This window comes from Gallinula chloropus (assembly GCF_964237585.1).
Source record: "Gallinula chloropus genome assembly, chromosome: 1".
Taxonomy (NCBI): Eukaryota; Metazoa; Chordata; class Aves; order Gruiformes; family Rallidae; genus Gallinula; species Gallinula chloropus.
This window is the reverse complement of record NC_140085.1, coordinates 34728499-34959724: the sequence shown is the minus strand read 5'-3', so window position 1 is coordinate 34959724 and position 231226 is coordinate 34728499. Positions and strand designations below refer to the sequence as shown.

Sequence of the window (231226 nt, the reverse complement as noted above, 5' to 3'; positions counted from 1 at the left end):
ACACTGCCAGAAAAGGGGCAGCCACAGCTTCTCTGGGCAACCTGTGCCAGGGCCTCACCACCCTCACGGTGAAGAATTTCTTCCTAATATGTAATCTAAATCTACTCTTTTTTAGTTTAAAGCCATTACCCCTTGTCCTATCACTACACTCTCTGATAAACAGTCAATCTGCAGATTTTTTATAAGCACACTGTGGTACTGCAAGGCTGCTGTAAAGTCTCCCCAGAGTCTTGTCTTCTCCAGTCTGAACAAGCCCAACTCTCTCAGCCTGTCCTCATAGGAGGGGTTCTCCAACCCTCTGATCATCTCCATGGCCCTCCTCTGGACTCACTACAACAGCTCCATGTTTTTCTTACGTTGAGGGTCCCAGAGCTGGATGCAGTACTCCAGGTAGGATCTCATGATAGTACAGTAGAGGGGAAGAATCATGTCTGTCAGCCTGCTGGCCACACTGCTTTGGATGCAGCGCAGGATGCAGTTGGCTTTCTGGACTGCAATGGCTGGCTTATGTTGAGCTTCTCATACACCAACACCCCCAAGCTTTTCTCCTAAGTGCTACTCTCAATCCGTTCTCTGCCCAGCCTGTATCTGTGCTTGGTATTGCCCCCATCCATGTGCAGGACCTTGCACTTGGCCTTGCTGAATTTCATGTGGTTTGCCCAGACACACCTCTCAAGCCTGCCAAGGTCCCTCTGGATGGCATCCCTTCCCTCCAGCATGTCAACCACACTGCACAGCTTGGTGTCATTGGCAAACTTGCTGAGGGTGCACTGGATCCCACTGTCCATGTTGCCAACAGAGATGTTAACAGTGCCCGTCCGAGTTCTGATCCCTGAGGAACACCACTCATCACTGGTCTCCCTACATTATATGAAACTCACAACACATAAACAGACTACTTTCTCCAACTATTGAGGAAATGTTTAGGGGTTTTAATTAACACATTTTAATTAATGAACTTCATTCATTACCCATGAGTAAGTCTAATCTGGAAGCAGAATATAGAGAAACTGGGTTTTTTTTCTTTTTCGAAGGGGACTTTGTAATATGTATTCCTCTGCTGTATGATCAAACTATATGCACTAGATAAATTGCATATCTAAAACATCAGAAAGACTCTGATTTGCCTCTAATTTAGTTCTATAAATTGTTGTTACAAGTTGCTAAATAATAAGTCATTTTTAAGTCTGAATTATTTCCCTGTCATTTATTGGTGTTGCTGTATTTTGTCTTTGTGACTTTTTTATCTCCGTTGTTTTGATCTATCTGCTTTTAAGTTTTTGGAATGCAGAATTTAGCATGCATAATAGAACTATGCATTTATTAACTGTCACATGAGAGCCAATTTTAATAAACATCATTCAACAATTGTTTATTATGAGGCAGGAACATATTCTATTAGATTTGCAATTTTTTTAAGCATTTTACCCATGCGTTGTCCTATTTGGAATCATAAGTATTTCTGACACTAAAAAAAGATAGGCAGTATCACAGTAATGTCAAAATCAAATATTTTGCTTATGGAACAATTGATATTTCATCAAGAGAAAAATCACTTTAAAATCAGTCTACATTTTTATCCATTAAAAATTATGACTAAAAATAAATCTATTATCTTTTGCCTACTGCAGCCTATAAACTTATTTAATTGATTTAAGATATAGTCAAAGACAAGCCATTAATTTCTAATGGTAGAACACTGTGAAATGCTGCTTGGACTATGTAAGAGGTGACTACGTTGACGTCTGACTTTCAGACAGCATTTGATTTGTTAAGCAGTTACAGAAATAGCTGATTTATTTTGCAGATACGTGCTTCTCTGTGTATTTTGGACGCTGTAAACCCAAGTCCTGAAAACCTCTCGTTAGCTCCTTTCTCCTTTTTGTGCATGGGAGTGGTTAAATCCATTAATATGTAGGCAGAAAATGAAAGAATTACTTGAGCCTTACAGCCTGCATGATTACATGACTCTGAGAAAACTGTTATTAAGCAACTGATCCGCAGCTAAAATAATTCCGTGACCTCACATTGAGTTAATGCTTTTAAGGTCATTATAAGCCTGCATGAAAGAGAAAAAAGCTTCAAGTAATCCTAGATTTTGCACGAGTATTTAAATTAATGGTCAAGCAGAGAGACTGCTTATATCATGAATTCATAAGAAGTTAAAAGATTCAGTGTAGCCACTCACCATGGTCAACTCATCAATTTAACAAAAGAAAGGGCTCAGTTGTGTGGGAGTCTCGTTTGTAAACACAGACGGGAGAAGACAGGGGTGTTTCTGCTCTCCAGTTCCAGTGCTGGGTTTGAAGAACCTGCATTAGTTGGCTAGGCTTACCCCCAGCTCATTCTGAAGCAGGCAGAGACTTGGGAGCTGAACACCCTAAAGCTGATTCAGTACCTAGCTTAGTCATTGATCTCTATGTTAGTAAGTAGTACAACTGAGCAGAAATGGGTTTGTGGAGTGAAACAGTTGGTGCTGAGGGCCCAGTGGCCACAGTTTGTGCATTTCAGGGTTTTATTCCAGTTTAGCTCTTGTCTGGTCCTTATAAACTGAAGATACGATAGTGGCTGGAGTACGTTTCAGACAAATCTCGTTCATGTGCAGAGATCTTGCAATATGAATTAGAAGAGTGTTAAGTAAACTGCTTTCCTGAGCTGAACTACTAATACAGAGCCATCCTCAATCTTCTCCTGAAGAAACTTGTCTATTCCTCCATGGATTGTAGAAAGATCCATGGGATGCTGGGTGGTTGAATAGGAGGGAGGCTTAAAATTGTTACCCAAAATGGAAATAATACTCCTCCAAGCACATTCATTGTTTTCACCTGTTGTTCATGATTAATAGTCTAAAATGTCTTGCTAACTCAAACTGCTCTGAAATGCTTTCTAGTCTAGTACCCATCACTAGGACCTTGATATAGATGATTGACCTTTCCCTGAAAGCCTGACTATTTCATAATATATTTAGTCTTTCTTTTCCTGAAGAAGTAGAAGAATCCATAGAAGGGAAGAAACTTGAAGAAGTGTCAATTCTTTCACACACTGCACAAGTCTCCATTCTGCCCTCTATAATAAACCATATAGCAGCTGCCATCACTACAGCACTGGCCTGTGTCTGCTTTGTCAGAGATCACATTTGGTACAACAGTTGGGGATTTTTGCCATAGAGACACTGTACAGTGCTGGATTATAGATACTGCCTAAAATAGCATACACAGAAGAGATCTCTAGGATAAGCACATAAGATTTAAGAGCCCATAGGTGCCTATAAACTGCCTCAGCATCCTCAACAGTTACCTTTGCTGAGATGGAACTGACATGGAGTAAATAGAAGGTAAGAATGTTTGTAGAAAATGCCTTAAATATAATATGCCTGCTTATGAAAGTGTATATGTATGTCTAACATTGTCTAAGATCCAACTGTATAATACATGCATGTGTATGTGTGTTAGGACCTTAGGGATTAGTTGATTCTGTTGTGGGTATCTGCTTGAGTCTCTCAAGCAGACAATTCACTACTGTCCTCTTTATTCTACATTGCTCCATGAGTTACTTGCAGATTCTATCACCTCCCCTGCAAAATGCAAAACCAAAAAGGAACATGTAATAGCACTCTCTGCTTCCCTAAATTACGGCTTTGTCTAATTTATGCAGAAAGTAAATTTGTACTGTTTTAAAATATTTCTGTCCTCTCTGGCTAGTATCACCATACTCTGGGTTACTGTACTGTGTTACAGCATCTGTTAAGGTATTGCTTTTCCTGTGGTGAAGAGCCTCCATCATGACAACCACCTGGAAACAAAGAGCAGAGACCTCTCAAAGACTGGAAAGGCAGCAATCCAGCTACTTACTAGACTGTCAGGCCCATTTTCCCACAAGTGAACAGGTTATGACTCACTAGTAAAAGCTGTAACATATTTTTAATACACTGCCTTTAATTTTAACAACCTCCTAGGACGGGCTCAGTGGGAGAGGACTTTTTATCTCAGGCCATAAAGTAGCTACAGTCCTGCAAGCAGAGTATTGCAGCTTTTTAGGTTGCATTTAAAAGTAACCGGCTTAAACTTTGAGCAGGTTGCAAGAACTGTAAAAATTAGACAGAACAAACTGTGAATAAGAACATAAAACTGTTTCACTTGTGGCTGCCTGGTGCCAGTTATGGACAAAAGACACATTTGTCAGATAGATGTTAGAGTGACCCTGTGCTTGGGATTACGGACAGTGACATGTAAAGTGTCAAGCTGTATTTATTAGTGAACTGTTGCAGTCCCTTTATCAACAGAGATGTCACTGCAAACACCAGACAGACCAGCTCTCCTACTCCATGGTCTCTCTCCTGTCCATCCATTTTAAGTCACAAATGACAAACAGGCTGTTCATTTCCCTGTGCACTCAGCACTCTCCTGTGGGGAGCCTGGACTCCCTGAATGTGATGTGGCATGTTGTTGCGATGTCTAATATACAAACAACCAAGGGCAAAAGGAGGAAGGCTAGTCTCTGGGTTCTGCAGTCTTGAGTTAAAGAATAGCTTATGCGACCATTTCAGAGGCAAATCAGTAGAAATGAAAGTTCTGTTTCATATGAACACAAGGGGACAAATGGAGTGACCGCAAATCACTAGAAATCCTTTCCAACCCCTTCAGATATTCAAACAGAAACAGCAAGTCCCTGTTCCCAAATGCTCACAAACAACTCACAGCTTCCAGATGAGTTGAGTGAGTAGCTGTGCATGGTCACTAGGGTTTAACACCATTTTATTACCCTCCTACCGCTTCCTCTGCATGGGGGATGTCAGCAGCTTTTCACTGGGGGAAAAGGGTAGTTTTCTGGACGGGAAGTAGGAAAGAAACTTATGAAGGAGAAACCCCATGAGCCTGGTACTCTCCACAGCAACCTCCTTACTGGAGAGAGGAAAAGCATGAATCCAGCTGCTTAGCAAAAAGGAGCGAAGTAGTGTCAAATCCTTTCAGAAATCTATGTTACAGCAGCAGAGCAGTCACAGAGATACTTCTAATCTCATGCTTTTCCTTTGATGTGTAGCAATTGGGGTCTGCAGAAGAGCAGCTTATCTGATTCCTGCAGGCGGGTTATAGACCTGGGTCTCATGCTGCTTTGTGACATCTGGAGCACTTCTCTGCATATTGAATTCCTTCTTCTGATCCTTTTTTTCTTCTTTCCCCCTCCCCCCCTGAAAGTCTGTTTAATTCACCCGGTTTTATTCCCAATAAATTTTTATTGTTAGTGACCTCAACCACCAATCACCCACCGAAGGCCTGTAATTACTGCTATTGATGCAGGACCATCTATCTGTATGCAGGCTCTGACCAGCCAAGCAGATTCTGCCAAGGCAGCAACAGGTACGTTTCCTACGGCTCCATCGTGATTTAGTGACAGATCTAGAGCAAACATAGTTCATTGCAGTACTGTATGGTACATCCAGAAGGGTTTTGCGTCCTTCAAACCAGGTCCCTTCATGGAGCATTGCAAAGGAATGTTTACAGACAGTTATTTTTCTGACTCAATGTGTTTATTCAAGAAGACGCTTTACTGTCTAACCTCGTTAAAACAATTGGAGGCCTGTCTCTCCTATTGCAAGTAACCTACCTTGCTCTCAGCTACATTCAAAGGAGACATGACCCTCCTTGTGATGCTTTCCTCAAGTCTGCCTGCATTCTAGCTCTACAGTTCCCGGGGAAAAGGGACTTTCAGCCTGCACATGCACAGAGCCCCAGAGTGTCCTCCCTGGTGTAGTTTCAAGGCTGGGGATTTAAAGAAAGAGCTGGCTTCTTTCTTCTCTTCAGAGAGACAAGTACTGTTGGTGTGGCTAGTTGTGGTGTAATTCTTACCTATTGTCAGGGAAGTGAGAAAGATAAGCAGAAAGGAGTCGTAGCGGTCAAAAAACTGAAATGCAGTATTTGTTTCTAAAAGTCAATGCTGGCTGCTTGTTTGCTCTCTCCTTTTTACCATCTTTCAGAGGCGGTTTGAGATGGATCAGAACACTTCCTCAGCTGTTAACTAATCTTTTCACTCCTTTTTCCCATGGCATCGTTGCTACCCTTTTCCCACCATTTAAATTTATTTGATTCTTAACATTCTTAAAATCATTCTGCCGTTTGCCTTTGTGTTCTTCCTCTCCTCTCTGCTTACCTCCCCTTCATTTACATCTGTTCATAGGCTAATACAAGTTTGAAGGCGTTTCTAGCCAAGCTCTTGCACAAACTGGGGTCAGCTCTGAGCTCAAACCAGGTTGCTCAGGGATTTATCTTTGCAGGTCTTGAAAACATCCAGCAATGGACACTGCACAACCTCCCCGGGCAACTTGTTCTGAAACATTTTCAGTATTTCTGTATAAATGTTGCCACTGGTAGAAACCTCCAAAAGAGATTCCCAGTAGTATTAAGTGGAAATGACCAAACTATCTGCAATCCCTGACAAGTGACATAGTGTGAAGCCAAAGCTATCAAGGCATGAGCTTGGCTCTGTTCAGGTGCAGTCTGCCATGTGGGAGTGAATCCACACCAGCTTTCACTAGATGCTATGTAGGCAGAAAATAGCCTGCAAGCATTGAAGAAAATTAAGACAGTTTCTTTGTGATGCTGAAGTTAATTGTAATTATATTTCATACTGTTGTAACTGGTATCTGTTAATTGCCTGGTACTATATTTGCATATTGAAAAAGTCAATTATCTCTTCAATTTGCAATCCTTGGCTCATGTAATCAATTACCCCGAGTGAATGTTTAAAATTATTCATGAAGGAGTCATACTTTATTATATTTCACCTCAAAGAACCAGTAGCACCCATTAATAGAACAGATTATTATATTTTTGGAAGCCCTGTTTGGAGTGGTCAGCCGGAAACAAATTGAATAGCTGAAGTTATGCATCGCCCGGGTCATTAATCTATACAACCATACTGTGATATTTATTAACTGAAAAATCATTTAGATTAACTAAAGAAAATACTTCTTTCTTCTTGGACTTCCGTTCGTATTGACTTTCTGTTACCGGCCTCGTGTATAACCTGCACGCACAACAGTATTAGATGTGTCTCCAAGAGGAAAAACAGATTAGAAACCAATGCTTGCATGTAATGTGGATGAAGACCAGGCCAGTCAGGGTTTTGTTTTAATTAATGTTTACCTAGGGTAACTGAGGAGCCCTTCCCTCCCAGCAAGTCTAGCAGAGGCAATCAGAAGAGAGCTGGGCCCATTCAAATTCTTGTCTGGGAAAGTGGCAGATTACTTAAAGAAATGCGAAAGGGAGACTGACAACTTTGCAGAAAAGCAGGAGTAAAGGAGAGGATGAAAGTACAAAGATCAAACAAATCGATGCAATTTAATCCACATTTGTGTCTTAAAGCAGCGGCTTATCCAAAGACCCTGTGTAATTTTAAAGGGTGGAAAGAAAAAGGCACAGGAACTAGGTTAGAAGAGACTATCTTATTCAAAACAAGCTTTTAAAAAAGTATTGATGGACTCTTCCCTCCCTTTAAATAGAGATAGATGTCAATGGCAACTGCTTCTGAGATACTACATGCATTGCTGACCTTTCCTTTGAGAGATTTAAGGGGATATAAAGGGTGTTGGAGTGCTGGTGGCTACTAAGTCTTTTGGACATATTCAGACATGGTCACAGCTTCAGTATTTAAATGTTCATAAAGTCATTTGCTGAGAGCAGAAATAGCTTGAGCCAACAGCAACTAGAATTAACATATCCCAGAACTGCAGCAGCTCCAGCTGCTGCAAATGTTTGAGGACCTTTGTGAGGTTTATTCTCTGTTGGCTGTGGCAGACTTGCCAGGTAGCACTGCTGAGAGTGCATGTGTGGCTTAACTTGTGTGTCATCCGGCGATAACACAAACCTGATCCCACAAGTATGGATAATTTCCAGTAACCATTGTTTCTATGTTTCCATGGTTACCAGAAAGAGAAAAATTTCTATTTTTGCTTCATGAAACTATAATGGAATGTCTTCCAAAATCTGTGCAAGGTTAAAATTAAATTGTGAGCAGACAATCTAGCCATTTTTCCTTCATGTGTGCCATCTCTTTCCTCTCTTTCCACCCTTTCCATCACTTCTGACCTGCACAAATCTCACCAGTGCCACAGGAAAGCTACTCCTCAGAAACAGTCCCAAAGGGGACAGAGATCAAACTCTTTCCTATGGGGTCCTGGAGAGACTTCAGGCATCGCTCATTCAAAAAGGAAAAAGAAAAAAAGAATATTGATCCCAAGGTCTGAAGCGTTTGTTATTTATATAAGCGCAGCTAGAGCAGATGTGGCAGAAGCCAACGGGAACCTCCTGCTCCATTTTCACAGCAAGTCTGCCTACGAGGGCCAGTATAATTATTTGTTCAACCTGTCAATTATGGGTAGTCTTAGTGTACAGCATTTAACAAAACCTCTACGGAAATGTGTGCTGTCACACTTAAAAGAGTGGGGTGGGGGGTTTTTTTTCAGTTTTCAAGCCCAGGTGATGCCTAGATGACATAAGAAAGCGCGGTGACAGGTCCTTAGTTAGCCAGTCTGTGCTAGCAGGTTTGTGAAATTCATGCAAGGCCGTCAAAGGTGCAAAGGTACATGTGAGCTGTGTGGCTCTTTTAGGTGGCTGAACCTGAATAGTTAGCCTTGTTGCTCTAAAAAGCATTAGAAAAACACAGTGTAATACCAGTCTGACTAGCCTTCAAAGGCATCTAGTTCATTCCGCTGTGTTTTAGTGCCTTGCAAAAGACACATGAAGGAATAAACACAGAGAGCCCAAATGTCCCTCCTGGTGCTTTTGATGGCTCCAACTTTACATCACAAAAATCTCCACCATCTCTTTAGAAAAGCAAACCAGGCAGTTCACAAGACCTTTCCTAGAGACCTCTCTGCTCCCTCTTCTTCCGTCTGCTGGAAAAATGTACTTTACTCCAACTACCCACTCATCATATTGCTCTTGTTACTATTTATACCGCAGTAGCGTGTAAGTGCCTTAGACAAACAAGGCTATAAAGACTGGAGAAGAACTGCTTGAAGAAGCTACAATATAAAAGACAATACAAAAGGTAGAAAGGAAAACTCGAATGCTAAGATGGGACATCGCTTGCCCAAGTTCCCAGAGGTCAGGAATCCCACTGTTTTTCTATTTTATTAGGGCTTTGGCCTCTCTAGTTTTTTTGCTGTCAAATGGTTTATTTGCTACATGAGATCACACACACACACACACACACACTGCATGAAACCTCCTAGGAACAGGATTAAGTGTATTTCACCCTGGCATGTATTCCATCTGGAAAAATGAAGTTTTTGAAATCAGAAGACAGTTTTGCTAGCATCAGACACCCACTGTCTCCTGCCATGAAAATGCCTGCAGGGTGACCATAATGAGAAGTGGAAATACCTCACTTCTTCCTCGGCTGCCTTCCTGAGTTTGTTGTTCTGAGACATTGCGAGTCTGGAAAATTGGCTTCGGCGGTGCTTCGTATCGCAGCACGTAACATGCAAAGAAGTTGCAAAGCTGCTCTTTTATCCCCCCCAAATGCTGACATCCTATTGTTTCTCTGCAAATGATATTTTGCAAAAAAGGAAGTAGGTAAAGTCTTATTCACAGTAAATGCAAGGACTGGTGTTTATGTGATGGCAGCTTCAGAATTTATACTGGCTGGTGTTTTTCCTTCAGCTTTACCAAGTGTCACTGAGGAGCAATGCTGGAAGTTCAAAAGACAAGCAGTGAAAAATATTCTCCTAACACGTTCCTGTCATGTACACTGTGAGCGTATTAATTTTTGCTCGAACGACGAAACAGGGAGACCTGTAGAACAACAATTTGTAATGGGATTCGGCACGTAGCATCCTGATACCCAGCCCTGTCTGAGATGTGAAAGGGCCCTGACAGTGTCAGCATGACAAATACTATTTTTAGGGACACATTTAGGGGAAACATTATCCCAGTGAGAGCACAAGCGAGAACAAGTGCTGTGCTGTGCCTCAGCCTGTGCGCAGCCAGGCTGGGGTGTTTGCCAACCAAGGTCAATCTGTACACGCACGGGGACTGGGGCGAGGCAGGCAGTGGGTGAAACGCTGCCCTTCCTTGGTGCCTTGTGCCACTCCACACTGGCCACACGCCTGGGCAGCTTCAGCAGTAGCTGCAGACATGCAAAAACCCCAGGCTGGGGCTGCCAGGCAATTTGCCGCTGAAAGCACATGGAAGTCACCACTAACAGACCTGCTGCTGCTGCAACAAATTGAAGGTGGGCAGTGCAGTCTCATTCCTAAGCAGTCTCCAGAGGTGGAGGGGGAAAGCCAGGGCTTTCTGCAAGTTGGGGCACCTGGTCACAGAGAGGCAACACCTCTCTCCCAACAGCAAGAGCCTGGCACCAGGAGAGGTGGCATCACCCCATGTGTCTGCCCCAGTCTGCTCATGGGGTAAGAAGGTGGAGCAGGGCAGGACCCTGTGCCTTCTGTCCTGTTACTTTATGGGAAGAGACAGAAAAGCTTGTTTCGCCTGTGCATTTAATCTGAAAACTCTGTCTCCTGTTGCTGTCCATGTACTTCAACATGGTCAAGATGCAGCATCCCCCAGCATGGAGCCCTCAGCACAGTGGGAGGTGCTGACAAGGCTCCTTCCATCCCAGCCTGCCTGGCAATGGCTATTTTGGTCTGGAGAGCAGGAAGGGGATTTGGATTGTGCCAAAGATGGTATAGCAGGAGGTAATGGTGCAAAAGCACAGGGTGCAAAATGGGGATTGGGGCACTGAGATGCACAGAGGTGTTTGGTGGGGCCAAGCCACATGGGTGAATGGTGATTTCTTGGTCCTGTAAGGGCTATTGGGTACAGGAACAAATGTAAGGTAAGTGACCCAGGGGCACCCACTGGTCTTCAGCTTATCTTCCCCAGTCCTCACCACCCTTCCCAGGGAATAAAATGTGGAGATACAGTGGTGGGGGGACAGGAGGTTCTGCTTGTGTGCAGGTGTTAGCTGAGGCCATGGCTGAGCAGGAGGGTCATGACTGCCATGAGAGCTCTGTGGTGGGAATGAGGTTGTGCCTGTGCTGAGGGGTGATGGAGCCCATCTGCTCTGTGCGTGCCCTCCCAAAGAGAGCCTGGAGACATTGCTGGTGCCCGCTGGGGGCACAGCAGGGCATCCCTCCTTGGGTGGCACCCCCTGGGGCAAAGCACAATGACAGCCTGCCACAGGGCAAAGCTGTGCAGCTCTCATGGTTAATCACACCAGGATCAGAGTGATTTATTCAACAGCACCTAACTAAGCAGCAACCAGTGGACTTCACTTTCAGGTTTGATATCAGCAATATAGTAGATAAACCACATTACTAGACACTTAGCAATGTTCATATACACCAATAAAACATCCTATACACCCTTCTAAACTCTAAACCTTCTTGTCACCCACACTGACATACATGTGTGCATGATTGTAGCGTGGGGTAAACACACATCATGTCCCTGGGCTCAGACACTGATCCAGGAGTCAGTTTAACACAATCATGGGCTCCCCTTATGTCCCTTCCTGACTTTGGGCTTTTGTTAGCTCTGCACCTTCTGTTTTTGGGAATCAGTGGTGCATCTCCACAGTGGCTCATCTCCTCCTGTAAAAGCATACAGTTGGTGTGTGCGGATTTTGCAGAAAAATCTTTTATTCCATTGGATCTGCTGTCAATTGCTCCTGGGTCAGTCTCAGAAATGACTCTGTGAAGGCTCACACCATTTGAGATGTCACCTTCTTTTTCATGCAGTCACGGTGCTCTGCCCTACAGAGCAGTGGTGTTCCACTGTGGCTGCAGTGATGATGAGCACCTTGCCCACTATGGTGATGTGGTACAAGGAAGGTCAGGGGTGCCTACCAGCTTGTACCCAAAGGCCATGATTTTATTTTCCATCAGAGTGCTGGTGACACACATGGGTTTGAGCAGAAACAATGCACGGATAATTCTAATAGCCTCAAAGGAGGCCATGTCTGTCCAGCATTCCAACTTTGTCACTTTGCTTCAGTCTTCCAAAGAGCATCGTTCTCCCCTGCTGCTGATGCCACTATTCAGGACAATGCAATGCACAGCAAAAAAGGCCTTTCTAACACACTTGCATGCCCTGGTGTCAATATCTGTCATGAAAACAATGGGTTCTCCAGGGCTTTTCTCTAAGGAAATCCAAAGATCCAAGATCACAGAGCCATGACTGAAGCAGCAAAAATAAACCACATCCTTCCTAACTTCCACCACCAGCGGGGTCTGCATGGAGACAGTGAATGGATAGGCAAAGCATGATGAGTTCCTGTTCCTGATGGACACAGGGTGCTTTCAGAACACCACATGTGTAAAGTCCTAATGTAACAGCTGAGGCTTCTCAACACTCTCCACAAGCCCGACAATTAACACAGAGGACAGTCTTCCTTGCTGCACTGAACGTGACATAGCTGAAATATCACAGTCCTCTAGAGCATCTGTGTGAAACTTTATTGTGTGCACATGTAGACATTGTCAGCTTTAGCTATCTACATCCAAATTTAGAGGGAGGCCACAAAATTATTAGAATCATCATGTTCTGGCTGTTTTGATGACCTTTGGCTAGCAGATGCTAACCAAATGCTAGCTAGAAGGCACCTCCTACTTAGTGATGTTTGCCCAAGGCTTAGACTCCAAAGCAAAAGAAAAGTCTCCCTTTTCCCTCATCACGGATCTCAAAGTGCTCCCTGCATGTCATTCTTAACAATGCACCTTGTATGCTAGAAAAGAAACATCTTGGTACAAGCCCTAGGACAAAAGTGGCAGAAGGTACTGAAATGTCACTTGAATGCTAAGAGGAGGAAGCTCAGAGCTAGAAGGTCGTGGACACTCAGTAGCAAGCAGTTACACTTCTGGATCAGAACAACGTAGGTCTATGTGTCTCCAGATCAGAATGCTTGTTCCTCTTGCCATGCATTTCATGCCTCTTCTGTGGTCACCAGCAGTCCCTTGCAACCGTAAACATCTCTCCTCCTTAGCTAAGGTGGCTTGGCAGCTGTAGAAAGTCCCTCAAACAAAGTAGGAGATGCGGCCAATTTTGCTGATGAATGTGGAGGGAGTACCTGTGATCGAATGATACATAATAATGCTGGATAGACTGATATAGGTGTAGCTTAAGAGATAATTAATTAATATAACTTTAAGGAGAATAGAAAGTATTTGTGTGCTGTGGATTTTAGAGGAGTATGGCTGTAGCCTTTTGAGCTGTTTTGCTAGAACAGTGACAAAATTTAACCATAACAGTGGAACAGCCTTGAAGATAAAGAAAGCGAAGATAGGAGAGTAATAAATAATGAGACCAAGGACCAATTAAGAGACAGAGTATGTCTTGTTTTCAGCTGAAAGGAGTTTGTAACTAGTTTGTGCCTTTTTGAGAGCAGGAATGCGTTTTTGAGACTATGGAGAAAACCATAAAGAACATGCACCAAAGGAAAAGGTAAAAAGTTCACTGAAAGGAAGACGCCCAGCCTTCATCCCTAAAGAACACCAGAAGACCCCCTGAGTGTCACTGAGCATGCTCTATCTGGGAGAAGTTAATGTAAATGACTGCCTGAAAATAATTTGCATAACCCTGCCTTTTCTTAGAAATATGTATAGTTAATACATATAAATATGAGATATTTTACTTTAAACAGTGCACACATTTGGAGGAGCAATCCGCTGTGCACTCAATGCTGCAATAAAGAATACCTGCTTAATAGTCACCAAGGCTATTGAGTTTTGATTTTGGCTTTCTGAGGCTTCACTTGGAGGAAAGCTGAAGTGGAAGCCAAAGGTGTACACCCTGGAATCCAAGTGTCTATCTGAAAGCCAAACAACACGCTGCTATTGGAAACCTTTTAAACATTTAGCATGTTTGTACCTCACAGAAACCTCGATGTTTCTCCCAGAATCCACTGTGTCCTTACTACCTGGTATAGCATCCAAAGGGCCGTAAAGGCATGGTATGGGCTGGGCTGCCCATAGCCTCTGCTAGATGTGTAGACCCCTACCAGTTGCAGACTCAAGAAGGGCTAATCTGCCTCATTTTGACACTAAGTCAACTCCTCACAAACTATTTAGGGTTTTCACTTCTCAAAATGGAGTGCCACAGACTTTTAACTTTCCAAGTACGCACTAATAGACATGTGGAAGTAAAGCTCTCGTTTCACTTTCATGATTGTCTGCAACGCCTCTGCATATGGTTTGAAACTTTTGTTTCGCCTGTGTAAAAGATCCCACTCACAAAAAAATAACATCTGACACCTTCTTTGCGCAACTGTGAGACAGGAAAATTATGATCTGTTCCTTCAAATGTCTGTGCTTCTGTACAACTTCTTTTTAATCAAATTCTGGTTTGTGTGGGTGAAGTCCCACTGCCTGTAATGAAAGACTATCCCATCCATGCATGAATAAGTTTGGTCTCATCCGGCCAGATAAGACCAGCTCTCAACCCTTTTCTTATCACTCTCGACCCTTTTCTTGTCCAACACCTATTTCTTTTAAACACATGTATCTGCTGGCAGTTCATCATCCAGACTTAAGCTTTCCTTCCTCCTAGGAGCTCATGCCAAAATGTCACTTTGAATGGCAATAGTAACGTGAGACGCTAGAGTTTTGTCCCGCTGACTGTATCCTTTCGCAGATGAATTCAACAATGCCTTGAGTTTTAATAATCAAAACTGGATATTCTTGTTGGCAGAAAAGCCTGGATATTGTTTCCTTACAGCACAGGAGATTTACCAGATGGCATAACAGCATTTCCAGTCAGAGTTGTAACTCTGAAGAAAAAACGTAAAACGTCTAAAACAATCCAAAAGGGAGAAAACTAAAATTCACCAGCCCCTTAGATAACTGCAATATAAGAAAGTCATGTTGTCTATTCTGACAGGTTGTAGAAACCTAATATTCCTAAGGCCTTATCTCACACAATGTTTCCTTCAAGTTATTTTAGCAACAGAAGGTAGAAGGAAGGAGCTTAAACTCTGAGCAGATCTACAGTTTAACCTTGAAAGAAAAGAGTGTTCCCTTCCTCAAATGATCTCCAGTTGGGCCCTTGTGAGAGTGGTCTTTTTTGGCAGCTGCAGCACGATGTGGGGGTTTTCTAAAAGAGTTCAAATGCCTCAGTCCCTGCTGCAAGAACGGCCTGAGAGCCTGCTTTGTGTGCAGTGCTGAAGCCCGCTCCGTGGTGCAAGAAAGGCTTGCAGACACTTCTTTCATTCTGTGTACAGCTTTAGTCCCACTTTCTCTGGCTTCAGCTGTATCACTTCGAAAAAGACTTCTTTGGACTGTGCCCCCTTGCTAAGCTGTGCTTAACTTTCCACACAGACCCTTGGAATCAAAAGGGCAGTGGCCTCAATGTCGCTGAATTCACCTCAGAAGCGACGGCACGCTCGCTTTCCCTGGCTCCCCATGGCTGTTGGGTAGGAGCCTCATTGCCCAGGAGCACCTGCCCTTTGCATGGACTCCAAAACCCTTATTCCCCTGACACCATGCAACAGAATTGGTTCCACTGTGGAAAGTTTCGGAGCAGCTGCTGGGGTAGGAGGGTGCTCCCCAGAGCTTGCTCCCCGGACACACCTGGGGATACCACGCAGTTGGTGTTCATCAGAACCTGAGAACTTCAGTCACACCATACAATTTAAGTCAACTCCAGATAATTTAATGTGTTGCTTAATTCAAAAAGCGTTCCACAGTGTATTTCCCAGTGAGGGAGATGATGGCTGCAGAAGTGGAGAAAGCACAAAGAAGCTGCTGGTAGGAGTGAATCGAGAGGTCACCTTTCTACAGAGGACCCAAGGAATTTCCTGAGGTGCAACCAACAGAGCACAGCTGTGCTTGAAGAGTTTCAGACTTCTCTTACTATCATGAGCTCCTGCCTCTGGTTTGCTCTGACTAGAGGGGAGGTTCTGCTGGTGATGAGGATGGTTATCCCTGGTAGCACTGCAACTTGTCATTTACTTTTCTGGATCCAATTATCCTAGAGCTGGTACCAGTAATATTCGATGACTGCCAGGAGTCAGTTCCTCCAGCAGTCTTTATCTCACAGAGAGACAATATTGAGTTTCTTGTGTTGTGGCAGGGCTTACAAGGTTAGAAAGAAATATGTCAGCAGGCACCTGGATCCATGTATATACACTCCTTCCAGAGACATCAGATGTGACCCAAGTAGGGCATGTGGTAAGATCAAATACTAGATAGTAACATGCTATCACGAGCATATTAGCAGCTAAGTGTCAAAAGCTGACACAGGCAGCAATCTGTTCAGCCATACATTCCTGTACGCCAACAGCAGTGGGGGGCACAGAGTGTTCGGGATAAGGAGGGTCAGGTCCGTATCTTCTTTTATGTTTTAAAATGGCTTTCTTGGACTTGTTAGAGCACTTCTACAGAGATGTAATCAATGCTGGAAAAAGAGGAAAAAGACAGTTACAGTAGTAAAAATCTGTTATTGAACTGTACAGCATTGGCAGGTCTTGATGGATGTTAAGTGCTCAACTCTTCTGAAACCAGGAATGTATTTGTAGGTGGCACTATACAGACTCAAGCATGTCTTTAAGGAACACCAATTTGAACTTTGGCCAAGAAAATCCAGAACTGAGGTGCTTTGCAACTACCTCTTATAATGGCAAAAGGAATCTTTCCAACACTCATCCTTCCTCCCTCTTTTCTGTCAGGGTTCTAACATTGGGTAGCCAACAGGAAGCATCAGCACACTGCAACGCAACAATGCTAAAACAATAATGCATGTGTAAGGGGAAAATGACCTTTGGATGAGGTCTGGGGAGGAAATGAAGCCTGACCAGGGTCCACCGAGGTACTCCTGAGGTTCAGAATTGATTTGCTGTCAATGCTGGCGCCAGCCAAATACACCTCGGCCTCAGCACCATGTTAATTGCTCTCACTGTGGACATGACATGGGGAAGAGTGCAGAAGCTGGATGCTGCTGGGGTCCAAAAGTTGGATCATGAGGTAATCTTCTCCACCCCCATCCCATCCCATTCCATGACACTGTAGTTTATGAGATCATGGCATAGGGGATGGGATAGGAGGGTGCCCTACAGGGAGCGATCTCAGCTCTCCAAGCTATGCCAGAGGAGATTGGAGCCATTTATCTGATTATTAGCAGCACCAAACTAATTGGTAAGCATTTAGCTACTCATTTAGGATTGGTACCAGCAACACAGCAGATAAACCACAACTCAAGTCACTTAACAGCTGTTGATAAACACTCAGAAAGTTCTAAACACACTTTCCATGTGTAATCCTCAAAACTTCCAAGCATTCACACACACACATATGCATGGTTAGGTCCACCCTCTCCGCTGAGTTTCTGGTTGCTCAATTCATGCACCTCTCCTTGGGGACATGTGGGCACTCTACATGCACCCTACCCACTAATCCATCCACTGATCAGAACACACCCCACAAGTCCTCACACCCCGTGGTGCTATACATGGCTGCTATACGTGCATGGTGGCTGCACACAGACTGTCTGGCAGCAGCAGCCTTGTCTTTGATGGCTGTCTTTTCCCTTGCCCCATTCCGTGGTCTCACCTCCAGTTACAACTTCTCAGACTTCCTTGAGATTTCTTTCCACACGGATTCTTTTTACTCATAAACATCCTGGTAACCCCCTGTCTAGTGTTTAATTCAACTGATGGTTGTCTCAAGCAAACTTTACCATTCCTGCTTATCCCATGGTGTTACCAGTTTGAGGCAACCACCTTTCCACAATACAATTTTGTGTACGGTGTTCACACCCACCTCACTACCACTTCAGCCATTGTTACCTGGGTATGCTACCAAGACTGATCTATGCAAACCTCCCCACAGCAGTGGGTAGTAGATGAGGCCGATGTTGCCAGCATAAGAAGTGGCCAAAAGACTACAGCAAATGCCAGTGAGATCTGAGGACAGCATGACAGGTGAGTGGCCACCACATCACTCCTCGGGGCGCTGAGGTCCTGCAGGTCTGACTGAAGCCAGTGGACTCTCAGTTACCAAGGCAAGAAGATTTTATTGCAGTGTAGGAGGTTTTGGTGAACATGTCTAAAAGCAAGGGACAGAGATCAAGCTCAGCCCATTTTGTTTCCTGAGCAATTCCAGACAGCTGGAGCTGCTGCAACTCAATTATGGTATCAAGGAGAAAAACATCTTCCTTCCAGAAAACAATGCAAGGCTGATCTGAGATAGACCTCAAATGCTGTTGGACACTTGGACCAAATGGGTGTGCCATTCTCTGACCCACATAGATGTGGGAAAGGAAGAAAAAGGATGCAGTTACAGAAAGATCAGAAAGCGATCTTCTGCCAGAGGAGCAAGGATGAAGACAGCTACAGCAAAGACTGCAGCATGGATCATGTCTATGGCTGATGCCAGCAGACATCTGTGAGCCACCGATGAGTTGTAAGCCCAGAGTGAAAGTGCTGGCATCTCTCTGCAGAACCCAGTTCCAGAGGCAATGTTCTCAGCTGCAGGTTGAGGATGAGGGCACACGCTGAGAAATGCTGAAAATTAACTGATCAAGTCTGCCAACAGTTTAGGAAACAAGTCACACCAGCATGTTGAACTTTAAGCTTTCCTCCTCCATACTAATTAGTCACTTGTTTCAAAGCTGTCAAGATTCTCTTTCACAGCCTCTGTACCCCATCCTTGCTTACAGTGTTTTCAGGTGTTTCTTTTTTTAAGGAAAAAAAAAAAAAAAGCAGTGAATTAACATGCTGACTGCAAACTGTCACTCAGTCTCATTTCTTGGCTGCTGCAGCTCCTTCTCTGAGCCTGTGCTCGCCTTGCCTTGTTAAAAAATAAACTCTTTGGGAAAAGAACTGGGTTGTAGTGAGAAGGAACAGTTTCTCAACTGGGCACAGAACTACTAATAACAAAAATATCCTTTCTCTTACTTACGCTTGGCAGTTTTCAGCGGTCACCGCCTTGTACACAAGTTGTGTGGTTATAGGTGGAAAAAAATAGCTTATAGCTACTTGTATGAGCAATGATATATCATCAAGCAAAAAATTAAAAGTAGTAATAATATATTAATTGAATGCTAGATTCCCATGGTTTTGTGCTCAGGCACTGATTTATGCTTTACAAAAATAGCATATAGCTATGATCTCTATGGTGCCACTACACCAAACCAATATTTCATCTTAATCTGTGCATCCCCTGAGAATTTTAAGTGCAATTGGCCAGAAAAGGAGGAAGCATTGCTTTTAAGTCATGGTTTGTGGTCCTTCCTTAACTCCAGCTTCTGCCTTGAAAATAAACCCACTGAAAGTGCCTTGTGCAAATGTTGTTTCTTTGTACGTTGTGAAGACTCTGACAAAATGTTTTTAGATTTCCTTTCCAGAAGAATTGTACATTATACTTTTAACAAAAGCAAGCTTCAAAAAATACAGTAGGGAACATTATATTCTGTCTTTGCCTATGCTGATGTGTGGTGCCATTGATTTTGAGCTTTCAATTGATATCAGCCAAAAGCTTTCATCTGAATCAGCTACATTTCAGAAGTTACTAATTAAAGGAAAATGGATCCATACCTCACTATATTTAATTTTGCAAACCAAAACCTGGCTTGCATAGTTTCCTCTCATTCATTTAAGAAGCTCTATGCAGTCCCACTATGTTTCATAGTTTTGCCCAAGCAACAGGGAATATTGTGACACTATTTGCTCCTGGTCTCAGGTCTCTGAGACTCACATCAACATTGCCCGAGGTTTGAGCCTCCTGGTTTCAATTCAAAATTTTGAGTCTAAAGACTCAAGGGGAAATGAAGGACTAAGCCCCTGAGCTGGAAGTATTGCATTGTGATAAAACGCCTTGGTGTAGGGCTGTGTTGACGAGGCACCATAGTAACCAAACTGAGCCCAGAAAAGGCTGTTGTCACTCTGGACTCCTTCCCCTGACACCTTGATGTCTGAAGGAACTGGATATGGCAAAGCATGGGGAAGACCTAGGCTGAGCTTCTGGGTTCATCATGGAACTTGAACTGGGCTGCTCTTTAAAAGGATTCAGTATAGAACCTGTTCACACAGATCTCGTTTGTATTCTGCCTCTTTCACCAGTGTATGAAGGACCTGCATTTGCACACAAATTCCCTTTGTGAGTTGAGCTGCCTCTGTAGCTCTCCTGATGGTGACATGTGGAAAATGGAGTACCTGCATTTGAATTTTAAATGTCTTGTAGTACAGGGGAATTAGGCCATACTGATAGTGATTTAGATGCATTAAATGCTACCTCTAGCTTTCTTGAAGACAGCTTCACAATCACCTTATAGGCAGTGACATAGCTATGAAGAAACTGTCCTGGAGGACTCTCCATACACTTAGACCCTGTTGCTACAGGGTTTTTACAAGAGAGCATGAATCAGGCAAATGAAGGGGGGGGGGGGGGCGGCGGTTTGCCAAGCAGCCTTTCTCTGTGGGAAAAAATAATGTGTAATAACCACTGTGAGTGGGATGGCAAACCAGAGCTAAACGGGTAATTCTTATTTGGCGTTCCCATACAATGAGTGATTCACTTGGCAATCATAAGGTGCAATTATCTTTTAATACTCTTTTTTTTGGATGTGATTATGATATATTGTGCATACAAGTAGAAAATCAATGCCTTAACAAATAATGCTTTTAATTTTATTAGAGTGCATTGCAAAATACAACTTTTTTTATCCTCTAACTTTGAAGATATTTTTTATACCCATATTGGTATTCTCCCTAATCCAGGTATTAAAAATTACGCATTATTTTAATGTGGTTCATGACAGCCACAAAGCAGAAAACCACACCAGTTCTACTGCCAGTTGGTAGTACAACAACTTGTTCTGCAATACATATAAATAGTTGTGCCATAGAGCCATACAGGGAAACTAATTTTCATCAGAGGGCATGGAAGTATAGTTGCTAGGTTTTTGTAAGCCAAAATCTCATGACACCTTTTTTTCTAAGGATCAGCCCGAGCCAGGCTGACCGTAAATTCAGAACATCTTCTTCATTCCTTAGCTAATCTCAACATTTAGCGAGGACATGCCAAAGTAAGAACCGCTTTAAGAATTTATAACTGTACTTGGCAAGTGAGGGGGAGGTAAAGCAATACAGCAGAGCCAGCAAGACTTTAAAGCTCTACCATGATAGATCTTACCTGGAGAAAGTACTGCAAAGCTGTCAATAGCTGCTTGTAAACAGTAGAGCTTGAAATAGGGAAAACATGTTTTTTCCCTGTCAGAATGGCACAAAGCCTTGGCTGAAGCCCTTGCCTGGCCTATCCATCTGGCTGATGTGAGAAATGAGATATCGATTTTTTCTTGTACCATACTATCAGAAACTTAGAGGAGCCACAAAGCTAGCAAACAGCACGCAGTTCATTACACTCTTAAGTGAGACGTTGGAAAACTTTTGCAACGCACCATCTTTCTATTTACCAAATGCAAGTTAACTGACATTATTAACCAAAGAAATACAGAGCACACACTGCTAGATTTGCTTATGGCAAGAACTGAGGCTGCTAGGAACTTGCTCGCTTGCTGCAGCTTTCCACATTACAGATGATACGCTCACTCAAAGGAAATAATTCCTTTCTTGAAAATAGAGCCTAAAGTCTGTGATTTTTCAGAACCACTCTGTTAAATTAGAAATGTGCCTGCTACTCATTTCAAGGAAATGTATAGATTTGTAGATCCAAATCCACTCTGTATCCTTGAAATTAACAATCTAAGCACCCAGAATGATCTTGTATCTAGAAAATAGTATAGAAAAGGAAAACACAGTGAAAAAACTCATATAATTATGAAATTACAAGGTAAAGTCAAGAGTGTCCGTAGGTCCTTGTGAGAAATTAAGATTTTGATATACCACAATATAAGATGTTTTATTATTTCTGGTCAAAGTTGCTTACCTACAAGAACCAAAAAGGAGAAGTCTGAAGATCCAAAAACATTAATGGGAATGAGAAAGATGTGCTGCTGGCTACAATATTTGGCGTCAGTAGCAAGTTTGCATTATTTTATCTCTGCTACAGAGACATAACAGTTCAAAACTTTTTTAATAAGCCAAAAAGTCCCAGAGGGCTGCAGCATCCCATAGGAGGTCTTTTAATGACAGACCAGCACTCACCTCCTAAGCATCTGTTCTGCTGACTGCCACTACTTTAAATAGCCACTCACCCTGCCTGCATTTAAATAAGCAAGTGGATAAATGCACTTATTTTGATTTCAGAAAGCGTTGCCAATGAGACGGACAAAACACCAGCGGGACAGCTACAGCAAAAGGCATAAGCCCAGGAGGAGCTGTTTGCCCCAGGCCCACAGCATTTGTCCATCTCACATGCTGTGAACGGTGACTGGCTTTGTTCAGAGCACAGAGGAGAATCACAGAATCATAGGGGTTGGGAGCGACATCCAGATATTATCGAGTCCAAGCCCCGTGGCAAAGCAGGTGAAATGTGGTGCTGTTCCTGACAAGTGGCTTTCTGGGGGTTGTTTCAAAGCAAGCCAGGTTAGAAGTGTTCCTTAATATTCCCCCTAAAGTGAACACAAACCAGGGGTGAACCTGACTCCATAAGAATAACTAGAGGAGATAAAACTAGGAAAACCCAAGCCCAGCAATTAAGATAACCAACCCTCCTAACAAAAGCACAAGAAACAAGCCTGGTCATCTCTACAGCTACCTAATGTGAGGAAAACTTAAAAGCCAGAGTCCAACCTCTGACAGGCGCTAAGCTGAGCCTGTGGAGTGTGTGCAACCCTCCTTTCTGTGCCCCAGAGGTTTTTTGGTCAGAGTTGTGTGCCCTACCCTGGGGCCTGGGGCCTAACCAGGGCCTGTGGGTATCTCCTGGGTACATCATCCAAAGAGCTTCTCTCCCCTGCGGGATCCACTGACCCTTCGACCCTGTGCCTTTCATGCTGGACCCCACAAGTCCAGATTTGATCCGTGCCCTATGAAGGTAAGTGGGGACTCTTTGTGCCCATACTGCCCTGGGAATATCTGCCTACCTCCACAGTGGTTCGCAGGAGGGAACAGGGCCTCAGGTGACTCTTTTTGGCTGCATTACACAGTTGGGATGTCTTTTCTGGAGGCATGTCCTCCTGCTAAAGCCAAGGAGGAGTAAGGACTTTCCCAGGAAAAGGGGGACAAAGCTGCACTGTTGTTTTTTTAACCCAAAATACTGTTTCCAAAACACTTGTTGCATTCTGAATAGCCTTTTCACCCTGTTTTGCTGTTCAGGAGGGTACAGCTGTTTAACTGCAACCTGTTCTGTACTGGAAAGCTTCACAGGACCTGACATGCTCTTCATTATACTGAAGCATTTCCAGTCTGATTTAAATATTCATTACCTCATTGAGAAGTATGTAAGAATGACTTCTCTGGCTAGTTTTCAGTGCTGTTCCTTGTCAATACAGAGTTTATAAAAACAACTTCCAATGAAAGACTTTTTGCTCCAGAATCCCCTATGGGATATAGGCATGGTAACCCTGGGAGATACAACTGAAGGTCCTTCTGAGCCAACAGTCATCCAATGTGCTCTTGGATAGGGGATGGTAGGAAGTGTTGGGTTACATGACAAAAGCTGCACACGCACACACACACACACACACATACACAAAGAGCACCACAGGAAGGGGAACACTAGTTTCCCCTGTGCCACTCCTTCTGAGATCTCACAGAAGCCATCATCCCATGAAAGGCTCATCCCCACAACCTTGAAGGCATTATGGTATGGGTAACCCCAATGTTCCAATAAGCAACAGGAGATCTTGCTCATCCCAGGTCTTTTTTAGCCCCATGGGCTGGAGTACACCCAGCATCAGGAGTCAGAGGGGAGGCTCTCTAGGTCACCCCACAGACTGGGTTCACTGTCTGGGGTACAAGGCTCTCTGTAGTGCAGGGAAAATATTTGAATCATAGCATCATAAAATGGTTTGGGTTGGAAGGGACCTGAAAGATCATCTAGTCCAAACCCCCTGCTGTGGGCGGGGAAACCCTCCACTAGATCAGGTTGCCCAAAGCCCCATTGAAGCTGGCCTTGAATACTGTGGGGGCAGCCACAGCTTTTCTAGGCAACCTGTTTCAGTGTCTCATCAACCTCAGAGTGAAGAATTTCTTTCTATTATATAATCTAAATCTACTATCTTACAGTTTAAAGCCATTACCACTTGTCCTCTCACTACCTGCCTTTGTAAACAGCCACTCATCACCTTTCCTGTGGGTCCCCTTCAGGTACTGGAAGGCTGCTAAAGGTAAACTTTTCTTCTCCAGGCTGAATAAGCCCAAGTCTCTCAGTCTGTCTTTGAAGAAGAGATGCTCCAGCACTCTGATCATATTAACGGCCCTCCTCCAGATTCTTTTCAACAGGTCAATGTGGAGACTTCATAGGAAATATTTTCAGATGTTTAGGGCAGGGGTGTCATCACAGTGGTTTGAGGTGCAATAAGCATGCAAAATCAGAGGGAGAATGGGAGAAAAGGAGCCAGTCCTGCAGAAACAGGTGCTGGTGTGCATGTCTGTCCGGGCAGGCCTGTGCCTGACCATTGTGTTCTTTTCCCAGCTTCCCACCAAATTCCATTTCCAGTGATTTTCCCAGGTACAAGGCTCTCTGGAATGTGTGCATGTGTGTACAGCTAAGGCTGAGTGCCAATCGTGTACGTCCTATCTGTTCATGATGCCAGCATGGGGCATGATGAGGGTGCACTGCCAGTGCATGACCTTGGCCAGCATCAAACTGGACAAGTTGGCAAGTGGGATCCATGCCTTGGGGACCAAGGGGTGATGTTACTGAAAGTGGGGAACCTGGAAGCATGATCCAGGGGAAGGAATTTTTGCAGGCTCCCCCTTTCAGGCTGCTGGATTTCTCAAATGCCTAACAGGGAGGATTAACTCCAACACTCACTTTTGAGAGCTGAGCTAAGACATTTTCCAAGCAGATAGATCAGGTCAGACATAACTGATGAGATGTTTGTTTTGGCTCCTACCAGGGCTTCCAGCAGGAGGCAGGTGCTGAGCTCACACTTGTAATCTGACATAAACTAAACCCATTCTGGTTTTTGGGATGTGTGAACATATTTGCATGTGTCTTACCTGTACATCAAACATCCAAATACCATATTTTAAAATTATATCAGGACAGTGAATTTCAAATGAAGACTTCAAGAAAGACAAATTTCTTACATTCCCCATGCCTTGTGGTCCAATGAAGGCAAGTCAGGAAGATTTCTTGTTATTTAAGGAGTCTCTATTGCCCAGTCTGGTATTGCCCACTTCTAATGATTTGTGATGCTTTTCTAAAATTTATTTTCTCTCTTAGCTTTCAGATTCAGGCCTAGAAGTGTATTTGTTCAACTAGGTTTGGGGTTGTAAATAATTGAAATGCACTAAGAAGCGGTAGTTTTGGTTGGCTGATTTATATAGTGAGGAAAGAGGTTGTGGCCTTCTGGCTTTAGTTTTGACAGGCATATAATTGGAAGACAAGAAGGAGGCTCAAAAGCATGCCACTACATGGAAAATGAGCCACTTTTGCTTATGAAGACATTAGGTTGCTCTCATTCTTGCAATGTATAGTCTATATAGTCACCTTTTTAATAGCCCTATAGGCTTTTTGAGACATGCTGGATATTCCTCAGTGTCTTGTTTTGTTAGATTTGGTATAAGTGGTCAGAGAATATGAAAGCAGTGCAAACCTAAAGAATTAAATCATTGTGCTTACAGTGCCAGGAACCTTGGCAGATAAAGCCCCGGAACCCAGAAAAGCAAGAGCAAGGAAAGGAAAAGGGAAGAGAAAAAATGCTGAAGCTGAGCCTTTGATTTGTTTTTCTGTCCTACTGATGGCCCTCCAAGAAATGTGAAAAGTCCTTCACACAGAAATGAAGGGAATGAGTTCCTTTGGTTTAAATGCAGCACAGAACCACAGAACCACAGAACCACAGAATGGTTTGGGTTGTAAGGGACCTTAATAAAGATCATCTAGTTCTACCATCTCTGCCATGAGCAGGAGGCATAATCTCCTTTCTTGGTCACTTGTGCTACCTGTGTGACTTTGTGCCCTCTGCAGGGTTCACTGGCTTCAGTTCTTCCATGGCAGTGCAAATCACTTGTGATCAGAAAGGGAGGACTGTGTTTCTTATCCGCCTGTTATCACTTAATCAGGAGAGGGACTCTGCCATAATACAAGCCACTACAATGCCGCCGCTCATCTGCACTGATCTAATGCTTTCAAATCGTTTATTATTTATGGAGACAATTTTAGGTCTAGTGTAAAGTATGTTGTTCTTTTTGACAAACCAAACCACAGTATATTAAGCATGAATTGTATGGAATTTTTTATTTTGTTAGCTCTTGATGCACATGAGAAAATGCACTTTGCATCAGTCCTTGCAGCCCTTAGTGTCAATTTTTTAGTAGTGCTTCCTTTGTAATTCTGTATTTGTTTCTATTGTAGATGGGGAATGAAGTGGAGCTCTCCAGTGAGTAATATGACATTTTTGAAGCTTCATGGATGTTAACAAAAGACTCTGCGGTCCAGTGAATAAAAGCTACTTAGTAAGTTAAAAATGACACCGAGCGTGTATCCCATATGGATAATTCTTTATTATTATTAAAATTCATTCATTAAATGATGGTTATTTTCCTGTATGACAATGTTTCCAAAAGATTTAGCAGTCCATAAATGAAACAGGCAAGTTCATGATCAGCCATCATCCTGTCATTTGAATAGCACTAAATCTGTGTGGGTTTGGAGTGCTGGCAACCTGCAGTCACTGGGCCCCTGGTCTGTAGCATTCAGATTTCTGTCTCCTGAGAGCCACTCAGCAAAGCCCAAACTGCAGGGCGTGGGGAGCACGCTCACGGTGGGTGCCTACTTTTGCTCACCCCATGCTGGGTGACATCCAGGAGTGCAAGTGTCCCAGGCAAAAAAGAGATCGAGCTAAAGACAGCATGTCACTCAGCTCAGAGCTTAGATGAGGGGTTAATCAGATTAGGAGAGAAGCATAGGGAAAAGGTGGGGATGGGACCAGAAGCGTGCAGGGAGTAATGGCTGGGTGCTTGCTCCCTGGGCAAGTGAAAAAGGAAGAAGTGGCTTACCCACTACAGGGTCCCCCATCCCAGAAAAGCACTGACACATGTCATTGAAACGCAGCTCAGCTCAGCACCACTTTTACTTAGGCAAGAAATTCTAACTTGTGTCAAGGAGCCCTTGAAATGAAACATTTACCTGACTCATTACCGCTCCCTGCAAATTTATGGTGCTGAAGCAGGTATTTCAACAGAATAATACTCGAGTTCTGTTCATTTCTTCAGGCTAAACATTTTCTGATATATACCTTACAAACCCAGACCATGATAAATGGCTTTCTTTATAGGCAGTCTTTGGTTTGACTTATGTCGTAGTCCAACATCGAAAGCAGCATTTCCAGTTCTAACAGTATGTATTACCTAGTGAGCTTCTCTATCTGTTATTCTTAAATATGTTTGTTGCTTTAATGGGGCGCATGCGTAAAACTACAGCGTAGGCCAATTATGAAAGAAATAAAGATTTGAGGAACTGCTACTGTGTGGAACTAAAGGTAAAAATGATTAGGAAGAAATTGGATTTAAGAGTTAGAAAGCAGTTTTGTCCTGGAACAATTTTGAGTTTTACATTGCTTCACTGGTTTTGTTGGGTGTTTTTCGGTTGGTTGGTTGGTTGGTGTTTTTTTGGGGGGTAGTGTTTGTTTTTTCCTGGGTTTGAAGTTATTATTCTGACCAGAGAGGAAGAGGGGAAATTATACACAGTTACACAAATAGGATCAAAAAAAGTGTTCCATTTGAACTTTAGCCTGTGAACTAAAATAGGATGGGGATTAGCTCAGGCTGCAAATCTGAGCAGAGTTAGGACACATCAGCTGTGTTAATGAGCGAGCAGATATTTGTCAGGGAATTACTGCAAAATAATCTTCTTGCTAAGCAACTGAAGATGTGCCAACAGGTTGCACATGTCATTGGAGGCACCAAGGCACACAGTTCCACAGCCTGGGCCCCTCTTCACAGCTGTGGTGTTTCAGTCACACATCTGCAAGTCCTTCTAGTTCATTGTGTCTGTAATTTTTTCCACCACTGGCCCTAGTTGTGCACCCTTTGAAAAGCTGCCCTGCACCAGATGGATCCTTTTCTTTGCAACATTTCAAGGGACACAGACAGGGCCTTCCTGAACATACCAGCACCCCGCTGCCTCTCAGAAACCAGAGAAGCTTTAAAACAGATTTGATTTTTTTTTCATTTTGCCTTGGGACAAACAAAATAGACTAACTTTATTTCTAATTGACATCATTTTCAGGTTTATATATATATATATATATTTGAAACCTCTTTGAACTTCTTCCCTATGGAGAAAGTGATGGAAGAGCATGTCTGCACTGTGCCAGGTATGATGTTGAAGTTCTCCAACTCTACCATAAAAAATGTGCCTTACTGAGGTTAACAACAGTCTTTTGTTTAGCATGTGCATAAATATTTTAGGGCTTGTGTCCTAAGTTGAGGAGCATTAGAATCACTCCAGGATGTCTGTTTGGTGTCTCCTCAACTGAAGGTCAGCTCCCCACAAGACAGCAAGCTAAGGGTTGGCAACCCCTTTGCCAGCTTCCCCACTACTGTGAGGGTTCTGTGGCAAGGGGGTGTCTTTCAAAACCTGCTGCCTTTAACCTGAACCTGTACTAAGAGTATGGCTAGACAGCTGCAAGCAGTGACAATGATACAGGTCAGTCACCTCCTGAAGACCTTCAGCCATGATGTCTTCAGCTGTCATGTGCCTGCTCCTAACCCACTGCAAGGGGACCTACAGAGGAGTCAGAGGTAGCACAGCAGAGAAGAGGTGACAGCAGCATCCCTAAACTGCTCCTCTGTCACCATCTGACCATGTGTTCCAGTGCCTTTATTCAGTCGTGTCTAAAGGTCAGTGCCAGAAGTTTTTCAGTCCAGGACACTTTTTCATCCTGAGGAAGTTTCTTCACAGCTGCCCAATATCTGCACTATTCAGTCGGTGTCATCTCAGGATTTTCTGGTGCACAGCAGCATTCTGTAAATACACCATAAATCCACATCTAAGCTTTCCTCTGATCTTGCTTTCACTAAACCTGGAGAAAAATTTATTGCCTAATTCACTTGAAACCATTCTGTATATTTATTTTTGTACATGAAAAGCGTTTTGATTACAGTGAAATCTCTGCTTCTCTGTATTATTACGAATGTCCACGTGCCTTAAGTTTTTGATTCACACCATGCAGGCAATGGCTGCAGTTGACCTTGTACTGATTGATTGTTCAGAAACCCAGGTTTATACTTATAAACTGCATTAATGCAAAACTTCTGGAACACAGCTGAAGAACACAATAAAACACAGAAACTCTTTCAAATACTAAATCAAACACAAGCTTGGCTTCACTATTATGCACCAAATTCAGCTCTCTGCAGGATTTGCCTCTACTGACCAGGTATACGAGGCTATATTTCATATACAAACCCTAAATTCTAATAGCTCAAGAAAGCCAAATGCAAGAGCTGACAAACTTTATGTGCAAATGGATATTACCCACAAGAAGTGATTCAAATACATGAGGCATGCGAAAATCATTTGAAAGCAACACAAATGACAAAAACTTGCTGTATAAGAAACAAAAAAGGTCGCTTAAATGGCCTGTGTAAATGTCTGAGTATCTGTGGCTCTGCTGGGAACTGATGAAGCATTTTAAATTTTGTTATAAAGTGATTCAAGAATTTAGACCTGTGGGCACAGGGGTGCAAATTTGCCTTCTGGGCTGCAGAACTTGGAAGCTGCTTCTGTTAAAGAAAAACCCCAAAACCCAAACGTACCCTGCCTCCTTGGTTTGCTTTAATCCTTGTTCAGAAGGAAAATGCAGATAACTAGGATTTCAGCAGCCTGGTTCAGGTCCCAGAGCAATAGGAAATAGAGATGAGCCTGAACTGTGAAAATTGGGACTGAAGTAAGAATCTGACTCCAAATTTATCCAAATTCAGTGGTGTTAATTTTACGGCTTCCGGGGAACACATAAAACATGCAGTGGGAATGTATATGTTTTTGTAAAGGGTGGTGAACACTGGCTGAAACCTCCAACGCAGCACAAGTGATCTCTAGCCCAAGGGGTGATAAATTCCATGTAAGAAAGTTTGAAGACATGGCAGAATAAAATGAGCTGTTAGGGGAACCATTAGCGTTGCGCTGAGATAGCCCAGCACTGGAACTGATCTGCCAGGTACTGAGAGTGGTGCCCACAATGGAGACAGAGGCAGGAGCAGCACAGTGTTTTCTGAATAAATACCAAATGGGGGGTAAAGTAGTTGCAACCCCCAGTATGTTGCTCTTTCCCCACTCTATTTCTAATCAGAGGAAGCTAACCCCGTGGCTCTGTAGTGAAGGAGTTAATTTGTGGTGACGGGGATGTTAAAAGCAAGTGCTCTTGTTGCTGAGGCCGGAGGGCATTCGCTACCAGGAGCAGGGAGGGACTGGGCCTAGGTGTGATGTGTGTTTCTGCTGAGTTGTGCTGGTTGTGGTGGGATCACAAGCTCTGTGGGTTGTATCTCTTCTTTCTTTGAAGGCAGCAGCAGCTGAGCCGCCTCTCAAGTTTACCAAGTGAGGAAAGTGAATTATTTCTTCCTTGCCTGCTGTGTTCTTCACAGAGCATCAGGTACCATCAAACACAGACATTACCCAATAGAAACCTAAAATGGAAAACAGGCTAATTAAAAAAAAAAAAACAACATTTAAATAGTATTAACATTAGATCCTCACCTTGCCATTGACAATGTTTGCGAGGCCAAATCTTCACACCATCTGCATTAGCTGGGCTTTGACATAGATTTTTCACCAGCCCAACCCAGCTGAGCACTGGAAGAGGGTCTGACCAGTCCAGGCCATGCAGGCACCAGCTGCAGTGTGGCATCAACAGGCATATCCCCAAAAAGGTCTTGTGGAAGTAAAGCCAGCTGTGGGAGGGGCCTCACTCCCTGTTAACTGGGGTAACTTCTACAGAGCCATATGACTGTGAAACACCAAAGTGGTGAGAGGACTGCACATTGAGGGGTGTTTGTGAGCACCCACCTTTTGTCCATGAGAAGTGTGACAGAGGTGGACACGGGATTTTTGCCTTGGAAAGCAAATGAAGGGCTTGATTTCTTGCCTCTTCTCAGGGAAAAATACTTTTCAGACAAGAAGAACTTTTTGTTTCTGACTTGAAGACAGACCTTTGCTTTCCTGGGCTGTGGGCTGCACATGCTGGCATGATATTGGAGCTCCTAGGACAGTCCCAGTCCTACCTCTGCATCCCTCTGCCCTGACAAAACACTTGACTTGCAAAACCCACGCGTGGCAGCTGAAAGTGGAGTGTATTATGCCCTGTCAAGTTGCAACAGGAGCTAGTTTGAGCTGAGCCATTCTGGTCACAACTTATGGAAGACCCCACTACACAGAACTCATCAAAGAGAACTCCACAAAGACACCTATAGCTATGGTGCTGCTCCCCTCACCCGCCAGACTGGTGCCTGCAGCTTGCCTGGGGCAGGATGGTCTGGCTGCCGTGCATTGCCTGGCTTCCAAATGGGATGGTCCCAACCGTGGGTAAAAACTGTTTGCACCACGATGGTCCTAAGCAGTTTTTACTTTTTTTTTACTGAAAGCACTAAGAAAATAAACAGGAAAGGGCTGTGGCCCACTCAGTCAGATGAAACACCCAAAAGCAGCATCAGCAACTGAACAAGAAATAATGTCGTCGTGCAGAAGTCTGCCTCCTTCTTCAGATGAGCGGTTATTAACTGCAGAAAGAGGACAGAGTTAGGGACAGAGTTGGCATGGGTGTAGCTGCTGGTTGTTTTTCTGTTTTGCACCCCCCCTCCTCCTGAAGGAGACTGCTCTCCCTTCCCACCGTGGAACCACGCCTGAGTCAGTACTTTGCTTCTGTTGTTCTGTTTAGTCGGATGGTCTAGCTGTGGTGATATGGTTCTAGCTATTTTGGTTTTCAAACATGACTCAGTTCTAAAATAAGCCCTTAAACAATTTTATTTTACAGTTCCAAGCAATATAAATGACATCCTGGGAGATACTTTTGAAGTCTAAAATGGTAAAGTGAGATTACTGATAAAAAACCAGACTTCTTTCTTTTAGTAATTGAGTTTGGGTCTCTTATGGATGAAATATTTTGTGATCAATAGATTATCGTGGTTTGTAGTAGTTAAACTTTTCCATTATAGAAATAACCCAGGAAGAGATTGGTAGACTATAGGATCACAAATCTCCTGTTATAGTAAACAATGCCTATTTGGCACTTTACAGACAGCATAAACTCTGGCAAAAAGCAAATACTGATTAGTGCAGACTTGGATGAGTAATTGATTTAAACAATTGATTTTTTTTAATATATTTTTATCATTTTGCATTAGCACCACACCGACAAAAAGCAAAACATGAAATACCCTGACACAGCAGTGGCCATCACAGGGCTGACGAGCAGCCATAGAAATCTGAGAAATGGGGTCTGCAATGCTCTCTTTCTTTTCCAGGTCCTCTCTAAAATGCTCCTTCTCACTCAAAAATCCAGTGGTAGGCTTTCTCTTTTCTCCCAGGACAGACATTTGGCCACCGCACTAAAGCAACGAGAAGCGTTAAATTTTTAATTAGACATTAAAATAGCAACAGAAAAGATGGCCAGGATTGGGGCTTGATGCATACGGCTGCGACTTGGGCAGAAGGCATGACTGCAACGGGCTTTACCGGTGTGCTGAAGAAGAGATGTTGCTCCACAGGTCGCCCACTCAGGAGATGCCAGAGGTTCTCTAGCCTTCCTAGTGGTATTACTCTGAAACATTTTCTTTATATGGTTAGCAAAAGCTATCCGGTGGTTTGAACTTAAATTATTAACTGGTTTGGGAACAAGTTAAACTGCATTTGCCTGTAAGTAAGTTTCACTATTAAAAAATAACTAGCTGAGCCCTACTTTAAAGCTACTGCTATTTTTATCTGAGAAATCCAGGGACCCCCACCTATTGCAAGACCATGTGAGCTGAGCATCATCACCGTGCTGCAGTGGAAGTCCTCCACTTTGGAAGAGACCTGCAAGTATGGCCTGGCCCATGCAACCTACCTCACAGCTGAGAACTTTGTCCCCACAGCAGGGACACCGGTGACCCGTTCAAGGTCAGACTCATCGTGTCTGTGGAGGAGGAGATGCCACCCCATACACACCCTGCATTTTGAGTCAGCAGGATGTGACATCTGGGCTCTGTGACTCGTGAGGTTGTGCTTCTCTGAGGTTCCCCATGGTGAATCTGCTGTAGCCCAACTCTGTTGATGGCAAAACCTTACGCTGGCACTGATGGAGGACAGTTTTACAGCATTCTCTGCACAAATACCAATTGTTAGGTGTCCTGGAAAAGGATACTGGCCAGTATTTCAGCCATGACTTAGTGAGTGGTAGAGCGGCTTTGGTGGGTACCTGGCCTCCGGACAGGGTCAACCCACCACATCATAGAGCACCAGCTGGGCTGATAAAGGTGGATCTCTCACAGAAGGCAAGGAAGTGTTTAGCTATGAGGAGGACTGAGGCAGCCAGGACCCTGTTTTTAGCCCATGGTACATTTCCAAGTGCCAGAAAACTGCAGCTGCTCAGTTAGCTCCATAGTTCACAACACGGCTGCTTTCTGTCAACTTGTTTCACCATGGCTTTGAATTCAGAATTGTAACTGAAGATGTCTCTGCCTTTATATCTGTAGGTCTATTAACTTAAGGCAATTACTCTGTGGAGAGGTGACAATTCCTTTATGGAAGTTATTGAATTCTGGTACTGCAAACACTGCAAACAGTACATCAATAATGAAAGGCCAGCACAATGTACCTGCATTGTTCAGAAATTTTTATGGGGTTTTTTTATGGACTATATCATCTGACAGATAATTTAAGCCTGGAAATTAGGCATCAATTTTTAATAATATTTAAATTTACTTTTCAAAGAAAATTAAAAACATGAGCTACTAATTACTGGCTTGACTGAACAGGAGGAAGATGGGGGAGAAAGAGAGAGGGTGAAAGGGAATGAGAATGAGGGTCGCTGAGACGTCTCATTGGAGTTTGCTGACCTTTAGAAGAACTCCCAACTGATTAGTAACCTTGAGCATTGATAAATTGGATAATATTCAGAGAACCCATTCTCATTTTTTATTTAGTGGGGAATTCCAGCTTTGTTCAGCAGTATGACTCCTGCGCTTTACATACCTGTAACATTAACTGTCTCTCCAAGGATTTGACTCAAGGTTCAGCTACTGTGTTACGCCTCAGTTCTCGTCTGCGTAGCCTGTTTTGTGGTGTAATGCACTGTGCTTCACGAGCATACAATAGCAGAAAGATCCTGCAATGCTCAGGTCAGGGTAGGCAACAAAAGGAAAGAGATGCCTGTTTTCCATCTATATTCTGCTTTAGTTTTGATTAAAAGCTGGGATTAAACAGCAGAATTACGCTGCCTTTGAGAAAGGATTGAGAAAAAAAATTTGGAGATAATTTTCCTTCCAGTTGTCCCATCTGTTACAGGTCTAAACCTGATGTCGATGGATGCACTGAACCAAATTAAGGGTACAGGGACACTTACCTGACCAATAATTTACGGGGATGCTTACAAATGCTCTGTGGGTATCTGACCTTCTCTTTACCAGCTCTGCTGCTTTTCTCCGGAGCTTTCTACAGCCTCTGACAGAGCCCAAGGATTCTACTCTTGAAAAATGTTTCCTCTTTTTTTTTTTTTTAAAAAAAAAAAGTCTGGTCTTCATGCCTTTCCTACGTTTATTTTGTAACTGTGCTTAAATGAAATTGAAGTGCAATTCCTAAACGGTAACACCTCCTGCTAAACCTTCTCTCAGAAACAGGCACGCAGCTGCCTCTGAAATCCACTGGAGATGTGCCTCCGCCTCTGAGAGGAAAACATGACCTCCTGACTAGCACTAGCAGGCAAGAAGATGCTGTGCAGACAGCAAATCCTTCTTTTTCAAGGAGCTAACACTCCTTAAAAACTTTGCAGCTTGCCAGGAACTGGGCAATACAGTAAAGCCCTGGAGTACCTGGTATTTATGGATTAAGCGAAGAAAAAGGTTTATTTGGTCTGAAAACCTTCATAACTTTAATGCTTGAATGAGACTATTAATTGGAGGGGGTGAAGTGTTGAATTTTTTTCCAGATTTTTAGTTTCTTGGGTTTGTTTGCATTATTTGCCTAGCATCTCTTGTATTCCCTGCTCCAAAAACATCCACTACTCGGCAGACACGAGGGCTCAAGGGAATACCTACCAGATACATGTGGTTGCCTGGCATTCCTTTGATCTCCTGCTGTACATGAAACACTGTGAAGTAGCATCTGTTTGCAGGAAATTCTGTTTCATTAAAAAAAAAATGCATACAGACTTCTCTTGTAACTTAGTAATACACAGGGGTAATATTCATGGAAGCTTTGCCTGTCCTGGTTGCATGACCATCTACTCGACTGGTGAGAGAGATGCTTGGGCCGAAAGAATCCCAGACGTGGATACAGACTGGGAGAAGAGGTCCTTGAGAGTAGCCCTGCTGAGAAGGACCTGGGTGTCATGGTGGATGAGAAACTTAACATGAGCCAGCAGTGCGCTCTTGCAGCACGGAAGGCCAATGGCATCCTGAGCTCCATCAGAAAAGTGGTGGCCAGCACGGACAAGGAGGTGATTGTCCCTCTCTACTCTGCCCTCGTGAGGCCCCATCTGGAGTACTGTGTCCAGATCTGGGGCCCCCAATACAAGAAAGATGTTGAACTGTTGGAGAGGGTTCAGAGGAGGGACACAAAGATGATTAGAGGGCTGGAGCACCTTCTCTACAAAGAGAGTCTGAGAGAGCTGGGCTTGTTCAGCCTGGAGAAGAGAAGGCTGCAGTACCTGAAGGGAGCTTATAAACAGGAAGCAAATCAACTTTTTTAAAGGGTAGACAATGGCAGGACAAGGGAGAATGGATTAAAGCTAAAGGAGGGAAGGTTTAGATTAGATATTAGGGGGAAGTTTTTTTCACAGAGAAAGTGGTCAGATGCTGGAACAGGCTGCCCAGAGAGGTAGTGGATACCCTGTCCCTGGAAGTGTTCAGGGCCAGGTTGGATGGGGCCCTGAGCAGGCTTGTGTAGATCCAGGCCTGAAGGTTGGTGTCCCTGCCTGTGTCAGGGGGGTTGGAACTCTATGATCCTTGGGGTCCCTTCCAACCCACACCATTCTACGACTGTGTGATTCTATGAAGAGAAGCAAGGTACTTTGAAAGGAACAGGAGTACTAAAGCAGTATTTAAAAGATGGTCATCCTGGGCAAATTATTCCTCTCCTGTTTTGCCTCCACTGTTTGTGATGTGCTCCTTACATTTCAGCCTTTTCAGCCTGTAATTTGTAAGCACTGTTTTATTCTTTATTCCTTTCCCAGAATAACACAGCTTTGGTCATGTAGCTACTTTTATTTATTGCTCCAAACAGTACAGTAGTGAAAAAAGGGTTTGCATACTGAAGTGATCCTTGCACTTTAAGGCACTTTATACAAACAACTAGAATATCTACGGTGCTTACAGAAAGACAAACTGACCTGGGGAAGCTGGAGAGAGGAGGAATCTGAAGACCCTTGTAAATCTGAACAGGTGCAAGTGACACACAAATGGTCTGTACACACTCTGTGTGACAGCATCCTACTGGCACTTGAGATCTGATCTTTAGGCACATGTCTTTTCCGTTCAATCCACAGTAGTGTCTCAGAGTTTTGAAATTATTTATGTATTCCTAGAAGAATTACAAATATAAAACTTGATACAGTGTTTTGAGTTTGCATGGCAAGGATTCTTTTGGGGGGAATGGGAGAGACTGCAGCAGTGGCTTCTGCAGGAAGTTGCTAGAAACTTCCCCTAGGGCCAACCGAGCCAACACGAGGCTGGACCGACTGCTGACCAAGGCAGAGCCCATCAGTGATGTCATAGCACCTCTGTGGTAGCATGTTTAAGAGGGGAAAAAAAAACACAGAAGGACACTTACCTCTGCCAGAGAAAGGAGTGAGAAACTGTGCATACACCAAGGTCAGTGAAGAAGGAGGGGGAGGAGGTGTTCCAGGTGCCAGAGCAGAGATTCCTTTCTGCCCACGGGGATGACTGTGGTGGAGCAGGCTGTCCCACTTCAGCCCATCAAAGATGATGGGGAGCAGAAATTCCACATGCAGCCTGTGGAGGACCCTCACAGTGGAGCAGGTAGTGACATCTGAAGCATGCCATGACCTGGTGGGAAGCCTACACAGGAACAAGCTCCCAGGAGGACCTGCAGCTTGTGGAGAAGCCCACACTGGAGCAGGTTTGCTGACAGGCCTTGTGGCCCCTTGGGGGATGGTACTGGAGCAGTCTGTTCCTAAAGGTCTGGACCCTATGGAATCCACCCTGGGCCAGTTCATGAAAAGCTGAAACCCCCATGGGAAAGACTCACAATGGAGAGGGGGCTCATGCTGCAGCAGGGGAAGAGAGTGAGGAGTCCTCCCCCTGAGGAGGAAGGAACAACAAAGAAAACTCGTGACAAACTAACCACAACTCCTATTCCACATTCTCCTGTGCTGCCTGATGGGAGGAAAGAGAGAAATTTTGAATAAAATTTAGCCCAGGAAAGAATTTCACTGGGTACTTTCTTGTTTTGCCCATGACATTAACTGATCCTTGTCTTGACCTGCGAGTCTTTCACTATATACATTTTCTCCCCTGCCCAGCTGAGAAGGGGAGTGACAGAGCGGCTTTGGTAGGCATCTGGCCTCCAGCCATGCTGGGAAGAAGCTCCCAGCGATACTCCACCTCTGTTGCCCAGCTGCCTAGGTTTGCAGGCAAGGAAGGGTAACAACATGCATGAAAATCACATCCCTGAAAAGGAAAGATGGCGCAAACAGAAACTTAAGGTAAGAGAAATATTTATTTAAATTTGCACAATAACGAGCTTATACTGAACAAATTCAATCAAGAAATAATAGTAAGTGCAGTAAAACAAGGAAATATTGATGACTTGTCCCATCAGAAAACATTAAGAAGCCATGCCTGTGCATCACGGTTTTTTCTTTTTTGGTTTTTTTTTTGGCTTTTTTTTTGTTTTGTTTTTACAATAACTTCTATCTTTTTTTTATTTTTCAGAGCACATACTGTACATATCACATCTTAGCTGCTAGGTTCTTTATTCCTGAAGGCTTCATCCTTTTATTCAAACATCTGCTAAGTTCTGCAGTGAGCAATCAAACACGTTTGTGCAGATCCGAATAAGATTAGGTAAAAATCTCTGCATCTGGTCAAGTGTTGGACTCTCAAAGCTTCAGAGGACCGTATAAGAGCTCCTAGTTGATTTTGGATCTTGACATCGTTATGTACAGCATTACAAAGTGTCACTTTACACTAGCCTAAATATTCTGCATAATGATGCCACACATATAGCCAGAAGATTTGGGCCTAACCTCATACAAAGGTTTACACATCTGAGCTTGTCTTGAGTCCAATAAATTTCACTCTGATTCAGGTAACTGAGTTCATAGCATATCTGCACTTTAGATGGACAAAACCAATCTAATTTAGTTTCAATTTTGTACAATTTTTGGTCTAAAGGTCTTTTTTTGTGAAGGAAAATTCTTTAACCAGAAACTGCTTGTGAGAAATGGGTGTTGGTGTCACAGTTCCTGAAGGCACTGTGGGTCCACTGAGCAACAGACGTGGCCATTCTGAAGGAAGGAAAAACAGAAAGAATTGAAACAATTAGCATTTTGTTACCAACCAAATCAATTTAACAAGCTCAGCCATTTGCAAAGACCTATCAAATTTGAATGTACGGATTTGTAAAATACAGAACAGCTATAGGCCTTGATCAGATCCATGACGTTGCTGCCATGTCCTTCCCTTGCCCCAGAGAACAGGCAATTGTGATTCCTCTAATTACTTAGTTTGCTGTGGTCTGTATCCCAGAGCCACAACAGTCAAACTGGGATCAGTGGAATAAATGCTGCTGACATAAAGGTATTGAGCATTTGCTCCTGCACACAAAGCTGTTGAACGAGACAGGGAGGTTTATTTCGATCAGGCAGAAAGGACTCTGGGTTCTAGTTATTCCTTTATGCTTCAAGTGAACACATCCTGGTTGTAACACCAGTGAACATTAATCCATTAAGTTTTTCCTGATAGTCCAAATACTCTTTGGAGAATATTAGCAATTAAGGGAAGATATTGCCTATGGACATCATTAAAGTACAGAAGAAATTGCTTTCTGCACCTCTATTGCTTCTTTCCATAAGTCTGATTCTTACAATGCAAATAAAAAGTGTGCATTATTTTGTGCATTATTTTTAAATTACTCCAAGTACATTCAGTTAATTAAACTGCTAAGACTGATTGAAGACCAAGGTCTGAATCATTCAAACATTGTCTTTTGCTCCTTCTACTACTGGACGTTAGACAATCCTACTGTCCACTTTCTTTACTTGTGATTTGAAACGGTTTTGTGGCTAAGTCAGTCAGCTTTAGCTGATGCCCAGGTTTCTGAATTCTTAAAGGATTTGTGTAAACCTATTTTGCTATAGCTTGCTTAAGAGAGGCTTAGACTGCAGCTTTGACCTTCCATGTGATACTCTGCAAGAAAAGAGTGGGGTGACACAGGATGAATGATGCAGAGAGCAAATTGGGCAGAGCTTTAACCTGATCAGGAGGGAGTGGGCTGCCTGCATGCACAACTGCAGTATTAAAATGTTTCCAATACAAGCAGAGAGTGTATTTAAAAAAAAAACCCTGTTCTCTAAAGAGAATTGCTAGGGACAAAGAGGTACACCTTCACTGTTAGACAGATTCACACCTGAGCCATGCTAAATCTATGGGTTTTGGCAGAGTATCTGTTTTAATCTTGTCTATGTTCACAAAGCAGCAATGAATTTTATTAGATTATGTATGTGTTTACACTGAATACAAATTAGTCGACGCGTAAGGTTCAGTCTTTGCTTAGGAGAAAAGGGCACATGGGAGCAGCCCACGGGTGGCCATCAGCAGAGCTGGCCCGTTGCTTCTGCATTGCTGCTGATTAGCAGTGAGATTTCCCATCACTCAATCTCAGATGTGCTTTAGACAAGAGTCATGTGTTTGTTTGACAGATGGGGACACTGATGCACGTAAACCTCAGAAACTTGCCTGAGCAAAAGTCACTTCTAGTGCCAGAGCTGGTTTATACCACCAGCTATGGGCCCCCAAATACAGGTTTCTGCATGTAAGCCTATTTCGACCTCCTCTGGCAGCAGCTAGCTAGCTAACCATTAGCCTCTCTGTCAGATCACGATGGTTTTTTCTAACCACTGACCCATTCTGACATCAAGACAAATGCCTGCACTCAGCCCATACCACTTCCCTCATGAACGGACTATGCCTCTGCTGCAGGAAATGCTGTTGCACACAGTATTGCATCAGCAAAGTGGAGGAAGAAGGTGGTACTTGAAAGCTTCTGCTAAATGAAAAGTTACTCCCCATGCCTCCCAGGACTAGTTGATGAAGTTAGATTTATTTTTTTTTAATGAGCACCTTTTGGAAGTTAATTGTACAATGTACCATAGTTTGGGAAGTACCTTGCTTGGATAGGACAGAATAAAGACCAAGATCAACTGTGAGTATCAGTAATAATCAAAGATCTCTGGATGAATCCAGATGTCTCTCTCTCCTTGGCTACTGTGGAAATACTCTTTGTCATCCTTCATGACTGGATGTTGGGAAATACAATTCACCCTACAGGCTTATTATGAATGGAAAAAAAAATTAACCTCCTTTTCTTTTGCATCTTTAAAAAGATATGCCAGAATTCACATAAGCACATAGCCAATAATTTTTCTCCTCAATGAATTCCCTTGACTAGAAAACTATTAAATGTTCTAAACACTGTGTTGATTCTACTGTTAATTTTAAAGCAAGAACGCTAACTGGTAACTAGTCCTTTTATTCTCAACACAATTACAATTCTCAAAAAGCAATTCAATCAGTTCTGATAACGTTATAGTATCACACTCCTTGTGTGAAGTCTAGTCTCACATACCTCGTTGTTACTGTACAGATTCCCAAGATAGCATGGAGCTCTACAGTAAAAAATTGTGATCAAGCCTGAACAGAGCTATCCTGGTGGAAAAGCCAAGCCCGCTAACTTGTCCATAGCACACTGCAGCATGGGCTGTTGTTCTGCTTCTGACCTTTTAGCACATTAAACCACCATCCCAGCACACACCAGAGTAAAGTTAAATAAACTGAACACTTTTCCTGTTATCTCTGCTGCTTTAAAGTAAGTGTAGACATCAACTACCCACTGACCGCACTCAGGGCATTAATATTTATATGCCGCAGAACAAGCTGGGAAAGAGGCATCTCAGACTTATGCTCTTTACCTTGCACTGGCAGAGGGTGCACTCTGTGCCATGCTTAATCCAAGAAGATCCAGTGAAGCGAACGACATTGGTTTCATCCAGACAGGTTTTAGTGATGTCGTTGCGAATGGTGTCCGCTTGGCACGGGTCAGTGACGCAGCGCGGGCAACACTCGTTCTCGGGGAGGACGCTGAATTCACAGTCCACCTCAGGGCATGGCAAGGGCCAGCAATCAACTTCACCTTGCTGTTTAGGAACATTACGAGAGCAAGAGAAGGTTATTAGCTTTTAATTTGTTTCATTACCTATTCATCTGACTCAGCATTATGTTTGCTAGGTGGCTAATTTTATCCATATGGTCCTATTCACCCATCAGGGCAGAGAACGCTGATATTCATTGCTGTGGGAGACACAGCAAGTTGGGTGTTTTCTCCTGCATGCTCTTCAGGAAGTGTATTAGATTTAACTAATTTCACCTCACTCTGCACCAAGCTGCAGCTGAAAATTCTCCATAAAGTTCATGAAATGCAGAATACTGATTTGTCCGTGCGAACTCCTGCTTCTGCAAGTGACAGAAGACATAACATAACTCCAAATGTGCTTCAAAATCTCCTGTTTCCCCTAATTCTTCTCTTTGGACTGTTGATTTGCCATTGAAAGCCCTCAAATGTTCAGGTCCAGGTGGGCCATCTCATCTCATCACATCACATCACATCACATCACATCACATCACATCACATCACATCACATCACATCACATCACATCACATCACATCACATCACTTCACTTTGCCACCATTACAAACACATTGGCTGCACTAAGGGTGTCAGGCTACCTGCAGGCCCACGCATCAGGGAACGCCAGTGCATTTTCAGTGAGAGGATCTCCAACCTCTTACCATCCATTTTGGGTATTGCAGTCAGAATATCTGAACTTCCAAACTTAATGACACTCTCTGTATGATGTGTTCAGTAGGTCAGGGCATGAAAAGGTCAAAGCAGAGACCTGTGTTGGGCCAGGAGATTCTTAGGGGATGCTACTGTGTGCCAGTACACAAATCTAAAGATGTTTAATCATTTCAGATCTATTGGTCAAAGATAAGACTTCACAGAAATCATTAACACATTTTTCTTTTGGAGCAGGCCCATCTTGACCTCCAATTTACTCAGCTCATCTGAAACACAGACTGAGTAGTCTGGATTTAAGGGGGTCAAAGAGAAGAGCATTTGGCCCTAGGAAAGAATTCATATAAACTGTGTCTACAGGTCTGAGAATGATGAGCTCAATATCTCCAGAGTAAAAGCTGAAAAAATTGCCAGGGATTTACCATAGCTCCAAACTTATTCCTTCTGCTGCAGAAAGTATTGTGAAGTCATGCTTTTACAAATTTTTCACCTGGCTCAATTTTTCTATTTTTGAATCACATGATGGTAAGAATGAAAGTGATCTTAAAGCCAGTCACTTATCTTGATTTATTAATTTATTTTTACTAGTGCTGGGCACTGCAAGGAATAGACAATACATTGACACCAAAAAAAAAACCCAAAAACCCAAAACCCTAACAACTGAAAGAGTGTAGGCTTTAGATACAGAAGTAGCATCTTGAAAAACAAAGAAACATCTACAACTGTAGGTTGTTTTGTTTTGTTTTGTTTTGAAGACATTTAATGAAACACCTGGGAATCTCTTTCATTGGATTTTAGCAGTGGTAACACTGAGAGCACAATGTCTACAGAAATTGGTTTCTGGCTGTTATTCATGATACCCTGACAAAGGAAAGCTGCAAGATGGACTAGGCTTTACATTTGGAGATAACCTGTGATAAAAGCTAGTTGTTTTTGTCTTGGGATTTTTTCTGTCATGGAAACTTCCTGAGCAGTGTTATGCAGAATAGTTTTTGCTCAGACTCTGAAATACATTTCAAGGAAAAAGATCACAAGCTTTAAAAGTGTTGGGTTTGTGCTTTTTTTCTTTAAAACTCATTTCACTATTTTAAAAAACACATCAAGTCGTATCTTTTTTTTGTTACTCTGAATCCTGGAATGAATTAAAAAAATGAGTCTATTGGCACCTTTGAAATTATCAGCCATGAAAATGGATACATATTTAGAATTTTCTTGTAAAGCTACATTGGTCTTTCAATGACTGAACATGAGTGGTGCTCTGTAGGTTCTATATCCAAATGACCTCCCCCCTTTGCTGAAACAATCTTCATGATTAAATAATTTCTATTATGTCTATTGCATCAAAATGCACTTTTGACTGGAACATGCCAATACTGACAAATATCCATGAAAACCAGATTTTGATTTTACACATACTCCACAGGAAATTAAATGGATGCTAATGCATGAAAATTAACTATTCTCAGATGAGAATATCTCATATCCTTTTCCCCTCCTGTCTGTGCTGCTGTAATCAGGAGCCTTACCAAGCAGCGACACTGCTGACAGTTCTGTATCCAGGAGTCACCGCTGTTGTAGGAAAGCTCCCCGCTCTGATGTAAACACTGACTACTGAGCCGTGGGTCACATTCAGGACAGCAAAACAGGTCAACGGTGGGATTTTCACAGTCACAGACCATACGCCGGCACATCACATATCCAGTCTGTTGTTGGAAGACAGGCATAGAGTGATGTCAGAAACTCCAACAGTACTTGTACCAAAATTTTACTTTTTGGTACAATTCTGAGCTACCAGCAACCATGAGTTTTTCCACTATACGATGTCTTTGACAAAATACAGTTCAAACAGAGGCAAATCCCACAATATACACTCAGTAACTACCCAAAATTTCCCCTGTTGTCATATATATATATATGTATATATATATGTATATATATATGTGTATATATATGTGTGTATATATGTGTGTGTATATATGTGTGTATATATATGTGTGTATATATGTGTGTATATATATGTGTGTGTATATATATACATATATACACATATATATACACATATATATATACATATATATATATATATATATATGTATGTATCTCCTGCATTAAACCAACCAATTCTGTCCTATTTTAATGGAACCCTAGGGTATCTTTCCCAAGGGTCAAATTTTAATGGATTGCACCAAGGTTATGTCATTCTGATCTGGATGCTAATTGAGACTTACTTTAAACTTCCAGATCAGTCTCTCCCTTCTGTAATTACTCACACAAGGAAGATGATAGCTAGTCTGATATTAAATCCATACCCATGAAATTTGAGCTGCTGAAGTGTTCAGGACTTTTTCAGCAGTGTACTAGGCCTTCATTCTCCATCAGCATTTAGCGTGGGAACAAGGTTCCCACAGCAAACATTTGAGAAAGCTAAGTTGAATTACTCTGCAGATACAGAACCTACTTCTATTTATAGTGATCTGCTAGAGATACCGGCGTCAGTCACCAATGCCAGTATGTGTCTAGACAGTTTCTTTGCATGAAAATGCCGCTACTCCCACCCAGAAAGCACAGGTGGTGTTTCTGCTAAGAGAATAGTACCATCGTCCTCCTCCCAGCATGATGTAATAAACCTCCCAGGGAAGTTCTGCTTGTGCAGATGGGAGAGAGAAGCTCTCCCCAAAACTGTATGTAATATATAATTCCATTTTTCTGTAGCCCCACATGCACACCTGAGAAGGCAGCTAAACCAGGAACTTCGCCTGAATCATGACATGCTTCCCTTCATCCCTACCATTATCTTGCAGATGCAGCTATTTCTATTTCTACTGACCTGGCATGAGCAGACAGAGCATCTGTCATTCTCCAGCACCCAAATCTGACCATTGTGCTTGATTTTGTCCTCATGGATACAGTCTCCTGTGCAGTTCTTGCCATGGGGACATCGACAGTCGTACCCACCATCCAAGTTAAAGCAAACAGTGTCATTGGCACAGCTATGCCTTCCAGTCCCACATTCATCAATGTCTGTGAAAACATGCCATGTAATGCTGTTAGTCCACATTCAATTAACAAAAATGTTCTTGCAGCAGTCAATATAAATGATCTTTGGCCATTAAAGCCTTCAGATGAAAATTAATTTGCACTGCACCAGAACCTCGAGAAATAACTTACAAATTCACAAAAAATATTTTTCAAGTCCTATCAACTTTTAAAACGTGAAGTTTTGAGTTTTCTAAGTGGATGTTATTGAGTAAAGTAGGTAGAACAAAGACATCACAGGAAACATGCAAACATAAATTATTCTCAGCTCCCTACAGAGCATTAGTTTGTGGCAACCATACATGAGATGTATTGCTAAGAAAGAAAAGCGGCAGAATTTTTTTTCAAATCCTTTTGCTGGGTCTGTCTAGCACATTTGGGTTCACTTGCTGAGAAGTTAATGTGAAAGGTGACGTCTGACCTGTAAGCTCAGCTAAGCAAGCACACCATGCTTTAAGTTTTATCCTTTATTAGAGTGTGAAAACTTGAATATTTTAATTATTCAAGTTGCAGTGACATCTATAGTCCTTGTGCCTACCATAGAAAATAAAGAAAAACTAATGCCTCCACTGAATAAAGGTAAATTATTTCAAAACAATAATATCTCAAAGAAATCAAGAGTACCTACTTCAATTATTTTGCAAGGGCTATCTAGCAGCACATGCTGCCTTCTTGAAGAGTCTTTATTTAGTTTTTTTCAGCTGTCCATATGGAGAAAAGTTATCCAGGAAAAAAAAAGCTTTAAAGACCATGAAGTAAACAGCTATATATGATAAAACCAGAAGAGTTCAATTCTACATACAGTTTCACAACAGTCTGGTCCAAGCTCTTAATTAGAGTTCATTAAAAAGTAGCATTGTGATATTTAACTGTCCAACAGATAAGTACAAGACAAAATAAGCAACAAGGTCATGAATGTATCTTTCACCATCAGCATAAAAACTTAATAAAACACTCGGCTTTGGGTCCAACAATGGCAATGAAACCTCTGATTCACCTCAAGCAAATTCAGTTTAAAGCAAAATAACTCAATTATCATTTCAATTCCAAGTGTGGCTCCAGTCAGAAAAAAAGTAAACAAGCTGCTAACATGAATATGAATTGCAATGGAAAACACCAGGGAAATTATTAGAATTCCACTGTATAAATAAGCAGCATTGTGGGTTTCCTTCAAATACTGTGTGCAATAACAGCAGCACCACCTCAAAAAAAAAGCATTGCAAAATTACTAGGGCTTCTGGGAAGGATGAGGAAAATGTCATTTGAGAAGAACTGAAAAGAAACTGATTGTTCATCTCTCAAAGAACATCAGCAAGAAAGGGTATAACCAACAAAATAATGAATACTCCAGAGAAGACACATTGAGGGTTTTTGTTCTCCATATTGCCTAACACATAAGACAGGCGATTGTGAATGAAACTGAAAGACAAGAAATATAAGCCTGATAAAAGGGAATAATTTGTCATGTAATGCATTAACAAACCATGACACTCACTTCCACAGAGTGGTATGAGGGAAAAAAATAGTGTAGCAAGAAGTGTAAAAATCTATCAAGAGTATTCATAAAATCACAGAATGTTTTGGCTTGGAAGGAACATTAAAGACCTAGTTCCAAGTCTAGTTCCAACCCCCTTGCCATGTGCAGGGACATTTTCCACTACAACAGGCCCCTCAAATTCAATTTGCAATGCTAACAGATTTTGGAAGAGAGATTACATTTCATGCATTAGAGTCTATCACAGAATCACAGAATTGTAGGGGTTGGAAGGGACCTCCAGAGATCATCGGGTCCAACCCCCCTGCCAAAGCAGGTTCCCTAGGACAGGTCACACAGGTAGGCAGCCAGACAGGTCTTAAATATCTCCAGAGAAGGAGACTTTACAACCACCCTGGGCAGCCTGTTCCAGTGCTCTGTCACCCTTACTGTGAAAAAGTTCTTCCTCATATTGGTGGTCTATGGTGCCCTGATATGATATGGTGCATATCAGATAATCCAGAACAGCCAATCATCTCAGATCTCCACATCTTCTCCATCACTGTCTTCTGAAGTATCTGGAGTTGGACATTGTTGCAATAGGGCAGAAGACAAGTGGGCTGATGAACCAAGTTCAGTGTGGCTGGTTGCATGGCCCCGAGCAGCTGGAACATCAGGGACACATCAAAACCCAGCTGAACAGTAAGGATACACAATTAGTGCAACTGGCGGCCCTGTGTAGATGTGCAGTCTCCAGCCTTGAAAGTTTTTAGACAAGTAGCTAACAGGAATGGTTTGAGTATTGCTGGTATGGGGCAGAGCAGGGAATGGAAGGACTGCTCTCTCCTTCCTCTATTTTCTCTTAAATCCATACTGAAAGTAGCACAGTCTGGCAAATTAAGATCTCCATACACTCAGTCTAACTGGTCCTAAGTTACTCAATAAAAGGAACAAACACAAATCCTACTTAAATATAATGATTAACAGCAGGATTCTCTTTATCATTGAAGTAATTTTTAATCAATTACTTCCTACCATTTTTTAACACTTGTGTTCATTTGTTTAAAACACTCTTTTGTGCAAAGCTTTCAGGTAGCTAGTGTCATAAACTAATAATATCACTTCTCAATGATCTGGCCACTTAACTGAAAGCAGCCATATTTAATGAGACACTTGGACAAAGTTCAGCTGTCATGTAAATAAGAACAGTTTCCTTTAAGTAACAAACAGTGACCCTATAAACACTAAGTCTGCTGTTGGCACTTATGTAAAAATGTATTTCATAATTTCCCCATGAGGAAAAGGTTTCTGAGGCTTGTTTTTAAACAAGGTAATGGGTAGTGCATTGTTATTGAAAATAATTGTAAGGCTTCATCACTGACTCTGGTATTGAGCTGAGCTTATCCAACAATGAGAACTTCTGAAAAAATCCCAAGCTTGTTTTTTATAGTTGTTTGATTCATGAAAATAAATATTCTGGCTAGGGTAATTTAAATATCCCTGGTCAATGCAGGAGCTATTTAGGTTTTGATTCTAACCTAATCAGAAACAACAGCATGCTTATAACGCAGCAAGAGAAACACAAACTTTGCATGCATGAAATTCTCATCTGCATTATTCATCCACATCAAACTTCAGGCATTATCTACAAAGAACTTGCACACAAATCATCCATACCAAGTGTTCGGATTTATAATGGACAGAGAATTATGTTACTGACGTTTTGTTTACAGCCATAAGCAACTCTCCAATTTCCATAACCATCTGGACAGGTTATACTGGCCCCTGTATCTTTTGTCTGAGAAAGGGAAAGGGGAGGATTACAGGTTGCATACTTCCAGCCACAGAGGCATGTTATTATCTCTCCCATATTGTTTACCAAAAGAAAAAGCCAAACAAAAAATAATTCACTTCAGGCTATTTACAGCACACTGCTTAGGAACCAAGCAGCTTGAATGTTATGACATTAGAACAATAAGTCTCAAAAGACTTGGAGGTTTGCCTCAGAAAAAAACCCAGAACCAAAGTGTATATAGTTATCTAGTGCTAAATTGAGGACCAGTTCTTATTTATCTAATCTACACTAAAAATTACAACAGCTTTGATCAGTCACACTTTTACAGATTTTCCTTTTCTTACCATCATCCCTGGGTACAACTTAACACTGCAGTGACAAAGGAGTGCCATGAATGAAGAAGTAGTGATACACATTAAAGAAAGCTAGGAGTTCATTTTATCACAAGCAACTTCATGACTATGCAGGAAAAATGCTGGATTAAAGCTATACAAAATGGGGACAGTACCTGGAATGACTAAGCTCCATTTCTAATATATTACAGATTGCAAGGACAGAAAACTCCAAAAATATGAGAATTTCAATTGCCCCACTAGGTTGTGACCCAAGGCTGTATTTAATGAGTTTACTGACTCTTTCTTGGAAAAGATAGCCAAAGAATCCCAAAAGAACAAAGCACCATTTGACTTCACCCTGACTTGGCAGTGTGCAGGCTCTGATTCAAAATGCCTTTACTGAACAACTACTGTGTATTGGTTACCAACAGTGACCATAATGTTTGCAAGTTCAACATCCTTAAACGAATTTAAAAGGCTACCAAAAAAAACCCAAAAAAAACCTCTGGCAGTGCTTTTATTTTCAAAGGGTGAATTATGTTAAAATTATGAAGTTATAAGGAAAAATTAAAACTAGTAGCCAAAAGGATAAAATGTTTTCAGATAGAAAGAAGATTGTTTAAAGATACTGCATTATAGATTCAGAGTAAATGTATACTATTTTAATGAAAAAGACTTTAAAAGGGGGATATATTTCACATGATGTAGAGGTATTTTTATTTGAAAACTTTATGAGCTCCTTTGCATAATACATGCTCTTAAAGGAACTATGTGCCATAGAATAAAAGAGGTCATTGACTCACAGATTAATAGTGGATTAATTAGTAAGTAATAAAAGGCAGGAATAAATGGTCAGGCTTTCAAAATGGAGAGCTGTTGCAGGTACATTCCCTGAGAATCTGTGCCAAAATACGTGCTGCCCAATATACTTAGTCATCCGAAGGAATGGATCAACAGCAAGGTGAAAAAGGTTGCTGATAAGAAAGTATTAAAAACAAAAAAAAATGACAGTGAAATATAGAAGTATTTCATGATATTTACTGGGCAAACAATAATATGTCAGATGAGCTTCACTTGTAAGGTACATGGGGAAATACCCATTCCAAAATCAAATCAGGGGTTTAGATCTATTCTGGAATGAGATCTTGGAGCTAATGTGGATACCTCTAAATTAGGACATCTCAGCAATATTTGGGGAAAAACCCCAAAATACAGTCTTGATAATAGATTAAAACATTCACAAGGGATATGAACAAGGCACAACGAAAAATAACCTGTGTATACCTTGCTAGGTAGTGACAAATTGCTCAGCAGAGATGTGTTTTGATATCGCTGGTGGAAAGTTGCAAGTTTCCCTGCTCTGATGAGCTATCGAGACCTACATTGTACATAAAACCTAAAAACGGTCTTCCCTGGAGAAAGTCTCCTAACAGAATCATTCTGACAGCAGTTAGGGTGTCATCCGCATACAGACAAACATCTCTACTATTGGGAAATATGCTATTGGAAGGAATGGGTTGGGGTTATGGACACTTTCTTTTCTCAGAAACAACTGAAGTTTCCCAGTTACTTCAGCTCTGGGGAGTCACATTAGCTCAGCGAGGTGACAACATGAGGAAACCTGAATACTTTTTTCCTTAAGGCAAAAATATGAGGAGTGCATTTTGTAAGGAACCCTGGCTCTTGTGAGCAGAAAGTTTGGTTTCTGTTCTTCTCTGTCCTAAGTAAATCTATTGACTGATGTAATCATTCTTCAAAGAGCAAGTAAATTGTGAATAATTTAATCGTGACTTCATGCACGCCAGCTGTCAGCATGCTTAGCAGATGTGGAGGATGAAGAGCTGAGACTTCATATGCCGGTAATGTCAGCTTCCCAGAAATGTTGTTTCCCGATACAGTAAATGTGTTCAAATTACTGTCTTATAAAATGTAGTGGTTGAGTTTCTGTTTTATTAGTCCTTTTATAAAAGATGAGAAACTCTACCAATTTTGTACTCTGCCCACACTCCAGAATATTTAAATACTAATGTGCCTCCGTATCTGCCTTCTGTTTGGTGATGATTAGGTTGGGTTCCCAAAATTAGTAATGAAGCCTTCAAGCCTATAGTTCTGTTTGAGATGGAAGTAAAAAAAGTCACTTTATTCATTGACCTTTTATGATCATGAATAAAGGTGAGAGGATTTCGATGGAGCTTTGTGACTACTGAGGAGTAGTGATTCTTTATTCCTGTGTCTTTAAGTACTATCAGTAACAAAGCTTCTGTTAAACATTACCAGCACTGAAGAAAGATCTAAGCATAGGACTCCAAACTGACAATGGTTTTTCAACTACAAGAAATTTCATGTACTAGTTAAAATACTGGATGTAGTGTGAGATAAATTCAGACATCCTGACAATCAGCAATTCCTCTGCCTTCCAGATCCAGATACATGGATGCTGAAGTGACCAATTCAGGCTTTGCTCATTCATTAAGGCTGGGGGGTGGGGGGGCATCCTGAAGTTTTTAAGATGCTTCCATCCCTCATTATCCTACAGTATGGAAAATATTGTTCAAGTAGGGCCCAAGGCTGTGTTGTCAGGAAGCCTTCTCTATCATGCAGAGAGGGAAGGGATTCTACTTCTGGAAGCAGGACAGCAGAGGTAGAAGACGACTATAACAAGGTATTTCAGAACAGAAATTCTCAACTGTGAATTCACACACAGATAAACCCTTGCAACCCAATAGAGCCTTTTTGAATTGGGCATTCTGGATTAATCCTTTCCAGTCCTTTCATTTGCACCTGTCTCATTTAAAGACTGTGGCACCTGCTGAGAGTGAAGGTATGTTGATCTCATAATCTGTATCAACAACAGCTGGTACCTGCCAGATACTCTTGGTAAATCCTAAGGGGCTGCAATAATTAGGTAAGCTATCTTTTGGACGTGGGGGTATGCAAAATGCCAACAGCTGATGAGGTATAATCCGTACTTTTCTGCTACAAACCAATACAGTTTTTCTCTTCAACTGATTTTGGAAGCTTTTAGACATTGCAGGGAACAAACTCAAATGAATCAGGATCTTACAGAGAACTACAGAGCAAATATTAACTGGGTCTGAAGGATCTTATTTGAGGACTTTGCCCTCTGCTTTCCAGTTTTTTAATGCAATGAAGCTTTAGGCTGCAATATCCATTGTCTTAGCTGACTCTCCTTTATGAAAAGGTACATGAGAGACAACCTTCAGAGCACCAATAAGACTGTGTAAAGAAACTACAAAGAAAAGTTTTAGGGAAGCAAAGGAGAAGGTACCAGGTGATAGACCATGCTGAAATCTATATTTAGATATGAATAAAATTTAAGACTTTTCAAACCCATGCAATCCTCAAAGACTAAGCAGCTGATCTACCATTTTTCTGGAAATAAGATGATGCATAACATAATTCTATTTCCAAGGGAAAAGCAGCAAGTGCTGATAAGAGGTTGAAGCCCTACAGATGCATTTCCCACTGTTTCTCTCAGTAATTGTTAAAGAGACCACAGGTCTACCCAGGAGTATAATGTGAAGCGAAACTAATAGAGAAGGAATCTCAAGGTCTTCCATTGCCTGTAGGTACAATAAAATGGGATTATGAATTTCTGCGTTCAAGTACATTAGTCAAAATACTCAATATTCTCAGTCATGCCAAAGAAGCATCAGTAGCCAAGGTCAATAGATGTGTAAAACAGGCAATTCAGCAACTATAATTTCATTATCCAGCACTGACAAAGTCTATTGTTACCAAGGAGTCCACCCCTAGCTAGGAATTTTTAGTCCTAATGGGACCGTTTCCTGCAAAAGGGGTTGGTGCCATCCTGGTATTCTGAAAAAATATGTGCTTCTGTGATATTAACAGAGGTGTTTCCACCTGAATCTTTAAAACTGCAGCCTTTGCTGCAGGAAACAAGTTTCTGAGTAACACCAGTCACAGAAATGATTTCTGTAGTACTATTAGCACATGTCCAGAGGACACCGAGAGACCCAGATTCGAGGCAGACTATAGAGAACAATCAAGAAAGGAAAGATTTGAACCCACACTTCTTTGGCTTTTAAAGGTTTCTTCACTAAAAGAGGGAACTTCAAAGCAACTAAGAAAAGATGAGACAAAGACAAGCATATTATGCATTCCATATATCACCACTTTGAAGTAGTCCTCTTAGCAAATTGATAAGCTTTTGAAAAACATTTTCTAATCCCCATGAGGTTTAAAAGAAACTAAGGCAGGCCCAGTTTCTCTTCAGTGTAATTCAGCACTATTCCTTCTACACTTCTGCTAGCTGTAGCACTTGCACAAGCCAGAAGGCTTCAGAGGAGAGGACACTGGCCCCAGATGCAGCAAGAAGCAGGTGGGAAGTGGAGAACCGAGATTTGAAATCTGAGCTTAGTATAGCCTGGAAGCTGCTCCCCCGCTACAGCTACAGTCTAAAAGACCATCCACCTCGATCTAATCACCCTTAACTAGGGGATACTGAATAAGTGACAAAACAAATCCATTTTCCTATCTCTTTAAACCCAGTAGGGGAATATCTCACAGTGGAAAGATCTGTCAGCAGAGAAACCAATTGCTTCTGTGCTACTGTGCTCTGCTACTGAAGTTCAACTTTCCATACCACAGTAGATTTTAGGCTGTATCTTCAGACCTTTTCCAGGTTTTATTTTCTGTCTGAGACACGATGCCACAGGCTTCAATCCAATAAAAAGTGATTTAGTATAACTAATAAAATATCTAAACTTCCTCCCCATCTCAAGTTGCTACATGTTTCAAAATTTGAGGCTGCAATCAATCAAATTGAAAGTGTTCCACTGATGGTGACTAGGGTTATCAGCAATGAAGATAGTTTCTTAGCATCTGTGATTTAATTCTAATTACTTTTTACCCTCTGTGTATGTTTAATAAAGAGTAGCTGGCACTTTGTAGAAAAGGTCAAAGCATTCTAATAATTGCCACTTCTGCATACACATAGTAATCTCCATATTTCTTTTTCCTTGGCTTTTCATTTGCTTAGAAATTGCTGCTTAATTGTTGCTTGTTAGCACACATCTCAACAGAGTGACTTTGTATCACTTATATCTCTTGAGATCACACATGCCAACCCACTATCTTCAACCCACAAAACAAAGCTATATCGACACTGAAGATAAAACATGGGGTACTGAGAATCCTTCCATAAATGGCTGGCTTGAGTTCTGTGCCATGAGGGACAGAAGGGCAACAATATAATCAGAGCAATCACAACTTCTTCTTTGCACCTTCTTGTCCTAACACCTGGCCAGCTAACACTGACATTTAGTTAGTTCTTGACAAAGAAAGCTTAACTTATGAAAGCAGTGGCTGACTCAAGTCACTGATTCCTCCTGGGAATACAGGCTTTCAGCCATGGTGAAAATGTGTTGAAATAAAGTATTGATGATGGGGCTACAGAAAAGGTCATTCACGCTCCTGGAGAACTGTCTGTGTCTCTGCCTTAGTGAAATTAATTCAATTGCTTTCCTTTGGGACCCATACAGCCCACCAATGTGAGTTTAAACGGCAAGCTAGGAAAGCTTACACTGTGAATATTTCAGCACTCAGAGACAGAAGGATTCTCCCTTCTAATTTTGCCCTAAGTAGTCCATGGCCAAACAGACTGTTTTGTTTTCTTAAATAAGATTAGCAGCATTCAATTCTTAAGAGCTGAATAACATTCCATACTAAGAGATGTGCAACTGAAAATAACTGTGTTCTTACTAACCCACCATCCTCTCTAACATCATTCATAAACAAAGAAAGCCTTCCCATTCCCTTGTCATTCCCTTGTCCCCTGCACCTTGCCCCAGCCCGAAGTCCACTGAGCATCCCAGTTTGTAAGGCTCTTTCTTCAAACTGCAACTTTCTACAAGCAGTTTGCCTACACACAGGAGAAGCATCTCAGTATTAACCCAGCGAGGATACGGGTGTCAGGGCTGCATAAGCATTCTTTGCAATAGGAAATATTTTCATAGCAGACTATTCCACTGAATGAGGAATGAAATAGAGGAATGGATGTCTGGATTGAGGCCCATTCCTACATACAAAGGATCTGACATATAGATAGATTACAGTGGAGCAACAGATAACACCGCATGCTATCAACCCACGGGAAATCACTGATGCAAGGACCTTGCACAGAAGCAGATGTAGGGCCGGAGCGGCTGTGTTTTAAGCACCACGCTTGACTTTGCATATCTTCTTAGCAGATGATAGAAATGGCCACCAAAGCTCCACCTGTATGTTAGTGTGGCTCACACTGTACTAGTTTTGCCTTTTGTTTATGATGCTTATTTAGACTATGATTGCTTTAGGTCAAGGTTTAAAATTCAGCACCCAAGGCAATATTTGACCAGTACAGGCAGAAATACTAGACAATACTGTAATGCAAGTCATAACACTACCCCACCTTTTTTAGATACTGACCTTCACAGGATTCTCCACTTGGTGAAAACATCCCATTGTCATGGTAGCCATCTCTGCATTCGCAGTGGTACCAGCCAGGCAGGTTAATGCAGTTAGCACGGCTGTCGCACTGAACAAAGCCATCTGAGCATTCATCAATGTCTGTTTAGTAAGAGAAAATTCACACAGTGTAAATTGCTACATTCATCTGATGAAAGAACAAAGTTTCTGGTATTCCTGGATTTCACAGAAATATTTTGATTACTGACACTTGAATGTCCAGATTTGTCTACAGAAAAAGTTTTGGACCATTTCCATAAAAAGAACTTTTGCAAATGGTGTTGGCCCTGATAACAGTGGAGGTTCTGATAAACCAAATTTACTGTTTACATATTAGCAACTCATTTTGTCACAACACCTGACAGGTAATCTGACATTGGTGTAAATTGCCCACAGTAGGAAGAAAGGAATTGGATCCCAGTACAAATAACATTAACCCTTTGAGTAGTGCAGACTGCCTGACAAACAAAGATTGTTTCTAGGAGCATATCAAAATACTAAATACTCACTCTGGTCCTCGCTTCTGCTCTTGGTGACACTTATTTTAGGTTTGCAGGGCTTTGTTATCTCATGCAGTTCTTGTTGACTTACGCCAGCACCTCTGACTCTCAGCATAGCTAACTGCAGTCCCCTCTCTCATCATCAAAAAGAGCAGCTAGGATTTCAAACAAATGCTTAGACCCCAAAGATGAAATATAAAACATTCTCCTCCTCCCAGTAGTTCCTTTGGGATGTGTGTTTCTCAAAAGAATAACTTCCACTCACTAAACTTTACAGTAACAACTCACCACAGAATTGATTTCTAGACACACTCGCTAGTTCCAAAATCCACCAAAGCACATTCTGCAGACACCTCAACTCAGGGACTCAGCAGAGATGCAGAGAACTTTGAGACATGTTCACTTCCAGTACCTTCAGTTATGCAGTAAGACATATTAAAGAACAGGTCCCAGAGTATGAGTGATGTTAACAGTTAAGGAATACCAGGAGGATGCAGTCAAACAGGGATAAACATGCATCTTTCTTTATCCTTATCAGAGTCATCACGTTATCACTGTGCTTTATACCAAGGGTTGCATACCTGTTTGAGCACCAAGCAAGTTGATCGAGAGGTGCCTACAGAACTGGCATGGGGAGGAGATACAACATGCCTGAACTGCCTTCAGAAAAAAAAGCTCAAACTTCCCTGCCCCATATCATGAGTTTGAATACTTAGTCAGCCCTCAATGTACTGGCCGTTCTGGCCAAACTAAAATAACAAATGAAGACTCAAGCTCTTAAAAGTACCTCAGCAGTTGATCTAGTATCCTCCAGGATGTGGATATGAAGGAGTGGTGACCATTGAGATATATGTAACCACTGAGATATATGTAAAAGAAGTAAAAATTCTGCCCACAGTCCCTGTTAGCTCCCATTCATGTCATTTGTAATTTTCATAGGACAAAGTGTAAACCGGCTAAGAAAACCAGTTGTGAGCTGGGATAAAGTAGGAGATCTCTCCTCCGAGAGTAGCAGTGTGTGCATAGATAGATATACTTACTCTAGTCTCTTATGAAATCTATTCAAACACAAGCTGTGCAAAAACCCGACGCTTCCTTATCCACCAAATACAATTCATTCCACATTTGAAGGTAACAAAATTCTTAAGTATGTTGGGGACACAGGCATAAACTATAAGGTATTGCTCAGGCACCCACATTTGGTTTTGAGTTGCATTTTGCTTACACATGCTGGGGTAGATGGGAGGTGCTCTGGTATTTTATTTACATGCCAAGGAATCTTTGGAATTACCATAAAGCTGTATCATGAATATATTGGGTTTTAAAAGCTTTACAGATACCTGATGAAATTTCTTTAGAAACTTTCATTATTAAAGTTTCAGTTTGATTTTCCATCAACAGTCTCTCTAACCAGGCATGTTGTGATGATGATGCATTTATGATGATGAAATTTACTACTACTCCTGCTGGAATATTGCACCAAACGTATTCTGCCACTTTAATTCTCTATTGGTTTAAAACACAGGATGTTCAATACCACTATGAATTAGAGGATAATCATCTAAGTAGTCCTGCTGCAGACCTAAGAAATGCCAACCCTTTACAACCTTCCGCTGTTCAGTGTGTCTCTCTCTAAATCAGTATAAACTCTGGCCTTTTTCTTAGGAGCAGCCAGGAGCCGGTGGGACCTCAAAGGTGCTTGAGAGATCAGAGGAGGATCAATGAAAATTATGTCACTGTAGTGAGAAAAGGTTAGTTTGCAGTCTGTGCCTTATCTACAGCTATTCACTCACATACCTACAGATTATTTAAGAAGAAGGAAAGGAAAAGAAGAAAGGCCTTCAATCAATAAGTTCATATTCACTGGGGAATATGCCACCTGGAAAAGCTTGTCTGGCAGAACAGAACATAGGCAATGGTGCTAAACGCCTGGGATCACCTGGTCACAGAATCACAGAATGGTTTGGGTTGGAAGGGATCTTAAAGATCTCATCTATTTCCAACCTGCCCCTGGCCCCCGCCATAAGAAGGGACACCCTCACTAGACCAGGTTGCCCAAAGCTCAATCCAACCTGGCCTTGAACACTACCAGGGAGGGAGCAGTCACAGCTTCTCTGGGCAGCCTGTTCCAGTGCCTTACCACCCTCACGGTAAAGAATTTCTTCCTAATGTCTAATCTAAATCTACCGTGTTGTAGTTTACATTACACTTCCTGACAATCAGACCCTCTTCAGCTTTCCTGTAGGCCTCCTCTAGGTACTAGAATGCTGCAATATGATGTCCACAAAGCCTTCTCTTCTCCAGGCTGAATGAGCCCAACTCTCTCAGCCAGTCTTCATAGGAGTGGTGCACCAGTCATCTGATCATCTTAACAGCCCTCCTCTGGATGTGCTCAAACAGCTTGACATCTTTCTTATGTTGGTGACCCCAGAGCTGAATGCAGTACTCCAGGTGAGGTCTCACAAGAACAGAGTAGACAAGGACAATCGCTTCCCTTGACCCGCTGGCCACACTGCTTTTGATGCAGCCCAAGATAAAGTTAGCTTTTTGGGCTGCAAACATACATTGCCAGCTCATGTTGAGCTTCTTGTGCACCAACAGCCCAAAGTCCTTCTCCTCAGGGCTGCGCTCCATCCATTCTCCACCCAGCCTCTAGTCATGCTTGGTATTAGCCCAACCCATGTGCGGGACCTTGCACTCGGTCTTGCTGAACTTAAGGCAGTTTGAACATGCCCATCTCTCAAGCCTGCCAAGGTCCTCTTCTCTCCCGTGTGTCAACAGTGCCACACAGCTCAGTGTCATCGGCAAGCTTGCTGAGGGTGCATTCAATCCCACTTTCCATGTAGCTGACCAAAATGTTAAATAATGCCAGCCCCAATACAGAACCTTAGGAACACTACTCATCACTGGTCTCCACTTGGACATTGAGCCACAACTCAATATGACTGCAACTGTTTGAGTGCAACTGTCCATCCAATTCCTTGTTTACCATATGGTCCATTTGTTAAATCCATGTGTCCAATTTACAGACAAGGGACAGTGTCAAATACTTTGCACAAGTCCAGGTAGGTGGCATCTGTCACTCTTCCCTTACCCACCTGCACTGTAACCCCATCATACAATGCCACCAAATTTGTTTGGCATGATTTGCCTTTAGTGAAGCCACATTGGCTGTCACCAGTGACCTCTCTATTTTTCATGTGCCTCAGCATAGTTTCCAGGTTAACCTGCTCCATGATTTTTCCAGGCACAGAGGTGAGACTGACCAGCTTGTTGTTCTGTTTCAGGTGACTTGTTGGGGTAGCCAAAGCTACAAACCCCAAGAGTCAATGAAGCAAGTAATATTCAGAGGTTGAAAGAGAAGAGTTTTTGTTGAGAGTCAGTATGAATCTTCATAGCAGCTACTTAATAATGTGCATTAAGATACCGGATGGCATATATTTCTTATTTGGGAAAGTGGAATGTATTTGTTGGTGATAAAGTGGAGAAAAAATTGTTCTTTAGGTCAAAGTAGCACATATGAATTAAAGAAAGCCTGTGTTCCTCTCTTCAGAACAATTTATTTGTGAATCTCTAAGCCTTATAATTAGAAGCACAGTATTGTAGGCACAGGCTGAATGCATTCTGATGAACTCACTGATTATTCAGGAAAAACAAGCCTTGAATGTCACATCAGTATTGGTAAACTGACAACAAAAGCAGCTTTTCCGTATTTATTTGCAAACTAGCTGACAAACCTGTATCACAAGAAATATTACTTGGGATGAAATGCTGCTACAGATGCCAATAAACAAAGGAATACGTTCTTCTCGTTTCATTATGGCCGCGTGCAGAGTTGAGTGGAGTTATGTAAGAAAGCCTCCTGTAAGAAGCATGGATGGAAGCGTGCTGCTGGTCTCTAAGAAATGTCCCAGCCTTGACAGATTGTTGCCTGAAGCCATCGCATTGGAACCATTGCTGCATCAATGCTGCATAACCCATCGCTCCTTACATGACTTTGCAGTGTCAAAAGAAATCCAAAACAGTTCTCACCATTAACTTTTTAGGCAAACAGTATTTTATAGCATGTGCCAGTGGGTTTCAGGATATAGATTTTCCTTATGCACGCAATTTTGTCCTAAACCTCAGAGCTAATGCTGATCATTAATTCTAGTAGACACTTGCTCCGTAATGGGACAAAATCTAACTGTCGCGACTCTGTTAAACAAGAAAATGCAGCAGAAACGTGTTTTTTTCAGAAATAAAGCACTGATTTCATGGAAAATTTTCTTGACATTTGGATAAAAGGATTTCTATTTTCAAATGGGCATAGCACGGCTCAGGAAGTGCTGCAAAAGTATCTACAACTGAAATTATCTTATTAGTATGGGAAAAGCAGCCAGAAATAATTTTTCTCTGTCCTATGGTGAAACATTCTTGGATGAATCATCTTGCAGCTGCTCAGTCAGAGGTGTGAGCTGACAAGAGAAGAAAAACTGATTGAAGTTTTGCTTGGCCAGTGGCTATGGTATATCAGTGGGCTATATGGAATATTAATAGCACTAATGAAGTCCTGCTTGATGCTGTACTAGAAAGTCATGAAAAATGAAATATCACTCTATACAAGGAAGCTACTGAAAGGTTTGATATTTTCACTTATGAAAAAATTAAACAAAATGTTTAGGTTGCAAGGAAAGGAGCAAGTTTTTGTCTTTTCAATGGCAAGTGGCAACATTTTTAAGCAAACCCGACAAAACAGATCTCTTATTCCGAGTATGCAAGTTCCTCTCTTCAACTGGCTGTAAGAAGCTATGTCAAAGTTCCCATACAGGAAGTAAAATACAGTCTCATATGTGTGACAGACCAGAGCAAATCACCTCATCCTGGTCATGCTCCAATTTATGGCAGAACATTCATTGACTATTATGGAGGTGGCATTTTCTCTATTTTTTAAAAAATAAACAGCACAACTGCACATACCAAATCTGCCACCCCACTGATAGAGGTGGCCAGGCTTCAAGCACAAAGTCACCTTCACTTCAAGTTGGAGAGAGCAGCTACACAGCACTTCAGCACTGCCTGTTCTGGCAGTACTTCACCCTGTGGCATTTCACAGAATCACAGAACTGTAGGGGTTGGAATGGACCTCAAGAGATCATCGGATCCAACCCCCCAATAGCAGAATACTGAAAACACTGACTGGAAAAGACACATACACCTGTGAGACTGGTGAGCCCCCAAACCACCAGGGACATGGGGACTCTCTATCTTATTGAACTCATGGACACACTGATGGCAATACTGAACATACCCCATTGCCACACAACTGGGTAACTGATTTTTACACACTTACATTGAACATGATTTGGTTTTCAAATATTCAGGGTTTCTCCTGTGCATTTTTCTTAAACTGAAGTGAGTCACCCTATTTCCATATTTTGATACCCATTTTTCAACTGGAAAATTTTTTATTTTTTTTTTTTGCTAACTGGAGCCCCACTCTAACAAAGTAGGCACACAGTCAGACATATTTTGAAGGAAAATGCTGTATACACCTAGCTCCCCTTGACATTAAAACCCCTTCGTCTTCCAAATCACCTTTATACCTCAGAATCACTCATATCCTGAACTGTGGCAACAGTTTCAGCTATTATTCCCCTATGCTCTTGGGGAGACAGAGAAAACTCTGCTCCCTGAAGAATAAAATAAGATCATTAGCAAATTATCCACTGGTACAGTAAGAAAAAAAGGAAAGCTAGCTGTCTGATGAATATTATTAGAGAATTTCTGTATAATAAGAGCTTTTGAAGATTGAAAGTGGTATAAAATTGCCAATTTGAAAGATAGCAGTGCTCTTTCATCCAGCAATAGAACCAAGCTCTCTAATGTGGTCAAGCTGCACTCAACAAAGAACCATGGTGTGGGGGAAGAGGAGCTGGGTTTATAACGTTTTTATTTTACTCACTTCAACACTGAAATATTAATCATGAAATCCTCCTCTCAGTAAAGCCTATATGCCACCATCAAGCACAGAGTTATAAAGACACAGAGCACAGCTTAGTCCTAAAAGCCTTTCTTTCATAAACTGTTTTATCCAGGTCAGTACAAACCAAAGCCCCAGTAGCCCTCTCTTGTCAAGAAGGCAGCACCACAGACTGACAGCTGTGAAGACTTTTAATATAGTTATTTCCAATCTGGAAGTTTTTCTGGGACATTATAATACATGGCACTCAGCTAGGACTGCCAATTAATAGGTACTCCCAATTATAATAATCTGTTCCAATGCTAATTGGGTTATTATCACTGGATATACTTGTAACGATTAATGAGCAGCCAGCGACTACCATAATGTTCAGTCACTACTGGCTAAGGCTAAATTTGAGATCTCATTTCAAGGGCAACAGTTTTTCCAGCCTAAGGCTAACCTCCAGAGTCACCCAAATCCCAGCCCTGCAGAAAGTACAAATAAAGTGCAACACTGAAAGAAAAACGTTTCAGAAACAGATCACTGAAGAAGTGGTTTAGGGCACTATGAAGTTGTTCAAAAAGATACAACTTCAATGTTCTTTTTCATGGGTACATTTGGAACAGTCAGACAGTCTTTCCATATATCAATAAGTTTTTAAGCATTTTACACCTGGCTTGGATATTAAAGACTACGTCCCAACTATTCAGATTTATGCTTAGCTAACAGAATGCCCAGTTATGATTATGATGATGTCTGAGTTTCTGGTTTTACTAAACTCATGTGCAAGGGGAGAAGGGCCTCATTCAGTAGGAGAAAATGGAAGTTCACTGTACTGTATAAAGTATCTTGCTGTCAGCACTCAATTTTCTAGAGCAGCTTTGAAAAGAGTTCGTTACCTCTATTGCACATTCTAGAACCCAGAGTGTTTATGTTGGTTTTTATGTGACAGCAGACTTCTAACATGATGATACTTGACAAGACCTTGCTGTTCTACCAGACCTTTGATTAGAGATCTTATGCAAAAAACAGATCCCAGTGAAGTTCAATACACTGGAGCTATCTTGTTGTTAAAACAAAGTGTTACCTTTTGAGATTTCTGTCCCAGTACATTCCCATATACCACAAACATATAAATATCATACAGAGGAAGAAAAACCCCAAGATTATAGAAACAGAGACTTCTGAAATAATTTGTGAAGATATCAATTATGTCAGGTAGCCAAAGTTGCTTAGAGTGCCTTTTAAGTCTGTTTTATAAAGGCTGATCTTCTCTTTTCTTCTCATGCTGCTGCTGATTCCCAAAGGAAGTTTCTTCCTTGGTCAAAGAGTCTCCTAGAGCCTGATTTTGTTTACAATCTCACTATGATTTTTTCAGCTTCCAGTAAACTCACTGAAGATATGATATACCATGTCATGAATACTAGGACATGCTTTTCAGTATATGGCTTCTCACATCAAAGTTCTTGTTAAACCATAGAATATTCTTCAGATTAACTGCATTTGAATCCCAACATTCCAGTTACAAGTTTAAATCACGATGGGCCAAATTACAGCTGTCCTGTGAGGCACTGCAAAGAGAAGAGTCACCCACAATTTTATCGTCGCATAACATAATTCTGTGAGTAAAATGACTTTCTTGAGACAGCATTAGAAACATCAGTTATCTCAGATGTGCCTTCAGAAAAGAGTGAAGATCATGGCCTTTGCTTTCCCTACTCCCTGGACAATAAATTAGGCCCGTGTCAGAAAAAATGCATTTCAAATACCTTTGGAGTCACTGCTTCTATCTCTACACCTCCCAATCTAGTAGAAATTATAGCTGAGTTACCTTAAAAACATAATCTGGCTCCAATGGCAGGAAACTAGAGCTGGGCTTATAACTACCACATTTTAAATTGCTTCAACAGGTTGAGTCAGTGCTGCATATATGTTCTTCACAAAAATTTCCAACTGTCATGTTCCACAAAAAATAACTATTGTTAAAACAGGACTTCTTTCTCTCTCTTTTTTTTTTTTAAATCCTAGCAAGAGCATGATTGCATTTTTTAAAGTACTCTGTCCATGGAAAACTAATTTAGTTCCATTAATGAAAAGGAAGCAAAATGTGATTGAGGATGTAATACGGAATTATAGTTCATTAATTCTTCAAGTATGTAATTTTCCAGACTCCTGATCCCCCATTGATTTCTGCACACCCCCATAGGTCCTGCTAAATGCCAGCAAAAAGAAATTCAATCGCGTTGTTATTTCATGTGTGGCAGTGGCGGCGCTCCAAAATTAGATAGAAACATTATGAAAGGGAATTTTCCACTGACTGCTTCACCATGCAGCCCTGTTAACAATGCTTTGTTGTCAAAAATTGATCAATCACAGACCCCACCAATAACTAAAACTATGACAGTCTCTCATTACATACCAGTATCATCAAAGGAGGTGACACTTCTAACATTTGAAGATGATAATTCAGAACACCTGATTAGCCAAGATGAACTAGGTGCATCCATGAATATTGTAAAAAAAAAAAAAATCTTTTTCAACAAGATTCTGTGAAACTGATTGTGCCAATTCCCATTAAAAAGATTAATTAAGAAGTACTGGGCCTCTATTTCTAGTCATTGACAAGGATGTGGTTTTGCTTTCACTTTGTCCATCATTCTCAGTACAGAACCTCAACCGTGAGCACATGCTTCTGTTTCCTCATTAGCCCGATCTTGAAAAAGAAAAGCAATTATGTTCTTCAAGCTATCAAAAGCACTTTTATACCTTGAAATACACTGACAAACCCATTTTAGATACCTACTAGTGTTTGAAAGTTAATAGCTCCATGTGCACATGTTAGAAATAGGACAACACACTGGTGCTATCACTAAATGTGTCAGTTGTTGAGTAGCAGTGGCCAGGTCCTAAGCAAAAGAGAATTTATCTGTCCGAAAATGGAAAAGTTACTTTGACCAGCTGTTACCTATTTTCTAACAGGTGGGAAGGAAGGCTTCACTAGTACAGTGTAAGGCTTTACTTGCACAACTGGATTGTGAGTTTCCTTCAGTGAGGCGTCAAGTCAGTCCTAACCTTGAGTCACGACTTCTATATATTTGAACCAAGGATGCAATAGCACGTTACCACTTTAGTTTGGGTTCAGTTTGGGAAAAGTTTTTTTTCAGATCACCTCTGATATGAATTACAGTAAATTTCCAATGAGGTTATTTAAGCAAAAAAGAAAAGAACCCACAAAGCAGCTCTAAGTTTTGGCTAGGAGTTGATTTGACACCATAATTTGGATTTGGTCTTCTACCCTTTGGATAAGGTACCACACATATTATATGTGTGCTTAAATTTAACACATTCTGGTCTATATTTTCTACTAGTGATTTGCCACACATACATGTGCTGAAGTTTAAAAGTCTTGTCTACATTTTCTACTAGTGGCTTGCTATCACAACTCTCAGTCCATATATCAGTCACCATTGATTTACACTGCTGCTCCTCATGTATAAGATCATTTAGAGATTGTAAAAAATTGCTGAAGCACAGAAAAAGAACAAGCCATACCATCCCTTTGCTTGGGCTATAAACATATAGATATCTGCAACAACTGCAGAATCCCTCATGTTGACAGCAAGAGGAAGGGCTCCACGGGGATACGAGGCAATGATTGGCAGTGTTACAGATTTTAATTCCACTAATAGTTGAACGGTTCGTAATTCATAAAAGAGAGAGCTTACAGTGAGTGATGAAGGTCATCCCTATCTCCCTTACAGAACAGAAGGAAATTCGATTAAAATGCTGCCCAGCAGCACTATTTACATTCTATTTATAGCCCACTTTTTTTTTAAGACCCTAATTGAAATTTTAGTTTTCGTGTTTAGTAAAGGAGATTCTTTACCATGGCAAGTAATAGCTAAGTAGTAGATATATCTTGAGGTTTTTAACAAATAATGAAAAAATCCCATCTCCTTGCATCACTCTCCTCCTGTGGTGTCTCTTTTCACATTTTTTTAGACTGATTCGTATCGGATGGTAGTGTTGCAACAAGCTAAAAAATGTATGTATAAAGAGAAAAAGATAAGTACTAGCATTTGGTTCTTCAGCAGAGAAAAAATCTTTCGTTATTTAAAACTGACAAGGACTCTGAGAGAGGAAAGAAATAATATGTACCCGAGAAACTGTGTCAGGAAAGGAAAATTAAGGGAGAAAAAGACACAGAAAGATGAAACAGCAAGGCACCTTAAGCTACAAAACAGAAAGGATGAGCTAAGTAGGGTTCATGCCTAAATCCAGAATGCTCACCAAACTCAATGTAGGCATTTTGTGCTTAATTTCTTTCAAAGCTTTACTCTGTGAATAAATATAAGAAAAAATATAAAGCAAAGTAAAACTTCACAAGCTTCCGAAGTCACCAGCCCTTGTTTCACTGTTCATCTTTCAGCTTATTTTTCATATCTGAGAGAAGTTCAGGTGATAACAGGGATTACGGTAACCTCCCTTCCAGACACTGCAGCCAAGCAAAAAGCATCTCATCCACAGAACCCTGGCTTTCCTCTTGCCTTGCTGCAGATCTCATTTGTTTACTCTCAGACAACTTTTAAACCTTCTTCTACAATTTAATGAGCTAGTAGTTTTAGAATATATCCTTTTGAAAGCCAAAGAAAAAGTACTTTCTCAGGTTTTATGAACTGGCTGCACTTCCCACTTGGAAAAAAAAAATGATATAAACTCTACCATTTCTTCTCTCAGATACTGATGTATTTGAATAGAGGGACAGGGGGAGCAGAAATGAGATGATCTCTATTTTATCTGGACTTTTGCCACTACCTTCTTAACCAAACTTTATCCTGTACTCAACTTCACCCATGTGTTTTGATTTCCACATCTGTAAAATGGGGAAAAACTGCTTCTAGGAGATCTGGATGCAGAATTTTAATAGAGCTGATTTGATAAGTACCACATGATGATGCAAAGGTGTGGATTAAAGAGCAGCAACACACTGAGGAACAGGAACCGAACTACAGAAGAGGTCAACATGCTTTGGAGAGAGGTTAGAGGAAGAGCATTGAGCTGTAGAGATTAAATCTGGACCTGCTGCCTTTACTTCCCTACTTGCTTTATTTGGTAGCACAGACAGATCATAGAAGTCACAAGGACACTCACCAATAGCAATTTAAATCTTGCATCCTTTGTTTCCAACAGATCCCACAATGTAGAACATAAGCGTTGCTTTTTGTAAAAATACAACCCCCCTGTACAGCTCTGCTGCACTCTAAGGCTCTATAATTTTTATTGATATTTGAAAGAGTGGTTGAATATAGCACCAGGACATGTAATTAACTTCATGTTATTACATGTGCTGGGGGAAAATGTTTGGAGAAAGGCAGGAGCAGTGAGCCATTGTTGAATGGCACCGGCATGTTGAATTTCAGATTCGCACTTACAAACAGCTTATCTATATCGTATGTGCCGTGTTTGCAACCCATCTGCTGGCTGCATATGTGTATTTTTCTGTTGCCTGAATTAGCACTTGGAGCATTGTTAAAATGGAGCATTCCTTGCAGGGAAGGCTCGTTCTCCAAGGATTAGCTGAACACCTCTCTACTACGGTTTCTGAGACTGTCAATCATATTTTCTTTTTCTGATTTAACTTCCTTGTAGTAGTAAAGGAATAAAAATATGAAGACTTGGGTTTTGCTGGCACATAGTTAGCTGAAACTTGATGGAATTATTAATTGTAATAGCAATTCAAATTAATTCTTTGCTACATTTTTATCAGCATTGTGCAATACGCGGTATTATTTCTCTACTCAGAACCAGTCCTTTCTGAGTCTAAAGTTACATATAGACAGTAAACATCACATGCCCAAGATTCATAAGCTTTTTTTGTGACTAAAACCCTTCTGATCCATTAATTTTTTTCCTGAGGGTAATATAACTCATGCAGAGATTCTTGGAGAAGAGTTTCTGCAGGAACCCTGTGCTGTCATTTCTTCGTCTTTTCTCTGAAATGATCTTTCAAATTCTTTTGGGTTTCGGGAGGAGAAAGAAACTTTAGCAACTTTACACTCTTTATACAAATGAATGGAGAAATCTCAGATGAGCCAAGGGGGACAGAGATGTGATGGCAGCCCAGAAAAACTGCATTTGTAAACTAATTCCTACTAGACTATTGCTCAGACTCTAAGTAGAGTTTGTAGTTTACCGCTTTCCAACCGATTAAGATCCCCATGAAATCTGCACTGTTCCTCCTGCAGAAAGCAATAATTTGTGAGCTTTTGTCTTGCATCTGGATAAATTCTTCCCCTTCCTTCAACCTTCACCTCTTCATTTGAGCATATTTGTTTTAGAGGGAATGAGGAACATGCCCTTTGCCATCTACAATCCCTGAGAGCAAAGCTACTACTGCATCATGCATTCCACACACTGCTCTCTCCCTGCCTCTGCTGGACATCAGCATTAAAGACGATGCCAGTTAAAACAGAAATACAGTCAGGAGAGAGTTAAGCTTCTGCTTCTACTTAGTTTCTGCCAGTGTTTGCTCTTGTCTGTCTGCCTACGTTCATAAGAGCAACTGAAGCCCAATTAAAAAAGTGAAGACTACACTATTTGCCTCTTTAGTGCTCAGTGTTCCTTAAGATGTAATATATCAAATGCTATGCAGTGACTTTAGACTTAGGCAAAGTCAACATATTTTTCATGAACTCATTTAAATAGCTTAAAAAAATGCATCACATTTGAGACCCTTATGGGGGTGAAGCCTCTTTTGAAATCAACCCTACCTTGACTTTTTTCAAACCACAGTGCACCTATTACTTCTAAATGTATAAGCATTACTAGCAACTTGGTTTATTTTTATGCATGTCGGGCTGGGCAGCTATTCACCTAGAATGCTAATTAGCTGGGGAGGGGAGGCAGATGATTTATGAATAAAGCTGTGAATGCACTGCAAGTTACAGTTCCTTCATCTAGACTCTAACTTCATAGGATTCCTGATCACCTGAGGCATGACTTCTGAAATATACTAAGCATTACAACAGCATGCTCTATGGTCCTTGTTTTCCTTAGGGTTGTTCAGAGATACCAAAATGGTCCTGAACATCAATGATAAAAAGTCATCTTTGCATCTGCACAAATGGATGTTTTAAAATGACTCATTGCCACTTGTTATTATTCTGCCTTCACAGAAATAACCCAGAGAACCTGGAATGTAAGCAAAGGCAGGTCGTTGGAAGCACACAGCCCTGTATGCCAAGAGGACTGTATCAAATTATATCAGTTGAATACAGGGCCCAGTTTTGGTGAGATGAAAACACAAGAAGGAGATCGGTTAGCAAACCAGGTATTTTTAATCAGGTTTGCCTAGAAATTAATCAGATGATGTATGAAAAAAACCCCAAAAAACCAACCAACCAAATAAAACCATAAAATAGTCACTAATTTTGAATTACTGGAAGATGGTTCAAAAATATAATACTATGTACATTTAATACAATACCTCTGGCTGATTATGGAAGACCATACTAAAGAAAACATCAGCAGAAGTCTATATAGGACTTTCAGTACCAGCTTTTTAGCAATACCCATACAGCTTCAAGCTGTGAGGTACAGAAAAAAATCCCACCCCGCACCCTGGTCAGCATCAAGTATCAAGGCTATAATTTGCTTCCTTTCTTCTCAGAACAGAAGCTGTGAAGATGATGGCTCCTAATGTCATGATTTTATGTAAAGCGTATCACAGTGTCCTGGTTCTTGGGGAGGTTAACTCTGGCCTGGCCAGAACCAGGAGACACAGGAGTGCAGGAACAAAAAATAAAGGAACCAAAAGTTACTTTGCACTCTCTGCTCTAGAGCAGCTGAACAAGATTTTTCAGACTCACTAAGAAGTTCAGATTTGACAGTACGAATTTGGCCTGCCTGAAACAGTCACCTTCTATTACTGAGGATATTTCTCTCTATTAATCATCAGTCAGAATACTGTGGCCTAATACATCAGAAAACTGTATTAACCAAACAAAACTCTACAGAAGCATGTAAGCAGTGTGGAGGTCTGAATTCCTGTAATTACTCTTCTCAAAACCTATTTATTTGAAGTCTCCACCACCAAGGTACTGGATTAGAAGGTTCACAGGGGCGCAGTTCAGTATTTGAAGCATTGCTTTTAGGCACTATTTGCCTACAGTAATTCAGGAGGTAAAATTTAATAGCTTTCACCATTGGCAACAGGGAATTTAGATTGTTGACCATGCAAATGTCAATTTTAGCCTGTTCCCTACTAGTGCTTGTTCAAATCTCAAAAGTCACCTTGTATTTTGAAAACATGAAAAAAACCTTGTAACCACTGAAAGAGCAGAAATGTCAATCAGATGACTGATATACTGGTATGGCTTTGTAAGGAAATAACTCATATAGTCATATCCTAACCTCTGAAGTCACAAAAAAATTCTATGGGAAGATGCTTGCTTCATGTTGCATAGTTGTAGTTCACTGACAGGACTGCAGAACACAAAGTATGTATTTCAAAATTCATTATTAGCATCCTGTATCAATGTATTGAAAAATTAACATAGTGACATACTAGTGTTTTTAAGTGGAATTAACTGTTATGTTTAAAGAAGACTTAGAAGTTGATGCTTCCTCTAAGCTTGCTTGTGATTCTGCTATCTGCTTAAAGATTTAAAGAGATCGTTTACAATGGAATAATACAGAATAAGATGTGGCATCAATAAATACAGTTATATCTATTACCTCAATAAACCCAGGCTAGCTCAAACAAATACTGTCCTTGCCTGTGAAATCAGTAACTTACATGCAAAACAGCCATCTTTGAGAAGGCCAAGACTGTAACACAGAACACTCATTACCCAGCACGTGCATGCCAGCTAACAACTTTATATAGCAGAGATGCAAGTTATAAAGCAAGATGTTTCAGCATCCTCAGCAAAAGCATTACATTATTTTTAGCAGCTGGGTTCTGTCTCTTTCTGCTGAAATGGAAACTACAGAAAATATTAATTAAATGCAGGTGCATGCAGTAATTCAGAAGTGTTTTCATTTCAGAAAATCAGCTCCTGAGAATAGAAAGTGAAGTTAGATATTTACTGTTACAAGTCTAAATTAAACCAGATTAAACAGGATACCGAGAACTCCATGTCTACGTCTCTACACTGGGGCTGTGGCTGCCAAGGCAAAACTTCCCAACCAAACATGCTACATACCAAAATTTCCACAGCACAGAAAGCCAGGAGACTTTTCAAGGACACAGGGAGCACTTGGAGAGGAGAAATGGCAATGACACTCTAGGGTTTGGGTGTGCAGCTATGCTGGGATGTCAGCTCCAGCATCTGTCCTTGCTCACCTCCTCCCACAGTCAAGGCTCCAGGTTATACAGGGACCTGACCCCACAACCTCAGCACTGCTGCAGGGCTGTAGCAGCAGGCAGCCCAGCATGCAAGCTGGATCTCAGCTGCTTTCAAGCCAGAATTTAGCTTCTTGGGGTTTTGTCCTGGGTGATTTATTTTTTTTTTCTCTAGCACCAAGGGAAAAGCTTTGAATAGCCTGCAGACTTTGAAAATTACTGAAGTTTAAATGTCAGACTTGAGTGACTCCAAAAGGCCTGACTCTCAGAACAGGATGGATTCCTTCTGCACGCTGAGATGTATTAAAATGTTTTACACTGCAAATCATGCTCAACTATTTGTTTTTAGAAAAACTATTCAGGGTCACCATTTTATTATTTCTGTGAACTGAACTCAGCCCTTTAATGTAATTAAAACATTTCCTGCCATAAGTATCCTCTAACATCTAAGTATCAACCTTAGGACCCTCCCAAAACATGGAAGCATGAATCCTCAGGACACCAAGATCATAGAATCATAGAATCGTAGGGGTTGGAAGGGACCTCAAGAGATCATCGTGTCCAACCCCCCTGCCAAAGCAGCTCCCTAGCTCATATTGCACAGGTAGGCATCCAGACGGGTCTTGAATATCTCCAGAGAAGGAGACTCCACCACCTCCTTGGGCAGCCTGTCCCAGGGCTCTGTCACCCTCACTGTGAAAATGTTCTTCCGCATGTTGGTGCGGAACTTCCTGTGCTCCATCTTGCAGCCATTGCCTCTTGTCCTGTCTCCCCCTGCATCCCATACTTAAGAAATTTGTAAACATTAATAAGGTCCCCCCTTTGTCTTCTTTTCTCTAGGCTGAAGAGTCCCAGCTCACTCAGCCTTTCCTCATAGGGGAGATGCTCCAGGCCTTAATCATGTTTGTAGCCCTTCTCTGGACTCTCTCCAGGAGATCCCTGTCTTTTTTATACCAGGGAGCCCAGAACTGGACACAATACTCCAGGTGGGGCCTGACCAGGGCAGAGTAGAAGGATTACCTCCTTTGACCTGCTGGCCACACTCTTCCAGGTGCACCCCAGGATCCCATTGGCTCTCTTAGCCACCAGGGCACACTGCTGGCTTATGGACAACCTGTCATCAACCAGGACCCCCAGGTCCTTCTCCACAGAGCTCTTCTCCAGCAAGTCATCCCCCAGCCTGTACTGATTCAAGCGGTTATTCCTCCCCAGGTGCAGGACTCTACACTTGCTTTTGTTGAACCTCATCTGGTTTCTCCCTGCCCAGCTTTCCAGCCTGTCCAGGTCTTGCTGGATGGCAGCGCAGTGTTCCTGCGTGTCAGCCACTCCTCCCAGCTTTGTATCATCCGCGTACTTACTGGGTGGATGCTATTCCGTCATCAAGGTCGTCAATGAAGATATTAAACAGGACTGGACCCAACACCGAGCCCTGGGGAACACCGCTAGTAACAGGCCTCCAGTCAGATTCTGCTCCACTGATCCAAGCAAGTCATGTGGGATATGAAAACTGATAAACTATGGGAGGTGTTCCTTCTTCCTACAGCCATTTCTCTGGACAGTCCATGCCTGTGCTGCCTTCATGTTCACTCCACCTCTTTCTTCTTGCTCCCTTCTTCTGTTTCCTCCTTTGTTAAAAAGCTAAGCAAGCCATTAAGGACAATTAACCATGCTTTCTACTCAAAGAATTTGTATGTTATGCCCATTTATCCCAGCATGCAACCAGCTTCCCCTGGTTAGACCGTGAACTGCTTAAGGACACTCCTATTACTCTAGGTTTGCACAGGACCTTGCATATTTGTATCACAAATTTGAGCCTTTTAGTATTATTGTTGTAAATCCCAATTCAACTATCAGTAATTTAAATCTTCCTTGTAAAAATAAAACTGAGAAAATGGCAGATTCCTGAGCAGTTGGGAAACTTTTGCCTGAGATACTTTTGTAGCTTAGAGAGAGTTTTCATTAGACTGGGGCCAAGAATTTTTAAGGCTTCTGCCAAAAGTCATTCCAGTTCGTACAGAATTGGTTCCATGCTCTATGGGCTTCAAATACCATTTGTGTCACAGCTTTAGCTTTAGAGCCTACCTGGCCTCAAGCTGATTGCAGTTGCTTTAGCTGAACATCGGGGATCAAGGGCTTAAATGGAAGCAGTTCTCTTGTGATGCTAAAAGTACTAAAATACTTCAATTTTGCAAAATCAGCAAAGTTAACAACATTTCTGGTTACTTTGACAAAGCCCTCTATTCCAATACCAGTAAAATTATTTTCCTAATAACTGGGGTATCAGAATTAAAAGATTTTCACAAGCTTCCTTTGGAACAGGAATAATAATGGTCTTCAATAATCTGAAGCCTGCCATTATTATGGTCAGTGCACATGAACAAATTAATTTGGATTTGCTGAAAAGAGCAACAGTCACACATGTTAATTATTGGCACAAAATGAAGAGATCTGGTCTATAGCAACTATTTACCCAAATCACTTCTCCAAGTTGTATTTCAGTATCTTGAACTGCAAATCTTAAGTACAAAGTTGCAAAAATTTATTTTAGTGACATCATTTTTTTCGCTTTCTCCATGAATTGCTTACAACACTTACACTATTTTTGTTTGAGATTTCCATAAGTGAAAAAAAGGGAAAAAATACATAGAGCCAAGTGATGTATTTTCCTTGGATCTGGAAAACTTTTATTTCTGATAAGAGATCAGATAGGAGAGGGAGATGGCACATCTTTTTTCATAAATTCAGTCACACATTTAATTAAGACAACTATTCGTAATAAGGTGTGGCTGGATGAACGTAGAATCTGTGTATCAGACATCCTCTCAACAGTTCCTTTCAAAGGCAACAGCTTTGTGTGCCAGTTTATTTTCAGCAGTTTGCCATGGATTGTTTAATAATAGGTGGACATGGTTCCCCTGATATCCAAGGAAAGTATGTTATCAGGAAATGCAAATTACAGCAAAGCATCCACAGAAGCAGCTATATACATCCAGCCAACCTGTTACCAAAAACCTACATCAAACCACTACTAGTAGCGGAAGTCTGCTATTTGATCTCATGCATAATTAAATGTGGTCCAGGGGAATACTTAAAGCACAAAATGAGTGTGGGAACTCAAAAAGGAAGCTGACAAGCAGCAAAAAGGCAGTAATCATGTACACATGCCCTAGCAGATATGGATATACAGTAGGAGAACAAGTGCGCTCTTAAAGCTCTGTCAGGCTGGAGAACTGGGTGGGGAGAAGTTCATTGAGATTTAACAAGGGCAAGTGTAGGGTCTTGCATCAAGGGATGAACAACACCAGGTACCAGTACAGGTTGGGGACTGGCCTGTTGGAGAACAGCATAGGTGAGAAGGACCTGGGGGTCCTGATAGACAGCAGGATGACAATGAGCCAACAATGTGCCCTCACTGCTAAGAAGGTCCATGGCATCCTGGTGTGCATTAGAAGGGGTGTGGTTAGTAGGTCAAGAGGGGTCCTTCTCCCCCTCTACTCTGCCCTGGTGAGAACACACCTGGAATATTGTGTCCAGTTCTCAACCCCTCAGTTCAAAAAGGACATAGAACTCCTTGAAAGAGTACAGCGCAGGGCCACCACGATGATTAAGGGAGTGGAACACCTTCCTTATCAAGAAAGGCTCAGGCAGTTGGCCCTGTTTAGCTTGTAGGAGATTGAGGAGTAAACTTATTAATGTTTATAAATACGTAAAGGGTGAGAGTCAGGAGGATGGAGCCAGGCTCTTCTCAGTGATGGCCAATGACAGGACAAGGGGCAATGGGTGCAAGCTGGAGCACAGGAAGTTCCATGTGAATATAAGGAGAAACATTTTCACTGTGAGGGTGACAGAGCACTGGAACAGACTGCCCAGCGAGGCTGTAGAGTCTCCTTCTCTGGAGACATTGAAAAGCCACCCGGCTGCATTCCGGTGCGATTTAGTCTAGGTGATCCTGCTCTGGCAGGGCGGTTGGACTAGATGATCTTTTGAGGTCCCTTCCAACTCCTAATGTTCTGTGATTCTGTGATTGAATTAAAGGAGAGTTACAGTAATGCAATCTGATCTAACGAAGTCATCTTGTGCTGGATTCTAAAATAAACCACTTTTCAAATACAATTTAGGATAGCATTTTAAAATGACCATTGAAGAATTCATGATTTTGCAGTCAAACAAGACAGTATTAAGTCAGGGATTTTGGAAAAGTTTAACAGGCACAAATATTTTTAGATTCCCTTGGTAATATCTGTTCTCTACACTGCAGAAGGCAGCTCTAGTGTGTTAACTACTACAGTGCCTTATAAGACTTGAAAATCCTTTAACACATAAAGCCCACGTCCCTAAGCCAACCAACGCATCCCCAACATTAACAGTGTCTCAACCCAAATCCTTCGGGAAGAAAAATAGGAATTCTCTCACGCCTCCGTTTTATGTCCTATTACCAATTTTTCTTAAAAAACATTGCTGGAGGTTGATACATTTGCATATGATTCTTACATCTGTTTCTTCATTCCACTTTTTCCTTTCCACAGGGTATGGGCCATGAATAACCTAAAAGGTTTCAACAGATGATTCTAAGGTGTTGCGATAGCTCTGCTAACTGCATGGCATTCCACTGGGAATGCCCCTTCTCATGGAAGTACCTGACTAGCAGTAATAGTTGATTCTCCTTCTTATATTTCTGAGAGAGTCCTGGCACCTACTGAGACCCCAGAAGCACTTGTCTGGAAGCAAAAAAAATTATGAAACTCATTACTGCTCTTAATTACACAGGGCTTCACTTCTCTTTGCAAAGCTGCATTGAGTTTAGGAAACTGATACAGTCGTTCCTCAGCAGCTGACAGCTGTACAGACTTACAGTTGTGCCTGTAAACCCAAGCAAGCCTCTGGTGCTAATCCACCAGAACTGGGCAAGTTGCTTTCAGTTCTGGGTGAATGGGTTTGCCCTATGATTGATGCTGTGGGTTTGCCCTCGAACCACGTTTCAGGATAATTTTATTAGAAGACTTCTGACCTTTCCCATCAGAAGCAGGCTGCCTGCTTCCTACTCAGTGGTGCCCAGTCAGCCACTGCCTCTGATCCTCTCTGCTTCATTGGAAGGCAAGCAGGAGAAGCTGTTAGTCCCATCACTTGAAAGAGTACATCTCTGCAACCAACACGGGCACCAAAGAAATAGGCCAGGTCTTTGTCACACAGCCTCATCAAAAATTTAGGAGGATGCTCAAGACACCAACAATGCCAGCTATTTCAGCTGTGATTTTTTTCTTATTCTTGGTCAACAGTCTGTTCCACAACATGAGCCTGACTTCACAGGAAGGACTTAAGCACGGACAACCTCATCCCTCTTAGGCTTTGGGAGGGATATAGAGACGCTGATCGAGTGTGCAGGGTTGGATTTTGGAAAAGGATATGGAAAAAAGTGAGGTATCTTCTTCACCTTGGTCTTTCCAGTTAAGATTTGCCTTCAGGAGTCCCACATTGCCAAGACCAGTGGGAAAGGCTGGAGCAAGAAAAATTTACCCTTGGTAGAAGAGGATCAATATCTAAATAAACTGGAATAAACACAGGTTGATCAAACCTAATGGGATACACCCAGGAGTTCTGATGGAGTTGGGTGATGTCATTATGAGGCCAATCACAATTATCTTTCAAAGGTTGTGGTGACTGAGTGAAGCTCCTGAGAACTTCAGGAAAGCAAAAGTCTCTCCTACCTTTGCGAAGGGCAAGGATCCAAACAAATACTGATCAGTCAACCTTACCTCCATCCTTGGGAAGCTGATGGTATCTTCCTGGATAACATTTCCAAACTTATCAAGGACAAGAGGTTGATTTGGAATAGTCAGCACTGATTTATGAAGCGAGAATCATGCTGACCAACCTGACAGCCTTCTAAAATATGATGACTAGGTTGGTGAATGGGAAGAGAACAGTGGATGTTGCTACATCTTGACTTTCATAAGGCTTTTAATACTCTCATAACATCCTTAGACAAGCTAAAAAGTGCAGGCTAAATAAATGGACAGTGAAGTGGATTGAAAACCTGCTGAACAGCAGGGCTCAGAGGGCTGTGATTGGCCCTACAACAATCAGTTTGAGGTGTATGACTGGGTAAATACTGGGTACTGGGACACTACTTTTTAACAGCTGGACAATAAGATCGTGTGCACTCTCAGCACTCAGATGATACAAAATTTGGAGCACGGGTTGCTGTGTTGCCATTCAGAGGGACATCAACGGGCTGAAGAAATGGACCAACAAGAATGTCATCAAGTTCAGAGGGAAAAGCCAAGTCCTACAACTATCAAGAACAACCCCAGCACCAGTACAAGTTAGGGACAGGCCAGTGAGAAAGCAGCTTTGCAGAAAAGGATCTGAAGGTCCCAATGGACACTGACTTGAGTGTGAGCCAGCAATGTGCCCTTGCAGCAAAGAGGTCCAATACCTTTCTGGGCTGTGTCAGGAAAGGCATTGTCAGTACATAAAGGCAGATGGTCTTTCCCCTCTAATTCATGGTGTTGAGATCATATCTGCGGTGCTGGGTCCAGGACTGAGAGTCCAGTACAAAAGAGACATGGAACAACTCCAGCACAGTTCTGTGAAATGATGAATAGACTACAGAATCTGTCATATGAGGAGAGGCTGACAGAGCTGAGCTGTTCAGCCTGGAAATGAAAAGGTTGTGGGGGATCTTATCACCATGTACAACACCTGACAGTGTCGGGGGAAGCCAGACACTTAGTCATGCCCAGGAAAGGGACTAGGGAGATAAGAAATTGCATTTCAATGTAACCAAAATGATTTCTTTTTACTTTTTTTTTTTTACTGTGAGGATGATTGACCACTGGAACTGATTGCCTAGGGAGCTTGTGGAGTCTCCAACCCTGAAAACACTCCAAATCCAACTGGGCACAGTTCAGAGAAACTAGATCTACTTGACCCTTCTCTAAGCAGAGGGAATAGGCAAGATGAACTCCAGAGGTCCCTTCTAACATCATCCTTTCTGTGATTCTGAGAAATTATTTTTACAGAGCCACCTTTTCACAGACGGAAAGAGTAAAAACTGCTGATTGTATTTTCTAGGTTATTGCTGGGGTGTGGATTCAATCTTCTCTTAATTAATTCATAGGTTCAGCAGCTGCTGACAATTTCTATATAACTGTATGTTTTATTTTCAGCCTAAAACACCAAGATTTTTTCAATAAGCAGATTTTTAAATATATGTAGCATAAATAGAAACAGGTAACACACAGTTTAAAAATAGATTTGGCATCTTTACATCGACCCTCTTTCCTTGTATGTGATGGCAACTAAAGATGTCTGCCTAGAAAAGATTACATCATCTTCACAGATGAAGTGACTGTTCAAAAAGGGAAGCTTCCAGCATAAATTATTTGTGGTATGAAAGTCTTGAATCACTTCAAGCCTAATGAGAAGTACCTTCGGGAAACTGTGGCATTCACTGGGAGTGAATGTGCACTGTCTGAAGCTGGGGTTTTCTTTTATGGCTGTACACAGCACCATTTGTTTGACAATGCAGTCTCAGAGCGAACCAGCTTTTGCTCTTTACAGGCAGGATAGCTCTTCCATTTGCTACTCTACTGGCATTTCAGACTGCACCTTTCAAAGCCATGCATAAGTAAATTACAATCTCCTACCCTTGCACATTAATATCCAAATGAGTTTGCCACATCTGTACCTCTGTGGCTGATCTCTAGCAATACTTATTTCAACAGTGATTAAAAATATGAGGTCCAATGGATGTCCATGAGGACAGAAGGGCTTCTTCTTGCAAAGCTGACCTGTGAAACTGTTTTTGGGCTGGCAAACAGGTTCCAAATCATAACAACAGTATCACTACCTCTGAGATATCAGGTGAAAACTACCATACTAGTGCTATGTTAAATATTGAGACCAGATATTCAGAAAGGCATTCGGATCTGATCCAAGTCTCTGCCTGCCCTCCTATATGTTTCCTGAATGACAGGCAGTTAGGCCAGCAATCTGTCTGCTCTCAAAGGACATTTGGGGCTGAATGTACTTGAGCTAACTCGTTAGCTTTAAGTGCCTGAGCTTTCTGAATTGGGAACAGAGCATCCCTGGGTTTCCCTCTAAAGAAGGTAGCAGAGGCTGGACTTCCAGTGGTGATTCAGAAAAGCCAGTAAGATCTCTCTTTGGAGGTGGCTATTAATATTGACTATACAGGGACACTAACGCACATATGCCTCTAGTCCACACACTTCAGATAGGAGTATAAAGCTAGAAAAGATGAATGTGGACCTTGAAACTTTACATGTTATATTTAGTTGCTAACAACAGAATGCTGCAGGGAGCATATAAGACAAATATTACTGAAGCAAAGTAACTGTTTTCATACTTGAGCATTATCTTAGCACACAGTTTGTTCCAAGCAAAACCAAAGTGTTACATTGAAGAGACCTTGATACCCTGTACTGCATTATTTGCAGTCTGTGAAACAGTGAGGAATACTTGGAAACTTGTTCTTTTTGACATTTTTCTGGAAATAGATGAACTACTGGGATACTGCTTTACACACAGCATCCCTCTTGTGCACTGTGGTAATATCCGCTCAGATACAGCAGACTGAAAACAATCACATTTCTCACCTCTCAAATGGACCAGATAATACAGAATTCTGATCGCTCTGTGTTTTTCATTAAACCAGACATGTTTACAAGTCAGATGAAAGCAATACTTGCTCAAATGACCTCCTTTCCTCTCTTTGGAAGATTTATTGAAGCCAATGTAGAACAGCAACAATAGTCAATCATAGGTGGCAGACTGCCCTTTTATTAGGCATACTGAAGCCAATTAATCTAAGTGAGCTTTCTCCCTTTACCTCCTGGGGGCATGTATGGTTAGAATGCATTTTAAAATCCTGCAGCAATAAATAAAGGTGCTGAAACTATTCATTTGAACTTTGAGAAATTATTTACAGGCACTCAAGATGCTAAGTGTTAACATTCTGCATGCTCTGGTGGGCAGCACAATTTGACTAGAGCCAAGACTTTAAAAACTAAAGTTCTAAAACTAGGCTTTGTGGTATTGCCATCCTCAGGGATAGCAGGAAGATAAAGGAATGCCTGCACAAGGAAGTAAAAGTGGCAGGAACAGTGAAACTTGCCTTAACAGTGAGTCAGAACACTTGAGTTAATCAGAAGTCTCCAAATAAGGCTGCAAGGAAAGGTGGGCTACTGAACCAGTCACATTTACAGCACAGTAGTAGTCGACTGTTAGAGTTTATTTCTAGATGTCAGATTATCTGTCATTTATAGGAGATACCACAGGCCATTTGAGGTGAAAAGCAAGTCTATAATAATCTTATTAATTATGAAACATCAAAACCCAAGATGTCTTAATTCATGTTCTCATTTTTGCAGTCCATGTGCTTCTAATTAGAACCGCTGTAATATACTCTCTTGGGAGGTATGTAGGAAAAGTGAGTAACTTTTGAGTAGCAGCTTCCTCTTTCAGGGCACACACTTAAATAATCCTTTCTTCTTGGATTACCTCAAACATCCTCTTTGCTTTCCCTTCATCATAAATTCAATTATATTCTTACCAGTTTCACAGCTGGGCCCAGTGAAGCCTTGTGGGCAGGCGCACACATTGGAAGCGATACAGGCTCCTCCATTCCTACATCCGTCTTTGCAAAATGCTGCAAAATGGAAAAGCACAGTATATGGGTAACAGAACAACACTCAGCAACCACGCAGGTGGCCACAGGCCCCTGGCACAAAACACTCCCTGAGGCACTGAGTGCAGAAGACTGCCTTCTCCTAAGGATAGAGGTCATGAAGAGATGGCTTATGGCCCCCCTGCCTCACTGGCCAGATGGGCGGACAACCTACAGAAGGAGATTAATAGTAAATCATCTGACAACAGCTCACATATGTGCTCCTTCACGTGCACTGGGAAGCGGTTCCCCAGGAACAGACTCTTCCTAGGGCAGTGCTGGTCTTTGCTGCTGCCCAAATAAAGGTCTGGGCATAATAGGCACAAATGAACCCTAACCTGTCTGGCTATCTTATTCCTTGATTAGACAATTAGATTGGAACCATCGAAATAATAATTCTGTCTCAAGGGATTCTGGAGAACTTTAAAACTCTTACCATTTACAGTTTGAAATCAATCCCTGGATTTGCTCTTTGGCACGCTGCAATCTGCGTGAAGCAATATTTAGGTGCAGTATTCTCCAGATACAGTTGCAAATATATGCATGCATTAAGGAGTCCATTCTGCAGGTGCAGAAATGCAACCAGCTCTGACAGAAAACATGGCAGCTGTTAATTGCTCTGATTGTACCCATAATACAGAATGAGCAAGGCTCTGGTCACAAGAAACTGCAGAGAAAACTTTGGTGAAACTATGCAGATGGAAGTTATCACCAATGTGAAGAGTTGCTCCAGGTCACTGGTCTAGTCCTGTGCTTGTTACCAGCCACCAGAGATGCCAGGACCTGTTTTGCAGCTGCTGTGTGTAGCAGCACCACTGATGATTTCTTAGGGCTCATCTGGGAGAGAACATGAGCATTACTGGCTTGAGCCTTCCAGCTCTCAGGGTCCGGGCACCAGCCATGTGGCATGAGACCCCTGGCACTGAGAAAGACATTTAGGCTTCCCGGTGCAGGATGGCATGGTGCATGGGAGCATGGCTGGCAGCACAGTGTGTGAAACGCTGCCAAAGCCATGGGACAAGAGGCAGATCCAGGTGTCTCTGAAGGATGCCAGCATCCAGGCCAGGGCTGCAAAGATGTACATTTCTCAAAATGAGATACAAAGGATCAGAGCCTACTAGTGCATACTGTCTTTTCAGTGCTGAAGAGAGATGGAAGGATGCACTTTGACTGTGGGGCCAGGTGCACTCTGAAATATCAGACCTGTAGTCAGAGCTCTTACCCAGGCAGAAGAGCCCAACACTGTGCTCTAGGGTTATGCACCTTCTCCTAGAGCCAAAGAAATCCCAATTATTTTTTTGTAAGCTGACACACCTCAGCAGAAGGACTCGAAAATACTCCCTAGCCCAGGAGTGAGTAGCACAGACAGAGCTTTCTTCTGAAATGAGCAGCTCTGGGTTTGAACCTCCTCAGGCTAAGACTTTCTTCCCATTCCCCAGAGAAGGGAACACAGCATAAAGGGATATATTTGCTGACATCTGTCCCACTACCCATGTGTTTGACTGGAAGTGGACTAGGCTGCCGTGCTTTACAAAGAGCTTGTTTATGTTAGGAATATTTCGAAAAATCATACCATGACTCTGGTGAAGAAATAACGAGCGCTAAGATCTTAATCAGGCTTAGAAATTAAAGAAATTCAGGGTTGCTAACAGATCAAGAGGACTGAGGCACAATTTCAAGGAATGTTGGGTATTCTAGTGCTTCAGTGAGACCACTTCTCTCATCTAAGGCAGTTCCCCTGCAGCTACTCTACGATTCTATGATTCTGTACTTTTAAGCATCCTCTAACTCCTATGCTTGGAGCCTGAGGACTTCTGAGGATTTGGGCCCAAGTACCAAGCATCATGTCCTCTGATGTGAAAGGCAACAGAAATAAAACAGCACCATATCTCTAGGAAAGCATCTTTCTGAGACCAGTAACTTAACTTCTAATGTTTATGAGTGAATGAGAATGTTAGAAAACAAGGCATCACCTCATGTGTAGCCAAGGTTCTGTGCAGGCATGTCTGCTGCTTTTCTCATTTACAACAAAAATACACAGCATACATACCAAACAAGTTTCAGATCATCCAAGCAAAATAGCAAGTGACTGACTGTGGACAATGTAGATCTGACAATGTTTTCACAGCTGTAACTTTGCTGGTAACAGTGGGGCTTTCTTGAATGGTGTAGCATGTATAGAAACTCTTAACTTGACACAAATGAATTGTAATTACTTCAAACTTTAGAGCACACTAACTCAGCTATGCATCATCCTCAAATTATCGTGACTCTGCCAAATGCAAAGTCAGCATCTACCTGTCTATGAAGATCCTATAAGTGTGGGACCTAAATGTCTAGCCTGGCGTTTTGTCTGTCCTCTTTGGGGTGCATGTACAGATTTGCACCAACTACAGCAAAGCACTTCATCCAGTTGAAAGAGTGACGTGACGTACCCCAGGTTTTTCAGTGGCTTACCTTTGCAGATGGTACCGTTTCCCGTGTAACCCGGCTTGCAGACACAGTTGTGCCCACCCACGGTGTTGAAGCAGAGCGCGTTTTCATCACAGTTGTGCTGGTTTGTTATACATTCATCATGCTCTGGGAAGGGAAACAAGAACGGGACAGCCCTGAATTTTTCAAGCGTGACAAAATTGCAGCTTTCTATAGGTTTCCAATTTAAAAAGAGATAAACATAGCAGCAGCTACTGACAATAGGGCTATGAGAACGTGTAACCAGGGGATAGCTGGGGGGTGTATTTTTAGCACGTACGAGCGTATGTGCAGCATAACTCCAGATTCATTAACAGGGAGCCACCATCATTATACTTTCCATGTGGGCTACAGTGTTCTCGTAAACATTTGCCAAAGAGCCGGCTAACATACTGAAAATCCATATGCTAGTTCCACTGTATAATTTATTCATGCAGGTTTATCTTATGCAGGATTCATAGGGTTTCCTTCAGGAAGCTGACTAATGGTGCGAGACACGCGCTCCAAACTGCCAAAGATACAGCTAGCAGAATGCAGGACTTCAACACGGAGCCTGCGTTCCTTCAGTGCTTGTGTCACACTTTGTTTGGAGGAAATAAGTAACCTGAAAAGCACAGGTCTGCCTGCTGTTCAAGGGACTTTCAGCATGGTGTGTCCTAGCACCAGAATGAGAAGCTCCTCAGTCTGGTGACCAGATTTAGACATACTGGGAAATGGACCTTTTGGGAATAAATGAAAAGTCTGGGCAAGATGATTTTTATCTTAAATTGTAATGCACTGTTCACTCTGAAACAAAAAGTATTGTATAAGTGGTCAGGTTACTGAATGCTTTAATGCTTTAGTTGGTAATTTTTAAGAGATGGGAAATGCCATTTCAAAATAAGATGTTCTTAAGTGTCGTTTCAAAATGCTGCATGAAATGCTCTGCTATTTTCAGAATGCAGCATCTTAAGTCTGTAGGCATCAAAATGAAATGTTTCCACCTTCAGGAAATACTCCTTGCATTTTCTTTAAATCAACTAAGTCCATAAATAATAATAATTTATCCATAATAATTTAAGACCCCTGAAATTTTGATTTCAGGAAAACCAACTGTTTAAGGGAACATAAAGGCACCTAATTTCAGTCAGAGCACATGGACTAACCTGCATGTGAGGTTTTCCTAGCCATCATTCGGCCCACATTTTAGGAAATTTTATTAGCACAGCTAATGCCAGTTCTGCCTCTCTGACACAAGTCTTAAATCTGGAATTGGATGCTCTTTCTTTCCCAGTTTTGGGCATGTCACACTGCTCTGAATCTTCCCCTTTATAAATAAAGAGCTGAAGTCTGCACATACCCCACCGAGTTGTCAGGAAAATTAATTTCTTAACATTTGCAAATCACTATGGAAATGTTCAGCTTGCTATTTCAATACTGGCCATAAAGTGTAGGAGTATAAAACTGGCAGAACGGCACATCTCTAATCCATCAGTAGATGAAAATAGTCCTCTAGTAATGGCAAGTACCAATTGTTCAAAAGGGGAAAAAAATCACTGAAATTTAACTAATCAAAAAACACTACACAGGTTTAGATTGCTTGGTTGGGTTTGGGGGGGGTTTTTTGTAGGTTTGTTGATGTCATTAAGTGTTTGTTTGTTTTCTAATAACACTAACCTAATATCCTTCTTCTAAACAAGGACTAATGTGCCTCTTCTATCACCAACAGTGCTCTCCAGAGCCCTCAGCACCGAGGCACCAGCACTTACTGAGCTGAGTCCCCCACCGACTGCCTCAGAGCACGGGCTGCAGAGCTCTGCCCTGAAACATGAGATTTAATTACTTTGCTCTCAGCATGAACAACTAAAATTGTTATTGTTCTCCAAATGATCCAGCCCCTCTACAATCCAGTTACAATATTTGACTCTGACCTCCTAACACAGTGAATTCTCCAGTGCTGGCTGAAAGAGTATTTGTGCTAAACCAATCCATAAAAGAAAAGAAAAATAAAGTCATGGCCATGCAAATTAGTGTTATCTGTACTGTAATAATGTTCTGGCTTTCTTAGTTTGTGTTAATATTATGATATTATTTAAATATAATATGGTATGCTATTTAAATATTGAATATGTATTATTGTCTCATTTTTAAAGGTTCTCTATAACATACAACAGAAAAAATGTGCAAAACATTTTGCACACAGCAGGCCAAAATATCTTCCAAAGCCATTATCTTGGTATCTCAGGAGGTAGGTTCTACGCAACCATACATCACACCGGTAAACTCAGCTCACATCACTGAATTTGACAAATTAAGTATCAGTCTTGGCGAGGAAGTGCAGCCATCCACCCCATGCCTTAGGAATGCATAAGCACCTCTGGTACATACTGGAGCTCTTTACTAGGGATAAGAGTATATTAGAGGAAAGCAGATGATCACAGACTGCCACGCTAAGAGGAATGAGCCATTCCTCTACGTGCTGTGGAAAGCACATCAAGCTCTGAAAGCCCATCAAAGTACCCATAGGCAGGGAAAGTGCCCTGCCAAGTAAACTTGTTATTGGTATTTCAGTACAACAAGGCATTAACCATATTTATAACATATTCCAGTACCAGGGATATGAAGACCGCTGGCATGATTGTATGTCCTTCGTATAAAAAGATGACTGTCACACTTGAGTGTGCCTTTCTAACATTTACTGCCTGGGCTAAGAAAAACTACTGATTCTTTTAAGATGGATTCTTCTTAAAGCATACAGTGTCTAGAAAATTAACTTTACCAATAAAATTAGCTTTCTCCCCACTAAGTGAGGGAGCTTGGATTCAATGATAATACAAGTGGTTTCCTACGCTTGCTGTAAGAAACTTCAGTGTTTCATACCCTCTTGTAAGAAAGTTCATGGAGGATGCTTGCTAGTATTTCAGGAGAAGAGTCCAACACATAATCCAAACTATTTTAAAACAGCCAGCACTTCCACCTCTGTGGTTCTGTGCTCAAACTTCAGGTCTATTTTTATTTAAATCAAATATTATTGACTCATGAAAAATTCATGGTCTGATAAATGACTCTTGGACTGAAGTTTACATGTCATTTTTTTTAGGAGGATAATTCTGTGATTCAATTAAGGCAGCAGAGATTTTTAAATTACAGGAATGGAAAAAAAAATCAGCCAAAAAAGAATCAGGATATTTTATAATCCACCTGAATTTGTTACTCTGTGTCATCTGAGCTTAGCTTCAATAGCACATTTTAAACCATTTAAACATAGTACTTCACATTCTTTCTTACAGTGGCATCTAAAGAGCAGTCAGCCTGCATTTCAAGACTGGGTCTTTTATGGACTGATTATAACTGGTTAAACTACATGGGAAAAAATCCTGGACAGAAAGCATCGTACTACATTCACTCCTCCGACACATGACATGCTGTTTGCACCAACTTAAAGAGACAATCAGAAACAGTTTCTTTCAGAATTCTCTGTTAATAACAAGGCAGATTGCCCAGCTTTATTAAAGATAGAAATACTTATTCAGAATAAAAAGGGAGATGGTCTGTTGATAATTCTTCATTAATTCATATTTATCACTTTAGTTTCTCTTTTTAATCAAACATTTAGAAAGTCACCTTAAGTAAGGATGACATTGCAGAGCCTGAGTTCAGAAACCTTAAATATCAAACCAGGAACCATAGCAGCAGATAGCACTATGCATTTGAAAGAAGCAAAAAAAGCAATTTATGGAAGAATCATTTAAAGAGAGCCATTATTATAGTTTTAAAGTTCAAAAAACAGTGCTGAAACTTTATTTGCATTATTTAGAAATGTCAGTACTTCCCACATATATTTCTGATGCTGCAAGAAGCAACACTGAGGCCATTTATTTCAAGCATCAGTAGAAATCATGTGACAGACATTTAACGGAAGTTCTATACTTATTATTTCACTGCACACCATAATGAAGATGGGGATAGACCAGTTACAATAGTATTGCAGAGGAAAAAAAAAAAAAAAAAATTATATTGCGGAGAGATTTTAATGATTAACAAACCTGAATTTGAAAAAACATTTTCTATAGAGACCAAAGGCTCTGGGTTCAATGTTTATTTCTAGTGCTTTATTGTCTAACATAAGTAAATTCCATTTTGCACTGTTCAGGACTCTGCTCAACAGTGTTAAAACCCATAAAGTCTCTGCTCTGGGAAATGGACGGAGTTTTAAATACAGCATTTATATTGACTAAACTATCTCTGCAATAAGGTCCTTCTGGATAGAAAAAAAATTTCAAGTCCAAAATTTGCTATGCCTCCATGGAAATAACCATAGTAACAGTAAGTGTGTATGAAGGTTTTATTAAATAGGACAGAGATGACTTAGAGATGCAAAAAAAATGTATATGGTTATGTAATTAATTTAATTCTGCACTTTTGGGTGTGCAGCAAATAGATTGTACACAGACACAAATATATATATATGAACATGTACATATACACACACACATATATAAGCACATAAAGTAAAAATGATGTACTTTATTTTACTTTGTTTCATTTTGAACCACTACACCAGATTATTCCATATGGATAGCTTGGGAAAAATGTTGCTATTTCAGAAGGATATGTAGGGTGAAGTACTGCATCCCAGGGAGAGAGACACTGCTGGAATAAATTGATCGGGACCCACTAGATCCTGTGATGTATGTCAATCATCATGAAAGCTGGGGATCCATCTGACCAAGTTTATTAACGGTGCAGAGATTCTTGAAGAACTTAGTGGAATTTAACATGCTGTCTATGAGATGTGCCACCTGCCTTCTCCTCATTATTCTAGCACTATGCAACACCAGGCCTTATCCTTCCTACTGTGTATTTCATGATTCAAAATAAACAAAAGTCTGTATAGCATTTCCTATTTGCATATCACAAGCCTTCCCAATATTTGCCCTGAGCATCCAAATTCTGCAAAGGGCTAAGGAAAAAAAAACCCAAAACAAGAAACAAGAATCCAATCCAACAGCAAAAAGGAACGACGACTGAGTTGCATCACTCACTTACGGCTACAGAATATTATGTTGGCAGTTTTTCTGAACCATGTATTAGCAACATTGGAAAATAAGAGCTGAGATCACTCTTAAGGCACAGAAATGCACAAAAGCTCTCAAAACCATAAATAAAATACACCCCTCCAGTAGTAATCTTGTAACACAATGAAGCAGATATTAACTTCTAAGTGAGGAACCCGTGAACGAAGATAAAATTAAAATAATTTAAATAAAGAGAATATATTAGGCTTTTTCCCCTTTCAATGCCTCTGTATTCTTGAACTTCAATTGCTTTCGGTCCCCTGTCTCCTCCCCATTGATTTGGTACAGATCTATAGAGGCATGGTGAGCAGCTGGCCATCTGACATGGCAGTGACAACAGTCACAGCAGTGACAACAGATAAGAGTTCCTTGAATTATCAATAGCCAACACACTTAAATGCCCACTTACAGTTTATCTTAATTAAAAGCATTTTCTCCCTTATATAGTTCATATGCAAGACAAAAATCAGTAGTAATTATATGAGTAGTCTGGAAGACTTATTCCATTAAGATCATTTGGGAAATGACAGATGGTTAATTTCTTTAAGACTTCATATTAACTAGTTTAAACTCTAATTGGCAGGGTTACTTAAAGTCTCAGTGTATGCACACTACTATCAAAGAGCAAATGGTGTAAATTTATCCACGATTACAATGTTTTCCATACACTTATGTCAAAATTTTGAATTTATATTCCCCAATTCAAGTACATCCCAATTAATTTTTCAAGAGATGTTTCTTAATTCAAAGTCAAATGGAATCCATGCTTTAATTACTCATAGAGTTACCATCACACATTTTACCATTAGCCAACACTGAAGTCATTAATCATTAATTAATGACCACCAGCAGCTGTCCTCAGTTCAAAGCTGGGGATATGAAAAGCCAGGTTTCCCTACAACAGTCTATTCACTGCTAATCCTATTACTTGATTGATTTTTACCTTCGCCTACTCTCATATATCCATGCTGCTTTTGGTCCTCATTTTCTAATTCTTTCTTCAGTGCAGCCATAAGTTACAATTTCTGTAGGTCTATCTCCAGAATTTTCCTACCTTTTTCTCTTAATTACATTGGTAATGAATATAGCTTTGGCATGTGCATGTTCTGTTTTCAAAGTCTGTGTAGAGACCATCCTGCTTTCTGAAATACTGTTTCTGTCTGTAATTACTTAGTCCATAGTTGTTCTTCAGGGAGAACAGCTGCCATCATCTCATTCAGGTCGCTATTTCTCTCTTCTATCTATTAGATTATTTACTTACTCTGTATTTGGTGCTAATATGATAAAAAAGGAAAACCAAGAAAACTGTAACGAAACCTTGGGAAGAAAGTCTACTTGGAGTACAGCCAAAATCCAGTGTTCCTTTTCATATCCATTGTGAGAAAGCTCCAGAACTTCTTAACTATACTACTAGGAAGATATAACCAGGAATCTATATTACTGGCAAATATTGATGCGGGATTAAAAGCAGCTGAAAAAAACACTTGATCAAGAGAAGACATTGCCAGGAATAAGCACCCACTCTCCTTGTGTCTGCCTGCAGGGCTAGGAAGGTTTTGGAGAAAGCCCCGAAGTGGCCGTAGCTCTAACCAAACTCAAGACAGGCATGGACTGAGCTGGGCTTTTGAAACTGGTATAATTTGTAAGACAAATCCTGAATCTAATGATGAAATCCATCCCTAAATCACTTCCCATTTCCAACCATGAAGTTCTTTTGTCTCTCAAAGAAACAAAACTTTTAACGCCTGCTGTTCTTTACCAATGTGGATAATGCAAGAAAGATCCTGGGACCTAAAATCCCTATAGAAAAGCTACATCTATATGTGCAAATAAAAATTTCAAAATATAGGACTTTCTAATCCTAATAGACATTAGTTTTTCAAAAATTTATTCTATGATTTTCAGTTTTACATTTTATTTCATAATAGACTTTCATCTAATGAAAACTATTTCACACATCAAAGCCTACAAGAGGTGTAGTTTTTTTCCTACCTTTTTAGTTTGACTTTATGGCTTTGTCATTTGCACATAATCTCTTAATTTTTTGTTATTCCTGTTCTGGGTTTTCCTCCTAGACCAAAGGAATATCTAACTCTTAGCTGCAAGTTCCTTCAAATTGTCCACCAGTAATTCCAAATTTTGTAGCTCTAATAATGGACTTTATAGCTTTAAGCAGGGTATACTCTCCCCTAGAACTCAATTTGAAAAACCTCAGACATGACTTGAATGTTGACCAGTCAACTCTTCCTGTGGTATCTGCACACTAAGAAGCCTGTGCTGAGATCTCCTGGAACACAGGGAAGACAAAGATATTCTTGGTCTCAGCCACAAGGAACAAGTTGATGGGTAAAACAAGACATATTTTTTGCAAAATAGTCACACTCTTCTCATGGAGGCTTTTATTGTAATATTAATCGATGTTACTTCATGTAACATACTGTGAATTTTTACACTTTTCAACCAGTTAGGCAGAGGAAATACATTGAAGAAGATTTAGTATGACAGTTAAAGTTACAAAAGCTTTAATTTATCCCCACTTTCCTTCATGTCTGCCATTTTCTATATTCCTTCTTGAATAGAAAAGTTTAAGGGATGGATTTTTCTAAAGCACTTAGCATAGGCCTAACTATTTCCCCAAAAGGAAAAATCTGTAACACACTGATTTCAGTGGCAAGACTGTAATGCAAATGCAAAATTATTTTGAAAATCCCACCTTAAGAGATTTCAGTCTAGACATAAGGTCTGTGACCTTGTCGCCCACTTCTTTCTTGCTTTAATTCAAGCTGATCTCTGAATATCTTGTCTCTTTTAACACTGACATTTAAAAATAGGGTTTCTATCTTTCATAAGGTATTTCATCATGTAGGCTTTCTCCATAAATTCATCTTATTATTTTTTTTTATCCAGCCAGATGCATTATTTGCTCCTGGGTAAATCTTTTTAAATTCCAAGTTGTATTGTACACAAAACCTCCCAGGCACTTATGATAAACCGATGCTTTCAAAATCTTCTATTATGTTGTCAAAAGTGACAATGATAGCAAATTCTACACCTATAGTGATGCTCCCTATGTTATTGCTAGTAGAATAGCCAGACTAGAGCTGTAAACATGCTATTCCAATTTCCTCAGGCAACTGAAAAATGTTTCTTTTACTTCTCCTAATTCCAATCCTTTTAATTTGCTATTTCCTAACTAAAATGCTCCATGTTGTAGAAGTGTGACACCAGCAAAAGATACATGTATTGGATATTTGGCCTCCCTCCTACACATATTTCTGTTATACAAAGAAAGCTGAAAAGTGGTTCTCTGACTGCTGCTGAGGCTCCTGACTTTCCACCTGTTCTTGTATTTGTCTGGGGTTTGCCTAGGATAGAGTTAATTTTCTTTCTAGCAGCTGGTGTAGTGCCATGTTTGGGAGTTAGGATGAGAGCAGTGCTGATAGCACCCTGATGTTTTCGTTGTTGCCAACAATCAAGGACTTTTCAGCTTTTCATATTGCCCTGCTAACAAGACAGCGGGCACCCAGGAAGATGGGAGGGGACACTGGTGACCCAAAATGGCCAAAGAGAGTATTCCATGCCAATTACATCATGCTCAGCATAAAGGAAGGCTGGTGGGGGAGGAGTGCACAGCTCCAAGATGAGCAGTTTTGGGGACGATCAGGTTTCGGGACAGCTCTGAGCTCTGAGTTGTGCGGTTTGGTGAGAAACTGCATTTGTGTATCACTGCGTTTGTGTATTTTGCTGTAAAAGACCTATTATTGTTACTTCTCCTTCTCTGCTATCCCAGTAAACTATCCGTATCCCAACCCATGAGGTTTGCTTTTGGATTTCTTACCTTACCCTTCCCACGCCAACCTCCCCCCCATCCTCTTAGAGAGCAACTGGGTGGTACTCAGCTCCCAGCTGGCACAAAACCATGACAATCTCACTAGAAACAAATTACAGACCATCTACATAACCCAAGAGCTCCACACGAACACCTCTGATCAACTACTTTTTTCAGTACAGAGTTAACAGAAGGATGGATACAGAATGGGGCAGATGTCTCAGCAATCAAGTACTGGCCAAAGTGGGTTTGATAAACTATAGATGTACTCAGAGCTGTCTGGAGACAGCTGGTGCCCCTCTTCTTTTTGGGGTAACACTGTGACCAGGATTTGCCAACTCGTTCCAGGGGCTCCTTGGAAAATCACAGTTACAACATACGGCACCACTACTATTATCAAGGACAGTGCTTTTCAGGGGAAGAAAATGAGAGGCACCACAGTGGTAGACAAAATGCCACTGTTGCTCTGATTCTACTGTTGTCTGCAGGAATCTGGAGCAACTTTCCTAACCATAAATGTTAGGAAACAAACGGCTCTTCTGTCGTCTTACGCAGCAGGGAGATTTCTTAATGCATGAGATGGCTCCTCTTATTTCCCTGGCGGTGCTGTGACACAGGCACTTGGATGACTCACTGGATATCAAGTAGGACAGTACTATTTTTGATAAGACAACTGTAGTAAGCATTATGGGAAGAAGAGGCCTTCCTTCAGGGTTGCTCCCCTGATTCTGAAGAGACTTCTCTACTTGAAAATGTAGACAAATATATGCTTCCGTGATGGTAAAGTAGAACAACATTGATGCTCTGCCCTGAGATCAGACTTGATACTGTCTCTAGTGATGCTCCTGATTTTTCCTAGGCTACAACCTCCCTCACAGCTTATGGAGGTGCACTAAAACATCACAGCAAATATATTCTTCACAAAAAACTGCACCTAAGCTGCCTTCCCTGGAAATAAAAGCACTTGAGGACTTGGGAAGAATGGCACAGCCATTTCTCACCACAACACAGTGTCAGGCAAGAGCTAACACCCAGCCTTAGAAGGCAGGATTCTGCAGTTCAGACATAGCCCTTGATGCCAGGAGATAATCTGCAGAGCCGTCTGCACCGCTTCTAACAAAAAGCAGAACAACACAGCAATGGAGATGCAATGAAACTAGATTTCATCTTCCTTTGCCCTCCTCCTACCCCCAGCAATGGTATGAAACTTGACATCGCCCAACTTGTCTTGGAAGTAGATTTTCTAGGCCACACTATGCTTTTGTTTCCACAGTTCAACTGCTAGTGCCAATCAAGCTTACAAATAATTTCTGTACTTAAATATCTAGATACTTATGCGCATTTTATATTGATAATATTTGCATAAACACATCTTAGCAATCTTTACATAGCTGAAAAATTCTGCCATCAAATCTGGTGTCCTATTTAAGAACACCATAAATTGCTCTAAGCAGATCCATGGATGATGTTAAGTCTTCAGTATTGTTCAGGTATCAAATACTCAAAATATGAATCTAGAATCAAACCAAAGAGTTAAGAAAAAATCAACCCTTGACCAGATATTCCATTTTCCTGATGCTACCGTCATCCCAGGATGACTTCATTTTTGTAGCCTTACTTCCTTTATATGTGTTCTCTTTGTAAAAGTTAGGATTTAAGCTGAGATGCTGTGAACATCACCACATTAAGTGAATAAGCACAGGTTTTCAAAGAAGATTGAAATATCTGTTGGGCTACCATCAACCACAATCTCTATTTACATACATTAAAATTATGTAGATAGACGTTAATCTGAATTTAAGACATTTCTACCTTCTGAAGAGCTAGCAACAAGGTAATCAACTCTTACCAAGACCATGCTTACTGCAAATGTATTAAAAACAGAGAAAAATAAGTGAAAGGGATTGCTCTTGGTGGACTCTCAGCTTTCCAGAAATCAGTCTTCTTATCTTGAAAAGAACTGGCCATTTACACCCCCTTTTCAAGACTGTTAAACCTTTATCTTCAGTTTCTTAAATGCACCGTCACTGAAAGATTCTACTACTGTTTTCTAAACCTTGAACATCAAAGTTAACACTGTATGACAGCTGGTATGTTCCAAACTCATCACATTTAGTGGTCTGTAACAGGGTAAATGACACAATTACCTGCTGTAATTACTGTTGCTGACAATATATTTTCCCTGGTGATTGGTCTGTGTGACTCAGCTGCTTATCTTTGCCAGTCCAGTCCAAATCTACATTTCCATGTGACTTGGACATTAACTTAGGAAGTATTTACAAATTAGTTCCAATATCTGCCAGGACAGATATTTGGGATAGTATAAATTCATCTTTTTATTGCATGATTAAACAGTCTACTAGTCTAATGTTATTTTGAATTAGAAAATAAGTATTCACAATGCAATTCTGTTCCCCATTTAAATCAAATGCTCGTTTATGCTATTAATAAATTGGGGTAAATAAAATGCAAATAACTAACTACATTGACATTTTCACAAAATGCTCATTCCCAAAACAAGAGATAAAAAAATTAAGCGATAAAACATCAAGTTACTTAATTTTCATTGCCTTCTTGTGATAATTGATAACAGTGACTTTTGATTTAGAGCGTTGTGAGTTACAGGCTAATCAAGCTAGCTGATTGCAAGAATTTCCCTGGAATACCTTTCACTTTTAAGGTATAAAATATTGTTTATATTTATATATAAATATATTATAAATATACACAACTCTTTTCACCATTTCTCCCAAGAATATATTTAAGATGATGGGAAAAGAGTGCAGCATATCATGGCAGTAGGAAACAGATACTGTCTTTTGAAGATGATCTGGAAGCATGTCTGAAAGAAAGAACACTTCTACAAGAACTCTTAGGTAGAGCAGCCTCCTATACTGTTGCTAAGCTTGTTGACAGAGTTCTTGGGTATCAAGTAAAATACTGAAATTTTCAATGTTTTTTATTATCTGATGGGGAGGGCCTCAATTTTTGCACATCTGGCTACATAAACTGTAAAGGGAACTGTTTTCAAGAAAGTTGATTGCTATTTCTTAAATAATTTCTGTTTTCTAGTTCAGCCCTGAAGGTGCCTCGAAACCACTAGTGTTCTCTTAACAAACAAACAAACAAAAAACCCAGAACAGTCCTGTATATTGAGAATGTCCTCAGGAAAAATATCAAGGATCTTTTATAGACACTGTACTTTCAGAAACACTGCCTTGCAATATGTATCTTCACTAGCAAAAGTCAGATTTCACCCTAGAACCTTAGGATTATTTTGTACAGGAGCATTCTGTTGAAATCAATGCTTCTCTCTGTATCAACTTGACTTTAGAAATTAATAATGATAATTTTGTCAGGCTTCTTTGGAGCATCAGCAGAACAAAACCCCAAGGATGGGTTCCAATATATTTTCTCCATAGGTGGTAATTTTCCCTTCTGTTGGCCCACTCTCTCTGACTGCCATAAAGAGGTCCTGCCAATCATTCTGTCTTCTTTCTTCATTTAGGTCAACTGGCAAACACAGGCAGAACAAATTCTGGAACTGAAATGAGTTTTAGACAGAATTGGAAAGGCAGAAAAAGTGCCAGTTTAGCTTCCACACTATGTGTTCGTGCATGACCAGCCACAGCCTGCCTGCAGAATCAGCAGCACATTTCAGTGTGAATCAGAAGTTACATGCAGAACTAAAAATATAAGCCTTTCTTTGGGATTACGCATAGGAACACAGACACCAGATGAGTCAGTGAAGTGGATAAGCCCAATATGTTTACTTTGTGCACCAACGCATTTCAGGGTAAATTTCAGCATAATTCCATGTGGAAAGAAGGACTAGCAAGGACACAACTGCTGCTGTGGTCGAGGGGTCTGTACCACAGGTAAGGCCTCTACTCAAGCACACAGCTAGAAAAGAGGATTACAACCCAAAAGGCTAAAATTATTTTGGCTGTAGAAGTGAATTTCTAATTTGAAGAAGCAGTTCGATGCAGCAAAGTACATCTGTTTTTGTAAATCAAGACCCATCAGTCCAAAAGACTGACAAAAGTGAGTAATATTGATAAAGATTTATTGCAGAGATAAGCCTAGGAAGAATTTGTCAAAGATGACAAATACTCAATTACAATGACTGACAGTATAAAACATGAATTAAGGAAACTGTCTGCCATTTAGCATGAAACTGGTTAATGTCTTATAAACATTTAATGAAAAAACAAAGGACATGTTTTTCAGGAGCCAATGATTTCTGGACATGCCATGTAGCATGCAGTGGGAATCAAATTATAAAGAATTAAAGTTTCCATGCTCATGGATTGTCTGAACAGAAATAGTCCAGGAATTCATATCTGTTGAAACAGGAAACTTCCATATTCATTTCAGAAAAAAAAAAAAGTTGCTGCTATAATATTAAAAGAAAAGGCTTTCAAAGCCCTGGATGAGATTAAAACATGTTTCCTCTTAGGAATCTTGGCAGACACTTATCTTTCTTACCCTCTGTGTTCTCTTACAACTGTGTTATCTTAAAACTGGAAATACTTTTCAACAGTAGAATGCCAGCAGGCTGATGGACGTTATAACTATATGCTGCCAGCTGTATCTACTACCCTCAAAACCTGGCTAATTTATACCATGGTTACAGCCACCTTGAGTTTACTGTGAATATGTAGAAAAATGCCGACTTCAATATAGTATGACCACATAACCTTAAGTAACTCCACTGTTCTCTTTTTTTATAAATTGTCTTGCTTCATACTGTACCTTCAGTGCCTCACTGACCTTGGCTGGAATCCCTCTGAGGACAGGCTATGCTCTCCCAGCATGGGGCAATCACCAGCTGGCTCAGACATGATAGATGTGAGCTGTCCAACTTCCTTCACTTCTGGCTCACTCAATGAGGCGGCAGCAGATTCCCATCTCCTGAGCCAGAAAGAACTTTACAGCTTCAAAGAAGCTGTCCTCAAGGCTACCTACTGTGTTTCCTGATCTTTGCAGTCTATCTTTCACCGTATGTGATCATCCACAGAAGGATGGGCCAGGAGAGGTCCGGCTGTGAAAGGTTGTCACGTATAATTTCATTAATATTGGCCATCCTCTCACTACCATCATCCTAATTCCTACAGTCCACAACTACCATCCAGTACTGGGATGAACAGATGAAGAAGTCTTGACCAGAAAACTCCATGTAATCTTCAGTCTCTTCTGCTTAAATTGCCTGCTGGCAATTCTGGGAACAATTCAACTCCAGATTAAGGTATCTAAATTCAGGAGTCTACACAATCTGACCTGTCTAACTGCACAGGAGTCCACTGCATAAACACACACAAGGCTTTACAGAAAGACTGTAACAGCAGCTGGAGAGCAAGTAGGACACCCTACACCATCTAAAGAGGCACTAAACCTATAACTGGGCAGCCAGATCTTGCTTCATCTAAGTTTCCTTTCAGTCAGGATAACCTACAGAACACAAGAAGTGTAAAATAGAGACCTAATATGGGATTGAGCTGCCCAACACGATGGAAAGAGGTAACTTGTTATGCTTGAATCTGGCTGTCACTCAAAAGTGCAAGACATACAGAGTAGGTCTTGTGTCGGGTCTGCTAATCTCGTGATGACAACTGCCTACAGCCTGTCAATAGACAACTTGAGTTGGGTCCAGCTGAATCCTCGACCTTGGTTGATTCCAACACGAGCTCAGATGAAGACATCTACATTTTGGTGTCTTAATTGCAAACTGAATTCCACCTCCTGTGTCAACTTCAGTAAAATCCTAACACGAAGAGTCAATGTAATTAGCTATGGAAATGAATAATTCATTCACTGCTCTATGTTTTGTTAGACTGTCTATTTTTACAATATACTCTGTTAATTTTTCTGTACACCTACATATCTAATTTCCAATCATTTTACTGACACAGCACATAACTACATTGCAGAAGCTGTCAAGGGACACTGGGTGCTTGAAAGCTGTAGAGGGGTTCAGAAGACTGATAAATGGGAGGTACATTGAACATCTCTTATACTACTGTGAGATAAATACTAAGCCATGTTAATGTCTGAAAATATTTTAACTTCAGAATTTTTACATGAGTGAAAGATTGATTGCACTCTTTTCTGAGTTACTGTTTCAAACCAAGTATATTCTCAAGGCAATACCTGTAACTCCTTCTATGTATTGAAAACTTCCTCATCACCCCAAGAATGTAAAATGTATTCCTTGTAAAATGAAATAATCAGTTCTGATGTGTGCTTCTGCAGAAAGACAGATTTTAAACAGTATAGAGAAGATGTAGAAATGTAAAATAGTTAAAGACTTGCTTTTGATATCATAGCTTTTACCATACTCTATTCCTAAGGCAAGTCGAAAATCCAGCTCTCTAATTCATTGGGGTGTATATATGTATATATACACCAAATATATATATTCAGTAAAAGAATGATTTCTGTAAAAGAAGTAAGCATCCAGTACTGAAGAGCACACATTCATATCTTTGTCAAGGGAATACATTCTCTATTTGTCAAGTCAAATCATATTCTACCAAAGACACTTTAAAAATGTGTTGGATTTTGATCAGCTGAAAAATCAATCCTGCTGTAATTGTATAGCCAGATGAACAGTTTTGATGAACTGGGTCAGTAACAAAGGAGGAAATGGGATCTAAAAAGTCTCCTCTAAGAAAGCAAAAAAGTCTCATTCCAAGTTAAAACACCTTCTAAACTAAGTTGTCAAAGATAACCCGATTCAATCCAAACAAAGCATAAATGAGTTCCGTTGTATAAGATATAGCAGATACATAAAAATGACTTGTGTTTTTATCTTAGTAATGTGGTCGCTTAGCAACAAGCTCAGTCTGAGTGATCATTCTTTTATTAGCTTTGTGAATTATCTTATAGCCAGAAAGTGGATATAGGAGAGAATTTATCCTGAAAGAGGATTGAGAGCTTCATGTAGGCTGATGTACTATAAAGCAGAATGGAAACTGGGCCAAATAAAGAAAATCAGAATCAAATGAGCTTTTGAGTGCGTACAAGCCGACTTCTAGAGCATTTATTAGTAACAGCAACCCTGACAGTATAGCTGGACACCATCACCTTGGTGGAGTTTGGATTACACGGTGTGGTAATAGATGAGCACAAACGGAACTTCTAATAGAAATGGGGTGGGGGAAATCACCAAAATCAGAGGTGGAAAAGACAGATGGTTCATCACATCATCATAAATCCAGATCTGCATGTTTTCTGTGGCGCTTTGCTGACTAAAACATTCCCTTACTCAAGCCACAGTATGTCACTCCAGTGATGTTACAACAAGCCCCTGTCAGTACGCTTGTTTATTGCTCTGTCCCTCACGCCACACTGTGCAATTATTCTCAGTCTTTATTTAAGCACAGTCAATGAGCTCAGCTGTTGTACAAGCTGCAGAACTTGAGGAAAACTTGACATGTTGCTGATTTCATCAAAATAAATCAAGGGAAACAAACAGGAAGAAATTAGATCCTTTTTTTTTTTGTCATTATATCTCATATTAGTGTATTTCGAAGTAACAAAGCTGGTATGCTATAAGCATATAATTGTTCTGAGGTCATAGACTTTTTTATGACTTCTTGCAGTAGGGAAGGATAAAGGGTGTGCAGTAATGCTGAGTAAAATCACATCTTCTGGCCACGTTTAGTCATTTATTAAAATGCGGCCTCATTTACCAAGGTACGAAGCACTATCAGCTCTTATTATCTTCGAGATGACTTGTGGATGCTCTTATGTGTCAGAAAAATCAGGCCGATTTTACACTGTTAATTACCTGGAGGCAAGCATGCAGCTTTAAACACAGAGGCTGGATGACTTCATTCAACTCTGGATTGCATCAGCCTTAGAGTAGCTTTCCTCCATAGAAATCCACCACTCTTAGAAGAGGTTTGTGCAGGTGCTGAAACATAGCCCACATTCCTCACATGTAAGCTAGATTTTATTCTTCATTTTAAATAAGAAGAAGCATTCCCTTTCAGCTCCCAGAATTCATTTGTGGGAACTGAAATGCACAGTTGGAACAAAAATAACTAGTAATAGGTCATACTGAAAAATACCCACACATTGCAGCTAGCTGGAGTCTATCTCCTACCAACATTTACCAGTCCAAACCCATTTCCTGCCCCATATCAGAGCCCACCAATCAACTTTTCTTGAATATCTGGAAGGAATGTAGTGCAATTCTGGAATTTACCTCACCTGTGCCCTAGGGATTAAATATGGATTTTACCTTCAGCATTTTCACATGCAATTCAACAAAACCTTTTTTCAAGTATCCCTGCATTTAAATGTCACTTCTGCTGCACTGTACAGGAAAAGGAAAAGATTTCTCAGACTGTTGGTGTCCCAAGCAATTGATGGATTTGCAAGTCAAAAATAAACCAGTGAAATCTGCACAGAAGCCCACAGGCAGATGCACTTTCATGAACTCCAGTTTCTAGATGCCAAGAGGAATCCTTCATCCAAAGTGTGTCAGAGTACTATGTTAACAAAAAAAAAAATGTGACAGGGAGTGTATTCCTCCCTCAAAAATAGCTTTATCTTGCAAGAAGCAGAGGGTAACAACTGGGCAGCCAGCAAAAGCCCTGATAATCTGGGGATCTGACTGAGAAACAGTACACAATCTGTGTTATTTCAACAAAATCACAGGTTCCTGTTGCTGGCATTTCAAGTTCTTCCAGATACCAGACTGGTTGTTCCCATAGTGGGGGGATCTGAGTTCAGGGGACAAGGATGGGCTCTGTTAGCATTGCAAAGAAACTCTCTCTCTTCCCTCACAAGCATCCTCAGAAGACTTACATTGTAAGCAATGCATTAATGAAGGAAAAGGAGGCAAGACCCAGCCTTTGGCTATCACCAAAGAAACCAAGATGCATTTATTTCCTGGCTGATTGGATAGTGAAAATTGGGCACTGGCACATACAAAGCAGATTTTTTTTATCAGATGTACAAAACACACTGAGACTTCCAAAGATGGGGAGAGATAAAAGGCTTCTGAAGGTAACTTCAGTGTCTACTGAGGACTATATATACCTTTAACACTTCATGTTCAAAAGCAGTGGAAGAAATTTGCCAGTTCTAAAAGAAAATTGTCTCTCACTCCCTGGAGAAGATCATTAGCCAGTCATCTCCTGACCCAGCACCAGCATGGAGACAGAAGTATTCCAGAGATGTTTCTTTAAAATCCTTTTTCATACACACACACATACACATGCAAACACACACTCAGAACCCCTGTCATTTATATACCAAAATACCAACAGGTATCTTTCTTAAGCAGGGACATCTCCAGTGGTATTAGCTGAAACCCAAGCAGATATGTAGGTTGCTTCTAAGCCCCAGTTTCCTACAAGAACCAGACTAGGTAGAAGGGCTTAGGAAGAACACAACTTTGATTACTATGGGCAAAGCAAACATAAGATAAATCACCATGGTGTGACCTGTCAGAAAACCGATGAGGAAATATTAATGGCTGCATGAAAACAAAAGATAGGGGAGAAAGTAGCAGATGCATGAACACTGAATGGACTGAATGTGATGATCTGTTGTCTATGCATTATAACGAGGTGCATTTGTTTCAATGATATTTGTTTCCCATGATATCTCTAAAGAGCAGAGTAAATGGGTGAGACAAAAAATGAATGTCAAAAACTGCTAGCCACTCACCTGCAGTGGTGCAGGCCTTTCCCCTACATTTTTCCTTTGCTATTGACACCCCTCAAGTAATAATTAATTAGTCTTATTGTTACCATCATTCCTACTTTTTGCACAATCATCATCATTATGTAGCTAAATGTGTGCTTTTTCTCCTTAAATCTTTCCCATATGTCAAGCCAATCTTCCTAGACCCTTAATTATTTTAATGTTGGTCTTGGAATTCCTTCCAATTTGCAACAGATTTGTGATTTAATTTGATTTGAAAAATATGCAGAGCTGCCAGTATTCCAAAGAATGAACATTTCAGGTGTCACTCAACTTACTATCACCACGCTTCTTGGCAATTTATGCAGGAACAATTATGAGGCTTCAGTTTACTGTGAGAAGCTATGGTTAAAAAAAATAAAATGTAATGCTTCTTAATGCATTGACAGCATTTTGGGGAAAAATGTTGTTAGAAAAATCTCTGAGCCTTATAAAGACTTAGATATGCTGGAGCAGAGGTGGGGGGAGGCCTGGCAAGTTCCAGTTGAATATATCCAGTTAAAGACTAGTGAGTCCAACGCATCTTTCATTGTTTTCAGTAGGACTTCCATATGGTCAACTCAAAAAGTCAAAAGCCTGAAGATCAAAGCCATCCATCTATTCCACCCTGTCCTTTTTTTTATCCTGAACAAGTTGCTGTGGTTTTGCCCCAGCCAAGAGCCAGGGGCTCACTCTTTAAGCGGGGAAGGGAGGGGGGAAGGGAGGGAAAAGAAAACCAGAAAAACCAAAACCTTGCATGTTGGGATAAGGATAGTTTACTGGAATGGCAGAGAGATAGATGTATTAGTAATAATAGGACTTTATAGCAAAGTATACGAAACTGGTGATACACAATGCAGTTTCTCACCGAACCTCACAACTCAGGCCATGCAGCTCAGAGCCATCCCGAAACCAAAAACTGTGCCTTCTGGAGCTGAGTGCTCTTCCCTTTTGTAGAAAGGCTGAGGGAGCTGGGACTGTTTAGCTTGGAGGAGACTGAGGGGTGACCTTATTAATGTTCATAAACATGTAAAGGGTGAGAGTCAAGAGGATGAAGCCAGGCTCTTCTCAGTGATGGCCAGCAATAGGATAAGGGGCAACAGGTGCAAACCGGAACATAGGAAGTTCCATGTGAATATAAGGAGAGACTTTTTCCTGTGAGGGTGACGGAGCACTGGAACAGGCTGCCCAGAGAGGCTGTAGAGTCTCCTTCTCTGGAGACATTCAAAACCCGCCTGGATGCATTCCTGTGTGATTTAGTCAAGGTGATCCTGCTCTGGCAGAGGCGTTGGACTAGATGATCTTTTGAGGTCCCTTCTAACTCCTAACGTTCTGTGATTCTGTGATTCCCACCACCACCAGCCCCCCGCCTTTTATGCTGAGCATACTGTAATTGGCATGGAATACCCTGTTTGGCCAGTTTGGGTCACCTGTCCCAGCTGTGTCCCCTCCCAGCTTCCTGCAGGCCCCCGGCCCCCACCACCACCACCTTCTTGTTAGCAGGGCAACATGAACAACTGAAAAGTCCTTGACTGCTTGGCAACAGATAAACACATCAGTGTGTTAACAGCACTGCTCTCATCCTAACTCCCAAACAGTGCTAGAAAAAAATTAACTGTATCCTAGCCAAAACCAGGACAGGAGTACTTCATCCATTCCATATCTATTTAGACCCTGCAACCATGCCTCACTGAAAAGCAAAAAATGTTATAAATGTTCCCATCACAGTCATGTTGTGTTGTATAAAAATTCTTCACAATTTTCTTCAAAAGTCAGAAAATAAACCCAGGAACACAAATGTGATGGCACCAGGTTGTAATGCACAATAATAGCCTCACAGACTTAGAATCTCCACCAATTTGCCAACTCCTTTGGTTTCCAAGTCATTCCTTTCTAAAAGCAAGCAGCAGCAAAAAAGCAGCATGACTTGGCTTATATGAAAATGAAAAGACAAAATTGCCTGGAATGGATTTAGAAAAATTGTTATGAAAAAGAGTTAGGAGGTCTGCATGCATTTAAAATATTGATGTGGGTGCCTAGCTCCACACACGGGAGCGGTCCTACACAGTTCAGCGCAGCTGCGGGGATGGACATGGCTGCTCACACGGCTGGGCCAGGCTTGGAAGAAGTAGGCCACGATTGCAACATGCCTGATATGGTTTTAATAATTCATTAGCGAAGACTTTTTATGTATTTCCTGCCAAAGTACTGTCATTGTAAAAGCTCACTGGTGTCAGGGTACAAAGTTGTAGATCACCCAGTTTCTCTCTCAAAAAAAGATAAAAAATTAAAACGGAGAAACAGGTAAAAGAAGTTTACCAAACCCCACTAAAATATGGCATGTACAAGCATTAATTCAGAGTCTGGTTTAGACACTGACACAGCTCACACTTCATGTATCTGACTTACATTCGATCCCTTACCGCCTTGCCCAGACCACACACTCAGGGACCATCAGCTGATGATGCCATTCTAGGGCAGTCACGGGGAGCCCCAACACCTCCCTCTCCAGTACCACTAACTTCAGAACAGTAAAACTGGCCCCAGGGAGGAATTCTGTGGGAGGGTAGTAAGTGGCCCATGAGATTGCTCAGAAACAAATCACCTGGGACTCAGGAAAGCCATGGCTTCTCCGGGCCACAGCATACATATTCCTCTACCTTAATAAGATTTAAGGAGGATGCACTAAACCTCCCAGGGCTTGCTTTCTTCTGATCCATTTTTGATGGGTTGCTTAGCTAGGTGAGTGGTCCCGAGGCAGGAGACTAAAGACATCTGTTCAGACTAAATGTGATTACCCATCCACTGTGGCTAGTCAAAACCCCTCACTGTTAGAGCCAAGTGTGACAAAGAGAGCTCTCATCTCTCGTTTCTTAACTTCTTCCTTTTCCACTAAAAAAAATTATAAATAAATGGTGCAGGAAAGGATATGAATTGCTCTATACAGCACTGAAAGCCTGGAGGTGACACTGGCTGCATCCTTGTTTCTAGAAGGAAATCTCTGTTTTTCCAGCCAAGAAAAGAGCCCGGTCGGTTTTATAATCCCAGGCAGAGTAAGGATGTAAGTGTTACTATTCCAGAAAAATACTATAGCATTAAGATTTAATCATATCTAACAGCAATGGTGCAGCATAGACTACACCAAGAGAGACTCATGCCATTCTCTGCCTTCCTTTCCCCAGTGCAACCTCATTACATTCCATGTTCTGGAAGCAAAGTGGAAGGGAAATGAGATGACACTGAAGTCGGAAAAGCATGGTAGCCCGGGGTGTATTTTTTATGCCTTTAACTTGCAGATTGTGCACCCATTTGGCATATGGGTGCTGCTTAGGACTCATCTCCCTTCTCATAGCTATGATTGATTTCTGAACATAAAATCAGTCACAAACAGCAGATTTCTGTGTAAATATGGTTGTGACTAACTCAGGCTAACCCTCTGAATCTTGCTTCCCGGATGAATACAAATAACAAAATCTGAAATTGATGTCTTCATTACATCCTTTGTTGTGAAAATCAAAATGTAATTCAGATCTATTGTAAAACTTGCAATAAACATGCCAGGGAAAAAGAGACTGTAGCTGTTTTGGAAGCAGCTATATGCTGTCTAAATCAGTCTTTTGTGCCCAGGATTCTGACAGAGATAGATAGCACAGATTTCTTTTCAAATGTCTCATACGGGAGAAAACCCCTTCAATGTCACTGATTTTATGTCTCTCTTCTGTTTTGATCAATGACTGCTAAATTATATATGTGTGCATAGAGCAGAACAATAAGGCATTTTACGTTAGTCTGCCAGCAAGCTGCATGGACATTGCTCACATCATAACCTGCCTAATCAAGGTTCAAGTATAATTTTTCAACATCTCCTTCCTGTGCTTCAGCTACCCTGTGCAAACAATGACATATTAATGCCAAGCTACAGAACATTTTCTTCCTTCTTAGCAATATTCACGAGGCTATACTACCAGAGCTTCTGGTCCTGCTTACAGTAAGTCAGCTGTTTTATGCACAGCTACAGTTCCATAGCTGGATTTGATTACACAGCATTACAAGGCACAGTGTGACCTGAAATTTACTTGTAACATTTAACATTTAGTAACACACAGGGTCGGTTGTTGCTTGTTTGCCCTATTCTTGTTATTCCTGAACTGGCTTAAAAATCTGCCTCTCTAGTTTCATTGATATTTCAGCTGGCAAGTCAAATACAGAATTGCCAATGAGGCAAATAAAGACTCACTAAAAACTTAAACTCTGCATAGGGCAAAAGAGAGTTGAATGACTAAATTTAGTTGCAGACATCAGGAAAAACCAAAGTGCATTGGACTCTCTGTGAGAGATTTGAACAGAATTACATACTCTGCAACCACATAAACGTAAGTCCTAGAGCCTTTAGCAGTTTGCACAGTATGCTTGGAGTACTGATGTGGCCCTAAAATACTTATGGACCACTTTTGCACCCAAGAGATGCCTATGTGAGGCTTCTGCAGATTGCCTCTTATGAGTAGTTGGCAAGAGGGATCTTTACAATACCCTTCTGCAGCAGCTGAGAACTGATGCTATCAAAGCTGATCAAAGCCCTCTCGAAGAAAACAGAAAAGAGCAATGCGTAAATTATGTCCTTCAATACCCACTTTTTGCATGAATTACATAAACCAGAGACTATCCAATGGTATGAATGTAAATATATTATTCATATCAGTGTTTGATGGTTTAAAAATGCCATTTTTTACAGACTTCTTTCCCACTTTTCATTAAGTGTGGCCAGCAGATCGAGAGAGATGATTTGAAGAACTCTGTCTCTTCAGTCTATCATGATTGCCTTCCTCCTTACTGTCCTGCTTTTCTGCCAGATAAAAAGGCTTGGTTTATGCCCTTAACTTCAAGAACTAGTACCACGATGACAAGAAAATTCAGCTTAACATAAATAATTCCCATCTGCAGTGAGCTTGTGATGCCTAGTGAGGTGTACTGGGCAGGGACAAGTTGGTATCTGGATTCTCAAACGGCAAAGATTTCTATTTGCTGCTTTCTACTAGCATAAAAAGCAGATTAAATTGATGGACTTAAATAGAGCAAATGCAAGGTTGGCTGAGACAGGTTGAGATCCCTAACACACTTTCCTGCCTTGATGTCTAAGCAAAATGTATTTGGAAATTACTTTTCCTTCTTAAGTCCTAGATATCATTTGTTTAACTGAATGTCATTAAGGCTCCACTTAAATTAAAAACAAACAAACAAAAAACCAAAAGGACAATAAAGGGAAACATAATGAGTTTTTCTTGTAAAGTACTTTCTTAAAATACCACAGGATGCTATAAGAGAAAATCATGCTTATGAAAAGTCAGCTATACCCAAGCATAACAACCTGGATGAAATCTGATGGTCTGTGTGCAGGACAGCAAAGTACTGTCATTAGCATCATAAACTCCTTCCCGATGTTGTATATGATTTATTATCATGCACATCTTTCAACAAGGTCCTGTAAATACAGTCAGTGTTTCTACTACACCAAGCTTTCACTGGTTCTCTGAACACAGCAGGTTTCTTTGAGAGAGACAATGCTAAGAAAGCCAGTGGTTTAAAACTTCCACAGACCCCATGTTAAAGCCCCAGCACTGCACCCTCCCTACTTACATTCACTTTACCTCTTAGATTTATATCCAGCCAAATGGGAGTGCACATGAGAATCTGCAAAATCAGGAGCTTTAATAGATGGTAAAAATAGCAAAGAGCAAAAAATATGCTGAGGGGTGAAAACCCTGTAATAGTCCCACATACAAATATATACATTTACCACCTGCTTTAATACAGTTCAATAGCGTAAATGCTGTCAACGTCACTCATCGACTACAACAAGCACAAAATGCTATTTACCAATCAAAGCACATGACTTTAAATGTACTCTGTGTTCCCTACAATTTTTAAAACATAATTAACCTTTCACTCACTACTTGTTGGGTGGAAATGTCATGCAAGTCTCATAAGTCTACATACTTCAGTAACTGTCTAGTGCCCACACTGGAGGTGCTCACACTAGTTGTGGAACCAGAAAAAAATGCAGTTACTTTGTTATATATACACTCTATGATGCTAGGTTGCCATTCATGAAAAAAATAGCACACAACAGGCACTGCATCCTAGTGGTCGCCTCTAAGTATCCAAAATTCACTGTAATTTAATTCCAGGTCCCAGACGACGGTGAGCAGCATTGGTCAGATATACAGAAAATCACTGTGTGACTTACACTTCATCTGGCATAGATGAAGTGTAAGTGTTAAGATTTGAAATCTCACAAAACTATTTCATCTCCTTTGCTTCCTTCTGCATTATAGTTTTGCAGCTTGATCAAGAGAAAGGTGGAAAATAAATCACTCATTTTGTCACCCATAAGGCTGATTTCACAGGAAACTATTATTTACAAATGTGAAGCAAAACTCAAGTTTGGAATGTGAGATCTATAATAGATTTCCAGGCAGTTTTACACCAGTTTGACTGTCCAGAGCTCTTGAACTACACTGAATTTCAAAACAGTAGGTTTCAGCAAGCATGAGGAATGCAATGTGCAGAGTACCAACAAATACCTTTATTATATTTATAGGCACGGAATGCCTCTGTGAAGTTGTTTGCAATGCTTTACCGTTTACAGAGTTCAATCAGAACAGCAAGCTAAGGGAAGCAAGGCAAAAAAAAGTATCACAGTGATTTAGATAAAGTCAGTCGTAAGTAATCCCAACATTCACACTCAGTAGGTAGTAAAACAATTGCTTTACTCAGCTGAGACTGTGGAAACACGGCAGAGTGATCAGAAGCATACTGGTTGCTTCAGAAAGGACCTGCTGCAGGCAGTCCATAACTTGGTCCTTCAGGAACTGGGCTAACTGCAGTAAAACAGGCCTTGCCGGTGTATGTGAGAGGAATGTCAACTCCAGGTAAGACAGTGTGCACAAAAATCACATGTATGTGGTCTCAAATACACGTCCCTGAGTGCTGTGCATGTTTGGACAAGCAGGTTATGCAGTTTAGGAAGAAGCTGTTTCTGTACCAGGACATATCATTGGTGTTCAAATGCCAGTACTTATTAGGCAGAATTAAATAAATTTAGAAACTAACTTCCAGTTGCTGTGTCTACATTCTGAATACTCTCATCCATTTATGGCCAGCTTTACTGTTAGATAATATGAACTCCAAGAAAGTTTTACTGGACAAATATATCCTCTTACAGAAAGAGCTAATGCATTCCCCTGTTACACACAAAAAATGGTATTATTTTGTTCACACAAGTTTTTATTCACTGACAGAATGTGCCACATCTTTGAATCATACTTGCTTTATGTGTCTAGTAGGAAAAAACACACTCCTCCCAGGAACACTTACAGTCAGCCTGGCTCCGACACAGAAGGCTGTTGTAAATGTTCAGTGTTCATTCCATAATCCTAAAATACTTTGCAATAAAGATGACTAGAACACATAAAGCCAGTGCGAACTCAACACCTGCTGTAAAGCATCCACTAGTAGGTGGCAATAGTGCAAACAGGAAGATACAGAGGTAAGATTGACCATGTTGTCTGGTGGCTTGAGGCAGGCATAGCTCCTTGACAAATTCCTAAGTGAAAAGCCTGAACTCAGGATTCAGCTGGGGAACCTCCCTGATACAGGAGGATTCAAAATGAGGAAACAGCCACTTCTAATATGCAGCAAATTTAACTCCATCAAAACTTTGCAGAAGACTCATCATACTCCAAAATAAGTTGTACTGGAATGCCGCATGGAAACCAAGTAACTCCCAGCACTATTTTGCTCTTATTTTTCCCATCAGCCTCCTCCTTTCACTTTTTCTATCAGCACCCAAAGCCACTCAGATGCATAACACAATGCAGACTGCCTTACAATTTCAGGCAAAGAATACAATATATACATCACCTGTAAAATGCATTAGCTCTTCTGCACTATATCCTTGTAATTACTGTGGGGTTTATTCTGTTCAGCGTTTCATGTAGACATTTTGTGAGTGTAACAAAGATTAACTCCAGAAGAATCACATCAGTGCCCCGAAATACCATCATCCTGTTATTTCCTTTCATGAATATACAGCTCTTACCTGTGCATGAATAATCATCAATGCGTATATATCCTGTTTTACAGATGCACATAAAGGATCCTGGTGTATTCACGCACATGGTATTCTCACGACAGTAGTGCCGTCCTTCTGCACACTCATCGATATCTGTGAATAAAGCAAAGCAGAACACGAGTCAAATTCATTGGCATTCTTCCCAATCCCTTGATGTCATCACATCTTGCATCAGTACTGGGCTAGAATAAAAAGTTTCTTGAGCAGCAATGAATTTTAGATAGAATTGCAGCTTTCTCCTTTAAAACAACTGCTTGAAGTGTTCAAACAAGAGAAGCAGCATGAGCTTTCTGTGAACAGCTGATAGTGGAGTCACAAAGAAGATTACATTGGCTTACATCTTTCCTTTTGATGTTATTCCTACAATTTAAATTGAGGGGAAAAAAAACACAACCCTAGGGTCTCATACAGTAGACCAACTGCCTCAGCACTGCAATGTCATCCATCACTGTACCTGTGTAGTCACTGCACTCCTCCATATATAAACAGACTGCTTTTTGATACTAAATGCCTTTGATCTAACAGGTGGTGTTGCTTGGGAAGGAACTGTATGGAAGATGGTAAGATTTTAAAAGACAGCAGAACTTACTGTAATTTTCTCTTAGAACTATAAAACAGCCAATCAGTAATTTTAATATTTATAAATGGATATATCCTTATCTATATATATCTACATACATATGTATATAGATACATGTACACCATAGCTGAATGAAACCTGAAGGAATCTGATTTATATAAAGATCTTCTCTGATAGAAAAAATTGCAACCTGACAAAATAGATGTTGGGGTGGAATACATGCTGCCGTATTAAGTTCTAGAGCAAACCTCAGACATAAATCACTGTAGGCATGGACTTCAAAACCTGATTGGTTTTGGTACTCCCTCAGGCTGCAAAATCAGACTTGTCCCTTTTGGCAGGTTATACTGCAGTGCTAAGACACAGAAAGCACCACAAATAACAAAAAACAACTAAACAAACAAAAAACCCAAAAAAAAAACCCCAAAAAAATGCAAACCCAAGAAAAGCCCGCTATTATTATGCTGCAAAGAAGAAAAGCTATATTAATTTGAAAGTGATTTTGTTCCTGTAATACTAAAGACAAAGACAGCATTGCTGAGACGCTCTGTACACCTAGTTATAATTGTCATGTAATGTGCCACTGAACCTTGCATGTTAAAAATCAAAGGGGTGGATTGTTGGCTTGGGTTTCTTTCCTGCTCATCGGTTTTGATTTCCTCCCTGTTTTCAATGATGCTTACAGCTTTCAGAGTTGAAAATAAAATCTCTGGATGGAAAACAGTGTTATTTTCCAAAGTCTGATGATAGTTTAAAACAATAAACTGGATATGATAGTTCAAAACAATAAACTGGATATATAAACTCAAATCAGGGTTGCCTTCTTAAAGCTGTGATGCTAAATGCCAACAGTGTTAGCTTTTGTACAGTACTTCTGTTTAGGTCATACACTTATCTCTCAATTCTTCCTCTTCATCCCAGCTTCTTTAAATCAATAGCTACTTACCAACTGCACTCATTGCCTGCTTTTCCCTTTACATCCCCACCAGAAAATTTTCCTTCAAGAACAAAAAATGTAACACACTGAGTATTAGTGACTCTGTAGTGATTTCCTAGTTTCACTCAGTTTTGAGAAAAGCTGTTTTAGTCAGTTTGTCTACTCAGAACTGCTGTATTATGCTGGAGAAGGTGGGGACAGTTGTCTGCAAACCACAAAGGTGTCCACTGTGAATGCTCAGGATGATGTGCCCAGCCTGCTTTGCACAAATTCAGTTCCCAATTGATTCACAGCTGATATACTTATATACTATACTGAGTTATACAGCAGGTTTCCTTCCCTTCCTTCTCCTGTAAGCTCTGCAGGCACGGAAGAATCATACCTTTGTCATGGTATGTTTGGTTTGGAAAGATTGTCATTTCCATGCACATACATACATAGGCAAATAAACATGTGTTTACAGTAAGCACAGTGAGCGTACCAAGGCTCAAAAAGCATTTTGTGGAAGTCACCTGAAAAATGCCCAAAAAGCGACACTATCACAAGAGGACCACAGAGGCAGCTGGTTCTGCACAGAAAGTGGGAAATGGCACGGATCTCCTGATGCACAGATGTTCTGTAGCTCACAAAACCAGCCAGCAGTTACAACATATCCCTCAGCTACACCCACAAACAATGCAACTAGTTTCTTTCATAATTCCAGTTCACAACGCTGTATTAATGGTGTTGATTTGTATTTAAGTAACACCATCAGTCTTTGAGTAATTAGAGGCCTTACATTCTTGGCATCAAAAGAATGCCTTGGAGCTAGCTTTGGCACCCTCACAAAATTGTACTTTAAGATTCAAAGCCTCAGAAACATTAAATAGAACTTTCTGAAACTATAATAATGATTGGTTTGGCAGGTAAATAGCCACAGGAGACCCAAACCACTAATGGTTTTCATTTTGCAGTGAAAAATCTTAGACGGAGCTACTTTGATTCAAACCTCCTAATTTAGAAGTGTTCTAAATAAAAGCTCTCATTTTGCCAACATATCACATATTGAGGTTTTGCAAAATGTTTTATTTATAATTGCCTTTATTTCAAAAATCTTGCTTGTTCAATCATAAAAAACTAAAACAAAACACACACACACACAAAAACCAAATCCAGAACTGATAAGGTTAACTTTTGACTGAAGTGTTTCATTTGAATAAATTTGAATTCTTTTTTTTTCCTCAAACTGATTAGCAAAGTTATCATCCACATTTTTTAAACACTCACTGGAAAACAAAACTCTTTCCCACCCTGCTGTCTAGAAAACCTGTACAGAATACAAAGGAAGTAAAGCAATTATTATTGCTTCCATCACATTATTATATTGGCACCTTAAGACCCTAATCAAGTGTCAAAACCCCATTGTTCTACACCATGGGCAGACAGCTGGTAGGAAGCTGCTTTTACAAACAGTTTGCAACTTCAGCACTAAATTACCTCGCCAACGAACACAAAAGATAATTAGTACTAAAAAGATAACGTAGCAGTCAAATGACAACTAGTCACACAGAGATTAACCACACTAAAACCGTGTGATTCGGTTCCCCCTTTAGCACTTTCTGTGCAAGCTTCTATACATTAGGTTAAAGCATTACAGATCAAGGAAGACTGAACTAGGGCAGGGGAAGAGCCCAACATCTGTTCTCTTTCAAAGCTACCAAAATAAAAGCCTTTTCATCCTGCTTACTGGTTGAAACACTAGTGTAGCCTTTTATTCACCTTTAAACACAAATGCACTAAGTACAACAGAAAACCTGATACATTTCAATATCCAAGAAAGCCTACAACATTTATCTTAATTTTCTCCTGCCAAAAAGCCTAGTTAGCATATTAATGCACATTAATGCCTTACTGTTTAGCCAGTAAGATGCTGAAGTCAGTTTAATAGGATGAATGCACCATTCCAATGGCTCTACACATTCAACAATAAAGGCTTGCGTGCTTGAAGTCTGTGATGTGATACTGAGCCACCAGCTGTGATGTACTGACAACAATGTAGTCATGGAGATCATCAACCTGCTCTATTCCCAATGGAACAGATAAAAGAGGCATCTCTGGGAAAATTGGTTAGTGCAAAAGTGTTCAGAATCCACACTTCAATGCTTTATTTATACTTGCAAAAACAACAAAACTGGAAAAAAAAATCACCTTTCTTTATTGTCCCAAGAACTCAAACAAAAATTAATGCAAAACCTATCACACAGAAAAAGTTTCCCTGTATTTCTTCCCCCTGGACCCTAATGAATTTGCTACCCTAGAGTGAAATTTCCAGTTATGTTTTACAATCCCATTAATAAGATGAGAACTTGACCTGCAATCTATAAATCATTGTTGACCAAAGCCTCATGCTAACAAACAAAGCATCTGCTTAGGCCTCACTATCCATCATTGCCTTTATCTACCACAAAAGCCTGCCAGAACAAATGAGTCTGGTACTAAGTCAGTAAATCTGGGCTGTAAGGAAAGGAGGCTGTTTCCAGAACTGAGGATCCTTTCTGCATAGTGTCTTGCCTCCAGTCATCTTCTTTAAAACTCTGATATTTAGCATAAGCGATCTCACTGGACACATTTAGAAGTATATGGTGGGCAGGGATACCCTCTTGCAGGATATTTGTAACAGATAATACTAAAGTACCTAGGAAGATAGCAAATAGGAGTATAAAAAGCATATTTAAAAAAATATTTCACATCAAAAAGTGCTCTGAACACAAGAGCATATTTGACCTATTATTTAAAAACAAACTAAACAAAAAAACCCCCAAAACCAAACAAAAAACCCCAAAACTTTTTTAAAATTAATGATTCTGTCTTGACAGCTCGTAAACACGAAACCCCACATCTACCTGTTTTTCCTCCTCTCCTACACAATTTCATCAGCAAACATTCAACCTGACCTGAAGGCTCCACTGCTAAGAGCAAGAGCATCATTTACCATTCCTAAGACTCGGGCTTCTCTTGAGAATTCCAAGGCCAGATGCCAGCAACAGTGGTCACCATAAAGGGACTTCAGGTTCTTGTTTTTATTACTACTGACCTGACTCATACACAAGCTGGGAAAGGCTGAGACTTTCTTATCTGGTCCCTGAGCTAGAAAAAGGGCATCACAAGATCAGAAGACTTTACTCACCGATTAAGGGACTACAAAAGAGGAAGAATGAAGAAGAGAAGAATCAGAGCAACCATTACCTTTGAAAAAGGTAAACATGGATTTAAAACCAACACAACTTGTCCTGCATCCTGGACAGGGTCACAAAGGAAAACAAGTTCTGTCCTTTTTCTTTCTCTTTGTCTTCCCTCCACCAATAGCCTTTTCTCACCTTCTAGCTCTGCCATCAAGCTTCTGCCACTTTCCTTCCTCACCTACTTTCTACCTAACCTTAGTTCATTGTTCCAACAAAAATGCTTTTATACTAGGGTCTCTCCCACTTCCTCTGACTGTATTTTCAAGCTCCTGTTCTCTTCCGGCTCACTTCACTTTCAGCTACAACCAGTTCTCACCTGCTAAGAGGATAAAAAACTCAGGGTTCTGGCACAGCCCTTGCTCCTTCTCCTCCCACCTCCCACTACTCTTTCTAAGCTCTCCATAACCAGGCAAGCCAACGGTTTAACTACAACTGTTACTCCAGTCAGTCACTGCATTTTGTTTTGCTTTGTTCTATCAAACACAGCACAGCAGTTTTTCCAAGTGACATATTCCACAAGGGATGTTAACATCAACTTCAATCAAAATTGTGTATTTGCACACAATCTCCCACATTATTTATCTAAGCTGACTGCACTACCACTGTGCTGCCATTCAGCGAGACCTGGACAGGCTGGAGAGCTGGGCAGTAAGAAACCAGGTGAGGTTTAATAAAAGGAAGCGTAGAGTCTTGCACCTGGGAACGAAGAACCGCTTGTATCAGTACAGGCTGAAGGATGAGGAGATGGAGAGGAGATCTGCAGAGAAGGACCTGGTGGATGACAACTTGGCCATGAGCCATCAGTGAGCCCTGGTGGCCAAGATCCTGGCGTGCATTAAAAGGAGCATTAAAAGAGTGCATTAAAAGGAGCATGGCCAGCAGGTCAAAGGAGGTGATCCTCCCCCTCTACTCTGCCCTGCTCAGGCCCCACCTGGAGTACTCTATCCAGTTCTGGGCTCCCTGGTATAAAAAAGACAGGGATCTTCTGGAGAGAGTCCAGCAACGTGCTACAAACATGATTAAGGCCCTGCAGCATCTCCCCTACAAGGAAAGGCTGAGTGAGCTGGGACTGTTCAGCCTTGAGAAAAGAAGACTGAGAGGGATGTGATTAATGTTTATAAATATCTGAAGTGTGGGACACAGTGGGAAATGGCCAGCCTCTTTTCAGTTGTCTGTGGAGACAGGACAAGGGGAAATGGCCTCAAGTTGGCGCACAGGAAGTTCCATGCCAACATGCAGAAGAACTTTTTCACAGTGAGGGTGACAGAGCCCTGGGACAGGCTGCCCAGGAGGGTTGTGGAGTCTCCTTCTCTGGAGATATTCAAGACCCATCTGGACGCCTACCTGTGCAAACTGCTCTATGAAAACTTCTTTGGCAGGGGGATTGGACTTGATCTCTCGAGGTCCCCTCCAACCCCTACAATTCTGTGATTCTGTGATGTTTAACCTCTGTAGATAATCTTTGACTTTTGTTTCTCCTTATATATAATGCCCTGTGCCATTGGTGTTACCAATAGGTAGTAAAAGGCCTAGCTCCAACAGCAAAATTACCATATGGTCACGTGTACGTGATCTACCTCTGAAACAGGTTTTTTGTTGCAGGGGTTTTCTATTACTTTTATATTTGCCTACCTTTCTGCAGTTGTGCATCTCTCCTCCCCCAAAAAAGAAAAGCACTAAAACCTAAGGAATCACAATATAACTAACCTCATGAACCAACTACAAACACCAAGCAATACAAATACTCCATGTATTGAATTGAAACATAAAAAAATATCAAGCATACACAACGACTAAGAAAAAAAAAAATAAACTAACCTTTCAACATCTCTACCATGCCGCTCCCAGCAAAGAGCCTGGGCCACGGACAACTCGCTGTAGCAATGCATAGGGAGGGCAAGAGAAAATGGGCAGCTACTTGTGTCTATTGATTTTTATTGAATTATTATGTTAGGAGAAGCTGGGTGAGTTGGATTATAAGTATTAGCACTGTTGTAACTGAAGTAGTAAGAGGTTGCTATATTTTGACTAGCTTGCTAAAGCATCAGTTAGACTGGAAATAAATACTAATTGTTAGTACCTCGCACAAGGTGTGTTCTTTCCTTGCCCACAATTAAAATGCATATATAACACATACAGATTTTGTAAACATCTTGGCACTTTTCCCTTCGCATCATTTTAAATCACTGATCTTTGATTCAATAATTGCCATCTTCAGCCTGAAAGAGGGCTACTAGGACAAAAACTACTTTTAAAATAAAGGCAAAGTGACTCAAGGTCTACATTCCATGACAGAAGCTTTACACAGCTTTGAAAGGGCACAGTACAACATAATGGCATTACAGAAATATAATTTCTAACAGTAAAGAGAGTTGTTTTTCATAGAAACATAGAACGGTTTGGGTTGAAAGAGACCTCAAATATAATCTAATTTCAACACCCCTGCCATTGACTGAGACACTGTCCAATTGTCCAGGTTGCCCAAAGGCCCATCCAACATGGCTTTGAACACTGCAAGGGATGGGGCATCCACAACTTCTCTGGACAACTTGTTCCAGTTCCTCACCCCCACTATAGTGTCCCCTGTCCCTGCCTTCCCTTTAATACTGACCTATAAGCTTTTGGTTGGTTCCTCACCCATTCCTAGGCAGAGTTCCATGTCTCCAGTTCCTCTTGTTTATGCCCTATGCTACACAGGTATGGATAGAGGCATTTCAGTTGTACGTTACAGTACCTGTAAGCTATGATAAAGCCCCAGTGTGTGGGTTACACTGTGTCTGGAGTTTGGGTAGGAGCTAAAATATGTAGTGTATTTCCACAGGCTATCCAGTAGATTCCTGCCAGTTTTAGAGAAATAAGTGATAATATCATCTGTCTCAAACAATGCCACACTAGTTAAAATACCACAGCAGATAGAATCACTGTGGCTGCTATTAATCTCTACTTTTTATGAAATAATATTTAAATTCATTATGACTTAATATCAGGCATTTCTGTGTCTTTTGAGATCCTGGGGACCCAGCCTCTACAAATCATAGGATGTGTTGCACTTTTAGCCTGAGGTTTTATAAGACGTGAAAGAAAACCAACCAGTTGGCTTTAGGTACTTTTCAGCTCAGTGATGGCACATAATTCTTTCAGTAGCCACTTCCCACATACTAGTGAAAACTGGAGATAAAAGAAAACAAGAACAAAATGAAGGCTTTAGTTTCTTTTTTTGTTTTGAGGTTGCAGATTTAAGTAACTTTTAGGAAAAATTCCACCTTAATTTCTCATTTAAAAACAAAATGCAGCACCACTTTTATTGCTGGTGGAAAACAGCACAGAAAGCATCTTGTTATCAGCCACTGGCAGCACAGAGAAGTTTAAAATAGTGTTTCCAAAAGGCTCCCTTATATGATTAGTTCCACCTTTTTCTTTTTTTAATCATAACAACATCAGTGTCAATCCTGGCTATGGGTGGATGATAAAATCAGTCTGAACATATTTCCCATATGCATAATTAAAATCAAATAAGACTGAATCACATCCTGCAATTTGTACATGCAAACATGCAGTGGGACTATCTGTATCCCAGTCTGCAGCATGCTATATGAGCTGGTGTCAGGGATACTATTTGTACTCTTTAAGTTAGTTAGATGCCTTATTATCTTCTTGCATAAGAGTCATGGCAGGCAAGAAGGATTTGGCCCACTCTGACATACTGACATATTAGAACTGGCCTGATAATAATTCATCATATTTAGATTTCTCAGTAAAACAATGATGGAAATAAGATGACACTGCCTTTCCTGGAAAAAAAAAAAACAATTATAATTGATAATATATCAATACTGATTAATATTAATGTTTCATCTAATTTAATAATGTTTAATTACTTTTTAATAGTGATTTGGAAATAATGTTCTGCTCTGCTGGAGTTAAAGTTTTTCTTTCTGCTTGCTCAGTTTTCCAACCCAACCCAAAATGACAAGGTAATAATTCAAACACTGCCAGCTGATGAAGATGAAAATCTTTATTTCTTAGCTATAAGTAATACTATTGCCACAACTCATTTAGAAAAAAGAGAGGAGCTTGGGTAACCTTCCTAGATTCACCAAAATGTCCCTTACTGTAGAGCTGCTGACTCTCACACAAAAAAACATGGTGCATACTGTGAAGACAGCAAAGTTAGCTAATAGCCCAGTACTGGTTATTAAAGACCCAAATGACTTAATAGAGTGGAGTTTTTGGTACTATGGAGTTTATCTCCATTACAGGGGACTCTATCTCTCTAGATCTTTATCAACAAATTTATGGGACTGGTGCCACAGCCAAGGGTTCAGCTACTTAGACCATGGGACTTTCCTTTGACTGGCGGCTGATGGTTTCCATCTGTCAGAGAAAGGGATAATCATCTTCAGTCACAGACATGCCAAGCTGGTGAAGAAGCCTTTAAGCTGAAGTTGCCAGTGGAAGAGAACCTCAGTCTGCCCCACTCCTACTAGTTTGATGCCAGTGCCAGGAATAGAAGCCCAGAACAAGGACAAAGATCATAGGTCAGCAGGAGAGCCCCTGAAGTGCAGTACAAAGGAATTCCAGCCACTCCAGCCAGTAAGCTAGCTTAAATGCTTCTATGCAAACATACATAACATGGGGAATAGAATCAGAAGAGCAAAAGTGAGAAAACATTCATGGGTGGAGATAAAGACCCATAAGTAAAAGGGGAAAAAAGTTATTTAAAAGCAATTACTCTCCAACTCCCACTGTCAGAATGAGGCCCAACCAATCTTTGAGCAACAGACAGCTTATAAAGACTATCCTCCATTCTTTCTGTTGAGCACGACATCATATGGGCAGGTATATCCCTTTGGTCAGTTGGGGGTCAGCTGTCCCAGCTGTGTCCCCTCCCAATCTCTAAGCCACCACCAGCCTCCTGGCTAGGGGAGGGAGTGAGAAACAGGATGGCCTTGACGTTGTGCAAGCACTGTTCAGAAATAGCTAAAACATCCCTGTGTTGTAAACACTGTTCTAGTCACAAATCTAAAACACCCCATATAGGCTCCTATGAAAAAAATTAACTCCATCCTGGCCAAAATGAGTACACAATGTAAAGTGGTATCTGCATCAGGCAAAAACCTCCTGATGAAAAAGCAAATAACCCATTTTTCTCAGATCATGTTCAGTCCTGGTGCTTACAAAAAATTAGCTGTACTCTCCCATCTTCTTTCTTGAACCTACTCTCCTCTCTATTTAATCAGCAATCCTTGGCAACACTTCTGAAGTGAAATCAGATTTTGCACCGCGATAGTTGAGTACTATTATTAAATCAGAAACTCAGACTTCAAGCATTCCTTCCAAGTGCAGTCTCCAAAGGGTACAAGTAACACCTCTTCCCCACACACATCTTCCAAGGATCACCAAAAGTGCATGAAACAGTGCCTAAAACCAGCTTAGATTCAAGGATCTGAGAAAAACACCTAAAGCTGCCACAGCACTCTAGTTGCAAACCCATCTTATTTGAAATACAAGTATACTTCATTCTTCTACATGCATCAGAATGTTCTGATAGCCAAGAGTCACAAACTTTGTTCTTAAAAACTTTTTCAGCTTGACTCCACCACCACAAACATAGTGGGCTTTGAACACAATTTGAAATACATCCCATCACGTAACCTATTGCCCCATGAGGGCGATCATCTGTCTAAGAGCACTGCAGCTGTTGTTTTGGGAAAAACTAATTACACTTCATCAGAACATCTGTTTTTGTAAAATGTTGATGTTAGGTAGGCTACACACCAAGGATGCTGTATTCAAAAGCACCTACACCTGGGCAGCACAGCATAATCCATACCCAACCTCCCCACAAGGTATCTCAAACTGCATAATAACCTGAGGCAGAAAATAGAGTGCTTGGAATAATGCTTACAGCACGTAAATGAAGAAATCCCAACTCCTTAAGTATTGCTTTTAACAGTCCTCCATGGGAAAACTAAATGTGACATAAATATTAACAAATATTATTCTTATAAAACAGAAAGGTATCCGCCATAACAGTTATCTAGAGACATCACACTGGTGCTGGAAAAGCACCAGTTCTTTCTAGGATAGAAGCCAAACTCTTCCATCACTCAGATCAAATTTATGCAGCTTTTATAGACCCACACTAAAAACAGCTTTGAATATTTTTATTTTTGTTCTTCTACCTTAAGGAGAATTTCTGCCAGTGGGAGCATCATTACTTCTGTTTATTCTTCAAATTTTGACAGTGCTGAGGCACAAATCAGGATTGTATTTAGTGAAGTTTGGCTCGAATGCAGAATCAATTACATCCAATTTTGCAGTATAACTGAAGTTTGTGAAGTGTGAACACAGAATCAGCTATCACACCCATGGGCTCCAGCCAATACAAAAAGTCTTCTCTGAAAGGCTTTTTGTTAACTCGACATTTCTACACTTGGCATTGCTTGTAATTAAAGTCACAAGAATGGCAGAATGAAGAAGGGGTATGTGCTGAGAAAGGGAGGTTGCGTCCATTTCAGCCTTTCAAGATGAGGGACAGGACTCTGACAAGCCTTGGTGTTACACTATTGCTATTGTGCCCTTTCCTATTACATTGTTTAACATCAAGGTAAGACTCTCTTTCCAGAAATAAAAAACTCAGTGTTCAGAGAGACATTTGGGCTGGAAAAAAGGATGCACAACTCTGAACAAGCATAGGTATTTCAGCCCCTTGCTCCTCCCTCTTCCACAAAACAATCCTAAAGTTTCAATCTGTGACCTTGTTTCCCCTTCTTCCACATGCAGTCAGGGATGCCCAGCCACAGCCAGGTCTGGACCCCGTGTATCAAGTGTGCATAGTTCAAGTCTACACTGCAGCTATGGTGCAGAGCTGGCAGCAAAGCTAGGATGGTTTGTCTGCTGAGTTAGCTTTGCCCTTGGCTGGGACAACCTTGTCTGGCAAGGACCCAAGCTCATGAGCTCTGCTCACGTGGCTCATCTTCCTAATGGGACTTGTTCCCACTAACTTCAAGGTGAGCAAGTGTTCCCGGATCAAGCCCTAAATCATACACATTTTTAAAACAGCATTTAATGCATCCAAACATACTAATACAATTATTATTATGATGATGTGAATTATGTGACCCAACCTTTTATACACTTCTGCAATTTTTTGAAAGCAGTTAAGTGGAATAATACTTAACACCCAGAAACAATGTCATTTGCCCATACAGAAGCAATTGGGTCAAGAAAACTTCTCAAATAGTCATCACACTGAGTTCAGGCACAGCACAAACTGGTAAATCCACTTCTAACATGAATGCAGTGGTCTCACATAGGGTATCTATTGTGTCATCATCTAAACATTTCACCACCAATGTTGATCAAAAAGCTTCTTTTTTATTTTGCTTATGACAAGCCTGGAAAGTTAAAAACATAGCAACAGACTCTGATTTGAGTGATATAAAGATCACTATGGGAGCATAACTTGGTTTTCTTTCATTCAGCAGTAATAATAGAACTACAGAAAAAAAAAAACCCTTCTTAAAGCACCTGCTTTACCATAACTCCCCTCAAAAGGAAAAGGCTGATGAGTTCCCAGAAACACAGAGCCACAGCCTAAGCCTCAGCATAGTCTTCAGGAACAATGGGATAAAAAGTGGCCAATGTTGCAAAACAGAACAAGCTATACAGCAGGTCTTGATGTCAGATGCCTGCTGGGACATGAGGGCAAGGGATTTTTTAGTTTGCAATGCTTAGCTGTGCTCAAAACAGGCTTCCATCAGAACTCTTACCACAAACATTAAGCAGAGGAGTGTGAAAAGCTGAATTAATTATATGCTCCTTTCCTGAAAACAGTCATGAATTCTCAAACCTAAATCTACAGATGAGCATTCCCACTGACATTAATGCAGCTAATAACTTATGTAAGCTGCAGGCATTAACTTCTGCAGAGGTCAGCCAAAGGAATAGTCTTAAAAGCCTTTGATTCACCCCATTTAATTGTGCATCACCAGAGAACAATCCAGATATTAGGTGGGACTTCAGAGTACCTTAGAGTGTACTCATATATACTTTACTTTCAATTTAGCAGGCTCATTAGTCAAAGGCCATCCTGCTGCCAACAGTTAAGCTTTATGGTAAGAATGGCTGGATAGTACACAAGTAATATGTGTCTGCAGAATCAGTGTTTTCAGGAGGAAGAGCAACAGTAAGCACAAAAGCTAAGAGGACTTTGGCTCTCGCTGCTGGACTGGGGATGTTTTGTTGGTTTTTTTTCCACAGGATTATGCTTGATTGTAAAGACACAAATTATAGAGGCTTCTCTTCTGATTAAGGAGCTTGTTACTCCCTGATAGCAAAAGAGCAGCTCAAATAATAAGCCATTACTTAGTATGATTAACAATACTAGTATCTAGACTATAGCATGTACTTACTTCCTGGGCAGAGAGAATGGGAACAAGCAGCAGTGAAAAGAGAAACTAAACGTTGCTCCAATGTTATTCAAATGGTTGACTCTTAGGCTGCCTGAATATCTGAATACCATGAGAAAAATAAAAGGAAAACTCCTATGGAAGCATGTTTCTAATTCAGGTCCTTAGCCACACTAACTCTCCACTTTGACACTGATCAGATATTTCAGACTTTCTTCTTTTCTTTTTCTTTTTTTTTTTTTTAAAGAACTCAAGAACTTGATTGTAGATATCATTATTTTACTTGACTGATATGCTGCATATCTAATTCATTGCATTTAATAGGCCTATCCCTTTGACACTCATGAATCAATACATTCATCCCACAGCAATTTACACAGCAGAGTTAAGCATCTATACAAGGTATTACCTTCACAGTAGGCATTGTCCTCCCGGAGGGCTCGGAAGCCGTCTCGGCAGCTACAGACAGCTCTGTCATCCAGGTTTCGGCAGACAGAATGCTCCATGCAGTTATGTCCTTCAGTGCAAAAGTCATGGCCTGCACAGAAACAAATTTGACTGAGGGTTAAAAAGAATGCAGGGGATTATAAAACATCCCTGTCACAGACAGTCCTATCTTTTTTTTCAGCGAGGTCAAAGAATACCTTTCTATTGTCTGTGAGGTATAGAAAAATAAATTGTACCAAGCATGAAACAGATGAAAGGAGTAGTAAAGGCCAGAAGAACAGACTGTCTCTAGGTCTTCGATTCAATTTCGGGTTATGGCATTGATCTAAGGCAGCTGGATAGGAGGCTTGTGTAAATCCCCTTACTGTCTCCTTGTCATTGTTAAGTATTTTTACAGGACACTTCTTAATTATATATTTTTCCTCATTTTCTTCTTCTTCTTCCCCCTCCCCATCTTGGTCTGGACATTTATAAAAGTGCTCAGACACTCAGTATGGCATTTACTAGTGGCATTACTTCTTTTCCTAGCACTTTTTGTTCCCTAGTGTATTTATAAAATGCTTCCACATTTAACCAGAAGTCTTTGATTAACATTGACTTGTTTTGCATTTCTCTTCCCCTTTTCGAGGCTCAATTTCTTCCTTTCAAACTTCACTGACTGAATACTCTGCCCTGATTGCATCACCCTTGCCATTTCAGAGAAATTTATTTTTAAAATTTCACCTTTTAATGATCCCTATTTCCTAATTTCCTGGTTTACCCCTTCAATTTTTCCTGACTGTGACTGTTTCCCATCTTAATTATGAATTTCTAAGATTCTGAAGCTTTTTTTGAGGCTTGAAGATTTAGATTGAATTTTTCAACTTTGTAAGCTCTTTTTTAATTCCTTATTTTTCCTCTCCTGAAGTCTAATGCTGCTGTATTGCTGAACACCATCCTTTATTAAACTGAATTCAAGTTGGTTGTAGCAACTGACTTAAAGCTTCCATAATTTTCACACCTGTCTATAAAGTTGTGAAGATTTTCTCTGGTTGTTTCCTCAACAACTTTATTTGTTTCAAAATTCCTGCTTTAACTGAACTCGTGGACATGGTCAAACAGCTGTACTTCACTCTTGTTTTCCAATAACTATTGTCTTGGCTCAAAATCTCCCATAGGAGAAGTGGGGAATGTGGGTCAGGCTCAGGACTAGTGTAACAGCAACAGCTCTGGAATGCAAGCTGGAAGCAGGCTGCAATACAGACCCCTGACAAAATAACAAGTATTTTTTGGCAGTAAAGATTATTTTATCACTCCACCTGGCTTCTGCTTCACATTTTGCTATGAAAGAGTTTCTACCCTTAACTTCACATAAGCTACGTTAAATGAGCACTACAAGCAGGCCCATGAGGAGAACCTGCTTGAAGGTCAGGTCAGAGAGATGCTTTGCACTTGGGCAGTTCAGAAACAGCGTGAAGCAACATGAACCAAGCACAAAACAAGATGAGAGAAGCAGAAGAGCCCAAAAAGGTAGAATATTTTAGTGCTGAGACCCAGTGATACGGTCATCAAGCAAACATCACAGACCTACTATGATATGAGAGGGAGATGGGTTTTTTCTCTCTTTCTTTTCTGCTGTGGATTGTCCTCTTATAACCTAGAGGTATGCTTACATAATGTTACTTAAATATTATAATTCACTGTAGCTACCACAGTGCTGTTATCCAACACAGGACATCAAGACACAAAAATTTCTACACTTTTACTAGCACTAGAGGGTCTTCAGTACTCACTGATGACAGCAGAAGTGTGTGTGCCAAGAGAAACCTCTGCCCATGGTGACTTCTACCCTTTGCCTTTTTGTTGTCTTCCTCACCGAAGCCCAAGGTAATGAAAAAGCAAGGGTCTTATTTTTTTATTTCCTGGTCTGGACTGGTTTGTATCAGATCTGGCATTACATAACTAAGAACGTACATGTTATCCAGAAAGGGTAAGGGCTTTTTTACTGAACATTTTTGCTTTCTTAAGAGTCTTAACATTTACATATTAGCTGTATTAATAAATAAAATACATGCTGGTTAATAATAGTGTATGGCTGCTTCTTGTTTAAAGAATAAGCTCCAAAGCTCATGAGAGGCCAAGCTAGCATGGTTCAGGTAGGATTTAAAATGTTCAGAAAACACTTATCTGACACATATTAAAATTTTCCAGCTATACCAGGCACAAGAAACAGAATTCTCTTCTCTAAGCCACTGAAGATTTTATAGAAAATTATCATTAAAAAATCCTTTTTGACTGTGATAGACTTCAAGACCTATCAACTTAAGAAAAGTTCCTTTCTTCTACTTCCTTATCTCTCTGCTTGCTGTCATTAATTATATTCTTTGTGTTTGTGCTGAGTAGCAGAGAAACAAGCGTATCCACACTCTTCACTGAATTATACCTAAAATCATTCCAAGAGTCTAACATCTTCTTTCATGCCAGGTATGAATTTATCGTTATTTGGCTATAGAAGGAACAGACGTGGCCACTTGAAGATGCAATTGCTCATAGCTTTGAAGATACTGGTATTAGTCCAGATCAAAAGAGTGGGATCAAGACACAGAGTACTTTGCATTTGGTAAGGATCACTCTGGATGTAACACAACAACATAGGTAGTGCATAAAAATATTCCCCAGAGCTTCTGCTCCTAGACACAGACTACAACTCCAGATAGGTAAAAAAGTTACTCCAGTCCTTGAACAACTGCATAGCACAAACATTTCCCTGAAAGAGACATCTCAAAGCATCTCAGAAAGATGCTGGTGAACATGGACATTTTGTTTTGATGCTGGAGTGGGAGAAGGGTAAAAAATCACTGATTATGTAGATGATTTCTCTGACTTTTTGGCTAGAATGAAACACATAAACATATTTCACAGAATTTACTCTATCAGCCATTGCACAAACAATTTTCAGATGTCACAATGTAGATGATATATATTTAGCTTCCCTAGATCTACAGTGATTATCATGGGTAGGAGTCTCCTAATTAGAAAAAAGCCCATATAAGCTATGGGAATGGAAAATTGCATTGAGCTTATATATTATTATCACCTTACCTTTACAGATTTTGCAACAACTGTGAGATAAAGGGATCTGTTGAGACTCTGGGCAGTTCAAAGCTGTACAACTATCTTTTGGAATACGCTGCATTTTGTGGTCCTGTAAAATTGAGGCAATGGATTAATACTAGGAAATAAGAAATAAACAAATTATAACTTTAGTGGCGTTTTAGCATTATAATGTACAAACAAAAACCTACCTATGCCAAACTCAAGATACCTTTAAAAAACATTTGAAAGTAAAATGTAGTGCAACAAAACTATTAGGAAGTCCCCTATACTCAAACCTCTTCAAGTAAGCAAAAGCGTGGCAACAACTCTCATTCTTCTATCTTAGCTGTCAAGCAGCTTGCCTCAGAAGTTTGTCTTAAAATTATGCCTGAAAGAGTAATGCTTATTTCTGAAAAACCAAGGCAGAAGATCCCAGAATCAAGAGTCCTCATAACCAATACTCTAAACCAGATTGGTATTTATACAGCAAGTGAAATCAAACTTGAACATCTCTGCCCGCAATGTTGTGGTAGAAACACTAAAGGAAGATGGTACATTCCAGGACGGTATGTGAGTATCTTCAGGCACTTAGTGCAGGTCATACACAATCACTGCAGTCTGACCACATGAAATGCCTGCCTTAGCAAGCCAGCTACTGCAGATGTAACACCTTCAGGTCCCTTGAGTGCTAATTAATGTGTCTTGCAGTGCTCTAGTCATGGTACCACAAAGACAGAAAAACAGGGATAACAACATGTTCCTCAGAGGCATCTGCCTTAAAATTAGCAATCCGGTTGAAATATGAGCTCACTTGCTGCATGCAAGAAAAGTGCCTAAAATCATGCATATGTGTTGTGGTTTTGCCCCAGCTGAGAGCCGAGCACCACACAGTTGCCTGCTCTTCAAAGGAAGAGGGGGGGAAGTTGGGGGCAGGGGAGGGAAGGGAAGGGAAAGGGGGAAAAACCCAAAACCAATAAACCAAAACCCTACGGGTTGGCATACGGATAGTTTACTAGAACAGCAGAAAGATAAATATAACAATGCTAACAGGACTTTAGAGCAAAAAACATATGAAACTGTTGATACACAATGCAGTTTCTCACCGAATCCACAACTCAGGCCATGCCACCCAGAACTATTCCAGAACCTGATCGTCCCCAAAAACCGTGTATCCTGGAGCCACCCACTCCTCCTCCCACCAGACCCCCTTTATACTGAGCATGACGGAATTGGCATGGAATACCCCCTTTGGCCAGTTCCGGTCACCTGTCCTGGCTGCGTCCCCTCCTTTCTCATTAGTAGGGAAATATGAAGAACTGAAGAAGTCCTTGATTGCTTGGCAACAACTAGAAACATCAGGGTGCTATCAGCACTGCTCCCATCCTAACTCCTAAACACGGCATTCCATCCACTGCTAGAAAAGAAATTAACTCTATCCTAGCCGACACCAGGACAATATGTCATTGTATGTATGTATGTATGTATTATTATTATTACAGGTCTAGCATTTCATTTTAAATCATCTTTATGCATGAAATATAAAGATGAAACATGAACATAATGGCTAATATCAAAATTACTGCTCAAACTTTACCTTATACAGTCTTGATGATAGAGAAACCAACCCTAATCTGATAAAACAGTAAAGGAAGCCAGCCACGGGTATTTTACGTGCCAGGGCAAACAAAACCTAGCAATTCCACAAAAGAAAGAAAAAAAATCCCTTTTGATAGAAATAATATCAACTATAGTAGTCTGGATTGCATTTAATTCTTTTAAAAATCCTAATATGGAAGATAATTTGTCACACTTGTTTTATAATATTCAAACAGAAAAGTGACTGCCTATAGCAGGCACCACTGCAGCAGTCAAGCAAACCAAAAAAATGTTTAGAATTATATGTGGACAAAAATAAGAAATTCCCTTCATTCCCTTGATAACATCATTATAAGCCTTCAAGCACAAAATCAGTACTTGTGCCACTCTTGAGCTGAAATCATTAATTATATCCTTTTACAAGAACTCTGGTAGTAATAAAGTAGTGCCCACCTATGACTTCCTAACTGACCAACACAGTTTCCAGCGTGTGGATTTTCTGCTCTGAATTGTCATTCACAAGGCTGCTCAGCAGAAACAGCATGTAAATCAGCCCTTGAAAAAGCAGCATTTGAATTGGCCAATAGTTGCTGTTAAATATTTCTACCAGGACAGACAGGCAGCCCACCAGCAGAACAAGTATAATCCACAAAATACGGAGTAGTGCTGCCAACAGAGGCATTTTGTTCACAGAGCATCACGCTCGCCAGCTGCAAGAGATATGAGGCAACCTCACGCAACTTCTGATGGTTGTTAACCGCATCCATCGGCGAGTCACATAATTCATGTCCCAGGTGTCATGCTGAAAATATGAGTTCACAGTCCTGAAAAGCAGACAGCTGAATCCAAAATTATTTCTGGCCAGCTTCTCCTTTCCTTCTTCAAAAGGGTTTCAAAACATTTACACCAGGAATTAAGCTCACAAAGATTAAAATCAACAACAAAGATTAAAATCAACAGCAGTATGATAACATTCCCCGGTTCTTCATTGTAAAACACACTTTTTCACAACTGTATGAAAATGTTCTGAGATTTCCAGAAAAACAGCCTGATAGACGGCCAGATGAGTTACTCCCCTCTCTTTCTCTACCCTACAGAATAGGTGTTCAGGTTTTCAACTCCACTTCACAGCATGCATCTCTCTAACCAGAGGGAACTCTTCCCCATCATGGAGAAGCAACACAGGACCCTCTGCAGCAGTTTGTGTAATTCTCACCACTCAGCTGCCCCGTGAGTATATTTTGCTCTTAAAGTACAATTGTGCTCTGAAGAGCAATGCAGTTCCTGCAGCAGAATAAGATTGACTTAGCATCAGATGTGTTCTGTTTACAAATAAAAAAATGGCCCTACCTAATTTCCATCACTAGAAATACTACCAGACACCTGGTGTAACATGCCAGCTTTTTTCCCTCTTTTTCATCTAACTTTTCTACTAAGATTTATCCTGAATTCCAAATTATGCCTACATCACATCTGTACATCTCTCAGACCTGTGCACATAATTTTAAGCAGTAACATTGAACATATGTCAGTGGAAATATGAGGAAGTCTGGTGGGCTTTATTACTGGTGATGGAGACAATACCTAAGGAGGAAAGAATGTAGTTTGATTGTCAAACTGCATAATCAAAGCTTGCAGCTATGCAAAGTAAATTTATTTGCAAAATTTCATGTGGAACTCAGTAAGACAAAATAAACACAGGACCCTTTAGATGTCTTTTCAGTTGCCACTTCCTAAGGCAGACCTGTCTGTATTTTGCTTCTTTCAGTGGGACTTTGATATCTCTAACATGCAAGAAATTCTTTTTCCATCAACAGTATTCTTACCTTGCACTCAAACAGAACACAGTCCCCTGAGCTTGAATACACAGTTTCTCTTTGTCCTTCAAAGTACGTTCTGCCTTCAAATATGCACACCGCTTCAGGAGAAAATAGAAAAAAATAAAACAAAAACACACACCACAGTGATTTTGTAAAAAAGTGTTACCACTCTGCTTATAGAATCAAGATACTTTCTTAAAGACAATTGCATTTCACAATGAAAAAATTCAGACAGGTGCAAGAATATTCTAAACCCACCTGCAGGAATCTGGAGATCTCAAGAGAAAAAAAAAAAAAAGTCAGAGAATGAAAAAAAATACTACAAAAGAAGCAGAAAAGCACTTATAAGTAGTAGGTGGAGGATGTTGAAGCAATATGGAGCTCTGGCCAAAAGGGAAAACAGAGATGTGAGAGTAGCACAAGAGGTATTAATAGATAATCATTTTCTAGAAGAGGAACATTACATGATGAAGGGTGGTCACTGAGGTCACTTATTTATTTGTTATCCCAGCCCTTTGATGTTTCATCACCTCACATGGGTATTTAAATGTTGTGTATTTCTATCGTGCTTGTCCACATTATTTACTATTACTTCTGAAGTATATTAGAATAAATTAATTTTATTGCACAGGAACTGACCTTCAATGACTGTCTTTGGTTATTTCCCCCCCCCCCCAACAGAAGTAGGATCAGGTCTCCAATGATCAAATGACAGAATGACACATCCTCCCCCCGACCCTGATCAGTGTTTGTTATACCACAACCTGGCCCAGTGCCACCCTGTGCCCTGCCAGTCCTGCCTTTTACAGTACCTCATACTGCATTGCTCACTAAAGTTCCTGTTCAGTATTTAAGGGCTACATAAAGTATCTTCTCAGCAAACTCTCTTTTTCCTTAAAAGGGTTTATTACTGCAATTACATTATGCAAAGTATAAAGGCTAAGTGATGTAACTGCTAGGTATAGAAAATCAGATGCCTGTCTGTTGCTTAGGATGCAGTCAGGGCTCATCAAGTACACACAGTCATTAAATAACAGAAGTAGGTTACCACTTGCAAGTTCTAGATTACATGTTAGAGGTCTAATTTGCTAATCATTGATTTGGAGATGTAAATCAATTATACTACAATTCATTCACAGATATTTACCTATTCCATTTAAACAGACTACAATTTGTAGACAGTTTTAAAATACAAGAGGTTTTATTGCATGACCTATATTAATTACCATCACTGTTACTTTCAATGCTCCCTCACTTTTTTTTTTAACTTGAAGTTCCTTAATTATTTAAACTTATTACTTTGTCAGCATGTAAAAAGTCAGCTCTTGGAACTGATGTTGAAAAAGACATGATGGACAGAATGACAAAAAAGTGAGTCTTTTTCAAATTCAAAAATATAAGTTATAATATCTTATACAGTATCTTGTGTGATATAAGCCTGCACAGCATTTCAAGAAGCAATATCACAGCACATTGCATGACTCCAAATCCCATGAATGGCAGAGTTTGCAGTCAGACTTAATAAAGAAAGCCCAGAAAAGCGCCACAGGAGAGTCAAGGGGAGAGTCCTAGGGCTAACTGAAGGAGAGAGTTTTTACAACATCCACAAAGAAAGGTCACAAAGAGTCAAAAAAGCTCAATACAGTGCTTCTTTCCTCTCCCAGAAAACAAACTCATCTAGAAGGAAGGGGGTAGGGGGGAGTGGAAATCTATATAAATCTTTACTAGCAGATCTTGAATCCAGACAGGACAAGGTAATCATCCAGTCATATATATCACCTCCTATGTATTAAAGGCCATGACACTAAACTGAAATACTCATATATTATAGTCCTCTCCCTTACTCCATACATTTCAGGCTTATAAGAACAACTCCACGTGAAAGGAAAAAATCAAGTATAGCAATGCCTGGGGACCACACAATGGCAATGGACACGTGGATAACACATCCACGTTTCCAATAGGCAGACTACGCCTGTTCACAGCAAATGCAAAAGAAGTGAAAATCGCTGTCATTCTATCTTGGAAGAAAACACTCTCCTGAAGCCAAAATACTCTTAACATATGAATAAGACCACCCAGGCATCTTTAAAAAAAAAATATATATATATATCTATCCATACTACCTCAAAGCACAGACCACGGAATCCAATCTCCTTATCAATGGCAACAAACCTCTGGTTCTTCAGAGAAACTTAGAAATTAATGTACACAGAAAAAAACATCAAAAGAACACATCCAGCCTAGTGTGAAATCATGATCAGGAAGTTATTTCTTGATTCTACCAACAGCCTTCAGAAGTTTTGGCATATGAAATCATTGTGATGCAGTGATGCACTATCACAAACTCTTGCTTTCAGCAAGAAAATCCACCTTCCTCCATAAAGTCTTGGCAAATAGAAAAACTTAAAAATTCTGGGCTGTGAAAGATGGCTCTTCCCAAACAGCCTTTGCCCCTTTCCCTTGCGCCTTCACAGACTGGAAGATTATTTCACATAGGCTAGAAAGTGGCAGCAGAGAACATTTCAAGGTGCTTGCTTGTGCAGGTCCCAGAGATTCCAACTAATGCTCACATCCTCACCTCCACAACCACAGCACCTGGCCATCACGCAGCTAAGAAAATTGCATCTCATTCATTGAATTCCTTTAAATAAACATTTCTAACTACTGGCTTTTGCTGCTGCTTTGCCAATAAGTTTGCAAAGCCCCCAGATATCAGGGACCTGCCTATACAAGTGACCACATTATGTGCAAGAAAAAAGAGAAAACCCAACAAACATAAGTGCCCAATTGAAAAACTAAAATGGACTGCTGCTCTCATTGACTACATTTGAAAAGGATATTTCTTCTTAAAATTATATAAATTGACACTATCTGGATTATTATTACACTCTCCTGCTATTTTTCTCTAAAATATGAAGGATTCCACCATATTTGGGCAGTTCCTTTTGTTAAAAAGCAACAAGAACACTCTGAAGTTGTAACTTAGAGCATTATCCTTTTTTCTCTTCTCACCTATGCTAATTTAGCCAAATGAGCTTGGAAAAACCACAAAGACACTTATCTACACCTGTAGCACTGGCTCCATGTTTATTTAACAAGACAGATACCACTGGTATCTGTTTATTTAACAAGACAGATACCACTGGTATCTGTCTGGTACCACTTCCTGACAGCAACTGTCATAGCCAGTATACATCCCATGATGGTGGTGTTTCATGTCTTTATTTTCCTTCAGAAATAAAGATATTTCAACAACATGAACATCTGGACTAGAACTGTGTAATTGGAAAGTCCAGTGAAGATTTAATTTCTGCTTGGCTAGACGCTTCCCAGGATACTGTGATTAGTTTGTGATTGGTATCTCTCTGGGGACACATATCATCCTTCATCTTCCTAAGTCCTTTCATTCGACAGACTGAGTCACAGTCAAGAAATTACCTGATGATTAGTTGTTCCAGAGCTTGATAGTTATTGCCTATGTAGTATTTCATCTACAGCTGAATTACATCAACCATTTCCTCTTGCCATCAAACTTCCACTTTCCCCCCAGTACATAAAGCAATGTATATTATCCATGGGTTTCTAAGAAGATGAAGCAGGAAGTTTACAAAACCTATCAGGAAATTTGACTACTCTTGATGTATTTGAATACAGAAGGTGATCAAATATTACGTTGATAGGCATTAGTACAGGGTCTAAAAAATTATTAGCAAGATCTGCTTACATTTACACAAGTGCAGTGATAATACAACCATTCCCTGTAGTATTATTTAACACATTGTGATGACATGACCTCTTCCCCATATTGATCCAGCAAAAGGAATCTTTCAGGAGCCAGCTGGCTGTTGTGTTGGCTCAGTGTATTATCAACAGTTTGTCAAACCACCACTTCTCTTCCACAATCCTTTCTCCTTCCCACTGGCCCTCCAAAAGACACTTCCCCTCTGCATTTCTGAACATGCCCGTGCAAAATTCATGACCCAGGTAACTCCTGCCTTCCATTCACTGAGTTCACAGGATGTCATGTAGTACATTTTCTCATTTCTGTACTTACCACCTTCGCAATCTAGATTGCATACCCATTCCTCTGAGGAATGTGTGTACACTGCCCTGTGGTGTCTAAGCTGATTTCGATTCAGATTTATTACCAAGAGAAAGCAGAAGGTTTAGCACATTGGTGAGCTCCTCAAACCACTTTATTTTCTTGCATTCATAATTGCCCAAAGAGTGGCACATGTGGCTTGAGGTCTTGTAAAATTTGTCAGTAATCATGAACGAACAATTTATATCTGGCAATTTAGTCTATGTGGCTGCATTCTTTGCTCACATATACTGGTTTGGAATGGGGGGGAGGGTGGAACCACTCAAGTTGAGCATACAAAAATAAAAAATACTTATCTAACTAATTTAATCTTCCAACCTCCTCCTTGGAATCGCCTTGACTACACTTTCCACTATTCAGAGATCAATGCTTAGGCACTGTGTAAGTCCCATTAATCCTACTTTGCAAGCTTAAATAGTGCAAAACCACTCTGTGGCTTTATCCTTAGAAATACACACAGAGATAATCATCAACTTTCCTGAATTTCTCTCTTGACTGCCATGCCACTGCTAGGCATTGCTCTCACCCCTTTCTCATTCGTCTTTGCAGGATTCAAGCATCATTTCTTCTTTACTCATTTTTCTGGAGAGTACAAGCTCCTCACTCGCTGCAGTCAGTGAGGCTGGAGACTTGCTTCATTTTGTGACATCTCCCTCACAGTTAAAAATTATTCCACACTTCAGTCTGGAAAACATATCGCTAATTTTTCCACTCAATCACTGCTGAAAAGCTGCATATATCTGCTTCTGCTTCCTCAGATGAAAAAAGAAAATCTGATTTGAAATCTCATAATGATAAAAAATCAATACTTCTCTATCTTACTTCTTGTTAGCTGGAGAAGCTAAAGGTCTCTATTACACTGGAAACCCAAAATAGTTCCACAGAACTTTGGTGATCATTTAAGAGCATCTGTGGTGTGAGCCACCTCCCAACACCAGCAGGCTGTTTAGTCACATTGGCAAGGACTCGATCTTAAAATTATAAATTCTTTTACCTACCTCTCATGTTTCCTATATTAGCATAAACTACTATGGGGAAATGACATAATTCATCTATCACATGTGCTCTTGCTGGGAAGTCTTCTGTAGAATTAATCTGAGCGCTAGAATGAGGGCTCCTTGAGGCATTCTTAATGACTAAAAAAGCAATCTGAACACTGAAAAAGCACATCAAAATGTGACTAAAAACTCTGCTGACAGCTGAGGCAAACAGACCTGACAGATGAAGTAAAAGTTTTAAAGCAAGCTGCAGGACAGAGAGTCTGGGAAAGAGTTTGCAACTGATCAAAGCCAATGGACATCACCTAGCACAAAGCAACTGTGTGGTTGTCTCCAGTTAAGCAAAGATCTGATCTTGACAATGTCTCTTAAAAATGGCATTATTGCTACCCAGACTGCAACTTAAGCTTGGGTAAACATGGCAGCCAACATATTTCTACTGACAGACATGCACAACTTTGTCTTTAGAGCAAGGGACCATATTCTGCTTGTCAAAGAGAATTGAAATATTTCTGGACTCTAAACATAGGATTTCGCAAACTTGGGCATGACTAATGTGATCAAAATGCCCAGCCAAATTAACTGTTGGGCATCTGACACTGAAACAACTTTTGTAGCATAAATGTCAAATAATAAAATTAAAATGCCAAGACAAAGCCCTAGAGGGTGTCAAGAGAAGAAAAACAATTAAAGTTAATATTAATTATATGACCACTGTACCATATTAAAGGTTTATAAATAGCACAACAGTCTGCAAGACCAAAAGAACTCCAGTGCAAACATTACATGTCTGCTTAATCCTCATAAAAGTGGGATTAGACATTATCTGATGGACTCCAGACATAAACCATTTGCAATAGTAGTGACATAATCATCTAAGTAAAGGTTCAAATAGGTATTTAATCAATTGTTGACAGCTACTAATGACAGGGAAAATTCTGTTTCAGTTCCCTTTCTCTCAGCTGGACTGCTGGACTAACTGTAAAAGGTGGTTTTCTGAAAGCTTTTCTTGAGAGAAAAATGGTATGGTGTAGAAAAGCAAATAACCACTTTTCTAAAACACCTTTTACTTCATGACATGTACATAACATTCAGCTTGTACAACCACCCATCAGAAAGCCTTAAGTCACAGAGATTCACATGCAAGACGAAATCCAGTCAATTTATTAGGACTAAGCGCTGGGAATTTCTGAAAGTAATGAAGAACTGCTAAAGACCTGCACACTTTTGAGTCACTATTTTAAATGTACACAAGGTAAACAGTTATCACCCGCCACCTTCAATTTGCTACATAAAAAGCTAATTATGTTCTCCATTGACATGTTGTAAGATAAGATCACCCATGGAAACCTACTCCTTCAACAGCCCTTACGTGGGATAACTGTTTGCTCCACGAAGACATCAAATGAGATGGATGGGGAGAGACATAAAGCATTTTGGGATACTACTCTCTTTTTTTTTTTCATATTTGTAAGGAAAAAATAGTGTGCACCCATTATGCATAACTTTCAAAGTCACATTTTTGCACGTGACTGGTGAAGTGGTTTTTTTCTGCAGCATTGTGGACACAAACCACGTAAAGCACATTCAGGAAAAGGCAAGTACCTCTGAATGGTGGCAGCACCTTCAGAGATTTTCACGGGGTTTCATTTCACGGCATTAAAAAACATCCTACGCAAACAGCAAAGCGAGTCAGTTCACCACAAAATAGTAAATCTGGCATTTATTTGGGTGAACATAACTGGGAAGCAACATTTCCATGCTCCCAAGATGTAGACGTTCCAAGCGGCTTCAGGCTCAAAAATTTGCTGCTATTTAAGTACCCACAGACTACACCCATACCTGAGTGACTCTCAGAGACCCTGCCGATGCTCTCATTCTCAACCAGACTCTCCTCGGCACAGCGCAATTTCCACAGACACTTTAGTTGGAAATTCTGCACTGTGACTTAACACAAGCACAAACCTACACAGTGAAGGCACGACTTCTTGTGACACAGCACCATGTAGCTTCATTTTTCTGCGTTTATGCCTCTTGTTAACTTGGATATTACAGTGCTAATCACGTATGCCTTATTTGCATTATGGCATGGGCCCCTCTAATGTGTTTAGATGCTCCTGGGAGTGGATTAGTGAACAGATGAAGCACCACATCTATTGCTGTGGTTAGATCTCAATTATTTCAAAGCACCTGCATCTAGCTCTGTACAGAAACTGAATGGGGCTTCACACTCCCAGCTCTTCCTCCATTCATTTTTGGTCCTGCATAAGGAATTTGCCCATCCTCCCATCCCTCTTCTGAGACCCGTCTTCAGCCAGAATGACAGGATTAGTTGGCATAATCACCAACACTCCAGAGAACTCTACTTAACGTTCCTAAGCTAAGTCCTTAGCATTAGTTCGGCAAAAGGGTTTTTTAACACAGGCAGCAAGGTAAACACATTTTTTGAAATCTTGATTAAAGTCAGTAATGCAAATCATCTTCCAAATTTGTTATATACTCACTCTCACATTCATTATCAAATAACATTTAATCAAAAACTAATCTAAAAAAAAAAAGTCAGTTGCTACCAAGAGTTGGAAAGTTTCAACAGCCAACTTTAAATAGAAACCTACGTACACTTAACATCACACCCATGTTCCTCAACGCTCCCAGAAGTTAGTATTACCAATTGTGCATTCCCAGACAATACAATACTTCATGTCTAAAGCAAATCCAGGATTTGAAATAATTAAAAATGGAAAAGTAGCTGGAGCAGATGTTCACAGATTCTGCTTTGTCATCGCTAATTTCTCCAGAGTGCATCTGTTGATGCTCCAACCCAGTCACAGAAAAACAGTAAGCTAGAGTTGCAAGGTACATACAGACCAATTTTCAGAGTACAGCACAAGCCAAGATTATTCTGAATATGTTTGCTCACACTGTAAGAAGCGACCTGTTACTTCCATCGCATTTTCACAGGATTCAAGATGTCATACTGGAAATGGGAGCAAAGGTACAAATGTGTGAATCAAGATGGGTTGAACTGAAGCATGAAAATGAGGATGCGATTCCTTTATTTATTTATATATCTATCTTAATTTTCTGGTTTTTAAAATGTATTCACTTATTCCCACTTTTCTTCATAGCAACTCTGCAACAAAACACTGTGAAATCAGTAAAATGATAAAAAATGTGGTTAGGGGCTTAGACCATACTACCAATTCTACACAAACAGAGCCACAGAAGACCATAGACAGGATTTAAATATTCCAAAATCATATTCTACTACTATTAAGAAGTCTGACAGAGAACTTCATAACAACTACATGCGAGATTGTTATCTCTTCTATGCTATACTCAGATTTGATTTCTCATTTAGGTGTCTGGAAGATCTAACAAAGCTTCTGGATTTGGCATGATGGAAAGATCTGAAAACAAACACCCTCTCCACAAGCCTTTAAAAGATGTCTGGAGAGGATGCTGCACTTTGGTGAATATGAATATAACCTGAAGAAAGATTTTATGGACATGATACCTGAATTTACATCTCTGTCGAAGTAAAAATGATATAGGGATAATCATGCTGGCTCATGTTCCCTACCTTCAAAGTGCTTGAAGCATGGACTTATTAGAAATAACAGGTATGTGTCTATTTTCCAGATGACTTAAGCATATTTTCTTGTTTTGCTTTCAGGGTATTGGGGGGGGGGGGGAAATCTGATAATTGAAACCAGGCATTTTCTGGCCCAATTTATTACAGCAAACAATGATGTCACTGTAATACCATTCTAACACTACTATACATATGATAAAAAAAGCTCTTCTTCACCATACAACAGTGCAAAACAACATACCTAATATCTTCAAATTTTATTCATCTGTCAGGGGAAAAAAAGGTCTAGATGACAAATAATTTTAAGGGACTTTAACCAAATGTCATCAATTATAAAATCAATTAGGAAATCTGGCAAACCAGTCAAAATTATACTTGAAAAGAGTTTACCTAACTCTTTCCAAGAGCTACTAAGGGAGTATCAGAATTTTCATTTCCAAGCAGAAAATTAGAGAAAACATTTCAACAACCAGTAGGAAAGAAGTACTAGTCAGCTACTCCATACAGGAAGTTTTCTTTCATACACAGAGTTTTCTTCTTAGTGGAAATGGATAAAAACTCAAAAAAAGAGCAAAAAAATCAGTAAAAATGTTCTTGATATTGCCAAAGATATGGTGATACAAAAACATGAGAATCACTGTAGATCTAGTGCTGTGCCTGATACAGTGAAGAAAGCAAATAACTACCTCTTCAAATAAAAAGGACTGCAGTGATTGTTTTGAAAGGAACAGATGAGGAAAGAATGAGAAAGGGCTTACATGCCATATCTGCTGAGATTTCAATTTTAAAGTTCTGCCTCACACGGGACAATGGGGCCATTATTTGAAGCCAAATATATTTTATGAGTTGACAGATGTAGAAACAGTGATCGATAACAGCCTGGAGGTCTATACATCACACTTCAGATATCTGCAAGTAGTGGCTAAGAGTAGTAAACCAAGCAGCAGAAGGCTTTATTCACTATGTCTTTCCTCTGAAAAAAATACAAACTTCTACAGCCCAAAAGACTGAAAGCCACTGGTTTAAATCATTATCTTTACAAAAATACAAATAAAGAATAACAGTATACATCATTTTATATTACTCTCACTGACTCAACCTCACACATATTTTACCATCCTTTCCTTAGACTGCCAGGGAAATAAGATCACATTATTGACAGTTTTGTGGTGGGGGGTTTTTTTTCAGTGTTTTATTTATTGAGTTTCAGCCTTCAAAACCTTCCATTTTTTTTCATCTCACATGACAGGTACTGTCAGAAAGCTATGTGCCTTCTTTTACGCTCTTAGCAGTGCCTCTCCTAGGCCAATTTTCTACCCAGATGACCCTTGCCAATGTGGCAATCCTGTTACAAATAAGAGTATGTCAGATGTAAACCGGTCTTTGCAAAACTGTACCGGATGCGACAAGTCATGAATCTCTTGTTTGGTTGGTAGAGTCTTGATATTCTGCTCTATTCAGTTCCATGAAGTGCCCTCTGCATCCAACTTGTTACTTCTCTGTGATCCAGTCCAAAACCTGCCGTTTTGGTGTTTTTAGCTAAAGTCAAATTCTGCTCTTTTCAGAACACCTGCCCACTCACACACAGAATCACAGAATGCTAGGGGTTTGAAGGGACCTCAAAAGATCATCTAGTCCAACCCTTCTGCCAGAGCAGAATCACTTAGAGCAGGTCACACAGGAACATGTCCAGGTGGGTTTTGAATGTCTCCAGAGAAGGAGACTCCACAACCTCTCTGGACAGCCTGTGTCAGTGCTCTGTCACCTTCACAGTGAAAACATTTTTCCTTGTGTTCACATAGAACCTCTTACACTGTAGCTTGCACCCATTGCCCCGTATGTATCATTAGAGGTACTACAAAAATTAGCAAAATCTACAGATGAAAAGCACCAGGCTGAACCTAGAACATCAGCTACAATCTGCTGATTTGGTAATGTGCTCCTGGATATGGGACCAGGAAAAAAAAACCAAACAAACCACACAAAAACCCACAATCCAATGATGCAGGTGCAGATTTGTGGTGAGAACAAACACATTGAAATCAACATATAGTCACACGAACACCCACATATATATTCTAGCTGATTTTTATAATTGTAAATAGAATCATTTTTTTTCAAAATTATTGTTCTTTCATTACTAACTAAGCAAATTCTGGCGAAATCAGCATTATTAAAGCCAGGGTAGTAACTTATTAGACTGGAACACTGCCAATCTGTCCACTTCCAGCTGTCTGAAAGCCAAAATATTCATATCTAACATATGCTAACGTTTTATTTGGACTGGTAATAAAATAAAATAATAATATGTCGCAGGTATTTTATATTTTGTTATATCTCTGGTAAGAACATAATGAAAAAATAATGGAAAAGAACAGGTTCTTTTTCCAGTCTCAACAAAACAGATTACAAGAGGAGCAGGGGGGAGCAGAGCATGGCCTTACAGCAATTTCCCATATAAAAATATTTTTAATTCTCAATTGAAATAATTACCAATATTATGTTTCAAATTTCTTCTTTAGTGCAGATTATCTGTTGTAGTTTTGTGTGGCTGGGTTCTGGTGGAGGAGGAAGGCTGCAGGAGTGGCTTCTGCAAGCAGCAGCTAGAAGCTTTCTGCAAGCCTCAGAGAGCAAAGACCTGCCGGCTCAAGGCCAGAGTCGTTGCTGACCAAGGCCGAGCCTATCAGCGATGGTCACAGCACCTCTGCTCTGGGAATCACATTTAGGAGGAAAAAAATTCTAGCAACCACTTTTTACCACCAGAGAGGGGAGTGAGAAGATGTAAGAAACTGTGTAGATACCAAGGTCAGTGAAGAGTTGGGGGAGGAGGCGCCCCAGGTGCCAGAGAGAAAGATTCCCCTGCTACCCAAGGAGAAACCCATGGTGGCACAGGTTTCCCCCTGCAGCCCATGGAAGATGATGAAGAGCAGAGACCACACCTGCAACCCATGGAGAGAGGCCCAGCGCTGGAGCAGGTAGAGACATACAGGCTATGCTGTGACCCACGTTGGAGCAAGCCTCTGCCAGCACTTGCAGCCCGTGGAGAGAGACAAAGACACAGAGATGAGAGAGAGAGAGAGACCCACAGCAGAGGTTTGCTGGAGGGAAGCTTGTGACTCCAGGGGGGACCAGGCTGGAGCAGTCTGAGCTTGAGAGACTGAGGGACATTCTGTGATTTTATGACTGCATCCCATAGAAGTGACCCACGCTGGGGCAGTTGTTGAAGAGCTGATGCCTCATGGGAAAGGACTCACGTTGGAGAAGTTCATGGAGGGCTGTCTCCCATGGGTGGGACCCCATGGTGCAGCAGGGGAACGGTGTGAGGAATGCTCCGCCCCCCCGCCCCAATCCCGCTAAGAAGGAAAACAGCTTGTGAAGAACTGACTGAAACCCCCAGTCCCTGCTCCTCCTTACACCACAATGGAGGGGAAGAAAGGGATCAAAATCATGACTAAAGTGATGTCTGTTAAGAAGGGAGGGGTGGGGGGAGGTGCTTTAAGGTCTGATCGCAGTTCTCATTATCCAACTCTGGTCTCACTGGGTGTTCAGTGTAGTGAAATATTTTTGTTTTCTTTCCTTTATTCTGTGTTGAGTCTGTTTTCCCCATGACACCAATTGCGGAATTATCTCACCCTGTCCTTATCTCAACTCCTAAGCCTCTCAAGATATATTTTCTCCCCTGTCCAGCTGAAAAGGCGAGTGATAGAGCGGCTTTGGTGGGCATCTGGCCACCAACCAGGGCTAAACCACCACATTGCCATACACACAGTGTAATGTATTTTAATAAATAGGGATTTTCTTAAGCATGTTATATTTTCTAATTCATTCCTCAGGCACCCAGTAAGACTAAACCTGGGTGATTTTACCATTAACTGGAATTCTCCTCATATGCTGCTACATTGCCCCCAGATTTAGAGTCACCCAGTGGAGCTCCATAATGCATGGGGTCCAGAACAGCTAAAAAGCCACTCACCTAGGAGGAAGACACACAGTGACGCATGAAAATTGTGACTGCGGCACAGTGCACCAACTGCCCCAGTTGTCTTCTGCTACTGTGGAACAATGAAATGCAAAGGACATGGAGGAGGAGGAGAGGAAACATAGCAACAAAATATTCTGAGGAGTCCAATTACTATAGGCTGTATTTTAATTTACACAGAACAACAAGCATACTCAGGGTGAGACTCCTGCTCGGAAGGGAACTGGAAGTGAAAAGACTCAGCATTTCCCTTCTGACGGAGGTATACTGCCCGGCTTACAAAGAGCAAAGGTCACTGGAGACTACAAGCTTTGTACCAAAAAGCCCCTGACAATTCTTCTATTGGATATTTAACATATACAACCCTAAATATGTTGCTATGGTATAAGAACAGTTTGAAAATCTTTCTAGCTTTACCGTGGAAAATATCCCAGAGACTGAGCAGCTAGGGTCAAGGGTGAGATTGGCCCAGCCTACCAAAGTCAAGGGGAATCTTTCCCCTGTCTTCAACTGGATTTGAGCTCAGCACAGGAAAAGCTCCAAAACATTCTTAGTGTCTCAGTGCTCAGCTTCCTGAGATGTAACGCTGGGAAAGAAAAGAGAAGGTTCTGCAGAGTTCCCAATGTGTGCAAACACATGATGAAAGGAATGAAAAAGAGAGCCAGACTGTTCTCAGTGGTGCTCGGTGACAGGACAGGAGGCAATGGGCATGAATTGAAATACATGGAAATCAATTTGGACACGAAATATCACTGTGTTTTACTGTGAGGGTGACCGAGCCTTGGCACAGGCTGCCCGGAGAGGTTGTGGAGTCTCCATCTGTGTAGATAGTCAAAAGCTGTCTGGACATGGTCCTGGGCAACCTGCTCTAGGTGGCCCTGCCTGAGCACAGGGGTTGGAACAGATGACCTCCAGAGGTCCCTTCCAACCCCTACTGTTCTGTAAAACACTGAGATTGTAGGAGCTATACTGGAGTCACAGACGATACAGTCATCAATTATGCTTTTCCACCATAACTTTGTAAATCTAAAATAGCTGCACTGATTTTATTGACCTACATGAGTTCAAGGATTTTTTTTTTCTGTTCAGAAGTATTTTTTTTAGAAAAATTGTGTCCTATTTCTAAACGAATATAAATACTCCCTTTCTTTTGAAGACACAGAGTCAGTGAAGAAATATAATGGTATAAACAGACAGTAAAGCAGAATGTAAATCATCTCAGTAGTGGAAGTGCGTATGTAATGCTTTTTATCTGTCATTACAATCTGATACTATCGGTGTATGGGAGTCAAAAGCCCGAGAAATAAGGATGATGTGAATCATCTCATCACAAAAAGCGGAGGCTGAACGGACACTATTCTGCTAAATGTTGAATAACATTCAGAAGTTCTGCATGCTGACTACAGGAGGTTATAATGAATAACACGGCTCTAGGAAATAATCCAGTGGTGTCTATATTCTGGATGTCTTTTAGTATTGTTCTGAAGTAGGCCAATTTATCTGATTTTTCATATTTAAAAAAAAAATCTCAAACGAAGAGAATTCTTGCTCTATTTGCACTCGTCTCTTTCAAAAGCCAGATATAAATATTTATAAGCAAAAAGCAACTCATCTTTGGCATTAGCCACAATGTCGCTTCTCCTTTACATTCTAATGTGTGCATTTTTTTAAAAGCTATGATAAATGACTAGTCATTGCTTCACTGCTAAAAACTGCCGTTTCTTCCTGCAGTACCGATGCCTGCCCTGTCACCCTGAGCCTGCCAGCTCCCCCGCAGCCCTGACTCCCACCCTTCCCAGCCAGTCTGCTGGAGCTGCTCCTCCGTTTCCAGTCTGCCCATTCTTCTGATTTACTGCAAAGAGAAGATGGCCTGTTCAATCATTCCTCTGAGCTGCAGCCTCTTCTTTGTGCCACACCGAAGGCAGGAGAATTTCCTCCAGCATTTGTGTGAACAAGGCAGGGGCTGGTGTGCCAACCTGCCACTGATGGATGTCACCTAAGGCAAGTTGGTGCGGCTCCTTCAGCTCAGAAAAAAGGTGGCAATTTTGAGAAAAGATGAAACTTAGAGGAAGCACAGGCTTAAGTCCATAATGCTTCAGTCCACCTGGGTGAGTGATGAATTTCAGAGGAAGTTTAATCAATATTCCCAAAGTTTCTAGATAAAAAAAATTACACTCTCGTTGATGGTCAATTGCTGTGGAAATGAGAAGCAGATGGGCTTTTACAGCTCCTTCTCTCTGTGTCAGTAGGCTACAAGTGCTGGAGCTTGAAAAAGAGTGTGTATCTTAGGAGAAAAACAAATTGGCACATCACAAAGTGCAACAGTGGAAATTACCTTAATTTCAATTTATAAAATTAAATGTTTCTGTAAGCTAGAGAGAGAGATCACTGCAGCAGAAACCCATGCATGTTGTAAGAGCTACAATGTCCATTTTTGTGTTTTAATTATTTTGTTCAAAAATCCCTTCCAAGTTATAAAACCCCTTTACACACTCTCTCCCCCCACAGCTGCTCACAACAGAAGTGTAAGCCGATCCAATACAGACAGCCCAGTTGCTTAAAACACTTGTGTTAGAGGATAGATTTGGCTACAGTGCACCAGAAAACCATCAAATATCCCATTTCAGGAAAAAAAAAGTAAATAAAAGTGCATGGAAAAATCACAGCCTGCAGATTTGAACATAATGGCTCAGACTTTAATCTCCACTGAAATCTGTTGGGATAGATTTAAATAGTTTGGGATTAGGTCTGTAAGTATCTGCAGCATCACTGGGACAAGGACAGTGATGACAAGAGAATGATTTCTTCCTGGAGATCCGTGGTGGTGGTGACTATAACTGCAACAGATACTGGTGCAAATATCACTTCTGGATTTAAAACAATGAAAATCTGCTAGTTTGTTAAAAATACACTGTCTCAATTAAAAAAAACCAAACCAAAACATATATCGCATAGCTATTGGAAGTGAAGCCTTAGTGTTAATACATTGACTAATAAAAACGTTACCATAAAAAGATTTGCTGACCAAGTACCAATTGTCTCAGCTGCTAAGACACTGGCAGTCCTTTCACAATTCACTTAAAATAAATGAACTTGTCCTTGTACTTCTTAAGCCAAGTCCATGGTCTAAAGTAATACTTTATAGGGTCAGTAAGGGAACTTAATCTCTCCCCAATTTGTATCAGTGCCTATCACCACACAATGCATTTGTCTCTGCAGAGGAGAAAAGAATTTAATGATGTCTTGCACATACCTTCTCAGATAGGTTTAAAATTGCACCGGGAATAGAAAAGAAAGTAGTCTCTGCTTTCCAGCTCTGAACAATTCTCCACAGGAAGCTCCCATTGATCTAAGATGTGTGCTCTGGTAGCTGGATGGAATTTTGTGTTGAATAGCCTGTCTGCAGCTGAAACATATATCCAACACACCAGCCAATTTATGTGCCTTGGAAGATCGTTGCTTATTTTAGCTCGTTTGGACTAATAGGAAACACAGTGATCATTTGCATGCGTTGCCATTCCTAATGCTACCAGCAGCGACCTTTGCACAAGGCAAAACAAAAGTTGTCTGAATGTCCTCAAACAAAGATACAGAGACTGGGGAGAAGGCCAGTGTTTGGGTGGCTGGTTTGTTGGTTTTTTTTTTTCTTTTGGCTCACAAGAAGAACCAAGGTCAAAGCAATGTTGGTTTAAAAAAAAATCCAAACAAGTACAATAATCCTTACTAAATGTTCTTCCCTGAACTAAACATTTAAGAACATGAAGAGTCAGTTGTGCTGAAATTTCTAAGTGTTGAAAATGTCATCAAATGAGGTACAACAAAGCTGTACTGCCCGATATGTAAATACTGGGCTGGGCTGAAGTTCCATTCCTAGGGCTTGGCAGTGGGGTAGGCTCCCACATGTCCCTTAGCATAAATGCTTATTGTGAGAAACTGCCTTAAAAATCCAGCACATTCCTATCTGACATACCTGATATTCATTAGAGTAACTGATGGAAAGATTAACCTCACAACTTTTGCTGTCTAAAAGTTCAGTACCTAATCTAATTGCCTTGGCTCCCCATACAGCCGATGGAAATAGATGTCCACATCCAGAAGGCAATTCATCCCATCCCTTCCAGCATCCTCTCAGCATCAAATGTCCTCTGGGGGTACCAGTCTCTTTCACTAGCTATCAAGAGAGCCTAACTTGTGATGTCCATGACTAGTAAATGAAACACAACAGGTAAATTAAACAGCAAAAAAGACAACAGGCTTGAAAATGCTTCAATACAGTCTGTAACCCTCCATGCAGTTTGAGTGTCAGCACACGGCATGGCACCATTTTAGTTTGTAGCAGCCGACATGCTCTGAAGCAACGCCAGGCATGGCTGAGGGGACAGCACTAATCAGAGGCCATTCCCAGTCAGCCATCTGGATGCAAATACTCTACTGGGGAGAGGGAGGAGAAGAGAGATTAGCCATGTAGATGTGAGCCACAAGTGCCACCTAGCCCCAGGGCCACAGGACAGTGTCTGCCTTAGTTTATTTACTAGTATAAGTGAAGTCACTTTGGATTATATTCCCAAATTCTATATGCCTAAAGCCATGCAGAATGAATCTGTCCTCAATCACTCAGGAAAAAAAAAAGAATAATAAGAAGAAAGGAAATAAAACAAAAACTGGGATCCTGCTTGCTGGTCACTGTTCTCCCAATTAAAAGCCATCTGCATTCACTCTACATAATCTAATCAGACGCTACATCCCTTGATATTGATCTAAAAATTGAAAACAAAAAAGTTATTCTTGGAACCTATTCAAAATGTGCTACTCAGCTTTGACCCATCAGGGTCGCTGAACCCACTGCCCCAGTCAGCTCAGACCTTGAGCTGAAGACACCAGAAAGACAAGATACAGCCAGCACTTATACATGAACTCAGTGACAACTCAGCATTTGCACCAAACTGGTCTGGAGGGTAAATGAAGGACCTGCAGTCATCACTGCCTCTAAGTTCCACTCATTACACCTTTTCACTGGAATTAAACTACTTTGTCAATGGAACTCCAATTTACACTCTCTGTCTTTTGGTTCAAGGGATTTGTCCACTTTAAAGGTGGTTTATTATTTTTTTAATGGCACTTCAAATAACCTAGATGAAACTAGGTTAGATTCAAAAGAAATTTTTAGTTCTATTTTTTCATCTACTCATTTTTCTGGTAGTTTGTCAAGAGAGTTATATGTGTGCATATAAGTTATAAATTGAATTATGTACTGACATCAAATTAGCTACACTGGAAGCTAAAAGGCTTTTGATAATATTAAGAATAACAAAAAGGCAATATGAGAGTAAACATCACAGTGTGCTGTACCAGAATTGTATCTTTAGTGGAAGGAGAAATGCTAACAGGGTCAGCATCCAGATGCTCATTCATATTTCTTGACCTTTGTTAAGTCTCTCAATGAAAGCAACTTTATAAGAATTCCTATGATGTGAGCATTCCCCATTAATATCTGGATAGAGAATTCCTAACTGGATTCACAGGTGGCTGTTGTGGTTTTACCCCGGCTGAGAGCCGAGATCCACGCAGCTGCCTGCTCCTTAAAGGAAAAGAGCAGGGAAAAGGGAAGGGGGGGGGAGAAGTAAGGGAAGGGAAAAGGAAGGGGCAAATAACCCCAAAACCAAGAAACTAAGAGGCCCATGGGTTGGGACAAGGATAGTTTACTAAGATAACAGAAAGATACAATATAACGACAATGCTAACAGGACTTTAGAGCAAAAATATATGAAGCTGTTGATACACAATGCAGTTTCTCACCGAACCCACAACTCAGGCCGTGCCACCCAGAGCCGTCCCGGAACCCGACCGTCCCCCAAGAACCGCGCGTCCCGGAGCCACCCTCTGCCTTCTTCCCGTCAGCCCCCAGATATCCTGGGCAGGACATAATTGGCATGGAATACTCTTTTTGGCCAGTTTAGGTCACCTGTCCTGGCTTCGCCCCTCCTTTCTCATGAAGAGCTGAGAAAGTCCTTGACTGTCTGACAGCAATTAACAACATCAGGGTGTTATCAGCACTACTCCCATTTTAACTCCCAAACACAGCATTCCATCCGCTGCTACAAATGAAGTTAACTCCATCCTGACCAAAACCAGGACAGTGGCACATTACAAAAACATACTTCAGAGGATCAGGTTTTCAAACTCTGCCAACATGGTCAAAGACTCAAATAGTGGCTTGAACTCCACACATCTCACATCCCTGAATTACCAATTCCCTGAGCCATCTAATATGCATCGAAATTCTGTGTGGCTGGTTAAAAAAAAAAAAAAAAGTATTTGAATTCTCATTTCCTCTCAATTAGAATTAATCTACTTGAGTAAGTTAATAAGGTTTCATAAAATGGGATGGTTTGTGTAACTTCTAACACAATTAAATATTAATAAACTCCTGTGGGAGCAAGATCAATGGAGTACAAAATGTCTTCCTGAATTTTATCTTACAACATGTCATTTTAACCAGTCGTCTATTTCTCTATACCCTGTAAGAAGTTTTACATAGCAGTAGAAGAGCGATGGAACCACACAGAAAAATCTCAACATTTACAGAGTAAACAAATGTGTCATGCTCAATTTCAAGAATGGATTCCACCATAGCCTAAAATAATAACCATCACATTTGTGACATACATCCATAATCAACCTGAAATATTATTTATAGTCCTTCCAGATAGTGATTAACCTAAAATTCCTCTTCTCTGGCCCTATTTGCAACAAAACTGAAATCCTATAAACCCAAAAGGTAATCACCTATCTTAAATGACAATATTAAATTACCTCTATCCAGGTTCGTGTATAATTCTGTCTGACCTTTTGCAAAAGAACATTTCTAGGTGTCTGGTTTTTGCTGGTCTCTTGGGTCTAGTATGAGTTTTCTCTTCCCTTAATTACAGAAGAAGAATCATAAATCTGAACCTTCATTTCTAGCACTACAACATGAGGTTGAAAGTACATTCTTCTTGAGAATTAAAACCTTCTGGTTAAAAATTCCCCAAAATACTTCAGAGAAGTCTAAGTTCCCCAATTCCTCAACTCAGATATTTCATTCCCTGACCGGTTCTTTCACTGACATGCTTGCAGAAAGGTCAACTTTCTTTACATATCTCAAAATATTCATTAAAAGGAAGCACCATGGTAAAACTTACATTGACATTCTTTGCAACACTTGCCATCCACATACGTCAGGGCAGAGTTAAGCGGACAGTCGGAGAGCGGGCAAATCAAAGCCTCGCACTGCACGGTACCGTTCTGGAAGAATAAAAGGAGCTTAACTGGCAGCTATATTTAGCAAGAGTAGAGATGTTCTCAAACACAGGAACTTAAAAATCTATTTTTAAATGCCATGAACTCTCTAACAACGCCCAAAAAGACATTTTAACATGGTTCTTTTAATAGCTACAAGAACAGAAACTATACCTTTAGAATATGATGCGTACAATCTTTCAGACGTGCATGATGTGTTCTTTGAGATGATAATGATCAGAACTTTTTTTTAGACACAATTCTATTTGGAGGTAAAACATTCTGCTAATCAGCAGCAAATTGACAGATTTGTGTGAAATAACAACCTCATGGAATATTCTGCCTTCTGATTTTTACATAAGAGACAATACATTTCCAAAAAAGTAATAATACCATAGCTGCAAGAAAAATCTGAGACAAAAATATGTAATGCATTTAACACTAAATTCAAAGAATTTTAAATAGCTGCCAGCCAGATTTGATACCATGGACTAAGTCTTCCCATGAACCAGAAAACACTGAAAGCAAAATTATTATCCCTCCAGAAATATAAAGATCTAAATTAGACTAATATTAAGGAGAACCATTTGCCGAATTGTAGACAGCAGCAAATCAGTCTGAGGTGCAATACAGACAACAGCAGCCTTTTCACCAATTTCTAATGGCCTAATGATTAGGCGTTTAATGAGTTCAAATGGAATTAATGAGTTTTACGTGAATGGACAACATCAAAGTTGCCATGGTTTGGTACCTGAAAGGATATTTGCAATCTCTTCTGGAGTTGAGATACCTTTGGGAATCTTCCATCCACCTAACAAATCTTTTCATTTGTGATATATCAGAGCTTCCCTATGACCCTGACATTTTACTCTGTATTACTTACTGAGATATATCCGAAGGCAACCAAAGAGAATCAGACACAAGGGATCTATCAAATCATTTGCTAAGAAAAAGGCTGTGTTTATATTGGCAAAAAGCAGGGAATTAATTATCCTGACAAACCTCTTGCAACTCAGTGCATGGGAATAACACGACAGCCAAGTATTACTGCATATGGTGCCATGAAATGTAAGAGCTATACACGCTGGCACTGCTGGAACAATAGGAAAATGTACTTAGTGATACTATTCCTGAGATTCAGAAGAGTGATTTTAGCACTTTGTTATTACATTCTAGCATACACATGTACATTTTCTCAGTATTTGCCTCAATAAAATTGTAATGAGAAGAAGCACTAGTTCCTGAGTCTCCACTCAAAAGGTAGCCATACCATGCAAGTGCAGTTCTTACAACCATCTGTCCAGGATTCAAACTCTCTGTAGGTCGTGCCTTTCATTGTGCAGGTCCTTTCACAGTAGCACTGATCCAACTTGTTCATCCTCTGCTCAGCCTGGGACAACTGCATTTACAGTTTGCACAAAAAAAAGAGTTTTGAATTTGTAAGTGGTCTCCACATTAGTATAAACATGATTGAAATTGTCCCACTTTATCCTCAAGCATGCAGATTAGAGAATATATGCAATCAAAGATGATAAAACAATTATTTTCAAATACAATAATCATCAGACATTCAGGGATGGAAATTAAGAAGCAGGACACAATGCATTTCATTTTTCTCTAACATCAGCGGAACGAGTGAGTAGGTCAAGATGGGTATGGCTCCGGATTTATCATCTTTGCATGTGTGATCTGACTGAGAATGTTGCTCTACATAAAGTACTTGCTGATATTTCATTATGCACAAAAGACCTGAACCTCAGTAGAGAGTCAAAATTATAGGCAAAGCTCAAAACCAACATGTTAGAAATTATTTCTTTACTTCAACCAAGACATTTTTAACATTTGTTTTCCAAATCAGCCAGGTAACAGCATTCCTGCAGATATTTAAAGAACTGACATTTAAAACCAGAAGACTAGTCTATGTTCACCAGCACACATTAATGCTTTTTGTGTGATATTCTGGGAGGAAAAAAGGAAAAAAATGATGCTTAGGATTCTTAATTCCTTGTCTTGTACATATTTTGCCTGAATACACCTTTGGCAGCTCAGGTATAGAAAACTCAGGGAATAATAAGTCCTGCTGCGATAAGCACTATCAGCATAGTAACCTATTTCATTCTAAGTTTATTGACCCATAAATTTATAGAATCATAGAATGGTTTTGTTTGGAAAAGACCTTCAAGATCATCAAGAAAAAACATTTATACAGCCCTTCTAGGTCCAACACTAAACCCTATCAATAAGCACAACGTCTATTACATCTACAACATTGTCTTGTTAGCTTAATAGATAGAGCTTGAATACCTATGAACCCTTTCCTTGATGAGGGGTTTGGATTCTGCTTACTAAAACACTATTCAAACACAAGAAAGATCACTGAACTGGGAATTTGTACATATAGGCATGGATATAGAAATACAGACATATAAACATACCATGCAGGGGTGTTCCACACACATTCCCACATATGCACAAATAATTAAAAAGCCATAGATTCCTTGTTTCTGCCATGCAAAGACTCTTAGCAAAAATTACCTTAGCTGATGTTTTGGCTAAAATGTCTTGCAGTTCCATAATTTTCTGCACGAGTCCATGGAAGTCATTACAAGTTGGACATGCTAAAATAGCAAAATATGTATATTAATTTTTTTTAAAAACTCATATTCACAAGAGGTTCAATCATGCCAAAGTTGATGTCCAATCCAATGAAACTCAAGGTTTTAAGAAAGCTTATAGGACAGAAAGTAACTGCAAAACACACCTCTGAGTTTATGGTATAAGAATTAATAGACTTACTGCGATTAAGATCTGGGCATTGAGAAATAAATCCTTGAGGCATGACAAGTAATTGCACATCTTGCATTATGCCCTATGTGTAAGTGGAGACAAAAAAAAAAAGATGCTTTATTTTTACCTGTCAAAATTATGTTTTCCACTAGCTATGCAAAACATTAAAGCCCACACAGAAAAACTGTCTGATAAAAACAATACTTATGAATACACAGCTTCTTGCCTGGACCCAATGCTGTGAGAGAAGAATAAACAGAAAGTAAAATAGATAGATGTACAAATACAGACATACTGAATCATTTTTAAAGACATAAGATTAAATGTCAAGATGTAATTATGTGGCAAGAGTTTGGTTGTTTTGAATGCATTGTTATTTTTAGTTAGCCATTGCAGAAAAGCTTCAAAATGACCTTTAAAAGTAATTTGAAAAACAGTTGCACTTTCAGTTACTTTGAAACACTCTTTTAAAGAAAATGCAAATTTTTTTACTGAGCTATAACTGTCAAATAGAAGTGAAGATTAAGGAAACACATTCACGCAAACCCTTTATGATTTTGATGGGGATCTTTCCATAAAACATGAAGAATTCCAAGAGACTACATGTCTGTTACACAGCTGCAGAGTCACAAGAATTTCAGGAAAGTTTAGCATGAAATTCAACTATGCCACCTGGAAAGGGACAGTTTCACCCAGAACAGATCCCATGTTTGCAGGCAGAATTTATGTGCATCCTTAGTCATTAAGATATAATTAGCAGCCACTTTGATGCTCTCCAAAAGCAAAAGCCAAAGAGCAATTTCAGTGAGCCATCCTATCATATTCACTCCAGATTTCCCGTTCATGCATGACTCCCTCTCCACATCTCCAAAACCCCATCTTAGGGGGAAAAGCAAAATGATTGCAATGTGCTTCACAGCACACTTGCAAAGGGAACATTTCACAACACTGAGAACACAATGCAAGACAAATGCCAAACCCCACATTTCATCCCCATACACATGCTATTCAATACAGACATAGAATTTTGACTTCAAAGGAATGATTTGGGGTGACTTAGCAACTTAAGTGACTTATAGAGAAGCGTGTCACTGACGGGCAACTAGGAGGGTACTCAAGTACCATGCCTACATTTCTGACTTAACAAAGCCACAGCTCCCCTTATTAACTTCTCCTCCCTTCCTTCCTCAGTATAATCAAGTTCAAACTCATGTCAATACATGTTGCTGCATTTGCATGAAAAGGAGGTCCATGCAAGGTCCAACCCGTTCAAGTTTAAAACACTCTTTGCTGAACACACAGCCAAGCATTAAAATAATTTAGCTCTTAACCAACAGCGAAGGCCCTCCAACTCTTTGAGGAGCTTTATTCATCATGCATCAGCTTCGAGGTGAGCTGGATTTTGCCATTCACCAGGAATTCAGGTCCCTTCTCATTCTCCCACAAAAGGGAGCTGGGACATCTAGCCCGCCTGGGCTCCCAAATCAGGACCTCCTAGCAGTACATGAAAGTCTCTGCACAGGCTCCTGAAGAACGTTGTGGCTTGAATTAACACACCACTGGATGTTAGGTATCAAGAGAAGGTACATGGTACTAGAAATCAAAGAGTAAGCCCTCAACTTCAGACCTTAAAGTGAAATGGGTACAAATATATCCCAGTGTGAATATGCCTACAAGACACATTGGTTTAGTGCAGCAATATCAGGTCCAATATCAAATGCAGCCAAATAAAATATTTTGCAAACTTAAGTACCTTGAGCCCTCTGGGCAATACATTTAATCCACCTGAAGTAGCCTGACTTTCAGAAATAACTCAGCACCTGGACCTCTCAAAATCAAGTCAGTAGGAGTTGTCCCACAGCGAGTGTTTAAAACTATATGCTCTCCAAAACACGAAGAAGTGTTGAAAGTCCTCATCTGCTAAGCTGATGAATCTCCTGTACAACAGTGTCACATCTTCAGATGCAGTTTGACCATTGGTACTACATCATGCTGGAGAAATCAGTTAGCACAGCGTATTTTGTCTGTATTGATATTCTTTTAACAGCTATCCATTTCTGTTAAGCTGGTTTGTATTTGTAACTGAGGCAAAATTCCACATGTATTTTGTTTCATTTTATCTTTCTTGAAAAGAAACATACAAAAAAATGCAGTCCACTACTGGAATATTTCATTTTCTACACCTAATGAGCTTCTTTGTACTGACTACAATGTGGCAAAGAATAATATAATCAGTTCAAAAACTGAGAAGGTACAAAAATTAAAAGGAATATTTTAGAAGTATTAATTATAAGCACATAGAATAAATGAAGTCTATCTGGCATCAGTTTAAGCAATGCATTAGTATTTTCTGATTTTATTCTTGGAGTCAACTGTTTATTTAAGCCAGAAATATAATTTTGCAGCTTGCTTAGGAGACTTCCTCTTTGTTTTTTGGAGAAAAAGGAAACACACATCAAATTGAAAACTAAAAACAAAGTCATGCTTTAGTTCTCAAATCTGAGTGCCTCCCTGGAAGTCCATACACAGCTACAACCTGGAGCTTAAGTTTAGCAAACAGCATATTAGCAGCCAAAACCTGACTGTAGCACAAAAGCAGAGAACTTGCTGTGAAACCTATAGTCAAAGTGGTTTAGGTTGAAAGAAGGATTTAGCAGGCTGTATTGTAAAAAGCAATTGGGTCTGTGATCAACATCATCAACTATTTTGCCACTCAAGTAAAAGGATGCCTACAGGGAGCAAAATGGGGCTGCTGCGTGGAAGGCATCCACAGGGATGACATCATGCATTAAAGAAGCTCCAGAGAAGACTGAGGCCAAACTAAAGACAGCAGCTGTGACCAATGAGTGCTACCTAATGGACTCAGAGGAATCAAAATTTATGCTCCAGTTCAAGTTATTCATGTCTTGAATCTTGCTATACACCAAGTGTTTCCAATAGGACTGGGTCCAGGTGGCTTTTGAAAAACTCCACAGCAGTCTTGCTCTGACCAGTCTCACAGTAGACCTGCTTTCTGATGTTCAGGTGGAATTTCAGGTGTTTCAGGTTTTATTCACTGCTTCTTGACCTACCAGTGGGCACTGTTGAGAAGAGTGTAGATCTCTCATCTTCATTCCCTCCCATTCAGGTTTTTATGTACATCAATAAGACGCTCCCTGAGCCTTCTCTAGGCTGAACAATCCCAGATCTCTCACCTTCTCCTCATATGGAAGGTGCTCTAATCCCCTCATAATTTTTATTTAAGTTTATTCTTGTTCATTCAGGGAATGCATACCTTAAAATAACCATGTGCATTATTCCTCTGTCCCAGCCAAAAGGTTGTACCCAAAGGTAAGTCCATAAAGGGCTTCTCCACAACTCTTTCATAAATTCTGAAAAGGAAAAATATAGTCCCAGATTGTTAGAATTTAATTTACTCGGAGCTGGAATGTTCCAAATGTGACAACTCTTATAAAACCACACTTTTTACTTACTTATTGCAGTCCACGTGTAAAATCAAGTGAGAGGCACTGATTGCTAAGGAAAGCCTGTGCCATTTATCATCTGCCAAAATGTATGGGAATACTTCTGTGTGGGAGCGATGACTGCCTGTACGATAATGCAACCTGATTTCATTTCGATGACCACTGCTTTCCAGCTCCAGGTACCTGTACCATAAATGCATCATCATGTCATAAACCATTCTTATCAGCACAGCAACATTTTACATAACACAAGTTCTCATTGTCATGCAGGAACTATTTAAAAGAGGGGGGAAAGACAAGCAAGGAGATACAGAGATGAAAGTAGACACTTTCCCGATTTGCACTGCATCCTTCTTCATAACACATAGTAGCAGGTTCCAACTTTCATATAAGCATATGAGATTTCATGCCAAATACTTTTTTTTCCTCTACCACTTGTTTCTGATTGGAAATATAATTACCCCATTATGAATAATTGTATCATCTCTTGAAAGCACAGTAAGGATACTCTGAGGGCATGAATGCATAAAAGACAATGAAGTTTTGTGATAGAGACATCATTAGCCATTACCACCCAGGAAAGGAAGCAAGGACTGAGACTGAACGCTGCTGTTTGCTTTCAGATGTAAGGCTGAGAGAGTTGGAGTTGTTCAGCTTGGAGAAGAGAAGGCTCCGCAGAGACCTTATTGCAGCCTTTCCATACTTAAAGGGGGACATATATTTAGTAGGCCCTGTTGTGATAGGACAAGAAATAATGGTTTTAAACTGAAAGGAGGTAGGTTTAGTTTGGATTAGATGTAAAGGAAAAAAAATTATGATGAGGGTGGTGAAACACTGGAACAGGTTGCCCAGAGAGGTGGTAGATGTCCGTTCCCTGGAAACATTCAAGGGCTCTGAGCAACCTGACCTAGTGGAAAACATCCCTGCTCATTGCAGGGGTGGTTGGACTGGATGACCTTTAAAGGTCCCTTTCAGCCCAGATTATCCCATGATTCTATACTGTTTACATCTTTTCATAATGAAATTTCTCAAAAGAAATACAAAATCAGGAAATCAAACTCTTCAAAACCATTTAGATCTGTGCAGATATTTACTTTGTTCAATATGTCTATTGGGGGTGTGTTTATGTATACACATGTCTAGGTACATGTACACACGTGTATGTACATACATGGCAAAAAAACAGCATTGCAGCTGTAGCAAGATAAGTGCACCATACCCCAGATTTGTAGATTGCAAACACAAGTACTGCTGGTGAAACCCCTGCAGATCATTTTAAAAAGCACACAGTGACCAAACTGGGTACTTAGTCAGACCGGCCTGTTTCCTGCATACCAGACCTCTTCAGAGAACAAGAGTGACAAGCCGTCTCCTAAGTATTAAGTTTCTCTTTTCAAAGTCCCACCCTTAAAATAATGCTTTTAAAATAGGAAAGAAACACAGACATGGAGATTCTCCAATAATCATATGCAACCTACAGCTAAAGAGCAAGGAAAATATCATATAGGATGTGGTAAGATGCACAACTGTGAGAACAGACAATTCATTTTTGTCTCTTTTTGCAGCTACATCTGCAATCAGGCATGTCAGTGGCTTGCAATCTGAGTGCACACGTGTTTTAGGGTGATGTCGTTGAACAGGCTATCTATATGAAAGAACAGACAAGGCAATGATTGCAGTTTTCAAGAGCAAGGATGAGACCAAATCAAAAACATCTCGTACAATCATCCCTCAGAGGAGGTTGGGCTCACTGCACATTTCTCCTTCCTTCAGGGTGTTTCATGGTGGAATTTGGCTAGCAAGAGCACAAAGACAGCTATCCATCCTTTTGCAAAAAGCAAAGTGCAATTTCTTCTTCCTCCCCAGTATTAACAAAGCAGTTACCTAGGGTCAGCAATAAATTTTGTAATCTGGGATAATTTACCTCCTCATGGCCCAAAAATAATTTTTTGCATTGGCAAGAAAGTGTAAACTAATCGAAGGCCTGGCTGGAAAAAAAACCAGGCAACACTGGCAAGGCATCAGTCAACTTAATAACCTCCTTCATAACTCAAGCTTCAAGGATAAAAATAAGGTCACTTTCAACCTAACAAAGAAGGGGAACATTATGGGACTGGACTCCTCCAGGAACTTTTAAGTGGCTCCACCCAGTTGCAGATACAATCTGGAGAAAGAAAGGGATGGATATGTTGAAACATTATCTCCTGGCAGAACCAAAAGCTAGCTCCTACGCTCTTCAAAGTGGATGGCAGGACTGATGCTTGCACACAGACATGCGGGCAGGCATGGAACAACATACAGCAGCAGACAGAGTCAGTACAGAAGGTATAAAATGAACATTCATGTTGCCACTTATGCAGGTGAGATAATGAAATCTCTGAGATCAAAACATGGATTTCCAAAGAAAAGGAAGAGTTTTCTGTAAAAATTTCAGGAATTTAGAACTGCTGAGAGTGGATGCTGGTATTCGATGATGCTGCAATAAGCAAGGAAATCTTCCTACACAAAAAGTCTGCATGCTTGGGAGGTTTTTTTAACTGTGATTAACGCACTGTTTTGAGATCCACATGCAATCTCTTTTATCCTTCCATTTGGTAAACTAACAAATACATCTACCTTTGAAAGGCTTGGTGATTGTTAGAGAAAACATGCATCAAAATGAAAAAGAAAATAATAGACATTAAAAGAATTATTAGGGGAATAATTTTTGGCTTACTAATAATCTGTAGAGACAGTGGGAAAACACAATTAGAAAAGCAAGTGGAATGACAGGCAGAACAATATTCCCTTCAGCTTAGACTAACACCATGACACTGAAACACAGGGAAGCGTTGTATTTTACAAAATACAGTGCTCAGTATTCCACTTTTCTATATTTGCTTAACTGCCTGGACTTAAATGGCTCTGGCTCAGTCTCGTGAGCTTCAGAAGATGGGACAAGACTAAGTGCTGAAGAACAAACACATATGGCCTCAATGGGGCTTCTCGTGCTGTCTGTAAGACGGTTACAAAGCACACACTTGGGTATGTACTTTCCAAAGGTTTGAAAGAGTCATTGAGAGAGAAAGCTAAGTATTAATAAATTCACCTGGATTCTAAAAACTCCAAACATCTCTGTATGATCAAGATTACTGGTCTTCTGAGAGAGAAAAGAGTCATCTTGTCTCCTAAAGGATCTACTCCCAAAGGAAACAATAGCTTCATCGTACTAGTCTTCTCCTGACCAAGAAGCTTGTTACTGAAAAGGTTCAGGGGAACCTCATCAGCTGAATCACTGGTTTCTTGTCCACACCAGTCCAAGCCACCCATCACAGGGAAAGCATCAACCAAAGAATTCCAATTACTAGCATCACTACTACTTCTTCCAACAGCTCCAAGGCACTCTTCTATGCTGCAAAAGGCAAATGGCTCTTGGAGTAAAAAATAAACCACAATGAGAAACACAGTACAACAGCAGAACCTTTTTCCTTTTTACTAATGTCCATGATCTCTGTGGTTGTTTAATCAATACCAGCCTACTTGATTTTAACCCCCCAAAAACCACATATGCTTCGGGTCAAGTGGATTTAATTTAACAGGGAGATGACACGCGCTTAGGTTTACTGAGGTTGACATATGGAGAAGAAAATGCCAACTAGAAAAAAAAGATGGTTACACCTCCGCAGAACACTGTGCATGCACAATCATTGCAAAGGCAACAGCCAAGGCCATCATAAGATCAGCCGCTCGGCTTGGAAACCAGCCAGACAGACAGCAATCCCTTATGTACTAATGCTGAGCCTATTTTCATGAGAGGAAGAAATTTGTCTTGAATACCCCAGAGGAATTTGAGACCGAAAACAGCGATGTTTTTTCTGCTGCCCAGCACTGATCCATCGTAACTGCTAGGTAAGAGTTGAGAGTCAGCAGATCCTCTCAGCTGTGGAGCTGCCACCACCTGTCCCGGTGAAGGGCACGTGGTCTGCACGAGCCTGGGTAGGACCTGCTCTTCAGGCTGCGACAGACCAGCACAGGGGAGACTGTGGAAGTAGAAATCAGGATGTACAGCAAAAAAAGTGGAGCTTTAGGAGGTGAAACACCAGGTGATCCTGGTGCACACAGTAGCAGTTTTTGAGAAGAGGGAGGTATGGCCCTTCTAGCTAACAACCAAGTCTTTGATGGTTCACTCACTCATTTGGCATTCCTGCTCGCACAACAAACACACACTGTAGCTGCCCACTCTTACTCCAGGCAACCAATAAAAAATCTACTTCAATTTACAGCATGTAGACAAATACTTTAGAAGCTAAAGGCAAGAGATGATGTCGGGTGGGGGTTTCTTTAAACTTTTACTACTCACATTTATAAGTATAATGTTAAAAGAGTTCTTCATGGCTCTTTGATCTATACTAAGAAGAAAAGGAAAACCAGTAAAATTAAAGAGGAGTATGTACTTAAGGAAAAAAAAATCTTATCTCCATTACTTATAAATGTATTTATGTGAAGATTTTTGATACAAAAGTTCTGGGTTTTTTGTTAGATGTAACTACATAAAACATTAAATAAAAAAAAAAAAAAGAGAGATTCTGCTCAGAAGACCCAATTCATTGCAAACTATGGCTACAATAGCAGTAAGCAACTCCGCTGGGTGTATATTATGAAGACGTAAAAGCAATTCACCCTGCACAGCCACCACATTCAACAATGCATTATTTGCTATTTTCCACGGTACAATGACTGGGCAGTCAGGAGTATGAGTCTTATTTTTCTGTTTCAAAGTAACACTTAAAGCGTTCTGAAACATTAACTACGAGTTGTCATTCCTTGGTGCCTCCCCTAGAACAATACGGCATTAAAATATCCCCAGATGGATTCTAAATGCCAAGTGGCAACTGCACTATAGCTGTACAAATCCAGTCCTCACCTCTCATTGCGACACTGCTTGGCCTTACTGACTTTGCCCTTTTCCCTGACTATCTAGAGCTCTGTTTAGGCAAGAGCTGGCTGACAGTTTTGCCAGGGAGTGGTAAGTAAAGAAAACATGGTCTTTACGTTGGTAGCACTTAGTGTAAGTGCTCAGTGGGCAGAGAAGCCACCAATTTGGTTTCTGTCCCTTTCTTTTGCCTAATACAGTTTTAAAGCCAGACAAAAATGCTCCAACATAGGATATTTTTTGTTTAACAATGCCAATCCTTTCATTAAAGCCAAATCTTTTGACAGAAACATTCTCGCCACAAGGTTCGCAGGGTCCAGGATGAAATCCTTGTTAAAATGAGTGACAGAGGGAGAAAATCTAAGACTGGGTGAAAGACTTTCTCAAATACTCTTTAACACCACAGTTATTACCAATTTGAAAGCAGAGATCCCAAGTGAAGAGAGGTCTACGTCAGAAGAGGGTATTTCCCTGTATTCAAACAGAGTCCGCTGACAGGACACTAAAATCCAGCCTCTCAGGTTGACCTGAGGAGACTCTCCCACTACATAGAATTCATCAATCAAAAAATCTCAAATCCTATGTCTATACAAATAAATAAAGCCAGCAAGCCCTATTCTCTGGTCCTGAAGACAAATATTAGTGCTTCTTCATAATTCATAGAATCACAGAATGACTAGGTTGGAAAAGACCTTCAAGATCATTGAGTCCAACCGTTTCTGTCCTCTACTAAACCATATCTCTAAGTACCTCACGATTCGCACCCAAATGGGTGCTGTATCCCACTTTTTCCCTGAAATGGGTGGGGTTTTCCACACTGCATGTTGGGAACAGTCCCTGGCCAATGCTACCCTGCAAACCATGCCCTGGGACCATCTTCAAGGGTGCTAATTGCCAGAGACAAAAGCATGCCAAGGAAGATAACAAGTATGCAGAATGGACAACAGCTGGACAGTGCTCCAACCTGGGCCTGGGCACTGCTAGCAGAGCCCTGGCCAGAAACAGCCAACAAAGCTTTTTGCTGCATTGACTGTGGCAGAAAAAAAGAAAAGCAAATGATACTTCTCAGGACACGTCTCAGATGGAAAACAACCAAGTTCAAGTCGCTGCTCCAACCCAGGCAAAGCAAAGAGCTACTCATCTTTCTGGCAATTATATCTCTTCTTCTGTTTATTTTCTTCTACAACAGAAAAGGGTCAACCATTTCTCTTTGTTCCAGCACAACAGCTGCTGTGGAGGACAGCTGGGGAGGAGGAAGCTGCATTCCTGATGTCTACAGGAGATGGAGCCCCATGCTGGGACATGCAGCGAGGAACACCCTCCACGTTGGTGTTTTCACAGGAGAGAATCTTGCATTCCCCACTTGCAGAGTCTGCATAGCTTCTGCTGAGTTCAGCGCTATAATCCAAGACTCTGGTCATCACAGCAGCAAGGTATCCTGGACATTCCTTTAATGTCACTGCTCATGACAAGGCGAGGCTCTCAGCCAGCCTTCCTGCAGCACGTCCAGGATCTCAGCAGGAGCTAGAAGCAAGAGCTGAGGTCCCCCTGAGCTCCTCAGAGCACTCCAAGAGGAATTATTCTCCCAAAAAGTGCTGGCTTGGTCTTGCAAAAGTTCAAACCTATCATTACAGTACATTGTCTATGTTGTTCCTGTTCAAGCTGTGAATCTGAAATCAAATGCCCAAACCAGGAGAACAAAACCCTTTTGAAACATAATTCTTGTCTTGAGCAATTGTTCTCATGCCTCCCATCTCTCTTGCTAACCCTGTTTACCAACATATTTATTCCCATTTTGTTCTCACTGTCAAACAGGGCCACTAATATTAATCTTGTCTATCTGAAGCTTCCTTGTCTACTAAAAGTCAAGGAGTGAAGAAGCTTTCTCAGATCAAAAACAATCGGCATAAACCATCCCTCTTACTCCCTTTTTTGAAAAGTTTCTCCATGGAGAGAAAAGTGACTGCAAATACAAAAAACAACTTTCCAATATATATATACACATTAGTACAAGCAAGAGCCAGTTTCATCATAACTCTTCCCATTTCCTACCCTGACAGAATACAGATTTCTTTGTTATTTATTCGTTAATAGAAATCCTTTCAAACAACAGGAGAAAAATAATGACATCTGTCAAAACTCACACTTCAACTATTTCAGCGGTGGTTTTCAGTGGCCCAGGGAGGGAAAAATCTTTTCTCTCTCATTCAAGTAGGTCTGTCACTTGTCTCAACTCAAACTACAGGATCCGGGCTCATGTGAGAATTTTGTAGTAACTTCTTGACCAAAAAAACCCAGATTAGTTGGTGCTGCAACGATTTACATCATCAGATAGGCTGACTACACTTGATTTAATGAAAGTTATGAAAAGGTGGTTTTAAGGTGGGTACATTACAAGAATTTACACCCTATTGGCATTTTTTTCTTTTTTTCTTTTTTTTCTTGGTCACGAAGCATAAACTAAACTGAAGCAAAAAAACCCAGGAAACAGTGACAAGGCATCAATCGATTTAATAACATACCTTATAACTAGCACTTAAAGAAACAGGTCATTCCCAGCGTTATGAAGACATTAAATTAAAGTCTAACACAAAACTGCTGCTTTGCAAATACTCCCCCCCAATCTTAAACCCAGGGATAGAAGTTAATCTCCCAAACCAACAGAAACAAGGAACCTTTCTCTTCTGGGATAGACCCCAGCCAAACTGTCAGTGGCTACACAGAGAACCCTTTGTCCCACAGAATCTTCTCACACACTAGAAAAGCAATGAATGAATGCAAGAAAATACCTTTTATTTTTTTTCCCCTTTTTTTTCTCTTGGACATCTTTCATGAAACATGCAAGCTGCATCAATAGAAAAGAAGGCTGATGCCAGAGGAGTTTACAATTGCTAAAGGAAGTCAATTCAAAAGCAATTGATTTATATGAATAAATTTAAGAGGCCTCATAATTATTGACAGAATAGTATGAAACTAAGATTTACTGCCCCAAAAAGAAATATAAAATAAAATATGGAAGGTTACAACCCTTCACTTTTCTGGCAAATAGCACAATGTGGGTTAAAAAGCAGGAATACTCTACAACTTCTTTAGGCACAGGGATTGGCCACGTACAGCTTTAATGCTTGAAAATTAATCTCACATTATTCTTACATAGCATCTACTCTGCTCTAAGTTGCTGATGGGGAGGGGGAGAACACCACTCAGACTAAAAAACCCGCCTAACCCTCCAGTATTGGCTTAATCGGTAAATATTGGAAGTTTTTCTCAGCATAATGCATTCGCCGTGGATTCTGCAGTGTCAGAGGAGACTTCACCCTGCAGTCCAGAAATACAGACACTCATACATCAAGGTCAGGGAACAGACAGTTACACCTCTATTTTAACACAATGGTCAAATGACAGAACAAAATTCACACATCTGGAGTTCACCTCTGGCAACTTAGCTCCTCGCACGCTAGATCTGTAAGGAAGACATTGTTGCAGATAATTTCCTCCTGGACACTCAGAGAGGTCGGAAACTGCTGTACAGTACAGCCCATTTGACAGCAGATAATCACAAAGCACCAACAGCTGTGAAAGCAAATGCTAAGTAAGGCAGAAACGGGGCGAATTAGTAGCGATACACAGTTAAGCGCAAGGAATGCCAGTCCATAATACTCTATTGATTTCAGTGCTCCGTTTCAGGGTACAAAATGCATTAAGTGGAGGAAAGAATGGTTAAACTACAACCAGCGATTTCATCCTTTAAGGGCCCCTAATATAAACTATCTCAAGAGATATGAACACAACATTAGCTGCATAAAGCCATTTGGCCATGAAAGGAGGAAAAAGCTTTATTACATCACCCCACTGTTGCAAATAAAATGAAAATATATGATGGAACAGCAAGACCTAACGTATATTACAACCCTGTCGCAGATCACAACCATCTCTCTGCTGATTCTTCCATCAAGAAGAAGGTGAGACAGATTCAGAAGTGAAATGAGGAGGATAATACAGGTTAAACTGAAGGCTGAGAGCAAGCACACACAAGTGCTTGCCCTCGGACTTAAGGCATCACATCCTTCACAGAATTATTTACCTTCCTATTGTAAAGTACAATGCAGTTTAGCCAGGGCACTTTATGTGGTCAAGGTGACACTCTCCATTTAACAAAACATTTGTAACTTCTATTTTTCAGATATATACCTAAATCTGCCCAGAAAGATGCATTCAGCTGCCTGAAACCTGTAGGAATGATTGCTGATGTGCAAAAAAAGAACAAAAATACCCCCCATAAAACTAGACAACACAGGCTGAATTGGTAATCTCTGAATCATATAAACTATTTTAAGTATTTAGTTTTAAAGAAAATTACAAAGTTAAAAAAGTAGTGCAATCTAGGAAATGTCTTTGATTATTGTAAATTAGCATATTTGCACCGAAGTCGCTAGACCAATGCAAAGAGAGGGTAAGTTTTTACTCTGACTTTTTTTCAATAATGCATAAAATATTCCCAAGGCATTGAATAAATGAATATCATTTTTCCCCCTTTTTAAACAGTTCGACTTTCTTGTACCCTAGAACCATTAGATGTTATGAAACCTCTGCAAAATAAACCATATTAAAAGTTGCTTGATTATATCCTTCAGTTACTGCCACCTCCAGCCTTCCTCACCACCTTCCCACACTCCTTGCTGCAGAAGAGTAAGAGCTAGTGCTGACTTCTGTAAATTAAGCATATAGCCGGGTGTTATTCTATCCCACAAGGCAGCGGTTCAATACTAGTGTGACTTTTTTGACACCAGAGGAGCTACACAAGGCTAAAGCTGGTGCAAAGAAGCGAGGCAGGTCTGGCGTTGATGCCTCTCCTATCAACTATGACAACTGCTGTGACAGAGAGTTCACAAGAAGTTGTTTAAGAATTAAAAGGGCTGTTACAAACAAGCCCCCGGTCAGATGTGACCAAGGTCAGAGATGGAAATCCAGCACTGAAGAAGCAGTTATTTAATGTAACCCATCCAAGTGCTTCCTTTTAACTTTGACATTCTCTTGTCTACATGTAAGCCCTAAGAGACACTACAGGTGACTCAAAGATGCTAGCTTAATCCCACACCCAATGCAGTCCTTGTTTTAGCACAATTAAATTGAACAAACACTACTATGGCACACAGACATCTTTCTGTACATCCTAGCACAGAATAGACCAAAATTTGTTTAGTAAAAGCTTAAGGACACATCTAATTTAACTGCCACAAGTTCTTTCTGACCACACTTTTTACACCTGATGAATATAAAGAGGATTTTACCTGACTGTGAGGGGATCAGATTAAGGCTAACGTTTTTAAAACAAACTCTTCAAGTTTCTTTTTAAATAGATTAGCTAATCTCCCAAAGAAATCAATGAAATATGCACACGTAGACTTTTCTTTAGCTACTTCATCCAAAGCTGACCTGATAAGTGACTCTATTTGCCTAAATAATTTTCCTCTCTTGTTTTATCCAAAGGCTACAAGGAGACACCAGAACCATAAAGCATACATCCCTATATAAAATATTGCAAATGCTAGCCATCACTTAAAAGGACATTGTAAGATTAAGAGGTTATAGGGGCTAAAGTGGTGGTAGTTTTTTCAGCCAGACATGAACTGGGTTTTATGTTCATTTTTCATACCTCTAATATTTTAACATTAAAATAAGGGTACTAAAAGTTTCCACGGTTAAGAGAAAAAGGGCCTCCAAAACACTCAGCAATGCCACTAAGTTATGCATCCACAGTAAAACTACCTACATACATAATGCAGACCTGATTTCAGCCAGAAACCTTGACAAGTGCTTTCCATCACAGTGAAGAAAGTTGATTCCATTATGCAGATTAACAGAAGGTGGTGAAAATGTAACAATAAATCCCACAAATATCTAAGGTCTGAGAGAAGCTTCTTGGAAAAGTACAAATGTTATCAATGTAGTTAAAAATCTAATTACATGTCCCTACAAATATACCAGCGTAAAACAACAGCATTTTCAGAGTCCAGTTTGTCCCACTTTTCCAGCCATATTTTATATGGCTGTAGACAGCCGACATGGATGAACCAGACTCAAATGAGATAAGCAGCAGGGTGTTTGTATGGCCACACGACCTGGACACCAGCACTGCTCTAACCTTTCCTTTGCTACGGCTGGATAACTTCAATGCATTCTTGTTTGCCTACGACCAGTGGCAGGTCTTTGTGCCCAGCTTTACTCCAATAATTCATTAATTTTCCCAAACAATACCTCAAACTCTTCTGTAAACCTTCAGTGGAAGGCACATTATTTTTTGTACTATTATTGTACTTTTATCACTATTTACGTTCACTGAGTGGCAGTGCTTTCTCCCAGCTGACCACCCTCCAAGTTAATGTTTGTCAAGTTTTACTCAGTCATACACTCCACCTGTTTTTGATCTATGGCACATGTCTTTCTTTGTGCTATTCCTGAGGCCAGGAAAAGTTTTCTAGCAAACATTGCCTCCTTTCAGAAAGGTTATGGTTATTCCCTAGTCTGAGACTTTCACATTGGCGACCACTTCTGCAGCTATTTTGGCACATGAAGGCTTCATCTCCAATTTTGAAACTTCAAACATATAGTTGCCTTAGCTCTAACAGCAGCCCCAACAATCCGTGTTCTTCCTACAAATGCAGAAGCAAGCTTTGTCAGGACACAGCTGGCTCTGCAGACCTGCTCTCTCTTTTGAGACAGACCAAACTTTTCCATATGGGATGATTTGCACATACAGTTCTACAGTCTTGAGTTCAAAACTCAATAATCACAGTTGCCCAGTTCTGTCCCTTGCAAACTGCTGCACATGAGAACAGTTAACAGAGAAGCCCCTTGGCTCCTTTGTGATATAACATCTGTAAACAGCATGCAGGAGGCATTCAACCACCCGCTTGTAAGATTTAAAGATGGTTTTAGAAACTTGGCATAATGATCCCTTTTCTTCTTTTGTTTGTTTTGTGGGTTTTGTTTGGTTTGGTTTGTGGGTTTTTTAAATAGGTGAATTGCAGAAGACAGGACCTCTGGTAAACAGAATAAAAGTAAAATTTGAGCATCTTCAAGCACAAAATAATTGCCACCATGCCCGCTGATGAAAACTTGTAGACTCATATTACAGAAACATTTTGCTTTGCTTGAGCATCTGTCTTTACCTTTTTTTTTTCTATTTTGTAGAGACACCATCAAAAAAAGAATTATGGGATTGTACACAAGAAAATAAAAAGAACGATGAACCTAAGGCAGAGATCACCTGTTGCTTGTGCTAATAACTGCTTAGAAAGTACACGTTTTAAAACTCCTTTTTATTCTGTCACAGAATCATAGGGTGGTTATCTTTAATAGCTATTACTCAGACAGATATATAAAGAATATTTTATTTCTCTAGCAGTCATTATCCTATCAAAGGGATAATCCCTAAACGCTCCATGTCATTTACTTTAGTGTTTTAAGGCTGAGAACATTTTGGGTAAAGGGCTCTGCCATTCATGGGAGGAGTAAGTCCATAACTGGAGGATTATTATTTTTGGTTTTTTGAGGGTTTTTTTACTGTTTGTAGCAGTGGTGGATGTACAGGGCCAGGCTTTGTGAATCAGTGTAGCTATATTGATGTGACAGTTTTATATCAGTTAGAGCATCTGGTCCTTATGGTTATGAATGGCAAGAGAGAACTGGCTTTTCATGCCCTTGGTGGCAAGAGACATTTAAAGAGTAACAGCTGTTCCACTTTCCCTGGGCTGATCTGAACTTGTGAATTTTTATGGATAGGCACAAAATGCCTACCCATACACTACAAATACACACAAATTACCTGCTACACATCAATTTTGCCCTAATTTATGTTCAATTTTTGACTGCATAAATACATCTACTTTTGTTAACTAGCACACAGGTAGCAGTACTTACCTGTGATCTAAATGATGAATAGAGAGAATAACCCCTGAATTCAAATGGGCTTGTTTTAAAGTCACCAGGATCGTGAATTCATATTTATTTCTTAACTTCTGAAAAAAGATTTCAGCTGTTTCTGGAGATGCTTTGACGCTTCTTGAAGTATCTAAAAAAAAACCAACAGAAAAAACACTCAGTATAAAATTTTGTTTTACTTAACATCTTCAATTCAAAGACCTTACAGAATAACAGGCTACTTCTGAGAAGCACAGGCAGGCAAAAGTATTTTAAACATCAACTTTTATGTGCAGTGGGACCTATTTCAATGAAAGAGAGTATGTTTTCTAGGTCATCCATTATATTCTGGGTTGGGGGTTCTTGTTGCTTTTAAGGTAGGGTCATAATTCTTTTACTTTATGGATGGCCAGATGGTACCTTTAATATCTCATCCAAATTATGGACTTAGTAGCAGCAAAGCACAGAGTGACAACACTGGACATGAGCTGGGAAGTGCGACCTGAGCAACTTTTGAGTTACTTCTACAAAAATGTCATGCTTAATAGATAGGTACAGTTCAACTTTAAAACAAACCAACCAACCCAAAACACCCCTCCAAAAAAACCCCACAGAGAAACCAAAGAGCAGCATCTCTTAGGGACAGTTTTGTCAGCTTTAAATTATACTAATAAATTAGCTTAAAAACTCTCCATCTTTCAAACTATATTGCCACTAATTAATCGCTGTATACTGCAGTTGTGCAGTATGTTGCTGCTGCTTCTCACACATTTGTTGGAGTAATTGCACACACACAATAAAGAATTTGCTTTTAAAAACCCACACACGACCAAGACTGAAGCGATGTTTCTGCTGAATTTGCGTGGAACATGCATAGAAAATAAAAAGGGCAAATCTTGAGCCCTCTAGAGAGATCATTTACAAAAATAAGATGTCAAGTGCTGGAAAAACAATTCCCAAGGTTTTCCATAATACATTACACTAGAAAAAAAATTAATATATACTTTTAATGTACAAAATCAATTCATTAGTGTGTGTAATCAACTGTGTAAGAATTAAATCAATTCACAAGCTTCTTGTCATTGCAATTTGACCATCCTGCTCTAACTCACGGACACTAATTCAGGACAGCAGAGAGCTAACTGCAATAGAAACTTGATTTTATTTTGGCAGGGCTGGAGCTGAGCTCTGGAGTAAGCCTACACCGTTGGTCTTAAAAACAGGTTTAGACTTTGAGCTGCGCCTATGAAGACACTACTCTGTACTAACACCGAACAGCTTGCTTTGGCTTATGGACCAATAATAGTTTTTAATACGTGTTTAAGAAGTACAACAACCTGTACAACCTTCAAGTCCTGACCACAGTTTCACACCAGGCTGAATTTGATTCATTTTTTACAAAGGGGAATCCAAAAAAAGAAAGAGGGGGTGGGGTGGATGGGGAGGAGGGAGAAAGAAAGAAAGATAGATCATATAAAGCTTTTTTTGGTGAAAGTTCACATCTTTTCTACTGTGACTTGTATAACTCCCTCACCGTAGCAGACTTCCATGGTGTTTTAATGGAATTGTTAATAAATCATAAGGCAACTCAAATACAATTACATCAAAGCGTTCATTTTTAGCCAAGGGACACTAACAGAGTGGAATGACATAGGTTTGCATGCTGGAGGATAGTTTAACTGCATTAACAATTTCTAGCAATATAAACAATCTACTCCCAAGAGACAGAGCAGAGCAAAGACACACAAGGAACATATTCTCTAATCACCATCACAGGATCTTCACACACTGCAACTCTCAGCAGCAGTTTCCCCACTAAGATACAGGAGAACACAGTAAAATATGGCTGTGTAACTCACTTAGAAGCCCATAGAGTCCAATTCCTAGGTGCAAAGCACATCCTCCAACCCTTTTTGCCATGGGGGGCTGCCCAGCTTAGAAAGCCCAGCCAACATCCTCTTCTACTGCAGGTTCATCATCATTAGAACATCTACAGAGTCTGCTTTTGGGCCCACAAACCCATTACATGTTTACAATCACATTTTGATTAACGACAGAAGAATCAAACCATGTTCGCGTGCCTGTGTGTGTAGTCAAAAGAGTGTCTGCCCTGAGGGGCAGAGCTCCCCTGCCTGAAGGGCTTGCAGCCTCAGAAGCCTCAGTCAGGAGGAGCAGTGCATCTGAAATTAAATGAAAGCAAGCAAAACCCAGAGCAAGCTGCAAGCAGTGGGACGTGGGATGTCATCTTGCTTACATTTTCATAATTGCTCCAACTTTGTAACAACACTCTTGCCACTCCAACAACCTCTTATACCTCTAGTAAACTTTCTAGCTAGAGACACCTCACTTCAACTTCAGTAGACGATGAGACTATAGAAACCAAGCCTAGAGAGCATACCTTATGAACACCAAGTGCTTTTTCAGCCACATTAATTCAGGCTGATTTGTCCTCAGCTGAAACACTGCAAGATTTGGTAGGAAAAAAAGGAAGGGTATAGAAAAAGGGCTGTGAAGATGATTGCAATGTGACAATTTCTCCCTGCCATTTATACACAGCTGATAAAGCACCCACGCACGTGAACACGATAGTGAAGAAGTTGCATGGCTCCTTCATACAACAGCTGCTGTGTCTGGTCACTTCAGTCTCACTTTGATTTAGAGAGTGAGCACACAAGAATCTATAGAGGCATTAAGGTACTGAATAGATACTATCAATTTCCATGGATGTATATTGGGAGTTGGACACACAGTATTTATGGTTTAATACAGCAGCAGGAAAAGATAGGAGGTGTATATATATATATATATCTATATTCACATTTGAGATAGATAGAGAGATATGTATCTTGACAAAGGACATAGGAAAAGGATTGGAGGGAAAAAAAAGTCAAGCAAGACGAAGAGGAAGTCATGTTAGAATTGTGGGAAACAGTAGAATTGCAGAAACATTCCATGACTGTTCTTGTTCTGCTCCACTGTCCCCAATGGATTTCCTCCAGGTTTCCCTTAAGACAGTGAGATGGTAGGAAGAAGGAAGATGAGAAATGTAGAACAACTATTCTCACCTCGAATACTGCATCCAGTTTTGGGCCCCTCACTACAAGAAAGACATTGAGGCCCTAAAGCATGTTCAGAGAAGGGCAACAAAGCTGGTGAAGGGTCTGGAATACAAGTCTTATGAGGAGCACCTGAGAGAACTGGGACTGTTTAGTCTGGAGAAGAGAAGGCTCATGGGAGGCCTTATCACTCTCTGCAGCTACCTGAAAGGAGGTTGTGGTGAGCTGGCGGTCAGACTCTTCTCGCAGGTAACTAGTGATAGGACAAGAGGCAGTGGCTGCAAGTTGCACCAGGGGAGGTTCAGGTTAGAAATTCAGATAAATTTCTGCGCAGAAAGAGTAGTTAGGCATTAGAATGGGTTGTCCAGGGAGGTGATGGAGTCACCGTCGCTCAAGGTGTTCAAGGAAAGGTTAGATGAGGTACTTAGGGACATGGTTTAGTAAGTAATATAAGTGGTAAGGGGATGGTTGCACTAGATGATCTGAGAGGTCTTTTCGAACTTTAATGATTCTATGAACTACCTTTTCCCAAAGATTCCGGATTATCCCTGCACAGCTCCGGACCCTGAAAGACTAGGGTGCCTCTCTGTCCCAGTTACCCTCTGGTTTATCCCTTCATATCATTCCTAGTTTTAACTACTACCACACCTTACCAGTGGAAATCAAAAATGCTCTGTGCTAGAGATGGAAAATATTCCACAGAGGCTGTGCTTACCCAACAAAAATGAAATCCACAACTTTTCAATTAGAATGAAATATTAGTTTCCACCAAATTCCTATGATATTCTCATTAGTAACTGATGAAAGAAAGCATATGCATAAGACCCCTACCATTACACAGGGCCAGTTCCAATCCACATAAATAATTATCTCCCCCTCCTACATGCACTTTTATCCTAATTGGAGCTATGGGGATGCAAACACTGTGCTACAGACAGCCTGTTCTTTAGCAAGGAAACAAACCCTCGCCATCACTGGAGCTCTCCAGGGTCCTCCCAGTCCTCTTTGCCATGCTGAGAGAGGAGGGGAAAACACAGAGCTGCTTCTATGCTGCAAGAGAGAAATCTTTTTTTTTTAAGTCTACTCATGTCTAATCATTACCCGATCACTAGGCTGGATGAGAGTTTTCCATCCTTTTACCTATAAAACCGTATCTGGGTACCCTATAATCATTCATCATGGCCTTACACTACCTGATTGTATACAGACGAATGTATCCAGACCCAATTAGAGCATGCTGAAAGCCTACATATTCTCATCATGTTAACTGCTAGAGGATTAAATTGCCAAAACACATGGCCACTCACTTTTGGTAGTGCAAACAGGTCAGTTCATAGCTGCTGAACCAAAGAGCTACACAGCCTTTTGAATTATTACTACTCTGATGAGGCACAGCACCTTTTGCTCAGGGCAGGCCGCAGCTGGGTTTCTTAAAGAAAGACCACTTGAAGGTACTTGATCCATTAGATCCATTCTTTTTACACTAACACAACAGGGCAAATCCCTCATTCCAATTGCCTCTGAACACCAGCGGTAGGTGCTTGATAGATCACCAGCTGTGTTCGATAAATACCGGTTCAGGCTTGTTCATGACATTTGGCTCCTAGTAATCATTTTAAGACCCAAGGAAAATACTTTACTGGAACTGGACTTCTTCCATAGTAGCTTGGACAATCAGACTGGTATATCTCGGATAATAATTTATGGTTTCTCAACGGTTACATAAAAGCCTCATACTCAAACATTTCTAATACACAAAACCAAAGGCATAAATCTGTTGATATTAGAGTGCAAAAATGAGAGAATTATTTTTGAATGAGAAATTTGTCTCTAGCCATGATACGTATATATTGAGTTTACTTTCCTAGAATACTGCACGTGTTTGCTGTGACCACACCATAACAACTCATAAACCCCTTGTGTCAACACTCCATCTTAAATTTATAGAAGAATTAAGTGCAATGTGATGATGAAAGAAACAAAATCCAAACTCAATGCATGTCTCACTCCTTGTTGAAGTCAAAGGTGATAGCGTGGAAGTGCCTTTAGAAGGCAGAACAATGCTTATGTGGTAACACATGCAGCTGGTTTGAGTGTGCAAGTGAGGAAAAGCCCTGAAAAGAGCACAGCAGGCTAGGGGAAGAAGGCTGGAGGAAGGGAGAATTAACTCATACCGTGGCTTGCAATGATAACGATTTACGAAGACACAAAAAGTAGTGGGTGGTCAACCTTTAGCTGTAACATTTAGTTATGAGGTGATCGGCTGGCCACCAGTGCAGAAAGCCAAGTCTTTTAAGATCTAACATTGTGAAGCAAACTGAAAACCCAGTGAAGAAAACCACTGACCTGCAGGAACTCAACTTCAGAGGACAAACTTAGTGGCTGCCTCTACCCTGAGCTTGTGACAGCCATAAGAATTGGGACTCATTGTCCCTCTTGGAGAAAATCCGCAGTCAGAGCTCCGCAGCTGAAACCAAAGCTACACACTGTCTCCTGGAGGTGTCAAGTGAAGACATCATTATTGCACCCATGCTTACAACATGATAGCTACTGCACTGTAAGGAAGTCAGTAAGTCTAACTTTCAGCAGTGCTCACCCCGGAGGTCTAAAGGCATTTCCACTAGTCTAAACCACTGCTGCAGAAAGAGGTGCTTTCACCTTTTCCTCCGCCACCACCAGCCTTTCATTCCTTCTCCTCACCCCTATGGTGACTACATTCAAGCAAAAGTACAAGGAACTGTATTAGGCAACTGCTCCAGCTACCACTAGCCAAGCTCCCCATCACAAGAAAAAAAAAAGGGAGTTGGAGGTAGCCAGGAGCAAGTTGTTGGGGATAAGCAGGAAAAAAGAAACTTCCAGACGTAGCACCAGAGGCATACTAAACCGTGCAGTGAAGAGACTACATGCTATTTTGCTGTTGGTTTAGGACAGGCCACATTCATTACAGATGTTCTTCCATCCACAATAAAAACAAACAGTTATTAAATGGAATGGATAACTTGCCTTAGTGGAGGGTGTGCTCTCAACTTTCTGAAGTGCACCTAAAGCTACACTTTCAGTATGAACTGAATTATAAAACAAACTCCTGCCGAAGAGTCTTTGAAGGAGGCATTCCAATTAATTGAGCTCCTGTTTGTTTTGTGTGCACATAATCAGCTTTTAAAGGCACCATCTATAAATCAATTCTACATCCGGTTGTAGGTCTGCTGAACTACCCGAATTAAATTCATGGGGTTTGTGAGTAAAAGGAGGACTGCAGGCTACAAAGAGCTTGAAAATTATAATAAGAATAGCTTATTTTGCTTCATTTTCCTATTCTAGTTGGGATCATTGTCACAAGCTTATATTCACATCGTGCCATTTCCCTATATTAACATTTTTGGCTAATATTTTTCTTAACTAGAGATTTCCCACAGCCTGTGAAGGGCAACAGCATCTGAGACTGTTTATAGTGTTCTTTTATTTAAGTAACCAACATGGGCTAAGCTGTTCCCAGCAAATGAGGCAGCATGCAAAGCCACTCCAAAAGCAGAATCTCCACAAGGTTGAAAGGGTACAGAGGGTTTTTAAGTGGAGCACAGCGCATTCAAATTCAGGAGCTGCATTCCTGTAATGAAAACTAAAAACAGAAAGAAGTAACACGAACTTTATTAGACCAAAACCCCGGTAGATGTGTTAGGCTTTAGACACTTCAGTGGGAAGGTTGATTGGTTTGCCTATTTTTTTCTATTTTTAATATACTTGACTCTTTATTTGAACTGATGCATAAGACACTGGCTGATAAAACATTTTGAGCTACTTTTCCTATAAATATGTTCATCGTTTCAGAGTGAAGAGTGACACAGGAGCAGCTATGGTTTTCCAGACCCACATGAACCCAACTTGGTTCCTCCAAGGCTATAGGAAGGAACTCTGCAGAATCTTGGGGGAAGGTGCTGCAGTCACCCCTCAAGTGTAAAAGAACACAAGATACAGGGTAACCACTGACCATGTAAGACTCCCACTGGGGCCATTCCCAAAGGGTGGGAGTGATCTGCAGGGCCCAGGAGCACTGCCCAATTCCCAAGTCTGGGTGAATTCTGGGACTACAATCTAATCATATGTCGGGATCCAAAAGGGTGCATCTAGACCTTTACGCACCCTGGATAAACCTGGTCTCGCCAGAACAAAGATCCATGAGCAAGGACTCAAGCAAATCTCCCAAGCCGAATGATCAGGAACTTGCGATACCCCACAGAATGTTAAAGGCGGATACCACACAAACTGCCTTTGCAGTTTAGGCACCACCACTGTGACCACCAGTTCTGTGTGCTTCCCTTCTTATTTCCATTAAAGAAATGCCTCAGCAAGGACGTATGCAGAAAGAACTGCAATGGATGGGAAGGAGAAAAGGAGGAGGGCAACATGCACTTCAGCTGAAACTAAACAATCACAACAAAACTGGACTTGAAGCCAAATCATTAAATCAAATAAAAACAAGGGGGAGGATGAATGTCACAGTTTGTTCTTGCAGCATTTGGGGAGGTTCCAATTGCCTTTCTTTGTAGCTTTTTCTATCCTGAATGTCAGCTGCAGCTTTGGCGTGTCATCCAGCAAGGGCTTTCCTGCAGCTCAAACTGCATGCACTCTCAGAAGCAACTACAAACTGAGACAGGAGACGACAAGGACCTGTCTCTGAACACATACTTTTTTTTTTCCTCACAATTATATTGACTGTTCATACTTACATCCCACAAAAATGTTAATCACTTCTGGCCAAAGCTGTGACTCACTCACAAGCTAAATACTTGTGTGTATGTACATACATACAGGTTGTTTTGGCACAGCTGAGAACACAAATCCACTGTGGGACAAGAGTGGGGAAAGGTGCTGAGAGCCTGGACACACATGCCTAAATACAGCTGTAATGCTTCTGACCTGAAATAACCAAACCATTATTAAGGACCTAACTTGCTTGTGTAATTAGGAGTAGTTTGTGCATTTGGATAAGTAATTAACAAGTATTGACACTCAAAGCACTGTTTGTAATGCTTTCTTCTCCATGGTCAAAGTCCCCAGGGAATTTTTTCTTGGTTTGTTAAACTTTCTTTTCTAACTTGTTTAAGTTAAAGGTAAATTAAAGATTGTCAAAATTAAAATTAAATATATTAAAATAGAAATTAAATAAAATAGAAGATAACCTTCTACCCAACATGATAGAATTGAATAATTGACCAGCAGCAAACCCTCAACTATTTCTGCCAGCTCCTGGTACCAACTTGGATGACTTTAGGAAAAAGTTTGCAAATCGAAGACTGTCTGGGGAAAACTACAGCTGTAATATATTATGCATTCACTGTAAATTGACTATAATACCACTGAAATCTGTCTAGAAGCATTCTGCAAAAGAGATGATACAATGCTAGTTTGAGAGTGATTATAGAAGTGGCTGTGTTAAGCCTCTGAGCTTAGATACTGGCTGTCTCAAGAAACCAAGGAAAGTCACATCAAGATGTATCTTTCTGTAATGCTAAGTTCACCTTCCCACTGCCTGACTATTAACTTCTGCTGAAAAAACAAACTTTGTGTTCCTGTGAATCTACAGAACAATCATTAGGGTGTTAGACACTTAAAATGCAACCAAACTCTTTCAAAACATGGCCAAACTCCTTAGAGATGTTCTTGAGACTGGGGCTACAAAACCATTCTTTCTGGCACACATGTACTTAGACCACGCTGCGTGGAATGGGGAAGGTGGACCTTTGCTTCCAGCCCAACCACCCATCACCCAAGCAGAATCCAACTGCTTTGGTGAAGCTGTCGAACAGTGCAGCTGCTCAGCATGATTCTCTGCCTGGAATATGGGTCCTTTCAGTGGTGGCTTGTCTCACTGTACCAGCAACACAATACAAACAGCCACACACAGCACCTCTGCTTCGTTAGTAGATCACATGGTAATAGATGCAGAGAGATCAAGTGGCAAGTTCATGCTATTAAAAACATTGGGACTGGGTATCACAGCTCTCAGTCTCAGGCTTACTTGCCCGAGCACAATGGTAGGACACTCAGGCATCATTCATCCTCCCTTTGGCTGCGGTCCCTCTGGCAAAGAAGGGATTTACATCGGGATTACAAGTGGAAACCGTGTGCTATAAGGCAAAGCAGCCCAGTTGCACTGCAACAAGTCAGGTTTGGAATTCCAAAAATGTGTAGGGTCCATAAGTGAGGGTTTCATGGCTCTCAGTAGGCAAAGGTAAAAAAGTAAAGAAGTAAGCAAACACACTAAAGGTTCTAGTGACTGCATCTACAACAGTATTTCTGACAAGTTTTAGAGCATTTTGCAAATTAAATGATAAGAAGCCTAATGGTAGGAAAAGCTGAACTTTAAATGTGCAGGGCTCCAGATTAGAAGTCTGTATTCTTGGCATGAGAGGCTGAAGCAGCTGATTTGCTTAACAAACACTACAGATCCTACCAGGCTAGATTGCTACCAAAACAGCTCCCACCAAACTGCCAAAGAAAATGCAAACATGTGCTCCCAAACATTTCTGAAAGGGATGTAAGAAATGTGAGCATCAACAGAGGGGAAAGCACTTCACCAAAGTACTATGAGGAATTTTTCAAAGCATACATGATACAGAAAACCACTGTTCCTTGCCCATGAGAACTGCTATCCCTTTCACCGTAACCATGTCATCATGCTAGATGCTCTCACCAGGAGAGAGGGTGCTGCTCAGTAGGGACCTATTACATGCTAATAAGGTGGCAAAGATAAAAGACAACTTCTATTCTTGTTACAGAAATTCCACTCCTAAGAAATCAAAATGTGTAGTGTATGGTATGCACTGCCCCAGGTATTTATTATTGGAATGCTTTCTGGTGATGTATAGGTTCTGGGCTATCAATTATAGGAAGCAATAGCTTTTCTGATTACAAGTTTTCCCTAGTCTATGTTTCAACACTATTCCCAATTCCTCTTTAAATCCTGAAAACTGTTTGTATTCGCTCCCTTGCAGGTAGTATCAAGTGCTGCTACTTACAATGACATTGTTTAGGTTTTTCAGGGCCAATGCCACTGTAAAACCTATTATGCTTGAACAAGGACACAGAGGCAGTGCAGGGTGGGATTTCTGCCTGCTTCTTTATTTCAAGACAGGTTCCAGCTACATTTCAAATGTTGCAGCTTTATTAATATATATATGTGTGCATATATATGTGCATACGTGTGTATATATATATATACATGTATATACACACTTTGTGGCTAAAGGGGTTTATACATATATATGTATATTATATACACATGTATATATATGTATAATATACATGTATATGTCTGTATAAACTGCTTTGTGGCTAAAGGGGTGAGCTGTGCATGTGTATATATACATGTACATATATATGCATGTGTATATATACACCCATGTATATACACACACACGCACACACACATATACACATGCACACATGTGTATATATACACATGCATATTTATGTCCATGTATATATACACACACATACACAGCTCACACCCCTTTAGCCACAAAGCCGCTTTCTAGAAGCTGCTTTGGGAACACCTTGAAACCTGTGGAGAAAATCAAGCCTGTCTTGTTTTCCTTGCTGCTGCCATCTGTGGCATATGCACCTAGTTATGCTTGGCTGCATACTGTCGTATGAGCACTTTGTGTCAAACTGACCTAACAACAAACAAAAATATCACACCAAGCAATGCTGTTAACACTGGGACACAGATTGAAGAGCACGAGAAAAATAATGCGTCGCCGTCCAGGCCTGGCGGTACTGTAATAAGGGCATGACACACATGAGAACTGCTAAAAGACTGAATTTATTTCCAGTCCCCAGTCGTCTAGCATGGGCAGGATTTAAAAAGTCACGCCAAGGGGGAGGACAGGAGGAGGAAGCGGTGTTGTCAGCTGTTTCCAAATGAATAAGCAGGCTACCTAAGGTAAACACAGCCTAATCAATTGAAAAAAAAAAATAATAAAGCACAAACTTAGCAGCAGTAATAAACAGCACAAGCAGGTTATGGGAGGTGTAGATCAAACTAGAATACTTGAATTACCCTCCTCCCAAAGACTTGTCACATTTTAGGCTTCTCAAATATATATTCCAGTGGTGAATTTGGTCATATGATGACAGACTGTAAAAGACCAGCAGCCACAGGGCAGCTCTGGATTAGAATCACTCTGGGTGTAGAAACTCCTGCTCCTTTGAGCAGCACACCAGATCTTTCCCTCACTTGGTTCTCCCTCACAGTTCTCACTGCAAGTTCTCACTCACATAGGTAAGACCTACTCACAGCCTCTGCTCAGTCATTTTCTCTCTCAAGCCCTTTTTTCCCTGTGGCCAACATGCTGCTCCTGAGCACCAACCACCTGTAGCATATGCATATGTTTCACAGAATTATTTTGGCTGGAAGGGACCTCTTGAGGTCATCTAGCCCAACTCCAACCATTTGTGGATGCCCTGGAGGGTTTAGTTTTTTCTTCATTAAGAAGCTGTTTCTCCCTCTTTGTAGTGGTTTGGATTTCTCATCCTGGTTTTCCTGCACCTCTGGTTTTCTGGGGTATAATTGGTATGTACCCACACTAGGGTTAATTGCTCACCAAACTTTAAGTCTTAAGGCTGATTTATTTTCATACAACACAATGGTGAGCTCAAGAAAGCATTAATATAAGATCCATCCTAATTTCCCAGATGACCATAATGATGTGGTGGTCTGCATGAAAGATGAGTTTCTGACACAAGAGAACAGTCAACAGTCACAAGCCTAGAGAGCTGCAGACAACCCAAAACTTCATCCCAACCACACAAACAACTAACTCAGCAAGTCAGGGGGACTGAGGCCACTGCTGGAAAAAAAAATTATATCTGAAGCATGCCAGACACATCCAACAACTCTGTTGCTAGCCACAGCTCTCTGGCTGAGCAAACAGCAGCAGATGGGAGGAGAAGGCAGGAGACTGAACCGTAAAGAGAATTTGTGTGCCAGCAGAAATGAGGAGGAAATGGAAGGAGGACCACACCTGAAGGGCGAGGAGGGACACCAAAGCCACCAGTCCTAACTAGCACCCTCAAAAGTATGTCTACTCACCTGACATCTGTTTTGATGCCAGGAAAATAAAAGTTTAGGATGATTTGTTAATAGGGAACATCACCAAGAAGGGATAGGAAGGAATACCATACACACAGCTCAGCTATAATCAAGGCAGAAAGACAGAAGGTACATGGAGAACTCAAGCTATAGTTACCAGAGGCCCCAAGGAAGCTGAGGAGGACAAGAGATCAGATTCTCCTGCAAGGAAAGTTCTTTTAAATTGGGTATTAACAGAGTCCATGCTTGTATGAATGTGCCTGCTAGCCCCGGTGAATCAACTACAGGTTTTAAACACACACATAATTTATAAGCTTGGATGAGTTAAAATTGTAAATAAGTGCACCAAAGAACAGTTTTGGGGAAAATGTAAAGGCACCAGTTTGGCTTTAATTGCCAAACTGATATCCCTTTGATATCCCTTTGTGTCTTTGAAAACTTTTCCCTATGCTAGAACAAAGCCACCATTGCCCCAGATTTCCAGAGCACAGAAAAGACTTACAGGGCAATCCACCCCGTCCTTAGCATATTGGCCAAATGTCACTGAATTACATCCCTGGATTTTTTATTTCATGCTATCTGTTACAAAATCAAAAGTCTGGAGAATTCCACCATCCCTTTTGGTAGCTATTGCACAATCTAAACTAGTTCACTGTAAAAATTCTCCTTTTATCTTAAATCCTCTCCATTTATAATACTGTTATGTTATTCTTACCTCTAGCTCTTTGGATACTAAATATTTCCTTCATTTTAAAACTCTAAAAAGCTTCCTATACTAATCACATGTCATACAAAACTTCTGTCATTGCTTGGACAGACTATACATACGCAAGATCTCTCAAAAGCTTTCTTAGTAAGCCAGTCCTCCTTACAATATAATCAGGTTTGATGTCTCTCTTCTCCCTGCAATTCATTGATATTTTTCTGAAATGGAGAAACCCGGACTGAATGCAATGACCCAGACACAATCCTGGTGGAAAAACAGCCACAGAATCACAGAATCCCAGGGGTTGGAAGGGACCTCCAGAGATCATCGAGCCCAACACCTCTGCCAAAGCAGGTTCCCCAGAACAGGTCACACAGATAGGCATCCAGATAGGTCTTGAATATCTCCAGAGAAGGAGACTCCATCACCTCCCTGGGCAGCCTGTCCCAGGGCTCTGTCACCCTCACTGTGTAAAAGTTCTTCTGCATGTTGGTGTGGAACTTCCTGTGCTCCAACTTGCAGCCATTGCCCCTTGTCCTGTCCCCACAGACCACTGAAAAGGGGGTGGCCATTTCCCTCTGTGCCCCACACTTCAGATATTTATAAACATTAATAAGATCCCCCCTTAGTCTTCTTTTCTCAAGGCTGAACAGCCCCAGTTCCTTCAGCCTTTCCTCATAAAGGAGATGCTCCAGGCCCTTAATCATTTTTGTGGTCCTCCACTGGACTCTTTCCAAGAGATCCCTGCCTTTTTTATACCAGGGAGCCCAGAATTGGATTCAATAATCTAGGTGGGGGCCTGACCCAGAGTAGAGGGGGAGGATCACCTCCTTTAGTTTTCAAGTTCAGAGTACACAAGGTTTTCCTCAAGTCCACCCTGCTCCTTGAACGGGTGCTGAGCAAATCTGGGGACCGTTTCAAGTTCAAGGGATATCAGCCACTTTTACAGGAAATTTTAAGAGTGCCTTTGGAACAGCCATGCCAAATACACACACGCATGCTTGAGGAGCTATTAAAACACAGGTGATTGTCCTCAAACCCCCCAAAGCTCCTTTGGAACCCTTCTGGGTCATTACACAGCTGTATTTAGAGACTGCCAGACTTCCAGCCATGCAGTCAAGGCTGGCACACATCTTCTCTCGATAGCATAAACAGTATGGATGTTACCACTGTCTAATTATACTTAAATAAGCATTTATGCTGGGGAAACCATATAAACGTTTCTCTGTCTAACAGAGAGAACAATTCTACAACTGGAGATCTTTTTCATATTATACTCCCTCTATGTTTTCTGAGAGGGAAATTGCCACTCAAATTCCACTAAAAGATTTCTCAGTTATGGATCGCCAGCAAGATTGATTGTAATAGCTCCTTTGGAAACATTACAGGCTATCGTAGCAATGTTGTTGCTGCTGCAAATATGTTAATTTTCTAAAACCCTTTTGAACACTGTCTTCAGAAGTGTCTCTTAGCCTGCTCATCCCTTAAGACCATGCCCATCGCTTTAGCACCTTGCAAGAGCACAGAGCCAGAATGGAGTCTCCCAGGATGGTTCAACAAAGTCAGTTTTCTAAACTTGTGGTTCTCTCTGACATCATCAGGGTCACACACCGCAAAGAAAAAGCATGCACCCTAAATAAAAAGCAAATAAAATATTGTTTAACATAACAAATATTCGGAAACTTCTGCTGTAAAATTCTTTCATGTTGAAAAGGGCTACAGAGGTTTTTTTCCACCCAAAAGTGGTTGGCGGGGTGGGGGGTGGGAAGAAGAGAAAAAATATTACTCTCTAAATAGGACCATAAATAAAATAACATTTGCTACAAGTTTGGTTTAAGTTTTTCAAGTTCATTAACAGCTACCTGAAGTAGCTGAGTGAATATTCATAATGGGTATATCATGGGAAACATGACCAGGCAAAAAAAAAATATTAAGAACTAAAACACCCTTTCTTATCGTATTTCCTCTCAGTTTTTCCTGAGAAGAAATCTTGTGGCCAACACCAGGATGGGAAAAAAAAATATAAGTTCTTAAACATTGAGACAAAATGTAGAGGAATTCAGCCAAAGAAGATAGACAGAAAAAAATTCAGTGACAAATAATTTTTCACCCCTTCTTCAGCTGTCCCTTAGCAGTGACTGCAGGAGAACAGAGCTGCTATGTGGACCTGCACTTTGGCACATAACCAAACAGGACAAAATATACAGACCTGAAGAGTCACTACATGGAAGTACAGTTTCCTGTGACAGCTATATATAATCTCCTGCTCTTATCCACTGGTTTTAAATAACTTAGGAGCTCAGTTCTGTACCTCCCTTAAGACTCAGTGAAAGCAGTGAAGTTAACCACTCCTGAAGTTATTTTTCCAAGCCAGCACCTATATGCCCTGGAGGATACAGACTAGAAGAACATAAGGAGGAGTGGGAAAAGAGTAGAAGACCTTTGTCCCACATCTTATAAACAAACAGGAGAGGCAAAAACAGACATTGTGACTGATCTAGATGAAGAGATGTATAGGAAAATGCTGCTGTCCTCTGTGAAACCTCACTGGAGAATGAGCCGTGCTGCAGTGGGGGGAGAAACCATAAAAAAACCATTAACCTAGCTAGTCTTAGCCACGCTTCGTGACCACAGAACTATGTCACAGCAAAAGCAATTACATAAGGGTAGCAAGACCTCATTTTCCCACGTCACTACCCCTTGTTAATGCAGTCCTCCCCCAGCAATATGGAAAGATGCGCTTGACAGCTACTCAGACAAGCCACCGTCCCCCCACCCCCCCTCAGGGCACACGTGCTGCAGCGTGCTGGGTTCTCTCTGGCACACAGGACAGAAGCTGCCCTGCTGTCAACATCACATCTTTAACTTCAGCAGAGCCCACTGCCCCCTGCCACACTGCCAGGTAAGACTGCGTGGTGAGCAGTTGCTCCTGATGGGAATGTTGACATGGAGAGAGACTTCCTTGACCTCCACTCCTCCAACCATCTTGCCCCTTCTCACAGCACCAACATCACCACACTGACAACATCTTCCATACACACCCCAAAGCTCCACATCATACTCATCTCCAGGTTTCCAACAAATACAGCCAGGTTGAGCCCTGGGAGAACCCCGGCGTCAGCAAGGGTTTTGTGCTTGCAATGTTTTAGAAGAGGCCTCATTGTAAAGGTAGGAACAAGCAAACGCAATTCTGACAGTTGTTAATCAGTTTGAATTGTTTGGGCAATACTGAATGTAAAGCATCTGAATTAACCTGGACAACCACTCATTTAAAAAGTAATAAAAAGTAGAGAATCAGCATTGTCACAGTAGAAAACAGATCCCCAAAGGCTTCAATTTATTGGAGATATTAGATGCAACCTGGCTGTGAAAACCACTGGGTCAAGCCCACAAGAACACAATAAAATATGATATTCCTCTAAAAGGAGTCACACTTTTGCTGACTAATAAATGCAGGCACTAATTCACTCCAAAGGTTGAAGCAGCAGAGTTTGGAGATATCAACTGTCCCAACCAAGCCCAGCAAAGCTGTGGAAGTCATGCTGCTTGGCACCATCTCCCAAGGGGATCCAGGCAGGTAGAGTACAGTGCCTACAGCAACAAAGAGGGATGATTTCTCTCCCTGTGCTGTAGCTTCTTCCAGAATCTACACTCTTCAGAATTTAACAGACTGAAAGGTGGCATGATCTCCTATCAAGACACACTGCAAGAGATGCAAGTACAAAAAAAAAGCCCCCTCAAAACCCAAAGCCTATGGAGAGAATACTTAATCTCTGCTTATTTCCTTTACCTCCCCCCTAAAAGCTCATTTTGGGGGGAAGGAAAAAGAGAAAATTTTGCATAAAATACCTTTATTTGCCATGAACAATGACATGATTTTTAGAGCCACACTTAAAACAACTTCACTGCTGTACACTTACAGCTTTGTGATGTTTTATATGCCCAATGCACACTCTCAGCAACATTATTTATCTGAAACTTTCAGTGTCAGGACAGTTGCAATCCCCAAATGCTACAGGCCAAGTTTTCTGTCATTCCTTAACATTACCTTGTATCAACTATGCACTAATGACTACATACAGGGATTACAAGCTTTTCTTCTCTGGGAACTGGAGTTTCCTTGGTATTTGCCATTTATTAGATCCCCTCCACTTTCAATTTCTCAGTCCTACCCTCTGCTGCAACATCACAAGCATCAATCACAAGCCCACAATATTATGTTTTTCTTCCCATAACTTTCCCCTTCTATTTTACAGATAAACCAGCTAGTCAGCAAGCAACACAGCCTCCAGTAGTAGGTATATTCACAATCATCTATCAGCATGTGGTTATACAGTGGGTAAAGGCATCCTAGTTCTCCATGCATGGTAACTCAGCAAGGTTTGGGATGAGAACTAGATGCAGGATTCTCACATGCTACCTCCTTTTTTTGGGCAGGCTCTTCAAGCAGCAAAAGCTCCTCAAACACCTCCTCTTGCCACCATTGCTAGCAGGAGGAGGAGGATGCTAAATATTCAGCTCTTATGGAGCAAGAGCATCTCTTTCAACATCGAGCCCGGCTCCCCAGCAGCAACACTCACAACCCTGGCATTGCCATACCACAGTGGTTACTGTCTGCATGGGTACAGAGGTGACTTTGAGACATACCAGAGGCGGAAGGGAATGGGAGCAACAGGGGGCAAGCATAGGCTGTTCTTCTGGATGCACCAAAATCTGGATTTCTCTGGCTACTGCATTATCATAGAGTAAATGGCTTATGCCAGGTATTTCTAATATTAAAACCCACTCCAATACTTACTGAAATTAAACTCAATTAATTCAGTCTGTCTGAAAACAAAAGGGTGAGGGGTTTTCTTTGTGTCTCTGAAAAATTCTGGAAATTTTTATTATCTACAGATGATCTCTATGCTGGAGGTCCAACATTTAGAGGATTCAGTGATTCTGAGGGAAGCCAGCTTGCTTCCAAGACACACACACAAAAAAAGGCTGCAGATAGGTATTCACTCTGCAGTCAGCCATGCCAGTTGGCAACATTAGCATCCTCTCCCCCAGCTGTCTGTTAACACTCCTCAGGGAGAGGAGTACAGCTGGAGAAAGGAGATTTTACGGGACTCTCTAATCCATGTCACTGCAGTCAGCCAGGTTCGCTCCTGAAGCTGGCTGACTTCACCATCAGCAGACATGGGAACAACATTCCGATCTCTTGCTTTGGAAGAGTTGTGGGGACAGTAACCTCTAGCTCATGGTCAGTGACAAGCAGCTGAGAACAGTAATATTTTGAGCAGGCTCAGCTGGAACCTGGAGAAAGCATCTGTCCATAGCTTCAGTGACAGGTGGCAAAGAAAAAAGTGTGTGTGAAGTGCATAGGCAATGTAAATCCCATTGCTACAAAAGAAAGTTTACTCACACCTAGTCTTAAAGCTTTCTTTTCAGCTCCTTTATTTAGTAAAGTCCAGAGATGATGTCACAGGCCAAAACCAGTGACCTTTCCAAAAGAGTATATCATATATATAGTAATATTGTCTTGCTAGCACTTTAAAATAATGGGCTAAAGGTCCAATTACACAGCAATAAGTAACAAATCATTTACACCAAGAGACCTATTTTAGTTATTTGGGGGTTTTTCTGCCAGCAGTTTGTGCTCACAAGCCCAAATTGAAAGCACAGTAGTGCTGAGTCCTTCCATGCATCCCACTGACAGATTATATCATTTTTCTGGTGATTTATAGCCCATTTTGTTCCCCATCAGAATATACCATATCTTGCCTCTAGAACTGTCCCTCTTCATCAGAAATACCTAATTATTTATAACCATATTAAGAGTTGCATATCCTAACAGGCAGAGGAAAAGCTTATCCTCTGAATGAGTTCCAAGTTCTGCATTCAGCTACACAAGCTCCCACATTTTCATGACTATTGTGTCCTTTTTATCATTTCTTTAAAGACACGTTCCTGGACTGGTAGCTCTCTGTCTGCACTCTGCTGTCCACCTTTTAGCCTCCTCTTTGAGGAGTATATACACCTTTTGATGGGCATATGCTTTCCTCTACACATCACCCAGCTTTCATTTTGATGCCTCTTGTCACTTGATTTACAGTGAATCTTCCACCACTCTCCACTGCTGCAGGAGGCACCACAAACACTCTTTGGACAAAGAGTCTGATGCACAGTATTTGCTCTCAACAAGACGTAAGATCCAGAAAGACTATCACAGTATTATATCTGTAAAATATATTTATTTTAATGTTAAATATTAGGACCTCCCTCTAAAGGAAGCAGGGAGGCTGACAAAAAGTTACTGCCTAGAGGAGCGCCACAGGAGGCCAAGTTATTCTTGCAGCCCTTTAGATCCTCACATCTCAGAGCATCATCTCCTATAGCAAGTTGAAATACCTGGCTTCATCAGGACCTTGCACATGCCTGATGTTAAGTCTCCTGAGCAGAGACAAGTCAGATTATGTCTGACCCATACCAAACCCTCAGCATCCTCCTTGGCTGAGGTTTTGCCCACCTTTCCAAATTTCCCTGCAGTTCCATAGGCAACAAGTGCTCTCACAGCAATACGATCATCATATTTGCATTGGAAAATGGCTACAGTGACTTTCGCCCCCACCAATCTTCCCAAATTGTATTAATACAGTATATTTGCAAAGAAAAAAGTTGAGAGAATGACAATTGGTATTCCTCCAAAAGCCTTCTTCAGCTACACTCATTACACTTCAGTCCACAAACCTGATTTGGGCACTTTGGACACTAAACCTTCTGTTGTACAAAGGTTCTGAAAATGTCACTGACTTAGATAAACAGCCACCAACAGCAATCTACAACGGTGTAGATACTCATGACTTCTGTTCTGCTGCTTTGACCAGAAGAGGAATAATTTTCCTCTCAACATATTTTGACACAATAATATCTGCTGTTGGCTAGGAAGTGCTGGCAGATGTTCACATACAGCAACACTAACATTTTGGAAGACTTCCTCCTGTTTTCTGTTCATAATTGTATCTTCCCTTAAGCTATGCTGGAACATCTTACAATTACTTTGCAAATCACATTTCCAGAAAGAAAAGTCCCTGCAGCTAACTAGAGCCAGACTACAGTGGCATTCAGGTGCTACCATCCACCACAACCAAGGAGCATCAGGCACCTTAAAAACCTGAGAATTCCAAAGCACCTAGTCCTGCTGAAATCGGTGGGAAGGGTTCTGTTTCCCAAGTATGATGCTTTCCGTAGGATTCATACAGCGACAGAGCAGATTGGAACACAAAACGGCAAATTTCAAATGGTTATAATTATTTCTAAATCAGGAACTGTGTAAGGAGTAATCTAAATGCTCTTGAGTGAACTATAACAGACTAAAGCTACCTTCAGAGAATGACTGCTTACTGTGTTATATGGCCTAGAAATAGAAGTACCTTTGAAAATCAATTACGTAAAGAAGAATTTGTCAGAACAGCCAATTAGATGCTAAAACCCTTGTATTGAAAAATTGATACTACATCTAATTAAACAGTCAAAACTGACTTTTTTAACCTAGAAACAGAAGGAAAAAGACTATTCCGCTTTAGCTGTATGCACAATTTTCCCATCATATACCCTTAATTGTCTGTTACCTGTTGGCAGTTCAACCTGCCACTTTCATAACTTCTTTCTGAAATAAAGAGCAGCGTTTGGGGTTCCTGTATGTTTTATGCATATGTAAAGCAAGGCTTTACACCAGCTGAGAGTGTGGTCTATCAAAAAGGCAACATACTAAAATGTCATAAATATGTATATGGTACAAGAAAAGATTCAATATCTGAAGAAACCAAAAGGCAAAGGATCGCAAGTTAAAGCTTCCACGGTAAGTTCACAGATCATTTAAAGTAATTTGTGGCCTCTTCATGCAATGATTTCTGTCTAGAGCTAAGGCTTTAGCTGGAATAAGGGAAAAACACGCGGGCATAATGAAAATTTAAAGTCGGCACGTACAGATATTTGAAATTCACACACAGCAAATACATACATCAAGAGGCATACGTTGCAGCAATGTTCCTACAGCGTGAGCTCTAAGAGCAGAACAAAAATGACTAAGTGGACCCAGTGGTCTGATCAAGGAAGGAAATGTCTATTTCTAAGAGCAAGTTCGAAATGAGAATCGTCTGCTTAGTAAGGACCCTATTTACTATAAGGAAATCAGCAGTCATCTTATGCAGTAGCAGGAAAAATATCTCCAGCCCTGCAGGGAGCTGAAAACTTCCCAAGGGATGCTGAGTGACTTCAGCCACCATTTAGACCCAAGTGTTTTCATCCTTGTTATTCCCCCAGTTCTTCCCAACAGACCAAGAAGATCTGGGTGAACACATAAAACTCCTGTCTCCTTTCGTTATGACTAAACTGCTAACCCATTTGGGAACTGTATACACTCGTAATTACAAAGAAAGAAGAAACAGCTTCAATAATTCTTTAGTATCCCAGTATTCTCTTTTTTTGTGGCAACAGTGGGAAAATATACGATAAAAAGTCTTATCCTTACAAACCTCAAATCTTTTTAGGGCTGAAGGATTTCTGACTTCCCCCCTCACCGCAACCCATTAACAGAGCCCCAACTCAGAACCCTGACTTGGAAATGACAGCTATTTTAGGACACAAACCCCACAGCCACACGGACGTGGTGAGGGGTCAAAGCGTTTGCCCCCTTCACCGAGGGCTCTGCTCTGCAGCCACAAGCCCATCACAGATGTTTAAAGCCAGCGTGTGTCTCCGAAGGCAGAAGCCCATATGCGCCTCCACATTAATGTCCATAGTGACACACGCTGGCTGTACCGGGGAAGGACAACGCTAGAGACATCACCTTTAAAAGGGGAAAAAAAAAATAAAAAAAAGCCTTTGGCAACTATTAGCTTCTGATAAATTATCTCATTAATGCAAACATGAAAAAGAAATTCCCTCTCCAGATCTTATCTCCCTTGAATTATAACTCCTCTGTCCGGGTAACGCAGCCTCTCGCCTGTTGCGCTAGAAAGGCTTTCAGATCCGAGCTGCAACTCCTGGCACGGCACAAGAAGCCAGCAATCAAGTCCCCCCTGTTTTAAAACTACAGGCTGATGCGGAGATTCGCTCTTGCTTCACCAGATGTTGAGCCATATTTCTTGCTCTTGTTTAGTCATGTTTCCAAGGAGCATTTCATCAGAGAGTCTCTTTCAAAGAGACTTGCTTCTAAAGGTCATTTTTAGGCTCTTTTTTTTTTAAATAAAGATAGGGGATTTTTTTTTCTAAAAGTGTTCTTGACTCCAGCTTCATTTAACACATCAGCACGTTATTAAAGTGTAATTCAAAAATACACTGATAATGAGCCAGTGTAGGCGATGTAACCTCTGCGAAGAAATTCAGCTAGCCATTGTGAGTTATTTTACAGCCCTTTATGAGTTACAATGTAAGGAAGTTTAGTTATTTTTTAATAAACCTCCTAAGTGTATTTTTGAAATACAAACCAAGATTACTATTTCATTTCTATTCCCAGTACGAAACAAAACCCAACCACGAGCACTAGAAGAGACTAAAACTCCTTCTTTGTTTCTCACGAGAGGTAGGACATAGAAGCTCACAAGGGCCACTCTCCCTTGATTAAAAAAAAAAGGGGGGTGGAGGGGGGTCGTCTTAATAGCAGCCATCTGCCTCTCCGCTCCGGGGCACTTCATTTCGGCATTTTGCTCGAAACTTTCAGCGAGCATTTCTTTAGCTGGAATTGGGGTATGTTTAACGTCTCCCAAGTAAAGCAGAAGAGTGGGTGGTGCTATTATTCATCACTGCACCCCACGACTTACAAAATAAGCCATCTGCCATCCCCGTTCATGCTGTACCTTAATTAAGCGTCTACCAGTCAAAAGAAAAAAAAAAGGGGGGGGGGAGAGAAAGGAGAAGGAAAAGAAAAAAAGGGGGGGGCGGGGGGAGCAGAAGAGTGGAAGAAAAGCGGCGGTAAGGGAAAGGACCCCGAGCGGCTCAGGAGCACGCTACCCCCTCGCTCTTGGGGACGGGCGAGCCCCCCGTGCGCGGCGCAGGGACCCGGCCGCGGCGGCCGAAGTTGCGCGGAGCCGGGCGGGCTGGGGACACGGTACCTGGGAAGAGGAAGGCTTTGCTCCCGTTGTGCAGCCCCGGCACCTGGCGCACGCCCTCCGCGGAACCTCCCAGCTGTAGCTCGGACAGCACGTCGATCTGCAGCGAGGGGTCCACGCCAAAGCCTGCAACTGATCCAGAAAGTGCCTTTACCCCCACCCGTCGACACTGCAACTTTCCGAGCATCCCCTGCCCTCACCACCACCTCTGCCGCGCCCCGCACCTGCGGCCGCCCGGAGACCAGGGCATCGCCGCCGCGAAGCTCCCCTGGACCCGCTCCCGGCTGCCCGGCCGGCGGGTCCGGCATCCGCCTACCTGGCCCCAGACAGAGGAGAAGGCAGAGCGTGCTCAAGCGGATGCCCGACTCCATGGTACACCGATGCGCTCAGTCCATAGTCCCCCTCCTCCGGCTGCTGCGGGTGAAAAACCTCCGGGGCAGAGGCTGGGTCCCTCCCTGCCTCTCACCGGGAGGAGCGGACCCCCCGCCGCCCCGCAGCGCGCATCACGGCGGGAGCCGCGTCGCCCCGCCGCCGGCCGGAGCACACAAAGGCGAGGGCGGGGGGGCGGGCGGGCAGCGGAGCCCTTCGCCCGCGGGCAGACAATGGGGGGAGCCCGCCGGAGCCTGCCGCTGCCGCCGTGCGAGCGAGCGAGGCCGCGGCAGCCGGGAGGCGGAGGCGGCGCGCCCGTGCCCCGCAGCTCCCCGCCCCGCCGCCACCAGGCGCAGCCCCTCGACTGGGGAGCCGCCGCCGCAGCCTCCGCCCGACTCCCGCGGGAGCGCCGGTCTCCTCCCCGCCGTCCAGCGGGGACAGCGGGGCCGGCGGGAGGGGCCGCCGGTTTATGCCGCGGCACTAGGAGCCGCCCACCGCCTCCACCGGGCCGGGCAGGGCAGGGCTGGGGGGAGGCGCCGCCTCGCCGCCCCGTCCGCCGGGGAAACGCCGGGCGCGGAAGGGAGAAGGACTCGCCGTCGGGGCGGGGGGCCGGGGGGCTCCGCGATGGGAAGTTTGAGAGAAGCCGCCGGGGAGCTTCGCTGAGGGAGGGTCGGGGGCGGTGGCGGGGAGGGCAAGGGGAGGCGGGGGGCCGGGCTGCCCCGCGGGAGGCAGCGGCCGGGCGGTGCTGGCACCGAGCCCTCGGGGCGCTCCTCTGCCCCCGGCGGTGCGGCCTCGGCGCTTTGTTGGCGTCTGCCCGGGTTGAAGTCACGACTTGAATTCCCATCCCGAGGTGATGCCGTCCAGGCTCTGGCGAAACCTCAGCCTGGTCTTTGAGCATGAATAAAAATAATTCGGAGATGCGGGGCACAGAAACCAGGACGCTTCCAGTAGTTGACTGAGATGGGGCGTGCGGAGCCAGCGCGGGGCTGCCAGCCGCGGGTTCCCTCCCGTTTGCCCTGTCGGAAAGGACGACTTCCCACAGCTGTCCTGTCCTGTCCTCGGTCCCGTTACAAACCCGCCTCCCCCCGGCAAGTGACATTTCTGTGCCTCACTTTGTGTGCCTATAAAGGGGGCTAAGAATAGACTCATTCTTCCCTTCCCTTTCACTGACTCCCAACGTGGAAGGCAGAGATGTCTTCTTGCCAGTTTGTCAAATTCTGTGGAATAAAGGATTGGGGGTTTAATTTTTTCTTCTAGTTTCACACGCATGTCAGCAACACCCTGATGTCACCTGGTGATTCCAGTATTGTTTATTGACCTACAACAAATCCATCCTCTACAATCTTTACAGATAATAACATCTTTACAAGTAACCTTTACAAATAATAATTCCAAATGCTACAAGAAAAAGGGATTATTTTTTTCCCCCTTTCTTCTTTTTTTTTTTCCAGAGCTGACTGTGGGAGTCAATGGTAAATGTCCAGGCCAGATCAACCAACCGAGATCATAAGCAACATACAAAACACCTTCTTTCCCATAAGAAATAGGAGAGAGGAGGGTGTAAAGATGAAAGTCGGAAAATGCAATCTGTCCCTCAACCCCAAATCCACAGTACGGGCATTGGAACACAAGCTCCAGCACACTTGGAAGAGCTACAGGCTTCTCCTCCAGATGGTGGAGCAAGTCCGGCACTGTGTGAGGTGCTTCTACAGCCATTTCCCATTGCAACTCATCTGAAAACAAACAAACAAACAAACAAACAAACAAACAAAAAGGAGTCCTGCTGTTGGTACCAGCTGTGCAACTGGCCACACAGTGTCCCTGTTCATAGAATCATAGAATGGTCTGGGTTGGAAGGGACCCCAAGGACCATAGAGCTCCAACCCCCCTGTCACAGGCAGGGACACCAACCTCCAGGCCTGTTGTTGTACCTTGCATAGGCAGAGGCGATAGCGACATCCCTCCCCCACCCTAACCAGCCAAGCACCTCTTCTGCACCGTATCTTTGTCTCCAGCCTGTTGGTGACATGGAACTGTGCTTCCCAACTCCTGAAATCTGCCTGCTGCCAGAGCACTCTAACAGGCAGTGTGTTTCCTTGGGGCAGTTGATGGACAGCAGCCACACATCGGTGATTGCTTTCACGCTCTTTCAATCACATTGGTTACAGATAACTGAACCAGAAGCAATTAATTTGGGAAGAAATAGATTCAAAGTCTAGCACCATAATGGTGTGTAATGAGCCCCACCGCCAGTTGAGTCAGGCACACAACTGAACAAGCCAAAAGAGGCAAACATCTGCCTGGAATTCCTTGCATTTGCCAGCACCCACCGACAATTTCCATTAGCTGGAGCCACCAGAGTGGAGTAAGCGTGTAAATCAGGTGGAGTCCACCCCTCTGATAATCCATTTCTCTCTCAATAGATCCCCGGGGAGTGGCCACTCATCTTCATGTCATATACATGAAAAATCACTCAAAAAGCTATCCAACCTGCTTGATTTATTCCCTCCTATCCATGTGGAGCCCAGGGCAGATGTTATATGCATTGCACAGAGCCGTGTTTCTGCTATGTGAGATGCCAATAGCAACATAATTCAGCTAAACAAGAAGTGAACAGCAAAACGAGAATTTCTATGAGACTAAGAAATATGATATTGATGATTAGATCTTGCAAATAGTTGGCTACATCTAGTATTTATTTCTTCTGTGGAAGCACTTTTGATCACTCTAGAAACATACTGGTTTGCAGTCAGATTTCTGGGCACGTCCTTACTGAATTCTGGAGAGTATGGAAATGCCTGAAAGAAAAAGTTTTTATGCTTTCAGTTGGCTAAAATGCTCTTCCCTTTGATAGAAATCATGTCTTTCAGCCAAAAGATCTACACACATATCACTTTGAGGCTCACCATCATCTACTCCACACATGGCAAAGGGCGACAGACCTGAGGACGCAGTACAGCGTGTGAGAACCATCTATCTGAGAAAGCACAATATTCCACTGATTTCTATATTAATCAAGGTGTCTGTCTAAAGCATCCCATTACAGATATCAACATTCAAGGCTCTCCAGAGTCTAGATATTTCAGAGGTATCTTCTTTTTTTTTTTTTTTGTCATCTTTTTTGTGGTTTTGGGGTTGTTGGTTTTTTTTGGTGAGCTAAGAGAGATCTGATCTCTACAAACACGAGAGGTAGGATTGCTCATGGAAACATCTGTAAAAGACAAGGCTCATCTTTTGCACTGTCCATGGGACTTCTCCCATCTATACATCCACATCTACAGTGAAACAGCTTTTTCTGCCCTTTCCTTACAAAGCCTCTAGGACACAATGACATCCGGTAGTTCCACAGTGATGGATATGTCAACAGTACCACACATACAGTTTGTCCAAGTGACAAGGCTGACCTTGCACTGGGCCACCAAATCTCCTGGAAGAGGGAATGGCCCCGTCAGTGATGCCCCTGCCCAACAGGCAGGTGAGTGTGCCGTGCTTGAGCAACACTAGCAGGAGCACATTGTGCAACACAGCTTTGACGCTTCTTAATATGACTGGCTTAAACGCAGTCTTCTGGTGATCAGTGTTTCAACTTCAGTGAGGTTTTTGGATTATCATATTGGCACCCCACACACAGTGAACCCCCTACTAGATCCTAAAACACGAGTAGGTCTTCTGAATAATGACTGGTACAACATTTCATGCCAAATTAGGAGTTAAGGGCTGTGTTACAAGCCCCAAATTTATGAATGATTTCATTGCAAAGGGAATCTCGTATTAATTAAGCTCATATTAATTGTATGCTAATAAACAGAAGTGAGTAAAGCTCTTAAAGTGCGTAGATGACAATCCCACACTGGGAAGGCATTACCTCTCTTGCTGCAGCTTATCTGGGTCTATTTATTTTTAAAGAAAAACATTAATATTTCATTCACCATAGTTTTACCCTTGTATTCCTATGCCGGAACCTGGAGAGTCCATGTGAATTTAAGAAACACATAAGGAATGGTAACTGACCTACTTATAAAACACTGGTGTAACTTCTTTTCTGAGAGTATAGAAAACGGTCATCCTTATATTACAAAACACACATAGTTGTTTACTCAACATTATGGTGCTTTAATGCAGCATTTATACAGAAAAATATTTGTAAAACATGATGTTCCATAATTAATACTTTTTGAAGTGGAACAAGGAGAATAGTCTGTTGTCATAGAGAAGCAGCTTTTTAATTTGAGTAAATTTGATACTGCAAGGGATGAGGGCTTTTATTAGTTACTGTCAGGGAAAATGCAGGCAAATTATGCTGCAGTAGTTTCTGTTAATACCCATCAATGTGGACTTCAGTCTGTACCATTATATCATTATGATCCAGATTTTCCTTCTACAGAAACAGTCGTGTGTAAAGACCGTACAGTTGTTGTGTGGCGTGTAAAATGCCGTGTGGGACTAAGGTGAGACCACCAAACTCATTTTCACTTGTTTTCTAAATGATGGCTTCAACAGCGAGGAGCAAAGCTCACATGCTCTTCTTGAATAAACCTCAGGTGTTTATTAGATAGCTTTTTCTTGCCAGCTTCCTGAGCAGATCTGGGAACTCCTCCTGTGGCACCCTCTCCCTCCAACACATACACATGTCCACTTGCTTCTGTAAAGCAGGTGATTTAGTCGCTTCGTTACCCTCCTCACAGCTCCCCACCTGCATAATTCCCAATTCCCCGAACGTTTTCTGCGCTTTACCAGCTTTTTCTTGCACAGGTGCCCCTCTCCCTCTCTCTCTCTCTCTCTTCCCTCCATCCCCCTTTCTCACACACAGACATGCATGCACACCCACTCCTTCGCTCATCTCTTCTTTGCAATTTGTCAGCCTTGCTGCCTCCCCTACGTAAGAGCTGCCATCTGTATTAGCGTCCTGTACGCCGCAGGTTTCCCATCTCAGAAATGCGCTCTGACCAGGAAAGCCTTGGAGAACTTGGGATTTAAATACAGCACTTGGCTAGGACCCAGCAGAGACTGTCAAAAATGACTAAGCTACACACCCGACCGTGACAGTACCGGTCCAGCTAAAATGCCTTGGCATCAACGGCGCTCCTCTCAAGCGCGCATCAGCTGAAGAGACATCACCCATTTTAGCTACAGCTATGAATGTTTCATAGAGATTTGGTAGCGCCCCACTTGTAATTGCAAAAATTACTTCCCATTAGAAAACAGAGCTGTGAAACAAAGGCTGTAGCTATTTAAGGAACACACTTTACGTCTCTTAAAGTTTCATGTCTTCCCGGGTGTTTCATACCGCTTGAGGATACTTCATGCCTCGCACGTGAGGTCGCAGCCTTGGCGAGCGGACCGGTGCAGTCAGCAGCGCAGAAGCAGCACCAGGAGTGGTGGGAGTTGCGTGGCTGTTGTTACAGCTTCATTCTCCTGGGCGCAGGCAATTAGGTTAACAAGAGGTAGGTAGAGATGAAGGTATTTTTCGGAAGTTGTCCCCAAAATTCTTGTGTGATTCAAGGGCAAGGAAGCAAGGCTGAGACATGCAGGCTGCACTCTCTTTTCCCCAAATTCAAACCCTGATTCTTCGAAGTTGCAAAGTACCCGCATTAACCTTCCTTGGTGAAGCCTTGCTTTCTATACTAGCTTTATTTTCTTCCTCCAAGAGGGTGTACATCCCTTTGATGCAAGGTAGAAGTGATAGACTGTCCTGCTGGCAGCCTTCACACATTATGATGCCTAAAAATGTCTTTTCACAGAGAATGTCGGCTAGGAGTGCCGGTGGTGTATTTGGCACGTGGAATATGAAGTAAGAAGAGGATGGTTCATGATCAGGATTTAATTATCTCAGTTCTGTCAGTCCAGACCGCAATAACAATTAGGCAAGATTAGAGTTAAATTACCTTGACCTAAGTGTGCTCTGTGTTTTGATCATTTTGCCGTCTGAAATATTATCCCCTGTTAAAAAATGGATCAGCATATCCATCACAAATATTTGTGATAACAAAGCTGGCATGGAAAGATTTTAATCAGGTGTGTTTTACTCTTATAATGAAGGAAAAAGAAGTCTGTGCAGCCCACTCTGGAGCTCAACACTGGCTGGAGTACAAGTCCCTGAAAGAGGGTGGGAGCAATTCTTCCACTGCCTAATGTAATACTGTAATTCTGTCTGCAAGTACTGAAGTGGAGAGAGGATTTCTGACAGAAGACTCTCTATTGTAGAAAACAAAGGATAAACAAAATTCTGTAGCTGAGAATCAAGTCAGAACAAATCCATACTTCACAGAATAATTTGTTAACAACCAGAAAGGGCTTGATGAATCCTTCAGCTTTTACTCACATTAAAAGCAGATGCCGTTTTAGAGAACATACTGTCCTTATAGGTTTGACATGGATGTCAGTGGGTGACATTTACGGCTTGCTGTGGTGGTCAGAGTCACCAGAGAGATTCCAGGCAACTTTGGATCAGACACCAGATCCAGTCCCCATCCCTAGACCCCTCTCACCTGAAAAGCACAGCAGTCACATGCAGTACTGGGCTCTGCTTTCCTTCTTGTGTGCACAAGCTGCCATATACACCAAGAAGTTGCCCAAATCCAGCACAGATAACTTCAAAGAAATCCAGTCTGCCTGGTGTGTCATGAGTGGGACTGCAGTGGAACAGAATATTAATACCTGCCATACATCCATTTAGTTTTCAGTTGAGCAAAGCCAGATTTTAGCTCTTGCATTGTAGAGAGAGGGAAAAAAATAGTTTAAAATGTGCTTGTGACCTCAAAGGTACAAATTTAACAGTTCATAGTATAGTCTAATTACCTCTGCAATATCTGGAAAGAAAGTATCATAGCATCTCTTATACTGCCTGACAAATGACAGGCTTTTCAAACTCACAAATTTACATACCCAAAGGTGTATTTATTGGGCAAACTGGGATAGCTTCAGTGACTCTATCAGTCTACCAGGTAATTAAGAAGGCCTTTAGGTAGTGTAGCATTGTGTGATAGCATTAACACACCATGGAACTCCAATTCTTAAAGGACCTCGTATTTCTACTGAAAAATGTAGAAGAAAGGCAACAACCTGGGTGGTGAGGGGCCTGTCCCCATTTTAGTGCAGAAATCTGAGCTACATCAGCCTCTTCTGCTGAGATCTGTAAATACCTGTTAGCTGAGATTCCGTGGTGCTGGGACATGGTGAGTGGCTTCTGACTTGAGGAAGTGAGTTTGAAGAGCAGCTGCATTCTGGCAGCTGAAGGGAGACCTCCTGACTTGAGTCACTGTGAAGAGGAGATACATGCTCTGCGACCTGTCCCATGCTTCACTGGGTTAGTCCTACCAATGCCATGAACAAAACCTTAATTCCAAAGAGCCAGAGCCAAAAGTCTGGTGACAAATTTGATTGGCAGTTCCAGAGTGCACAACTACATCGTGTGTTTTAAAATTTATGTCATTTTAACATTGCTTTTTTGAACCACAATATTACAATTCTCCATGAATTAATATAGATAAATCATTACTGAACGTGATAATAAATTCCATTATTCCCTTTTCTGAGCAAAGAGAAAGATTTGGGCCTATATTTTCTTTAAAATTAGCACCTGTAGACAAATTCTAATATATATTTTAGATCCCACTCCTTGTCCCTCTAATAGCAAAAATGCACATAGAGCTGGGAGAACCAGGTTCAAGTACCTGCTTCGTCTGATTACAACATACGCTTCATCCTGGCTTATCTCTATTGCTAGTGAACACCCCACTCTTGAGTTATTTCTAGCAGAAAATCATTTCACCACAAAATGCTTGATTAGTCCTAATCTAAGTGGTCTGTTTGTCAAAAGTCTAAGCATTAGACATTTCTCATGAACATCACTTGCAGTTTTACTCTTTACTTGTTCAAGCACATGTAGAAATAGAGATCCTGTATTTTAACCTATCTGCTTATGGGGCTTAGAGTGCAAATGGGAGCAGTCAATAGCTTCAGTACCTAACCACTGATGGAAAAACGATTTTAGAAGCTGGGAATTCCTTGCGTTCTTGGTTTTGAATTCTAACAAGAGGCTAACCTTCAGAAATGAATTAAACACCTAAAATAACATCAGTGGTTTCTCCTTGGAAGGGGAGGAGGGTTCAGGAGCTGGACATGCTGAATCACAGGTAAGGGACAGAGATACAGAATAGGAGGATTACTGATGGTTGAGAAACCAGCATCTAGTTGGAAAGAAATGAAGCAACTATGAATAAGTCATTTTTTGTAAGAAGGGAACATAAAAAGATGTTCAGTGATGATCATTTTAACCTCTCTGTCAGTCATATGGACAGTAAGATTGAGTACACCCTCAGCAAGTTTTCTGATGACCCCAAGCTGTGTGGTTTGGTCAATACCGGGAGGGAAGAGGTGCCATTCAGAGGGACCTCGACAGGCTTGAGAGGTGGGCCTGTGTGAATTGCATGAGGTTCAGCAAGGCCCAGTGCGAAGTCTTGCACATGGCTCAGTGCAAGCCCAAGCAAAACTGCAGGCTGGACAGAGAATGGATTGAGAGCAGCCCTGAGAAGACGGACTTGGGAGTATTAAAGAAAAGCTCAATGCACATTTGCAGCCCAGAAAGCCAACTGTATCCTGGGCTGCATCAAAAACAGCATGGGTGTCCCTGCCCATGGCAGGGGGGGAGGGTGGAGATGGGTGTGGAACTAGATGATCTTTGAGGTCCCTTCCAACCCAAACCATTCTGTGAATTCTTTTAGAAGTGGATAAAGGTAGTTTAAGTGTGTCACCTGAACCGCTGAGGGGGACTCAGGGTGTATAGGAGAAACCGATTGTCAGCACACAAATTCTAGAACCCAGAAAAACAAATCCAGGGCTGTAAACACACCACATACCTGTGGATGAAAATGAGTAAGCAAGAAGAAATGCTATGTGAAATGGAGTTCACTGGCTTAGTAACAACAGGGTTTGGTTCAGAGAGTATGGTCCTGAGTACAATAGTTAAGATGAGAATAATTATGATATCCCTATTTACATGAATATTTCCATTGAAGCTGATAGAATTACAAGTATGGGCGAGTGAAATCACATTCAGGCTAAATAATTGAAGCTATGTGCAAAGTATCAGTATTTTAAAAATAAAATAACAGTATTTAAAACAGGTCTTTTTCTTCCAGAGAAAAGATTATTTTAAAAAATGTGATTCATAACTTTAGAATGGAGGCTATTTATAACCTGTGCCTTAGCAGATCTCCACAGTTCAGAACAAAGAAACAAGGGAAAGCACGGGATAATTAAATGGTAAAATTCAAGGATTAATTTTGATCTCTAAAGCGTCTTTCAGGAATGGATACCAAGTTAAAAGAGTGCAAATAAAATAGAAGATTTGGCAGGCAAGATACACTTCATACAGTAAGATGAAGCTCTGAAAGTACTCAAACGCAGTCAAACACACAACAACGAATAGTAAGTGACACAAGTAAATCACATATGGAAAGCTGACTATTACACCTAGGTTTACTGGACTGCTAAGTGTAAAGGAAGAAACCACAGGCTGAGAAAAATTGCAGTGAAGGTAAATGATTTATTTGGATGTCAGAAAAGAAGGGCTGGGGGTGAATCTTTACTCTGAAGTTACACGCAATGATGAGAAAGCCCTGTTGGATAAAAGATATTAAAAACAGCAGTGGTGTAACTACTCCAGAAATTTATGTTCCAATAATTCATGGTACCAAATGGAATTCATTGGAGATTCTGAGGAAATCCTAAGAATGAAGCACGATTCCAGCCTACCATAATTTATCATTAAAGATATGTAATTCATCATTAAAACAGCCACTCAGCTGGATAACGGGAAACTGGCCAACACTGTAGCAATCTTTAAAACAGCTCTTAAAACTGGCTATCAGAAATTAAATCTACAGCGTCTTAATTCATTAACAGGGAAAATAGTTGAGAAAAGCATTTAAAATACTTATAAAACACCTACAGGTGATATCTGGGAAAGAAAGAAAAAATTGGGGTGAATAAATTGCAAGTCAGCACGGATCGGCAGAGATAAATTGATAGACTTATCAGTAAGGATAAATTGTGCTTTCCTAATCTGTTCAAATGTTAGAAAGAGTTAGCAAAATATTGACTAAAAGAGAATCAGGGGATATGCATTTACAGAGACATTTGATAATATCATTCACATGAGGCTTTTAAGGAAACTCGGTAACCCCGAGGTAGGAGATAAGGTCTTTGTTATGGGTTAAAGAGAGAGAAAAGGATGGGGACAAATGCAGCCGATTGAGATGAAAAGGTGGTAGAGTGTGATACCACAGGGACTGTACCAGAGGATCACTACTAGGATTAATTCCACTCTTCCTCTGGACCCATCTATTTATTAATGACCAGGAAGAGAGGGAATACAATGAGATGGCAAAACTGCTGACAGCACAAACCTGTTAAATTAGATAAAACCAAGGTGTCTGTAAATAACTCTTGGGACTTGTTGCAAAGCTAGCAACAGGAAAGGAAATTATGTTCAGCACAAGCAACTGCAGAGATATGGCCATAAAACAAACTGCTTAAACTGCTTATACTCATTAATGGGGTCTGAACGAATTATGGGAGAGCATCGCTGATTTGCATTTGTGAGAGGAGAACTGCTACATTTTGTCACTGATTTACAACTAGGGGGATTATTTTAAAACAGGGGATAGTACAAAGTATCTTCTGTTCATCTGTTTAAATTGTCTGGGTTTCATTTTATCTGAACCTTTCCTCTAATCTCTGAGTGGTGCTCAATACATTCGGTGATGTGCCACCACCGAGAAGGGTAGTGCCTGCCTCTCTCTTCATGGCTGAGAAGACTTGGCAAGCAGATGGCTCTGAACGGTGGGGCCAGCTAAGCAGTCTGTCATAGCCTCGTTCCTTCACCCAGTCTCGGAGCCAGAGGACTCCTGCTGTGGGAGCTTTTATATCTCTTCATAAAAAAGACCGACGGCATGCTAAAGATAGCCTCTGCTTACACAGGGCAAGCCAGACTGTGCACAGAGGAAAATGAACAGCCTGTCCTTATTGCAAGATATTTTTCACAGATTACAGTGCTGATGGGAGGGAGTTTGCTGAAAGCTCCCGTTGGCCAATCCTCTGAAGCATTTCCTTTCCTCCTTCTCACCCCAAATGTCTCTGGAAAACACGAAAGGCAGAAAGAACAGGAGGAAAATGCCAGGGGTTCACTGAAAACCTTAGGCTGAGCTCAAGCCTCTTTTTTAACTCACACTGATGCAAATGTGGAATAGCTCAGCAAAGTCCATCAAAGAGATGACTCAGCAGCAGAGCTGGGAGAGAGAGAAGTAAGGGGCTGGTCCATCCCCTGGGTACTGAGATGTCACTGGTGGTACCCAGATCCGTGATGTGGATGCTGCTGGCATCTCCATCACTTCTGTGCAGCTCTGTGGGTCCATTCGACCCTGAGTAGGTGAACAGGGTACGGGTGACAGGCACAGGCTGATTTCCCAAGACTATGAGAAGACTCTATGCGCTTGTTCTAATACCCTGCTGCAGCCAACCTCTAATGAAGGAAAGGAAGGTAAACATTTCCCCTTCCCCCCATAATGAAGTTATTCATCAGTGGACAGGGGAATTCACTTCACCTGTTCAGGTGACTGGAGTATCCCTTAGGGGATGGGGCTAACTTAATAAGGACAACATAAATGCAGAGCAGCAAATCTTGTAAATGTATGAAAGCTTTGGGGGGAGGGAAGAGAATAAAAGGCACACAACAGAGAAATTGTTATCTTCCCTACCCCATCTGACCTCTCATACTTGTACATGTATGCCTTTCTCTGCATTTGTTATAGTCTAAAGCATCTTTTGAACACAGGTGAACACACATATGATCTTCTGAGCCAACTACCTTTTACCTTGCTACTAATTCCTTCCCATCCCTTCTGCAAAATCTTGCCAGGTACATTTTTGAATATCATTAGCTGTTTTCAGGGCCATATAGCACAGGGGGGCTCTTGGCCATCCTATGGTCAATCAGTTTTCATCCCTCCTTCCTCTGGTTCATGAACCCTGTTCCTACAGCAAAAGTTCTGGTGATTAGTCTTCAAGGGCATGATTTTGCACTTTGGATTATTAAATTTCATGCTGTTTCTATTCTGCTGTTCCACAAGGTCATCTAATTTTTCCTGCATAATAATCAAGTCTTCCTCTGGTCTGTAGTAGCTGTACGTACCAGCTTTGTGTCATCTGCAGATTTTGTAAGCGCACGTCTAGTTCTTGCACCAAGGTCACAAAGGAAAACATCAAACCAGACTAGGCCCAAGGCTGCCCACACAAGGAACGCAACTACTGCTCTCTACTCCTGTAATCAAGCAGCCTTCTGCATTCTACAATGTCAGAATTAATCCCTTGTCATCTCTTACTCAAATATTAGTTCCTGTGAGGCACACCCTGTCTCAACACTTTCCTTAAATCTAGATAGATTTGGTCCACTTTTTATTTGCTTTTTCATCCACATCTATTCACTAAAATCTTTTCTAGGGTTCATATAAGGCAAAATCCAACTGAGTTGTGATTATTTCCCTCCTCCACTCCTCTTTTTTTTTTAACTGTTGGTTCTGCCATGAAGCAGCACAGTTTCTCTAGACATGGCAGGTGGAGAGGTGCCAGAAGAGGGCAAGCATTCTGCCAGCATCTCGTGGGAACAAGAGGAGCTACTGAGAAGGTGAAGTGTCAGGGTAGAGCAAAGTAATGTTTGGGACATCACCCAGTCCTACTTGGGGCGAGGGGCAGGGGGGTGGCATTTCACTAAATCTTTAATAGGTTTAACAAACAGAAATTTCAATGGGGCTTTCTTTCTAAGACCCTAAGAGACTTAATGAAGGGAAAGAGTGTTCAGAAAAAAATTTCCCTGTGTTGGCAAGGACACTGTGTGGATTCTGGCTGTCCTTGCAGCTTTTCCAAAATGAATGAATGCTGGGGCACAGAGGGGAGAGGAAAGACAGGGCTGAAGGCCAGGACATATCTGAAGTGGGGTAAAACTGCAGCCTGAGGACCAATTTAGAGAGCAGAGAGGGCAGAATTGCTGAACAATGACAATTTATATCCTCATCCACCAAAAAATGGGCAGGAGCAGCTCAAAGACACCAGCTCCCACATCCACTGGCTTCTCAGCTGGATGAGGAAGTCAGCTGGGTTGCCTTTCAGATAGACCTGCAGGGCTCTGATGGCTCAGGACTTGTGAAGTTTTTAATATATATGCAGCTGTCTTAGTTTCTACAGAGCAAGGAAGCATCGGCTCTCCTGTGGCCCCTCACTACCCCATTTTACGCATCAGCCTGGCAGCCATCGAGTGCTTCTCACCTCACCCAGTACTCCGCAGCAGAGGAGGAGATGTGGTCAGGATTATTGCCAGCAAATTATTTTCTTTTTTCCACAGCAAATTATTTTTTTGTTATTTGCCCTGCTCATGGCAGACTGCTCAGGTTTCCCCTCTCAATATGTTTAAACCCTACAATAAAATTTCTGTTTGCTTAAGGCCATCTGCCTAACTCGTACTTTGGGAGTGAGGAAGTGTCACTCTCTTCTTGCTCAGGCTGGAACCAAGTTTCCCACGTTCCCAAGCAGGCTATGAAGCCAGCTTTACTTGAGGTTCTTACTAAAGGCAGCTTGAAGCTGGATGAAGATTTTTCAAGCCGCCAATCAGAGGGAGGCGGCAGGGCTGCATGCGAGCTGTGTTTGCTTTTCCACAGCCATAAGCCTTGGCAGCAGGGCACATTAGCTCGCTGCCAGCGCTGCACGGATGCATCTCGACAGTGCCTGCTCCAGAGCTGGCTCCTGCCTGGGCAGGCCACAACATCCCCAAAGCTGGGTCACCTCCTGACTGCAACACACTGTGTAAATGTGCCCTCTGTTTTGCTTTTGCCTGAGGAAAGGATGACTTCCATCACTCTGCCATCCTTGTTCACACCCCAGTGCTATCACCTTCCCAGAAACCGGGAATGGGAGTCATTTGCTGTTTGGCCATACCTGGATTAACCTTTCATTCCCATCTGTCAATCAGCAGTTCTACCAGTTCTCGCCTTCTTGTTCTTTTTTTTTATTTAAGAGGATATACAGTATCACCTGCTATTTATTTTAATTTTCTTCATGAGGTGCAGCTCAGTGAGAATTTTGAACATTTTTAGTTCATCTATGCATTTTCTGACCCCTGAGGCCTAGCTCTCCTAACTATCAGTTCCTTTTCCACTAGAAGCAGGTTTCCTCTCACTCTTAAACACTTTCAATGGGTTCTTACTTTTGCCAGTCAAGCTTCCTTTCCTACCATTTCCCTTTGTGCCTGTAATACACAAGAAAACTCTTAAATAAAACACATTTCTGACTTGAATTAACTCCAAGTCTCCTTTGCATTACAATTCTTGAACTCCTTACTGCACTGAGCCTGATTTCATACACAGAAAAAAAAATGCCATTCTGAATCCAAAACCTTAGATACAGACCTGTTTTAACTGATTTATAATCACCTGATGAAAGATGATTTTTTGACAGCTGGTTCCTTTGTTACTCTGCAAAGATCTGAGTTTAAAGTAGGATCATCTTTGGTTCATACAGTGACCCTGTAAGCAGAACACGTAGGCTCTCTCATCCAAGAACACCAGGACTTTACAATTACTGGTAGCATAACTTTCCAATCTATATATACACATTAAAAACTCCTACCAACAGATAATTCTTCCATCATCTTACAGAGATCTCCACCCGTATCCACAGCTGAGCCTGGGGAGATCCACAACAGATGGCTCTGACAGAAACATATTTTCTACTCTGTGCCTTCTGTTCATCAGAAAGCTTCTGTTCCTGTACCTCTTATTCCCACCATAAAGCCCTGAACAACTTACTAACACCTTTTCTTGCCCTTCATGATTATGCAGTTTCCCCATAAAAAGCCTAAAAAGCAGGTGAGTTGTGATGGCTATCTCGGCAGCATTCATATTTTACTTTGACTCCTGGGATGTCTGCTGTTTTTCTGAAGGCCACAGCCAGCAGCAAGCAATTGCATGAGAATATCAGCTTTCATTAAAGAAAAAAAAGAAGAAAGGAAAGCATGTTCATAGATAAAAGCTTGCAACTATGACTCAGATGCACCTAAACACTGTGAAACTAAAAAGGAAATGAAGAGATACCTGAAATGAATGTTTAAAAAATCCCAATTTAGGGAACGTCAAGAATTCTGGAGTATGAGCCGTGGTTTTTGAGCATTGAACTTAGTGGTAATACCATGCTAAATGGAGGGAGAGAGAACTGGAGCTGGCTCGATGCATGTGTGTGCTGTGGAAAAGGAAAGGGGAGCCCACACATCGAGCAGACCTGCGGATTCACAGCTCTTGTATTAAAATTACACTTATCTTTCTATCACTGACACCAGATACCACAAGGTGAAGCAGATTTTGTAAGCTGAAAGTCTTCTCAAGCATCCAGGGAAGTCATACAGAACATAGTTTCACATGTAATAGGCTTGATAACTATTTTATTACAGAAGCAGTGATGTAGAAAATTATTTAATCACCTACTATATGCTTCTTATCTCGGGAATGTTTACCATATTGTTAAGATACTTTGAATAAGCAACACAGACCGTATCGTCCCAGCAGTCCAATTTATGAAGCAAATACATAGTAGAAGGAAATTCTTTTTTCCCTCGATCCCAAATCTCTCTGTGAAACACTGAATTTGGACCCAGCAAAGACAATACAAAATTTGCAGAGTTCATTTTTGTGTGTATTAAGCAAGTCTGAATAAAACCCATTAGAAAAAGATATATTAGCATACAGTAGGTGTTGCAAGAGAAACATGTGAACTTCTGACAATTTAATGAATTACACAAATAGATCTTTAAAACCTTGGCAACTAAGATCTCATCCAAACACATAGCACCAGCAGTCCTCCTTTAATTTCTGACCTAATTTTGAAAATGTACTTTCTCCCCTTTGTTCCTGCTTTTTATTGTTTATCCCATCCTTGAATCTTAATAATACACTTGTGTCGTTTTTCAGCTGGATGTGGAGACCACGTGGACGCCATCTCAATCTTACTTTTCACAAGGTTATTGTGAATAAAACAACATAGAACATTAATAAGGAGCAGAATAATATGTAATGCAATTTTGAAGAATTCACACCACTGTTATTCATCTTCTGTGACCATTTAATAGAGGAGGTGTCTGAAAGGACAGATGGGAATTGAAAGCAATGCAGTTGGAAGAAAATGGAGATTACAACTATCCCTCCAATAATTTGAAACTGATTCTCAAGCTTCTTCAAAAATAAATGCAGAGCTCAAGGTCAGAAAATACATTGCTTAGAATCAACCATTAGAATGCAGAAGAGCCTCAGAGCAGATTTTGATGTCTGCAGATATACTACATTTGTCTTCATCAGTAGTGTAGTATCCAGGTTACTGCAAGTGTCTTGGAGTACCAGGCTCAAGTAGTTTATTGATTAGGATGTACAAGGATCTATGCAATGGTAGCAAAACTGCAAATACCCCATCCACCACACACCAGGTCACATGTACCTCTGCTGACAGATTCTGTAGGTCTGCCCCACTGTTTGCTAAGCCACATCTGTAAGAGCTGGCCAACAATTGAATAGGGAAACGTTTCCATGACAATAAGCATTGCTCCTTCCTCTCCCCTCCACTCCTACTTCTTCCTACCTCCTCCTGGCTTGCATTTATGATAGATTGCTCTGCAACAAATCAGCAGTACATTGAAGACACTTTTGGATATCAGCCTATGAGACAGGATAACCCTGCTCTCTGAGCAACATGCTGGAGGGGAGGTAGGTGGTCATGAAGGATCTCTAGTCTTCTTGAAGATGGTAGCCAAGATGAAACTACCATAATGGCTGAGCTCAGAAAAGTGGGGAATGAACTTGTAGCTGCTCTCCAACTCAGAATTAGCCAATAACTCCGTATCATTCAGTGCATCATTTTAACAACTTACTACACAGCCTTGCTGTCTTCAGAATCATTATTTCATTCTGGTTTTAAGAGGGAAACTTGTCTTCTTTTGGATTGCTCAGCACATTTCTGTCTTGTACTGATCTGTCATCTGTGTTTTTGACCAGCAGTAGTCTCTTTCTTACAGCTCAGTGGAAGCAGATGGCAGATCTAAAGTTTCAGCTGCCCCCAAATTGTATCATCTCCTGTGGGAGAGGGATAGACTGGGAGAGAATTTGCATTCCCACTGCTGTTACTTGTGTGAAGCCAGCAGCAGCTTCCTTGGCAGAGGGTCTCCTTAGCAGTGAGACACCCTGACACTGAATGTAGAAATGGGGATAGGCAGCAGCAGACACTTTTCTAGCCCTGCTTTGCCTTTTTAACAAGGTGTAGCACTACACATTGACCAGATGTATAAGGAAAATGCAAAAGCTGGGGATGCACTGTGCTCAGTACAAGCCTCTCCTTGCGCACTCTGGATCAGCTGCATCATCTCCTCGACCTTCTCCCTCTGCTTCTGTGTCACTGCCAGACAGCCCAGGTCCAGTTGCTCTGCTGCTGATTGCAAGGGATGTATAGAGAGGCAGCATCAATGCTGGGAGACCTAGCACAGCAACTCCAGCAAAGTGAGAAGAGGAGGGAGAGTATGAGGAGACTGCTTACCTCCTGCGTCCCTTTCAGCAAGGAAAAGAGGGAAGACCCCATATAGGCTGCTTAAAGAAACCAGAGAAACACTGATCTTGGCTTAAAAAAACCAACAAGAGCGAATTCTGGGACTCACTGCTATTGCTTTCCCCACAACACCTTTCTGCCCTGTTTCTGCCTTCCCTCATGAGCTGGGCAGTAACTACCTTTGCCATTTAGACTTAGGGTCTTTAAAGGTGGAAGGTGATGGGTAACCAGATGTAATGCCAGCCACATTGCTTCTTTCAGTGCTGATGGTCACAATTGCATGTCTTGACCACAGTAGCATGCTAAGCCACCTAGGTGCAGGAGGGCCCCTGAATTAGTAGAATACAGTTCAGGGTCCAGAGAAATGTTAATTTCCAATTAAAGAACCCCAAAAGGTGAGGTCTTGAGAATCACAGGCTCTTATGGGGGCATTGAAATTATTTTATGGCTCTAACCCCAGCTTTCTCTTATGTAACTCCACAACTTGTTTCCTGCCCTCAGGTAGGTTGAGCACCGAAGGATGCAGCTGAGCTACAGCTGCTTTATGGGTCTGTGACACTAGCTGCTGTGCAGCAGCTTCCCTGAGTAGGAAGGATTCCTCTTTTTGAATGAACATTTGCCTTCTGAATGAGTTTTAAAATTTCAACCTTGATGCCTCACTACTTCATTGGACTAGCTCTTTAAATTGCCTGTTGTGCCCAACATGGTCCATCGAGAGAAACCTCTGGAAAGGAGCCAAATCTAGAACAGGCATATACAAGTCAAAAAGAGAGCCTCAAGAGCTACTGAGCAGTGTGTCAGCAGACAATAATACCAAGGAAAACAAAAATACCTCAAAATAGAGTCGGGTTTGGAGTATACACTTACCTGTTTCTTACAACTTTACTAAATAGATCATGCTGTAAAAAACCAAAAATCAAATCATTCTCCTAGAAACTAGTGGGTGTGAAGGGCAGAGCCCTTGTGAGTAGCAGCTACAGTGTGGCACTTACATTGAAGAAAGCTGTTACTGAAATAAATATGGGGCCATAACCTGCTGGTCTTATTTATTTTGGCAGTCTCATGAAAGTTGACGGTTCATGTGAATAAATGAGAAGGATTTAGCTTGAGGTGACAGGAGATAAGCCCTCAAGCAATGGGAGAATGGAAGTGAGACTGCCCAAGATTAGAAATCTAATGTTCTCCATAGATTAATCTAAATAGGGAAGACTGAAGCTGTGTGGTGTTCAGCCTACTGTACAGCAATCTATCATTAAAAATAGAAGAGGCGGAGGAGAAAAATAAGATGAGAAAAAGTCAGATTTCTCTGCAGATAGGTTTCTAAAAGGTACATTTCTCTCTCAAAAAAAAAAGGCTGCAAGGGTTGTATTTGCATATTTAATCATTGCTTTTTAAAGATCTTTCCACTTTGAAATTTCAAAGCATAAGGAATTTATTAGTAAAATGACATTTTGTATTGAATTTGAATATATTATAGCTTTGATGATAACCTTTATACAACAAGAAAGATTTTTTTGAATGTACTCTCATTTAAAATTAATAGATATACATTCTGTGCAGCCAAATGTTTAATTTGATACAAGGACTGCTACCATTTTTATTTCTTGTAAAAAGTCTTTAACTATGCAGACACACCATGGTCACCTTTGTCCATCTTTTCATAAATAAGAAGTTTTGTTTCACGTGCATTTTTAAAGGAAATTAGGTCTTGCGTGATGAACATTGGTGGGAAGAGATGGAACCTCACGAAGACTTCAATCCACCAGTCCACATTGATACTTCTGAGATATATGTGAAAATCTGTCGAGAGACCTGCAGGTTCCTGTAATCAGTGTACCACGTTTTAGTCGGAATGTTTCGGAGTGCTGCTCTATAGAGGGCAAGGGAACTAGTTTTAGATACCTTATGGTACCTTTACATGGAACAACTGAGCCACCTTGTAGCCTGTCAGGTTCATTTCAAGTGTGCACAGTGTAAATTATACTTTTCCCTTTTGCTTTCTATTCCCTATAGTCATGGCAGGAACAGCTTGCACCAAAACTGTCAGTTTTATAGCAAAAATCTGTCAACATGCAACGCATATTCTGTGCAAAAATGTCAGGGTGCATTTTCCTGATGTGCATGTCATGCATCGTTTTCATCAATCTTTTATTTTTAGGAGAGAAGGAAAAAGCTCTTTTTTCCTTTGCAGAAGAGGAAAAAAAAACCCCAAGAAACCAAGAACAATTTAGTTAACATTCCACATGACTTCAGTTTTCTTCAGGAAGGCAGAGCTTTGTTTCATCTTCCAGTAGATATTCTACGCGCTGTACACTTGTTTCTAAAAATATTAACAAAACCACATCACATCATCAACTGAATGTCCAGAGTTTTGCATCTTAGATCTTCTGTCTGACAGCTAAGTGTCTCTACAATTACCCATTGTTTGTGCCAGCTTTCTACCTGCTCAGACTTCAGAGTCACACAAATGCTGCGTGTGAGAAAAGAGAGTAGGTATGTGCCGTGGAAAATGCCACAGAACAGATTAAGGACCTGGGGGGGACAGTTAGTATTTTTGTGTAAGCTTATAATGTTTCATATCAGATTATAATCACTGCATGCAGTGGGGTGATAGGTACCGGAGTGCCACTTTGGCACGTCTTGGAACTTGAGACAGGCAGACAGGCACTTCATTTGCACAAGTGCGTGGTGAATAGGTTACATAGAAAGACAAGAGGGTAATAGTTGTTATTCCTTCCCCAGAGGAAGGAGCATTTCCCCCCGTGCAACTGATGAATAGCACAACTGTATTTTGATATCAGCTTTCACTCAGATTGACTTCCTATTGATGAGAGTAAAGCAAGTATGGATTTATTGGATGGAAAGAAAAGGAAGTTCAGAGGGGCTGTAACCAACCTACTTCAACATTGGCACCACCTACAAAGCACATATGCCCCTCATCAACATTCCCACCTGCATTTGATTGGATTGTGGCTTTATCTGCCTATGGAGGAAAGCATCAAATTTTTCTTCAGTACATCTTTTGTCACAGAAAAGCTGGTAAGTGAATTTTGTTGTTATTAGTATGGACCATCATTAACAATTCAACAAGACATTGATCAAAATAAACTGTATCATGCTCTTTGCAGAAAATAATTCAAGATAACTGAGATTTGCCCACTCTAGAGAATTAAGATCTTACTGCTTTGACAACCAATAATCTCAAACAGACAGTCCAGGAAACATGGCCAAATAGAACAATTAGAAGTAATATAGGGAGCAAATTCTTTTAAGAAAGCTTCTTGGTCTTCTTCAGCCCCTGAAGCCTAAGAGAAGATGAAGTGGAACTAGATTTCTTGTACTAGACACTAACGAATCTCCAAAAGATCTACTTTCCCTAAGTCATCATAGATATGTATCATAGCTAGCAAAGGGTATGTTCATGGTGTGTTAGGTATGAAATAACAGGACATTTAGTTGAACCCAAAGCACTGTTGACCTAGCTATACAGAGCACCAGTCAAACCAAGGCTCAGCAAAGAAGGTGAGAAAGTCACATCCTGAGGAAACATGGGTAGTTTCATGTTTGTGCTGGTGTTGGCTGGGATAGAGTTAATTTTTACTGGTTTGGATTTGTGCTGGAAACAGTGTTGGCAACACAGGGATATTTTTGTCACTGCTGAGCAGGGCTTATACGGAGCCAAGCCCTGTTCTGCTCCTCACTCCACCCCACCAGCAAGGAGGCTGGAGTGCAGAAGGCGTTGGAAGGGGATACAACGGGGACAGCTGACCCCAACTGACCAAAGGGGTAGCCCATGCCATATGACATCATGCTCAGCATATACAGCTGGGTGAAGAAGGAGGAAGAGGGGGATATTCGGAGTGACAGTGTTTGTCTCCCCAAGTCAGCATGACATGTGACGGTGCCCTGCTTTCCCAGGGATGGCTGAACCATGGGAAGCAAGGAATGAGTTCCTTGCTTTGCTTTGCTTGTGTACACAGCTTTGGCTTTACCTATTAAACTGTCTCTATCTCAACCCACGAGTTTTCTCACTTTCACTCCTCTGATTCTCTTCCCTATCCCACTGAGGGGGGGGCGAGCAAGTGGCTGCATGGGGCTGGGGTTAAACCACAACACCACTGCACTTTAAAGACAGCTCATGTGGAGACCTCAACTTCCTCTAACTCAGTCTGCTGAAGTCTCAGACAGAACCTGCAGCTTCTCTTAGCCCTGAGGAGCCTCTTGGTCCATAGAATAGCAGGGAGGTTTTGCACCATACTGCTGACAGGGAAGGTTTCCTAAAGCTTCTTTTACTCTCACTTAAAAAGCACCTCCCACAAACTGTTTGCTTTTCCGGCGGCTGCACAGCGTATGTTCACCTTGGATGGAGGTTGCTGCAGCAGAGGGAGTGGCTTCTCCATCCATCCATCAGGCTTACACCCACAAGTCCCTGCTTTTTGCCATTCTCCATGATCCCTTCCCCCACACCACTTACTTTTATTCCATTGAAAATATCATCTGTGAACTAACTAGGCCCATTTTCAGAAGATCTCCTTTCCCATAGAAATGGTAACTGTACCCAAACACGATTCATTCGGTGAAGGACTCTCAGCTGTGATGGTGAAAGGCCCCAAATGATAAATCACACTGTCAGCTGAATTCATGTCATAATTTCTCATATGCTCTTTGAATCCTTTGCCTTCTGGTGTATTTACTTTGACTGATTTGTACTCTTGCAGCTGCCTCTCCTTCCCACTTGTGCTTATTTCGGTCATTTGGGGTTTTATGCATTTGCCAATCTATCCCAAATGGAGATGGGGAAAGAGAGTAGCTGAAGAAAAGCAACCATGAAGTGGTGCAGAAAAGGAAAAGTTAAATAGTCAGATGTGTTTCCTCCAGTTTTGGGCTTTTGCTTTAAATCATTCTTTTGTTAACCATGATTCTAGTCTTGTTCTGCTGCCCTGATGCTAGGGGACAGCTTGTAGATTTGGATTTTGGTTTTTTATTATTTAAAGGGACTTGATCAAAAGAAAAGCAGAACTCAGTATGTACTTCTCCATTAACTTCATGCTGGTGAATACTTTCCTTCCTACAACTCCATCCTATTTAAGAAAAATCTCTGTGTTTAAGTGACTGGATTCCCAAGTATTGTATAATCAACAAGGATTTTGTGGCTGCGTTTTCCAGGCTTTTATTAGCAGGGGAGTTCATAGCCAGTGCTGCAGTGGTGTAATTACTCTGGTTCAGGGAGGAAAGATGCAGTTTCTTGGAATTTAATTAGCAAAGCTGAATTAATGATCTTCCTGGACATAATAAGAAACAATGCAAAGAAAAAATAAAGCAAGGATTATCCACTTCCTGCAAAATCTGTCCAAATGATGCAAACACAGTCGTTAACCATTGAAGCCATTTTATGACTGGACACAATAAAACACTCTTCCAATTTTAGAAACATTTACTCACTGTCTCTGCATGTTTATATCATAGTACCTCCTGGTAGAATGTTCGTCTGCTAGCACAGAAGGTGCTCACAGGTGAGAAAAGAAATAACAACCTGACTCAGGTCACCAAGTGTGAGTTTTCAGCCTCTGGTCATAATAACCTTGTTTAACGTAGGTTTAGGGCTGTAGGAACTAGGAGGGTATTTTAAGAGGAGATTGACAAGAAACAAGAGGTTTTTAGCTCCAGTGACACAAAGCTGTACTGAAAGAGGATGAGGCTTGATGGGTGGCATCACAGACAGGGATGGACAGTAAAGGAGGAGAAGACAAAAGCCCAGTTACTGGTAAGGATGCATGTGGGTGGTCTGGGCCCTGGTGAACTCGTGGTTATTGCTTGGTAAATATTTAGTAGAAGCATAAGGGAAGAAAAGTCATTAGTGAAAACAAATGCACATAATTTAAATCACATGCTCCTCTCTGCAGGTGTTTTCATGCACAGTAAACAGATATTTTCAAAGCTCAATACATTTCTGAATATGACAGTTCTTTACACCTGCTTAGACTCAGTCCTCTGCATATAATGTGTATCCACAGGGGATTTTTAAGAAAATTGCAGAACAATATGGATAGAGATGTATTTGGAATGCTTGGATGTTGATTCAAGTGACTTACAGGGAACTTTGGGTTGTTTGAAATGTTGTGTGGTGGGCAGTTCATATGCAACATCCACTGATCTGTGCATCCTACAAATTCTGTAGAAGGAAAAATCTAAAAAGAGAGACAAGTCTGAGAAAGTACAGGTAACACCATCTTGAAGTGAATTGTAGCAACTCATAGTTCAGGGACAGTAAGGTCAGAGTGAGGAAACCACAGAGAGAAGTATGAAGGTGAGGGGAGGAAACACCACAAGCAACCTTGGATCTTTGGATCAGACTCCCGGAACTTGGATCCAAATTTTCCCTTTTCTGTCAGGTGTGAGGACATACAGCATCATCAAAGAACAAGGGTCTCGGTTCTGGTAGGGGTAGGACTGGGTTTTGTGAAGTGAGCTGGATAAAACTCAAGGCCATGGGGAACTTCTTAATGCTCCAGCCAAAACATAAGGCAGATTCTTGAGTGGAAACAGTGCCAGACAGAAAAGAGCTTGTGCTCTGAAAACCAGTTTCTAAACATCTCAGAAACAGTGGGTACTTTCATCTTTAAGCTTTTATGCTTTAAGTCTTCATCTGAGGAAGAGGATCCTGATAACCACACACAAACATCCCACAGGACTTTTGTGAAGATCAATTTGCATGTATGGGAGATTCGGATGTGATAATAAAAGCCAAGATGGAACTGAGTAGGGATTGGAGTGTGCAGAAAATCGGTGTTAGACCCTATCTGCATGTATGTATTTCTCCCTCCCTAATTAAAAATTCCTTCCCTAACCTGAGAAATCTCTCCTTTGGAGCATGGTATTTATGTTCTTGTTTAAAAACAAACCAAACAACCCAAACAAACAAAAAGAGGTAAATTGATATTGCACAACAATATTGTGCCTGTGCATTAGAAAATTAGTAATCAGTTTCAGGTGACATGTACATGTAGTCTCAAGATGTTTGCTGTTAATCTTAAGGTTCCCTTTCCAGCATGGAGGGATATGTGACCTCCGCTGCCCACTTCCTCCAAGCTTGCTTTTGAGTGGTTGCTTTCCTATCCTTATCCTCAGACTATTTCTCCCCCAGCTCTTCACTAACAAGTGCAAATGCTTTTGCTATTTCTGTAGCTCTAATTTGCTCTCAAGATTCTTTATCAGTCTCTCTCCTCTCCGTATAGCACAAACTATTTTCTTTTTCAAGAAGTCTGTATTTCTACATCTCCATCCTCTTATCTCACTGCTAATTCTCCTTCCGGAAGAGTCCACTCCTTCAATTTCTCTCCAGTCTGTCTCTTCCTGCCAAGTAATACTCGTTCTCAGTCTCCACATTAGAGTCATCCAGACTTTCTGTCGTGTCCTTGCCCAATGATTTCCCGCTTCCTCCCCAGTCTCTGGCCTCCTTCCCTAGGCTGGTGAGCAAAACAATCTCTTTCTCAACAAATGGCCGAGTTGCTTCAGCCAAAACTGTTAAAATAATTTTGCTGAGAGGCTATAACCTCGGTATGGAGAATTCCAAACAAAACAGACTTTAGCTTGATCACAAAAATTGGTTTAAATGGTCTTTTATAATCAGGCAGGCTCAGGGGTACACGGTGCTACAGGCTCCAGACACACTGAACAGTCAGTTCTCTTAAGATTACTAAAGCAGCATCTATTAAAAGTGTTATGTGGGGACAGCCATGCTGATTCCAATATATAAACCAGAAAGTTTCACGGTCAATATTAATTTTCTTTTGCTACAACACACAGTTTTATTTCATGCTTCATTAACAAGTGGAGGTGTTCTTGAGACTAACTCAGCTCTTTCCAACTAGGCCTCATTTCCGACACATCCTTGCCGGCTGCCAAAGGAAGCTTTGGGTTCTGCTTGCCTGGGAAGTTTTAAACTAGGAAAAAAATGGGGTTCTCATGCACCAACACTGCATTATTTTTATGAACAAAGATAAACTTTATGAAAGCCATTCCCCAAAAGCTGAACTGTTACACAGATTATAGAGCATGTAGTAGACTGAGATCCTCGATGCACATGTCCCCATAGCTGCTGTTAACCTCACTTACACCTGTCCTGACTATTGGTAGTAATTCAGCTAAATAAAAAGCCTGGTTGTAACACTTTATGCTGCCAGAGAAATGTGTTGTTATTAGAGAAAAACAGTGAGTTGAAGTATTCTGAAGGGGGAAAAAAAAGATCTCTATATTAGCAAGCACCTAAATAAGGACAGTGTATAACACTGGACTGGTATAACAAATCCATGAGAAAATGTCTTCTCTAACACAAGATTGACAAGTCATAGCCAAGTTTCATTCTTACAATGATATTACATTTAGCTACCATGCTAGCCATATAGCAGTAGTAGCTGGAAGATACAACTTAGAGGAGTAAATTTTGAAAATGTACAGAAACAGAACCATTTAAAGCACTTATGTTCAAAACACATGGGATATCCAAATGAGAAAGCAGAAATAAATTGTAATTCAGCTTTCAGAGATGAGGACTGAGACAGCAAGAGAAAAACTACTCTCCCTGTTCTTTCCTGCATCTCCTTGACTCCAAGGTCACACAGAAGCATGGCAGTGAGCAGAATTGCACTCAGCTGCTTTTGAATGCCAAGCCCAGACTTTAACCATGTCCTACCTGAAGCAGCTTTTGCAAGTCAATGCAACAACAAAACTGAGATGTTTTGGCACACCTTATTATATTTAATTAGACAAATTTGTGTCTTCTTTATTATATGCTGATTACATACTGATGGCAGGCAATGCTTTTAAATCCTTAACAAAAAAGCAGGTTTTTAAGTTAACCTTTTCAAATTATCTTAGAGTGCTTTTGGCTGTACGTAAAAAGAAATGGAAACTCCTTCAAGGAGCTTTCCAAATCCTACAGCTTAGCACAGCTCTATAAAGGAAGCAGTTGGAGGAGTGAACCTTGGTTCATCTTATTTTCCCATCTTGCCATCTTTGATTGATCTCTATCTTCGAGATAGAACTCTTCATTTCTTCACAGAATTTATCTCAGCTGGTACCTAGATGGAAACTTCTAGACCACTAGAAAACTAAAGAAAGTAAAAACTAAACTAAAAATTAAAACCCAACAATGGTCCTGCAGTTAATTTTACAATGGAGCAGGGAGGTGTCATAGTTTAACCTCAACCAGTAACTGAGCACCATGTAGCTACTTACTTCCTCACCAAGGGGATGGAGGCAAGTGGAAAGAAATTTATGATTTGAGATAGACAGTTAACAAAAGAAGGGACCAACAATAATCATAATAATAACATATAAAGCAAGTGATGCAGAAATGCAATTGCTCACCACTTGCAGAGAAAAAACCCCAGTCTGTTTCTGAGCAGCAATCCTACCTCCCAGCTCTCTTCCCCAGTTATACACTGAGCATGACATCATATGATGTACAATATCTCTCTTGCCAGTCTGGGCCAGTTATCCTGGCTGTGCTCTCCCATCTTCTTGTGCACCTAGCAGGGTGTGAGACACTACAAAGTCCTTGGCTTGGTGTAAGTACTACAACTACCTCGCAACAGCAGAAAACATCAGTGTGTTGTCAACATGATTCTCCTATTAAACCCAAAACACAGCACTATGCCAGCTATAGCCAAAAGCAGGACAGGAAGCTAAAGAAGTGCCAGCCTTCAAGCTAGAAAGTGGTCTAGGATCTTGTTTCCCCAAAGCACTTAGGAACACTCTAAGATGCCACCGTCTTCCAGGCAGCAGGAGATTGCATTTAGGTACACACCAAAGAAATGTACTATAATAAGCCATCCGTACATTGCAACCATCTGGGGTGCATATATAAAGTGTATCACCACAAAATCCCTCATTTGCTGTACAAATCTATTTAATGGAAGTGGTTTTATGTGCCCACAGCAGTTGTGCATGTTCAGGCATAGGCGGCTTTATCTTGGCCCGTAATTTTGAATAATAACAGTTAAAACAACTATCATGCCCTTTTTCTTTACACTCTAAAAGCTGTTGGAAAGAATCTTCTCAAAGCATTGGTTTGTGTGGATGTTCTGAAAGTTTGTGGCTAGAAAACAAGCACAGATTGCCACCGATCCTTCGTTATCTACAGGATTGCAGTGCCATCGTGTGGCAGGAAAATCCATTTTTAATTGCCAAGAGGCTACCTGGTGGCTAGGAAATAAAAAGCCTTAAAAACTAGACAGCGGATCTGATTACAGGAGTAACTATCCTATGCTAGAGGTTTTTCGAAAAAGAGTTTTGAGCGGTTAATTCTCATTACTCTTCATCATGTTTCCAGTAAGAGGTTCCCAAGTGCTTAGAAGTGGTGTTTTGGCAAGAGCTTCTTCCATTGAGTTGTGGTGTCAGACCCACCAATAAAAGATCTTCAATACTATAAGCAGTGTAAACACACAAACTTCTTGATGACATTGGCAGCTTGAGGTACCATCCCCTAAACCAACAGTCCCAACTTCATGTCTTCAGGGTGCTCTTTCCATCCACAGCACCCTCAGAAAACTTGGCTGCTTTCACAACCCCATAAGCAACCTCATAGGTGCCCAGCACCCAATGCCTGTTCCTGACACCAACCCAGAAACTCATCAGTGTCTTTTTCCCTGTGGTGATCCTGAGCCCAGCCTATCTTCAGGCTTAGCCCCAGCATTTCCACATCATTCTCCAGCAGAGGTGCACATACTTAGGTTGGTTTTGTTAGGTTATGTTGATGATATGCTTAAGTTCCATCATAATTCCATAATGTCCATCTGATTATGTTGCTTGCACAGAATGTCATGCAAAGACCCATGAAAACATGACTACGATAGTGTAGCTGCACTGACAGATGTCCTGCTAGAAAGACTTTTCTGTTGTTTTGCTGAATAAGCATCTTCACTGTTTCAGAAATACTGCTACAGCAGCTATCACATGAACCTACCCTAGCACCAGCAAGAAATCAGGAAACCTTTTGCTGCGAATCTTCAGTTTAGAGGCACTTCCAGCCCTCTCATGAACAGGTTCAGGCTCTGGAAATCCCTACTGAGTTCCCCTAGCATGTGTTCCCATACCTCATCACAACAAGCTAGAAAATCTCGTATATACTGTCAGTCCTTCAGTGAAGTAGTCATTGTTCTTCAGATATTCTCAACAAGAGTCAGTCCCAACAAGAGAGAAAGAAAACAGAAGTCACTTACTCCTTTGCACAGACTGTTGGTTCTGATGCATAATGTGGAGAAAAAAGGTTAATGCAAGTTGTTGAATCCTTTGTTTTAAAGACCCATAAATTGTCTTTACATCTTCAGTGGCTAATATTCAGGTAGCTGCAGACATCACACTTTTTTTTTGATTGTTCCAACCAACAAGAGCTGCCCAGCCCATTCCAAAGCAGTAACAATTAATTTTCAGAGATGGAGACAAAGTACGCAGAGCAGATCAGGTTCAACTCACATGTGTGATAATCTGAGAACATTTAATTGCTGTCAGATCTAATTCCAGCGTGCTCACACCAGATAAAAAGCATTATACAATATGCTAATTGTTTAGATCGGTCTTAGTTGCTCTTACAGGTATTTAATGAAACAGGACAGCATGTGCGATGATGCTGGCTAAACATGTGCTAGAGACAGAGATATTTGCAGCATCTATCTGATAATTAAAAGGAGAAAATGAAAAAGAAAAGGAAGAAAACAGGTAAAAATGTGGAAAATGTGAAAACTAGGTGTAACTTTGCAGGACTAGACTAGCATGGATTGGGCATGGATGGCTCATACTTTACAACAGCTACTACAATTGAACAGGGAGATGTGGGGTACATCACCTGGTCATGGAATAGAAGTACCTTTAGATTAAAGAGAGTCTTGAATAGGTCAGAATTAAAAAATCAGCAATTCAGAAAGTCTGCTAATGCAAAAGAAAAAAAAGATAATTAAAAAAAGTTAAACAGACATTTGGGAAAAGTAGAGGTGGACAAACAAGGTAATAAAAAAGTTAAGAAGGTCTCTGGGAAGCTTTCTTTTAGTATAAATTTTCTCCTAATAAAGAATGATCTAAAACCTCATGCTCTGATATCCAGTTGGTGTATCAATAATCAAATACAAATGAGTAAAGCTCTGGATCTTCAAATACTTACCTACAGCCCTAACACTTTGCATAGTTCAGGGAGACAACTATCAGGCCAAACTAAATAAAACTGAATGCCTTTATGGAAAAACAGCTTCTGGAGGGAAAAATGTTCTGCTCTATATTTTCTAGAGGATTTTTTTTCCAGATTAAAAATTAACCTGTGTCCTTTTTTTTTTTTTTTCTTAATTTCTTTTTAGAGGAAGAAGGAGGGGAAAGAAGAATGAAACACAATACTCTCCAATGTTCACCTCTAGCAAAGAGAAAAGCAACAACAAGGAAAGGGTTATATTGTACTTTACCAATGAATTTGCAGTGAAGCAACTCCTGAAGCCATGACCCTTTCCCAGCAGCCATTTTGCTTTAACTGCTGCAGCTACATTTTAATCCCAATTTCTCCTTTACCTTTCTGTCTTTAAAAATGTATTATCAGTAACATGCTAGACATGTAGGTCACATCTCCAAAGAGCCCTCACCGGGCCCTCTAGGTTCATATCTGAATAAAAAGCAGAGTGATGACATTTAGCTCCCTGATTGCAAACACAAGCGTTGCCTCTGACCACAAAGCAGCGTTAGATATCACAACGCTGTTTCTCTTGCCATGTGACGGAAGAGAAACAAAAGCAGTGAATTGTTTAAGATTCTTTTTTTTTCCCCCCTCTAGAAACATTTTACATGATTTACAGGCTGTAACAATACAGTTGGTGATTTTTTAACATATTTCAGGTTGTTGTCCCTGTTACACACTGCTAGAAAAACACCCAACACACCCCCCCAACCTGACATTTTCCAGTGAAGAACAGGTAATAGAATTGATAAGCCCAGGGTGAAATTTTGGAGAAGTTTTTAGGAAGCTGCAAAATATTTTCTCTAGTAGCTGCCTTATGACTGTAAATATAATTTCAAATATCTTTCTTAATTGAATACGTGCTAAACTCTTCTAGTAAAAGTATTTATTTTGAAGTTGCTCTTCACTTCCATGACTTTTACATTGCTATGGGGAAAAAAATTAATATATATACACATTAAACTAAAACATCTTTGCCAAATATTGTGGAGGGAGGCCTGATGTCTGCATTTGATTGAGGGCCCATTGTTCGAATGGCTTTTTGCTCTAGCCAGAGGAATCTGTGGATGTTTGGAAATCATACTGATCTATTCTTTCCTTTGCATCAGGAAACTGCCACATTTATTTGGGTTTGATTTAACCCTCCCAGAAGGACTGAAAAATTATTTTGCTTTCAGCTGTTGAATTCCATGTAATTTCAGTTAGCTTTACACTTGTATTAAAATGTCATGCCACTTTCATCAAAGCTGATGGCCTACTGACTTCAGCAATCCAACACAAACATTATCTGTCCATCTCTGGTAATTCTGCCACCCTCAATGACCCATTCTGCTCGTAAGTGAGCCAGACCTGTACTTTTCTTCTCCATTTGTTCTCTCTTAATAGTGCTCTTCTCTCCTACCCAGTCCATAAATATCCCCACAAACTGACTGAATGGCCACATCTTTCCCCTTTGGGTTTCCATTGCATCATATCCCCTCCATTCACACCATGCTGGGGAGATCTGCCTCTACTCCTGTCCCATGTCAGGGCATCCTGATTGATAAATGGTGCCACAGGGCAGACAGCCACACTCTTCCTCAGGGCTGGCTATACTTTCACAGCATCACAGAGTTACTGAATAGTAGGGGTTGGAAGTGACCTGTGGGGATCACGTAGTCCAACCCTCCTGCCACAGCAGGATCCCCTAGAGCAGGTTGCACAGAACAGCATCCAGGTGTGTTTTGAATGTCTCGAAGTAGGAGACTCCACAACCTCTCTGGGCAGCCTGTCCCAGTGCTCTGCCACCCTCACAGTAAAGAAGTTCCTCCTCATGTCCAGGTGGAACATCCTTTATTCAAATTTATGCCTCTTGTCCTGTCACTGGCCACCACTGAAAAAGACTGACCCCGTCCTCCTGACACCTACCCCTCAAGTGTTTATAAGTATTGATAAGTTCCCCCTCAGTCTTCTCTAGGCTATAATGTCCCAAGTCCCTCAGCCTCTCTTTAAAAGAGAGACGTTCTAGCCCCATGATTGTCTTTGTCATCCTCCATTCCCATTCCAGCTCTAGGACTTTGCATCTCTCTGTTATTGTGCTTCCTGATGCTGCCTTTCATCAGCTTCACTGTCATCGTATCCATCCTCTCAGTACTAATGCCAGATTCGTCAGAGACAGTTTGTCATCACCTTCAGCCCTGCCACCCTGGTTCTTGATCCTTCTTAAGCTCTTCAAATTGATTGCAGAAGGCTATGCCACCACTTTGTGCCCTCAGAGGCAAGGACTGACTGGGGTGTGGATAACAAGAGGCTGGTATTTAGCTGCTCTCTAATACCAAACCATGGCTCTGTGCAAGTACTGCTTTTGCTGTCCAACACCCACCCCTTGCTCAGTTCACTGATCTCACAGAAGGAGATTTCTGCATTTACTTTACTGCAATCTCCTCCTTGATTTTCTCTTTTCTGAAGTGTTATGGAGTATATGCCTGCAGAAGAGAGAAAGAAATCCTAATCTGCAATGCAAAAGAATGAAACTTCCCTGATAGAGCTGGGAGATCTGCTGCTATAAGCAAACACAGCCCCACAGAGGTCAGTGATGCTGTGTCAAACAGTTGTGATAAAAACCTGAACTAACAGTAAAGGCAACACCTACCTAATGACAGTAGATATGAAGGAAAAAAAAAGAGAGAGAAAAACCTAGTTACAACAAGATACTTGACCATCCTTGGATTTATTGCTTGTAATTGACATAACTTTGGTGGCTTTTGGTAGCCTTTAATTTAAATCAACTTCACTTTGTCATGTAACTGACAAATACCCCAAATTACAAGAAAAGCAGGAAGGCCAGCATCCAACTTCAAAGGATGACTAAAAATTAATTAAGTATAAAACTAAAATTCCCTGTTGCCTAACTAGAGGCTACTGCTGCAGGTCAAAATTAAGGTGAATTCACAGAGCAGTGGAGAAAAACCCATGCTGTGATCTCCTTCCCTTCAAGACAGAATAAACCCTAGTAAAGGTCATCCTTATTTAACCTTGCATTATGAAGTGACTCATTCGATGCCTCCTAATCTTTAAAACCTACCACATGATAAGGACACCAGTCAAAAATTAGTTCCACACGTGTTCATGCTCGAAGCACGCTTTTAATGATTTGACTTGTATGAGTCAAATATTTGCTAATGGGCAAAGACAGAATATTAACTTCTTAAACAATAAACTGAACTTCTTGGACAATATTTACATATTACCCAAAAAACAATTAAAGAGAACATTTTTGAAGACCCTGACTCCAGCTTTCACTGACTTTCCCTTTTCTCTTTGCTGTTCTATCTTTCTGCCCCTTTGAAAAATCATCCAATAAATGTCAGGCTACTTAGGCAACGATGTGACTTTAAAATACAGATGTCTCCCATTAAAGGGCATGCAGTGCACACTGCAGAGAAAATAACAAATCAAACTATTCACTAACACTGTAGACTTTAATAATCCCCATTCTAGTTAATATTATTTGTCACATCATTGGTAGTATAAAGAGCAATTACTTCAAATGAAGAACTCCTTTAAAATCTCTTCTGAAGTAGGCTTAATATTAGCTCTGGGTGTGAATGAGAATCCCAAGTAAAAAAGAAAATCTTAACTGTGAGTATTTAATTTCATCTGCCATTTCCTACAATATCACAGGGGGTTCTGCAGAGCTTCCTTGTTGCTGGGGGTCCTTCACACCACCACATCTGGCCTGGATTCTCCACAGCTGAAGGTCTTACCTGTATCTACCCCTTAAGATTTCAGGCTTTGATTCCAAATGGTATTCAGATGTAATCTGGAGTAATCCTGCAACTGCCAGACTGATCAGTCCAACCAGCATGCTTTTGTAGTATTGTATTTTCATATTCTGCAAAGCTGATATCTTTACATTCATTTTCTTTGACAGTTTTTCCCTTCCAAAGACATACTCTGCCACTGACAAAGAAACAGACAACCACACCACTTTAACGTCCTTATTTCAGGCTTACCTATACTGTTATTCAAAAAAATAGTCACTATCACTCAGTATCACTATTTAATGTCACACTTAGTGCCTTGTACAGTTACGTGCACTTACACGATAGACCTGAGAGTGGGAGATGGAGAGGAAAATATTAATGCCACATTAGGAGAGGAGAATGATGAAAGAGCTCTAGTTCAAAATCCATACACATTTAAAAAAACCCAGAACTCTTCTTGCTAAGCTTTGGATTTGTAGTGTGATGATTAATGGCCCCATTTAAACAAGAAAGATGGTGTGACAACGTACTTCTCTGTAAAAGTCTCCTAGTATTTGGTTCAGTAATTCTAAACCAAATACATTCTTGGCAATTAAGTTTCACTGTCAACATATTCTGTCTGTAGTTTAAATAAATGAGCATTTGCTAATGAGTCTGCCTGTAATGGTTCCTTCAGGGTTCACATGTTCCACTAACAAAGTCTAGGACAATTTTTCTCTGATAGGAATTGCCAGTTCTTGAAGACCATTGATAGCTGGTGACACACAATTTTAACTTATTTCTTAGTGCCACATACAGTTTCCTACATGACCATGTGATGGTTCATTGATTTTTGCACAAATGTGAACTAAAATACCTGCACACCAAAGAACAATGGACAAGTCCCATGACGCATCCATTGGACAATGCTGAGAAATGCATCATCTTGGGTTTTCTTCTCTTTCTTCCTTCCAATAAAATTCTTTCAGATGAGATTTTTTAAAAAATAACCAAACCAACCAACATTTTAACAGTCTGCTTGTCATGGAAATGGGAAATTTAAATCAGAAGGGATGGGAACACAAAGTTTTCTGTGGCCTATCTCAGAGCTGAGGAAGACTTTGCTCACTCACTTTCTGAGTGACAGAGCAGCCTCTGCAGTGCGCTTGAAATGCTGAACATTTTGGGCTTCTCCCTTGCTCCCCGCCCCACCCCCCCCACCCCCCCCCCGCCCCTCCAGGATCTTCCTCCTTTCACCAGGGTAGCTAGCCCTCAGAATTTCTCCCATTCTTTCCAGGCTTCACATTTTTCTTTGTCATTGCAGGGAAAGGAAATTAGAGCCATTTTTGCATTAAAGTCCATTAATTCCTTACAGCTGAGCTTACATTTCTCATAACACTGTCTATCTTGTCCCTCTCAGATTTTGTCTTAGGCCAAGACCATTTTTTCAAGATCATTTTTCCCACTTTTTCCTTCCTCCAACACCACATACTTTACCGTGTTGGACAGTCTATAAGAAAAGAGTTGGGTGTTAGTGAGATATGCCTTAAGGCTACTGAACAGCCAGTCACCTACACCTTAGACAGACTTACGAACCCCTCAGAAAGGGATGTGGCTGAATGGGGCAGTCAGACCACATACCACACAACTCTGTAAGATGAGTTGGGCTTCGAGTCTTATAACCTCATGGAGTTAATTAGAAACGCAAACCATTACACTCCAAAGCAGGCCTTTCCTTGGTCACTCTGTCTCTGCTCATATCATTCTTCCTTCCATTCCATCTTGTGGTCAGGGAAGATCAGAGAGGAGCCAGGAGGAGGAAAAGTCTTCTCAATGCCAGTGTTACACTTAACTGTGGACTGCTTGAACCTGCAATTTCCCTTTCTTCTGACAGTCTGTACGCTGTCTACTTGCATCTGGAACAACTCATCCGGCAGATGTGGTCTAAGAGGAGGTAGGGTGTCTGGTATACAAATCAGAATCATCAGCGGGCAGGTTTAAACTCTGTCATTCAAATAGCACTGGCTCCTGACAGGACCAGGCACACTGATATGCACAGGGCCATAGCGCCAATGGAGCATGAGGAGCATTAGACATTCTTGACCAGTGCACAAGAAAGACCAACACTTGGCCTCCTGCTCCTGTTGCAGCCTGGGCTTGGCTGGAGCAAGAAGAGATGCTTCCAAGAGCTATGGAGATCTTGGCAAGTGACACACTGGTCCCCACAGCACGATCCCAAAGAACCCTGCAGTAGCAGAGATCCTGTGGTTCCAGTATAGAGTGAAGATGATTACTCCTTCTCTCAGAAATATGAGAAGATGAAGAGAGCAGACTGTGAGGATCTTGCACTCCTGCCCAATTATGCTTGGTTCAGGGTAGGAGGATTTTTATTTCTTTGCACTTCTTTCACAGAAAGGTCAGTTACAGTAGATACACCAGAGAAAGCAAATTTTTACTTCCATGAATGCTTCTCCCTTTTGGAAGAGTATTCTGACCACCCATTTTAAATAACTCCTGTCCTGGGAATGCTCAGGATTATTAAGGAACACTGAAATGAAGCCTTGAGCTACATTACAGTAATTTGGTCTTTAATGATTTCCTTTGGCATGAGTTGGATGTAAACATATGAGCATGATAATTATACATATATACACAATTACTCATTCCAATTTGGTTTATTATAAGTATGTCATTTTTCATCCTTGTCAACCACAACGCACAACAGGACCAGTGGGTTTTTAGCATTTGGTGGTAGGTTGATTTTTTTCCAAGGAGTTTTGACAGAGACACGTGAAAGACAGACACCCATTCCATGTGACAGTAAGCAAATTTAGAGACAGCAGCCTCTATAAATAATCTATGTTCATCTTACATAAGAAAGTGGAAGGTTAACCACTTATTCCAATCTATTAAATGGTTTGCAGCAGTTTGGTAAGGAAACCTGCAGGCTTTCTCACTATCGTTATGCTGTCACATGGCTGCAGTGAGGGAATGACAGAAGAATAAAGCCCATAAGCATGTAAATATAAATGGAAGCACAAGTCAGTGAGTTGGAAATACACAAAAAATACCTCTAGAAAAAACAACATTAAGGGAACAAGAAGGAGCGATTTTTTTCTTTTCCCATTCTGAATAATTTGTCACTCTATACAATATTTATTAAAAAGCTACAAGAGTATAATTTGGAACTTCCTACAGATGCCACAACATAAATGTCAGAAGCATGTGCACCACTCCTGCCTCAGTGAGGAGCACCCAGTCTGTTCAGGGAAGGATTCCTGAGGTCGGAGCTCAGGAACCAAAGGGCAGGAGTTTTATTCCTAGCCAGGAAAACTCCTTGCTCCACCTTAGATAAGTCACTTTTCCACTCAGTGTTTCTTCCATCTGTAAATAATTGAAAAAACACCTCCTAACCCCTAAGTGGGATAGTGCACACTGTTAGCACTTCCTCTGAGAAACAGATCTGGTCCTCTGCCTCCCCCAGCCCCTGAATGCTGCTAGTGTGGTCAGCAGGAATCAGAAAAGCCTTAGTTAAAAGAACAGAATTTGTTCAGCAGAAGTCATGTACGGCTAAGCTTACAGGTGTCCTGTAGGCTTCAGAGCAGGACTCAGCAGTAGTGCAAATCTACATATGGGGGTATGAAAACCTGGCTCATATATCCAGTTTGAGAAGGAGAAAAAAAAAAGTCAATTTTCTCCTTGGTTTCCTTTCTGCAGGTATAAGGGCCCAGCTGCCTGCTAGCTTGCTTGCATTCCAACTTGGAATGAAAGAACTGGAGAGAGGAAATAGTTTCTGCACCTTGTTTCCATTCCACCCACTCCCGCTCTCTCACATACTGGCAGCTGACTGGGGCTAAAGAAGAAAATACCACTCGCAGAAAATCCTCAGCCACCCTTCCTTAAACAAAGGAAAAGCAGGGAAGGTGTCATGACTGAAGAGCATCTTGGATGCACAGCCTTCAAAGATGATTAAGAAACTGGATATTAAAATGATTTTTCATGTTTTTCTGTACTTTCTTACTGCAGTCCGGTCAGATAACAGTGCCTATCACAAAGGAGGTTGCATATTTTCCTGGTTCCTGATATCTTAAAATTTCCCAAGCCTTGCTTTTTTAGATTGAAATGACCAAAACTTTCAGGATCTAGTGAAGGGGTTTTGATTTTCTGAAAGACTTTAGACTGAATCATTGTGATTGTTTCCAAATGGGGGTATGGGAGGGCAGGGAGGTATGTTCCAAAAAGAGCAGGCAACATTTGCTTTATGAAGTTCCAGTACTCTCCTTTCATCCACCACTTTCAAAGCAGAGGTTGGACACATGGCATCAGAGGTTGGTTTTATATCTGGGGTAGGTGTGTTTTATTCCTGTACAAATCCACCCACCTATGGTGAAACTGTAACCCTTTGGCAAAGGAAACCGCTATGCATAGATGCAATGCAACCTTCTTGGTATTAGCTGCAAACTTTCCAAGCAACCCCACTTCCATGCATCATCCACCATCACAGAGATGATGCAGCTCTAATCTACTAGGCCATTAAAGATCTTGGCTATGACATTGGAATTTGGAGTATGCCACATCTCATCTGCATTGCCTCTGCTTTCACACTGTGCTCCAAATCCCTGGAATAGGAATTTGTCCAATTCAAATACGGAGAGGATATGGACCAGTCCAGTGCAAAGCAGTTTGGGAAGCACAGGTGGAAGAATTGGTCCCACCAAGCTTCAGGCCTGACTAGTGAGAAAGCAAGTAGAATGGGGCAAAAAGTCTAGTGCAACAAAGGAAATTAAGATTAGGGTTTAATAAAGATAGGTTATGGGGCAGACAGGATAACTGGAAACTGAGTTTGAAGAGAAAGACTGTGAGAAGAGGCAGGAAGAAAGGATGTAACAGGCTGAACAGGTATCTCAAAACAAGACGGCAGGGAGAACTGGAGAAAGTATCCAGATACCAGGCATATTTGGTGAAGGGAATATTTGCCATGTATCAGCATCTTAGGACCTTAGAGAAAAGACTGAAATGGAGATCAGTTGTATGTGACTACAGCAAACCCCCTTTACAGCTTGAGATGGGACAAAATATTGCCAGGTCTCACTTACCTACTGCCACCCTAGTGTCAGTCAGTATCTT

General features: G+C 41.1%; 1 protein-coding gene across 1 annotated transcript; it reads right to left on the bottom strand.

Annotated features, from left to right (window-relative positions):
* Positions 1-38666: 38666 nt before the first annotated feature.
* On the bottom strand, positions 38667-192531 carry NELL2 (neural EGFL like 2; the record flags this gene model as incomplete). The annotated part of the gene is made up of 20 exons (XM_084262534.1): positions 38667-38717; positions 41400-41624; positions 43811-43987; positions 45112-45305; positions 55375-55515; positions 80778-80873; positions 83349-83471; positions 110047-110172; positions 123641-123769; positions 126760-126862; positions 130176-130267; positions 150028-150130; positions 151395-151523; positions 152660-152742; positions 152921-152993; positions 156186-156282; positions 156385-156558; positions 169211-169361; positions 192164-192292; positions 192477-192531. 20 exons carry the CDS (start codon positions 192529-192531, stop codon positions 38667-38669), a joined length of 2451 nt encoding a protein of 816 aa, XP_084118660.1.
* Positions 192532-231226: the final 38695 nt, after the last annotated feature.